At 42.7% G+C, this 203,787-nt stretch overlaps 5 protein-coding genes and 5 long non-coding RNA genes across 22 annotated transcripts; 6 read left to right on the top strand and 4 right to left on the bottom strand.

The window, feature by feature from the left end:
- Positions 1 to 923: 923 nt before the first annotated feature.
- LOC115197960 (uncharacterized) lies at positions 924 to 29,759 on the top strand. Its single transcript, XM_029759626.1, has 41 exons — positions 924 to 1,131; positions 2,744 to 2,896; positions 3,107 to 3,246; positions 3,538 to 3,648; positions 3,852 to 4,048; positions 4,238 to 4,402; positions 4,690 to 4,842; positions 5,206 to 5,288; positions 5,661 to 5,808; positions 6,404 to 6,517; positions 6,603 to 6,680; positions 6,770 to 6,865; positions 7,107 to 7,213; positions 7,764 to 7,833; positions 7,924 to 8,016; positions 8,130 to 8,225; positions 8,464 to 8,715; positions 10,694 to 10,748; positions 11,091 to 11,236; positions 11,343 to 11,426; positions 11,560 to 11,614; positions 19,017 to 19,173; positions 19,885 to 20,024; positions 20,518 to 20,628; positions 20,806 to 20,966; positions 21,105 to 21,269; positions 21,646 to 21,798; positions 22,380 to 22,462; positions 22,559 to 22,706; positions 22,883 to 22,996; positions 23,401 to 23,478; positions 24,468 to 24,563; positions 24,714 to 24,820; positions 25,678 to 25,747; positions 25,866 to 25,958; positions 26,438 to 26,533; positions 26,946 to 27,173; positions 27,281 to 27,335; positions 27,471 to 27,616; positions 27,753 to 27,830; positions 28,039 to 29,759. Exons 2-41 carry the CDS (start codon positions 2,757 to 2,759, stop codon positions 28,063 to 28,065), a joined length of 4,689 nt encoding a protein of 1,562 aa, XP_029615486.1. The 5' UTR covers positions 924 to 1,131; positions 2,744 to 2,756; the 3' UTR covers positions 28,066 to 29,759.
- A 10,970-nt stretch (positions 29,760 to 40,729) lies between these two features.
- On the bottom strand, positions 40,730 to 44,681 carry LOC115198898 (E3 ubiquitin-protein ligase Hakai-like). Its single transcript, XM_029761298.1, has 6 exons — positions 44,601 to 44,681; positions 43,797 to 43,964; positions 43,554 to 43,660; positions 43,381 to 43,464; positions 43,194 to 43,267; positions 40,730 to 42,049 (listed from the first exon to the last, which is right to left on the bottom strand). The coding sequence occupies exons 1-6, from the start codon at positions 44,611 to 44,613 to the stop codon at positions 41,035 to 41,037; spliced, it is 1,461 nt and encodes a 486-aa protein (XP_029617158.1). The 5' UTR covers positions 44,614 to 44,681; the 3' UTR covers positions 40,730 to 41,034.
- Positions 44,682 to 51,362: 6,681 nt separating this feature from the next.
- Positions 51,363 to 66,252, top strand: LOC115198893 (serine/threonine-protein phosphatase 6 regulatory subunit 2). 3 transcript variants are annotated; one of them, XM_029761297.1, is made up of 23 exons: positions 51,363 to 51,709; positions 55,108 to 55,275; positions 56,101 to 56,355; positions 59,206 to 59,392; positions 59,481 to 59,618; positions 59,754 to 59,819; positions 59,941 to 60,167; positions 60,407 to 60,533; positions 60,829 to 60,981; positions 61,109 to 61,348; positions 61,938 to 62,002; positions 62,141 to 62,256; positions 62,372 to 62,457; positions 62,587 to 62,667; positions 62,759 to 62,856; positions 62,988 to 63,045; positions 63,147 to 63,274; positions 63,390 to 63,535; positions 63,671 to 63,815; positions 64,008 to 64,090; positions 64,244 to 64,418; positions 64,791 to 64,910; positions 65,221 to 66,252. In XM_029761297.1, exons 3-23 carry the CDS (start codon positions 56,129 to 56,131, stop codon positions 65,270 to 65,272), a joined length of 2,718 nt encoding a protein of 905 aa, XP_029617157.1. In that variant the 5' UTR covers positions 51,363 to 51,709; positions 55,108 to 55,275; positions 56,101 to 56,128; the 3' UTR covers positions 65,273 to 66,252. The 3 variants fall into 3 exon arrangements, with proteins under 3 accessions (XP_029617157.1, XP_029617155.1, XP_029617156.1); XM_029761295.1 differs by having other exon boundaries at positions 63,390 to 63,562; XM_029761296.1 differs by having other exon boundaries at positions 51,366 to 51,747; positions 63,390 to 63,562.
- A 1,136-nt stretch (positions 66,253 to 67,388) lies between these two features.
- On the bottom strand, positions 67,389 to 156,225 carry sbf1 (SET binding factor 1). Of its 11 annotated transcripts, none has more exons than XM_029761283.1 (44): positions 156,003 to 156,225; positions 112,065 to 112,150; positions 111,247 to 111,384; positions 110,551 to 110,676; positions 110,208 to 110,318; positions 107,750 to 107,836; positions 103,121 to 103,150; positions 101,547 to 101,652; positions 98,359 to 98,491; positions 98,048 to 98,171; positions 96,891 to 97,004; positions 94,095 to 94,172; positions 93,724 to 93,837; positions 93,341 to 93,469; positions 93,136 to 93,234; positions 90,649 to 90,859; positions 90,027 to 90,139; positions 89,600 to 89,749; positions 89,238 to 89,306; positions 88,951 to 89,109; positions 88,476 to 88,768; positions 88,057 to 88,229; positions 87,707 to 87,780; positions 85,861 to 86,053; positions 85,614 to 85,741; positions 85,222 to 85,397; positions 83,679 to 83,815; positions 83,285 to 83,492; positions 82,618 to 82,832; positions 82,186 to 82,323; positions 80,569 to 80,664; positions 80,169 to 80,243; positions 77,708 to 77,880; positions 77,407 to 77,583; positions 77,106 to 77,207; positions 76,707 to 76,892; positions 72,100 to 72,226; positions 71,769 to 71,899; positions 71,268 to 71,510; positions 71,053 to 71,160; positions 70,642 to 70,847; positions 70,457 to 70,544; positions 70,079 to 70,210; positions 67,389 to 69,941 (listed from the first exon to the last, which is right to left on the bottom strand). In XM_029761283.1, the coding sequence occupies exons 1-44, from the start codon at positions 156,055 to 156,057 to the stop codon at positions 69,843 to 69,845; spliced, it is 5,910 nt and encodes a 1,969-aa protein (XP_029617143.1). In that variant the 5' UTR covers positions 156,058 to 156,225; the 3' UTR covers positions 67,389 to 69,842. The 11 variants fall into 11 exon arrangements, with proteins under 11 accessions (XP_029617143.1, XP_029617147.1, XP_029617144.1 ...); XM_029761287.1 differs by having other exon boundaries at positions 82,636 to 82,832; XM_029761284.1 differs by having other exon boundaries at positions 88,488 to 88,768.
- LOC115198897 (uncharacterized) lies at positions 131,402 to 132,089 on the top strand. Its single transcript, XR_003879317.1, has 2 exons — positions 131,402 to 131,647; positions 132,055 to 132,089. It is a non-coding gene; the product is annotated as an uncharacterized LOC115198897 (long non-coding RNA).
- LOC115198896 (uncharacterized) lies at positions 132,305 to 132,555 on the top strand. Its single transcript, XR_003879315.1, has 2 exons — positions 132,305 to 132,381; positions 132,465 to 132,555. It is a non-coding gene; the product is annotated as an uncharacterized LOC115198896 (long non-coding RNA).
- LOC115198895 (uncharacterized) lies at positions 132,669 to 134,395 on the top strand. The gene is made up of 4 exons (XR_003879314.1): positions 132,669 to 132,776; positions 132,919 to 133,253; positions 133,344 to 133,895; positions 134,119 to 134,395. It is a non-coding gene; the product is annotated as an uncharacterized LOC115198895 (long non-coding RNA).
- A 10,672-nt stretch (positions 156,226 to 166,897) lies between the features above and the next one.
- LOC115198890 (uncharacterized) lies at positions 166,898 to 168,625 on the bottom strand. The gene is made up of 2 exons (XR_003879312.1): positions 168,196 to 168,625; positions 166,898 to 167,177 (listed from the first exon to the last, which is right to left on the bottom strand). It is a non-coding gene; the product is annotated as an uncharacterized LOC115198890 (long non-coding RNA).
- On the top strand, positions 167,070 to 182,960 carry adm2a (adrenomedullin 2a). The gene is made up of 2 exons (XM_029761282.1): positions 167,070 to 167,191; positions 178,862 to 182,960. The coding sequence occupies exons 1-2, from the start codon at positions 167,094 to 167,096 to the stop codon at positions 179,298 to 179,300; spliced, it is 537 nt and encodes a 178-aa protein (XP_029617142.1). The 5' UTR covers positions 167,070 to 167,093; the 3' UTR covers positions 179,301 to 182,960.
- Positions 182,961 to 185,070: 2,110 nt separating this feature from the next.
- On the bottom strand, positions 185,071 to 194,207 carry LOC115198891 (uncharacterized). The gene is made up of 3 exons (XR_003879313.1): positions 194,095 to 194,207; positions 193,866 to 193,957; positions 185,071 to 185,153 (listed from the first exon to the last, which is right to left on the bottom strand). It is a non-coding gene; the product is annotated as an uncharacterized LOC115198891 (long non-coding RNA).
- Between the last annotated feature and the right edge of the window lie 9,580 nt (positions 194,208 to 203,787).

Below are 203,787 nucleotides of genomic sequence, written 5' to 3'. Positions count from 1 at the left end.
TCACACCTACAATACTGGAATATTAATGATATTGTTTTCATGATAGGCCTTGAGCCAGTAAAGAAGCACTGTTCAGTCTGTCCACGGACATGGTCAAGTAACGCTCAGTGTATTCAGTCCCACTTTCAGTAATCAGTCACACCTCCACTGGTCAAGAGGAATTATAGACACACACACACACACACACACACACACACACACACACACACACACACACACACACACACACACATACAGCCAACCATGACAGGATCTACAGTGGGGCTCTGAGAAGTCAACTCTTGTGCTTCTTCCACTGGTACCACTCGGGGACACACACATCCCTCACGTCTCCGCTCCCGAACTCATAAACCTTACACACACACACACACACACACACACACACACACACACACACACACACACACACACACACACACACACACATAGCAGGGCCAAGCACAGAACAAACCCATTTGATCTTATCAAAACATAGCATTTGGCAAGTAACTTCTATGACTTAGACAAGTTCACTGTGATGATAATTGTATCAATATGTGTAACATAGTCTACACACTGTTTCATGTTCTAGTATTGTAGTGGTGAGGGACCTTACTGAACATTCTGTGCTAAGGACAGGGTCAAATAACGTTCAGTGCATTCAGCCCCACTTTCAGTAATCAGTCACACCTCCACAGGTCAACATGAACTATAGATGCACACACACACACACACACACACACACACACACACACACACACACACACACACACACACACACACACACACACACACACACACACACACACACACACACACAGTGGGGCTCTGTAGATTCTATAGTTCCCTTGTGCTTCCTTCACCGTCAACACTCGGACACACATACCCCTTACCCCTCTGCTCCCCAACTCCCCCCCGGCCCCCACCCTCATATAAGCCTTACACAGACACACACACACAAACACACACACAGGGATGAGACTCTAAAAAAGAGAGAGAGAGAGAAGGAGGCTATGACATTGAAGAATTAGTCCTGGACTGTTTGTAAGAGGATGTGTAATGTTTGTGGTCAACTCGTGGGATGTACTTTTCTATTCACTTTTGAAAAGGAGCAACAATTTGGAATATAGAACAACTACCCAAGGAGATCCGGTAAGTGATTATGACACAATACTTTTGTAGAAGTAGAATGATTTTTTTTTTTATGTTTTAATTTGTGACATGTGGATTTGTAAATATTTATGCAACTGTGTGGTCATCCAACAGCAAAACGAACTGGACAAAGATAATGGTCAAATTGTGAACACAGTTCTTCAGACATTATCAGAAAATAATGAAAGTATAGAAATAAAAATATCCTAAAATGAAACACTGAATTAAAATAGAGGTTATCAAAGAGGGATATCTAAGTTGGTCTGTAGTGCACCTTTTGAAAAGCCCTGTGGTGGTGGCCTTTATATAACAATTACAAAAATATATGCCATTTAGCTGATGTTTTTATTCGAAGTGACTTAGGGGACAAGCCCCGAACTCTGGTTCTGATCCACTGACTCGTAAATATACAGTTAATGAAAGAGAGAGTTTGTTCTTTGTTGAACACAAACTCAATCTTTCACTCGAGCCTCTGGTGTTATATTAGGTGTAGAATATCAGACTCACCCCTACCAGTGTTTTCCTATGTCATAGAGGTGTATCTTATTCACTTGCAGACTAACATGCGCTTTTCCCCCAGATTTTACTCTGGGTGTTTTGGATGTATTCTTAGCCTGGCACAGCTATGTCGTTGGTAACCCTGTTCCTTAGTGACAGCTTAGGGGTGAGATCAAGCTAAGGATGCTCTTGGCTATGGTGCCATGCTGAAACACGCAGTACTACTGGGTCAAAAACACAGAGAGAGATCTTATGACCAAAACTTTGTCTAACTGTCCCATTGTAACACTCTGGCGCAATCAAATACACCATGTATGAAGGAGTTTTCCTCTCAAAGAACCTGAATAACATGACAAGATGTGATCATTTTGGATCATGGATACTATAGCCTAACGTGACTGTGCCTGAACGATAGTACTGTCCTGTTTGTGTATTTGCTGAGGTCACAGACCTTTGACCTTAGAGTAATAGTGGCGATAAGCTCAGACCTCAGACATCAGGTAATGAATTATATTCTATTGACTGTTTTGGAAAGATACAAATCAAATGGCCTCTTAGATAAATAAAAACATGGAGGCTCCCCAGCTGGATCTGACAACTGTTTTTGCTGCAGTCGCTATATCAGGTCCCTACTTTGTTTAATTGTTACTAAACAATTGTGTCATTATAATTCACACTTGATAAGATAAAGCACACGTTTCACTGGCTGACTATGTGTGCCATTCCCCAAAATATATGGTAATAAGCAGAGAGAAATAAAAGCGAGAACAGCATATACATTCAAACAGGCTTCTCAATACCATGGAAGTGCCAGGTTTGATTGAATGGGACCGTAAGATCCCTCACATAACGGAGGACAAAACTGAAGAAAAAAATCAGATGAAACTGCAGTTACTCACAATAAAATGACAGCTCTTAATGAAGATTGTTACATTAAAAAAAAGACCAGCTCTATCCCATTGTATATCTCTCTGTCACGCAAATCTATATCTCTCTGTCATGCATATCTTCAGAAACTCTTTCTAACTCAAGATGTTTACATTTCATAAAGGAAGGCACTGGTGCTCACTGGTTGTGTTCCATGTAAACATCTCCATCATGTCTGTCTCCTCAGCAGGTGGAGCGGTATGGATGCCCTCCCTCCAGAGAACCTGTACCCATACACCGTGTCCAGACCCATCTACTCCAACCCCACGTTTGAGGAGGACAATGAGAGGCAGGCCCGGGAGGAGAGGACCCTGAGGGAGAGACTCAGCCGCACCTGTGGGTCAGTTTGGACAAGGTTTTAATAGTCTTACTGAAAGGAAGACAGGCAACATTTTGTATGTTTGGTCTGTGAGAAGTCTGTCTGTCTGTCTCTCTGTCTCTCTGTCTCTCTGTCTCTCTGTCTCTCTGTCTCTCTGTCTCTCTGTCTGTGTCTGTATCTATGCTGACTGTAATAATGTTTGACATTAAATATGTGTTTTTTCCAATGCAGCTGCTCAGGTAGGCAGGCCCTGAAGGTTGTGAAAGGAGTCTTTCCTGTCATTGACTGGCTCTCCAGATACCCAATAAGAGAGTGGCTTCCCAGTGATGTCATCTCTGGTGTTAGCACTGGTCTGGTGTGCAGTTTACAAGGTGTGTCCCAGTTCTCTCTAAACCGACTGTAGTCGGTTTTGATTATCCAGTGTGACCAAATGGCGTTCTTTCCTCACTACTGTAATCACCCATGGCAAGCTGCTTTGAACCATTTCATGCTTTGACAGTTTTGTTTAGTGCTCTTTGAAGTAACATGCTGTTGAAACTGAAAGTCATCAATCTAGACAGAGTAAACATGTCAGGCTGCAGTTGCCCCTTGTCAATTCTCATATAGACGAGAGAACACTAACACTGCTCATTTCCTGGGGTATATTTCCTTGTGTCTCTCAGGCCTGGCCTATGCCCTGCTTGTGTCCGTGGCTCCAGTCTATGGACTCTACTCTGCCTTCTTCCCCATCCTCACCTACTTCCTGCTGGGCACCTCCAGACACATCTCTGTAGGTAGGGCCCGCCCCTTCACCTGGCTGACACCTGGACTGACCATTGACCAATGACTAATGAACTCATCCATCTCCTGTGATTGGACGTTTAATGAATGAGGCAGAGACTTATCAAGTCATATATGTAACAATGCATTTACAAAGTTGGCATCAATTGCGTGTGCACTTATCAGGTGTCTCCCTTGCCTGTTCTCCACCCCTCAGGTCCCTTCCCTGTCACCTGTCTAATGGTAGGCTCCGTTGTGTTGACCCTCGCCCCCGATGACCACTTCCTGCTTCCTGGGAATGGCACCGGTGTGAATGGAACAAAGGCTGATGGGATTGTGGTGGACATGGAGGCCATGGAGGCCCAGAGGATCATGGTGGCGTCGTCCATGACTGTGCTGGTCGGGCTGTTCCAGGTAATTATTGAGTTAATGATTCAGTGCAAAGAGGAAGACATTGATGTCCCACAATGATCTGATATCATTCTGTTCATATTAATACAAGGTCTTGAGGAACAACTCTGGGCCCTGATAGCCTTTAACTTGGATCCAGAGTCATGTGGTCTACTGTATCTCCATGGTGACCAGGTTTTCCTCCCCATACAGGTGGTAATGGGGCTGCTCCAGGTGGGCTTCCTGGTCCGTTACCTGTCAGACCCCCTGGTGGGCGGCTTCACCACAGCCGCTGCCTTCCACGTCCTCATCTCCCAGCTGAAGATAGTCCTCTCCGTCCCCACTAACAACCACAGCGGCTGCTTCTCCATCCTCTACGTGAGGGTCTCATAGTCTAATACACACTGTAGAAGGACATCTGTCTAGATCCCTTTTGATAGGCTGTTAGTGTCGGATAATTAATTCAGAAAAAAACAGCCTAGAATTTTCTTTCCATTAAATAACACATGGTTATTGTCAAAATAACAACAAAAGAGATTTCTATTTAGTGGTCATTCTATCCAACTAGGTTCATTTGAAGGCCTACTTTGCATTAAACAAAATGCACATCTCATGGATAGAGTCAGACATAAAGATCACCAAATATGACCAATTCTTCTGTTTAGACACTCATCGACGTGTTTACCAACATCAGACAGACCAACAGAGCTGACCTGGTGGCCGGGCTGCTCACCATTGTCATCGTCATGGCTGTAAAAGAGGTCAACACCAAATTCCGGCACAAGATTCCCGTCCCCATCCCCATCGAAGTGATTGTGGTAGGAAATGGAATGGCTCACGGTCAATATTTTACTGTTTTGAAATGATAACGATCAGTGTTTGAGATTCTATGAAATGCAGAATATCCAAACATGTAATAGGGTCTACGGAGAATTCTGAGGATATTATGGGCTACTATTAATGGGGTGTTTTTAGAACTTCTCCACGAAGTTACATCATCCTAAGTGATAAAAGAACTATAACCTAAAGATGAAATGACTGTATATGGATCTATGTGTGTGCCCCATATGTGTGTGTTACATGTGTGATGCATGTTTAAGTCTACAGTAACTCATCATCTCTCACCTCTCCTGTGTCCAACTGTCTCTATCTCCACCCCAATCCACCCCCCTCTCTCCCAGACCGTGGTTGCCGCTGGGATCTCCTACGCCACGGAGCTGGATTCGCGCTACGGCGCCAGCATTGTGCACAGCATCCCCAGGGGGTGAGAGCCCTTCCTGTGGCACTTCCTGTTTCCTGTCCCCAAAGCAGAGGATGTTCTGGAGTTTTTTTTGACAGACTTAGAATCGTATGGTCCTCCTCGTTAAGTCATTCAGCAGGCGCTGTCCAAACCAGACTGCCTTGGCTTGTAGTGTTACCATCAGAGTATTAACAAATGATTCCAACAATAATATCAACAAATGGCATGGAGAAACGTTCCCAACAATACCAAACATAATTTGAAAGACTATTTAAATAACAATATGAGTTAAATTCAGTTAAATTGGATACTGTACACTTCCTAAATCGAACACAATATCAAAACTGTAAAAAAAAGAAGTTTCCCAATGTAACTTGTGAGGTGTTTGTCCAGCAGGTTTGCTCCAGCTCAGCCTCCCAACATAGCGCTGCTGTGGAACATTCTGGGCTCTAGTTTCTCTACAGCGGTAGTGGGCTATGCAGTGGCTGTCTCTGTGGCCAAGGTCTACGCTGCAAAACATGACTACACCATCGATGGCAATCAGGTGTGTGTGTGTGTGTGTGTGTGTGTGTGTGTGTGTGTGTGTGTGTGTGTGTGTGTGTGTGTGTGTGTGTGTGTGTGTGTGTGTGTGTGTGTGTGTGTGGTACATTCCAAACTTCCTGCCAATCATGTTCTTTCCCTAAGCAGAATTTCTCTCACGCTGTGGGAGTCGACCTGTGATGTGAGAGTGTCAATAACCAAGAGTTTAATATGACCTTCCTAAAGTCTCTCTGAAACAATGTGATCATTGTGGCCAAAATCTATTTTTGGAGACACTCCACACAGACACACACATAGTCAGGACACCACTAAAACACTGTGTTAGTTTTGATAGTAAGTATCACTTAAATGCTTCATTCAATGGGTTTACAGTAACTCAACACTCCCTACCAAAACCGGATTTGTATATTGCAAATTGGCACCAATGCAAATGTTTTCTAAATCAGGCCCTAGTCTCTATGACATCACAGCAGAGCACAGGTACAGTATGTTCAAGAACAACATTTGCAGATTGACACTGGTTTCTCAGCTGTAACGTGTGTGATGCCCCATGTGTCATTTGCAGTAGGTTGACCAGGCCCTCTCTCTGTGTTTCCTAGGAGCTGATAGCGTTCGGGTTCAGCAATGTCTTCTGTGGCTGCTTCTCCAGCTTTGTGGCAAGCACTGCACTGTCCCGCACCGCTGTACAGGAGAGCACCGGTGGCAAGAGTCAGGTACACTATACAGTACTTATAGGCAAGAAAAACACACACACACAATAACAGGGTGCCGTTACAAACGTGTGTACTACTCCTACAGATGGCTGGTATAATCTCAGCTGTGATGGTAATGATTGTGATCCTGGCTCTGGGGCACCTCTTGGAACCCCTGCAGAAGGTGAGGAAAGGGATCAATGATAATGCAGAGTGTGAAATGGGATTGGTGTAGACTAACACAACTGATCCAGCTCTGTATTGGTCCCACAGTCAGTGCTGGCAGCCATCGTCATCGCCAACCTGAAGGGAATGTTCATGCAGGTGACAGAGGTGCCCACACTGTGGAGACAGAACAGAGCAGACTGTGTGAGTAACACTGTAGAGCACCATCCACATTCAATCCCCTGAAGTACTGTAGATGACATGAAAGCATGATCAACTTGGTGTACATGGAATAACTGTTCATGTAATCACTGGCAGTAAAGATACCTTAGAGTGTATTGATGTCACCCAATCGACTGTATTTCACTTCAATGTAACAATTGTACTAGGACTTTCTCTGCTGGATCTCATCATAAGTTAAAGCTGAAACTTTTTATTTTTCCAGTTCATCTGGCTGGCGACCTGCCTGGCTTCTGTGGTGTTGGGACTGGACGTGGGACTGCTGGCTGGCCTGGTGTTTGAGATGGGAACTGTGGTGGTCAGGACACAGTTGTGAGTGACACGTAACACCTATAGCACGTAACACTACATAGTACCAATCACATACATTACTAGATGCATTTTGTGAAGGCCTAGATTAGATGTCATATTTTGATGTAGATATTGTTGTGTACACTATAGTATTTACCCTGTATTATAAATCCATTAACCCTGAATCAGAAGAAGATCAAAAGATATCCCTGGCTCGCGTGTTTGACCATGTGCTCTTCGCCGCTGTGTAGATAGTCTATAAACGTCAGTCGGCGAGATTATGAGTAACACTGAGCAGGCCTCTTCTGTAATCAAAGGCTATTAGGATGGCTTTGAAGTCTTCAGCTCGTGTCATTAGAAATATCAACTTTCCCAAACCCACTGATGTATAACATAAAACAAATAAGCATTAAAAATAACTGCAAAGACATTATAGGATTCATATGCTTGATGTGTCCTAGTTTAAACTGTCATTATTTATATTGTCTGTCTACAAAATAGAAATGATTAGGATGGCACTAAGAACAATATATTTTATTTATAAAAAATATATTTTCCTCTTCATTCATAGTCCTGCATGCTCTACACTTGGAAACATACCCGGCACAAACATATACAGGAACATGAAAGACTACAAGAATGTAAGACATCTGATATGTTTCAACTCTAATTAATATATACCAGAAATGGATGCCAGAAATAAATGCAATAATTAGGCCTTCCTCTTTCAGATTGCAGAAGTTCCCGGAATTAAGATTTTTAAGTGCAATGCTCCCATCTACTTTGCCAACATTGACTACTTCAAAGAGCGATTGAGAGCCACGGTGATTGAGCTCATTATATTTCCCCTTGGCATTGTATAGATTGTGGATAGGCCTTATCACTCTGCAAGCAGGCAAGATGAAAGTTTGTTGTGCATTTGACCTTTGACATGCAGGTGGGGTTTGACTCTGTCAGAGTGTTCAAGAAGAGGAATAAGGCCCTCAAGAAGATTCACAAACTCATAAAGAAAGGGAAACTGAGGGCGACAGAGGTACGATACAGTCTGATTATTGATAACGTTCATCTGTTCAGCTCAGAATCTTTTGAAACAGGGAATTTCCATCTTCAGTCTCCTTTCAATCCTTTACACTCATTTAGTTTTGCTCTGTAATGTGAGCTCCAGTACCTGGTAACCAGTTAGGATTTTATGATTGGTTGTGGAACTACATTTGACTGATTGATTGATTGATTGATTTATTGATTGATTGATTGAACCTCCATTCCCCCAGACCGGGGAGGTGGTATCCGAGGTCACCCTGGGTGTTGACAACAAGGGTTTTGAGAGCGAGCGGGACAGTGGACGGGAGTCCGGGCAGGTGGAGGACGGGGATTGGCCTGTGCCAGAGGTGGAGGTCCATGTGGATTGGGCCATGGAGCTGCCAGTCAGGGTGTCGGTACCTAAGGTCCAGATCCACAGCCTGGTATTGGACTTTTCAGCCGTGTCCTTCCTAGACGTGGTGGCCGTCAAGTCCCTCAGACTGGTAGGTCGGACTCTACTACTGGTACCATCCATATGATATTCTATAGAATAGATTTTACAGACTACCGTTCATTCAAAGACAAAAGATCCCTTACTACAGTGTTATAGTGAGTCATCTTTCTGACATCATTTGAGCTAGTGATCTACTGTATGACGAGGCATCATGTCACAGCTTATACACAGTGCCCCAGCTCATGACAGTGCACAAATGACACAACTAAAGGAAGAAATACCCTCTGTATGGTTCAGTGGAGGTCGTGATGTTTAAGATGAGGGAGGACGATTTTTTTTAATGAACATGGCCTAATTACTATCACAGCATATTGGATGATTGTCATTCATATTCCATTCACCTAGCTCAATGTAACAGCGATAGGTTTAGGCTACTTCATGATATAAAACTTTTCCCTATACCCATCAGGACAGTTTACAACACCGATCGAGAGAAAAATAAGAACAATCAAGGTGACAGACAATGACACATTCAATACTGCATCGCACAATCTTGCATGCATCTAGCTGATTTAGGATGTAATCATTAGTCAAACAGTTGCAAATTAGAGTTTCTTTTGGACAAATTCAGGTATGTTTATCCCTGTTTCGTTACGTTTGCTTCCGTTTAAGACACGTTTTTTCAACAGAATCGGTGGAATGAATACAGCCCTGATCACACGCAAAAACAGTTCACTTTCATAGCAGTCGCATACAAACAGCATTATCATTTTGCCCGTTGTATAATTCCTTTTCGCATCTACGCGCTCTCTTCCTCACACCTTTTCCCTTCGCTTGTGGACTTCAGTGCACAACACATCAGCTATCTGTGACCAGGCAAAAAAAACTTTCCAAGTCAAATCTTCATATCATAACCGCTAAAAGTTACACACAGTCTACATCATTGTCACCATATTAGCAAAGGTCATAGTCAACATAGCTACTAGAACTAACGTGTTAGTAAACCCGCTACAATCATGAACTACAGTGTACAGTCTGCAAGCAGTTTAGCAGTTACACTGGCAGGCCCCGGTGGAAATACATTTATAAAACCAAAAGCTTACCTTGACTTGGAAGAGTTCCAGTGTTTGATAGATATAGCCAGCTAGCTAACATAGCATCCCTCTCTGTTTGAGCCAAGTGTTTGATTAGGCTAAACTAGCTAGCTGCATTCGCCAGCTAAGTGAAAGTTTAAAAAAATACAACAAAGTATTGCTATCACTCTCTCTCTTGCTTCTCCTTCATCTTTAAACAAATTAATTTGTTCAAAACTGTTCAACTATAGTCTTTCTCTCTCTTTGAGTCTACTCTTTGAATCAACCACATTGTATGCACTGCAGTGCTAGATCGCTGTAGTGTATGCTTTCAGTACCAGATTCACTCTCTGATCCTTTGAATGGGTGGACAACATGTCATTTCATGCTTCAAGAGCTCTGATAGTTGTCATAATCACCAGAAGTTGTCATAATCATAGCCACGGGAAGTAGTTTGGGGGTAGGGGTGCTGGACATTTTTATTTAAATATATTTTTTAATTCTGATTTTTCAGGGGGTGTTGCAGCATCCTCAGCACCCCTACTTCATGATTACTGTGAGCCTTCAACATTTTGTATTGAAGTCTAGCTGTCTTCAGGCTACGCCGTAGTGCTACCCTACAGAGGGCTGTGGATGCTACTGTAGACCTTCATTGCAAAACAGTGTGTTTTAATCAATTATTTGGTGACATGTGAATATATTTAGTATAGTTTTATGTAAAAATGCAAACATTTTTATGAAATTCACTGAGGAGGATGGTCCTCCCTGGTTCAACAACCTCAGAATACTACTTTAAATAATGCCCTGTGGCTGTTTTGTTTACTGTAGCAATCTCAGGGCGCAGGAATGTGCTTGTGTGTTTAGAGGGTTTGTGTGTTTAGTGATATCAGAGCTTAACCCTGTGAGATAAATGACATGGTGTCACACTAATCTATCCCCCTCTGTCCTCTACAGGTCATTAAAGAGTTCCTACGCATTGGAGTCAATGTCTACATTGCAGGCTGTGACGGTACGCTTTGGGATGAAAAAATACAGTATATGTCCCTATTTAATGTCTTGAGCATAGTAAGCAGTGTTATCGGGACAGTGCTATTACTTTCTTACAAAGAATTCTGCTGTAAAATCTTTGTTCAATGCTGCCAAGTGGATTAGAATGAACTAAAAGCAGATTGTACTATCAAATTGTCCATGTCATAATAATGCTTGTGTTTTGTTGGCCTGCTTGGAGGTTCACATTCTGATAACTGGTGGTGTCTGTGCCAGTCTGTTTCAGCACTGGACAGCCCCTGCCTTCTGCATTGGGTTCTTTGCTGTTGTTATTGGTCTCTCTAACTGGCATCTAACACTCCAGATGAAATTGTATGGAAAATGGAAGCCTTGGCCTTCTTCGATGAGGAGGTCATACGAGATCTCCTCTTTCTCTCTGTCCACGATGCAATCCTCTTCATCAAACTGGAGACAGCCAATGGGAGCATGCAGGATGCCATGGTTGAGGGGGTGAGGGACCCGGAAATCTGTGGTTTATTCTCTGATTTTAATTGATGCTCAAACAACTGACTAAAGACTGTATTAACCTTGCTATCTTGTCTTTGCCTGTGCCCAGCTTTCTCTAATGCAGGACTGCAAGGAGCCACTGCCTTTCACTGAGGAAGAGGACCTGATTGAGACCTATGACAACCAGCATAGAGTGAGAACTATTTTCATCATTCCATTCTCTTCTTTTGTCAATCGCATCAGAATGTTTGACAGCCATAATTTTGTCCATTATTCATCCAAGTCTCTCATCCATAGGCAATCCATGGACTCTCCAACTAACACAGAAACGCAGAAGAGCTGACCGTGTATCTGTGTTCTCTGTGAACGGAGGATCAACCGGTATACATTACTTTCCATAAGGTACCACGGTCAAATCAGGGGACACTGACGATGGATTTTCCCCAGACTACTGCTCAAACTCAGGGGAAGCTACACTTAGCCATCTGAGTGTAACGTTGGACTTTGGAGTGGACTAAGAGGGTGATCTGAGGCAGCCGATCATTGATTTCTCTCTTTAACAACCGTAAAGTGTCTTAATTATATCAATGAATAATAAACTCATTTAGATGTATATATTTATATTATTGTAAACTCTCTGCTATGTCAAGGCCCTTCTCTTTTACAAGTGTAATAATATCAATAGGGTTGAAGTACAACAGGAGTTAGGCATGTCCTTTTCCTTGGGCGCATTTCGACAACAGGACCATTGTTTGTGTTTGTGTCGAGGGCTTTCGGAAGAACAAACGCATAAATACAGAAGTCCTGGTCATCCGTGCAGTTGCAGTTGATCTGTGTTATAAACACTCAGTTTCCTCCCTCCCGAGATGGGCACTCCCATGGGGCGGAAGGGACATCGGAGGACCTCGGCTGAACCTGGAAGAGGGAAGGAGAGACACTTCTGTTTTATTTGTGGCCTACTTAGTTAACAAGAGAAACGAGTGGTACTACATCCCAAATCCCGTCACAGACTTTTTCTCCTAGACCCATCCACTGCACAGGAAGTGATATCATACAGGAAGAGTTGAAGTGTGTGTAAACAACGATTGTCTATTATATTGACAAGATATTAGAGTGACTGCTCTAACAATGGAAATACATGTCCTCAAAGATGGAAGGCAGGCGGAAGGTGGCGAGATCAGGTGAGACCATTCTAGCCAATGAGAGGGTAGATACATGTGTGAACAACAGGCCATAGAGATAGATAGCGGACTCATCTTTGTATCGGTGCAATCATAATGTCTGTACCAGCATGGGCAGCGCCATTGAAGCTATCTCCATTTTAAAGTTTTTTTTATTCATTAGCTGATTTCTCCCAACTCATTGCCTGATGACTCAATCTGAATTCTTCCGCTGCTCTATCATTTGCTACATACTTCAGTCTGAGACTGCCATCATTGAAGTTGTTTGCGGTGATGTCAAAATGAGGGGTGTTTTACAAAACAAAGTCATCGGCGATTAGAACATCTCTAAGCAAGAGGAGTATCAAAGCCAATGACGAATTTTCAAACACCGCTTTACCCACGTGTGTTCTGGCTCTGGGCCAACCCATCGGATTTTGGGACCAATCAGATGGTCTAAAACGGATTTCCATTCTAGAAATTGTCGGGGAGTTACTTAGATCCAGACTCATTGCGGAGAAGAAAATAACATCTGCGGGCGTGGAGTAAGCGTTTGGCTGGAGCAAGGAGTTTGGGTATCCAGGCAACCCAACTCGTAGGAATCCCCACCCAGTTGATTAGTGTAAAATGGTGAAAGCCCTCAATGGCAATGTCCATGCTAAAATGAGTTATATCCATGATGAGTCTATCTATCTCTGACAACAGGCACAACTCCGATATAAAGTTGTTTTTGCGTAACTTGCATTCTAACCATTATGAAACTTCTATTCGATCAAATAAGCCTCACATAACAAATTATCAATTCCATTTTTTGTTGACCAAATTTGATACAAAAATTCCTCACTTCGTTGGCTTATTTTTATGGACAGATTTTGGGCAGAGTAAAACCTTTCGCTTTTTCCTCTTCCTCTCTGGTTTAAAGGGTTTGGTTGGTTGTTTTTTATTAAGTCCATTACGAGATGAATGAGGCAACGTTGCGTTCTCAGCCATCAACTCTACAATAAAAGGCAGACTAGACTGTTGTAAAAAATGTGTACTAGCAATACCAAGAGCAGAATGTAAAGTTGTTTTTCTTTTAATCATGTCTAAATATGGAATGCAAGCATTTCTGCTGGCTTTGAAGAGGTTTTTGTAATATTTCTGGATGTTATTGTACAATTAAAGCTTTGTGGAATATTACATTTAGTGTCATATTTCCTTTCCCAGTCAATCAAAATATCATTTTCTGCCTCTGGCCATGTGCGAGGTATGAGTTGTTTGTGCAGACTACGGCCCTAGCTTTCCCCTGATGTTCCTGTGTGGGTTACTGTGAAGTAAGCTTGATAGTGTCGTGTTACTAATTGTGGGAATTGTGTAAAGGCATTTATCACCGTATGGACACATTCCCTTTACAAACACACACACACACACACACACACACACACACACACACACACACACACACACACACACACACACACACACACACACACACACACACACACCCACACACACACACACACACACACACACACACACACACACACACACACACACACACACACACACACACACGGCATTCATTCTTCAACATATTGGACTACAGTGGCTGGGTGAGTCTGAACATAACTTTCTATGTATCTCAAATAAGATATATTCAACACTTGTTTTTAAGAGTTATATTTCATTTTATAACTCGGGGAAGTACAGTCTTACTAGATGGGAGAGGCAATAACTTGTACAGTGGGTTGAGTAGTGTAAAGCAAGCTTTAAAAATAAGTATTGCTTTCCGTTCAGTCACTAACCTAGTCACTAATGTAAGACTCACACACACCTTTTTATCAGATTCAGCCTATTTCAGTGAGTAACTTCCTCACTATTTGACTGCTGCATCTATTCAGATCAAGGTGTTCTATCTATAAGCAGGTTACTGTTTCAGTATGTACAGGTTGCTCCATTCTTAATGATTTTGAAACAATAGCCGCATTTATACCTGGTTCTAGCTTGGGTCCTTTGTCCTGATCTTATCCACGTTCTGTTTGTGCCCACATTTTGTAGACAGATGTAGAAAATCAAAAGACACATTGTGATCTGATTGTGATCATGTCGTCCTGTCCACCTCTGGTAGTCAGACACACATTGTGCCTGGGTATCTTACATGTGTAGACAGATCTGGAAAGAGAAACAATTTCTATCATCATTATTTCCACCCGATAAAATCATTGACAGGTGGCACCATTGGCTGATTACATCAATATGTGTCCAACAATAAATACATGAATAACATTTTGAAAGAATAGCTGTGAAATCATTTACGTAAAGGAAGGAAAGGGACTAGAAAATGTGGTCACAATGCAGACACAGTGGACAGATAACAGACCCATTTCTGGAAATATGGGCACAATCAGAATGTAGACAAGATCAGTACAAAGGACTCATGTCAGTGCCAGGTATCAATGGGGCTTTGAGCATCTATCACCTGATCTGCTTTCATAGCATCATGCTGAAAATTATATTATCAGTAATTCATATTTGACAGCATCTTTAAACTTTATAAACCATGTTTTGGGTTTAAATAATTCTGTCGTGAAGATGGGCTTGTGTTGTAATCTCCACCGGTGGTTGTGACTGTAGATATTTATTACTTGGGTTTAAAGTCTACGTTGTAAAAACACCCTTAAAAGTCTTCAGCACATTAGTCGGCGCTATAGTTGCTAGGATTCTCCCATATGGAACCTGTTCCTGTGGACAACCTGACATACATCGTTTTTTTCGATGAGATTCTCTCCCAAGCACAAATGTTTATCATCACATTGTAAAAGGTTCTCAGTTTTCTCTGCTGAAGACTACCGTACTGTTTATTGGTTGTTCTATAGTTATTATTATATATGAGCTAGGCCATGCCAAGTTCATATCAGGAGTGATTCATTGATTTAAAGATTTACGGACTATTTGAAAACTCACTAAATGATACATGGAAAAGTACGTAGGTTATGTTCATTCATATATGAGACATGTTTATTTATTGTACTATTGTACAAATCAAATCAAATCCAAATCAAATTGTATTGGTCACATACACATGGTTAGCATATGTTAATGCGAGTGTAGCGAAATGCTTGTGCTTCTAGTTCCAACAGTGCAGTAATAGGTAGCAAGTAATCTTACAATTTCACAACAACTACCTTATACACACAAGTGTAAAGGGATGAATAAGAATATGTACATATAAATATATGGATGAGCGATGGCCGTGCGGCACAGGCAAGATGCAGTAGATGGTATAGAGTACTGCATATACATATGAGATGAGTAATGTAGGGTATGTAATCATTAAATAAAGTGGCATTGTTTAAAGTGACTAGTGATACATTTATTACATCCAATTATTATTGAAGGGGCTAGAGATTTGAGTCAGTATGTTGGCAGCAGCCACTCAATGTTAGTGATGGATGTTTAACAGTCTGATGGCCTTAAGATAGAAGCTGTTTTTCAGTCTCTCGGTCCCAGCTTTGATGCACCTGTACTGATGTCACCTTCTGGATGATAGTGGGGTGAACAGGCAGTGGCTCGGGTGGTTGTTGTCCTTGATGATCTTTTTGGCCTTCCTGTGACATCGGCTGATGTAGGTGTCCTGGAGGGCAGGTAGTTTGCCCCCGGTGATGCGTTGTGCAGACCGCACTACCCTCTGGAGAGCCTTACGGTTGTGAGCAGAGCAGTTGCCATACCAGGCGGTGAAACAGCCTGACAGGATGCCCTCGATTGTGCATCTGTAAAAGTTTGTGAGTGTTTTCGGAGACAAGCCGAATTTCTTCAGCCTCCTGAGGTTGAGGCGCTGTTGCTCCTTCTTCACCATGCTGTCTATGTGGGTGGACCATTTCAGTTTGTCCGTGATGTGTACGCTGAGGAACTTAAAACTTTCCACCTTCTCCAGAAGTCAATTGTATTCACATTTGACGAATCAACAATAATTGTACTTTTAAATGACTTATTTACTTACTTACTTACAAAAACCTACACACAAAAACCTAAAACGCAAACAGACCATCACAAACAGTTATTAAACAGTTATATTAGTAATTCTTCACATACCTCAATCACATCACTGTCAAAATAGGTCACAACCAAGTCACTCAGCTCACCTTGCTCTGTGAGAGACTTATCTTTTCTTTAATCTGCCTTTATGAGTGGAAATGGCAGGAGTAGGGAGTCAGTGGAAACTATTTGTCCTTGGAGTCGTTAACGGAGCGATCCAGCCTTTATCAGCCATTAGAAATCTGACAACACACATGTCAAAGCCTTGGAGAACAAAGGTCCGGTCTATAACAAACAGAACAAAATTACATGACGAGGCAGTAACAATTAATCATGTTATATGAGGATGTGCTTCTTTTGATTTAGGAAACGCTATCTTGATTAAATCTTTTTTTTAAACAGATGCAGGTTAGCGTTTTTTTGTCATGAATCTTGTTCTGGAGGCACTAGTGGTCACTAGCTGGCACAGTCGCAAAATCATAAAATCAGATTTGAAACCTAACCATAACCTTAACCCTAACCTTAAACACACTACTAACAGTAACGCCTAACCGTAACCTTAAATTAAGACCAAAAAGTACATTTTTGTTTTCATGGATTTTTATAATATAGACAATTTTGACTTTGCAGCTGGCCCTTCTAGAGGAAATCGCTCAGTTCTGCCTCCAGGGCAAGATTCATGACATTAAACGTCAACCTGCGAAACATACACCCCAATTAGGTTTCTTTGTGTACTGTAAGTAATAAATATACAATAAAAACAGAGAATAAAGTAACCTTCCCCTACACACACATAAACATACTGTACACACACACGCACAGACACACACACACACACACCTATGAGGTCATTCCCACAGACATGCTATTTTCGCTTGACTGGAAGGCAGCATTGAAAGCCAACAAAAACATGTACTATTTTACAGTAATAAAACTGTGATGATAACATAAAGCAGAGAGACCTGTAGCTTATCAACTGGTCACACAACAACATCTGGGTCAAGGTAATATGTTTTCATAGAGAGGGAAAATTCAGTTTGATCTGGTCCATCATTTATGCTGCAGGGTTCCCCAAAAGGCGGCCTGCGTGCCGTATTCGGCCCGCCTGTGGTTAGGAAATCTGTTCCCAAGTATCCCCACACATAAATAGAGAGGCATTTGTGATCGTATCCCAATGTAATCAAGGTTTGAAATGATTCTGTTTTTGTCAAATACTAAATATGTTTGGGCTTCTTTGGGTAAATTTGCAGTGTACAAATTATTTATGACTATGTTTCAGCCCCCCAACCATTCACTCAAGAATAAATTGTCCTGTGTTTAAATGTAATTAAGGACCCCTGATGTATGGTGTATATAGATAGGCTGTAAATAGTTATGCTGTAGGGCTTTGTATGACACAAGGGGTCAGCATGTACTATAGCATTGATGAAATTGGGTCATAACAGGGGGGACAAAACAACTTCTATTATATTTTTACATTGTTATTCTTGAATTTCTTCAGATGTATGCTTTAGATAGGATTCATGTAAGACCTACTGTTAAGTATAACGAGACATCCCCCTGCACTGACACCCCAACACCAGATGAACAGCAATATCCCTTCTGTGTCGCTGCAATGAATCTCACAACATTAGCCAGTTTGAAAGTTGAGAGTAGATTATTATTGTATAGTAGTACTGCTACCCCTCATCATACTCATCCATGTTTAACCTCAACCCTAACCTGAACCTCTACCACGAAACGTCCACTGATCTCCAGTGTACAGCCACGACCACTGTCCAGTCCTCCCCACCCTGCCTATAAGAGGGGATCTCAGACACACTCAGTAATCATTGAAAGATGAGGCACTGTGCCAGGGCATTTATCCATAAGAACAATGGTCAAGGATAGGGCTGGGCTGGCGTGTGACGACTGCATCATAACTGCTGTTAATAATTACAGTTATGAACAATAAGCAACCCGGTAGAGGGGATTTGTTAATTGCAACATTCCCAAAGGGTCCCAGATAATCTTAGGGTGTTCCTCTGTGCGGAGAGAAAGAGAGAGAAAGACAGGCAACGTTTGGATACACTGAAGCTGCGTACACAGATAAACTAGTAAGGTAAGAGTTAGTGTTATGTGTTATTCTAGTACCTTGCTTATCATTTATTAATATTAAAGATAGATCAATTAAGATACTTTCTATCTTTCCATCTGATATCTGGATGTGGCAGTTGGTGACATAACACTTTCTTAAGAGTTCTTTATTTTGTGTTACCTTTAGTAAAAACTATTTGTAATATAGGACAACCTTGCCTGTGTTCTCCTTGGTATTATAATGGTATCAGAACCCTTATTTAACCCAGACCACTCTAACCTGGTCAAAGCTGACAGGCAGCACAGGCCCTGCCCAGCCATGCCAGTCGCAGCTGGTCCACTGGAAAGCACAGAGCTGTGACACTAATGACACAGGCTGATGTAGTTAGTTAGTGTGTGACGGTAGCTGTACCTTTGTTGTGCGGCAGCTCCACAGTAATCGTCTGAGTCAAGCTACTTTCAAAGGCAGGAGGGAAAGATATGACAGGAGCCTGTACTAAAATGTGATTGATGGGTCTCAGAGAACCTGTGAGGAACAGGTGCCGCACCACTCATCAAGAAGAAAAGGGTAAAGATGAAGCAGTATGTGGTCACCAGGCCACTCTACTCAGAGGACGCCTTCGCAGACGTACATGAGAAGATCCACAGGCACCATAAGACCGTGCGGCACCATGTCAAGCAGTATTTCACGTAAGAATCAATCAAGTTTCTTCTGTTGTTTTGCTTTTATTGTTTTGTGTAACACTGAAGGTAGCCTTATGATAAGCTGCAGTGCATGGACCCAACACTTCGGCCTAAATTCAATCAGATCAAGAGTTAGCCAGCGATAGCAGACACTTGCATAGCTGGTGTTTTGGCGGTGTCGGACATGTAACTGCATTAAGAGGTATCAAATCGGTGAGCGGCTGCTCCTTTGGTCATTGTCACGATTATTACAACACACATTCCAGTGTACCAACTTGTAACAAGGCTGCTTGGGATTATAATTAATGCAACTTAGCGCATCCAACGGCAATGTCCGCGATAGGTATACTGCCGGAAGTCGTTTGCTGATTGACAGCTCTAATGCAGTTACACCTCAGACATCACTGAAATAAAAACAATGAAACTGCTTTGCAGTTGTCGGTTATCACAACTCAAATCACTTTAGGAGTTTAGTCTTCATTTGGTGTGGATAGGTGGGCCCACGTGACATTTTACCTGAGACGCCCTGATTGTCTTTAGTTTGCGTACAGATACGGTAACTGTCCTTTAAAAGCATACATCTAGTTTAAAGATCAGCCCTATCATCCTATATACTGTATGTCTAAAATTTGTGCATAAAGATGCTTAGATGTTATCAACTATTAGTAATTAATGTCTGTGGAGACTAACTAAAAATGGTGTGTGTGTTAACTGTAGTTGTGACCTCAAGCGCGCTAAGAACGCAGCGCTCTCTCTGCTGCCTTTCATTGGTTGGATGAGAATCTACCAGCTAAAGGAATGGTTGCTGAGTGATATTGTATCTGGGGTCAGCACTGGGCTGGTAGCTGTTCTACAAGGTGAAGCTAACACCCACACTCTAACCCACCTCAATCACCCAGTGTGCATCTTCAGATCTATCAAAGCAGTTCATGTAGCACTTTTTGAGAAATCATTTGATAAAGAACTGTAGACCTCCTCATTAACGTCACAAAAACATCAACTTTGAGCATTGATAGAGAGCGAGAGGGCTGTTGTTAAAAATGAAGAATATTGATGAACTATGGTTTTACAGAACGGTAATCAGGTCCGATAGTGGTATCACATAAAATACATTATCTGATCCTAGACACCTATTAATAGGTGTTTATTGAAAGAAGAGATGTTAACGTATCTTTATTAGCAGGCATTATTATCACCGTATTAGCATTGACACACAGTAGAGTCAATAGATACTTTAAAAAATCTGGTTCACGATGACTCTTGAATGTTGTCGTAGTCTCTGGTGACTAATGGTGGAGTTATTTAACATGCACTGTAAATTGTTGTTCATTGCTTTTGTTTGATTGACAGGTCTGGCATACTCCCTGCTGGCCTCCCTCCCTCCATGGTATGGACTCTTCACTGCCTTCTTCCCAGTGATCGTCTACTTCTTCCTTGGCACTTCCAGACATATCTCAGTAGGTAAGTACTGTGCATGTATGTGTGTGTGTGCATATACAGTGTTTTGCTCTGGCCATCACAAGCTATCACACCTTTTTACTGTACTTACCGCCCTCTCTCTGCCCATCTCTCCACTTTCCATCCTCTGATTCCTCATCTTCACTCCCTCTCTCTTTCTCCTCACCCCACTCACTCCAGGGGCGTTCCCTGTTCTGAGCCTCATGGTGGGTGCAGTGGTGACGAGGCTTGTTCCTGACGAAGGCCCCCCAGTCAACATCACTGGGTTTGAGGGGCTGACCAGCGATGAGCAGAGAGTAATGGTGGCCGCCTCTGTCACCTTCCTCATGGGGATAATGCAGGTAAAACACCATCATTACCTCAGCATTATCACTCATGTACTGTACATTACTCATACTGTATCTCTCTGTAATCTGAATCTAAAATGAACAATGAACAATTCTCCCATATTCTAACATGAGTCCTCTGCTTTCTCCCAGCTGGCCATGGGTCTGCTGCAGGTAGGCTTCATCGTCATGTACCTGTCAGACACGCTGGTGTCTGGGTTCACCACAGCGGCTGCTGTCCACATCCTAGTGTCCCAGCTGAAGTTTGTGTTGGGCCTGGTGGTGCCGGGACTCAGTGGACCTCTGTCCATCGTTTATGTGAGTCAAGGAAGAAAGACAGGATGAGGTCAAATGTCTTTCAATGCAACAGTATGATTTTTTTCTACTGATATCCAAATATGCAATGACTTAGCTATGACAGATATATATTCATTAACTCCCTCAAATCTTATCCCTCATATCTGATCAGCTTCTAAAGCTCTGAAGAATAAAACAGTGTTGATAAGCTAAACAAGTGTCTCATTGTATCTTATCTTACACAGTTAAGCACATGTCTTCCTCAAGTGCCCACAAGATTTCAGAAAAAGCTATAATTCATGAGTCATGGCTTGGTGTAGAGACTTCTCACTGAACTCTCACACCCTGTAACTGGTTCTTCATTACTGTCATCCTTATTAACTGATGTCTTCCTCAGACCCTGGAGAAGATCTTTGTCCAGATCGAGAAGACCAACGTGTGTGACCTGGTGACATCCATATTGATCATGGTGGTGGTGTTCATAGTGAAGGAAATCAACGATAGATACAAAGCCAAGCTGCCTGTTCCAATCCCCATAGAGGTTATCATGGTGAGTGGCACTGTGTGCACTATGTCATCACAACCAGGGCTTCAGGTCTATATGTCAGCATACACAGATCAGAATTGGGAAACATTGTGGCGAGATCCAGCCTCATACGGGGCACCATTGAATTTACACTCTTAGAAAAAATTACCCAATGGGTTTAATCTGGAAAGAAAAGGGTTCTACCTGGAACCAAAAAGGGTTCTACAAAGGGTTATCCTATGGAGACAGCCGAAGAACCCTTTTAGGTTCTAGATAGCACCTTTTTTCTAAGAGATAAGAAAAAGGCATCGTCATGCGGGGCACTGTTTATGTAAATGTGTCTCACTATTTAATATAAATTTGAATTTGAGTATTTACTTGCACAAAGTACAGATCATATTATCACAGATAAGCATCGGGAACCATTGCTATTCTTATCCTGAACAGTCACTCCCTGGTTCCTATCTTGGTACACTCTCAGAATAAAATGTGCTATCTAGAACCTAAAAGGGTAACCAGATTCTCTTGAAATATACTGTTTTCTCACCGGATTGCATTAGTCCTGCTAATAACTGATACATTGATTTTGGTAATGACTTTGGCAGACTGTCATCGCTTGTGGCGTTTCCTATGCATTCAACTTCCGGGTGAATTATAAAGTTGATGTTGTCGGCCGTATTCCAGTGGGGTAAGCACATATAAAAAGCTGTTTGCTGCATGTTAAAATGGCTAAGAATAGATGGGAAAAATAATCTAACACTATCTTTCCCTCTCAATCTGTTAGGTATGAGTCACCTATGGCCCCGAACATGCAGATCTTCGGGCAGACTGCTGTTGAGGCGTTCCCTATGGCCATAGTGGGCTTTGCTGTAGCCTTCTCTGTCGCCAAGGTCTACTCAGTCAAACACGATTACATCATAGATGGAAATCAGGTGAGTCCCAAAAACAGAACATCAGGAGGAGGGGTTGGAAGCCGAGGTGCTACAGAGAAATGTGTTTATTGTTGCTTGTGAATGAGGGGTGTCAGCCTAATACAAACTATCAACATAAGACTTGAACTAATATCAACGGTTCCAGAACATGTATTTGTGCTTGTTTTGCTCTCTAGGAGCTGATAGCTTTTGGGGCCAGTAACATCATTGGAGCAGCCTTTAAGTCGTTTGCAGCAAGCACAGCTCTCTCCAGGAGTGCGGTACAGGAGAGTACAGGTGGTAAAACCCAGGTAAACTACTAAACCAAGAGGCTGTCTGAGGATACAGACACATAACCATAGAGTTCCTTCCTGAACAAGTTCCTTATCCAAGAGATGTAGCTGTAAACGTTATGAAATATTGACCTATTTGGGTCTCCCTATCTTTATTGTAATAATAACTGATAACTTATCATAGTCCAAACCAGATAGAATTGTACAAATGGGAGAGAGCATGTGATATAGTTTGTCGTGAATCGTGACCTTTCATAGTGAGGAATGAAAGAATTGACTCAGAGTTACAATGCACCAAGTTAATAAATAATGATAATTTATGAAATATATCAAAGGGAAACACTGCCTAAACAGTGTTTATCTGTAGTTGTTTTGTGAATAGCCAAATGTGAGTAAAATAAAGTGTAACTTCATCATTTCAGATCGCTGGGTTACTGTCAGCGCTCATCGTGATGGTCGTCACCTTGGCTATCGGGTTCTTATTGGAGCCACTCCCAAAGGTAAAACTCACTCAGTATTTTCAAAATAATTGACTTTAGGAGTTGAATGATAGGGAAACATTTTGATTTCTACCTAAATAGACATACCCAAATGTAATTATTTTTCATGAGATAGCCATAAACAATAACTGGTAATGTTGCATAGTTTTAGAAAGTTCTGGAACTCACCTTTCTGTAAAAAAAAAAGGTTTATAAATTGCTGAGGTGTACTCACTTCTGAGGACACAAGCTCAAGTACATAGTACAAATATAATGAAAATATTGAAAATCACATATTATTTGTTTTTCTTATTCAACAAAAGTGGGGCAATAGCGCTTGAAAAGACTGAAATGCTTCCTAAATATAGTAACAATCAAATGATAAACTACTTACTATAAGATTTCACCTTTCTTATAACTGTAAAGGAAATATGATCATACTTAGTGAGAATACAATGTTGGCACTATTTCATATAACACTATTTGTGACCAAGATAATGTGTTCTCGTTTCAATTCTATGAAACAATTTAGTATGTTTTCATGTTGAGAGCTCTTAAATCCGTCTGAGAAAATTAAAGTGAGATGAAACGACAACTGTTGGATTCACTAAACTTTCACCTTATATGGGCTCTGTCATTTGAATCGATTTTTTGTCTGCATAGGTCAGAAAATGTGACATGTCACTTCCTATGCAAATGTGGGGTCTGAAACCTGACACTTCAAGTCAGCTCCGCTGAGAGAGCGGAAGCGGAGAGCAGACAGATGGGTCTTTCTGGCATTATAAGGCACTGGACCCTAAGGCGTTCACCAAAATGGCAGTCGGAACCAGTCCAGAACCGCTCAAAGTCCCCCATATAGGGGACTTAACGTCTAAGATTAGAACATTACGTAATGAATCACACTGTGTGAAGTAGATAGGAACACTGGAATTTAGATGGAAGTCTTGTGCAACTCTTGTGACTGATCATCAAAGATGTCATTGCCTGACTTTTTCCCTCTGTGTTGACAGTCGGTGCTGGGGGCGGTGGTCATAGTCAACCTGAAGGGGATGTTGATGCAGATCAGAGAAGTCCCTTACCTGTGGAGGAGAGACCGGCCTGACTGTGTGAGTCTTCTGAGACACTCCCACTGAACTGCACCTATAATGGAAACAAGGAGTGATGTCTTTACCAACTGTAATAATTAACTCATATTTCCTCCAATCCCTTCCATCCCGCATCCCCTTGTCCTGCCTCCCCTCCATGTCTTTATCCAGGTGGTGTGGCTGGTGACCTGCCTGGCTTCCATCCTGTTGGGGCTGGATCTGGGGCTGGCTGTAGGTCTAGGGATGGAGCTGCTCACCGTTGTCTTCAGGGCTCAGTTGTGAGTATGGGCACAAATCTCCAAATACCTAAAAAAAATTGTTTAACTTGTGTCTGTTTTTATTCTTTGGCAGTTTTCAATGTTATTAGGAGGTGGACACACCAGGGTTGGGGTCAATTCGAAATTTCGGAATTTGATTCAATTCAACCCAAGAATTGAAATTCAAATTTAAATTGGCCACACCTCACAGGAAGCATAATTTAAATTTAATTTTAATAAAAGGAAGTATAATTGAATTCAAAGCAATTGAAATAAATTCAACTGAGACATGAAACAGCCGAGCCTCATTCCCAAAACATCTGCCACCTCTTACTCAAGAATACAGATACCATCATTTAAAAAAAAATTATAACTCAGATGTCAGTGTTTTATTTGTATTTTTACCCTAAAATGTTTAGTTGTTCCCTTCTATTCTGGAGTGTTGGATTTAATGCATTGTGGGAAATGTATTTTTCTAAATATTTAATAACGTGTAAGTGAATTATGAATTATTACAGACAAAATGATCTTAGAATATTTCCAGACCACTGTTAATTATTTAATACTCTTTTTAGGAGATAAAAATGAAATGTTTCAAGTATTGGTAACCATGCATGATGCCAAAATAAACATGTGCATAATGATGTATGGAATAAATGACCCATTTGAATTACAATGAATTTCATTGAATTCAAATCTACTTCCTTTAATTCAAATTCAATTAAAATGCTGCTTCTTGTGGGATGTGGCCAATTCACATTTATTTCAAATTCAATAATTGAATTGTAATTAAAGACCAATTCACAACTCAATTCAGAATGAACCCCAACCCTGGAACACAATGTCATAGTGACATTTCTGCATACATTTTATTCCAGCCCACGTTGCAGTGTCCTGGCCAATATCACAGGAACAGATATCTACAAAGACCGCAAGGATTACATGAGTGTGAGTAAACTGTAATGTGGACTAAAGACACTCACCAATATCTTTTTATCTTACAAGACTGTGAAGATGGTATGTCTACACATGGTCCTTGTTCTATTGTTTATATATCTCTTTCCAGATCTATGAGCCAGAGGGTGTTAAGATCTTCAGGATACCGTCACCCATCTTCTTTGCCAATATAGATTTTTTCAGAGGCAAGCTGGTGGAAGCTGTAAGTAAGCAATTATACACAATTAGACATGTAAAATAAAGAATTCTGCCAAACACATTTACACGTAGGCCTTCTGCATTACAATTTCCATTACATGGTCCAATAAGGTAATGATTCACGGGTCTACTTATTAAGACATCTTATTTTCTCATCGGATTTGATCCAATGGAAAAAGGTCATAAAGAATGACCAAATAAACTCACGAAGGTCAATACCACCTCAGTGTATGAGGTAATATAGTATACCAGGTTGTATAGCAATAGTTCCCATACAAATTGGCGTTAGTAAAGTTTTACTTGCACCTTACTAAACACTAAGCACATGCAGATAAGATGAAGTTTATCCTTGATCTGTATGATGGCCAATGCCGTGGTAAACAACATGTCCCATTCACAATAAAGCCCATGTGTAACAGTTACTCCCACATTCATGTGTGCAATTGCTAATTAGGGTTCAACTTGACTTTCATGTGTTTTCAGGTGGGCTTTAACCCTTTGAGGGTGTTGAGAAAGAGAAACAAAGCCCTGAGGACGATCAGGAAACTTCTAAAGAAAGGAGAGCTGCAGATGACATCTGTGAGTAGTGGTGCACTTATCTGTTGCCCTTAGAAACCCATAAAAAGATAACTTCCACTCACAAAGTTACCCCGTTAACACTTTACAAGAGCCCCCTGTATCATAAAATTTCATTCAAATGGCCATAAGCATGTCATAAATCAGTCTAGCCCAAAACATTAGTTTCAAACCTGGCAACAACATACGTTCAGCAATCCAAAATCAAAAGACATCAAGCACACGCTGCAGGACCTACCTATAGGTAGTCGTCCCCGTACATGCCTTATCAGTATGGTCTTGGGGTTGCATGTATATGAAAAACAAATGAATCATCATCCCATAGTGGTGGGTGGACCTCCAAAGATCACCTTCTACATGTAGTCAGGTTTTCACAAGAAGAGGTATTAGTAATGTTGTGGTTCTCCCGGTGCAGAAAGGCCTACTGCTCACCAGCTCTGGTCCCATTGAGGAGTCTGAGGATGAGAGCAACATGGAGGAGCTGGACCAGCCCACTGACTTCAAGGACCTTCCTGTCCAGGTGAACTGGAACTCTGAGCTTCCTGCCAACATCCAAGTCCCCAGAGTAGACGTCCATAGCCTGATCCTGGACTTCTCAGCCGTCTCCTTCCTCGACATCTCTGCCCTCAAGGGACTCAAAGCGGTAAAACAAAACTCTTCTGTTACAACCCTGGGGAATGTGGGGATGATTGTATATTTTACCAGAGTATTTCTACTTGCTGGGTACTGATATTTTGATGTGTTCTATAGGCACTCAAAGAGCTCATTCGGGTTGAAGTTGAGGTCTACATTGTGGCATGTGACGGTAAGCTGGTTTAAGACAAGCCATCTGTCCCATCTATTCCTTCTCCCTTTTTCTCTTCAACACTGAATTCAATCACTCTGAAACAAATAGAGGTGAAGTGATTGATCTAACGATATCTATCCCTTGTGTCCAAAGTGTACATCCAGAAGAAACTGCACAGCTGTATGTTCTTTGACGACGAGGTGAAGTCGTCCATGTTTTTCCTGACACTCCACGATGCCATGCTACATATCCTGGAGAAACATCCAGTAAACTCTGAAAACACAAAAGTCTGTGAAAAGGTATAACATTTATCTGTAGAAAAATACTGTGTATCTATTTATGTTTCCACCCTTACAGACTAGATAAGAGGTGCCAAACCTTATCGGTTCATACACAGGAACTTGTCTCATTCTTGTGAATCATCTTGTCTTACAGGTTATAACAACAGCCACTATCCATGGCAACCAATGCAATGGTGTGTCAAGTTTGCGTAACAGGGACAAATTTGTACATGTAAGTAACAGAGACCCATCAAATCTATTTGTCGTTGTCTTTTCTACATTTGTAATGAATAATCATCACCAATCCCCTTAAAATGATAACTCTCGTAATGTTGCAACTCATGTGGAGGTACAGGTCATTTGTAAAAATCATTCGTAAAAATAAAAGTACAGTAAGATGAGCTGACAAAATAAAATCTAAATCTCCTTCCTCTCCCCAGGTCTCAGAGCCAGAAACCAAGTTCTAGTTCCAGAACTACACTCTCAGATGTCAGTATTTTAAGGGTTCTTCGGCTGTCCCTTTCCACAGATAATTCTACATGGAACCAAAAAGGGTTATATTTGGAACCAAAAAGGGTTCTCCTATGGGGACAGCTGAAGAACCCTTTTGGAACATTTGTCTAAGAGTGTAGTGGTGTGTACAGTACTTTCATTTCCTGGGATGTCATGCATTTCCTGTGATCACTGTGCTTTCTGGTGATAATTGACATAAGGATGCTGTCCTAAAATGGACACCATACAGTAACCATATGTACACAGGACACTTCTTATTGAACTAATAATTGTATATATAATATATTTTTATTTTTTTGTACTGTTAAACAGATACTCAATTGCAAGTGTATTATGAGATTTTGAAAGAAATATCAGAACATTTCATTCCTATGATTTATTTATTTTCAAAAACATTTTTAAATAGCTTGACAATGTTGCATTTTATACGTGTACATAGGGATTTTATAGGAATGTTAACTTTGAAGTATTTTATATGTAAAATATCTGAACGTCCTGTAAATGAGATATTGATACGAGTTATAGGATGACTAACATGGGGTTTTGATATATTGGTCACAGATAAAGCCCTGATAAGAGATGATTAAGTACAGATCTTTGACAAACTGTTCTGGGTGATACAACAGTAACCATGATTGATTAAGTTGGTGGAGGTTAGTATGGGGTATTTCCAGTATTTCCAGGTGGCAAGACCTCAATGGATCCAAAAGAGCACTTTCATTGTGTTTTATAATAGTGATAAGAGATGAGGACTGATGAGTGTCTCAACGTTTACATACCCTAAAGCCACTGATCCATTTGCCTGGTTTGGATCCCACATATTGTTCTAGAAATGCCATTGTGAATCCTACACAGTAGATATATATGTCATGAAGGTAAAGAAAAACTATAAACATTTTCAGATGAGGTAAATAACTCTCAAACAGTGATGCAGATAAGCAGAGTATGTTTGATTTGATTTTGATTTATTAGGATCCCCATCAAAAATACATTACAGACAAAATACATTACAATTTTCATACACTTAAAAACATTAACATGTAGTGTGTGTGCATCTATCAGATACATGTCAGTACAGTACATACACACAACAAGTAGGTCACATGGGGTTTAACATTTTACATTTTGAGATGATGCTTCATTCTTTTGCTAAAAAAATTAATCAATTAATTCAAAGTTCCCATTGCGTGTCTTGTGGTGTAGAAGCCATTGTTAGTAAGAAGAACAACTAAAGAGGTACAGTATAAACTTGGCACAGACCATGAAGGAATCATCATCCTGATCTCTGTTAATGATTAGATACACTGAGTGTTCCATGACATAGAATGACCTGGTGAATCTAGGTGAAAACTATGATCCCTTACTGATGTCACCTGTTAAATCCACTTCAATCAGTGTCGATGATTGGGGAGGAGACAGGTTGAATAAGGATTTTTAAGCCTTGAGACAATTGAGACATGGATTGTGTACTGTATGTGTGCCATTCAGAGGGTAAATGGGCAAGACAAAATATTTAAGTGCCTTTGAACAGGGTATGGTAGTAGGTGCCAGGTGTACCGATTTGTCTGTCAAGAACTGCGAAAACATTTCACACTCAACAGTTTCCCGTGTGTATCAAGAATGGTCCACCACCCAAAGAACATCCAGCCTACTTGACACAACTGTGGGAAACATTGGAGCATCACTGTGGAATGCTTTCAACACCTTGTAGAAAGGGAAAGGAAGATACCTAGTCAAACATGCCCCGAAGAATTAAGGCTGTTCTGAGGGCAAAAAGTGTTCCTAATGTTTTGTAAACTCAGTGTATGACTTTCATTTTCCAAGACAAATTTCCCCTCAGGGATAATAAAGTTTATCATATCCTATAAGATGAAGTGATGGAGACAGTGACAGTAGATCTCAGACCGTCTTCGGACTTTATACGTGTAAAAAACGAAATTCAGTCCATATTATCTGCATTATCAGGTCATTCATTTGGAGATGAAGTCTGCTGGATATTTTTATTGAGTACATTAGTCATATGGATATTCCCCTCAGTAAAACAACCTTGGAGTTTAAGGACAGTTTGTTCGGGGACCTTTCACGTAACTGGCAGTAGGAGTTCTGATTCTGAAGAAATTGAATTGAAGAAGTGAAACTGGATCAGTTGTAGTCTACTATTTTTCAATTCTTAAAGTAAATTAAATATAATGATCTGATAAACCTAAAAGAGAAGAGTGGCAACTATAGATAGCTTACATTCAAACCCACAGGAAATGGATGAATTGAAGTGTGTGTTCCTAAAGTCACTGGAATATCAAGCCAGTGTTTATCAATTTGGAGTAGGGGAGAGAGAAAAACATGGGTTTTTATATATGGGCAAACAAAGAGGTGTAATGGGTTTGCGCTCAAAAATATGTCGTATGAAGCTTACTTCATTATTCAATGTTTTTTTTTACTGCATCAGGGATGGCAGAACAGAATGAAACTAAACACTTGCGAACTGGTTTTAACCTTCACAAAAGTTTGAGCAGTCTATATTGCAGCAATTACCAAGAAAGGCTACCATACCCAACAAATGACTAATGATATTTGCAATAGGCTAATGATATTTATTTTACTAAAGGCCTACTTATAACCTATCTTAAACTAAATATGGAGCACACAGTTGAAAAGACTTAATTTAGCCAACCAAAATGTCTCAATAGAATGAAACAAAACACGTTTTGCATATTTAAAGAACTGGTTTAGATTAATAAATAGGCTACATTAATAACAATAATTTACAATAATAATAAAGATTAAAAACCAGAATTAAAAAAACATTTTGGACTGACCAATGTAGTTATTTTCAAATACATGCAACTTAAAAGTTACATATCACAACATTTCCATTTGAAATCTTTTGGACATCAGAGCAACCTTGAGGGCATCTTATTTGGGTCAGAAAAGGATATTCATATGATAGGTAAGATATACAAAACCTTGAAGAGAGCATATCCAACAGACAATCTCTTAGAAAAAAATATAACCTATTGGAATCAAGACTTAAAAATAACTGATGTTGGCACAATATGGAGGGAATGTTGGAGCATAACTAACGAAACTACAGTTAACAAAAATGTACGTTTCATCCAGTATAAACTAATTCACAAATTCTACAGCACAACGGCAGTCCTATTTTAGGTGTAAAACTAAAAAGGACTCAATAATCCATGTGTCACACCAGCTTTGGCTCCCCCTCCTGTCCAGCTCATGTGTTCGACGTCGCCGGCCTTCTAGCTGCTGCCGAACTTGCTGCTGGCAAACCCCATTCACTCCTCAACCCCGGACTTGCATCGTCATCATTACACACATCTGGTTCCATCCCCACGCTATCACTGTATATATACTCCCTCTGTCATTTGTCTTTGTTGGTCATTGTAAATGTTTGTTTTCCTGAGATGAGTCACTACTACTATTTCCTGAGCACTTTGTTATTTTGCACTTTAGATTTCATCCCGCTTTTATATACATATACACTGCTCAAAAAAATAAAGGGAACACTTAAACAACACAATGTAACTCCAAGTCAATCTCACTTCTGTGAAATCAAACTGTCCACTTAGGAAGCAACACTGATTGACAATACATTTCACATGCTGTTGTGCAAATGGAATAGACAACAGGTGGAAATTATAGGCAATTAGCAAGACACCCCCAATAAAGGAGTGGTTCTGCGGGTGGGGACCACAGACCACTTCTCAGTTCCTATGCTTCCTGGCTGATGTTTTGGTCACTTTTGAATGCTGGCGGTGCTTTCACTCTAGTGGTAGCATGAGACGTAGTCTACAACCCATACAAGTGGCTCAGGTAGTGCAGCTCATCCAGGATGGCACATCAATGCGAGCTGTGGCAAGGAGGTTTGCTGTGTCTGTCAGCGTAGTGTCCAGAGCATGGAGGTGCTACCAGGAGACAGGCCAGTACATCAGGAGACGTGGAGGAGGCCGTAGGAGGGCAACAACCCAGCAGCAGGACCGCTACCCTCGCCTTTGTGCAAGGAGGAGCAGGAGAAGCACTGCCAGAGCCCTGCAAAATGACCTCCAGCAGGCCACAAATGTGCATGTGTCTGCTCAAACGGTCAGAAACAGACTCCATGAGGGTGGTATGAGGGCCCGACGTCCACAGGTGGGGGTTGTGCTTACAACCCAACACCGTGCAGGACGTTTGGCATTTCACAGAGAACACCAAGATTGGCAAATTCGCCACCGGCGCCCTGTGCTCTTCACAGATGAAAGCAGGTTCACACTGAGCACATGTGACAGACGTGACAGAGTCTGGAGACGCCGTGGAGAACGTTCTGCTGCCTGCAACATCCTCCAGCATGACCGGTTTGGCGGTGGGTCAGTCATGGTGTGGGGTGGCATTTCTTTGGGGGGCCGCACAGCCCTCCATGTGCTCGCCAGAAGTAGCCTGACTGCCATTAGGTACCGAGATGAGATCCTCAGACCCCTTGTGAGACCATATGCTGGTACGGTTGGCCCTGGGTTCCTCCTAATGCAAGACAATGCTAGACCTCATGTGGCTGGAGTGTGTCAGCAGTTCCTGCAAGAGGAAGGCATTGATGCTATGGACTGGCCCGCCCGTTCCCCAGACCTGAATCCAATTGAGCACATCTGGGACATCATGTCTCGCTCCATCCACCAACGCCACGTTGCACCACAGACTGTCCAGGAGTTGGTGGATGCTTTAGTCCAGGTCTGGGAGGAGATCCCTCAGGAGACCATCCGCCACCTCATCAGGAGCATGCCCAGGCGTTGTAGGGAGGTCATACAGGCACGTGGAGGCCACACACACTACTGAGCCTCATTTTGACTTGTTTTAAGGACATTACATCAAAGTTGGATCAGCCTGTAGTGTGGTTTTCCACTTTAATTTTGAGTGTGACTCCAAATCCAGACCTCCATGGGTTGATAACTTGGATTTCCATTGATTATTTTTGTGTGATTTTGTTGTCAGCACATTCAACTATGTAAAGAAAAATGTATTTAATAAGATTATTTCTTTCATTCAGATCTAGGATGTGTTGTTTAAGTGTTCCCTTTATTTTTTTGAGCAGTATATATATATATATATATATATATATATATATAGTGCTTTAATAAACTCAGTAGTTCTAAACCTGTGACTGCCTCCTGCCTACTCCTCTCTACACTTGTGACACCATGCTTTCAGGGAATGCTATAAAGTCAAAATATTATGGGTGACGCTAGAAAGTTGGCTGTCAGAAGTACTACAATGTAAATGTACCTTTAATCAGACTGTCTGTATATTTCAAGACATGCCATATGGGGGTGTTGTGAGATACACAATCGTCTGGACGACTCTCTTCTCATCACTCATCTTGAAAAAACGTATACAAATAACGATGGAAATCAATCAATTCGCCATTTATAAAATGGAAAAAAATCGAATGATTTATTATTGAAGTAGCATGGGCGACCGAGAAAAACAATTTGGTACAATTTAATGCCATGTAGCAAACAATAATGCAGGGTGTGAGCATGTGGGGCAGATGAGATGTGGTCGTTGTTTGTGTGTGTTTGTTGTTCGTATGTATCTGTATTTGTATCTGGTGTAAAAATATATATATATATACAAATAAATATGATTATAAATAAGAAAAAATAAATAGAGTTAAAAAATTGTATTCTATCTGAATAGCGAGTTGCACAGTAGCTGGCATTTGGCCATTTGTGTGGTATTAAAAAATATTCTGCTAATGTCATCTATCATGTAAATGTGTAGAATTGCATGAAATGCGTTTATAAAAGTCCCAGATTTTCACACATCCATGTGTGGAAATCCTGAAAAGGTGTCTGCTCAACTGTATGCCACTATGCAAATGCAAGTATACTGTAGATGCATGCAATGCTTTATAAAGGTAGTTGTTTTTATTCAGCACTCCATCACTCTCCTTCTTGGTCAAATAGCCCGTACACAGCCTGGAGGTGTATTGGGTCCTTGTCCTGTTGAAAAACAAATGATAGCCCATATGGGATGGCATATCACTGCAGAATGATGTAGTAGCCATGCTGGTTAAGTGTGCCTGAAATTCTAAATAAACCACAGACAGTGTCACCAGCAAAGAACCCCCACACGATCACACCTCCTCCATGCTTCACGGTGGGAACCACACATGCAGAGATCATCCCTTCACCTACTCTATGTCTCACAAAGACACAGTGGTTGGAACCAAAAATCTCAAATTTAGACTCATCAGACCAAAGAACAGATTTCCACCAGTCTAATGTCCATTGATCATGTTTCTTGGTCCAAGCAAGTCTCTTCCTCTTATTGGTGTCCTTTAGTAGTGGTTTCTTTGCAGCAATTTTACCATGAAGGCCTGATTCACGCAGTCTCCTCTGAACAGTTGATGTTGAGATGTGTCTGTTACTTGAACTCTGTGAAGCATTTATTTGGCTGCAATTTCTGATGCTGGTAACTCTAATGAACTTATCCTCTGCAGCAGAGGTAACTCTGTGTCTTCCTGTGGCAGCCTCGTGAGAGACAGTTTTATCATAGCGCTTGATGGTGTTTGTGACAGCACTTGAAGAAACTTTCAAAATTCTTGAAATTTTCCAGATTGACTGACCGTGTCTGAAAGTAATGATGGACTGTCATTTCTCTTTGCACCCTTGAATGAGTAGGTGTGTCCAAACAGTACTGTATACAGTACCAGTCAAAAGGTTGGACACACTAACTCATTCAAGGGTTTATCTTTATTTTTACTATTTCCATGTTGTAGAATAATAGTGAAGACATCAAAACTATGAAATAACACATATGGAATCATGTAGTAACCAGTAAAGTGTTAAACAAATCAAAATAGATTTTAGATTTTAGATTCTTCAAGTAGCCATCTTTGCCTTGATAACAGCTTTACACAATCTGCAGAGCTGGGAAGGTTGTATCCCCATATATATATATATATATATATAACATTATGTTGGTTGCAAGAACTTTGCATAATAATTTAAATAAGAAAAATCCCAATTTTGAATCCGGCGTCGTTTTGTGTATCAGCTCATAAACCATGTGCCAATCGATACATCGAAAAATCTCTTCCTAACTATTTTGCAATCTATATGGCACAGCTGTCAATTGTTTGGTCCTTAAATTAAACTGGTATATTTTTTTATTTATCACAATTTAATTTTGGTCTTTAATGCAGTGCCAACAGACAAGTTCCTTACCTTATCCCCCTTTCACGTGCTTTTTCCATTTTTGTGGTAATGCTGCAATTAGTTGGTTGTAATTTTGGGTAGAGCAGACATTTTCCTATATTTTTGTTAGCTGCATGTGTGAAATAACTCCACTAGTCCTATTTTTGATATAATTTGAAAAGATTATACCTTTTTTTAAATTGTTATAAAAAATTAATGTTTTTTTAGCAGCTTCATGTACTTTGATGATGAGATGAAGATGTCCATGTTCTTCCGCACTTCATTACGCCATGCTACTGGAGAAGCAGCCAGATCATTCACAGGACATTCATAAGTTAAGGCAGGAACCTCAAGCATAACATATTACTTCACAATATGTAGTGTCAATGACACATTAGCGAATTGTGTGTACAGTCGTGGACAAAAGTTTTGAGAATGACACAAATATTAATTTCCACAAAGTTTGCTGCTTCAGTGTCTTTAGATATTTTTGTTAGATGTTACTATGGAATACTGAAGTATAATTACAAGCATTTCAAAAGTGTCAAAGGCTTTTATTGACAATTATATGAAGTTGATGCAAAGAGTCAATATTTGCTGCGTTGACTCTTCTTTTTCAAGACCTCTGCAATCCGCCCTGGCATGCTGTCAATTAACTTCTGGGCCACATCCTGACTGATGGCAGCCTATTCTTGCATTATCAATGCTTGGAGTTTGTCAGAATTTGTGGGTTTTTGTTTGTCCACCCGCCTCTTGAGGATTGACCACAAGTTCTCAATGGGATTAAGGTCTGGGGAGTTTCCTGGCCATGGACCCAAAATATCAATGTTTTGTTCCCTGAGCCACTTAGTTATCACTTTTGCCTCATGGCAAGGTGCTCCATCATGCTGGAAAAGGCATTGTTCGTCACCAAACTGGATGGTTGGGAGAAGTTGCTCTCGGAGGATGTGTTGGTACCATTCTTTATTCATGGATGTGTTCTTAGGCAAAATTGTGCGTGAGCCCACTCCCTTGGCTAAGAAGCAACCACACACATGAATGGTCTCAGGATGCTTTACTGTTGGCACGACACAGGACTGATGGTAGCGCTCACCTTATCTTCTCTGGACAAGCTTTTTTCCAGATGCCCCAAACAATCGGAAAGGGGATTTATCAGAGAAAATGGCTTTACCCCAGTCCTCAGCAGTCCAATCCCTGCACCTTTTGCAGAATATCAGTCTGTCCCTGATGTTTTTCCTGGAGAAAATTGGCTTCTTTGTTGCCCTTCTTGACACAAGGCCATCCTCCAAAAGTTTTCGCCTCACAATGCGTGCAGATGCACTCACACCTGCCTGCTGCTATTCCTGAGCAAGCTCTGTACTGGTGGTGCCCCGATCCCACAGCTGAATCAACTTTAGGAGACGGTCCTGGCGCTTGCTGGACTTTCTTGGGCGCCCTGAAGCCTTCTTCACAACAATTGAACCGCTCTCCTTGAAGTTTTTGATGATCTAATAAATGGTTGATTTAGGTGCAATCTTACTGGCATCAATATCCTTGCCTGTGAAGCCATTTTTTTGTGCAAATCAATGATGATGGCATGTGTTTCCATGTAAATAACCATGGTTGACAGAGGAAGAACAATGATTCCAAGCACCACCCTCCTTTTGAAGCTTCCAGTCTGTTATTCGAACTCAATCAGCATGACAGAGTGATCTCCAGCCTTGTCCTCGTCAACACTCACACCTGTGTTAACGAGAGAATCACTGACATGATGTCAGCTGGTCCTTTTGTGGCAGGGCTGAAATGCAGTGGAAATCTTTTTGGGGGATTCAGTTCATTTGCATGGCAAATAGGGACTTTGCAATGAATTGCAATTCATCTGATCACTCTTCATAACATTCTGGAGTATATGCAAATTGCCATCATACAAACTGAGGCAGCAGACTTTGTGAAAATTAATATTTGTGTCATTCTCAAAACGTTTGGCCACGACAGTACACAAAGGTCTTAGTGTCACACCGTGTTCAGACTCTTTGTCATTCAGGTAACAGACTGAAGGGTCTGGAGATGTCAGAGCTCATAGTTTGTTGCCCCTGAAGCAATTGAATGTAATTAGAGGCATATAGGTAGATCTTAATGGTTAATAATGACAAGTAATAATCAAAGACTAATGTGCTAATGTAGTGAGTAATGATTGGACTGGCGTGTAACCCAATATCTCATAAAGGATAGGCTAAATATGCACGACATGCTTGATATGATGATGTGCTGATATTGGACTGCTAATACCTGTATACACGCCTTTTGTATGTTTTCTTCTATACCGAATAAAAATAAAACGCAACATGCAGCAATTTCAAATATTTTGCTGAGTATAAGGAAATGGGTGGGCCTGGGAGGGCACAGGTCCACCCACTTGGGAGCCAGGCCGACCCACTGGGGAGCCAGGCCCATCCAATTAGAATTAGTTTTTCCCCACAAAAGGGCTTTATTACGGACAGAATTACTCCTTCGTGGTTTGCGGTTGTGAAGCCGGTTGGACGTACTGCCAACTTCTCTAAAAGGATGTTGACGGCGGCTTATTGTAGAGAAATTAACATTAAATTCTCTGGCAACAGCTCTGGTGGACATTCCTGCAGTCAGCATGCCAATTGTACGCTCCCTCAAAACTTGAGACGTCTGTGGCATTGTGTTGTGTGACAAAACTGCACATTTTGAAGTGGCCTTTTACTGTCCCCGGCACAAGGTACACCTTTGTAACGATCAAGCTGTTTCATCAGTTTCTTGATATGCCACACCTGTCAAGTGGATGGATTATCTTCGTAAAGGAGAAATGCTCACTAACAGTGATGTAAACAAATTTGTGCACAACATTTTTGAGAAATAAGCTTTTTGTACGTGTGGAACATTTCTGGGATCTTTTATTTCAACTCATTAAACACATTACATGTTGCGTTTATATTTTTGTTCAGTGTAAATAGCAAACACACATGTAGTTTTACTACTCTTGATAAATTCAATCCTGTATAATCAACTTGTTTACTCAGTTATACAGTTGAAGTCGGAAGTTTAAATACACTTTGGTTGGAGTCATTAAAACTCATTTTTCAACCACTCCACAAGTTTCTTGTTAACAAACTATCATTTTGGCAAGTCGGTTAGGACATCTACCTTGTGCATGACACAAGTAATTTTTCCAACAATTGTTTACAGACAAATAATTTCACTTATAATTCACTGTATCACAATTCCAGTGGGTCAGAAGTTTACATACACTAAGTTGACTGTGCCTTTAAACAGCTTGGAAAATTCCAGAAAATTATGTCATGGCTTTAGAAGCGTCTGATAGGCTAATTGACATCATTTGAGTCAATTAGAGGTGTACCTGTTGATCATGGGAAAATCAAAAGAAATCAGCCAAGACCTCAGAAAGAAAATTGTAGACCTCCACAGGTCTGGTTCATCCTTGGGAGCAATTTCCAAAAGCCTGAAGGTACCACGTTCATCTGTACAAACAATAGTATGCAAGTATAAACACCATGGGACCACGCAGCCGTCATACCGCTCAGGAAGGAGACATGTTCTGTCTCCTAGAGATTAATTTACTTTGGTGCGAAACGTGCAAATTAATCCCAGAACAACAGCAAAGGACCTTGTGAAGATGCTGGAGGAAACAGGTAAAAAATTATTTAGATCCGCAGTAAAACGAGTCCTATATCGACATAACCGGAAAGGCCGCTCAGCAAGGAAGAAGCCACTGCTCCAAAACCGCCATGAAAAGCCAGACTACGGTTTGCAACTGCACATGGGGACAAAGATCGTACTTTTTGGATAAATGTCCTCTGGTTTGATGAAACAAAAATAGAACTGTTTGGCCATAATTACCATCGTTGTTTGGAGAAAAAAGGGTTAAGGTGTATGTAAACTTCCGACTTCACCTGTAACTCTGCTGGATTTCTCAGTGGAAAGGTACAAAACGATACAATGAACTTCAGGTAAGGAGCGTTGGGCCAGTAACTGAAAGGTTGTAGGATTGAATCCCCGAGCTGACAAAGTAAAATCCCTAATTTCTCCAGGGTCGCTGTCAATAATAGCTGATCCCCTGGCTGTGGTCCCACTCTCAGTAGGAGTGGAATATGCAAAAAATCTATTTCACACCTGTGCAGGTTAACCACTTGTACATACAGTGAAACAGGACTATATAAGCACCCCCTAATTATTAACTTTTGATTGAACAAAAGAGTCTGTCTGTGAATGAAGTCATCCGCAGGTGTCCAACATTATTTGGAAGCTCTATCCTCTGGCTGGGGACGAGCTTGATAACAGGGTCTACTCCCCTGCGAACCGAGAGTCATGGAACTTCGGGAGGGAAGATCTGACAGAGAACACATTATTTTAGCAATAATAAGGTTCCCAAATGATATTTTGTCCAAGGTCAAAGTGATGTATGCTGTAACAGTCGATTTGAAACCCAAAACCTGTTACTTTTTGTCATATAGTAGACACTCTTATCCAGAGTGACTTACAGTAGCGAGTGCATACATTTTCATACTAGTCCCCCATGGGAATCAAACCCCCAACCCTGGTGTTGCAAGCACCATGCTCTACCAACAGAGCCACCCTCTTATAGGCTGATTCCAAATGTTTTATGTTTATTAATAATGTGAAGACCAATCAGTGGGAAGTATTGCAGTCAACATGAGCCAGCATCCCTGTGGAATGCTTGACACCTTTTAGAGTCCATGCCCTGAGAAATAGAAGCTCTTCTGAGGGCAAAGGGGGGTGCAACTCAATATTAGGAATGTGTTCCTAATGTTTTGTACACTGTGTATACTTTTTTTTAATGAACATACAATAAAGTTGCTTATTTTCAAATAGCCTCAACAATCATTGGAATCAAAGCAAATAGTCCACAGCAAAACACTACTAGTAGCTTGACAATTTTAGTAGCAAAATAATCCCCTGAAGCATTTGCTAGGGAGGGTGACATCAAATAGCATCCTGCAACAGTTGATAAGTCATAAATGTGAAATACTTTGTAATAAAGTAATCTTGGTGTTTTGTCCTTGACACAATTATAGTGCCACCCCTCTCAAAATGTATTTATTTTCTCCCAGCAGCTATCTTCTCATTTTCGCACATAACTAGGGCCATGTTTTGGTCAATCATGTCACATGACCTGGATTTTCACTTTTTTAAGCCTTTTCCAGAAATGACAATTAGAAGAAAAAAATTAAGCAATTGTCTGAAGAATGGTGCTGGACCATCTGACATAAAAAGGGGAAGTTTGATGAAAAAGCTTTAAATAAAAGGTTCAAATCCAGGCCATGTGATTAACCAAAACACAGGGCTCCCAACACAAACAATGTCAAATGTTAGATTATACACCGCCCCCTATCGATATGGATGAAACATTTTCCATAACTAATAATATTGAAAAATAATGAGATTTAACTTGGTTAGAAAATATTTATTGAGACGTCATCAAACCAAAAATGTTCAAGATACAACAATGTCCATTAGAGACCAATACAGGAGCGATTCAAATGTATCATTGCTCATTTGACAGTCCAAAAGGTTCACATCAATAAAAGTGAACAGCTACATACATACATTCACCATAGACTAGTCTCTTTTAAGTGTTTCCATAGAAATTACAGTCATACAGAACCCAGAGACTCATGTTCACATTATTCAAACCAGTGGAGAGGAATAGGGACAAGTCAAACAATGCCCCTGACTTTGTGGGGAGTTGAGAGTTTACTGATAATAAGGGCGGTAGCGGGACTGATCGGGGTGATGGGGTCCAGGCATCTGGCCCTGAGGTGGGGGGCCCTGCATCCTTGGAGGAGGAGGCCCTCTAGGGGCAGGCCACATCCCAGGGCTCAGACCCCCTTGCTGGTTAAAAGGGGGACTGAGTGTGCCCTGGTCCTCAGGGAACTGCTGCATGGAGTTAGGGTTGTAGTGGTGGGGAGGGGGGGCGTTGACTGGAGGACCACCGTGTTGAGGTGGGGGGCCTGGAGGAGGGTGGTTCATGTAGGGGGGCATCTGACCCATGATGTGTCCTGGCGGGGGGGTAATGGGAGGGGGTGCGTTGGACATAGGCGGGGGAGGGCCGGCTTGGTTGTACACCATGTGGGGTGTCCCAGAGCCCTGGGGCGGGTGCTGCATGGGGTGGTTGATGGGTGGAGGGGGAGGAGGCGGAGGGCCATAGTGCTGTTGCGGTGGCGCCATCATGTGGTGGGGGTGGGACACTACAGGCTGACCAGGGTAGTCAGGGTGGTGGTGTGGGGGTGGAGCAGGGCCCGGGCCAGGAGGGAGAGGGTCACGGGAGGAAGAGGTGGAGGAAGAGCCGGAGTCATCCTGGATTGGCACGGTGATGAGGTTGCTGCGTGCGCGTGTAGTTACCGTGGCGATGCGGAAGGTCTCCTGGGAAAGAGGAGGTGCATCATGGGAAGCCGGTGGTGGCTGACCGTACGGGTCATGACCCCCGTGTTGGAGGGAGGGCGGGAGGTGCCCTTGGGTCTTGGGCAGGTGAGGCGGGGGCACACGGAAGCGGTCAGGCACCTCTGTGGATGGGGGAAGGTGCAGGGCGTCCTGGCGGCTTGCCAAGGCCTTGGCTGCCCTCATGTGGCGGTGGTTGATGTGGGCCTGCAGGTCACGCTGGGAAAGGTAGGTGCGCTTGCAGCCTTGCACGATGCTGCACATGTAGAGGGAGCCCCGCAGACACTGTTCGATGCGCTGGACCGGGTCTGTGCAGCTGAAGAGCTGCATACTAAACAGCACAAAGGTTTAGTTAGTAAGTGCAGTCAGCAACCACACATACAGATAGTATATTTTGATTTGATTTATTTAACTAGACTAGTCAGTTATGAACAAATTATTTTTTACAATTACGGCCTACACTGGCCAAAACCTAACCCGGGCGATGCTGGGCCAATTGTGCGCTACCCTATGGGGCTCCCAATCACGGCCGGTTGTGATACAGCCTGGAATCGAACTAGTGTCTGTAGTGACGCCTCTAGCCCTGAGATGCAGTGCCTTAGACCGCTGCGCCACTCAGGAGCCCTGCATATGGACAGTTGAATACACTAGTGCAACGATTCTCAACTGGTGGGACATTTTGAATGGGTCGCAGGTAGTAATGGGGAAACATTTCCAGCCAATTGTGTAGAAAATAGGTTCATTACGCGAGGCTTTGATCAACACAGTGTACACTAGTGGCACCTAATGGTCAAAAGAATTTAGAACAGACAAATCAGTATACATGACATCACACGTGCCTTCACACTTTGTCTTCTACCGAAACCAATCAGGTGGTTGTTCGACAAAACGAAGTGCCGGACGTCATTGATCACGTGCATCTGATAAAGTGATACAAGCCTCGGCACACTGTTTAGCGATTTTGGTGCATGCCCCGGGGCTCCGGTATCAAACAGAACGTCACTAGATGCGGCTGTCTGAATAAAAAATATATATAAATACTCCAGTCAGAACTTAAACTACAACCAGTAAGAAAGTGTGTAAAATTTATAATGAACCTACTATTTATTTTATTTATCTCTTTTCGTTCAAAGTATTTTTTATATCGCAATTAGCAGAGCTATTTAGCAGATCTGGTTGATTTTGTGGTCTCAAACCAGTGAGCTTATTAACATTCTTCATCAAGAATATGGGGTAAAATGTATTATTGACAATAAAATGTGGGAATGTTTTTCCCTTGTCATTTAATTACTACCTTTACTATCAATACAGCATTCAAAATATTTTTCCAGGTTGCATTTGGGATATTTTTGTTTCACAATGCGAATATTGGGTTGCAACTGAGACAACCTGTTTCAATTTGGGTCCAGAGGCAAAACCAGTTGAAAACCACTGCACTAGTGGGTAGGTTAAAAATAAAAAAGTCAAGAGCTTACCCTGGGCACATCTTGTCTCCCTTCTTCTCGTGGAGCAAAGCACACTCATAGCAGAACACATGCTTGCATGGAATCTGGTGAGTAAATACAAATAATAACATAAGCTTCTGCACTCATAGCCTCTTACTATAAAACATTTTCAAGAGACACATAACACACTATGTAAAACGTGATCGAAGAGACATACCATGCGTCCATAGATCCTTATGGGCAGACCACACTTGTCACAAAAGTGTGCTGGAATGTCATCCTTTTCACCTATCAAATTCAACTGTGGGGAAAAGACCAAGAGGTCTATGACACAGTAATGATGTAGGTGGAATGCATTTTTTCCCCCAACGATAGATATTGAAACACTACCTTAAAGTCCCAAAACATTTGCTGGGGGAACCTCCGTTGACTTGCAAACACATCCCCAGTCTTGGTACCACAGTCGAACCTCTCCTCTTGCTTGAAGCTAAAACTCTCTAGAAACACAGATATGTTGTACAGTAGTCCCATATGAAAGCTTGCTTTATGACCTAGCAACAGGTTTCCCTATCCCATTCCTATCCCATGGGAATACAAACTGAGAAAATGAGAAAGCACTTGTGGCTGGCTAACCTTCATCCCCAGCCTGGGGTTTGGAGGGCTGCCTGCCCGTGGGTCTTTGTGTCCGGGGAGCAGGTTTGCTCCTGATGGTTGGTTTGGAGATGAGTTTGATGGGGATGCGTCTGCGGACATCAGGGCCCCCAAGACTCCCCGAGCCGTCTGTGCCTTGCAGGTCATTGTCTGTGGGGGAACGATGGATCATTCAAAATCTCAGTGACCTGGGTCAGTCATTAGCTACCAAGCGAACATTTACATGATACTTGCTACTAGCAATGACACTATAAGTTGACAATCCATAGGTGATCAAAACCATGATAAATAGTTTAGTAAAGCGCTAGTGTTTCATTTTAGCCAACGCTAACAGTCTGTAGTATAAATTGATGGAGAATGCAGACCTTAGCTAGCACTTAGTCTAAGCTACAAACATCGCATTATTCATTCTGAATATTTTGTCAAGGTTAGGGTACTGTCCAGACAATTTAAGTTATTAGATTTGCACTGGCAGACCAACTCCAACCGTCACTTTATTCTAAAAAGTATAGCTAGCTAGCTAACTACTACTGTAGCAACACAGATCTGCGGAAACTAAAGTTAGCAATATATTAGCAATTTAGCTAGCAGTGGGCTGGCAACGAGAGGTTGCTACAAGGCCGCAATTATTGTACTTTAAACACTCCACTGATAATACTTGTAAAGTATAATTGAACATGAATAAGTTTGCAAATTAAATCTATTTCGCAGTGTATCAAGTTAAATCTACTGATACACAAATAAAACTAAAATACAGCTGAAACTGGAGAGTAATTTGTCGCTTACCACTTTGGTCCATAATTCACCGCAATGCTGTATGGGAAAGTATAATAAAAGGGGAGGAGTTGAGTTCAACCACTAAGGGGTCGTCACCGGTTACCACAGCCACAAAGTCATAAACCCCGCCCATTTCTACAGTTGACTTTAAAATCTGATTTTAAACCTAACCCCACTGCTAACCTTATGCCTAACCCTAACCTTATGTCTAACCCTAACCCAAAAAGCAAATTTCTGTTTTCATAAATTTTTACGATATAGTCCATTTTGACTTTGTGGCTGTAATAACTAGTGGAAACCACCACTGATGTGTAAAGAACGAGAGTTCAACCAAAGACAGTACAGTATGAAGATAGGCAGTAACTGCTTCTCTAATAGAAATCCCCGAGCACGCTTGTCGGCGATGTCATCGCGACGTTGGCAAGCTAAAGGCTGCGTTTCAAACTCATTAAAGACACACCCTCGTCTTTTGCCCTTGGGGGAATCCCCGCGGCCATATTTGTCCTCGGTCCAAATGATTAGCCAAGCAAGAGCAGTTTGCAACATAAGCCCCTCAGCTCTCGTTTTTAATGGAGTTTGCGAGTGAACAATTATGTTCAACTTCGGGCCTGAAACGCCCCATAATTCAATTCTCGATGATTGTACATCCTCCAAAACGTAAAACATCAATGTCAATATGGGGTCAACATACAAGTGTAAGTAACTAAGTTTGAAATTGTGCTACTAATGCACAAACACATACCGTAAAAGTAATTATGTTTTTGTTTGGTTAGCTTTTGGAAAGCGTATAATTTTTTTTCTTCCCTTCTTCAAAAGTAACTAGGCAGGCTAACATTAGTTAGCTAATTAATTTGCAAGCTATCATACAGTAGGTGTATATTAATAATTATATAGTTAATATAAGTAGACATGCAATCAAAATTGACTGTAGGCATATAAAGCACCCAAAAGCGACCGGTGGCTGAAAACACAACCATTGAGTGACGAATTTCCGGGCAAGGGCGGTCCATATAAAATTAATTCCTTCCTCCCCCTTTTTCATTTTTGTTAATTAAATTAAAATGAATTCCTTCCTCCCTTGCCACTTGCTCTGCAAGTGTAAATTCGTCAGACATCATAATACGTCGTCGTCTTTTAAGTGTTTGGAAAGCAGACAAACTCATGTGCAGAAACAAACTGCGCATGTGCGTGCTGCCAAATCAAAGGCACTCCTTCAATATTACGTCGTTTTTGACGAAAATGAAAACGTGTCCGTTTTTTTACTTTGTTGAGGTTGTAGTTATAACATCTTTAGTTACAAAAGACATTGGCTCAAATCTAGGTTATGCCTTTAGCTTTTAAGAAAATTGACTACTAAGGAAGAATTTTTCACTTCTATTGACTTCTCAAACCACAAACCCCGGCCTGGTCTGCTTAGCAAGCGTTCACGAAAGTCACCTGATGTTGCACCTCTGGGTTTAAAAACTCTGGTTCAATGCAGCGACTCCTTTCTTCGTGTGACTTTTCCTGGAAGACTAGACGCTTCGTTGTGTATTGTTGCTTTTTACAGTTCGGAAAGTGCATTGCACATTTGTTCACAAATGGTCACAGTTGATGTCAAGAGTCTATATACCAGCATTCCCCATGTGGGGGGGCTGGCAGCACTAGCACACAATTTGGGAGACAGAGATACCAATGAATATCCACCAACAAACTTTATTCTAGAGCTGGCAGAATATGTTTTGACATAACTATTTCAGGTTTGATGATGAATACTACCTCCAAACGAATGGAGCATCGCTGGGCTCCACATTCGCTCCGAGCTATGCTAACCTTTATGTGGATATTTTTGAAGAACGCAATGAAAACGAAAATCCATTTTTGAATAAAGTCCTGAAGTGGTATCGATATATTGACATTTGTTTGCATATGGGAAGGAACGGAAAAAGAGCTGTCCGATTTTATGGCCGTACTCAATGACATTGACCCCAATCTCAAATTCACTATTGAATGAGACACTCGACGTGATCATTACCTCGATATGTGGATTTAGAAATCAAATGGAACCCTGTTTACAACTCTGTATAGAAAAGATACGGACAGAAATACTTATTACAGGGGGACAGCTTCCACCCTGAGCCATTAAAAAGGAGACTTCCAAGAAGCCAGTTTTTCAGACTGCGCGGTATATGCCACTCCACAGAGGATTATCTAGAAAAAGCAGCGGAGATGCGCATTAGGTTTCTAAGAAGAGGCTATTCGACACAATGCGTGGATGAAGCTCTTAATTTGTCATTGGGAAAAACAGGAGATGAACTGCTACAAAAAAGACCCGCTAAAGAACACTCCGTAATGTTCACAACCACATATACTTTGAACTCGCGAAAAGTGGGAGATGTGGTCAAGAAACACTGGTATATTTAAAAATCCACCATGTATTGTGTATAGGAGAAGTCGCAATTTACGCGATAAATTGGTTCATGCCAACTGCCAGCCACAAAAGAAAATCAACCAGGCTCTTCCTATTTAAGATTACGCTGATGTTTTTCGTACGACATACCCAATGATTAATTAAAACTTGCTATGTCCTCATTGTAGTTTTACAGACGTGTTTAATACGTCTTATTTACACACTTTATTCGAATATTTATGAAATGCATATTGTTATATTTGGTAGCACATATTTGTTTTTCCTTCGCCTCCAACTCCTGTCGATGCGTGGAACGGATGTGGGTGGGGCTAGGTCTACATAAGTGTGCTAAATTTAAAGAAATTCACAAAAGCTCTGACGAAGGCCGTGAGGCCGATACGTAAGCTTATTTAAGATCAGTGATACTATCAAGAGCAGTGTGCGGTTTCCTTTTTCCTTCATCTCGTTCAACTGTTGCCATGCACCTGCAAAAAAGATTGCTCAGATGTGCGAGTGCCATATGAATTTTGAACATTTGTTCACAAAAAAAGGATATGGGGAAAAATGAAAATGCACCATCATCTAACCAGATACTGTATATATCCTTTTTTGGTCTCCCGAGTGGCTCAGCGTCTCAGTGCAAGAGGCTGTCACTACAGTCCCTGGTTTGAATCCAGACTTTATCACATCCGGCCATGATTGGTAGGCCCATAGGGCGGTGCACAACTGGCCCAGCGTCGTCTGGGTTTGGCCGGGGTAGGCCTTCATTGTTAATAAGAATTTGTTCTAAACTGACTTCCCTAGTTAAATAAAGGTTAAATAAAACATAAAAAATACCAATCTTCTGGGATTCTCTTTTCATTTGTGCGGTACAATTAATGACCATAGCAATAAACACCAAGAAGCCACCTTAGTAAAGCACAAACTGTTCGGGTCACTTTGTATTGGCCTACTACTAACAGGCTTCCTCACCCTTTGCCCTCCATCCTCTACTTTCATCACTGCCTCAGGAAATGACACTTTGTGCAGTGCTCTCAACCTGGAAACATCAACCTGTCTCACTTGCATAGGACATTTCTGATCCCCAGCAACATGGCCACCCCGCAATTGAAGCATTCCACCTTTTCCACCGAACCTACACACTCTCCCATGCCCTCCTGCACACTTCTCACACCTCAGAATCTCCCTCCTACATACTGCTGCAACATGACCATAAGCTTGGCACCTGAAACACCATAGTGGGTTTGAAACAAAAGCTCTCACGGATGTAACACAAATGTGGAAAAAGTCAAGGGGTGTGAATGCATAAAAACTCAGAAGGACAGGCAGGTTTTCCTCAGGCTTGCGCTTGCCACCGGGTCTGCATCGCAACATACGGTATGCATCACAGACACCGGGGATCTTCAACTTCAGTCGATCCACCTCAACACTCAACGCTACCCCAGTTATCTCTCCTTTTAGCAGCGCTCTACGTCGGAGAGCAAAGCAGGACACAGCTCTCATCCCTAGTCGCATAGCGCCCTCTCCCTCTGGGCAGCAGACACAAAAATTCTACTCAAGTACACTTCTGGACACTTTGACTGAATTGACAAGAACCAACTCCTTCTTCACACAGCCTGATACCACAAACGGATCGGCCAAGAATTGTACTCCCACTGGGCTAGAGTCATCTCGGCCATTTTCCTGGTCATTAGGGTGAGGCTCGGAAGCCTTCATATCACCTGTCGGTGCAGGTTCTTCCTCTTCACTTCTGTCAGGTTCAATTTCAAGTTCACTATCCGTTGACTGCTCAGGGTTTTCAGGCGCATAATTATCTCTTCTGTACTTGACTCAAAGGAGAAAGTACTGTGCTTGTATTTCGCAGATGTTGGTTTGGGTTTGAACCTCATGCTCTTCTTTCAGCCTCGCTTCATCTCGCCATGCGCCATGAATTCCATCTTCCGTATTTCATCCCAGCATCTAACAAATATAATAAAATATACAAATCTAACAACAAATATAATAGTCAATATCTTTATCATACATAATAACTGAGTTGCAAATGTAACGCATTGTGTTTGTGCATAAAAATGTATTAGATCTGTAGGCATACATGAAAAATAAAAGTTATTCCATGCACAGTGCAGATGATGCATGGTCATTTCTGTATTCAACTGGTAATTAGTGGTAAATCACTTGATTATCTTTTGATGGAATTATCGAAGACCTCTAGTCCAATCTAGTGGAAAAAGGCCTTATCAGAGGAGCAGGCCAAGACCATTAGGTCCACTAGCCTAGACAGTAATGTCATATATATTTGTGATTTATTTACATTAATATGCAGCTTGTTGTCAACAATCCACTTAAGCCCCAACCTGGTCCCAATGTATTGAAAACTGTAGTAGACAGACATAAAATTCTTCATGCATGCAGCCATAAACTGTTTATCCCAATCATAATGTAATAATGGAAATTATATTGTTTGATAAATCGACAGTCTCGACAGGGAACAGATGCAAAGATGTATAGTTTATTCCTCGTCTCTCTCTGAAGTCCTTGCGCCAAAAAAGGTAGACGGACCAAGATTCAAAGGTCAGCTAACTAAGGAAGAGGGGGTGTTTGCTCAGTTGTATCTAGGACATTGTACATTGAACTTGTCATTACATCTGGTTGGCATACATGGTTTGTCATTGAGGTTGGACGAATTTGGAAGGGATGGGGAAGGATCTGTTAGAAGTTAGTAGGGCTCTTTTAAATGTTCTTAATAGTACAGTTAGGTAGGTGGATTTATGTTAATCCGTTTGTTTCCCTTTATATATGTAGAGCTAATGTAAACCATGATTGACCACACACTCCAGCACAGTAGGTGGCAGCACGCACCTTAAAGTTTGTGGTTTAAAAGCGGGTGGTTGGAGTAAAAAAATAAGATAAAGATAATGGACATTTTTACACAGTTTCTTGGCTGTGTCCATCTCGCTAATAATCACAGAAATTCAAGCTAGACTGTCAGGGAGTATATACTTTAAAATGACTCAATATACACTGAACAAAAATATAAACGCAACATGTAAATTGTTGGTCCCAAAATGTGTTTACATTCCTGTTAGTGAGCATTTCTCCTTTGCCAAGATAATCCATCCAACTGACAGGTGTGGCATATTAAGAAGCTTTTGTCACAGAATAAGTTTTGTCACACAACACAATGCCACAGATGTCTCAAGTTTTGAGTAAGCATGCAATATGCTGACTGCAGGAATGTCCACCAGAGCTGTTGCCAGAGAATGTAATGTTCATGTATCTACTATAAGCTGCCTCCAATGTAGTTTTAGAGAATTTGGCAGTATGTCCAACCGGCTTCACAACTGCAGACCACGTGTATTGTGTCGTGTGGGCGAGCGGTTTGCTAATGTCAACATTGTGAACAGAGTGCCCCATGGTGGCGGTGGGGTTATGGTATGGGCAGGCATAAGCATGATAATGCACAGGGCGGCAGGTAGCATAATGGTTAGAGTGTTGGACTAGTAACCGAAAGGTTGCAAGAACGAATCCCTGAGCTGACAAGGTAAAATATGTAATTCTGCCCCTGAACAAGGCAGTTAACCCACTGTTCCTTGGCTGTCATTGAAAATAAGAATTTGTTCTTAACTGACTTGCCTAGTTTAAAAATAAATGTTGCAAGGATATGTACATAAGCTGAAAATGTCCCATGGCCTGCATACTCACCAGACATGTCACAATTTGAGCATGTTTGGGATGCTCTGGATTGACATGTACCACAGGCACAGCATGTTCCAATATCCAGCAATTTTGCACAGCCATTGAAGAAAATTGTGGGACAACATTCCACAAGCCACAATCAACAGCCTGATCAACTTTATGCGAAGGAAATGTGTTGCGCTGCATGAGGCAAATGGTGGTCACACCAGATACTAACTGGTTTTCTGATCCACGCCCCTACCTTTTTTTGTGACCAACAGATGCATATCTGTATTCCCAGATGTGAAATCCATAGATTAGGGCTAAATTGACTGATTTCCTTGTATGAATTGTAACTCAGTAAAATCGTTGAAATAGTTGCGTTTATATTTTTGATCAGTATACTTTAAAATGACTAAAACCAACTCGAAACTGTGTAGAACATGATAATGGACCTTTTTTATGCAGTTTATTGAATGTGTCCAACTCCCTAATAATCACGGAAATTAAAGGTAGACAGGGTGTTCCAAAAACGATGGATAGAGGACTATATTTTGCAAATGTAGATGGTGAGGCACAGTAACATTACCAATGTTCAGTGCGGCCCTCCGGACCTAGTTGGAGACCGAATGTGGCCGCAGGGCAAAATTTGTTTGACACCCCGGCCATAGAAGAAGTCAATGCGCACTCCCCTGCGCGCCTCCGCGAGAATCTTCGCCATTTTGATTCGAAAATATGACCGAGTTTTTCCTGCTTTGCATGCTTGAGCTGGGAAGAGGCTAGCTTATGAATTTATGTACTGTAGAAGATATGAATATATATTACGCGTAATAATATTGAATATACAAGGTAAAAATGTGAGGCATGTCCGTTGCCACGTCACAAGAGACAAATATCCGTGTTACCAGGTTGACAGATACTTTGCTCATACTGCTCGTCAGACTGACCCATCAAAACAAATCACGTTTGGCTAGTTCGCTAACTAACGCTAACGACGGTAGGTAGCGTAACGTTAGCCATACAGACGAGTGGATTGCAAACTTTGAACAGCACGGTAAGTTTCTCAGGACCAACGTTGGCTAGCTAAAGCTGGTGAGTTATAATTGTACTTGGCGACTTTAACTACCTGGTTAAGCTATCAGTACCTAGTTAGCTAAAGAGGGTTAGCTAGTTTTTGCCAATTTAGCCAGCTAAAGTTATGCTAATGTTAGTTAACGTTAGATGCTAGTTATCGGACTCCGAGAGAAACTAACGCCGACAACTAGCCCTGTAACTAACTAGCGACAAAGTTGATAATTTGCTCAACTCCTTGTGCTAACGCTAGCTATGTTAGCTAACTACCTGGATAGCTAGCGGCTCAGGATTCTCTACGCCTTTACTGTGTCGAATCCCTCTGGCTTAGCCAATCTACTTTGCTAACTGAATTGGGTAGCTATCTCGCTTGCGAATGTGTCCTTGCTAGCTAACGTTAATACTAGCTGACGTTAGCTGCTGTTCAGACATTCGACGTTAGCAAGACCAAAAAGAGAAGTGAAGTTCGTTCAAGATAATGTTAACTACCTAACATGTTACTTCCTGCATTCGTGAAGATATACTTGTTGCGGAAAATTCCACACCGTTGTAAAATTATAGTTGTCTAGAAACAAATCGACGGTCTTGGAATTTCTATCCATTGAACAAACAAACTCAACCCCGTTTCCAACTGCAGGGCAAGGGTTTGGCACTGGCAGCGTTACCTTATAAATAATCAGATGTCAAATCTCCAAGTAGTGAATAGAAGTAGCCAGCAAGTATTACTGTAGTGACTTGAAGTAAACAGAAATGTGAGCTCCCAACACTCAGCAGTTGATGTGCATTTCTTGCCAAGGCCACCACCATATCATTTTACAGTTCTACAGAGCACTTGTCCCTGCATTGTCAGACAAGGAGGGATAGTAGACCCTAAATGGTTCCTCATTTTGCAAATTTATTTCCAGAGAAATTAACATGTAAAAGTAGAATTTGGGGGGGGGGGGGGGTTGATGTAAATAAAACAATATAAAAAAATTATATATACATGTTTACCTGAGACGATACTACAAATAATAATTATATACACTTCAACAACTGTAGCAATGTATACATGTCCATTGGAGAGTGGGGGCAGGGTAAGTATACTGTCCGCATCTAAATAATGGAAGCGGGGAGAACAGGCTGAGGTCCTTGATAGGCTTACAGACAACAAAATGGTCATGTTCGTAAAAGCAATTATCCAAAACCAACCACATCTTGAATCCTAGGTATAAGGTGGCAACAAGAAAGAGCATCTTAAATGGGGCTCCCTGTTGCTACTTTTGTTAGCAACTCATGGAGAAGCACACCTGCAGGTGCCTAGCAGTGCAGCCAACTGAGACTGATAAGCACCTAATTAGGAAATGGGAGAGCCTGGCTATGTCCTAATTTTCTTCCGTAGCCTCCTTTCCCTATCAACTCTCCTTCATAACCACTGATCGTAGTAGACTTAGTTTCCACCATCTTGCTTTTGCCTATCTAATTAGTGGTCATGAAGGTGAAGAGCCAAGGAAAGGAAGCCATCTAAGATTTGTGACATTGCTCTGTCTATGCCACGTTCACGTGCTATCAGAAATTCCTAGTTCCGACTGGGGAAGTTTCACTTAAACGACCCTCCAAGTGGGAAATTGGAGAAAATTGTTGACGTTATTGACATCTACAACCTTATAAATATGGATAATGTAGCTAGATTGACCATATTCTCAATGTTACGCAAGCTAGCAAACTATTATTAGCAACATTAGCTAGCTTATCAAGATAACTAAAATCTTGTTGGTTGACGAATTGTTCCAATCAAAAAGCACATGCATGAAACAGCCGTATATCCGTCATCACAACTAGGAAATAGGAAGTTCCGACGAACATGTGAACGAACGCTGCGTTACTACGCTGCCCCATAAGCTACTTGCTTTGCTTAATGACAGGCTACTGATTGGTCATAGCATCCAGTTGATTGCTCTTCAACCATTGTGCCTCTTTTCATCATTTACTATATTAGCCAGTGGACTGTTTTGTGGAAGATGCCCCTGGTGAGTTCTATTTTAGATGAGAAGTCAAGTTTTAGCTTTTTCCTGTGTAGCGTTCACGGGGGAGCACTCTAGGGGTTATATTTGCACTAGTGTGCTCTGTGTAAATGTATGCCAGATGGACCCTCCCGCACGTGCAGGATTGTCCAAATAAGAGGAAAAAGTAGGAAACACTTTGATTTCCTTTTTCAGACCCATTCTTGTGTTGTGTGGGCGGTCAGCCAGTCTTGTATTGCACAGACCAGCACATTCGTCTTTTGTTGACTAAGCAAGTTAGTTTGACTTTGTCCCTTCTAACATGTCTGAATAATGGTCTTGATGGGCTAGTTAGTGTGTTTATCATAGCAACCATAGACAACAGATTATTCTAAACTATTCTCATTTCCTGTCTGTAGTTGTGGTGGCCTAGGCTATAGCTTATAGCTAGGTTGTTTAGTGTGAAATGCTGACGTCACGAACAGTGAAGTAGCTGGAGCTAACCACAACCTTTTCACATGAGTGATGGTCCAGGAAAGGGTAGTGTGCACTAGATGCATTTACTTCTGCATATATTTTAAAGCATACTGGTAATAATATTAATTGTAGTAGCTAGGCAGCAAACCCTGGTAGTCAGCCCAGTGTTCATACATTAGACAAAATACTCATGAATTGGACTGTAATTGATAGCCTATGCAATCCTATAATCAATTTAAAATGCTTATCTCATTTCATAAAGCATTTGCATAGGCCTAACAAGACCCGAAGCATGTATCTGGAATTTTGTTTAAGATTTTCCAGCCAGCATCTTAGTTGATGGCATGCCCATTTTTCTGTGTGAGCCTGTCCATTGTTGGCCTAAATACCATTCACTACCGTCTTCAAGTAATTAAGTTAGCTGGATTTCTTTTAATGGTTGTGTTCTTGACGACACAACACTAAGCGTTGCACATTTCACAGTTAGGCTAAGTTGAGTTGATATATAACGTTAGTCTAGGCCTTGTTCTCTTTTTTTATAAGCCATAAGGCAGGTCAGGGCAGGCTGTTGGCACATCAGTTCATTGTCTCATTCATAAAACTGAAAGCAAAGAATTCTATAGAAGCAGGTTGACTTAGGGTTCGGCTACCCAAGGCTAATATTTCCAAAGTCAAGCCCCACCACAGCTTTCTCACTAGCAGTCTACGAACTAGAAGGCTAGGTCATGACCCTATAACTAATGGCAGCCAGACAAACGTCTTTCTTGAAAAGCTCTGTTCAGAATCGTAAATCTGATGTTTAAAGATGACTATGTAAATAATACTGCTGCTGACTAATAATAGATGACTTTGAATCTGATGCAAGGTCCTATGTGAATTTAATTGTAATTCATTGTAACCCCCATCCCCTTGTCTCTCTCAGGTTATGGTGGGCCTTTCAGTGTGTTGTGTACTAAGGATGCCCGTGTTCTAAGAGGAGACCCATGCTGATAAATGCCAGGCCTCGCCACGCTCTCTGCTGTCTGCACAAACACAAATGCCTGCCTGTCTGAGGGAGGTCTGATTAAAGATACCCACATTTAATCTGCTGGTAAGCACAATTACTGGATGTTACATCTAATGATATCTGTAATGAGTTTGTTGTTCATGTGTGGACCGAGTCAGTGACTGTTTATGTTGATGTTTTTAGATGTTCCTGCTTCATTGCTTTCACCTGTTTCTTTGTGTATTTCCCCTGTTACCCTCCCTACCACGCATGAACCTCAGCTCTTTTAATCTCCTCCTTTTTCTTCCTCATTAATTTATTCGATTTCTTTTCATCGCAAAGCGCTTCAAAATCAACAAACAAGCAACATCATCAGTAGCCTAGCTTTAGTTAGCTATGTCAAACAATACATCATCATGTGTGGCCTAGCTATAGTTAGCAATGTCAACCAATACATCGTCGTGAGTAGCCTAGCTTTAGTTAGCTATGTCAACCAATACATCATCATCGTCGTGAGTAGCCTAGCTATAGTTGGCTAGGTCAACCAATTCATTGTCATGAGTAGCCTAGCTATAGTTGGCTAGGTCAACCAATACATCATCATCATGAGTAGCCTAGCTATAGTTGGCTAGGTCAAACAATAGAGGCCAAGTCTTTGAGTGCATGCATCCTTTAGAGGGACAGTTCATGGCTTGCCCCAAGGAATTTAGTCAGAGAGATGGTGAAGTGTCTGGTGATGATCTTGTAGAGGGCTATATAACCACCAGAAATGTGCAGCAAAACTCAATGTTCTAAAAACAAAACGGCTGATAAAAAAAACGAAACAATTAAAACCAATATTTAAAGGAGCTCTCTGCTTAGACTGCTACAAGGGCGCCATGCCAACATCGCTTTCCTCGCTCTCTCTGACTCTCTCCTTCCTTCTCCTAGGGCTGTGCCCCCTGTCCAAGCAGCCACCATGTTCTGGAAGTTTGACCTGCACACCACGTCCCACATCGACCAGCTGCTGGACCGGGAGGACGTGACGTTGCGGGAGCTCATGGAGGAGGATGATGTCCTGCAGGAGTGCAAGGCCCAGAACCGCCGGCTGCTGCTCTTCCTCTCCCAGGACCACTGCATGACAGAGCTGGTCAACCTCATCACCACAGAGCCCCCTGCTGACCTAGAGGAGAAGAGCCGCTTTAAGTGAGAGAAAAGGGTCACCCGAGAGGGAAGAGGGATGTGTATTGAGCGGCCACATTCAGCCCATGTATACTATGTCATCATTGAAAGAGAATCTGTGCTTAACAAAAACGTTTTAATTAAATAAATATTCAAATACACCCTATGCTTAAGCCATCACGGACTGACCTTTCCTCTAAAGACCAGTTGTACAAAATGAAAGGGGCTTGTCCGTAACATGCTCTGACATGACCTGGGTTCAATGCACAGTGGATAAGTACCAACTGCCAAGTTTCAACCTAAGACCAGCATGCATACACTCTATTACATTTTGTTTTCCTGTGATTCTCAATGTCAAACAAACGGAGAGATCCCTGTCTAGAGCGAAAGAGCTTGTGGCGGTGGGGTCTAGTCTTCGCCTTGTAACCGAGAGGTTGAGTTCAAATCCAGTTATGTCTGCGGAGTTGGTTGAAGGGCAGCTGTGATGATTGGAGGAGGTAAAAGGGTCCGGAGCACCATGGCCACTTGATATTTAAATACAGATTTTGCCTATAAAAACTAAAGCCTTGTTCACATTGGCAGTTAAGTGACTCAAATCATACTTTTTTTTCATATCTGTTCTTTTTCTTGCAGTGTGAACAGCCAGAAAGCACATGGAATCAGATATTTCAAGCCACATTACAAACCACATCCGTAGGTGGTTTGAAATTGGATACAAATCTGATTCATGGCCATGCAACTTGTATGAACAGTCAATTCTGATTAATTTACCCTCAAATGGTTTTTACTGTTATTTGGCATATCTTGTCGCTTGCTAGCTACTCAGTTTTGCTAGCAGTTTTGACAAGAACAGGTGGTAGCTAACTAGCTTGTTAATTGTTTAGAAATGAGTGAATGTGCTAGAAAGCTAGCTAGTTGAGTGCTGTGGCTTGCTACAAAGGACTCGTTTTGAAAGTTGTATCATGTTATCCTTTGAGGCTTTAAGATTTCTAACATTCAAAGCAGCTGGGACACATCCATGGCCAACATTGTGGTCACCTTAGCTTGATACATAACTTCTGAGTGATAGGAAGCACGAACACCACCACCAATCAACCTATACCACTGTGCACACACATCTGTTGTTATGACAACACCACTGTGCACACACCCATCGTTACTAACTAGTGAGCTAATGACTGTCTGAACACACACCCGATTTGGTCACTTGTAACTTGCTGTTTGGACAGTCAGTATTCCAAAACTGATTTGAGCATTAAAGCCTGCAGTGGCCACTTTTTGGGGCTTTATGTCCCATAATCATCACTGCTCAGTGTTCTCATTACTCCCAACACCACTGCCCTCCAACCATTTGGCAGCCACTCCCCAAGAACATAAATAAAACCAGCAGTTAGAGTTGAACCCATAACCATCAGTATTGGAGGAAAGGTTCTTTCCCCAGAGCCACAACTCCTTCACACTGAAAATGCATATGTTTGACATTGAGAAAGCACAACCAGTTCGATTTTAACCCATAGCCATCAGTATGGGAGTATGGGTTCTTACCCTAGAGCCACAACACCGTCACAGTTCATACGTGCTTCTGCATAGGTTTGACATTGAGAATTGTGAAAGCACAAAGAAACACAACCAGTTAGCTTTGAACCCACGACCATCAGTTTGAGGCAAGGTTCTTACACCAGAGCCACTGACTACTTCACTATACATGTTCTCTTTACACAGTTGAGTAGGGTAAATAAGCACAGCCAGCTAGATTCAAACCTTTGGCCCAATGCTTGAGGCAATGGTCTTACCTCATACTCCCCAAAAAATACACAGTTCTCTTTGAATATTTGATAAGAATTGTTTAAACAATAACACAGGCTGCTAGATTTCAACCCACAAATTTAGACATGTGAGGCCAGGTTGTTACCTCTCACCCACTGTCTCCTCCAGAATGTGAAATTTCTTTGAAAATATGTCAAATATAAAAGTTGGGATTCAATCCCAATATAATAAAGGCAAAAAAATGTTTTAAAGGCAATTTCGATTGAGCAGACATATTACATTATTGCATCTCCGTACAGTCCCTGGTTCGAATCCAGGCTGTATCTGATTGGGAGTCCCATAGGGCGGCGCATAATTGGCCCAGCGTCGTCCGTGTTTGGCTGGGGTAGGCTGTCATTGTAAATAAGAATTTGTTCTTAACTGACTTACCTAGTTAGATAAAGGTTACGGTGAATGGGATCTCTGCAAAAATGGGAACATTGCCTTTAAAAGCCACAATGCCTATAACTCGTAATTGGATTGAATCCTGGATTTAGTGGGAGCCAAGATACGTTTTTGAAGGCTTTTTTAAGGTTGAAGACTGATAATTGACAGTAGAAACACTGTTTTGAACTCAACGTCATGAACTGGGAACAGAACTACCAGTGCCATGATAGATGCCTCTAAATTAGTTAATGTTTTTAGGTTCCTCCTATTGTAACAGAAGGGTACAACAGGTGGTGTTGGGTTTGAAACATGCCCTCAGAGATCCTATTACATTACTATTCTAATTCTATGCATGCCCTCTTGTGGACAACATCTAGCCCTCTAAAGTAGCTTACAAGACACAAAGAACACCAAATAGGCCCTGTTCCCCAATAGCATCTTAAGGCTGAGTTAGGATAGGATCCTATGGTTCTAACGAAGAACTTAGCCTTAAGATACTTTTGGGAAACTGGGCCCTGATCTTGATTGGGTCTGTTAACATAGCATACACAATGTGGTCTTCAGCATACTCAGTCCAATAAACATGAATTCAGAATTGACAATGAGTGTTGTCAGAATATTTCCAAACATCGTAAAAGTAATATTTACAGAATTAATAGACTGTACACCTCCCTCCCACAGGTTCCCTAACATCGCCTGTGAGCTCTTGACATCAGACGTGTCCCTCATCAACGACAAGTTGGGCGGGGACGAGTCACTCCTGGAGACTCTCTACCACTTCCTGGAGCAGGACCCGCCCCTCAACCCGCTACTAGCCAGCTTCTTCAGCAAGACCATCGGCAACCTCATCGCTAGGAAAACAGAACAGGTAACCTCAATGCCCAAGAAGTTATAAAGGTGGATAAAGAAAGTGTAAGGACCTACCTGGAGCTCACCAAATGTCTATTTTGCTCCAGGTAATCTCCTTCCTGAGGAAAAAGGATGGCTTCATCGACCTGGTGCTGAAACACATTGACGCTTCCGCCATGATGGACCTGCTGCTTCGCCTCATCAGCTGTGTGGAGCCTGCCCCCTTGAGACAAGAGGTCCTCAATGTAAGCTGCCACTGTCTGCCAGCCATTCCTGTTCTCATAAATGTTGTTCAATTATAAATATAATTTCTTATTGACTTGGACGTCTTGTATTTCTCTCATTCATTCCCTGTCATACTTTTTCTTTCCTCATCCCAGTGGCTGAGCGAAGAGAAGCTGATTCAGAGACTCACAGAGCTCATCCATACAGGCAAAGACGAGGAAGTGAGTTATAGACCTTAGTCTGATATTGCAGTATTCTCCTGGACAAGGCATGGCAGTTGATATTAACTATCTGGTCAGAAGTATGAATCCTGATTTGCATGAATCTTTATTTTTTTTCCAGAGACAATCAAATGCGTCTCAGACGCTTTGTGACATCATCCGCCTTAGTCGAGACCAGGCCAATCAGATGCAGGAGAACGTCGAGGCCGACCCCTTATTGGCTGTTCTAGAGTCGCAGGAGAGCGTAGCGGGGCTCCTGAAGACCATGTTTGAGGGGGAGAGGAGTGAGGCCTCCATTGTTAACGGAACTCAAGTGCTACTTACCTTACTGGAGACCAGGAGGTCCGGGTGAGTGGAACAACTGTTCTCTATCTCCCTCATATCTCTTTCCAGAAACAACCTCTAGCCACTTGTGGACATCTTAAAAGGATATGATAGATTTAAGCAATATGGTAATACATCCACCTTGCTGTCTGGATTTATCACCACAAATGCTTGGGGTAGGGGCTAGAGGTTGTTTCTAGACAGGGACCATCTCTCCAGCTATTTTAACATGTGAACACCCTCGTTCTCTCTCTCCCCATCAGGTTGGAGGGGCTGATGGATCTCTATTCTCAGGGATATGAAAGGTCTTACACTGTCAACAGCAGTATTCTACATGCCATTGAGCCCCATCTAAAGGACTTCCAGCAGCTTCTCCTGAATCCCCCCAAGGTAAGGACATACAGTAAGGCCGTATGGCTGTGGCTGATCAATTTACAGTGGTCAGTGGGTACGAGAGACTCATGAAACATACAAATAATACTTGTTTTGTTAATGTTCTTATTTTGGAGGCCAACAGACTACAGAAAATTCCAACCATAATTTTATACATAAACTGTTCAGGGGGTTTACCAACCATTAACACACAATTGAATCAACTTGTTCAACACAGTTCTTCCTGTATACAATGGACTGTTTAGTAATTGAATTGAACAGTGTGTGTGTGTGTGTGTGTGTGTGTGTGTAGAAAAGTGCAATACTGACGACCGTTGGCCTTCTGGAGGAGCCGCTGGGGAACGCCCGCCTTCACGTGGCCCGGCTGGTAGCCGCCCTGCTGCAGACCAGCGCCCCCAGTGTCTGTCAGGAGCTCTGCAAGCTCACCACCATGGACCAGCTACTGGTGGGTCTCATCAACTTGTCATTATCTCTCACATGCATTCATTCTGGCACTTTTCTTTTATCCACCTCCCCTTTCTGTCGTTCACACTCACTCACATTCTTGTTCTCTCACTCTTTGCTCTCCACAGGACCTGTTCTTCAAGTACTCGTGGAATAACTTCTTGCACTTCCAAGTGGAGCTGTGTGTGGCGTCCATCCTGAACCACTCTGTCCCAGAGGAGCGGCCCATCCCGGGCCTCCAGAACCACGAGGAGAAGCCCCCAGCAGGCCCAGAGAACCAGGGGGAGGCAGGAGGTGAAGCTGGGGAGCCAGCCAAGGCCAGTGACTCGGTGGAGGAGACCACCCTTCACAACACCCTGGTGGCACATGTAGGTGGCTTGGTACCTCTGTCTGTCTATGTGCAGTAAGCCAGGTGTAAAACATTTTTATTTGCTTATGAGCCCTTCCCTACTCTGCAGAGTTTACAACAACAAAAAATAGTAACATAAGAGAAATAAAATCAATGTGCAGGTTCAAGGTATTTGAGGTAGACTGTCTGTACATAAAGGCAGGGTAAAGTGACTAGGCAACAGGATATGAACAGAGTAACAGCAGCAAATTGAGTGTGGGTTTTGTCAATGAAGTATGTGTATATATAGTGTAGTGCAGGGGTATTCAACTCTTACCCTACGAAGTCTGGAGCCTGCTGGTTTTCTGTTCTACCGGATTATTAATTGCACCCACCTGGTGTCCCAGGTCTAAATCAGTCCCTGATTAGAGGGGAACAATGAAAAAACACAGTGGAACTGGCTTCGAGGTCCAGAGTTAAGTTTGAGGGGTCTAGTGAGTGTGCGTAGTGTCAGTTTGGGTACCTTTAATTGACTATTTAGGGGGTAGAAGCCGTCTTGGAGCCTGTTGGTCCGAGAGTGTTAAACGCAAGTTGTTTTTATATTGTCTCTGAAATGATGTCTTCCTCAGCTCTTCCAGAAGTGTCGGTTGGTACAGAGGATCCTAGACGCCTGGGAGGAGAACGATCAAATACAGTAAGACATGTCAGAAACTCAAATCTGGGGAACAACTGTTTTTGCTATTGCTCAGTATTGTTTCACAACAATGGTGGTATCTAACATGATAGTTGTCTGTTAAGAGGTCATTAACCGGTGTGTGGTTTTGTCTCTCAGGGCGGAGGGCGGCGCTAGGAGAGGTAACATGGGTCACCTGACCAGGATGGCCAACATGGTGGTACAGAACCTAGAGAAAGGACCAGTCCAGTCCCAGATCAGTGACCTCATCAAAGGTATGTGTGTTTTGATGAGCTGCTAGATTAACACTTCTGTATTCAGAAAAGAATAGCAAAGAATGTTACTGTGCCCGGGTGAGTGCTTAGTTTGAACTGGTCTGTGATATTGCAGAGTTGCCAGAGGACTGCAGAGGACACTGGGAGAGCTTTGTGGATGAGACTCTGAGAGAGACCAACAGGAGAAACACAGTGGAACTGGTATCAACCATTCAGTCACCATCTGCCTCTCCAACACACAAATATAAACTTTTTTTCTTGCTCAATCACACAAGCATTCCCTTCTACACATTTTGTAATTTCCTCACTCTAATTCTCTGTGTATCCCAGGTGAGCACGCATAACCTGCACTCCTCCAGTGAAGACGATGATATGGAGAGTCCCTTCCCCAACGATCTGTCACTCCAACAGGTAGGAAGCCACAGCACCATGACGACACATTTGTCTGCCCATGAGGAAAGACCATTATTTTGAAAGGACTAATTTCATGTTTCCCCCCCAGGCTTTCTCAGACTATCAGATCCAGCAGATGACTGCCAACTTTGTGGATCAGTTTGGGTTCAACGATGAGGAGTTCAGTGAGCATGATGAAAACATCAAGTGAGTTTAGTCATCCGTTCCAATAACCAGAAATCAGCTTTGAAACAGACTGCACAGCAGTTTGCTATGACAAAGACCTCTGGGGGCTAACAGCTGCTGTTTGTGCTATTTTGTTTCCTTCCTTTCCTAAGTGCCACATTTGACCGGATTGCAGAAATAAACTTCAATCTAGATGCTGATGATAATAGTGTAAGTTGTTGTATTGTTCTGTAATGTCTACCAGCTTCATTGTGTGTGTAGTGAAAGTTAAATGTTTACATGCGTTTCCCTCTCCATGTGTGTGAATACAGGCCAACGCTACTGCCTTTGAGGCCTGCTGTAAAGAGAGGATACGTCAGTTTGACGATGCTGAAGAGGAGGAGGACATTTGGGAGGAGAAGGAGATTAACTATGCAACACAAGTCAAATCCAGAACAAGGTAGGTAAAAATTCAAGATCCAAAAACAAAGTAGGGGATGTTATGTCAATGTGCAGCTCTCCCTCGATTTCTCATCAAACCGCTCTTCTCTTTCTCTCCCGTGTGTGTGTGTCAGGTTTGGGGTGTCCCACACCTCAGAGAGCAGTCTGGAGAACGGGGGTCGGGAGCGGGACCGCGGGTCGGGTTCTGACGAGGAAGACGACTCCAGACAGAGCGCCTCAGATCCAGGCAGCCTGGAGGAGAGCAAGGACAGCACTCCCAGTACGCCTGGCAATCAATCAGCCACTTGTAAACTATGCTTATTACCCATTTTTACTCAACCAATTAGACAATCATGAATTGTCTCCACTTTGTGAAAACCATTATTGTAGACTTTTTTCCTCTTACCATGTGAAGGTCCAAGCTGGACAGCGAGCTTCGGGGAAGCTGGGGGTAACTCGTCCTCTCCGGATCCTGCAGGCTGGGATTCTCCAGGGGGGAGTGGGGGAGACAAACAGGAGGCAGGCTGGGCCAACTTCACGGAGTTCCAACCTTTCAGCAGGTGGGAACTAAACACTCTCCATACAATTTTATATACATTTGATGTTAGTGTTTGGGATATTGTCAATTTATCATGTTTTTAGTAAGCCCTTTTTAAATCACTAACATAAGACATTGTTTACTTCATTGTGTGACATACCTAGTGGTGTGTTGTCAGTTCTCTGTACCTGAAGCTTACCTCCTCTCCCTGCAGCCCAGAGGCTGGTCCCAGATGCAGCTCTCCCGTAGGCAGCAGTGACACAGACAAACAAGTCAAACTGGGTCCGGACAAGAGTGGTGAGTGTGGGATGGGAGGTTTCAGCCACCTGACATTTGATCTAGCTCCCCCTTGTGGAGACAGTCACTATTGCATTGCGAACAATAAAACGTTTTACAAGGCTTTCATTACCTAACGCACAAGCCAAAGCGATAAAGTGATTGTGTGTCCAGGTGCGAGCCCCTCTCCCGGTGGTGAGTGGCCAGTGGGTGATGGTAGGAAGGCTCCCCTTGTAGCCTCAGATAGCAGCTCCTCCGGGGGCTCCGACAGCGAGGACGATGACAAGACTGCCGCCGCCGCCACGGAAACCACCAGCTCGGACGCCAACAAGAAAGCTGAAGTCAAACGGTTGGTTTAACAAGAGTTAGACTCACGCACAGTCAATGCTAAATCATTTTCTGTCGAAGTCCACTCAAGCCTTACTACCCATGTAAATAAACATCTATATTTGAAACATAACTACCACATTGAAGTAATTATACACTGGACTTGAACTGAAATTACTGGATTCAGAGTTTGGAAATCCAGGGAGCTTCCCATGAACTATGAATGTACTTTACTGGAGAGGAAGAATCACTTGCATTTAATTAAAAAAAATTGGGAGTGGTGTAGCTACCAAAATACAGTTGAACAACACTTCACCTGTTTATTTTCTACACACACACACACTTCTGTTAAAGACTGACTAACAAGCAACCTAACCTTTCCTCTGTGCTACAGTGAGGAGAACCCCATCCCTCTGGAAAAACTGTCCCTCGCAGACACTCTCAAGTCCCCCCCAAAGGCACAGCTTGCAGCAGACACACCGTCAGCCTCGGCCCCCACCTCTCAGACAGACAAGTAGGTACCAGCAATGCATGCTTGCACGTATACAACACATGCATGTGTAGAGATCCCAGGCAGTTCAGGGCAAAAAAATATTCTAGCAACCCGGTTCCTTTTCCAAACAGCCAGAGCCAAGACACATCTGGATGTTGAACAATAGCATTGCTAGTTGCCAGCGTTGTGTGCCTGTAGAAGTATTTACTCTGACATCCAGCCTACCAGAGAAGGAGAGGTGGTCTGTAATGTAGGATTATAATGTTATCACCCTCCTCTCACTTAGTCTCCCATCTTCTCTACACCCTCTTCTCCTTCTACCCCCCTCCAGAGAGGATCCACCCCAGTGCCCAGAGATGCCAGCAGTCAACGGGCCTGTCTGAGGGGCAGACAGTCCTAAACCCCAGACTGGTGTGACAGACTGTGCCATTTCCAGGGAGACCACCCCCTCCCAAATAACCTCACTGCGACCTACAGTGTTTTAATGAATCACGCTGCCATGTTATTGGACCTGGACACTGCCAATCAACACCAATAATGGGGAGACGGGACATGTAAAAGCAACCAATCATCCCAACCAACAGGCAGAACAGTGTAGAGGAAATTGTCTTCAAAGCCTTTTCTGATGTCGCACATAAATACGTGTGGTTTTATTGTAGCAGTGATCTCTTTTAAACAACCGAAATCTGAGAGGAGTATAAACAGTTTTTTTCTGAAGGATTTGTTCTCGTACTCTTTTCAAACGGTTGGACCTGAGTAGTAAGGAGCGCTTAGTGCAGGTTAACTTAACGAAATGATGCCTCAACAATAAATACCTTTCTGAAAATGTTTTCCTTGAGCTTAAAAGGCACTTATGCAGCCATTTTTACTGTACATTATAGGACAATGTTAAGTGTTCTACCCTCAGCTCTGATGGCCATCTTGTCTCGCTCTCAGATCAAGGTTTTTACCAAACTTTTTTTTTTTGTCATGGAAAAACATCTATTCTTGTACCTCACCAGTTCTGAATGTTTTAAAGTGTCCAAGGAAAAGGGTGGGTCAAGAAACACAGTTCTATAGTATTAGTCTTCTGCTCATGTGCAATAATGACAATTAGCCATTTTATTTAAATCAACTTTTAGTGTTGTCGAAAGGAAGACTCATTCGGTATAGTTATATGGGCCAACTAATTTGGATATAAACTGAACAAGGTTATGATTTGTTATGTTACTGCATGTATAACCGGTTCTCCGTTGACCTAGCTAGTGAGCTGAGACCTGATTGTATTTGACTTTGTTATTGCTATTCCCCTTAAATCAACCAAACATGATCTACCTATATTCAAATATCTACATTTTAAAGTAAATTTTACAAGCAATGTTGATCACTGTGTTAATGTTCCATTTTTCCTAAACACTTACAGGGCAGGAACTGCCTTTGCACCAGATAGGGGTGAAGCTGTCTTGCGAAACACGATTTGAGAGGGTCAACGTTGGGTTCTGCTAAATACTTGACCTCTAGTGCAGTGGTTCCCAACCAGGGTATACTTAACTCATGACACCATAGGTCTACTGGTAAAATTCACATGGGAGGGTACTCTGGGCAGAGCAAAATTCAGGTGGTACAGCAACCGTAAAAAGTTTAAGAACCACTGCAGTCATGTACTTAATCATTTGACAATTAGTGTGTGGTTGACCACATGAATAGCAAAGTACTTAAATGCATCCTTCCTTTGAGATTTCACTGATCCAACAGAATTAGCTGGATGACAACCATAGTGCTTTAACTCATCCAATCATGTATGGTTACCTTCAGGCAGAGAGGAATGGGAGGATGCATTTTAGTTTCCCTCAACACCCTCCTTTTGGGACTGTGACCAGAATGGAGGTGAGTCAAAATGCCAACTTGTTTCAATTTAAATCTATAAAGTTTGATGATTATGCTTTGTGTTAACAGGTTAATTGTCATAGCTTTGGCTTGTGATTCATCCTTAACTTACTTGTGAAAGCATCAGCTTTCCTCACACTCTGTCATCTCATCACTTTCCATTTTGTGAACATCTTTAATAGTATGTCACCGACAGTTATCTTGCCTTGGTTAAGTCTAGGGTTGAATGGTGAAATGAGTAGATTCTAACTCGTCTTTGACCTGACAGCATTTTCTTCAAAAAGTGCATGTTCTAACTTGGCGAGTCTGATATGTTTCTCCTGCCAAGTCTAACGACAGTGGCTTCAGGAAGGCTATATAAAGACTTCAGAATGGTGATCCCTGCCCATACCACTAACTACTCCCAACAGGGTGGAGCCCCTCTGGACACAACAATCCAGCACGTGCATAGATACAGAATTAATAGATTGATCATAACCCTCGAATGAGGTTGGTTTTACCTGGCTGGTGCTGTGTCTTTGCACTCATGTAGTGCTAAAATTGAGAGCTTCATAACTGATCAGAGATATCACCCAAAGCAAGTGTTAATCTTGGACGAGAGGGAAAAAAAGGGACAAACCTACACCAAAACAGTGACGTTTAAACCCACAGTGTTTTTGTTTTAATTCTAAAAAATATATTACATGATTGACAAACCCAGCTCTGCAGGAAATTTCTAATTAGAGAAAAAAACAAAATAAATAAGGTTATATTGTACTGATTAATGTTGTGGATATAATCTACCCAAATCAGGAGAGATGAGTAGACTGCAGTAAAGGGGGTGAGCTGGGTTTTTGGGGTGGGTGGGTGTGACATTTTAAAAACACCCCACCTGTGCAGCTAAGCAACCTAATGAGATTCCATAACTCCATTCCAGAAAACCCACCTTAACTAGGGAGGCTAGTTCTTGCTCATACAAACACACCATTTCCACTCTGCTTAGGGATTGATATTGGGGAAGGACAACAATGTAAAAAAAAAAAAAAATCAGACATTGAGGATTTACTTATACAACACATTTTCCAAAAAGTAGTAGCATTAGTCACGTTAACACAGAAAAACAAATGGCACATTGGATTCCTAATTTTAAAAAGTGGTAATTGAGGAACTTTTCTTACCGAGGAGACAAAGTTAAATAAATTACTACCATAAACGTTACATACAAATCTGAGTAGTATATACAAAAGGAGTTAGACACAAATCTACAATTCAAATTTTATGTTCAAGACAGCAGTATAACCATATTTTACACAGCAATGTGTGTGTTAAACGAGGAGTATGTGTCCGTTTTCGTAACTTGGGGGCTCAAAATGAGGGCTAACCGATACTGCTCTGTAGCGTAAAAAAACTAACAAGTGACTTAATTGCAATCTCACAAATTCCAGCTAAACGTTCTCTCTACAAGGCTCTAACAGACATTGACTCCTATGTACAGGCTTAAGAATAGAATGTACCAGCCTCTAGCTAAAAACACTGGTTTAGACAGAAGAGCAGCGGCGAGAAAGTTGGGACTCGCTGAAGTATTACTGTTCACATAGATGCAGTTGTTCAGAAGCCAAGCTGTGACTCACAGACCACCAAACAAAGGCTGAGTAAGTAAACATAGCACAGAGAGTGATATCTTATGCTCAGACACATGCTTTTGAGACTTTCAATGCTATTAATTGGCTGTAATTATTGTTGGAAATTTGAATGTATTATTATAAGTGCCTTGACCACTAACGCCCCCCTCTGGTTAAGAACTGTATTAGATGAAAAACAATTGGTTGTTTTTACTTGTTAAGAGCATATTCCAATCCAACTGTCTAATACTTGTCACATGTTAAAATCCACTGGCATAACTGAAATACCATTTGTCAAACATTAAACCTGACCATAGAAACAGAGGGGGAAGGGGGTCGTATCCAGGAAGTCTGTCATGTTAGTCAGATCCAGTCTCAGCACTGTGCCATGTAAACAGACTAGTCATCCATCCCATAATCCCCTCCCATCACCTTTGAACTTTGTGCATAAATTAATATTCACAAAAACATGTTCCTTAACATTCTGAACTGTAATAGTGGTTATTCGTTTTTGATAAATATAGAGGAACTTTAGCTTCTTGTGTAAACACTAATATTGTTCTGCAGACAGACTCCCTAACCTGCGGATTTAGAATCTCCGACTGCCATTCTCCTGGTTTGATCACGAGGGCCAATAACATATCACCATCAACTGCTCTGGGGATGATAACTAGGAGGCCTGATATATCTCTGACACAATTTTGAGTGACCCAAAAATTAAACAGATAAGCTGGAAAAAATAGAAATCCTTCATAAACCGTTGAGAGAGCTCCCTTGGTGGTGTGTCTGGGGAATAAGAGACATCTTAGAGGGGATCTGTGAGTGTCCAACTCCTCACGGGTAAGACTCAGTTACATCAGGCAGTGACGGGGGAGGCCTCAACGTCAGCTAGCAGGTGATCATGACGACTGTCCTGTGTTAGTTGGGGCCGATTCAGTGTTCTGTTAAAGGAAACACTCAAATTCACTTCCAGTTTTCATTGACAACAGGCAGGATCCTCTGCATGGCTGGATAATGTAGTTCATCATTACTTCCTCCCTGGAGTGTTAAGTTGTGTGGAGGGATGGGTGGGTCTGGCTACATCTGCATGCTGGAGGCACCAGTTAGATTAGTCTGGTGAGAAACTGTCCATCTTCAAGCTCACACAACAAACTACATCATGCTTTGTTTCTTTTAGCTCCATTTTGCATAGACATCCAGCACAAATAGTGGTTGTACTACCAAGGTGACAGGCTGCAGCCAGCAACACGGTGAGACAAAAGCGAGTGGTCATTCAGGGACTTTACTTAATTGTTATAACAACACTGAAACGTGACATCCTCAGATCGACACTGAACGTCGCTCAACTGTGGAAAGGACCCCCTCCCCCCCATCTGTCTCAATTCCTCCTTCTGGAAAGGAACTCCTGTGATTGGCCAGCAGAGATGTCCATCGGGTGCCTCAGCACTGCTCATTGGTTCCTGTTATGGTGGAGCCGTGCAGCTCTCTAGGCATCAGAGAGGCAGCTCTGAATACTGTCCATCCACAGCTGTGCGTTGGGGCTGTCCAGCCCACAGAAGTTATACACTCTTTTGGTCGTCTTGAGCTGCCGTAGAAAGAGAGAGGTTAAGACTGTTCTTAAGCTACCGCATAGATTTACATTTTATTCATTTAGCAAACGCATTCGCTGATCATAACATGTCACAATACACAAACGTGACCCTGAGGGCTCTGGTAACTCACATCGAAGAAGGCTTTCTCCTCTACGTGTTTGGGCGCTCCCATGGTGGGCGTGCCTGGAATGACAGACTCCACCTCCGCCAGCTCAATCACCCCCTTACACTCCCTGTCCTGCCTGGTCTCATAGTATCTCAGCTAGAGAGAGAGAGATCATTATCATCACCACAGTAACAATCCCCCCCTTACACTCCCTGTCCTGCCTGGTCTCATAGCATCTCAGCTAGAGAGAGAGAGATCATTATCATCACCACCACAGTAACAATCACCCCCTTGCACTCCCTGTCCTGCCTGGTCTCATAGCATCTCAGCTAGAGAGAGAGAGATCATCACCACCACAGTAACAATCACCATCAGTATCATGGCCCACCTCCCTCCTCTTACCTGATGTTTGGTCTTGTCCAGCACAAACCAGCGGGGTTTCCATGGCTTCAGCAACGCGCCTTTCTTATACAGGATGCCCTCAAAACTCCTGGGAGTCGAAGGTAGAAGAAACCCAGTCAGTCACTTTCGTAACACACCGAGGGGTAATGTGTTGCTGGGGCAGTGATAAGGGAGTGGGTACAGACCTGTTCTCACTCTCCGTGCTCTGGAACTGGCTGTATAGGGTGCTGGTGCTGGGGCGCCCGGCCACAGGGGTGGAGGTGGTGCTGGTCTCACGGTCCATGGCCAGGTTAATGGAGGAGCCCACTCCACTCTCCGGAAGGTACACCCCCTGAGACCGCCGCTGGTGACTCAGGTTGGACGACATCAGCAAGGAGCTGTTGAACGACGGCTGAAAGAGCAAGAAAACACAGAGGGGGGTATCCTCTGATTAGATTAGGGAGGGCTAATCTATTCAATAAAACACAAATAGTTGCCACAAGAGGGGTCAGTAGAATATATGACTATAAATCTACGTGTCTAAGTTTGTCAGAAGGATGGCATCCTAATAGCCAGTGAAACCCTAGGTTAGCTTCTGGTTGTTCAGTGTTTCTCACCCTGTTCTCCAGCTTGGCCTCGGCCCGTTGGTTGGCCTTGATCTTGTCCCAGGTGTCCTTCCATTTCTCTGGTGGCAGCCCCAACTCAGCCTCCAGACTCTGCAGGTCCTAGGACAGAATACACCGAGCAAGTCAGATTCATGTATAAGCATTTATACAACAGGGACTACTGCAGTATACTGATGGTATGTAATGTGTAAGTAATCTCCACTAACCTGCAGCAGTTTGGTGATGGCGTCGGGTACCACTCTGCTGCGGCTGTCGTAGCAGGGCCAGACGATGTGTCGCTGGGATTTGCGGGTGGTGGTGTCTGGTTTGTCAGGCACCTCCTCAGCCAGCCTCTCCTGCCGGCCCCTCTGTACCAGCTCCCAGTCATACGACGGGCCCTCAGACAGCGTCTCCTCTGTGTAGAAGTCCCACACCTTCAGGTTGGAGATGAAGCTGTATGGCCGCAGCACCTGGGGAAAAGAGTAAAAACACAGAGGGATTTAGCTAGTAAATGACCACATGGATTTATTTTTGTTACCACAAAACGTGCATGTAATTAAAAGTTATAATTCTAACTTCAAGATCGGCTAGTAAATCTTAGGTCAAGTCTAAGATCGTAAAACCAAACCACTTGATTAGAAAATGTATGATAGCCACTTGAATTTTCAGTAAACTTCCCCACCAGGGGGCAGTCTAATGTACCCCAGTAGCGTTCCAGGCTCACTCACCTCCTCATCCTCTGGTGAGAACATGTAGTTGAAGAAAATGGGTGTTTTCTTGTTGAGCCGGTCGATGTAATCCCACACCGATTTACACACCTGCGAGTTCTTCCTCTCCCCCTTCTCCTCGTACAAAACCCCTTAACACAGACGGAAGGTTCATCAACTCACTGAACCCAATCACTCAACTGGCATATAAGTCACACTCAAATACCCAAACGTGTACTGAAATAACCTACTTCTAAGAATTCAGATAGTATCTATGGGGTCTGGAGTTTCTCCTAACCATGTAACCTGAATCTAGAGGCCATCTTATCTGTAGAACGGAGAAAAGGCTCACCAAGCTCGATGCGTTCGTAGTCCGAGTCGAGCAGGAAGGTTCTGAAGCGGTTGGACACGTGGTGGTAGGCCAGGAACTTCAGGTAGTACTGACTGAACTCAAACTCCATGGGGAACTGCAGGTGGATCTGAAGGGGGACAGGATTTAAGGTAACACGTCAGTTGCCCTTCCTGTCTTTACTGCTCAACTTCTTGATCAAACATTCACTGGCCCTTCCTCAATTGGATTTGCGCAGCTCCTGCGTACTCTTTCGCCTCCTTTAGAAAAAGGTCAAAGGTCATCGAGGAGAAACGGCGAGGAGACGGAACATGGATGAAAATGAGCTTGTATGAAATTAGACACTCCTCTCCACTCACGCGTCATCGGGCGAATTACGTGATAAAACAAAATATAGCTAGTTGTGCAAGACATTTTATAGATGGAAGTAGCATATTGTTTTTAAACGTGTATATACGTTTCTCCTCTGAAAAAACAAAAGCTGATTCAATCGGGGTGTGGCAGATTTCAGAAATCTTCCGCGAAGAACTCTGGTAGGATGCATTTGTAAAGTATTCTTTCCGCTTGACTTTTTCCATATTTTGTTACAGCCTTATTCTAAAATGTATTAAATCATTTCTCAATCTACACACAATACCCGATAACTACAAATTAAAAACAGGTTTTAAGAAATGTTTGCAAATGTATAAAAATTCAAAACTGAAACGCCATATTTACATAAGTATTCAGTCCCTTTACTTAGTACTTTGTTTAAGCACCGTTGGCAGTGATTACAGGCTTGAGTCTTCTTGCGTATGACGCTACAAGCTTGGCACACCTGTATTCGGGGAGTTTCTTCCATACTGCTCTGCAGATCCTCTCAAGCTGTCAGGTTGGATGGGGAGCGTCGCTGCACAGCTATTTTCAGGTCTCTCCAGAGATGTTCGATTGGGTTCAAGTCCGAGCTCTGGCTGGGCCACTCAGGGACATTGAGAGACCTGTCCCGAAGCCACTCCTGCGTTGTCTTGGCTATCTGCTTAGGGTTGTTTTCCTGTTGGAAGGTGAACCTTCGCCCCAGTCTGAGGTCCTGAGCGCTCTGGAGTAGGTTTTTATCAAGGATCTCTCTGTACTTTGCTCCGTTCATCTTTCCCTCAATCCTGACTAGTCTTCCTTTCCCTGCTGCTGAAAAACATCCCCATAGCATGATGCTGCCACCACCATGCTTCACCGAAGGGATGGTGCCAGGTTTCCTCCAGACATGACGCTTGGCATTCAGGCCAAAGAGTTCAATCTTGGATTCATCAGACCAGAGAATCTTGCTTCTCATGGTCTGAAGGTCCTCTAGGTGCCTTTTAGCAAACTCCAAGCGGGCTGTCATGTGCCTTTTACTGAGGAGTGGCTTCCATTCGGCCACTCTACCATAAAGGCCTGATTGGTGGAGTGCTGCAGAGATGGTTGTCCTTCTGGAAGATTCTCCCATCTCCACAGAAGAACTCTGGAGCTCTGTCAGAGTGACAATTGGGTTCTTGGTCACCTCCCTGACCAAGGCCCTTCTCCCCCAATTACTCAGTGCGGCCAGCTCTAGGAAGAGTCTTGGTGGTTCCAAACTTCTTCCATTTAAGAATGATGGAGGCCACTGTGTTCTTGGGGACCTTCAATGCTGCAGAAATGTTTTGGTACCCTTCCCCAGATCTGTGCCTCGACACAATCCTGTCTGAGCTCCACGGACAATTCCTTCGACCTCATGGCTTGGTTTTTGCTCTGACATGCACTGTCAACTGTGGGACCTTATATAGACAGGTGTGTGCCTTTCCAAATCATGTCCAATCAATTGAATTTACCACAGGCGGACTCAGATCAAGTTGTAGAAACATCTCAAGGATGATCAATGGAAACAGGATGCACCTGAGCTCAATTTCAAGGGCCTGATTCCTTTTTTCTGCTTATTATTATTTTTTTACCCCTGCCCCCCCAATTTCAAATCTTGTCTCATCGCTGCAACTCCCCAACGGGCTTGGGAGAGACGAAGGTGGAGTCATGCGTCCTCCGAAACATGACCTGCCTAACCGCGCTCCTTAACACCCGCCAGCTTAACCCGGAAGCAGCCACACCAATGTTTCAGAGAAGACACCGTTAAACTGGCAACCAGTCAGCCTGCAGGCACCCAGCCCGCCAGGGTGCGATGAGCCAAGTAAAGTCCTCCCGGCCAAACCCTACCCTAACAACGCTGGGCCAATTGTGTGCCATCCTGTGGGATTCCCGGGCCACGGCCAGTTGTGGCACAGACCGGGAATGAACCCAGGTCTGTACTAACGCCTCTAGCACTGCGCCACTCAGGAGGCCCAGGGTCTGAATACTTATGTAAATAAGGTATGTTTTTTATTTTTAATACATTCGCAAAAAATTTTAAAAACCTGTTTTCACTTTGTCATTATGAGGTATTTTTAAACATCCTCAATTTTAGAATAAGTCTAAAGTAAAAAGTGAAGGTCTGAATACTTTCTGAATGCACTGTAGGACTATCCTCGATGAAAGGTGGCTTTCAAGGAGGGGAGGAAACTCTTCCATTTGCCTACCCTTCAAATTGATACGCTCCTGGACCACTCAGGACAGACTTTTGCCCAAATGAGAAAAGGCCCCAGAGTCAGCAGACTGCACTCTCCCAAACAAATGTTTGGCTGAAGGGGAAAGGAGGAAGACCTGTTCAAACTTAAATAATCTGTTCTAGCACATCCATATAACAGGATGGTCGGACAAAGCGTACTCATCTGATTACATTCAGGAAATATTTGATCCAGGTTAATAGCTCTTGGCTGAGCTTTGTAACATAGTTTACATGAAGAAGACTATTTAAAGAGTCTAGGGAAAGAGAGAGAAAGGATCCTAGTGAGATATGGGTCATTCCACCAATTATGTGCCTTTTGAGTAGTGTAACATAGTGGAGGGAAAAAACGTTTTATTTCACCTAATTTTAACATTGTTATAGAGCACATGTTCAACTCAACAAAAAAATATATATAAATCCCCATCTCAAGAGGTTAACTAAAGAAATGACTATAGTAAATCTTGAATCATCCATAAATCCCCTTGTGACAGGGGAAATGGAAGATTGTTGTGTGAAACAGGGAGGGGCAACAATGCAAGCTTCACCAATAAATTGTTGAAACATTTCTAGCCCGTCTTTGTACGGGTAACAGGGTTGACGTGTTTTGCTCAACCCACTCAGTTACCACAAAACACCAGAAAATGGCCAAAAAGACTAGAACCAGCTCATCGGCTTTTACTCCATGATTTGACTATTAGATGTTTCTTTTGAATGAAAAATAATAATAAAAATGAATAGTTTCACCATATTAAAAAAGAGTTCACGTAGCAGGGTTGACCTTCAAATTAATCATCTTCAGAAATGACTATCAAAGCAACAAAACTAACCAGTGTTTTACAATGATATTGGGATTGAGTGGGAAAAAAGCTTCCTACAAGTCAAAGAGGACGCACAAAATGTATTGATTTTTCCATTTGGTCTATATTCAAGGGCACTTCATTTAATATAATAGGATTTTAAAATTCAATATTTGTGTACAATTTCTACTTAAAATATCAAAGGGATGCAAAAGGCACTCATTATGGGAACGACAACCCATATACACTGAGTGTGCAAAATATTAGGAACACCTGCTCTTTCCATGACTGACCAGGTGAAAGCTACGATCCCTTATTTGTGTCACCTGTTAAATTGATGCTGTTCTGAGTGCAAAACGGCAAGCAACTCAATATTAGAAAGGTGTTCCTAACGTTTTGTAAACACAGTGTAAGTCCCTGTGTGTGTAATATAACACTACTGACAGTAACAGGGGGGTTAAATAGAGCAAGCCATTTTTTTAAATATATATTTTTTATTTTACCGTTATTTTACCAGGTAAGTTGACTGAGAACACATTCTCATTTACAGCAACGACCTGGGAATTAGTTTCAGGGAAGAGGAGGGGGATGAATGAGCCAATTGTAAGCTGGGGATGATTAGGTGGCCGTGATGGTATGAGGGCCAGATTGGGAATTTAGCCAGGACACCGGGGTTAACACCCCTACTCTTACGATAAGTGCAATGGGATCTTTAATGACCTCAGAGAGTCAGGACACCTATTTAACATCCCATCCGAAAGACGGCACCCTACACAGGGCAGTGTCCCCAATCACTATTATTTTTTTTAGACCAGAGGAAAGAGTGCCTCCTACTGGCCCTCCAACACCACTGACCAGGACCAAACCTGCTTAGCTTCAGAAGCAAGCCAGCAGTGGGATGCAGGGTGGTATGCTGCTGACTGCTGCTGCAGCTGACATTGTGAAGCTGGGATCATAAATACAGACAGGACTATTGAAACCCTCTGCCAGAGACGCATCATACATGCAAGTCCACGTCAATGGCCGGGAAAAAAAAGAAATTCACTGTCACACTCAGGTAAACACACGCACATGTTTACTCAGACACACAGATGCACACCTATACAGATAAATATCAGAATCCAGATGATATGGGTAATGTAGCTGACATGTAAACACCCAGTGACATAGTTGAACACACACTTACTGTCACACCTGCACTCATAAAACCCAACCCCACACGTACATACCTGGTGCACACAGTCGAGAAACTGCAGGAACACAGGTGTGAAGCCGCTGCTCTGGCTGGCCAGGGTCTGGGCGCCGCGATGACTGAACCTGTGGCCAAACGACAGCCACTCCTTCTCCACCAGCAGGCGGAAGCCATCGAAGGTCCGGTAGTACGGGTCTGACAGAATCTGGACCAGAGACACCACCTAGAGAGAGACCGAGAATCAGTGCGATAGTCAGGATGACTGTAATTTATAGGTTACCTAAACAGCGGAGTGAGGAGACCATTAGCACTAGCAGAGACAGGGTTGAGACCATGGAGAGACGATGCATCACATGTATGTACAAGTTGACCTACATTAGCTGTGAGAGGTGTGTGTTTGCATTGTGAGTATGTTTAGTGAGTACGTGTGTTATACCTGAGTAGTGACGTCCCAGCCGTCCTCCAGACTGACCATGACTGACGAGCCTGTGTCTAACAACTCCACCACCAGGACAGACACCTGCAGAACTCTGTGGAGCTGGACACACACGTCATACACACATTACCTTATGCAGAGTCAGGATAAACACACTTAAATCATACACACATTACCTTATGCAGAGTCAGGATAAACATACAAAAACAAAATGCATCCATAGGTCTCTCTATTGCACAATACATACACTTTTACAGTTGCACACGCTAACACACACACACTGTATGAATGAGAGCATTACCAGGCACATCCATTCGGACTCCTCCAGACAGCGGTGGAAGGTCATGCTGGGTTCAGAGGTGGCTGAGCTGGGAACACAGGCCTTCATCAGCTTCTTAAAGCTGTTTTTCACCTGACGCACGTCGCACACCTCGATGGGCACCACCTCCCACTGCTGGAACGAGTCCTGCTTCCCACCCTGATGACATGGGACAAACAGGGGACAAGTTTCAATGACAACAAGACCCCCAAAGACTTCTGGGATATTGAGTCAATATTAAATAAGTAGACAGTCTAGTGTAGTATTGTGTATTGGCAGTTACTTTGAGCTGTGTCTTGTCTCCGATGATGTAGAGGTAGGCCCTCTGCTGTGTGAGGAACAGGGCCTCGCTGGGGCCCCCGTTGGGCTGGGGAGACTCCTTACTGGACAGCCTGTTCCCCACTTCTGGGTTGTAGGCACTCAGACGCCCACTGCCCCGGATACTGCCCCACTTCCCTGGAGCACACACACACAGGTAGAGGTTTTAGAGGGGGTTATCACACACACACACACACACACAGGTAGAGGTTTTAGAGGGGGTTATCACACACACACACACACACACACACACACACGTAGAGGTTTTAGAGGGGGTTTTCACACACACACAGGTAGAGGTTTTAGAGGGGGTTATCACACACACACAGGTAGAGGTTTTAGAGGGGGTTATCACACACACACACATACAGGTAGAGGTTTTAGAGGGGGTTATCACACACACACACACATACAGGTAGAGGTTTTAGAGGGGGTTATCACACACACACACACACACACACACACACACACAGGTAGAGGTTTTAGAGGGGGTTATCACACACACATACAGGTAGAGGTTTTAGAGGGGGTTATCACACACACACATACAGGGAGAGGTTTTAGAGGGGGTTATCACACACACACACACATACAGGTAGAGGTTTTAGAGGGGGTTATCACACACACACATACAGGGAGAGGTTTTAGAGGGGGTTATCACACACACACATACAGGGAGAGGTTTTAGAGGGGGTTATCACACACACACATACAGGGAGAGGTTTTAGAGGGGGTTATCACACACACACATACAGGGAGAGGTTTTAGAGGGGGTTATCACACACACACATACAGGGAGCGGTTTTAGAGGGGGTTATCACACACACATACAGGGAGAGGTTTTAGAGGGGGTTATCACACACACACACACACACATATACAGGGGGGGGTTATCACACACACACACATACAGGGAGCGGTTTTAGAGGGGGTTATCACGCACACACATACAGGGAGCGGTTTTAGAGGGGGTTATCACACACACACACACACACACACACACACACACACACAGGGAGATGTTTTAGAGGGGGGTTATCACACTCACACACACACACACATACATACAGGGAGAGGTTTTAGAGGGGGTTATCACACAAACATTCAGGGAGAGGTTTTAGAGGGGGTTATCACACACACATACAGGTAGAGGTTTTAGAGGGGGTTATCACACACACACAGGGAGAGGTTTTAGAGGGGGTTATCACACACACACACACACACACACACATACAGGTAGAGGTTTTAGAGGGGGTTATCACACACACACATACAGGGAGAGGTTTTAGAGGGGGTTATCACACACACACATACAGGGAGAGGTTTTAGAGGGGGTTATCACACACACACACATACAGGGAGAGGTTTTAGAGGGGGTTATCACACACACACATACAGGGAGCGGTTTTAGAGGGGGTTATCACACACACATACAGGGAGAGGTTTTAGAGGGGGTTATCACACACACACACATATACAGGGAGATGTTTTAGAGGGGGTTATCACACACACACATACAGGGAGCGGTTTTAGAGGGGGTTATCACGCACACACATACAGGGAGCGGTTTTAGAGGGGGTTATCACACACACACACACACACACACACACACACACACACACACAGGGAGATGTTTTAGAGGGGGGTTATCACACTCACACACACATACATACAGGGAGAGGTTTTAGAGGGGGTTATCACACAAACATTCAGGGAGAGGTTTTAGAGGGGGTTATCACACACACATACAGGTAGAGGTTTTAGAGGGGGTTATCACACAAACATACAGGGAGAGGTTTTAGAGGGGGTTATCACACACACACACACACACAGGGAGAGGTTTTAGAGGGGGTTATCACACACACATACAGTATGCACTCTCCAAGTTTGCCATTATCAACACACACAAGCCATTTATGCAGTGGCAGAGGCACATACATTCATTGTACTCTATACCACTAGACTAACTGAAAGCCATGCTGATAAAAAAGTACCCCAAGGTATAAATAATTGAACAACTATAGTAAGATTGATCTATTTTGCTCAATAGGCTATATGTGAAAACGATGCGCCAAACCAAACAACGCTGGGAAAACATGAGTCATCAGACCACTCACAGCACACAGTAGTAATCAAACACAGAACAGAAACATCGACAAACAGGACGATCTGCAGCAGTGTGTGTAGAGTTGACGGCCCACTAGAAAAGCATGCAAACAGACGCCTTGAAAGGTAGAGAATCTCTCCAACAAAGAGATTGGACAACAAAAAGTTAGTCCTGAGAGCTTGACACACTAGGACATCACAGGGAAAGAGGGACCGACAGGCGGGGACGCCAGCCAACGCAGACAGACTGACATCACTGTTAAGAGTCCTGATTGGTTAGATTGGGGAGACAGGGAGTCAGGGGTCGGTGCATACTGTACCTCCAGGGGGGTTTCTGGCCTTGCCTGAAACTCTGGGCTGGGAGAGGGAGATGACCCTCGCCCTTTGACCCAGAGCTGAGGTCAAATGACACAGAGATGATGTCCGTTAACCAACACCATAGACGATAGGGGGAGACGGTTTCACACAATCACACACACAGGCCCAAATATGGATACACTATGGAGATTGGTTATTATTAAGGTAACAACCACCATTCCTCTTTTGGGTTAGTTCCAGTGAATGTTCCTTGGCAGGTAATTGTAGGGCAAGCCACAATACAATCCCAAACCAAACCTAGAAATATAAGGCATTCCTTGCAAAGGAAGTTTCTATGAACTAATTGATGCAAGTAACACAACCACATACACCCACACAAACACAGTAAAACCACAATCTCACCTCCGCGGCTGAAGGTTCCAGGTATGTGCTCCTTGCCTCCCATCACCTGTTTCATCAGAGCTCCAATCTTAGGCTGCCTCAGCTTATCTGACGAGTCTGGAGATAGACACAAGCAAAAGCGTCATACACTCTTAAGCCAGAATTTATGTGTTTCAGGGTTTCCGTTTGATTTGATCGACAGCATTTTAAATATACCAGACCTATATGCATTGGGTGTGAAACCTCCACCCACGGTGCTCAGAATGACTCAAATCACATTTAGATTCCAATAATGCACTTAACAGCACATGCCACTCGAGGATGCAACGGCTCGCGTCCTTCCAAATTCCGAAGCGCACTTTGTAGATGTTAGAATAACTGTCCACATTTACTTTTCCTCAGCGAAGACCAGTAACGAGCAGGAAAATCACTAGCCTGTGTCAATCTACTGTCCCCCATTGTAGAAAAGCTGACCTATTCTATTGGGTCAGCTTGTCGTTCTGTGCGAGAAATAAATTGCCTATTCCAAACGGACTCTGGGACATTTGGGGAACGATAGATTCCAAATTCATATAACCAGTACATCAAAATTACTTTAAAAAGCATTGAGGCTCATACACAGATCAGAACATTTAGCTTAAAATGTTGATAAACTATTATTTAATCACATTATAAGCGCAGCAATGTGCACACGGCAGTTATAGGCTACACGCTAATGTTAGTTCCATAATGCAATTAGCAGGAAAACACCGTTGTCAAAAGCACACTGCACATGCAAGCAGATTCATGTGAGATGAAAATATCCATTAGAAATGTAGAAGGATCGGAGATCTAAAGATGCAACAACTAGCATGGATTGCTAATATGATTAGGATTGTGTTTTTGGCTACTGGACAATGAAAGACAGCTGATTTGAAAAACAATTTTAAAAAATGTAACATTTGGCAACTTGTTTCATTGGCATATGGAAGTCTTCAGAAAATAAATGCCTCCACGTTTATAGAAACAGATTTTGTCTCAGCTACATTGAAGCAAGGTAAGACGTGCCTCATAATATGAAGTAAAACATTAAGGTTTCACACAATTAAGTATGTTTTCAAAATGCATACCATCTCCAGCTCACATTCTAAAGTGGTGTGTGACCTGCAGAATCATGCCTACCGTTGCCTAAGCACTTGAATGGTGCTTCAATTACCAGCTGAGAAATAGTGTTTTTTAAATTTTTATGGTGACTGTTTTTAACACGCGAAAGCATTTAGAATTGTTGTGCAATGACTGGGCTTATAAAAGCACATTTCACACCAGCAGCAACAGGAGCTGTAGCAGCAGCTCTCGTGCTATTTTACAGATTTTCCCCCCAAAAAAGTGTGTGTGATAAGAATCATATCGACTAACGAAAATACACACAAACCAATTTAATTCCACTAAATTATGCAAATTCAACTATAGACCGATAAGCATGACCGGTCAAATGTATTTCCATCGATTGGTATTTCCAGCAATGAATAGGCTAAAAAGCATTATTTTGGAATGGGATTATTTTATTTCTTGGGGGACAATTGGCCAGTGTCAATTTTATTGGATTTTCATTTTAAAAAATTGGGCCAAAAGCTGGATGTGTGTGTGTGTGTGTCCTACCTGAGGTGCTCATGTGAGTGGAGGTGAAGCCGCCGAGTGTGTTCCTGCCACTGGGCTCACAGTAGGAGGGCATGGAGCTGATGATCGCCTGCATGTACTTCTCCTGCTCCAGGCTGGTCGATTCGGCCTGGGAGGGGCCTGGGGAAGGATCACAACTGTCAATCACCACTGGTTTTTGCTAAAAAAATACAAAAAAATGCTGCTCAAGCTATAAGGGGCATGAGCTGTGCATTGTGCATTTCTATGCATCTAAAGTGTTGGTCTATTTGCTCATTGTTTCTGATGTGTTGAGACTTTCCCGATCACATTCTTATACTTTCACATAACATTGCTACTGATATAGCTGGCTTTGGAGTGGTTTGGCGTGTTTTATTATTCCTAAACAAAGCCCAACATCCCCAGTCATTCCCTTAAAGACACCATCTAACTAACTTTTAGTGTGTGTCGTACCGGCGCTGGGGGCATTGGGGGACTTGAAGAAGCCCACCACTCCCTTAGCATGGAGGCCTGCAGAGCGCAGCAGCACAGCCTTGGTACGAGAGTTCCTCCAGCACACCACAGGGAAACGGTTCTGTCTGTAACAGCGGGAGATGCGCTGGATGGTGGAGTCCGGGATGCTCTGGGGCACGATCAACAGGCCGGGGTAACTGGTAACACACAGAGAGAGAGAGAGAGAGAGAGAGAGAGTGAGAGAGAGAGAGCGCAGAGGGAGTTAGGGTTGAGATGACATTCTGTTCATGTCACTGCAGAATGTCATGACCACAAGATAATGTCGTGTTAAAATATAGTTTGCTCATTGGCCCACTCTGCATATCAAGTCAGAGTAAAATGACAATGTTTATTTATATAAATGTTAAGATCAAACGTGTACTTGAATCAAGAAGGCATTCAACCTGAATGCAGTGCTTAGAGACTTAACTCAGGAAGTTACTTGAAACATGGTCCATACACGATTTGACCATAAACCTACCACATGCGATTGATATCCGCTAAAAACGAAGAGTGTCGAAGTGGCATGTTTTTAGGGAGTCCCACATGAGATTTGACCGTGAACCGGTCGTAAAAACATGTTCTGTCGGTGGTTGGACCGTGAACTTACCTCCTGCAGACGGTGTACATGCGGTTGACGGTGGAGATGCGGAAGGGCTCGTTCTTGGAGCGCGTCAGGCTGTTACTGAGCGTGCCCAGTCCTAGCCGCTGATAGTCACGGCAACAGGCACGCTCCACCACATTGCTCATGGTCTGTCTGTCCGAGGAGCGGATGGTGGAAGACAAGGTGAGGGAGCCCTGGTCCAACTCCTCTGAGACTGTAGCAGAGACACAGTCAGAGACAGTGTACACTGGCCTACTACCTCAGATCAAACACTGTAGAGACCATTCAACAGCAACTCAAGACTTTTACACAAGACATGTATTTATGTCAATGGGAGTGCATGGATTTTAAGTCAAAATGCCGCCCTAAACCTTCACGAGTTGTCAACACCATGGCCTACCAGAGATCTCATCCTCATCCAGCTCTGACTGCAGGCTGCTCCTGTTCTCCCAGGTGGGAGGTGAGTACTTCTTCCGGGTCACATACTGTCGACCGATCGTCCTCTTGGCGCTCTTCACCAGGTTTTTGGAAAGTGTTCTTAGGAAGGGTGGAGGGAGAAAAGGTAAGAGGAGGAGTAGAGGGAAGAGAGAGAGACATAAAAGGGTTCACAACATGGTTAACTTAATGACATCTACTTCCTGGGTCATATTCATTTGGGCACACCGTAGCAAAACACTTTGCAACGAAAAATGAAAACATCTGTTTCTTATTGAACAAGTTTAGATTGCACCTCCCTGTTTTGGCCCGTTTGCTCCCATTTCATGTCAAGTGAATACAACCCTGGTTAGACATTTAAAGGTACAAATGCACTGAGTGGTACTTAGAAGTTTAAATAACCGGTCAATTAAATCCAAGGCACATCCCTAATGCAGACTCGGTGGTAGTCTGTATGCATAATTAAAGCTAATGAATGCATTAAAAGACTGCTAGTTGAGCTTGCTCACTGCTGCAGGGGGGTTGGGCCCGCATTGTCGTGAGGTTAATATCAGTGAATGAATGGAGTCTTTTAGTGGCGTGAAGACTCGGGGAGGAGATGGAAACACCAGGGACAAACACGGAGGAGCCGTCACTGTTTCCACTGCTGCATTATTCAACAGATAGAAGCCAGCTCTCAGAGAGCTCATGCTCTTTTCATACCCCACATGAGAGAGAAAAAAGGAAGGAGTGACAGGGGGGAGAGAGATACACACAGACAGAGTGAGAGCGACAGAGAGAGGGGGGGGGGAAATGGAGAGAGTGGGGGATGATAAAGTATAAGGGGACTCTGGGGGTGTACTGGCAGTGACAGTGGACAGAATGGGGTGTAGGATGTGAAGCTGCATTCCTCTGTACTGACCCTGCCTGGAATAAGTCGGTGTGCAGCCAGCGGAACTAAACAGTCTGCATGCTATATGGCCCATTGGTGGTTACACAAGAACAAGGGTTCACACTCACTGAAGCACTTACACTCGCAAGCAAATAGTCTATAAATCCTGTTTTATTAATGCATCACACCAAACACTGACTTTAAATCAGAGACCGTCAGATAAAAATGCCCAAGGTTTTAATATATTCTTTAAACTTTCAGGACGACTATGAAATGTAGGGCAATAATGTGGACTACTATATCTCCAGAGGCTGCTGCTTGGGGCAGGCCGTATATTCAGCTCACATTACAGTGCTGGGGTGTCACCTGTGACCCACGTCCTTTAGTGAGTAAGCACTTTTTAATTGGATGTTCTGTACTTGACCTGGAGGATGTGAGAGGTGTGAAACGTCTTACAGATTTACACTTTCTCATTACTCTGCTGACTGACGATAAAACTGGAGCGGTACTGACGTTTTATACAATGCTGATGTGTATCGAAATGTGTTTGGCGTGTGCATGCGCTTCCTGTTTCCTTTTAGCGCTGTTTTGGTTCTTGTGGTTGACGTGAGTGTGTGTTATATCGGTCTTGTCTTACTTTATTGACTGGTTCTTGTCCTTGGTCTTGTGTTCGACCAACGTCTTGCCACTCTGGCCCACGGTGAAGGCGAAGGTTCCCTGGACGTGCTGTGGGTAGCGGAGCTTGTGCATGTGCTTCCGGAACACCTCGGCCAGGTCCGACGCCACCTCCTCATCAAACGCTATCTTCAGCAGCTACAGGAGGAGGAGAGAGACATTAGGAGTGTCAGAAAAACACAAATGAGTGTTCTGTCAAATTTTAAATGGAGAGCGTTACGATGCAGAATGAGAGTGTGTGGAAGGGGGGGGTGGCTGGGTTGAGGGAGGAGAAGCTATGAAGGCCTAGGGGCCTGGTGTTTAGGCAGTAGGGTGATGGATATGAGGGTGGCAGGATGGAGGGTAGAGGTGTACCTGGAAAGTGCAGGAGCGTAGCTGAAGACCCTCCTGTATGAACTGGTCCATGGACAGACTGACAGAGATCCTCTTCTCCTTAGTCAGGGAGGCGATGGGGAACGACCGAGTCACCACCTGCTCACCCACTGCACAGCAATAACACTCAGGGTTAGAGAGAAAGTGTGTGTGTGTGTGTGTGTGTGTGTGTGTGTGTGTGTATTACTACTAACGCGTGTGCATGTTTGTGTTTTCAACACCCTCTTACCCAGCGGGTCGTTGGGCGTGCCCTTGAAGATGAGGCGGTAGGTGGTGAGGAAGATGGCCCCCTCGGCAGGGAGGAGGGGTGGACCCCCCAAGGCCCCTGTGGCCTCCTCCCGGCCATCTGAGATCAGGTGCACCCGCATGCCGTCCATCACCAGCTCCTCTCCCGCCAGAAGAATGGGCCTCAGAAGCTTGGGCTGCAGCACGGAGAGAGGGAGGAGTGAAGGAGAGAAAAGGAAAGGGGGAAGAGATCGTGGACAAGAAGAGAGAGGGAGAGCAGAGGAAGATAAAGAAGAGGTAGATGTGGGGTAAAGAAACAAGAAGAGTTGATAATTGATGGAAGGAGAAGAGTAAGCAGATTGAGTAGAGGGACAAGGTAGGTAAGGATGGGGGGGAAGACAGTTGCTCGTGCTTTATGTCCAACAGAACTCAAATATATAAGCCATCCTTACATTGGTGGTTCTATATCTTATCAGAACAAATTCACCACAACAAATGGCACACGTCAATCCAGATCGCATGCTGAAGCACAAATGTATCACACGACAGACAGCTGAAAACGGAGATATAAAAATGGAGACATTTGATTGAAATTTGTTATTTTTTGTTAATGTTACATAAGCGGTTTGCCTAAATCTCAATTGGCCTGTGGGATCTTGGCAAAGACATCCCTGATGCTCAACAAGTAAAACAAGTTGGATATGAAACTATTCAAATCTCTTAAGACTAGTATAATATAAACTGCAATGTTGAGTGGTTTAGAGTTCCCCCTTCGAAAGAGGTAACATGTTTACAACCATTTGTATATTTTCTAAAATTCTTCTCACAAAATCATCTAACAGCATTCTTGGATGTATAGAGATGTATTCAAAGTATGAAGAGCAGCAGGTCCAGTTTCTGTTAAAGACCAATAGAACATCTGGCTCAGAGCATGACATAATTTCCTGTGCCCAGCGACGCTGGAGAGGCCTACGCTGGGGCAACTACACCAAACAGAGCAGCTCAACTCATAATAGAACATTTGTTAAGGCACTCGTTTTGTAACCCATTTCATAATCTGTTGTGCAACTCCTAATGCCCTGGGTCCAGCTCATTGGGAGAGGATTTAACTGGAATTCATATGATATGAACGCACACGCAGAATAAAAAAAAAATTGAGAGCATTCTGGGAGGTGGGATCAGGTCAAATGTGAGGCGCTCTGAGGTGAGATCCAATTGGACAGATATCTGATACAGGGCATCCCTGAGCTCTTGGTTGATGCATATGCTATGACAATGCTTAGTTGCCATTAACACAACAGACATGCCGATGATGCCGTGCCAAGCTACTATCCCTCTCCAACTGCTGGCAGAAAACTCCACAGAACAACCAAAGCAAACTGCACCCTTCTGTCTGAAGGCATAAGAGTCAGTGACGCAGGCTGTAGTCCTACCAGGTCACTGAGAACTACAACCTCCAGCATGCACTGCTCAGGCTGTAGTCATCTACCAGGTTCACGTTCAGTAGGCACCAATGGGAGAAAATGTAATGAAAACAGGAAATCCACGTTCTTGTTCGTATTGGTCAAAGTTTGGTAGTACCTCCTTTTCAAAACATTTTCTCCCATTTTAGTTCCAAATGAACGAGACCCCGGCTTCTGAGAGGGGAACTACATCAACCCAGCATGCACGGCTCAGGCGTAGTAGTGTGAGTCACACATGGTGCTGTCGCTGGGACAGACGTACCTGCCGTGGGTGTGGCACTGTGACACTGAGCACGGATTGGTGGAGAGGGGGTTGAGCGGGGCTGGCCTGGGGCGGGGCTCTGCGTGGCTTTTGTCCAGCGTAATGTAAAATAAGGAATTGGTTACCTTTTGGATCGGTGGCAGTCGCTTACTCTCCCTGTGGACTGCATCCAGCGTCTCGATGTGCATCTGAACGATGTCTGTGGAACAACACAGGAGGGAGAGAGAGAAACTGATTAAAACTCTCTCCTAATGCACAATTTGAACTCTAGAAAACCTGGGTCATATTCATTAAGGAACACCGTAGCAAAACGCTTTGCAAAGGAAACTAAAACAAGTGTTTCTTATTGGACAATTTCAGGGAATCCCTCCCCGTCAGTCCGTTTTCTTCCATTTAGTGCCTAATGAATACAACCCTGATCTGTCAAGGAAAGTTCACAACACGAGCACCAAAAACACAAAATGGAGATTCCTACCTGGTATCATGGTGTGTAGTGCCTTGAGGTGCTCGTTGGTCACCCCACTTTCGTTACACACTTTGTCTACGAAGCGGTTGATAAATCGCACCACAGAGTTGGCCACGTCAGAGCTCTCAGCGTCCTCAAAGCCGCTCTCTGTGTCGTAGCTCTCTGCCATGCTGCCAGCAATGCTAAATAAAAACAACAAAGGCATCTTAGGAACGACCAATATGAGCTTGAACTTCAAAGATAAAGTCTAATCCCTAGGCATAAGTTTGCTGCTGGCTCCACTGTAAGATGTTACAAAGCTGCCCACTGTTTGATAAGCTGTTTTTCACACGTCTGTTAGTGATGAAGCTGTTGGGTGTGTTTGTCTGTCTGTTGTCGAGTGTGTTTTTGTGTGTGTGTGTGTGTGTGTGTGTGTGTGGATCCCCCACCTGTTGGTGTACCTGTTGGTGACGTAGCTGTTGCTAACACTCTCCACGTCCCCTATCCCGGACCTGTTGAGCAGGCGGTTCTTGCTGGTGTCCAGGGGCAGCAGCAGGTAGGACATGCGGTTGGCGTAGTGGATGGCCTGGCTGAACACCGTGCTCTCCTCCTTCTGCACGCGCTCACTCTGCTGCTCCTTGCTGAGCGTGGGCCACAGCCTGCTCTGCTCTGACGCCAGCTCCAGAGCACCCAGCAGCTCCTGACCTCCTGCTGCTGGACCAGACTCCTGCTGACCGTGACACTGGGGGGGTGGAAGGGAAAGGTCAGATGGGGTCAATGTAAGGATGTACTCCAAGGACTAAGTACCATTATCACGGAAAAGGCCTCAGTTATGTTTTTATTGCTGTGTTTGATACTAATATACAGGAGCGTTAGCTTAAAAAACGGTTCTGCTCGTTGTGTAATTGTAGGGTGTGTTCTTACAGAGGTGGACAGCTCCCCCCCGTCTGCCTCCAGATACAGGGCTCTGATGTGGTTCTGGACATCACTGTAGAACATGGCCTCCCAGAACTGCATGTTAGTCCACACCATGTGCTCCTGCACACAGCTGTAGGCAAACTGGGTGATGCCCGCGCCTAATTTCTGCCAGACACAAACACACAAGGCCACACAGAAGCTTTAGAAACAGATCACTTTGAAAGATACGAGGACAATGATCAATGATTTGTTTCTTTTGTGTTGAATAAGAATTGTTTGTTTTTGTGACTTACTCTGCAGAAGGCCGTGACCAGGGGAAGGAGGATGGCTGCAATACCGTGTTCATCCATGTGGGAGCAGTCCTGAGTAGGAGAATAGAGGTCAACATCGCCACACTCACAATGTCAGTCATTCAAACGCCACCGACTAGGCTCCATTATTCAGGATATGATCTTATGAAAACATAAAGGCCTCCATTGCAGTGTAAAAATAGGTAGCATTGCACTGTTTTGAAAAAGTCCCAAGGAGTTAAAGTTATTGCTTTCAGAACTCCTTCAATACAACCCGTTCTATGTACTGAACCCGACCGTGTGCTGCGGTCTACAATAGAACTTTGTGTATAAGAGAGAGATGTTTGTGTGGCGTCGGCATGTACCTGTAAGGTGCAGTTCATCATGCGGACGATGTAGTCAAACTGCTGGTCGTCCAGCACAGCTCGGTTCTGCAGGACGTGCTGGTTGAGCTCCTGGGTCAGACACACCCTGGCCGCCCGGCCCTTCAGCGCCCGTAGTACCGCTGGCATCAGCTGGGGGGGGGGGGGGGGGCAGCAGACACAGGACAACAATATTAGGAGATGGCAACTTTAGGAAGATGCTTATGGTTAGGTGTTATGTGCAGGAACTTCATTTTGCTTTTATAAAAATGTTTATGCTTTCAAGAGATGAAAAGTCACTAGACTATCATGTAGGTCAAAACTCTAAACTAGCTATGAATCAGCTTTAAATTGTTAACACAGTTTCAAACAACTTTTATCATTCCAGAATGGCCGAGCAATGAGGTGCTGTTGTGGTCTTGTCTCTCACCTTCTTGGCCTCCAGCATCTTGTTGTCAAATATGTAGGTAATGCAGTTCCTGACCACCTCCAGCCTGCGAGCGCTGTTAGCCAGGACATGACCATGCCTGTCCACAATGTCTTCTGGAGGAACACCACGAATCAGCGGTTATTACATCACATTCATCAGTCTACAATGAAGCTACACTGAATCCAGCTCAATTAAACCCATGCTGAGAGATAGATGGGTCACATAGAGGTCGTCCTAACACAGTGGACTGTCTGGTGGCCTGTCGGGTGGACCCGACACACTCATCAGTCTACAGTGAAGATACACTGAATCCAGCTCAATTAAACCCATGCTGAGAGATGGGTCACACAGAGGTCGTCCTATCTAACACAGTGGACTGTCTGGAGGCTTGTCGGGTGGCCTGTATCAGCCTCTTTACATCAGACATCAAGCCAATCCATCAGACACAATCTCATGTGGGCATCTCTGCTAACTTCTAAGCCACAACCCAATAGGAATGTCTGCATCAGTCTTTCAACCGTCCATTCACTGCACTACTTAATCCCACCATTTCATGCCTATGACGCTCCACCCCCCACTATCCCCTCCACTCAGTCTTTCCCACCCAGCCTGGCACACTCACCCAGTGGGGGTCCGGAGGGCACCATGCCATTGAGCTCGGCCTTGACCACGGGCGGGGCGGTCTTGAGCTTGGCGGCGGCGTGGTCGATGAAGAGCTGGACCGTGACGTCGTCCAGCGGAGGGAAGATGGCCAAGTTCTTGGGGTCATTGTGACCAGGGCTCTCAGCTGGCCGCTGCACCTTATGCATGGCCACTGCAGGGTATGGGTTCTCCTGATGGGGGGGAGAATAAAAGGTGAAAGACCATAAAGGTGTAGGGGGAGAAAGGGCAAAGAAAAGAGGTAAGTGGTCTCCTGTTATTTTAGTTACTACATTACATACAGATGGAGGATCTTAATTTGACCTATATTGTCACAGCAACAGGATTTGAACGCTAAGTCCATAATGTTACTTGATCGGTGGTTAGGCTATTAGCTGGCCAAAAGTAGGCTACATGAAAAGTGCAATAGGACGATTCCATGTCAGCATGGCCCGAAAATATTTTTGTTATCTCAGATTGTTCATAGAAACTTTATTGGGAGGAAGGATGGTTGATACTCTTTGTACATTGTAACACAAACCATTTTGAGAAAATCATGAAAGTGAACATTTCAGGCCCTTTTTAGACCTGTACATGCCTCCTCTGTAAGACCCAATGATCCGTGAACCGTACATGATACAGATAACCTCTTGGTGTCATTTCCACTCCTTATAGTGTTCTCTAAAACATGGAATATCCATACTTTCTGAAATACAATTTTACACATTAATTTATTAAACATCGTTTTAAACAATATACTCTACAAGCAATTTTACCTCCCAAAAAATTTGACACTGAACAACTTTCAGGTCTGCTGAGCGCAAACGTTGTGTAAGTTCTGTGCAACTTCTGGCGCGCGTTTACTGTGAACACTGAGGCTGTAAGTAAATAGCCACAGTAAGCTACTGTGGCTATTTGATCATATGTAGGCCTATCAGAGTGGCCTACCATCAAAAACTATGGAGAAAATGCATCCCATAACATTTTAACATGGAAATAGCTGTTCTATCTTTCAGCCAACAATAGCAGCTAATGTGTGGTGTTCAACATAGGCCTACATTCCATGAGACTTTTGGGAAAAAAACATGTAGGGATTGCCATTAACCTGTTTATGCACTTGTCCTGCAGACAAGGAGGTGACTGAAAATGTTGTGTTTGATACAAAATAAAATGTATTATTATTCCCATAACATTATTACACAGAATAAGACAAATTATGCTACCCTCTGCCTATTAGCTACTTAGCTAATTCAAGCCCGTCTCAAAATACAACACTGCCCCTTTAAGACAGAAAAAAAGCTCTTTACCTGACTTGCTTTTCAAAGATGGCTAGAAATGCACACATTTTGTGCTCTTGTAGGAAGCAACCACTCCCCCATTTCTCACTAGAAATGTGCTAATAACTCACTTAATAGCCAAGAATATGAACAAATGTACCTGGACACATGCAAAACAAGCGTATCTGCTCACAACCACTCATGCTGTAAACACAATCCAGTTCAAAGGGAACAGCACAGATCCATATATGGCAATGATCTATTTGCATATAGGGATACTGCAGCTCTGATTGGTTATGGTGCACCAGTCTGTGTAGAGTATGGGCCTGACTTGTTGATAGTGTTAACTAAAAGGGGAAAACCAGGAAGTTGACTGAAGTTCAATCTCTTGCTTCTCTGCGCGAGCTGATATTTCTTCTGCGCGGCAGTCCCGGGGAGCTGCGCACCTGCGCACGAGCGGAGCACAGAGGGAACATTGTCTACAAGTACATCAAATTTCCAGAGTGGGCTCTCTGCTACATTTAAAGTTATGATACATTTTATGAGCACCACCAACACAGTGATTGGGAAAAAGAATTCAAAGGGAATTCCCTCTGCTGGTGATTTGCTAAATGTGCAATCCTACAGGAGGCTGCGATTGGTTAATGACCTATTATGTCAATCGCTATGTATAAAATGGATAATTTCTTCAAAAGTAGCAGAGACCACACTGGAAACTTTCTGTGTTTTAAGAGTATAGTTCCAAACAATGTCTTAAAATAAACAAAATCAAAAAGGATACTTTTGAGATATGAATAGTAGTTTTAATGTTGAATAAATTAATGTGAGTTTTTTTATTTCAAGACATACCCCATATTTTAAAGCACACTATAAGGAGTATAATGACACCAAGATGTTATCTGTTCAATGTACAGTTCACAGATCATAGTGTCTTACAGGAGGCATGTTTAGGTCTAAAAAGGGCCTAAAATGGCTACTTTCATCATGATTTAAAAAAAAAAAACTATCTGTGATACCAAAAATATTCTTGGGCCATGCTGGCGTGAAAATCAGCCTACACTGTTAAAATAACCACGTAAATTACGAAGCTCATCAGCATAAATTCTCAGCAACAAAAGGGTGATAAAATGATGATCCTACATCTGTAAATAAAATCAATAAATATGTTTTTCATTTTTTTATGGACAACATACGTTTTTGAAGAGCTGCTCGGCTAGCTCTTTGATATGGTTCATGACTTTGTGAGGACTGCACTCCTCCTGGCGAATACGCTCCACCTGATTGGCTATCAGCTGTAGACACATGAAAAGAAAAACAGGAAGTTAGAATGCTTTATCCTTCACATCTTTACCACTGATTGGGGAGGTGTGTGTGTGTGTGTGGGGGGGGGATACTCACGTCATCGAACAGGTCTGTGGGTCTGTAAGGCGGACCTCTCTCCGATATGAACCCAGCGAACGCCATACCGTCCAAAACCTTCATCAGGAAGTCATCCTCAGTCAGAGCCCTCTGGCCCAGGAACGCAGCCTGGAGGAACACACACACACACTCTCATCAGGCCTGAGATTCTTGTGTTCCACTCTTCCTTTCTAAGTGTTAGACTCAAAACAGACACATTTGCAGGTCTGTTTAGAGCTAAATGTTTTTCTCCTCCAGGCAGACATTAAAGTGATATATTCCATTGTGTTCATAAAGACTGTAGTTAGTTGCAGGCTTGTATGAACACAACGTAATATATCACCTTAGGAATTAAGTTCCGAGAGGTAGAAGGTGATGTGTACCTTATGGAAGCGGATGACTGGTTCAGGATGGATCCGGATGATGTGTAAACACCAGCGATAGCCATGGAACAGCTGGCCGAACAGCCACAGAAACACCCCCCGGATCTCCTTATCCTGCAACACACAGACAGGGAATTATAACATACTGAGGGGTAAGTATGGGACAGCTGGACAGTAAGCCTGGGAAAGCTCAGAAATCCAGAGACCTTGCTGCAGCATTGCCCCAAACAAAGGAACAGGGACTTTCTCACATTTACATTCGAGTCATTTAGCAGACGCTCTTATCCAGAGCAACTTACAGTAGTGAGTGCAATTTTATTCATACTTTTTCCACACACACCTTCCACCGAGGATAGACGGCTCTACATTACCTGAATCTTGAGTGTGGAGGGTTGTGTGGAGGAAGGGGGGAAGGCATGGTCAGCTATCTCCAGCTCTGGGTCCAACACCTACAAACGCAAGATGGCAGGAATCACATTACAATAACATGGACAAAAAATATAATCCAACAGTCTTCTCATTACATCTGTTCAGTTCATCAATATTATAAAGTATATAAATCCTACAGCAGCTGCTGCTATATTTTGGCTTTCGGACACTGCTTCATTGGGTACCATAAATTACAATATGCTGTCAGAAGCTTTTAAGAAGATGAGAATTCTAGGAAGCCCCTCTCATAAGTGAGACATGTGGCTTCAGACTAAGCAGCAAACACCCATTAACTAAATTAGCTGCAGCATCTCCTATTCACAGTCCTATTTATGTTTGGGGATGGTGAGGTGAATTAATTCAGCTAATCGTTGAGAGCAGCAGAGTACCTAGATAAGCCCACACCCAACGGTTGCTGCCCAACTATCTCCAGAAGCATCACTGCAACAACCTTCACCCACCACCCCCCTCCATACAAACACTGCACTCCACCAACCCCCACCACCCACATAACTTTTCCAGATGATTAAACAAATTAATTATCCCTCCAGTTGCAAAAGCTATCGCTTTTCACGCTCTGCAATTATCCTCTCTGTGCTGGTCTGGGTGAAGGTCACTTAGGCCTGTTATGTTACGTGAGCTGGCTGGAAGGCGGAGGCTGGGGAAATGTGTCCCTCCCTGACAACGCAGGTCAGACCCCATCCAGACTGACAGGGCCATGGGTCCTGGGGCTGGCGCCGCACAGACTGACAGTGCAGACAGGCAAATGCAGGGTGGAATGGACCCCACGATCACACACACACACACACACTGTGCTTCATTGGTTATGGAAGGAAGCATGTGTGCATACACGTCACATGCACGCAAAGTGTTTTATTGACTCAGGACACAACAAAGGACGAGCACTTCCAGTGAAATTCTCCCTGCATTACAGGGCTCTGGTCTCATTCCAGCCATGCAGGGTCACCGGGCCAGCACTACAAGTCTCTATGGCCCACACAGGTTAGGACAGAGGGAGACGGGGAAGAAAAGAAAGGAGGAAAGAACAGAGGGAAGAGGGAGAGGCCTGTATATTGTATTGTAGAATGGTCAGGTCCCATCACAGGACTGGTTGTTCTGAGATGGAAGAATGTTACAGTCCCTATTACTTACCAGAGCAGGTATTAGCTGGTACCTAGCTCTTTCTACTGTGTTGTTCATCAAACACCAAGGAATGTTTCAACATGGTAATGACAGACAATGGAAAAGTATACCGGTTTAGGAGCAGGTCCTTTTCAATGTACCTCTGACCGAGAGGACACAATAACAGCCTAACCCAGTCTCATTCTCTCTTCTGCCTTTTCTTGCTTTCCCTCTCTCCCCCCTTTCCCTCACTTATGTCCCTCCCTCCTCTCCTGTTCAGTCTAGCCATAACAGATTGGCTAGTAACCGTGCAGATTGAGTATGGCTCATGTTTCATGCCCTCCAGCCAATAGAGATCATAGAGACCGGCCTGAGATAAACCCCATTGGCCTACAAATGCATAAACACTGTATACTGTCACATGTACTAAAATATAATTCACCATAGACTTGTCAGAAAACAACCCAAAAAGGATTTCTTCTATAACAGTTAAGAAAAGAGCCCAAAAACGAATGAAGTATGCATTTTGAAAAGTTCCGAGCAATGTCTGTCTGGCAATATTCTGAGCGATCTACGCAAGTCCATATCAAATGTTCCTTCATATTAAAACATACAACTTGACTTTTATCCTGATAAAGAAATTAGGGGAGGAAGACAAATTTATCTAGGGAATAATATGTTCCCAAATATTTCTCATGTGGGACAGCATGTCAGATTCTATAATTCATCTTCTCCCTCTGGTCCAACTCTGATAACACACACTGTTTGGGCTGTGGGAATCAATGCCAATGTCATACAGGCAAACAAAAAACTTCTCTTTTGGCTGCAGATTGTAGTATCATTTCATTCATTGAAGATGCGAAGATCCATTCTTTCATAATTCTTTATCGGACTACTGTGTATTACAGTAAGCTCTGCACATTACAGTAAACTCGGCACGTGGCAACTCACACCAATTGTGAAACTAAAAACAGACATATCCTCATGAACAGTTCATGACTGCATTGTTTTTATAGTTGTGACGCATGGGTAATTTGTTTTATAGGGGTGTGTAAAGGTAGTTCCGATATCTTAAAATTAGAATTTACGATTCTGATCTCACAAAGTAATTTCCCACAAATACATGATTGCTTACAATATCAACAAGAATCATTGAATAAATAAAATCTGCCACCATTTGTTTGTTGCAGCTATTGATGGGAAAGCTATGGCATGGCTCTCCTCTACTATAGGAATAAATGCTTAAACCAGCCGGCAGATACCAATGATAGGCAGGCCCAGTCAGGAAATCAGATATGTTTTAGATAACATGGATCTTATCTGAACAAGAGGAATTTCCAGACTGTGCTGGCAGTGAGAAGCTCGATTACAATAAGGAACTTGATCTTATCTAGAAAAGGAGTTGGTTCAGAAGTAGTAAATCAACATCTTAATGTGGTGCTGTGGTTAAACCATTATAGCTGTACATGGTTCAGGGTAATGCATAGTGGGAGTCCCTGTGTTGGGTTAACGTGCTGTACTGGTATTGGTGACTCTGATTTAGCTGTATGAAGTGAAGGTTTAGAAGTCTGAAGGGTGTTGCGGTGAGGTGTGAGTGTTGCTGTCACAGTGGTTACCATGGAGAGGGCGGTCTGGGTCTGCTGCAGGAGGGGGTCGGGGAGCAGGGAGATGTGGACACACTCCGGGATGGTCACCGTGCCTCCGTCCAGGTCAGCGATGATCACGTCCAACTGTAGAACAACACACACGGACGGCTCAGTCAGTACAATATCTTTGATTGATCTTGTAAGAGATCACTGTACTACATACTGTACATGAGGCTAAGTGTGCTGATTGATAACAGTAGTGACTGACAAAGCCACAGACACACAGAAACGCTTCTGTCAACAGCTGTTCATTACAGAACTTTACCTACTGCAGCAGTGAAATGTACCTTTTACCAGGTACATTTTAAGGGGTGAGAAGCGATAACCTCTCACCCCTTACACTCCATCCTCAAATCGACCTATCAGAGCCATGTGACTGTATCGTATACTATATTATACAGACAGGCAGTCCGTTGTTAAAAGTCATTACATAAAGCATGGCGAGTGACCTCATGTAGTTTAACGCACCCTAACCTAGACCTCAGAAACATGACACTATAATGACTGTCTTTTCAAGGTCCTAGTCCCAATCTGAAATGTATTTAGTGCCTAGCCCACTACTGCTATTTTACCTGCCTTCATTCTAAAATGAACCTTGTTTTTATTGAATATCCTTTCGTATTCTTTTCTCCTCAGAGCGTTGAGATAACTAATGAAAAGCGATATACAAAATAAATGTATTATTAGTATTATTCATCTTAATCATTAGTTTGTCCTTAATAACAAAAGGAAACTTTCAAAGTCATCCAACATTCCACTGAATATAGAATGAAGATATTTAATTTACATGTCAGGTATATTGCTAATGTGCCTTGGCATGGTTTACAAAGACCGTTGTGTTAGTACTGAGAGGTATTTAAGCTAAAAGAGGTTTCAGATGGCTAAAACACAGCCGGTCTGGGTTGTTGAGTGAGATTAATTATAGATAAGGAAGGAGGGCCAGAGAACTGACAAACATATCTAGTAATCAAGATCGTACTACAGGCTGTCAAAGTATGGGGGGAGCAACACAGAATGAAGACGGTCTTTACTGGCATCAGATAGGCTTTACAGATGCATACACTGACGGAATATATAAACATTACATAGAAAATAAATCAAAAGAGGTATTGTAAATTGGAACATACGGTCATGCTACCCACCAGTTCCTGGGTCTCGGAACGGAAGAAAGAATTGACCCCGATGATGAAAGGCGTGGGCGTGCTCAGCACCTCCAGGAGTTTTCCCGGCAGGATGGGGACGTACGTAAAACTGACGGGAGGGTAAACAAAAGGACATCAGATTTAGAAGCAATCAGATTAGGAGATGATATGATAAGTGTGAAATTCCCCAAACAGACCAATATCTTGTTAATCAAATCCCTGTAAATGTACTATATTAAAGACATCTATGAACCTATTTTACAATGAAAAACACATACACACAGTCACGCACACACCTGTATTTGAGGGGGAACATGATGGCCAGTAGCGCTCTGCAGGCATCTGTTAGTCTCTGGTAGCTGCTGGACAGGAACAGGATTTTGTGTTCCGTCAGAGCAGCACAGAACAGATACAGGACGTTCACTATACCTAAGAGAAACAACATAACAGAGGTACAGTATTCACTTTACCTGCAGGGAAAGACCGACAGCGTGGATTGTAAAGATCAAATGTATCTCCGATCAAATTATCAAACATGCAGGCATAAAGACCGATATCTACACACAATACCCCAAAATGACCGAGCAAAAACAGGTAATTTTTGGGGGATAGTTTATACCAAATAAAAAACTGAAATACCTTATCTACACAAGTATTCAGACCCTTTTGCTATGAGACTCAAAATTGAGCTCAGGTTCATCCTGTTTCCATTGATCATCCTTGAGATGTTTCTACAACTTTGAGTCCACCGGTGGTAAATTCAATTGATTGGACATGATTTAGGGTGGCAGGTAGCCTACTGGTTAGAGCATTGGGTCAGTAACCGAAACGTTACTAAATCGAATCCCCGAGCAGACAAGGTAAAAATCGGTCGTTCTGCCCCTGAACAAGGCAGTTAACCCACTGTTCCTAGGCCATCATTGGAAATAAGAATTTGTTCTTAACTGACTTGCCTAGTTAAATAAAGGTAAAATAAAATAATTGGGAAAGGCACACACTTGACAGTGCATGTCAGAGCAAAAACCAAGCCATGAGGTTGAAGGAATTATTCTTAGAGCTCAGAGACAGGATTGTGTCGAGGAGCAGATCTGGGGAGGGGTACCAAAAAATGTCTGCTGCTTTGAAGGGCCCCAAGAATACAGTGACCTCGATCATTCTTAAATGGAATACGTTTGGTACCACCAAGACTCTTCCTAGACTGATGTCTAGGGGCTGATGGTCACTGACAGAGCTCCAGAGTTCCTCTGTGGAGATGGGAGAACCTTCTAGAAGGACAACCATCTCTGCAGCACTCCACCAATCAGGCCTTTATGGTAGAGTGGCCAGACATAAGCCACTCCTCAGGAAAAGGCACATGACAGCCCGCTTGGAGTTTGCCAAAAGGCACCTAAAAGGACTCTGACCATGAGAAACAAGATTATCTGGTCTGATGAAACCAAGATTGAACTCTTTGGCCTGAATGCCAAGCGTCATGTCTGGAGGAAACCTGGCACCATCCCTTCGGTGAAGCATGGTGGTGGCAGCATCATGCTGTGGGGATGTTTTTCAGCGGCAGGGACTGGGACACAAGTCAGGATCGAGGCAAAGATGAACGGAGCAAAGTACAGAGAGATCCTTTATGAAAACCTGCTCCAGAGCGCTCAGGATCTCAGACTGGGGCGAAGGTTCACCTTCTAACAGGACAACGACCCTAAGGAGACAGCCAAGACAACGCAGGAGTGGCTTCGGGACAAGTCTCAATGTCCTTGAGTGGCCCAGTCAGAGCCCGGACTTGAACCCGAACGAACATCTCAGGAGAGACATGAAAATAGCTGTGCAGTGACGCTCTCCATCCAACCTGACAGAGCTTGAGAGGGTCTACAGAGAAGAATGGGAAAAACTCCCCAAATACAGGTGTGCCAAGCTTGTAGTGTCATTCCCATGAAGACTTCCCAAGAAGGTTGTAATTGTTGCCAAAGTTGCTTCAACAAAGTACTGAGTAAAGGGTCTGAATACTTACGTAAATGTAATATTTATTTGTATATTTCTTGGGGGCAAAATTTCTGAAAAGCCATTTTTGCTGTGTCATTATGGGGTATTGTGTGTAGATTGATGACGGAAAAAATGATTAAATACATTACATACTCATTCAAAAATGTAACAAAACGTGTAAAAAGTCAAGGGTTCTGAATACTTTCCAAATGCACTGTGTGTGTGTGTGTGATATATATAGATATAGTTTGGGGTCACTTAGAAATGTCCTTGTTTTTGAAAGAAAAGCACATTTTCTGTCCATTAAAATAACATCAAATTGATCAGAAATACAGTGTAGACATTGTTAATGCTGTAAATAACTATTGTAGCTGGAAACGTAAACAGTGAAGAGGTGACTCCGGGATACTGGCAGAGTTCCTCTGTCTTTTGCACATCTTAATCTTTTATTTTTATTAGCCAGTCTGAGGTATGGCTTTTTCTTTGCATCTCTGCCTAGAAGGCCAGCATCCCGGAGTCGCCTCTTCACTGCGTTGAGACTGGTGTTTTACGGGTACTATTTAATGAAGCTGCCAGTTGAGGACTTGTGAGGTGTCTGTTTCTCAAACTAGACACTCTAATGTACTTGTCCTCTAACTCAGTTGTGCACCGGGGCCTCCCACTCTTTCTATTCTGGTTAGAGACAGTTTGCGCTGGGAGTAGTACATAGCGTTGCACGAGATCTTCAGTTTCTTGGTCATTTCTCGCATGGAATAGCCTTCATTTCTCAGAACAAGAATAGACTGACAAGTTTCAGAAGAAAGTACTTTGTTTCCGGCCATTTTGAGCCTGTAATCGAACCCACAAACGCTGATGCTCCAGATACTCAACTAGTCTAAAGGCCATTTTATTGCTTTTTAAATCAGCACCACAGTTTTTAGCTGTGCTAACATAATTGCAAAAGGGTTTTCTAATGATCAATTACATTTACATTTAAGTCATTTAGCCGACGCTCTTATCCAGAGCGACTTACAAATTAGCCTTATAAAATTATAAACTTGGATTAGCTAACGCAACATGCCATTGGAACACAGGAGTGATGGTTGCTGATAATGGGCCTCTGTACGCCTATGTACATATTCCATAAAAAATCTGCCGTTTCCAGCTACAATAGTCACTAACAACATTAACAATGCCTAAACTGTATTTCTGATCAATTTGATGTTATTTTAATGGACCAACTTTTTCTTTCAAAAACATTTCTAAGTGACCCCAAACTTTTGAACATTATATATACACATATACACACACATACATACATACATACATACATACATACATACATACATACATACATACATCACACACACACACTTCTGCCTTTTCCCCTAACTCATATCAAATATAGGCCTGTGGTTTGCGTTCATTAAGAAATTCTCTCAAAGGAACATTGGACTTTGATTGGTCCATATCACTGATCATAAAGTGCCCCATCGCTCCAGGGCTGAATAAACTGCATTGTGATTTGCCGTACCAAGCTGTCTAAAGAGATGGGCTACGCTGCTGCCACTGACAGGGAGGGAGTCGTTGATGGGAGTCTGGATGACCTGTCGATCGCCCGCACCCAATGTTATAGTCCTCTAGAGAGACAAAGAGAGAGAGAGAGAAAGAGAGAAAAGGAGGGACGCATGGAAAAAGAACAGATCATGTGAAGACCCTTTCTTGGAAAAATGGGGATTAGCAACAATCAGCACAATCACAGAGGTATAGAGGAGAGGAGAAATCACAGATGGAGAGAATCACAGGGGTTTAGCAAGTACATTAGAACTCCACAGTAACTGGCCATTCACAGCTGAACAGGTGAGAACTGACCTATGCTGAACTGAGAAACCCATAGCAATGGGCCTTACCACAGACTCAATCAGCCCACCATATTAAATGGGTCTTTATGGGAGTCAAATACCAATGACATGCCAGATTGTCCATACAGAGACATTTCCATTGTGTTTTGAGTATGGAAAGGGCAGAGTTCATACGTTTGAAGGATTTAGGGGGTCTTAACATTTGAAATGTCTAATTGGTTTAGTGTCTTATTGGTTTAGTGTTACTGGATAGTTCTTACGGTTATGTGATGCAGAAGGAAAGACAATGATTGATTTTTGTTGTTGTTGATTGTAACATTCATGAAACATCTGATCTTAGCCATGTAAACGCAACATTGCAGCGCATACATTACATTTATAGCTCAAGAGAGTTGTAGTAGTTGTTGTAAGATACAAATTATGGCAATTTATAAGTGTGATCTTTATGTTACATGAAATTTCAATGACTGTTTTGGATTTTAAAGAATTTGGAAGACCGAAAAGGCCTGTTAGCCGACATGAGTTAAGGCATAATTTGCACAGCATGATTAGCACAGTCCGTCTTGGCTGCAAATGAAAACAGATTGCAAAGAGTTGCATACAGGACAGGTAGCACAAGGTCAAAGAAGGCATCCAATATATCACACAGAAACACAACCACAGCAGCCTCTAGGACAGACATGGCATAGTAATACAACAGAATACACAGAAACAACTGGAACTACCTACAGAGGCTGTATACCATATTTGACAAGTAGGAATGCAAATTATTTTAAGTACAGAAATCAAATAAACTCCAGAAGCAGGAATCTACTGCAGCCAAATCTTCATCTCAAAGTACATAAAATACAGGGCCCAGGTATATCTGTGTATAGCTGAGAAGGAAAGGTTGGCGTTAGCTCATGCTCTCTACAGCAGCAGCAGCAATGAGAACACAGTGACCCAACTGCTGATCACCATATCACTGTCACTCGTCTGGTCAACAACCAATTAGATATCGTTTAATTTTTTCAGGCTACCAATAACAGATTGTAAAAGGATCAGCCATTGGGTAACAGATTGAGCCTTATCAAAGTGATTTGATTGGTTTTCCCGTGAGAGGTCTACGTTTTGACTGGCAGAGGAGGCGAGAAGGATGGGCTGAGAGAGGTAGGTGAGTTACAAAGACATAGGAGGATCCCGACAGAATTAGGGAAAGCTAGGAGCTGTTTGGTTGAAAGGAGAATAAAGTAGTCAGGCGGCGTACCAAGCTCTCCTCTCTCTCCTCCTGGCCTGGCTACACAAGTCAAGCAACACACACACACACACACACACACACACACACACACACACACACACACACACACACACACACACACACCGAAAGAGAGAGAGAAATACACCATAGGAGAACACACAAATTACAGACAACAGGATCCAAACAAAAACATGGCAAAACAATGACAAAACATTAACATTACAAATATACTCAGACGTTAACAGCGTGGCATTATGACATGAGAGTGCAGCAAAATTAACATAAGGCACAGAGTCAAACCAGCTGTCAACTTAGGGGAAGTAAAAATGGAAGCATCCACAGCTACATACAGTTGAAGTCAGAAGTTTACATACACTTAGGTTGGAGTAATTAAAACTCGTTTTTCAAACCACTCCACAAATTTCTTGTTAACAAACTATAGTTTTGACAAGTCGGTTAGGACATCTACTTTGTGCATGACACGTAATTTTTCCAACAATTGTTTACAGACAGATTACACTTATAATTCACTGTATCACAATTCCAGTGGGTCAGAAATTTACATATACTAAGTTGACTGTACCAGCTTGTAAAATTCCAGAAAATTATGTCATGGCTTTAGAAGCTTCTGATAGGCTAATTGACATAATTTGAGTCAATTGGAGGTGTACCTGTGGATGTATTTCAAGGCCTACCTTCAAACTCAGTGCCTCTTTGCTTGACATCATGGGAACATCAAAAGAAATCAGCCAAGACCTCAGAAAAAAAAAATTGTAGACCTCCACAAGTCTGGTTCATCCTTGGGAGCAATTTCCAAACGCATGAAGGTTCATCTGTACAAACAATAGTACGCAAGCATAAACACCATGGGACCACGCAGCCATCATACCGCTCAGGAAGGAGACGCGTTCAGTCTCCTAGAGATGGACGTACTATGATGCGAAAAGTGCAAATCAATCCCAGAACAGCAGCAAACGACCTGGTGAAGACGCTGGAGGAAACCGGTACAAAAGTATCTATATTCACAGTAAAACAAGTCCTATATCAACATAACCTGAAAGGCCGCTCAGCAAAGAAGAAGCCACTGCTCAAGAACCACCAAAAAAAAGCCAGACTATATTTCCCAACTGCACATGGGGACAAAGATGTCCTTTGGTCTGATGAGAAATGTCCTTTGGTCTGAGGAAACAAAAATAGAACTGTTGGGCCATAATGACAATCATTATGTTTGGAGGAAAAAGGGGGAGGCTTGCAAGTCGAAGAACACCATCCCAACCGTGAAGCACGCAGGTGGAAGCATCATGTTGTGGGTGTGCTTTGCTGCAGGAGGGACTGGTGCACTTCACAAAATAGATGGCATCATGAGGCAGGAAAATTGTGGATATATTGAAGCAACATCTCAAGACATCAGTCAGGAAGTTAAAGCTTGGTCGCAAATGGGTCTTCCAACTGGACAATGACCCCAAGCATACTTCCAAAGTTGTGGCAAAATGGCTTAAGGACAACAAAGTCAAGGTATTGGAGTGGCCATCACAAAGCCCTGACCTCAATCCTATAGAAAATTTGTGGGCAGAACTGAAAAAGCGTGTGCAAGCAAGGAGGCCTACAAAACTGACTCAGTTACACCAGCTCTGTCAGGAGGAATGGGCCAAAATTCACCCAACTTATTGTGGGAAGCTTGTGGAAGGCTACCCGAAACGTTTGACCCAAGTTATACAATTTCAAGGCAATGCTACCAAATACTAATTGAGTGCATGTAAACTTCTGACCCACTGGGAATGTGATGAAAGAAATAAAAGCTTAAATAAAAAACATTCTACTATTATTCTGACATTTCACTTTCTTAAAATAAAGTGGTGATCCTAACTAACCTAAGACAGGGAATTTTTACTAGGATTAAAATGTCAGGAATTGTGAAAAACTGAGTTTAAATGTATTTGGCTAAGGTGTATGTAAACTTCTGACTTCAACTGTACATCCAACATGTGAATTAGTCAGACGATGTGTGCGTGACCATGGGAAGAAATAACAGAGGACTGAAATGTTACACTTGTGTAACATTGTCAATTTTCAGTAAAGTTACTTTAAAAAGGGAAATTTGCTTAGTTAATGTTTTACAGTTAATATTTCAGGAAATCAAGTTATTTATGGAGCTTGGCCCATTAACCATCCTTTGGCTGGTTAACGGAAGACATTGTGGAGACTAGACAGTCATTTACAATGATCTATTCAATCACTCATACAGACGGGCAGACATGCGCACACACAAACGTTCAGGCAGGTTCCATATCAGACTAGTATATATTCCAGTGTACAGTATTGGGGCTAAAGGTTGCTGCCCTGTATGCCAAGAGTGCGTATTTGACAGTTGAGATGATTGCCAGATCCAGTAGTAAAGTGGATATGTTGCAATGCATGTTGGGATGACAGTGGTTGATGTTGCATGACTGGGGAGAGTCCTAGCAAGTCCAGACCTGAGTCTAATAAAAAGGCATGTGTGATTAGAAGTTTGACATTTGATAGTGTAATAGCAGGTTTGATACTAACAAAAACCTAACATAGCTTTTCATGTACTGTTATTACTCAAAAAAAGGAACGTCCTCTCACTGTCAACTGCGTTTATTTTCAGCAAACTTAACATGTGTAAATATTTGTATGAACATAAGATTCAACAACTGAGACATAAACTTACCAAGTTCCACAGACATGTGACTAACAGAAATTGAATAATGTGTCTCTGAACAAAGTGGGGGTCAAAATCAAAAGTAACAGTCAGTATCTGGTGTGGCCACCAGCTGCATTAAGTACTGCAGTGCATCTCCTCCTCATGGACTGCACCAGATTTGCCAGTTCTTGCAGTGAGATGTTACCCCACTCTTCCACCAAGGCATCTGCAAGTTCCCGAACATTTCTGGGGAGAATGGCCCTAGCCCTCACCCTCCAATCCAACAGGTCCCAGACGTGCTCAATGGGATTGAGATCCGGGCTCTTCGCTGGCCATGGCAGAACACTGACATTCCTATCTTGCAGGAAATCACACAAGCAGTATGGCTGGTGGCATTGTCATGCTGGAGGGTCATGTCAGGATGAGCCTGCAGGAAGGGTACCACATGAGGGAGGAGGATGTCTTCCTTGTAACGCACAGCTTTGAGATTGCCTGCAATGACAACAAGCTCAGTCCGATGATGCTGTGACACACCGCCCCAGACCATGATGGACCCTCCACCTCCAAATCGATCCCGCTCCAGAGTACAGGCCTCGGTGTAAGGCTCATTCCTTCAACGATAAATGTGAATCCGACCATCACCCCTGGTGAGACAAAACCGTGACTCATCAGTGAAGAGCACATTTTGCCAGTCCTGTCTGGTCCAGCGACGGTGGGTTTGTGCCCATAGGCAATGGTGTTGCCGGTGATGTGTGGTGAGGACCTGCCTAACAACTGGCCTACAAGCCCTCAGTCCAGCCTCTCTCAGCCTATTACGGACAGTCTGAGCACTGATGGAGGGATTGTTCATTCCTGGTGTAACTCGGGCAGTTGTTGTTGCCATCCTGTACCTGTCCCACAGGTGTGATGTTCGGATGTACCAATCCTGTGCAGGTGTTGTTACACGTGGTCTGCCACTGCGAGGACGATCAGCTGTCCGTCCTGTCTCCCTGTAGCGGTGTCTTAGGCGTCTCACAGTACAGACATTGCCATTTATTTCCCTGGCCACATCTGCAGTCCTCATGCCTCCTTGCAGCATGCCTAAGGCACATTCACACAGATGAGCAGGGGCATCTTTCTTTTGGTGTTTTTCAGAGTCAGTAGAAAGGCCTCTTTAGTGTCCTAAGGTTTCATAACTGTGACCTTAATTGCCTACTGTCTGTAAGATGTGTCTTAACGACGTTCCACAGGTGCATGTTCATTAATTGTTTATGGTTCATTGAACAATCATGGGAAACAGTGTCTAAACCCTTTACAACGAAGATCTGTGAAGTTATTTGGATTTTTACAAATTATCTTTGAAAGACAGGGTCCTGAAAAAGGGACGTTTCTTTTTGCTGAGTTTATTACAGAACGGTCTGTGCTATACTATCCAATGCATGAAGGTCTCTGAGTGTGTGTAAGTCAAGTGTATGTTTGCAAGATCTGCGCGTGTATGCGTCTGTGTGTGTGTGTTAATGCTGTTTAGTCCTCTCTCTCATTCAGACCACAGCACTGCCTGCTAAGAGGCCATCTGGTGCCCCATATGGTCACCCTCAGAGAACCAGTGTGTGGTGTGCGCGCGACCGTGTGTGTTTCTCATCAAGTGAAAAGTCTACGCACTTCTATAACAGATCAACAATGGCGACCATGTCAGATCAATCCACGACAAGCAGAATCAAAACAATTCATTGATTTTAAAAAGATCAAAAAAAATGATCAAAATGACTGACAGGTTAATGTAGCATGGAATATGCAGCATCGTTAGGCCACAAAACCCACAAAAGCAGATTAGTGCAAACTGCAAACCACTGAGTGAATATTAAATCAGCATGGTTTGAGATGATTACAGGAAATACAAAACAGACTTTTTAGAATCTTCATGTTTATCTAAATAGATAAAAATCACAATGAGGCAAGCGGATTGGTAAGAAGCTGCCGGAAGGTGATGTTACCTGGTCCTGAAAGCAGCCCAGTAGCCAGTCACAGGCTAGGGCCTGAGGAACCGAAAGATTTAAACTACATACTGGGGACTCATTTATCTGTAACACACAGGAGGAACCAATGTACAGCGGGGTTCAATGGCATGTTACACATGGGAACAAAATGTACAGAAATGTACGTATAGGCCCAATATAACTAGTAGTACTGTATGTTACACTGCTTCATGCTGTAGCATCATTGAATTAGTTTGAGACAAACAGTACGTTTAAATTGTGCACATAGGGCGAATACAAGAGCTAAGTAGATTAGAAGTCGACCGATTAATCGGAATGGCCAATTAACTAGGGCCAATTTCAAGTTTTCATAACAATCCGTAATCGGTATTTTTGGACACCAATTTGCAGATTTCTTCTTTTTTTACACCTTCATTTAACTAGGCAAGTCAGTTAAGAACACATTCTTAATTTCAATGACGGCCTAGGAACGGTGGGTTAACTGCCTTGTTCAGGGGCAGAACTACAGATTTTTACCTTGTCAGCTCGGGAATTCAATCTTGCAACCTTACGGTTAACTAGTCCAACGCTCTTACCACCTGCTTAACATTGCACTCCACGAGGAGCCTGCCTGTTACGCGAATGCAGAAAGAAGCCAAGGTAAGTTGCTAGCTAGCATTAAACGTATTTTATAAAAAACAATCAATCATAATCACTAGTTAACTAGACATGGTTGATGATATTACTAGTTTATCTAGCGTGTCCTGCGTTGCATATAATCGATGCGGTGCGCATTCGCGAAAAAGGACTGTCATTGCTCCAACATGTACCTAACCATAAACACCAATGTCTTTCTTAAAATCAATACACAAGTATATATTTTTAAACCTGCATATTTAGCTAAAAGAAATCCAGGTTAGCAGGCAATATTAACCAGGTGAAATTGTGTCACTTCTCTTGCGTTCATTGCACGCAGAGTCAGGGTATATGCAACAGTTTGGGCCGCCTGGCTCGTTGCGAACTAATTTGCCAGAATTTTACGTAATTATGACATGACATTGAAGGTTGTGAAATGTAACAGGAATATTTAGACTTAGGGATGCCACCCGTTAGATAAAATACAGAACGCTTCCGTATTTCACTGAAAGAAAAAACATTTTGTTTTCGAGATGATAGTTTCCGGATTCGACCATATTAATGACTAAGGCTCTATGATTTGATAGAGCAGTCTGACTGAGCGGTGGTAGGCACCAGCAGGTTCGTAAGCATTCATTCAAACAGCCATTTCGTGGGTTTTGCCAGCAGCTCTTCGCAATGCTTCAAGCATTGCGCTGTTTATGACTTCAAGCCTATCAACTCCTGAGATTAGGCTGGTGTAACCGATGTGAAATGGCTAGCTAGTTAGCCGGGTGCGCGCTAATTAGCATGGGTAACGCTAGTTAGCATGGGTAACGCTGCTTCGAGGGTGGCTGTTGTCGATGTGTTCCTGGTTCGAGCCCAGGTAGGAGCGAGGAGAGGGCCGGAAGCTATACTGTTACACTGGCAATACTAAAGTGCCTATAAGAACATCCAATAGTCAAAGGTATATGAAATACAAATCGTATAGAGAGAAATAGTCCAATAATAACTACAACCTAAAACTTCTTAACTGGGAATATTGAAGACTCATGTTAAAAGGAAGCACCAGCTTTCATATGTTCTCATGTTCTGAGCAAGGAACTTAAACGTTAGCTTTCTTACATGGCACATATTGCACTTTTACTTTCTTCTACAACACTTTGTTTTTGCATTATTTAAACCAAATTGAACATGTTTCATTATTTATTTGTGCCTAAATTGATTTTATTGATGCATTATATTAAGTTAAAATAACTGTTTATTCAGTATTGTTGTAATTGTCATTATTACAAATAAAATAAAAAAAATTGGCATCGGCCTCTTCTGGTCCTCCAATAATCGGTATCGGCGTTGAAAAATCATAATCGGTCGAACTCTAAAGTAGATATTCCTATACATAGTGTGTAGCAGTGGAGGCTGCCAAGGGGAGGACGGCTCATAATAATGTCTGGAACGAAGCAAATGGAATGGCATCAAACACATGGAAAACATGTGTTTGATGTACTTGATACCATTCCACTAATTCCGCTCAAGCCATTACCACAAGCCCGTCCTCCCCAATTAAGGTGCCGACAACCTTCTGTGGTGTGTAGGTTACTATGCTGGCCATCTCTTTGCTGAGGACCCGGCATTGACTCGGTACTGTGGGTTAGCAAAGCACACCCACTAATGCTAAGCTACAATGCTAACCGGTTGGTTAAGCTAATGTGCTAGCAACCTGCATCAGCCAACATGCTAAGATAAGATGCTAGCAGGTTGGATGGGGCTAACTAGCTAATAGGCTAGCTGGTTGGGAGGGTTGCACAGCCCAGGAGAAAACGTACAAGTCAGTATGCATGCTGAAAGGAGATGTGCTTACCTGAGAACCACCAGCGACGGGGATGACGCAGGTGAGGAGGTTTCCGATCACTGTTTCCAAGGGAACGCTGAGGCTGTCCACGTGCACTGTGTAGATGAGCCCCAAACAGTTCTGCACAGCAGAGGCACACAGTCAGAAGACAAGCACAACCTTTCCTTGACTTGTAGTGAAATGACAAATGGGGTTTGTGGGTGAATAACACATCTACTACCTAAAGCAAAATACAGCCAAATCAAGCCTAGATTTGTCTCAAACACACTTCATTGTAACAAGAAACAGAGATGAGAAGTGCAATGGGAGTATCGGACAGGGACATGCAGTATTGTTTTGAGGTGCGTTGTACCCTGAAGACCTCTGTGTGGTCCAGACGGGACACCAGCACCAGGCTCTTGGGGGCAAAGACTTGGGCCGGCTGGACCAGCCCTGGGACTTCGTCCTCATCCACCTCACTGGCCTCAGCTTTCTGTAGCTACACACACAGAAAGAGACAGCGTGTCATACAGTGTACAGAACGAAGCCTACCTTGTGCAAATGTTCTATAGATGTATCATTAAATATCAAATGTCATATCACAGACGTCACATACGGCTTGGAACATTTATAAATCGTTATCTGTTTCTCATATGATCAGATCGTCTCATATCCATAACTTTGTTGCCAGCGTAAATTGTAGGGATAAACACTTGCTATACAGTACAGCTATAAGGATACTGTTATTGGTTCATAATGACATGGCTCAGTGTGTGAGTGTAACCGATGTGAAATGGCTAGTTAGTTAGCGGTGGTGCGCGCTAATAGCGTTTCAATCGGGTGACGTCACTCGCTCTGCGACTTTAAGTAGTTGTTCCCCTTGCTCTGCAAGGGCCGCGGCTTTTGTGGCGCGATGGGTAACGATGCTTCGTGAGTGTCAGTAGTTGATGTGTGCAGAGGGTTCCTGGTTCAAGCCCAGGTTGGGGCGAGGAGAGGGACGGAAGCTATACTGTTACATGAGGAGTAGTGTGGCCAGGAGGAATCTTCTCTTTCTCCTCCAGTCTCTCACCTGAGGGTTGTCCAGGCCCTCCCAGAACGTGAAACAGGCACAGTAGTGACGCTCTGAGTTGATGTCGGTCAGAACCGACACGAAGAACGACGGACGCTCCCTCTCTGGAACTAACTGCCATCCGTTGGGCTGACAGAACTGAGAGAGAAAAGGAGATGGGGAGAAAGAGGAGGGAGAGGGTGAGATCGACAGAAAATGAGTTAATGGGTGCAGGGGTCGAGAAAGAAGGGAAGAAGGAGCGAAAAGGGAATGAGGTGAAAGGGATAGAAAGAGAGGAGGGAGAGATGAGGAAGCAGGAGAGAGAGTGATGACAGAAGAGGAACATACAGTATTAGTGGGCCGCATCCCAGTGTGGTGTGTCACATGTCCCTACTCTGCATCTCTGTGACTCACCTCTGATCTCTAGCCTATAATTTAGTTATTTTCCACCGCTAGGCTACACCAAGTTAAGAAAACTTTCCACGTGTCAGAAATGATTAACCTTACACCCTTATTTTGGATCGGGGTGACAAATAGGCTAGAAGCAAACCAAGGAATAACCATTGTTCTGTAGGCATTCATCTTGTAAAACATAATGAACACTTAGGAATTCTTCAATACTGACTCGGGCAAAACACAGACAATAATGAGGTAATCAATACTTGAATAAGGGTTATTTGGGAGACATTAAATACATATTAACAGTAAATTATTCAGGGTTATGTTGATCCCTTTATGTTGATCCCCCCTTTCTTCAGGTACGGATGATGCATGTAGCATCGGGTAAATATGTAGGCTATTGTGCATTTGTTTGTGTGTGAGTTATGTTAGTTACATACCAGTTCGATGCCTTGTGGAAAGGGATTGTCCTCCCAGTCTTTCTCAGGAAAGCGCTGGAGAATGTGACCTTGGCCCTCACTGCCCCCTGCAGAAAGAGAGAGGAAAGAGAGTAACAAAGGTCAGGTCGGAACTCTTGATCAGAGAGCCGAGTTATCTGTCAGGGCCTAGTCCACTACTGTATGGCTGGGGATTGCCAGGGACCTCACCATACAATATTATTACAATACTTAGGTGCCGGTACGATATGTATTGAGATTCTCACGATTCTATATGTATTGCAATTCGATACTGCGATTTCATGTTCCAAACATATTTCTCCCTATATTGCTGCACAGAGACAAGAGAGCGCATGAGAAAATGAGTTGGAAACAAGTGCTGAAAATATGTTAACTCACTGTTTAATTTGTATTTATTTTTTTAATAAAAAAGGCTGTACCCTGGCGCCGCTACAGCCGATTAGCGCTAACTAACACTTATTTTTACAAATTGATACTTTGAGTCAGCTATAGTCCACTGATTTGACAAGCACGTATACACACACACACACACACACACACTTACTCTACTTTGTTCATGTGTTTCAGCTAACCTCATGACCAAAAACACACACTGCTCTAAATGTCATAACCCTCTGAAGTCTTCAGTGGTGTTATGTGGACTGTGTCATGTGCATTCCATCGGAAGTGCACCCCTATTGATAAAACTAACACCAAATGTATGGTTGTATTGGACATGAGACATGCACTTCTGTCTCTCTCCTAGTTGGGCAGGATATCAACCGTGATAAAATGATCCTTAACCCATTAGTCCCACAGGGTTTGAAAATTGGACCTTTGTTATTTCTAATCTATATTAATGGCATTGCTGATGTGTCTTTTACCGTACTTCCCATTCTCTTCGCTGGTGATACCAATTTGATTTTATCACATAAGAATTTTGATTCAATAATTCATGAAGCCAACTCAGGCACGGCAACATTTTCTGAATGGTTCCAGATAGATTTTTCTTTACATTTAAAGATAGTGAATACTATAAAGTTAAACAAATTAAGAATAATAAATATTGTATAAAAAATATATATATAATCATTTAAAAAAGCCAGGACCTCAATTGGTAGGAATGAAATGGAATAAGTTACACCCACTAGATACCTCTAAGTTCTAATTGATGAAAAGTTATCCAGGAAAGATCATATTCAATTTGTCCACAGCAAAGTGATGAAATCTGTTGGTATCATCAGCATTGCTTCCTAACTCTATACTATAGCATAATTTACCCGAGATCTCATTAACCTGTTACAGCTAGGGGTTCCAACCATATCCGGTGAAATGGCAGAGCGCGAAATTCATTTTTTAAAATATATATAACTTTCATACCTCTTTGGGCTAGGGGGCGTTATTTTGACATCCGGATAAAAAGCGTGCCCAAAGTAAACTGCCTGCTACTCAGGCCCAGAAGCTAGGATATGCATATTATTAGTAGATTTGGATAGAAAACACTCTGAAGTTTCTAAAAAACTGTTAAATAATGTCTGTGAGTATAACAGAACTGAAATGGCAGGCGAAACCCTGAGGACAAACCATCGCAAAACAGCATAACACTGATTTCAACGGCTGGCACTTTTATTATAGGGCGAAATCCTCCCTGATTGCAGTTCCTAGGGCTTCCACTAGATGTCAACAGTCTTTAGAAAGAGTTTTACGCTGGTTTTTGGAAAAATGAGGGAGAAGTTGTAGTTTTTCTAAGTGGCTCCCATTTTGGCTGTAGTGTTTCCAAGCGCGTGGAGGAAAGTGCGTTTGTTATTTATCTCCGGTAAAGACAATAACGATTCTCCGTCTTCAATTTTTACGTTTATTTGCGTATTAGGGTACCTAAGGTTTGATTATAAACGTTGATTGACTTGTTTGGATAAGTTTATTGGTAAGGTTTGGGATTCATTTTGAAGGAAGGAAATCGGTGGATTATTGACTGAAGCGCGCCAGCTAAACTGAGTTTTTATGGATATAAAGAAGGACTTTATCAGACAAAAGGACCATTTGTAATGTAACAGAACTTTTGGAGTGCCAACAGAAGATCTTCAAAGGTAAGGCATATATTATATCGCTATTTCTGACTTTCGTGTCGCAACTGCCTGGTTGAAAATGATTTGTCATGCATTTGTATGCGGGACGCTGTCCTCAGATAATTGCATGGTTTGCCTTTTTGAAATCTGATACCTTGGCTGGATTAACAAGAAGTTAAGCTTTATTTTGATGTATAACACATATACTTTCAAGAATGTAAAATATTTGAATTTAGTGTTTTTTAATTTCTTGCTCTGCAATTTCCCCGGATGTTGGCCAGGTGGGACGCTACCGTCCCACGTAGCCGTAAGAAGTTAACAAAGTTGACGAAATCAGGGCAAGAGTTGCTTTCCAAAGAGATGTCCGGGATTGTAACATACTCTGTTTCACGTAAACATGGCAAGCTTGGGATATGCTGTCGGAGTCGGTACAGCCAACGTGATTTCAGTGCATCGCGCCGACAGGAATAAACATCTCTCCGGTAAGAAGAAGGACGGGGGTGTATGTTTCATGATAAACGACTCATGATAAACGACTCATGGTGTAATCTTAACAACATACAGGAACTCAAGTCCTTTTGTTCACCCAACCTAGAATTCCTCAAAAGCAAATGCCGACCGTATTATCTCCCAAGAGAACTCTCCTCGGTTATTGTCACAACCGTGTATATCCCCCTCAAGCAAATGCAAAGACGGCCCTTAAGGAACTTCACTGGACTTTATGCAAACTGGAAACCCTATATCCCGAGGCTGCATTTATTGTAGCTGGGGATTTTAACAAAGAGAATTTGAGAACAAGGCTACCTAAAGTCTACCAGCATATCGAATGCAGTGCATGAGCGAGTAACACGCTCCACCATTGCTACTCTAACTTTTGCGAGGCCCTCCATCCCTCATAGCCTGGTTCCTCTCTAGGTTTCGGCCTTTCTAGGGAGTTTTACCTAGCCACCGTGCTTCTACACCTGCATTGCTTGCTGCTTGGGGTTTTAGGCTGGGTTTCTGTACAGCACTTTGTGGCATCAGCTGATGTAAGAAGGGCTATATAAATAAATGTGATTTGATTTGGCAAATCTGACCATGACTCCATCTTGTTGTTCCCTTCCTATAGGCAGAAATTAAAACAGGAAGAGCCCCGCTGGCCTGACCAATCGGATTCCACGCTTCAAGAATGCTTCGATCACATAGACTGGGATTTGTTCCAGGTAGCCACTGACTTATACGCTGACTCGGTGAGCGAGTTTAAAAGGAAACGTATAGGAGATGTTGTACCCACTGACTACTAAAACCTTCCCTAACCAGAAAACGTGGATGGATGGCAGCATTCACACTAAACTGAAAGCACGTTCCACCACATTTAATCATGGCAAAGCGACCGGGAATATGGCCGAATACAAACAGTGTAGTTATTCCTTCCGTAAGGCAATCAAACAAGCAAAGTGTCAGTATAGAGACAAGGTCGAGTCGCAATTCAACAGCTCAAAAAACAAGACGTATGTGCCAGGGTTTACAGACAATCACGGATTACAAACAGAAAACCAGCCCTGTCGTGGACGTCGATGTCTTGCTTCCAGACAAACTAAACACCTTCTTTGCCCACTTTGAGGCTAATACAGTGCCACCGACACAGCCCACTGCCACCGTGGCCGACGTGAGTAAAACATTTAAGCGTGTTAATCCTCGCAAGGCTGCCGGTCCAGAAGGCATCCCTAGCTGCGTCCTCTGAGCATGCGTAGACCAGCTGGCTGGTGTGTTTACGGACATATTCAATCAATCCCTATCCCAGGCCGCTGTCCCCACATGCTTCAAGATGGCCACCATTGTTCCTGTTCCCAAGAAAGCAAAGGTAACTGAACTAAATGACTACTGCCCCGTTTGTGACCCAGGTCTCAAACCCGCCCAGTTCAATTGGGTCCTGGACTTCCTGACGGGCCACCCCCAGGTGGCTACTCCCTGACTACTCCCTGTTCACCCACGACTGCGTGGCCATGCACGCCTCCAACTCAATCATCAAGTTTGCAGACGACACAACAGTGGTAGGCCTGATTACCAACAACGACGAGACAGGAAAATAACCTATCACTCAATGTCAGCAAAACGAAATAAATGATCGTGGACTTCAGGAAAAAGCAAAGAGAGCACCCCCCTATCCACATCGACGGGACAGCAGTAGAGAAGGTGGAAAGTTTTAAGTTCCTCTGTGTACATATCACCAACAAACTGAAATGGTCCACGCACACAGACAGTGTGGTGAAGAAGGCTCAATAGTGCCTCTTCAACCTCAGGAGGCTGAAAAAATGTAGCTTGTCACCAAAACCCTCACTAACTTCTACAGGTGCACAATTGAGAGCATCCTGTCGGGCTGTATCACCGCCTGGTACGGCAACTGCACCGCCCTCAACCACATGGCTCTTCAGAGGGTGGTGCATTCTGCACAGCACCTGATGTCACAGGAAGGCCAAAAATATCATTAAGGACAACCACCCAAGCCACTGCCTACCATCCAGAAGGCGAAGTCGGTACAGGTGCACCAAACCTGGGACCGAGAGATTGAAAAACAGCTTCTTTCTCAAGGCCATCAGATTGTTAAACAGCCATTACTAGCACAGAGAAGCGGCTGCCTACTTAGACTTGATATCATTGGCCACTTTAATAAATGGAACACTAGTCACTTTAATAACGTCACTTTAAGAATGTTTACATATCTCGCATTACTCATCTCATGTATATAGTGTATCCTACACTATGTATTTTATACTATTGCATCTTAGCCGCTCTGTCACTGCTCATCCATATATTTCTATATTCTTATCCCATTCCTTTACTAGATTGTGTGCATTTGGTTTTGTTGCGAAAATGTTGATATTACCTGTTAGATATTGCTGCACTGTCAGACCTAGAAGCATAAGCATTTCGCTACACTCACATCTGCTAACCATGTGTATGTGACCAATAAAATTAGATTTCGAACTGAAGAAAGCCGTACTGCACGCTCAAGAATGTGCTGGTTCCCATACCGCTGCTGCCATTTCAATGTCATTTGAGAATATGTTTGAAACATGAACACTCCTAGTTCCATTCGAACAACTGACTGGAGAAATAAGCTTAACTGCGTCTGCAGCAGACGTGATATACTCTGTCATGGCATTGAAATGCCTGCTCAATGAAACTGCCAACGCAGACCGTGGAGTTAGAACTTACAAAACTACTCGAGGCTGTGAACAAGCGATTCAGTGGCATTCTCTCTAAGCCTCTTTACTGTGTCGCCACCATGCTCGATGCTAGGTACAAGGACCGCTACTTCGATGCAGACAAGAAACAGGGTTTACGTGAAATGTTACACACACACAGTTGGACAAGATGGAAACGGACACAATGACAGTGCGCACCGAGGAAGAGAGGACACGGACAGACAGAGCTGAAACTTCACTGCTTGACATGCATGATGAAATCCTGGTTGAGAATGAAACGACTGAATGAATGAAAAAACGAAACAGTACAGTAAGTAAGTGAAAGAAATAGGTTTTGATTATGTTTTACTGGTAATGGGGACATACGTAAATGCCAACAAAATAACTTTTTGGTCAGTGTGGTGTGGTGTGTGTGTGCGTAACCTTTATTTAAGTAGTCAGTTAAAGAACACATTCTTACAATGACAGCCTACGCCAACCAAACCCGGACGGCGCTGGGCCAATTGTGCGCCGCCCTATGGGACTCCCAATCACGGCCAGATCTGATACAGCCTAGATTCAAACTAGGGACTGTAGTGACGCCTCTTGCACTGAGAAGCAGTGCCTTAAAACACACACACACACACACCTAACTATTTAACTGCACTAGAATGCTTAAAAAGGCAGCAAATGTTTTTTTAATATCGGTTATCTGTATCGTTTTTTGGCATGGAAAATATTGGATATCGGTATCGGACAAAAATGTAATATCAGTGCATCCCTAGTATTTACATTTCAGTCATTTAGCAGACGCTCTTATCCAGAGCACTAGTGAGTGGATACATTTTCATATTTCTTTCCGTACTGATACCCCTGTGGGAATCGAACCCACAACCCTGCCGTTGTAAGTGCCATGCTCTACCAACTGAGCCACACGGGACTTTACATACGCCTCCTATCTACACAAAAATCACTCATCATACAAAAAACATTTCCAAGACTAGCCACCTCTAATTACCTGGCTCCATCCACCAGTTGACCAACTAGTGCTCCCGCACAGTAGCTAACCGGGCTATCTGCATTGTGTCCCACCACCCACCAACCCCTCTTTTACACTACTGCTACTCTCTGTTCATCATATATGCATAGTCACTTTAACCATATCTACATGTACATACTACCTCAAATCAGCCTGACTTACCGGTGTCTGTATGTAGCCTCGCTACTTTTATAGCCCCACTACTGTATATAGCCTGTCTTTTTACTGTTGTTTTATTTCTTTACCTACCTATTGTTCACCTAATACCTTTTTTGCACTATTGGTTAGAGCCTGTAAGCCTGTAAGTAAGCATTTCACTGTACACCTGTTGTATTCAGCGCACGTGATAAATAAACTGATTTGATCTGCACCTTTGTTTAAGAAACTCATACCTCCCAGACAATTTACCGAAACCCTTCAATGGATTCTGCCAGGTTAATTCTGAAATCCATCTATATAGCAAGACACTGCAATAACCTTCACGCTCCCAACTGCCACACCTCACACAGCCAATTCTCTATCAGATACAGAGGTACCATATAGAGGTCGACCGATTAAATCGGAATGGCCGATTAGTTAGGGCCGATTTCAAGTTTTCATAACAATCGGTAATCGGTATTTCTGGCCACCGATTTATTTAACTAAGCAAGTCAGATTAAGAACACATTCTATTTTCAATGACAGCCTAGGAACGGGAGTTAACTGCCTTGTTCAGGGAGGATTCGGGGATTCGTTTTTGCAACCTTCCGGTTACTAGTCCAACGCTCTAACCACCTGCCTTACATTGCACTCCACGAGGAGCCTGCATGGCAGGCTGACTACCTGTTACGCGAGGGCAGCAAGAAGCCAAGGTAAGTTGCTAGCTAGCATTAAACTTACCTTATAAAAAACAATCAATCTTAACATAATCACTAGTTAACTACACATGGTTGATGATATTACTAGTTTATCTAACGTGTCCTGCGTTGCATATAATCGATTCGGTGCCTGTTCATTTCTCATCGAATCACAGCCTACTTCGACAAACGGGTGATGATTTAACAAGCGCATTTGCGAAAAAAGCACTGTCGTTGCACCAATGTACCTAACCATAAACATCAATGTCTTTCTTTAAAATCAATACACAAGTATATATTTTTAAACCTGCATATTTAGTTCATATTGCATGCTAACATGAATGTGTGTCACTTCTCTAGCGTTCCGTGCAAGCAGTCAGGGTATATACAGCAGTTTGGGCCGCCTGGCTCAATGTGGACTGTGTAAAGTCCATTTATTCCTAACAAAGGCCGTAATTAATTTGTCAGAATTGTACATAATTATGACATAACATTTAAGGTTGTGCAATGTAACATGAATATTTAGACTTAGGGATGCCACCCGTTAGATAAAATACGGAACGGTTCCATATTTCACTGAAATGAACGTTTTGTTTTCGAAATGATAGTTTCCGGATTCTACCATATTAATGACCAAAGGGTCGTATTTCTGTGTCTGACTGTGCGATAGTAGGCAGCAGCAGGCTCGTAAGCATTCATTCATACAGCACCTTCCTGCATTTTGCCAGCAGCTCTTCGCAATTCTTCAAGCATTGCACTGTTTATGACTTCAAGCCTATCAACCCCCGAGATTAGGCTGGTGTAACCGATGTGAAATGGCTAGCTAGTTAGCGGGTGCGCGCTAATAGCGTTTCAAGCGTCATTCGCTCTGAGACTTGGAGTAGTTGTTCCTTGCTCTACATGGGTAACGCTGCTTCGAGGGTGGCTGTTGTCGATGTGTTCCTGGTTCGAGCCCAGGTAGCAGCGAGGAGAGGGACAGAAGCTATACTGTTACACTGGCAATACTAAAGTGCCTATAAGAACATCCAATAGTCTAAGGTATATGAAATACAAATCGTATAGAGAGAAATAGTCCAATAATTCCTATAATAAACTACAACCTAAAACTTCTTACCTGGGAATATTGAAGACTCATGTTAAAAGGAACCACCAGTTTTCATATGTTCTCATGTTCTGAGCAAGGAACTTAAACGTTAGCTTTTTACATGGCACATATTGCACTTTTACTTTCTTCTCCAACACTTTGTTTTTGCATTATTTAAACCAAATTGAACATGTTTCATTATTTATTTGAGGCTAAATTGATAGTATTTATGTGTTATATTAAGTTAAAATAAGTGTTCATTCAGTATTGTTGTAATTGTCATTATTACAAATAAATACATTTAAAATTAAATGGGAGAAAAACATTTTTACAAAGTAAAATATATATATACTTTTTTTCGAAATACAAATAATATCTATTTAAAAAAAAAAAAAATGTAGTTTTTTTTACACATCGGCAGATTAATCGGTATCGGCTATTTTTTGTCCTCCAATAATCGGTATCGGCGTTGAAAAATCATAATCAGTCGACCTCTAGTACCATACTCTGGAATTCTTATCTTCACATTGCCAAAACATCATCATCCCTCAATAACTTCAAGGCAAGACTGGGGATGAACCAAATGACTCAGTAATCTCCTCCATATAACCCAAATCTCACACACACACACACACACACACACACACACACACACACACACAGTTTATAATGTTTTATGATTGCTGATCAGTTCATTTGTACATTGTAGGGTGCCGTCTTTCGGATGGGATGTTAAATAGGTGTCCTGACTCTCTGAGGTCATTAAAGATCCCATTGCACTTATCGTAAGAGTAGGGGTGTTAACCCCGGTGTCCTGGCTAAATTCCCAATCTGGCCCTCATACCATCACGGCCACTTTATCATGCCCAGTTTACAACTGGCTCATTCATCCCCCTCCTCTCCCCTGAAACTATTTCCCAGGACGTTGCTGTAAATGAGAATGTGTTCTCAGTCAACTTATCTGGTAAAATAACGGTAAAATAAAAAATAAATACAATTTATGATTAGTGGGTTTTGTTATCGGTTTTAACAAACCTTTTTTATTTTTGTACTTATGTTTTGTATATAGTTTTGTGTGGGTTGTGTGGGTTTTACATTATAAGGCCCTTCCAACCACACCTACACAGTTTATATATTTGTTTTTATCTGTATTGTTGTTTATCACTTATTTTCTTTGGTGCAAATAAATTAAACCAAAAAGTATTGTGATATGTAACTATCGATTTCCCCCCCCATCACTACTTTACTGTCAGTCTGTCGTAAAGAAAAAGATGAGCTCAATGCCAAACTGTTACTTCATGACACAGTTATTGTTGACACAGTGGTTTAGGTACCTCCAGTCTAAGGGCTCAGACACACCAACAGCGTTTGCTGGCTGAGAGTACTTCACCTCTGCATGTAATTTGCAAATTGAGCGTGCACAGATTTCACATGTACTGTAGAGTCACATGAAAAATGTCGGCAGACAGACATCTAAAGCGGGTGGTCCCTAAAACAAAAGCGCGCTGAACGATCGGCAGACGAACGAACGCTGGATCCACATTCGTGTAATGTGTGCGAGCCTTGATCCTGGCCTTGAGGGATCATGACCCAGAAGGGACTGGCCTTGTTCCAGGCTGCCTCACTAATAGGCAAAAACTTTCTTGGCACAACGCTCTTGCGATTATTCCCGAACACAGTATGATTTCTCTTCAGACTTCAGCTAAGACGTCAGTGCTGCTCGTCTTAGCAGAATGACAAAAGCCTTCTTATGTAACCTCTACAAAATCACTCTGTTAACCATCATTTGAGCTTCTCTGTCTAGACAGTCGTCTTCACACAGAATTCACTTTATGTCACAGCATGAGACGAGTCACTGAAAGAGACATTATTCCCAAAGTAAAGAAGGAAGAGAGAGTTTGTGGTCGAATGCGGCGTCAGTCTGAGAGAATAATAAAAGCCTCAGGCTCTTTATCCCGGCGAACAAAACCAAGAGCCTGGTAAGCCCAGTCACAATACAAACAACAACTATAGGGCAGGCAGGCCTGCAGGCAGGCAGCTCCCAAAACCAAACACACAGATGGGAAGGAAATAGCCTACTTATCGTCTCTTCTGCACACTCTCCTTCACCCTCTTTCCCCATCTCCTCTTACACCATCTCACCTTTGCTACCATCCCAGTCTCGCTCTCCCTTTCTCGTGAGAAGATGGGAGTCATGAGACAGTGGGTTGCGTTCAGTAGACCAGCTGTACTTCATTCCTGACCACTTTAAAAAGAAAACGTTCTGGTGTCAAAAACACATTGACCAGTCAAACACAAAGCTGCAGGAATGCAGGCAGCCAGCCTTTCATATTACATGTACTCTATCATTCGTTTAAAAAGCCACTCAAGTTCTGTCTAAACAGACGTGAGCAGCGGTCAGGGAAGGAATTTACATTTTCAACTTTATCGCACTGCTGTTTATTCATTTAGACCTACTTTGTGCTACATTAAGTGATGTGCAGGCAGCATAAAAAGTGAGGGGATGGCTAGTGGTAGATTATCAATAGTACCTTTGGCTAAATTATCCATACTAGAATACCACTTTCAATGCATGTACAATACATTCCTTCATTTCAAGTAGTATACTAGTGTGGATATTGGAACGTATTGTTTCAGTAGCAGCCAGGTGGTGGTGTGTTTTCTACATGCACTCAGAGGACCTCCTCATTGGTGGACTGTAAACTGTGACAGAAGAGAGGAGTACATAAAAACTTCCTTAAGGTTTGGCTCTGTGAACTTCAGCATGTAGCACAGGTAGGTCCGTCCGTCCGTCTCACAGAATATAGTCCTCATGCATTTTGTGTGTGTAAGTGCAGGTAATATATGCTGAATGGGTTAATCTGTGCAATAAGAGCTTGTGAGACCAACAATCGGTCAAAGGTGGAATATTTGACAGTACCTGTCTGTTGCTACATGCGTGGCCTGGCCAGTGTTCCCACATCTGTGTTTGCAATGCAATTAGTCTAGGGCTGGGTAATATGGCCTAAAAATCATATCTTGATTTTTTTCAAACATATGGGCGATTCACAATATACACCGAGTGTACAAAACAGTAAGAACACCTAATATTGAGTCTTCCCCCTCAGAACCGCCTCAATTTGTCACGGTATGGAGTCTACAAGGTGTCGAAAGCATTCCACAGGGACGCTGGCCCATGTTGACTCCAATGCTTCCCACAATTGTGTCAAGTTGGCTGAGTGGTCCACCACCCAAAGGACATTCTTGATACACACGGGAAAATGTTGAGCATGAAAAACCCAGCAGTGTTGCAGTACTTAACACAAACGGCTGGCACCTACTACCATACCCCATTCAAAAGGCACTTAAAATGTTTTGTCTTACCCATTCACCCTCTGAATGGCACACACACACACACACACACACACACACAATCCATATCTCAATTGTCTCAAGGCTTGAAAAGTATTCTTTAACCTGTCTCCTCCCCTTCATCTACACTGATTGAAGTGGATTTAATTTTATTTATTTAACCAGGTAGGGTAGTTGAGAATAAGTTCTCATTTGCAACTGCGACCTGGCCAAGATAAAGCAAAGCAGTTCGACACATACAACAACACAGAGTTACACATGGAAGAAACAAGTGACATTAATAAGGGATCATATAGCTTTCACCTGATCAGTCTGTGTCATGGAAAGAACGGGTGTTCATAATGTTTTGTAAACTGTGTATAGAGGCCTCCCGTGGTCTAAGGCACTGCATTGCAGTGCTTGTGGCGTCACTACAGACCCGGGTTCTATCCCAGGCTGTGTCAGAGCCAGTCTCCGTGACCTGGAGACCCATGATTTGGATTTCCTTGTATCATCGCGCTCTAGCAACTCCTTGTGGCGGGCCGGGTACCTGATTTTGGTCGCAAGCTGGCCTTCCACAACAACCAAAAACTCACAAATAATATAATTATTTTATAAAAAAATTTTAAACATGTTTTTTTTGCAATAGTCACTGATCTGGCTTTCAAGTCTATGAAAATGCACTTGTTACTAATTTAACCAGAACCACGCATAATGTACATTCACTAATAAGGACCAACTTTTTGTAGTAGGCATTATAGATAATTAGGTCTCAAACAATCTCTCAACACAAGCCCACGTGTCAGTGAGTAGCCAGCTTATCTTGATATTTAAAGTCTTGCCAACTTGGATCTGTTTAACAAGGTAAAACAGTTGATTTGTTATGAACATACCCTTCTGTCTATCTCCAACTGTTTGAACAGCATACTAGCCTGTCCACTTTGTTCAGATGTTGAAATAAAGTGGCCCAACTTATTTCAGAGAATGAGAACGAGTTGCCAATTCCTTATATAATTGTGTTTTATAAATATGCATGAGGATAAAAAACTGACTAGGCAGATGGTATAACAGTCTATAGCTAAAATGCTGCTTGCGGGATCTGCGTGAGACAAACTGAGCATTCATTTTCCAGAATCAGAATCAATTGACACTCCCGTTTTAGTAGGGTCTGCTTTTCAAGCAATTTCAGGAGTTGTCGTCTATTATAGTAAAAGTGTCTCAATGTGTTTCAGTGTCCATATGACTGATTCTGTTTGACAAAACCTCAAATGCAAATAACCGGTGGAGGACCTCAAAAGCAAATAGCCTTGTTGTCAGAGAATCTTTCATCTTTGTTGTTGTGAGTGGCAGGGGGAGGGGGAGGGGCTAGGTGTGTAAATGGTAAGGCGCACAGTCACAGCAGGAGTGAAGGAGACAAGACTAAAAAGGCAACGTGAACAAGCGGACATAAGCGTACCTAAAAACATGAATAAAATTATAATATTTGATCTTGCGATACAGACATTTGCAAGATCACACTTAAAACAAACTCAAATGAATTAGATATATGAGTCAATCGTAACGTGGTACGTAGGCAGTGGCACATCACCTATGTGAATTCTGGTCGTGCTGCTTTTTGACTGCAACACTAGTGTTACACTAATGCAGACATCCTGATGTTATACTAGGGAAATTGTGTTCACATAGCTAGGGCTTCCTGGCCCAAAGTCAGAGCAGGTCCACTGAGGCCATGGCCCAGTGAGTCCCAGGAGCCGGGCTGTTTTTTGGTTAAACACCACGGTAATCTGGAGGTGGAAACACAAAAGTCTGAGGCTTTTAGTAAAACACCAGGGTAAATCTGGTAACTGGGACCAGTAGTAACATTTCCCCTCCATACAAACCCCCTTTACTGTTATAAATAAATTAAATGGTAACACCACAACAAACTTGCAGTAACCTAAAATTACCTTTAAAACCTGTTGGGGCTAGGGGGCAGTATTTGCAAGGCCGGATAAAAAACGTACCCGATTTAATCTGGTTACTACTCCTGCCCAGTAACTAGAATATGCATATAATTAGTAGATTTGGATAGAAAACACCCTAAAGTTTCTAAAACTGTTTGAATGTTGTCTGTGAGTATAACAGAACTCATATGGCAGGCCAAAACCTGAGAAGATTCCTTGCAGGAAGTGGAAATCTGATTTGTGGAATCACATTCAACACTTTGCCTATGAAACACACCGTGAGTTAGGATTCATTTAGCACTTCCTAAGGCTTCCACTAGATGTCAACAGTCTTTACAAAGTGGTTTGAGTCTTCTCCGGTAGAAACTGACCGAACGAGAGTCCTGGAAAGTTGGTCATAGGGGGAGGGCCAATACTACTATGACACGGGCGCCCGTGGGTACCCTCTCGTTCCGAAACGTTTAGTAAGACAATGCAATCGTCCGCCTTGAATATTATTGAAGCTCTGATTGAAAAAGGCCCTAAAGATTTATGTTATACAACGTTTGACATGTTTGAACGAACGTAAATATATATTTTTTGCACATTCGTGACGACAAGTCCCGCACGCCTCGTACATTATGAGTAGCCTTCGGAACGCGCTAACAAGAAGGAGCTATTGGGACATCAATTATTAACTTTTCCGAACAAAACTACATTTGTTGTGGACCTGGGATGCCTGGAAGTGCCTTCTGATGAAGATAATCAAAGGTAAGGGAATATTTACAATAGTATATTTGATTTTAGATGGTTCCATGATGGCGCTAACCTGTATCGCCTAGCCTATTTTTCTGAGCATAGCACCTCGTTTATTGCAAAGTGTGATTTCCCAGTAAAGTTATTTTTAAATCTGGCAACGCGGTTGCATTCACGAGATGTTAATATATAATTCTTTGAATGACAATATTAGATTTGACCAATGTTTTCAAATAGTAATTTTGTAAATTGTAGCACTAATTCACCGGAAGCATTTGAGGGAAAATATTTTCTGAACATCACGCGCCGATGTAAAATGCTGTTTTTATATATAAATATGAACTTTATCGAACAAAAGAATGCATGTATTGTGTAACATTATGTCCTAGGAGTGTCATCTGATGAAGATTGTCAAAGGTTAGTGCATAATTTTAGCTGGTTTTCTGCCTTTGGTGACGCCTGTCTTTGCATTGAAAATAGCTGTGTGTAATGTTTTGTCAATGTACTGTCCTAACAATCTAACTTTATGCTTTTGCCGTTAAGCCTCTGAAATCTGACAACGTGGTTGGATTAAGGAGGTGTTTATCTTTCAAATGGTGTAAAATAGTTGATTGTTTGAGAAATTGAAATTATTAGATTTTTGCTATCTTGTCAAGCAATCCCGTTACCGGGATGAGAACGGGAAGGGGTCCCATAGAGGTTAATAATAATAATAATAATAATAATAATAATAATAATAATGTTTCGCAATAGACTGCAGTTACCATAACAGACAGAGTCAGGTACACACCCTGGCAGAGTGATTCCTCTGCCACAAGGTTGAGATATGCTATCAGCTTTGGGCAGTGATTGGGGTGGCAATCTGTAAGTCGCTCTGGATAAGAGCGTCTGCTAAATGACTTAAATGTAAATGTAGAGTAAAATCTAAATTGTATTTGTCACATGCTTCGTAAACAGGTGTCGACTAACAGTGAAATGCTTACTTAGGGGCCCTTCCCAACAATGCTGAGAGAAACAAGAGAAAGAGAGGAAAAATAGTAACAGAAGGAATAAAGCCACAATCTGCAATATTAAAGCTGACCCACCCACCATAAAAAAAAAAAACACAAGGAAAAAATGCACAATGAATAACATTAACTTGGCTATATAGCGGAGATAAGAATGCTGGTTTATTGCACTGAGTACAAAGCCAGGGTGCAGGACATCCTGCATCTGGAAAAGGTGATATTACCAAGCAGAGCTGAGGGAAGGAGTCTGCCTTAAGGCACAGACACAATGCAAGTGTTTGCCGGCCGAGAGTACTTAGCACCTCTAAACAAAGTGTCGGCTATAATTTGCAAAACAGACAAAAATGGAAGCATTCAGACGCCCGGGCAGGTGGTCCCTTAAACACACTGTGTAGTCAGCAAGCAAACATTTGTGGCAGACAAACAGCAAACCATACTTCGGTGCGATGTGTTTTCTTGGGCGCTTTTCAGACAGCAATCAGATTGTTGCCTAGTAGCTAGCTGGCTACATCAGGCCACTGTGTTTAGGCTAATGAGATGCTAGTTAGCTAGCCAACCTGACATACTGTATAGCTAAGAGAAATATCATCAGCTAGCTAACTTCATTTTAGCCTGTTATCTTGGTGTATTTTTCATTGTAAATTAAAAACACATGCTGCAAATGCATGTGTAGATAACAGGCATGGAGGAGGTTGAATAGATTTGCCTCTACAGCTGTCAGAAAGGGAGAGAGTAGTCTAGTAGCTAGTTAGATTTTATGGGAGGTCATTATTTCCCCTAGAGGGGAAAATTATGAAGACCGTCAGAGTAAACAGGAACCACAACAGGCTGCTGAGGGGAGAACGGAGCTAATGGAATGGCATCAAACACCTGCAAACCATGTGTTTGATGTATTTGGTAGCATTCCACCCATTCCACTCCAGTCATTACCACGAGCCCATCCTCCCCAATTAAGGTGCCACCAACCTCCTGTGAAAGCAACATAATAGTCAGGGCTGTCAGCCATAGGCCCACAGTATGATGGCATTGGTGGCCTTATGGGCATGTGCAACACACCCATGTCATTGTACATCTGAAGCAGAGAAAAACTAAACTCACACATTGTGTGCATATTGTTAATTAAGGTCCCCCCGAAATTCTCCTGCCGACATGCGTCTGGTGGAAAATACACTGTTAGTCAGTAGCACACATTGCAACACTCACATTCTGTCAGTGTACCCAAGTCATCCTACCCATCACTTCGAGTTTTTCTCCTCCTCTTTTCAATCACTCTCCCTCAGCCTATCAGAGAGCATGTGCTGAATTGTCAGTGGCTGTGTGCTCTGCCAGCCATCTGGAACGGGACACTCAAGCTGACTTTCCTTGACTCCCTGAGTGCTGATGGGGGAATACTAAAGTCTCAGTCCGGTTTCAACATTCCCAGGTGCCATTCCAGGATATTTATGTTGCCGAGTCAGCGAAACAGAACAGGCTCTTAGGATTTCCATTAATACATGGCATGGAGGACCGACCACACACACACACACACACACACACACACACCTTTAGCAATGCTTATAGTGTTTCAGAGGTATTGCTAATGGATCTCCTCTCTGCTGCTGGTTCTGTCTCTGTGGGATATCACCGCTTTTAAACACTTTACAACACTCAAGTCATTGGCTCCATCTACCTAAAAATGTTTTTAAAAAAAGAGGCCTTTTCACTTTAGTATTACATAGAGAATCATGGAAGAGCATGTATGCACACACCCACTGCACAAAAACAAACCACTGTTCAAATAAACATGGTTGTCATAACAATAGTCTCTGTGTACTGGACAACAGAGCCTAGAAGCCTGCAATGTAATGAAGCTTACCATGACAATATACACTACCGTTCAAAAGATTGGGGTCATTTAGAAATGTCCTTGTTTTTGAAAGAAAAGCACATTTTTTGTCCATTAAAATAACATCAAATTGATCAGAAATACAGTGTAGACATTGCTAATATTGTAATTGACTGTTGTAGCTGGAAACGGCTGATTTTTAAATGGAATATCTACATGGGTAGATATTCGGTACACAACTGAGCAAGAAGACAAGTACATTAGAGTGTCTAGTTTGAGACACCAAGTCCTCAACTGGCAGCTTCATCCCGGAGTCACCTCTTCACGTTTGACATTGAGACTGGTGTATTGTGGGTACTATTTAATGAAGCTGCCAGTTGAGGACTTGTGAGGTGTCTGTTTCTCAAACTAGACACTCTAATGTACTTGTCCTCTTTCTCAGTTGTTTACCGGGACCTCCCACTCTTTCTATTCTGGTTAGAGACAGTTTGCGCTGTTCTGTGAAGGGAGTGGTACATAGCGTTGTACGAGATCTTCAGTTTCTTGGTCATTTCTCACATGGAATAGCCTTCAATTCTCAGAACAAGAATAGACTGACGAGTTTCAGAAGAAAGTACTTTGTTTCTGGCCATTTTGAGGCTGTAATTGAACCCACAAATGCTGATGCTCCAGATACTCAACTAGTCTAAAGGCCAGGTTTGTCTTACAGTAACAATCAGCAGTTAAAACAAAGTGTTTTCGGTAAAAAGATGCAGGATGGGGCTAAAAAAACGTAACCTCTCAAATTCATAGCAGAGATACGGATGCAAGGACTGGCCATCTGTGATATCAACATTATAGTTACAACTATGTTGAGGCTATATAGTGTTTTACTTTGTTTCCAAACATTGGCGTAAAACAAGCTTATATATTTGGGGATCTGATGGGGTACGACAGTTCAACTACAGTGAGGGAAAAAAGTATTTGAGCCCCTGCTGATTTTGTACGTTTGCCCACTGACAAAGAAATGATCATTCTATAATTTTAATGGTAGGTTTATTTGAACAGTGAGAGACAGAATAACAACAAAAAAATCCAGAAAAACGCATGTCAAAAATGTTATAAATTGATTTGCATTTTAATGAGGGAAATAAGTATTTGACCCCCTCTCAATCAGAAAGATTTCTGGCTCCCAGGTGTCTTTTATACAGGTAACGAGCTGAGATTAGGAGCGCACTCTTAAAGGGAGTGCTCCTAATCTCAGTTTGTTACCTGTATAAAAGTCACCTGTCCACAGAAGAAATCAGTCAATCAGATTCCAAACTCTCCACCATGGCCAAGACCAAAGAGCTCTCCAAGGATGTCAGGGACAAGATTGTAGACCTACACAAGGCTGGAATGGGCTACAAGACCATCGCCAAGCAGCTTGGTGAGAAGGTGCACAGCAAAAATTGGAGTGTTGAAATGTCAGGGTTAAACATTTCCGAGTTGATTTTCACTCCCAGAGTGTAATTTTAACACATTCTGATTTAAATGGTGTTCAGTGTTGGAGTTATTTGACACACGAGTTGATCCGGCCAGTGTTAACCCAACTCCGCCCATGCATTTCACTTCTTCGGTTGGAGACAGAGGAGACAAGTCGGCGCCATTTTCTCCCTCCTATGCAGTACTACACGGTAAGTGCAATTAACTCAAACTTACTGAAACAATTATAAATTGATGCTGAGAATTTCAGTATGAACAATGAAACATCTACAGAGAATATATGCCTAACAAGACCATGTTTGCTGCCAGGTCTGAGCAGCACATTTGTCCTGGTAATTAGCTAGCTAGAAGTGTATGGTAAGCTAGCTAACAGTTTGTTACTTATACCGTCTCCAACTTTATCAATGATGATTTAATAAAGGAAAAACAAAGCGTTATGTTTTTTTACTGTATAAAATCTTGTTTGAGGCTGGAGCTAATGTCTTTTTTCCCCCCTTCACTTTGAACATCAAAGGGGCCGCAAACAACATGTCCCAACATGCAGACGGTGTTTCACATGTTTAGTTGTCTGTGTGACCAGCGTACCACTGTATTTGGTGACCCATCAGATTATATGACCTGCAGTGTTGGAAAAAGTACTCAGATCATTTACTTAAGTAAAAGTATATAAGTATTACCAGTTAATTGTACTGAAATTACTAAGTTAAAGCTAAAGTACAAAATTTGCAGAAAATTGGGCTGTGACTGATATATTAAACATTTATTAAACATTTAAGTGCATCATTAAATACTGATGAGTCAATCCATAAGCAGCATTTTAATATCTCAGTCACAGCGCGATTTTCTGAAAATGTGTACTTTTTCCAACAGTGCAGGTCACAGAATCTGATGGGTCACCAAAAATGGTGTAACACTGTCGACTTAGCTTTAATCTTTACCGTTCTTCCTTTAAATGTTTATTTACTTTGTCAAACTTCCTTGCATGTCTCAGTCAAAATGCTGGTCCAGGTGAAGTACAGCCAACAGCAGAAATATGTGAAGCTGGATGAGGATGAAGGACGGTTTGACTTTATGCAATTCCATGAAAACGGTTAGCATGGCTTAGGAAAAAGGTTTTAAACCACACCCATGTTCTTTTAAAAGCTCATTGTGCAAGCTCCTTAATGTTGTCGATTCTGATTTCTTTACATGCCTTTATCAGACTCTTTTATACGGTAAATGGGGTTAAATTGCTAATCATTTTCAGTTCTGTAATGTGTGCTTCATAGAGTGTAAAGTATTAATATACACCAAAACAGTCAATAAAAGAAGCCAATCATCAATTTTTCAATTTGGACTTAAGAGGGAATGGGTTATGTGAGGGAAAATGCTCTAGGTCTATTTAAGGATTATACAGTGGTGGATGTATGTATTTAACGTGAACAGTTATTGGCTGTGAGGCAAGAAACAGTGCTGACTTCAAAGGCACATTCAATTTGACCTTACTATCTTTTCTAGTCATCGAGAGATTTTGCCTGCCACCTGATGCAAAAGTTGATGCAGAAATATTCGGCGACCTCGTTGGACAAGGCAATGTGGTGCTGACAGTATTCTCAGATCAGGGTAAGATATCAAGGCAGGTATAATAAAGCACTTTACACTTTACATAATATAATTATTTGCATTTTTTCTATTCCTTTAGAATTCTTTGATTTCTCCTTGTCTTCTGCTTCTGAGACGTCTGACTCAAGCTTCAGCTCAAGTGCATCAACTATAATCCTCGATGATGTCCCTAGCAAGAGACAAAGAATTGAGGATACACGTGATGCTGTGTCTGCTGAACAGGTTTCTTAATGCTTTCACTCTGAGTCTCTAGAAAAGCTATTTATCACCATGTTTTGTATTCTAATGTTTTTGTTTTTTATTAGTTGATTGAAGCTGTGCTAAGAGGCAAGTCTGGGGGTGAAGAAGTACTACAGGAGTACCAAACAACAGAAACCCTAACAGATGCTGCAAGAAGAAAAAGGGTTAACATCCTGGTGGCTCACATGATTGACAATCATGGGTGTGTTTGTTTCACATTGTTTTTATTTGTGCCAAATAACTGCATGGCCATTGCATAAATGTACTAATTTAATATCTCTCAGGCACCGCCCACTAAAGCAATCAGAGAAGATTATGCACATGGGATAGTGATGTTGTTCCCTTCCCTCAAGGATCCATACTCCAAGAAGGGCTATGTAATAGGCATTATTATTGTTGTTAACTCTTTCATGTCATGTTGTGCCACAAAACTGTGTGGACGACATTGGTATTTGAATTCCGTGAGATTTCTCATGAGCCTGGTATGACAACGCATTTATTTTCTTTTTCTCATTTCAGGAACACTTCTATGATGCTGCAAGCAGCACAGGATACATTTCTTGGCGTCTGAAAACAGTCCAGAGGAAGATTCGTCGAGGATCTGCACTGCCACCAAATAGCCCAATTGACTTTTCTCCAGGGGGCCCAAATTTCCAAAGGACTGTTAATGTTGAAAGGCAGCTTGATGGTGATGCTTGCCAAGAGGCCATGTCTTTGCTCAACCATACCACAGACCATTCCCTGATTTTCCAGAAGATGAGACCTTTCAGCACCGTCAGAAGCTTGTTAATGACCCAGGCAGAAGTGTTGATATCCTCTCCAGCTTCCCAAGATTCCTGGATACAAAAGGATTGGTAAGTTTGGGATGAGATGTTTAGAATGGCTGGAAATTTGAAAGTATTTCCTGAAGTAGTAGTAGTAGTTTAATATCTTCTTTCTTAAAGGTGGACCAAGACTACACTCTCCTATTTGATGGCGACACATCCTCCAGGCTTCTTCAGAAATGGGATTTGTTCTTTAAGCCAAATGTCATAAGAGGCTAAGCGGCTCACCTCAACACCAGAGTTGCGTTGCTTGGTGCAGTCAGCAGAAAGTCCCCCAGGAAGTGATCTTGATGAGGCAACAAGTGAGTTGTTTTTTTTGTTGTTTTTTTAATAAATTTGCTATAATTGCAGTTAAACTATAACTGCAATAATATTTCATTTGTTTATTCTGTGTATCTCTGAACGTTGATCTGATTTTTGGGATAAATGTGACTAATAGATGGATGACGGTTTAAAACGTTCTCATAATGCCTCCCTGTTCTCATTCAAACTTTAAAAGTATTACATTTGAAGAGTTTTCAGTTCATTCTTGTGACTCTTTGTCCTCAGCCTACGACCAAGAATTGGCTTCAATGTTGTTGCTTTTACATCTCCTTCCACCACCTCCAGGGGGACTGAAGTCTCCAAAAATTAGTGCATGTGATGCAGTTGAGACTTGTTGTCTTTCATAAGGTAATTATATTATTAAGGTGATTATAATAATTTGTCACGTCACCTTCTTAGCCACATATGTAAATGAGGGTTGTTAAAAAGTGGATGGAATTGTAATTAAGTCTTCATTCCCATCTTGCACTAGTCAATGAAAAGATGTTTGAATAATCACTTCTATGTAGTTCTCTCTGTGGCTGCACATTATTCTTGTGTCTAATTTTCAGTTTTCTGATCTCAACCCTAGTCATGCTGCAGTTTGGAGGAGCATCTCCGCAACCAGCAGGGTCGGCAGCCGTACCTCCTCGCTGTTGGGCGTCAGAAGAGCAAGATTGAGAGCTTCTACATCACAATGGATAAGCGTCTCATCCCATGCAAGGCAAACCGCTCCCTCAGGGCATGTGATGAACTTTTCAAAGCACATTTTGTGTTTAATTTGTCTTACGATGTGTCACTTGTGAATTTTTACACATTCCTGCAGACAACAGTGTATAACATTGATGTGGGGAAAATGAAGGAGTCACCCAGAGTTAAAGACTTGAGAGCGAGACTGCTTAACCAGCCAGTAGCACTCTCACTCTGAGTAAGAAGCTATAACAATGTTGACCTGTTTCATGTGTCAGAAATATTATCCCAGCAGTCAACAGTTGATTTCACATTTAAGAGTTGAACATGGTTACTATTAGAGGTCGACCGATAACTTGAAATCGGCCATTCCAATTATTCATAACAAATCGGTAATTTTGGCCACCGATTTGCCAATTTTTTTTTTTTTAAACCTTTATTTAACTAGGCAAGTCAGTTAAAGAACACATTCTTATTTTCAATGACGGCCTAGGAACAGTGGGTTAACTGCCTTGTTCAGGGGCAGAACGACAGATTTTTACCTTGTCAGCTTGGGGATGTAACCTTACGTTAACTAGCCCAACGCTCTAACCACCTGCTTTACGTTGCCAAGGTAAGTTGCTAGCTAGCATTAAACTTATCTTATAAAAAAAACAATCAATCATAAACACTAGTTAACTACACATGGTTGATGATATTACTAGTTTATCTAGCCTGTCCTGCTTTGCATATAATCGATGCGGTGAGCATTCGCGAAAAAGGACTGTCTTTGCTCCAACGTGTACCTAACCATAAACATCAATGTCTTTCTTAAAATCAATACACAAGTATATATTTTTAAACCTGCATATTTAGTTAATATTGCCTGCTAACATGAATTTCTTTTAACTAGGGAAAATGTGTCACTTCTCTTGCAAACAGAGTCAGGGTATATGCAGCAGTTTGGGCCGCCTGGCTTGTTGCGAACTGTGAAGACTATTTCTTCCTAACAAAGACAGCAGACTTCGCCAAACGGGGATGATTTAACAAAAGCGCATTTGCGGAAAAAAAAGCACAATCGTTGCACGACTGTACCTAACCATAAACATCAATGCCTTTCTTAAAATCAATACACAGAAGTATATATTTTTAAACCTGCATATTTAGCTAAAAGAAATCCAGGTTAGCAGGCAATATTAACCAGGTGAAATTGTGTCAGTTCTCTTGCGTTCGTTGCACGCAGAATCAGGGTATACAGAATCTGGCTTGCTGCGAACTAATTTGCCAGAATTTTACGGAACTATGAAATAACATTGTAGGTTGTGCGATGTAACAGGAATATTTAGACTTATGGATGCCACCTGTTAGATAAAATACGGAACGGTTCCGTATGTCACTGAAAGAATAATGTTTGAGATGATAGGTCATTAATATGGTCAAATCCGGAAACTATGGTTTATTATTTTATAGTTAAGTCTATGATTTGATATTTGATAGAGCGGTGGTAGGCAGCAGCAGGCTCGTAATAGTCAAAGGTATATGGTTTAGAGAGAAACAGTCGACGCATCATAATTCCTGTAATAACTTGCGGCTGAACTTGAAAGGGGTTCCTTCGTTATTTTACTGTTCATGTCTTCCATAGAGAATGTCTTGATCTACTTCAAATAAGGTCTGTGTTTTGTGCTTAAACTGCCTCGGCGTTTTGATACCCGTGTAAATCTCACTAGGTAACGTTTGTCAACATTTTCATAAATCCACTCTACAAAAAAAATTATCTTCGCTTATATTGATCAGAGTTATATCCTATGGATATCTACACAGTTATAAAATTGGCAAGGTGGTGTAAGCCTAAACCAAACACAGACCTTACTTTAAGTTAATCTAAAAATATCCTATGGAATAAATGAAGGAACCGCTTTTCAGATTTTGCTAGAAGGTGTCATGGGAATTATGACTCGCACTTTGGTAGTCAATTCTTACCATGCCCATTATTAAAATAGGATTTCCTGCATATAGAAATTACAGTTTTTGTTTTCAGCATTCATCACAGGTAACTTAAACTCTATTTTTATTATTCAAACAGTTGAGAGTATTTGTCTCCTAAGCAGACTCTTCAGTATCGTTGTCACTTCAGAGCTGTGTGTGTGTGTGTGTGTGTGTGTGTGTGTGTGTGTGTGTGTGTATGTATGTATGTATGTATGTATGTATATATATATATATATATATATATATATATTTTTTTTTTAAATCATAACAATAATCGGTCGATTAATCGGTATCGGCGTTGAAAAATCATAACCAGTCGACCTCTAGTTACTATCCTGGACCCAAGTTCAAATTGTTTTGTTCTCAGCAAGGCTGTAGGCATCAGTTCCTAACATATCCAGGTTTTCGGAAGCACCTTAATAGTGTTCATAGTAATGTTCAGCAAATTGCTCAAACTTCAACTGTTGTATGTTCATCTAGTGAGCCAGTTGCAACTTCATCTCAGGCACATGCTTTGGAGGACACATTTAATCCACAAAATCAATGTAGCTCTTCCAGTGTTTATTCTGAGAGCAATGATTCAGGACTTACTAAAGATCCAACTAAAGAAATGTGTGCATCCATCGTGGCCAAATTACAGGGGAGTGGGATTTCCAACAGTTTGGTATCCTCAATTGTAGGAGATTTGGAAGAACTAACAAGTGAGATTCGCTCACAAGCAAAGCATACAGCTATTTCTGCTTTACCTATAACTGACCCCAACATATCTGTGATAAATTAATCTTTTGAAGATTATGAAAACCCATTCACAAATCTAAATACAGAATGGAAACAAATACTACCACCAAAAATGGGGAGTTGTCGAGCCAGTAGAAATAACACTGGGAGTGAGATATGACAACAGGCGAAATCAGAAATCCGGTACTTATGATCAAGTACCTGTGAAGGATACTTTTATATATGTGCCGATTTTAGAAACATTGAAGTTCATGTGCAGAAATCCAGACATTTGTGTTTTGCTAAAGAAAGAGTGTAGATCAGAGCCTGACACTAAAACTGACTTTTTTGATGGAAGTTATTTTAAAACCCACCCTTTGTTTACAGCTAATAGACATGCATTACAAATCCAACTATACTATGATGATTTTGAAACAGCCAATCCCCTTGGCTCCAAACGTGGAATTCACCAAATTGGCTCTTTATTTTGTTGTAAGAAACTTTCCCCCAAAATATAATTCAGTTTAGATGAACATTCATTTGGTAACACTTTCACACACAAGATCTGCACAAGTATGGTTTTGATGTTATACTAGAACCGTTGATAAATGATTTGAAAAAACTAGAAAGCCAAGGGCTAAGTCTTCCATTTTCAGATGAGCAGGTATATGGTACAATCTGTCAGATCACTGAAGATAATCTAGGGATGCACACAATTCTTGGTTTTAATGAGTCATTCAGTAGCTGTCATTTCTGTCGCCTTTGTTTGATTGAGAAGAATGATTGTCAAACGGTATACAGTGAGGATGATCCTAAGGTGATCCTTCGTGGGAAAGATATGTTTGAAATGCATTGCCAGTCTCTCCAGGAAAACCCACAATTGAAGTCACTTTGTGGTTTGAAAAAAAGATCTACACTTAATTCATTGAAGTATTTCCATGTTTGTAATAACTATTCATTTGATATCATGCATGATCTTCTTGGGGGTGTGGTTCAGTACGAGATCAAATTGCTTTTTGGATATCTCACACAACACTTTGTCAGAACAGGACTTGCTTTCCAGGATTTATGGTTTTGATTATGGTTTTTTGGACCGAAAAAAATCGTCCTACAAAGATTATTTTGGAGAGTGTTGGCAATGGCATTGGTTTGAATTCTATTCAGACATTGTGTCTTGTGAAAAACATCCCACTGTTCTTTGGTGACATTATTCCTGCAGGAAACAAAAACTGGAATTTGTTACTGTTGTTACTTCAAATAATCAACAGTTTTTTCACCTTCTCTCACTCTAGGTATGACAATATATTTAAAGTATTTGATTGTTGACCACCACAAACTATTTAAGCACTTGTATCCACATAGAAACTTGATACCTAAGCATCATTTTATGATCCATTACCCATCTTCTATAAGGAAAATTGGCCCCTTAATATATACGTGGTGTATGAGGTTTGAGGCCAAACACAAGCTGTTTAAAGATTTTAAATTTCAACAAAAACATAACCAAATCACTTGCTAAAAAGCATCAGATGGCCATTGCTGGGAAACCTTAACCCTCAAACAAAATGAGTATGGGCCAATTAAATCTTCTCTTCAGAGATGAGAATGTCGTCAACAATGAAATGCTTGAAACAATCTTGTCAAAAGATGTTCTCAACTAGTTGGGTTAAAGTTGATGGTGTAGAGTATAAAGCTGGACTAGTTATTTGCAGTGCAATGGAAGAAGACATGCCAGTTTTTTGTCAAATAAGTGATGTACTTTTGGTTGAAGATCAACATTTTTTTTTGACAAACAAGCTATTTACAGAGAATTTTGATGACCATCACCATGCATTCAGAGTATTAAGAAGTATGGAAAGATGTCTACTAAAAATGTCTGAGCTTAAATTTCATAAACCGTTTGATATTCAAAGCTCATACAATGTTTCAGATGAAAGTTTACATTATACCTTCACTCACAATGTTTTAATTCAACTGACTGCAACGGAGAAAAGGCACAAATAAATGTTTTTGACAATGATTGTTTATTGTGATTAATTCATATTAATATAAGTATATATTAATTTATTCAATATTATTTATTAAACAATTAATTTTAACATCTTTTCAGTGTAGATAATTGACACTTTAGGGAGTGAAATTAACACTACACAAATAGTTTAAAAAATTTAACTCTGAGCAGTGTTAGTTGTCTAATCCCTTAGTGTTACTTTAACTCTGTTTTGCGAGTTAAAAAAGGAACTCTGGCAGAGTGTTAAATGTTTAACTATTTTGAAAGTGTTAATTTAACTCTGGAGAGTGTGGACCTATATAAACCCTCAAAAAGTGTTGAAATCAACTCTGTGGGAGTTAATTCAACACTGGACTTTTTGCTGTGTGACAACAGTTGGTGCGATTATTCGCAAATGGAAGAAACACAAAAGAACTGTCAATCTCCCTCGGCCTGGGGCTCCATGCAAGATCTCACCTCGTGGAGTTGCAATGATCATGAGAACGGTGAGGAATCAGCCCAGAACTACACGGGAGGATCTTAATGATCTCAAGGCAGCTGGGACCATAGTCACCAAGAAAACAATTGGTAACACACTACGCCGTGAAGGACTGAAATCCTGCAGTGCCCGCAAGGTCCCCCTGCTCAAGAAAGCACATATACATGCCCGTCTGAAGTTTGCCAATGAACATCTGAATGATTCAGAGGACAACTGGGTGAAAGTGTTGTGGTCAGATGAGACCAAAATGGAGCTCTTTGGCATCAACTCAACTCGCCGTGTTTGGAGGAGGAGGAATGCTGCCTATGACCCCAAGAACACCATCCCCACCGTCAAACATGGAGGTGGAAACATTATGCTTTGGGGGTGTTTTTCTGCTAAGGGGACAGGACAACTTCACCGCATCAAAGGGACGATGGACGGGGCCATGTACCGTCAAATCTTGGGTGAGAACCTCCTTCCCTCAGCCAGGGCATTGAAAATGGGTCGTGGATGGGTATTCCAGCATGACAATGACCCAAAACACACGGCCAAGGCAACAGAGGAGTGGCTCGAGAAGAAGCACATTAAGGTCCTCGAGTGGCCTAGCCAGTCTCCAGACCTTAATCCCAAAGTAAATCTGTGGAGGGAGCTGAAGGTTCGAGTTGCCAAACGTCAGCCTCGAAACCTTAATGACTTGGAGAAGATCTGCAAAGAGGAGTGGGACAAAATCCTTCCTGAGATGTGTGCAAACCTGGTGGCCAACTACAAGAAACGTCTGACCTCTGTGATTGCCAACAAGGGTTTTGCCACCAAGTACTAAGTCATGTTTTGCAGAGGGGTCAAATACTTATTTCCCTCATTAACTTCTCTAGGGTAGGGGGCAGTATTTTGACATCCAGATGAAAGGCGTGCCCGTAGTAAACTGCCTGCTGCTCAGGCTCAGAAGGTAGGATATGCATATTATTAGTAGATTTGGATAGAAAACACTGAAGTTTCTAAAACTGTTTGAATGATGTCTGAGTATAACAGAACTCATATGGCAGGCAAAAACCTGAGAAAAATCCAACCTGAGAAAAATCCAACCAGGAAGTGTGGAAATATGAGGTTTGTCGTGTTTCAAATCATTGCCTATACAGTGACTTAGGGTTAATTTTGCACTTCCTACGGCTTCCACTAGATGTCAACAGTCTTTAGAACGTTGTTTCATGGTTCTACTGTGAATGGGGGGAGAATAAGAGGTCCTGGAGTCAGATGACTGAGAGAATGACATGAGTTCAGTGGCAAGCGCTCACGTGAGAGTTAGCTGTGTTCCTTTTCTTTTTTGAAGACATTGAAATTGTCTGGTTGGAATATTACTAAAGATTTATGATAAAAACATCCTAAAGATTGATGCTATACATCGTTTAACATCTTTCTACGAACGTAAATATAACTTTTTTTGACTTTTCGGTGTGACATTTTGCGCACGCTTCCTGCATTTGGAGTAGTGGACTAAACGCGTTAACAAAAAGGAGGTATTTGGACATAAATTATGGACTTTATCGAACAAAACAAACATTTATTCTGGAACTTGGATTCCTGGGAGTGCATTCCGATGAAGATCATCAAAGGTAAGTGAATATTTATAAGGTAATTTTTGTCATTTCTGTTGACTCCAAAATGGCAGGTATCTGTATGGCTTGTTTGATCTGAGCGCTGTACTCAGATTATTGCAAAATTTGCTTTAGCCCTAAAGCTTTTTTGAAATCTGACACAGCGGTTGCATTAAGGAGAAGTGTATCTATAATTCTTTGAATAACTGTTGAATATTTTATCAACATTTATGATGAGTATTTCTGTAAATTGATGTGCTCATTCACCGGAAGTTCTGGGAGGCAAAACATTTATGAACATTACACGCCAATGTAAAATGGGGTTTTTGGATATAAATATGAACTTTATCAAGCAAAACATACATGTATTGTGTAACATGAAGTCCTATGAGTGCCATCTAATGAAGATCATCAAAGGTTAGTGATTAATTTTAGCTGTATTTCTGGTTTTTGTGACGCCTCTCCTTGCTTGGAAAATGGCTGTGTGGTTTTTCTTGTCTAGGCGCTGTCCTAACATAATCTAATGATATTCTTTCGCTGTAAAGCCTTTTTGAAAATCGGACAATGTGGTTGGATTAACGAGAAGTGTATCTTTAAAATGGGATAATAGTTGTATGTTTGAGAAATTTGAATTATGAGATTTTTGTTGTTTTGAATTTGCCGCCCTGCTATTTCACTAGCTGTTGAATAGTGTATCCCGCAGGTGGGACGCTAGCGTCCCACATACCCCAGAGAGGTTAAAATGCAAATCAATTTATAACATTTTTGACATGCGTTTTTCTGGATTTTTCTGTTGTTATTCTGTCTCTCACTGTTCAAATAAACCTACCATTAAAATTATAGACTGATAATTTCTTTGTCAGTGGGCAAACGTACAAAATCAGCAGGGGAACAAATACTTTATCCCTCACTGTAAGCTTATGAAGTTACATTCTTCAAGAATCGATGGGTACATAATATTTCATTCATTTATTAATCAAAAAATGATGTAGCAACTGCAGATTATCCCTTTAAAGTGGCTGATGCTATTGGTTTTGGCATTTACCTATGATTTTGCAACTGTTAGGCACATTCTCAAAACCTACATTTTTGGTGAGCAGTGGCACAAGCAGGATCCCTTGCATAATCCTTTGTTAATTCTACCTTTATGTGAAAGTTGAGCCATTTAGAGTATGGTTGATGGGAAAATGACAGGCCCTAGGCCTTAGGCCCTGGAGGCACTATCAACATTTACAGTAGAGGGTGTTAACTGCAAACAAACAAAAATATTATGATTTGAAATATGAATCATAGCTACATTTCTGGGGAGGCAGTTGGCAGCAGCATGTCAAAATTAAAGTTAGGCCTATGCCTGGTGAACTTTTAACACAGATATTTGCATGAGTGAGGTTTGCAGGCCATTGAGCAGTAGGTCTCCCCTGCGAGAGGCCCAGTGACACACCAAGTCTGACAAGGTGGAGGTGAAGTGAAACTATGAGCAGGCGATGTTTATTTTGGTCTGTGATCACAAGGTGAGAAAGTTAGCGGATGTTAGGTGTTGACCGGGTGGTTCTGCTCTTCCAGAGAAGAGGAAGTGTTTCAGACAGTATTGTAGTGATTCCCCTAGCATCACAAGGTAGAAGTAGCCACTAGACAGTACTGTAGTGATTCCCCTAGCATCACAAGGTAGAAGTAGCCACTAGACAGTACTGTAGTGATTCCCCTAGCATCACAAGGTAGAAGTAGCCACTAGACAGTACTGTAGTGATTCCCCTGGCATCACAAGGTAGGAGTAGCCACTAGACAGTACTGTAGTGATTCCCCTAGCATCACAAGGTAGAAGTAGCCACTAGACAGTACTGTAGTGATTCCCCTAGCATCACAAGGTAGAAGTAGCCACTAGACAGTACTGTAGTGATTCCCCTAGCATCACAAGGTAGAAGTAGCCACTAGACAGTACTGTAGTGATTCCCCTAGCATCACAAGGTAGAAGTAGCCACTAGACAGTACTGTAGTGATTCCCCTAGCATCACAAGGTAGAAGTAGCCACTAGACAGTACTGTAGTGATTCCCCTAGCATCACAAGGTAGAAGTAGCCACTAGACAGTACTGTAGTGATTCCCCTAGCATCACAAGTTAGGAGTAGCCACTAGACAGTACTGTAGTGATTCCCCTAGCAACACAAGGTAGAAGTAGCCACTCGACAGTACTGTAGTGATTCCCCTAGCATCACAAGGTAGAAGTAGCCCCTCGACAGTACTGTAGTGATTCCCCGAGCATCACAAGGTAGAAGTAGCCACTAGACAGTACTGTAGTGATTCCCCTAGCAACACAAGGTAGAAGTAGCCACTAGACAGTACTGTAGTGATTCCCCTAGCAACACAAGGTAGAAGTAGCCACTAGACAGTACTGTAGTGATTCCCCTAGCATCACAAGGTAGAAGTAGCCACTAGACAGTACTGTAGTGATTCCCCTAGCATCACAAGTTAGAATTTGCCACTCGACGTGTTGGCAGCAGCCCTGACCATAGTTCTAAGTTCTTTAGACCTCACCCTTAGAAAGAAAGCTGACATGGAGATCACCTGTATAGAGACCATAGTAACCTGAGTTCTCATTCCTGGTCCTAACTCCAAGGTACCCACAGGGACTGTGCAGGCTTTTGTTCCAGCATTGCACTAACACAACTGACTCCACTAGTCATCAAAAGCCCAATTGATTCATTGAATCAGGTCTGTTACAGGCGGGAACTCTCAAAACTGGGCTCTTGGGCCTAAATTAGATACGGTGAGAGACCCTGATTGTCTTGGCTCAGGCACAACTATGTGAGCTTATCAACAGTGAAACCTCAGCAGAGTGAGTCTGGGCCAACATGGACAGTCAGGTAGACTAGACTTTAGTTGTCTCCTGGGTGACAAAGTAACAGAGTCTGATGTAAGAGCAGGGTTTCCTTGCAGAGTATTCAGACTGGAGCGTGACTGGATTGTGAACTGAGCCAGGCAGCGTGAGGGAATGTCAGACACATTACTATCAGCGGGACCTGCTGTTGGGTAAAAACTACTGGAGGTGGAGAAAGAGAGGAAGGGAGTGGGGTAGAAAGGTAGAGAAAGGTGAGGTAAGAAACCGGTGAAGCAGGGTCAGAGTTGAAGTTGGGGAGGGGTCCTATGCTGACAAGGTACTGAGATGGCGGCCTTAGATCAGGGTTTCCCAAACTCGGTCCCGAGCCAGTGACTGAAACACCGAGTGATCTTGGAGGATAGACAGTTGGAATAGTGACTGGCTTGTAGACTGAAAATGATCATGGTCTTGAATGGACAGTCAAGGGTATTACTGCACTATTGGAGCTAGGAACATAAGCATTTCGCTACACCCACGATAACATCTAAATGTGAGTGACCAATCAAATTAGATTTGATGGCAGGCTGATAACGGCTCTCTGTGTGTGTTGTCTGTTCTGATGCCAAGAACACAACAGCCACAGCTTCTCACTTTCGTCTCCAAACCACCATGATGTGACAGCTGGTTACCATGGTTACTGCAACTGACAGGTTAAATTAGCACACTGTGTGTGTGTCTGTATGGTGACAGACTCTAGCTGCTCTGGTCCCTGCCTTCACATTACATCACTTATCCTTAGCACATGGGTCATTATTTTTTTATCTAATCTTCAAAGTTTCAACATGATCAAATATGTTTCTGCCTGATAAAAAAAAGACAGCAGGACACTAACAAGGTTAGCGTGACATGGATACTGACTGCACTGTGCAGTTCTGCATTTTTCAGGCTCCTGAGGCCAAACCACACATGGCCAGAGAAGTGGATCCATTACAGGCCCGATGCACAATGCACTCTCTCCCTCGCACACAGTATACTCAACACACATAAACACCATGATATCATTTTCAAGCCTATCACCACACACCCACACCCACACACACACCCAGTGTTGATGTGTAATATGAATGAGTGTGAGTCACTCTCTCTGATTACACGCAGCAGTGCAGGCCCAGAACTCTACTTGTCTCAGAGACACTGGGTGGGATGCAATGTGACTGGTCACTGGAGAGTATGGCAATAAATAAAAAAATAGAATCCAAATATCTCTAACGTTTCATTTTCAGAATTTGGAAATAGTAGACAGCAGGGAAAAAAATTATCACTAGGCAAAAAATGTTTAACCCAATCCATTTTAAAGCCATCTCTAGTAGCAACCAACACAGACAGATATATTATTTATATTTTAACTTTGAACTTTCTTCAAACTACAAATCTACCATTCCAGTGTTTTTCTTGCTATACTTTATTTACTTTGCCACCATGGCATTTTTTGCCTTTACCTCCCTTATCTCACATCATTTGCTCACATTGTATATAGTCTTATTTTTTTCTACTGCATCATTGATTGTATGTTGTTTTATTCCATGTGTAACTCTGTGTTGTTGTATGTTGTCGAACTGCTTTGCTTTCTTGGCCAGGTCGCAATTGTAAATGAGAACTTGTTCTCAACTTGCCTACCTGGTTAAATAAAGGTGAAATAAAAATAAATAAATAAATAAAAACAGACCAAAAAGGGGGAAACCGACGTTGCCATGGTGACCATGGTCATTTTTTTGTGCAAAAAAAACTTCAAACACATCATTCCTGCTAAACTTATAGCCCCCTCTGTCAGGCCCCCTCCCCAAACCCCCCAAAACAAAAACACAGCCTTTCAAGGAGATGAAATACTCAACTCTAAGAGAGAGAGAAGATGTGTCCCAAATGGCACCCTATGTAGGCAACCCGAAATGCACGTCCTGGTCAAAAGTAGTGAACTACATAGAGAATATGGTAGCATTCAGACAAGAGAGATGTGACCAACAAGTCTTCGCTTTAACTTTTCCCTTTTTGTTTTGCAGCAAAACAGTCAAGGTCACTGTTCACCTCCAAATATGGTCGACTGATAAACATATTTTTTTTTACTCACTTCCTTTGCAGACGTCTGCGCTTGTCTCTGAGGTCTGTTTCCTTCTCATCCTACTCTACTACTTTCTGGCCATAACCACCCACACGTGTGAACTTTCCAATGAATCTAAGCACTGTGAATTCAGAGGTCAGACTTTTTTTGTAATACCAAACTAAGGGCCTGTTCTGTATCAGACTTCTCCATTTGATCTCCTGTTTTTTCCACATTACCGGTATGCAAATACAGCAGCCTACAGTATCTACCTGCCCTTTCTCAAAGCCCTTAGTGCCTTAGTCTAGAAAGAGTGTTTTGGCTTTCACGCATCTTGGACGGGGTCAGGTTTGGGGAGAACTGATCTTGAAACAGTTCATAAGCGTCACATTCCTTGTGGAGCATGGCACACACACACACTGAACTACTTCACGCAAAACACACTCCTGGCCAGCCAGCAGCAGCACAGTCTGTTCGGTGACAAGCTACTAAACTAGAGTTGCCCACATATCACATTTACATCTCCAACTTTAATCAGTGACACTCTTCAGCATGTTAGCACAGTGCTATGCTATGCTAACAGCAATAGCCTACAGTTTTTAGGCCTGTAGTGGTTAGTGACTTCTAGAGCAGGGATCATCAACTAGGCTAGGGCGGTATACCGTATGACGGGATGGTTTTTCAATCTCTTTGAAGTTTAATAAATGTAAATATTTATTGGTGCGGTCTTCAGGCTAGGGTCTATTTTTCCTCCACTTCCTGTCTGACTGACGTGCCCAAAGTAAACTGCCTGTTACTCAGGCCCAGAAGCCAGGATATGCATATAATTGGTACCATTGGATAGAAAACACTTTGGAGTTTGTAGAAATGTTAAAATACTTTATGAGACTATAACACAATTGATATGGTAGGAGAAAATCCAAAGAAAAACCTACAAGAATTAGCTCTTTCAATGAAAAGCTATGGGTCCTATGCAATTCCAGCTCCCTGATTGATATCTAGTGGAAGCCATAGGAATTGCAGTCTTTGTTCAAGGTTTCAGGCTTGTTTCTTCCCAAACGAGGAAGAATTTTGAGTTTTGGTACAGGGAGTCAGAGTTGGAAATCAGTCTGTGCGCGTGCGACGAAGAGGATGCACACTTGCTAATTTAGCTTTTCTATTGAACATACTTCTTTCCTTTTGAAATATACTAGTTTAATTACATTTTAGGGTACCTGAGGATTAAATAGAAATGTATTTTCACTTGTTTTAACAAAGTTTAGTGGTAGCTTTTTGGATTCCTTTCTCTGCAAGTTGAACGAGTGGATTACTCAAATCAATGGCGCCAACTAAACAGACTGTTTGGGATATAAAGAAGAATTTTATCTAACAAAACAACCATGCATGTTGTAGATGAGACCCTTGGGATTGCAAATCAGAGGAAGATTTTCAAAAAGTAAGTGAATATTTAAATCGCTATGTGATTTTACGAAGCCTGTGCTGGTTGAAAAATATTTTGATGTGAGCCGCCATCCTCAAACAATCGCATGGCATGCTTTCGCTGTAAAGCCTATTGTAAATCGGACAATGCAGTTAGATTAACAAGAATTTAAGCTTTTAACCGATATAAGACACTTGTATGTACCTGATCCAGTCTGTAATAACAACATGTTTCAAGCAAACCATCATGGCCCAAGAACGCCAAAGTAAACTGTCTAAATTATATTTTTTTGACTAGGCAAGTCAGTTAACAACAAATTCTTACTTACAATGACGGCCTACCCCAGCCAAACCCTAATGACGCTGGGCCAATTGTGCACCACCCTATGGGACTCCCAATCACGGCCGGTTGTGATACAGCCTGGAATCGAACCAGGGTCTGTAGTGATGCCTCTAGCACTGAGATGCAGTGCCTTAGACGGCTGCGCCACTCAGGAGCCTAAATGACTACTGCCCATAGCACTCACATCTGCAGCCATGAAATGCTTAGAAAGGATGGTCATGGCTCACAACACCATCATCTCCAATTCGCATACCAACCAATCCAGGACCTCTATAACAGGCGGTATCAGAGAAAGGCCAAAGTCTCCAGACACCCAAGTCATAGACTGTCTAGGACCAAAAGGCTCCTGAACAGCTTCTACCCCCCAAGCCATAAGACTGCTGAACAGTTAGTCAAATGGCTTCCCAGACTATTTTCATTGACCCCCCTTTTTTCTGCACTGACTCTCTTGCACTGGCTCTAAGCCCACTCACTGGACTATACACACACACACACACACACACCCTTCACACACACACTGCTGCTGCTTCTAGTTTATTATCTATCCTGATTGCCTAGTCACTTTCACCCCTACCCACATGCACATATTACCTCAACTACCTGGTACCTCTGCACATTGACTTTGTACCAGTGCTCCTTGTATACAGCCTCGTTATAGTCATTTCATTGTGTTACTATTTCCTTTTTTTAATTTAGCTAATTGTTCTTACTTTTTAACTCTGCATTGTTGGGAAAGTGCTCTTAAATAAGCATTTGCCAGTGAAGCCTATACCCATTTTATTCAGCACATGTGACAAATAAAATTATGTGAAACCTGTGAAAAAAAAAAAAAAGAATGTGCCAAAAAACAATAATTTGGCTACGTTGGTTTCGACTCATCGTTACCGCTTACATTACATGGGGACGTGCAAATTCCCGAGCATCATGCGCTCTCTCTCCCTCTGTGTAAAGAAATTTGACTGCAACCAAACACAGCACACACAAATTGTACCAGGAGGCAGGACAGAAAACAGACTGTATTTCCCTGTCATCGCTTGCTTTGTGACCGACAGGCACCTATCCTATCAATAGAGCACTAGAAGATGCAGATCTTTCATTCTAGTGGGCGATGGTTTGACGGACTAGAGAATTGAAACTTAAATGAAAAGTAGCCTACTTAATACAAAGGCAACCGTAAACAGGTCGTCCCCCACGAATGATGCAGCGGCCCCCTTCGGGACAATCCTTGTAATTTGGTAAAATGACAAATCTCTATGGCATGATGCATCATTCATTAGGTACTAGTCTGGAAAATATTGCGTCGAGAGACCTTTGTCCAAAGATGCCACATATCAAGTTTGGTGCAGATCGGTCATTAGGTGCCAGAAGAGTAGTGTTTTAAGTGTTTTTCAAGACATTCTTAACCATAATGGCAGACCTTATGGGACATTGAGATACATTTGTTCCTTGTGAGGAGAGGGACATCTGTACCAAATTTCATGACTTTCGGTCCAACAGGGTGATGGGCATGACATTTCAAAGTTTGCATTTTCAATATCGTTATAGCGCCACCATCTGGCAAATTAGTGTACTTTTGTAAATGCCATATCTCTATGGCAAGACGCATCTTTCACCAAGTTGTCAAAATCGTGTCAGCGCTGTCAGCTATCACATGTGACTAACGTACGGACAAACACACAAACAGCCGGCTGAAAATGAGTATGTAACCGGCTGATTAGACGCCGGCCGGCGCTACTGGAAAATGCTGCCTAGTAGACAGGTACAGAGACAGAGAAAAGAGCCAGTGGACCACACTGAGGAACACAGTACATTTGCATATTAACAGACAATCATATATGGAGTGACCTACAAGGATGGGTGCATACAAAAAACAGCAGGGGTGGGGGTGGGTGAACAACACACAGTAATAATCTGGAACCCAGAAATCAAACAGCTTTCCCTGGGAGAGGGAAGGGGGTGGGGTTGACAACTGTTAAAAAAAAAAGTTGTTTTTTAAATGTAATCATCCATTCACCAGAGATGAATAACCATCCAATCAGGAGCAACCTTTTCCGGCCCAGGACAAATCAGCATTGCTTCCTCTGTCCCTTTCAACCAATCAGATGCTGTGTGCGGGATTAGGCCAAACACAGTGGGACACCAGATTACAATTCCTTTCTTTGATGGCGACGATGAAGAAGGGGAGGGGGTCTTGATCATAGATAAACTGTACTGGCCTAACAGAAAATCTACTCCCACCGCTCATATACCCTGGGGGGGGATTGGAACGATTACTCCTCTAATTCCAGGCTGACTGGGAACAGGATTGCCCCAGTCCTGCCCTGATGGGTAATGGCAGGAGGAGAGGAAGGGTGAGGGGGATAAATTCTCCAAATTCCATGGAAGACCATTAAAGCAAAGCAGGGCTGGTAATTGCCAGGGACCTCACGATAGAATAGTATCACAATATTTTGGTGCCAATACAATATGTAATGCAATTCTAAACAATTGACTCCCTATTTAAAAAGAAGATTGAGTACAAGCTATGAAGGAAAAATACTGGAATATTGGTGCAGGTACAGCCTACTAGCGCAAAACAAATATTGTGAAATGTGCAAAGCAATAAGATGTATGGTCAAATAATTACAGGTCGACCGATTAATCGGAATGGCCGATTAATTAGGCCCGAATTCAAGTTTTCATAACAATCGGACATCGGTATTTTTGGACACCGATTTGTCCGTTTTATTTTTTTTTTCCCACACCTTTATTAAACTAGGCAAGACAGTTAAGAACACATTCTTAATTTCAATGACGGCCTAGGAACGGTGGGTTAACTGCCTTGTTCAGGGGCAGAACGACAGATTTTTACCTTGTCAGCTCGGGGATTCAATCTTGCAACCTTACAGTTAACTAGTCCAACGCTCTAACCACCTGCCTTACATTGCACTCCACAAGGAGCCTGCATGTTACACGAATGCAGTAAGAAGCCACGGTAAGTTGCTAGCTAGCATTAAACTTATCTTATAAAAAAACAATCAATCATAATCACTAGTTAACTACACATGGTTGACGATATTACTAGTTTATCTAGCGTGTCCTGCGTTGCATATAATCGATGCAGTGAGCATTGGCGAAAAAGGACTGTCTTTGCTCCAACGTGTACCTAACCATAAACATCAATGCCGTTCTTAAAATCAATACACAAGTATATTTTTAAACCTGCATATTTAGTTAATATTGCCTGCTAACATTAATTTCTTTTAACTAGGAAAATTGTGTCACTTCTCTTGCAACAGAGTCAGGGTATATGCAGCAGTTTGGGCCACCTGGCTCGTTGCGAACTGTGAAGACTATTTCTTCCTAACAAAGACAGCCAACTTTGCCAAAAGGGGGATGATTTAACAAAAGCGCATTTGCGAAAAATGCACAATCGTTGCACGACTGTACCTAACCATCGATGCCTTTCTTAAAATCAATACACAGAAGTATATATTTTTAAACCTGCATATTTAGCTAAAAGAAATCCAGGTTAGCAGGCAATATTAACCAGGTGAAATTGTGTCACTTCTCTTGTGTTCATTGCACGCAGAGTCAGGGTATATGCAACAGTTTGGGCCGCCTGGCTCGTAGCGAACTAATTTGCCAGAATTTTACGTAATTATGACATAATATTGAAGGTTGTGAAATGTAACAGGAATATTTAGACTTAGGGATGCCACCCGTTAGATAAAATACGGAACGGTTCCTTACTTCACTGAAAGAAAAAACGTTTTGTTTTCGAGATGATAGTTTCCGGATTCTACCATATTAATGACCTATGGCTCGTATTTCTGTGTGTTATTATGTTATAATTAAGTCTATGATTTGATAGAGCAGTCTGACTGAGCGATGGTAGGCACCAGCAGGCTCGTAAGCATTCATTCAAACAACACTTTCGTGCATTTTGTCAGCAGCTCTTCGCAATGCTTCAAGCATTGCGCTGTTTATGACTTCAAGCCTATCAACTCCCGAGATTAGGCTGGTGTAACCGATGTGAAATGGCTAGCTAGTTAGCCGGGTGCGCGCTAATAGCGTTTCAAACGTCACTCGCTCTGAGACTTGGAGTAGTTGTTCCCCTTGCTCTGCATGGGAAACGCTGCTTCGAGGGTGGCTGTTGTCGATGTGTTCCTGGGTCGAGCCCAGGTAGGAGCGAGGAGAGGGACGGAAGCTATACTGTTACACTGGCAATACTAAAGTGCCTATAAGAACATCCAATAGTCAAAGGCATATGAAATACAAATCATAGAGAGAGAAATAGTCCTATAATTCCTATAATAACTACAACCTAAAACTTCTTACCTGGGAATATTGAAGAATCATGATAAAAGGAACCACCAGCTTTCATATGTTCTCAGCAAGGCACTTAAACGTTAGCTTTCTTACATGGCACATATTGCACTTTTACTTTCTTCTCCAACACTTTGTTTTTGCATTATTTAAACCAAATTGAACATGTTTCATTATTTATTTGAGGCCAAATTGATTTTATTGATGTATTATATTAAGTTAAAATAAGTGTTCATTCAGTACTGTTGTAATTATCATTATTAAAAATAAATAAAAATAAAAACCGGCCCATTAAATCGGTATCGGCTTTTTTTGGTCATCCAATAATCGGTATCAGCGTTGAAAAATCATAAATCGGTCGACCTCTACAAATAATATCCTAATATGTAACTGTATCCATTTTTATCCCCATCACTAGCTTCTAGAAGTGGGTCACTGAGGTCAGGCTGCAGGGCCCTGGGGCACTCGTCTGCCTCCTGAATAAGGAGCATTCATTACAGCAGACAGACAGCGATGAAACAGTCACACGCACACACAAGCACACAGCCCCGGGCTGGGGCAGGGACATAAACAAAAGTCCTTCACTAGAAGAGCAGTAGGCTTACATCCAGGTCAGAGCAGGGACCAGAGAGTCACTTTACATCATGTCTGCAGGGAGAGAAGTATCCGGCACAAGCCCTGAGAGACACCAGATCAGCTAGTATTCAGTGTAGCTTCACACTGAGGCAAGCAGTGTCCGTTTACAGCCTAACAGACAGGGAAATGGTAACGTTACCAAGATACCATGGCATGACGAGTCCCATGGTAGAGACATTCCAACACACACACAGCTCTGTCCCCCTTCCAGCAGCACCCCCATCCCCTATGAAAGACAGATTGTGAGGTCTATTTCTGGAGGTCCTGAGTGGCTGCACCCTGGCCTGTTCTAGAACCAGGGAGGAAGTGGAAGCCCACAGATCAAGACGAGAGGAGTGCTGGCAAGATCCCAGCACTCCTTTCTCTCATGTCCTTTTCCGCTGCATTGGTTGTTGTGGTGTTTCAGTCTCACTCTGGCGGTCTCTAAATGTAAAGCTAATTCAAATCGTCCAGCAAAATGTAGGCATATCTATGCACCTGACCTAAAGAAGCAGTGGGTGAATCTCCTGGCTGTCAAAGACAAGAATGCTGCTCACTTGTCGCTGATAGGTATTTCGTTTTATAATGAATTGGACAACACTACAGTAGGTGGCATTCTTCATGTTTCTCTCCTCTATACAGATCTGTGTACCTCTAGCTGGGCTGCATGCTGTTGTAAAGGGAGCGGAGTCACAGTGCTGAGCTCTGGTCCAGGCTCTCTCACTGTGCCAGAGCTGTCACTCCTGGGTGAAAAACAACTGCTGTGCATTCTGTCTAGTCCCCCACTGCTGCATACACAAACAGTAACACTCCTCCAACTGCCTGGGAGGGAGGTAGAAAAGGGGTCAGAACGGAGAGCAGTGTGTGTTGCGGCTGATCATGGAATGAGGCCCCTGGCTTCTACAAAATTGCATACAGCTCCCCACCCACATGAGAACACCCCCCCCCCCTCCTCTCCCAGTTTTCATAGAACACAGACACACAACAGAGGGACAATCTGGATTCTCGCTCTAAACACATCTCCCAAGAGTCCTCTCTCCTATTTCCTGTTTGGGCCGGGAGTCCTGCGGACGGAGTATCCGATTCGCCGCAGTGTTCTCAGCACAAAAGGGGATGGCTGTCAAAACAGAGCTACACAAGAAACCCCAGTCAAGCTGACCACACCCCGGCCATCTTGGCTCCCCATGTGAAGTCTATCTGATCAATGAGAGTTTGGCTTGAGCACAACTATCAGGCTACCTGACACCTTAGTGACTAATGGGGTGTGTGAATGGGAGCTGTAGGCAGCGGTCATCAGAGCAGGGGCGTGCCCTACAACATTGACTGTAAACAGCACAGTAGCAAAACCTGCCCCACAGGGTGCAGAGAGGTCTTGTTTCTCTGGATATCCTCTTCTAATAATTCAACTGGTGAATGCTTTACATTGTACACTGTCGACTCTAATTCTAAGTGTGGTCACATACAATTAAAAGGATGGGTGTAAGCAGGTAAAAGCTTTTCTCCATGACCAAATGTTATGTTGATGATGTAATCACCCAGGAAGCATCTTCTCTAGAAATACAGTGATGTTTCAACAACTCAGACAGTGGAAGTAACTTGCAAACACAGATGAGCTCACACACCCAACCTGTTAGTCAGCAGTTGTGAAACATTCCAGGCCTGTGTAAATGTGTGCCAGTCAAAACACAGATGAAGCAACACCTCCACACCTGTGCTTTCAGGACATGGCAGGACTACAGCTCTGTCAAAATGTCAGGGAGCACCAAGCTCTCTCTGGTATGCGAGAATGACGTCAGAAGGCAATGTCATTGCCCCTGGGAGCATGCATCAGCCTAACAGAATAAAGAGTATCAAACTGGAGTATCGATCTGATTGCAGAAGAGTGGGTATCGTCTTTAGGTAATGAGTATGGGGTCAGTGTTCAGGAACAGGGAGTAAGACTAAAATAAGCTTGTGTTGCCGAAAAGTAAAATGCATACTTTAAAGAATAAAATGTTAGATGCAATTGTTGCAGCAAGTTATTTACTATGCATGTATTTATTAAGCATTGGGCTGCTGTAAAAGGGTTTCAACGACAGACATCATAATCCCTGAGTCTTGTTTTTTTATTGGGTACGGAGGCCTCGTTTCTCCTTGATCACCTCAGCACTTGGGGTTTTACTGTCTGCTTCCCAGATGCTTTACAGGCCGAGTCTGCATTCAGCAGCAAGAACAGCACGGTAGATACAGGAAGGAGAGACATTCTGCAGTGTGTGCAACTTCCACATTATAACATCCTGCCACTCAACCTTGCAGGGATTGGCCCCCTTCAAAGACAGACATGCATTAAATGTATGCAAAGAAAAACAAAATGTTCATTGTCCAACCAAGAAATAAGTACACAAGCCAGTTCTTGCTTGATTTTAGACGCTGAGGACTTGTCATGCTACGATGTTTCTGCATGCTCCATCTAAATAAGTCATAAACAGAATCCATTCTATAAATAAAATACGTTACAAGTTTCCAACTAGCTTAATATATTCATCGGATAAGGCGGCTTTAATATTTCATGGTGAACAGGCCATTATACCGCACAGATCTAGGACACCGCACAAACCGGGGGGGGGGGGGGGGGGGGGGGGGGGGTCAGATAACGGTCCCAAACGCTCAGCGTCCGAAACAACACAACAGGAAGAAAACGGAGCATCTACTGGGCTCCGTTCCGGCCGCTCTGGTTCAAGTGGCTTGGGGAGGGGCAAAGCCATTCTAGGTTAGTCCACAAACAAAAACAGACAAAGAAAACAACCAACAATACTTCCATTTCTAAAACATACGTTAGTTGTTCACAAGCATTGGCAATAAAAATAGTACGCTTATCAAGCAAAGATTTGTTTTGCTTCTCAGAATGACCAACTGGTCCTTTTAATTTCAACCTCATCATGTAAAATCTCGACATGAACGTGTGACTTTTGCTTTACTAGCTCATTCATGTTAGCTTGGCGAGAGGTGACAGAAAATAGTTTTGCTTTAGTTAACTAACAAGTTGATTTAATAAATCCGTATTAACTAGAAGTCTACTCTAACCAACGCCGCCAACACGTCGTTAGCTAGCAAGCTAACAAGAATCCTCCACCAAGCTAGTTAGTTGCAATTTCAGTTATTAGTTAGCTAGATATGACTATGAAAATGATGAATGACAGCTAAAAAAATTGGAATGCAGACATTCACTCAAACTCTTTCCTCGTGGTTTGAAATGACACCAGACGAGAGGCCTTTGACATCCGCGATTTCTAGTTCAGTGCCCTGCCGGATAAGACACCCCACAGCTGTGGGACGCGGTTTTGTCCCGGCCCGGCCCGTCCCCGCCTCCCTTTCCTCCGCCTCCTCCTGTTTACTAGGGCTGAACCGCGGCTAATACGCTAGCATTAGCTAACTAGCACTTAGGAAAATAGCTAGCCCAAAACTCACCTCTCTTATCGAGGTCGTAACCGACCACCACGAAGTAGTCGGCGAGCCTTGCCATCTCGGAGTTCACGGAGACAGGCCTTTATTGCGGTATCCTTTCCCTTTACCGTCGATATTCCATTCACATTCTGTTGGCGAAAGACACATCTCGGGCGACAGAAGCATCCTTCCTGCTGTATCCTGCCGCCATACTGTCAGTATGCCTTGAGTTGACAGCGAAGTGTGACGAGCTGCGCACTGGGATACTGGGAGGGGCGCACGGCAAGAATGTCCCACGACGTGCCATTAATGAATGTAGTTGGGTGTAGATCTCTTGCAAAAAAAACTATAACCACTATTGCCTAGAAATGCAACACGTTGCTAGCTAGATGCTGACAATTATCTTACTGAAAACATGCAATATTTGCGGTAGAATGATTCTGAACAATTAGTGTGTTTAGCATGCATCGATAACATCGTGGCTACAGGGCATGGTACTTGGGAAACCTTATGTAGTCTACCAATGCACATCAACATATCAAATAAACATGTTAAAACAAGTCTTTGACAGCCCAAATTGACTTTTTACAGTGAAAATGACAAAACTGTATCATAACCTTTCTGTGCACTCACTGTCAATCTTTTGCTTATCTAAACTAGAGACCATATCTTCCTCATATCTGTCACAAGTGTTCCCCAGCCTGCATGTCATTGCTGAAATTACTCTGGAATCAGAGGGTCTGCCAGAACTGATCAGACGAGAGCCCACAGGAATGCCTGCTTTTGCAGTGTGTGTGTGGTCAAAAACGATGGTAGCCCATATAGTTGTGTAATGTTGGCCTATACAGAAAATAATCGGTATTAAATAGGATTTATACATTTTCAGTTTTACGCAGTATGCTTGTATGAGAGAGAGATATTAAATAGAACAACACTTCCAACACTTCCTGCAGTGTGATCTTTGACCCAAAGTACTTAACACTCCAGGATTAAAAACCAGGCATGGCTCTTAAGCATTTTTGTCTTTTGTTTTTGTTTTGTATAGCCTTCTCTCTTACTGCACTTGGTATCCCCCCTTGACTTAGAATGATAAACTGTCACTGTGGGTGGTTGGCAAAAAAATGTATGTCAAGAAACACCCCCTATACCTTCCCCCTTCAGTGAGCATAGTGTCAACCCGATAGTATATACTGTAGATAAATCATTGTTGACAATAGAGTGACACTATTTCCCTATGCCTGTATTGAGTCAGGTCAAGGGGGATGGTCTATGCTTCCTACAGCTGACTGGACACATGGCCTTGAACTTCACTTGACAATCTACCAGTAGGCAGGAGGGAGGGAAACACACAATATCCATCTCTTTGGCTCTCCTGGTTGAGCACTAGGCTTTAAGGTAGCAATATTCACTGCCCTGTTAACTGCAGTAACCCTGCTGGTGCATAAATAAAGGTGTTGTAGATACAGAGAGACCTGAGAGAACGACCTAGAGCCTTCTGGCCTTAGTTACAATGGATACACTGATCAAGTTCCCCCACAAAGCCTTGAGAAAGACAAATCAAAATAAATTGTATTTGTCACATGTACCAAATACAACAGGTGTAGACCTTACAGTGAAATGCTTACTTACATTCCCATAACCAACAATGCTGTTTTAAGAAAAATAAGTGGTAAGTAAAAAATAGATCAGTAAAACATTTGAAATTATAATAACAAATAATTAAAGAGCAGCAGTAAAATATCAATAGCGAGGCTATATACAGGGGGTACCAGTACAGATTCAATGTGCGGGTCACCAGTTAGTCAAGGTAATTGAGGTAATATGTACATGTAGGAAGAGTTAAAGTGACTATGCATAGATAATGAACAGAGAGTAGCAGCAGCGTAAAAGTGTGGGGGAGGGGCAATGCAAATAGTCTGGGTAGCCATTTGATTAGCTGTTCAGGAGTCTTTTGGCTTGGGGGTAGAAGCTGTTAAGAAGTATTTTGGACCTAGACTTAGCGCTCCGGTACCGCTTGCCGTGCGGTAGCAGAGAGAACAATCTATGACTAGGGTGGCTGGAGTCTGACAATTTTTAGGGCCTTCCTCTGACAACACCTGGTATACCTGTCCTGGATGGCAGGAAGCTTGGCCCAGTGATGTACTGGGCCGTAGGCACTACCCTCTGTTGTGCCTTGCAGTTGGAGGCCGAGCAGTTGCCATACCAGGCAGTGATGTAACCAGTCAGGATGCTCTCGATGGTGCAGCTGTAGAACTTTTTGAGGATCTGAAAGCCCATGCAAAATGATCCAAATTTTCATTCTCCTGAGGGGAATAGGCTTTGTAGTGCCCTCTTCACGTCTGTCTTGGTGTGTTTGGACCATGATAGTTTGTTGTTGATGTGGACATCAATGAACTTCAAGCTCTCAACCTGCTCCACTACAGCCCCGTCTATGAGAATGGGGGCGTGCTCGGTCCTCCTTTTCCTGTAGTCCAAACTAATGAAGTCGTCCGTTGGAGGTGTTTCATCTCCACATCCAGTTCCAGTTCCCCTCTGAAGACGACCCAGCCCAGCGCTGCTGACATTCCTGGTCCTTCTCACCGCTCATGTGTGTCTCCCCTGTTAGGAGCATCCATGCCCTGGGTAGACATAGCACAGATAGCAAGATCTCGGATTGGCATACATACACTGTTATTATGTTGTGTGTTGATAATATTACTAAGCAAAATTAACACATTAATATTTTGAGTTACACTTCAAAGCTCCATTAGCGTGTGAAAACTGACTTTTAAGCAGAGAGAATTGGCTACAGTATTTGTTCCTGATCTCAGTTCCTACATCGATTACTATTGTCAAACAGAGAAAAAGACAGAGACAGAAACAGCGACAGAGAGGGCCAGCTCCTCCTGTCACTGATTCTCTGTAACTCATGACACACAGCCCACTCAGAACACAAAGAGAAGAACTGTCAGGTCGGATGCGACAAGTCACCTGACTTCCTGCCAACAAACCAACAGACAGGAAGTGGGTTGAAGGCCTCTTGCAAATCATAGCTCTCGTGGGGCATCAAGCATTCAATTGCTCATCCTCTGAGATAAAGCAAGCGTGAAAATGTCCTTAATGAGGACAAGAAGAGTAGCGATCAAAAGGTTTCACTTCCCCAAGCGTCTCAAACTGTACTGTATCTGACGATAGACGTGAAAAGGGGAACTCTTTTCTGATTTGCTGGTAGTCTGGTAAAGGTAAAAATTGGTCTATATATACTGCAGTGCTGCCACTGTGGAAGGAAGAGAGATAGTTCAGGATGTCAATCCAACTGACGTCTATAGTGCTGTAATAATACAGAATGTTTCCTCTCAAGGAGGCAGATACCATCTAAGTATACATAAACACAATATTAATTGAGCCTATGATGTTTATCTGCTGTGGGAATTTACTCTTTGAGAAAACAAACCAAATGCAAGTGTTGGACAGACTTAGGCCTGGATGAAGAGGTCATTGGACCAGTCTGTGGTTGATAGGAGAGGCCCTGACCCAGGCTGCAAGGCTCAGCCTCCTCACTACTTCCCTGGGGTCAGAGATCCACAGAGTCCCCATGGTACCCAGGTGCCTGGAGCACGCACACACCCGCAGGCGATGGGAAATGTAGCAAAGGGCTTTGTGTACAGTAAACTCTATATTCCTGCTCTGTAACTATTAGTGTTTTCACTCATAACATACAGAGAAGAAGCTTCAGGGCAGGTAGAGATGTCAGAGATCTCTCTCCTGAGCTCTCTGGTGCAAGAAATCTTCTGTTCATTTATTTAAAGTGAATTAAAGGTCACATGAATTCACTGTATATAAAGAAATATTATAAGCAAGTTGTATTTTCAAAATTCCTGTCCATTTAAGGAGTTGAAAGAAACTTAACACCCGCCCATGGTCGTTGCCAGGTCTGTAAGTAAATGTATTAATGAACCAAGCATGCCTCTGAGAGAATGCATGAGGTAGGTTAACTGCACTAGGTTTAACCTTATTTTATTCTACACTGAGTATACCAAAGATTAGGAGCACCTTCCTAATATTTAGTTGCCCTTTTGTCCTCAGAACAGCCTACATTTGTCCGGGCATGGACTCTACAAGGTGTCGAAAGTGTTCCACAGGGATGCTGGCCCATGTTGACTCTAATGCTTCCCACAGTTGTGTCAAATTGGCTGGATGTTCTTTGGGTGGTGGACCATTCTTCATACACACGTGAAACTGTTGAGTGTGAAAAACCCAGCAGCGTTGCAGTTCTTGGCACAAACCGGTGTGCCTAGCACCTACTATCATAACCCGTTCAAAGGCACTTAATTGTTTTGTCTTGCCCATTCACCCTCTGAATGGCAGACACACACAATCCACGTCTGAATTGTCTCAAGGCTTATTAATCTTCTTTAACCTGTCTCCTCCCCTTTATATTTAACAGGTGACATCAATAAGGGATTATAGGTTTCACCTGGATTCACCTGGTCAGTCTATATCATGGAAAGAGCAGGTGTTCTTAATGTTTTGTAAACTCGGTGTACATGGCCATGATACTATCATCAATCTTTTATTTGTTTGGCTATTTGATACTGGGATCTCCTGTTCTCCTGCCGCCAGTTAAAAAGGGCTCAGTCAGGCGCTGTCAGTTCTGGAAGCACCACTATTGTCTGCCTCCACTGTCCCATCTAGCAACAAGCACCCCGTCTGTGCTAACATCTTTCACCACACAGAGGAGTGATCCCTCATTTGCTCATGAAATGGGCACACTGGGCAAAACCCTAACTCAATCAGGCCATCTCCTCCAACCCCCGTCACCTTCGGCCCCTTGCTGGTAACAAGAGCCATGCAAACAAACTTGACTGTGTGCTGTCAGAGAGACGACTAGCCACGGAAACAATCTTGGTTGTACCCCAATCCCCTACAAACTAGCAGTGTAAACACATTTGATGGGGGGAGCCACTTTGCCTGTGAGCACACAGGGGAGACGAGGATGCTCATCCCAGTGGGAAACACCATGTCTCCAAAATTATTTCTCACAGAGGATTTAATACTTAATACTCATACTTAGGGTTCAAGGGTCTGCTTGACATTACAAAAAGTCCTAATTTGATCATGTTTGTTTTCTTGTGTTTTAAAAAATGCTGACAAATTATGTTTATCTTCTATCTGGGACATAATCTGGTCTGTCCCCAGCCCCATTGGAGGTCAAAGCCTTTGTGTTTGGCAAAGCTCCACTGGGCTCAGCTATGTGTGCCTCTGCAGCTGGCCTCAGTAACTGTCCTTTGCTGTAGAACATTCGACTGATAGGAGGTTCACTAGGGGGCAGCAATTGTAAGATAACCAGATACAATGAGGTTTCTGGTACTGTGCAGACGCTCACAAACAGTGAACTGCACTGTAACTAAGTGAAACAACAGAAAAAGCAGGAAGTAAATTAATATATGAGTGAATTGATGGATGAATGAATAGATGCACATGGAATTTTTGGAAGATGGAGTAAAGTAGAAATGAATATTTGAGAAATCATTCTTGAGTTATGATCAAGTTGCTGTGTAAGGAAGAAAAGCAGGTATTGGGTACCCACTGGGAAAACACTAATTGAATCAATGTTCTTTCCTCGTCATTTCAATGAAATTATGTTGACCCAACGTGGAATAGACGTTGAATTGATGTCTGTGCCTAGTGGGTTATACTGTAACTTCTTGCAGTACATACGGAAAATGAAGTACTATATCTGTAGAAAATATTTTTAGGGATCTATCAAGAGGTTTTCTCAGAAACAGGGGGGAACTTTTGGACTCTGGGAGACTCCATCAATCTTCCCCCAGCCCACAGGTGTTGTTTGTTTGTATGCACATCTTCTCCGCCATTTGAATGCACATTACTGGTACTAAAACGATTCAGCTGTTTTGCAACGAAGCCACCTACTTTGAGAGAAATGATCAGAACACTTCAACTCTGTAAATTGTTTATGTGGGGCTTCCTGTTCAGAAACCATAAGCAGACATATCCCCTGACCCCCCTGTGTACCCAACATTAGATAGCACAGATGATTTCTACACAGATTATGTTGTGTAATATGTTCTGTTTCGCCCTGGGGAGCCTCTGTTTATAAGGGCTCCAGTGAAATTATAGTAAAACATTTATCAATTTCAGAACATTTACACAACCAATCAGCCAGTCTGTGACCCCAAAAATGTCACATTGGCTGAGACAAGAAGAGAGGAGGTTGGGCAGTACCACTCTTGAATGGGTTGAGTCCTACTTGTTGGGGAGGGAACAAGTGGTAGAGGGAAAGGGTTTTCCCTCCGAGGCTACCCATAAACTGTGGCGTGCCACAAGGGAGCATGCTAGGGCCTCTGTTATTCCTGCTGTACATTAATGATATAAAGGATGCTTGCTCATGTAACCTGTGTCACGCCCTGACCGTAGAGATCCTTATTATTCTCTATGTTTGGTTAGGTCAGGGTGTGACTCGGGTGGGGAAGTCTATGTTTTTTGTTTCTTTGTTTTTGGGCCGAGTGTGGTTCCCAATCAGAGGCAGCTGTCTATCATTGTCTCTGATTGGGAATCATACTTAGGCTGCCTGTTTTCCACCTGTGTTTGTGGGAGGTTGTTTTCTGTTTAGCCTCTGTTGCCTGACAGAACTGTACGTTTTCGTTTTTTCACCTTTTGTTATTTTGTTTGAGTGTGTTGTGATAATAAAGAATCATGAGCACTTACCATGCTGCGCTTTGGTCCACTTCTCCACCTAACGACGACCGTTACAACCTGTTTCTGTATGAAGAGGATTCTGCACTCCTGGTGTCTCACAAAAACTAAACCACACTGTAGAGTATACTGAATGCAGAGCTCACTAACATCAATGCATGGCTCATAGACAACAAGCTATCTCTGCACCTCGGCAAAACAGAAGCAATTCTTTTGGGGTCTAAATTGAAACTAAGCAAGTCCTCAGGCATCAGGGTACAGCTAGCAAGAGAGGTACTCACAGCCAAAACAGTAGGCAATTACTTAGAATGTACACTAGATGGCAACATCGGAGGGGGAGTATGGCCACTAGGGTACGTGGTAAGAAAGGGCGGGCTAATGCACTCATTTTGACTATGCTAGTGTTATGGGTTAGAACCGTCTACCTATTTTGAACGCACGTTGTTGGTCTGACTGCGCCAAGTGTGTGTGATTGTTATTTAAGGGTGTGGCCTTTTGTATAAAACCCTTCCTGTTTGTGTCATTCAGGGGATCCCCTCACTATGTGCTGGTTGGCTTGCCTTGGGAGGCCGGGACTGGTGATGGTGGTTTTTAACAAAGTATGAGAAATAGGAATTATTGTACATGTAGTGTGTTTAAGCACTGGCGTCCATATTTCACCTAGACTTGCTCTCCTTCTCCCTGGGCACGCCCTCCGTGACCGTGGCAACACATTATTATTGTCTGTTTGAGTATGTGAATGGAATGTATAAACCTAGTGTTATTTGTGTGATAATGAAGTCTGTCTTGTAGTACAGTTGTACGGCGCTCCTGGAGCTGAAGATAGTATATGGACATTACGTAGGCCAGGAGATTGTGCATTTCTTGTGACGATGAAAATAAATTGTTGTTGTCTGATTCCCATGCTCCACTTTTTGATGCAAAGAACCTGTTATGTTTAGCTTAGTCCCAAGGATCTACCTCGCGTATTAAAAGGTGGCGTGGTACGACTACAGGAATGAAATATTTCTGTGTATTTCCCCCACGTTACAATAGCACTTCATGGTTCGAAGGCTTAACTGATCTACTAAAAAGCAAGCTTCAGATAGCCCAGAACAAGTTGATTAGGCTGGTGTTGAATCTGAGCCCACGTACTCAAATTGGTAGGAGCCAGTTTCAGGAGCTCAACTGGCTGCCCGTTGAGTCAAAGGTCACACAGACTAGGCTTAGTCTGGTACATAGGATCATCCATGGGGCAGCCCCAAGGTATTTGTCTGACTACTTTCCCCATGTTAGAGATTCACACAACCATAACACTAAAGCTAGGATTGTGTGTGTGTGTGTGTGTGTGTGTGTGTGTGTGTGTGTGTGTGTGTGCGTGCGTGCGTGCGTGCGTGCGTGCGTGCGTGTGTGTGTAGATTTAGATGCCTGACAGGGAAAGGTACTTTTTTATACTAAGGAGCCACTGAGTGGAATAGTTGTTTTAAATTATATTTATATATAATAAGAAAGCAGCGTCGCACAATCACAGATCCATGTCCTTTGATTGCTTGACCACGACATTGTTTCGACAGGACATCATGGTGCTCTGTCGGTCCATTTCAAAGCCAGAGTGATTAAAAGTTGGAGGATCTTTTCAAGTACAGTGTGTGCTGCATAGAGCACTTACTCATGTGCACTAATTGCCACATTATTACACAACCAGTAACGCCAGTGCATGATTGAGAGATCAAACCAGGCGGTAACCCCTCTGTTCATCAGCACACTGAGGGCACTGCTTCACAGGGCTGATGTCACATGATGCCTGCTCATTGTTACATAAATGGGTCAAAATCATGGTAGAGCTGTCCAGCTTTGATATCCAATACATCCTCACCTCAGTTTGAATCAATCAGTTACCAATTCAGATACCTGTTATGCATTGCGGAATCCTTGCAGTTGATATTCATCTCTTGGTTTTGCAAGGGTGAAGTTATATACTATTGGACTTTTTGTCTTTTAAAATAATTATTGATTGGGAACTCACCTTTGGTCAAATTTGAATTGCCATCTCCAGAGTAGGAGAATTACATGTCTCATTCATTAGGGTCAGAACATCACAATGCTCTATGTAGCTATAATGTCATGTTTATAACATGCTTATGGATGGGTAATGTATGGTATAATGTACATTTTTACCAAACACTGTAACAGGCTAGACCTGACTGATGCCTTTTGAGGTCAAGAAGAAGGTGAGTTGACTTCCTGATTGGTTTACTGTGTCATTGTTATGATCCCCCCTGGGAAAATGACACCAAACCAGAGATTATAATAGATTATAGAGAGTGGATCCTTTAATTTCAGCCCAGGCTGGATTAGGCTGCTAGTGGCTATTACCTGTGTGGGCACTGATACTAATGTTATTATAATGATTATGAGAGACTAATGGAGGACTTCAAAGCCTTCAACACTGCTGGAATACACACAGTGACAACAGTGGAGTGTGAGAAATTGGGAAATTGGCAGCAGTCAGACGATTTGGTGAGCAATGAACATTGCTTAAAAACACAATTCATAACAGAGAGAAGGGGGGAGAAGAATTTCAAAATGTGGGAAACTGTCTGACTGATTTAACAAACAAAATGTATATGATTCTTCAGGGGTGCTCTGTTTCAGACCTATATTCCCTATATTTACTTTCCCCACTCTATAGTTTATATTAACCCAAGCTGAAGCTCAAGGGGGCTCTCCTAAACTAGGAAAGACACTCAACCTTTGGCAACACATTTGGTCTGTTTTCCCTGAAATGATGGTTGCGTAACTACGTAACTCTCCTCAGTGTTTTGTGTGGATCAGGTATGTACATTATGACTATGCAGCCTAATTAATAAAACATGTCACAAACAGGATAGAGCGCAGGTGTTCATGCTTGCTAAGCTCGGAGACAATACAGACTCACCCACTTTCCCAACGGACACTGAGTGGAATATGACTCGTGTGAGTCCGTTTTAGGATATACGAGTCTAAACACGTGACTGACACATCTACAACACCGTAGTAAGTTTACTAAACACAAACGACAACATCCTCATTGTATTCAGGAAGAAAACGCCCTAAACAAATTAGCTGCACGTGATCTTTATAGCCCTGGTGGCATCAAGCTGTATGATAGCCAATGTAACCACTCATTATCATAGGTCACATGGTACTCTTTATGAGGTCATATTTCCTTATAGTTCTGGAAAATGTAGAATAAAAAAATATTTGTGGCATAATCAGGAAGCAATCTAACGTATCAATACGTTAGCAATGGGTGTAGCCATGGGTGTGTCTGTCCAAAATTCTGAAAGAGAACTATCTATACCTATCCCTCAGGCTCACTTGGTGTTGAAGGCAAAGATAAGAGAGAAGGGAAAGGGAGGGGGTGAAAAACACATGATAATAGTCTGAGAAAATCATTTTGAGAATATGCCACCATTTGTTTGCATGACATATACTATGGGAAATTGTTAATAAAACAACATTTGGATCAATGGTTGGTTAAGGATTAGTATGGATCTTTCTTAAAATCTATCTTAAATATGAATATCTATAGCTAAGTTCTTGGAAGGTCTTTGACCAGTCAAGAACAATCATTATTTTGGCATTTCAGTTGGCATTTGCCACCAAAACCAACAACAGGTGTATACATGGCTCAATTACATGGCACTATATAGTGAATGAAGTGAATGAAGAATAAATTATCCGACCAAACCACGGAGCCTATCAGGTACACCGGTGCAGAATGAGTCCCGCCCACTCAATATTTATACGCACAATGTCATCTCGCTCAACTTCAGAAGTTGAATCTGAGAACTTCATATTGACCAACACTTGTTAGAGCCGTGGGAAAATACTTAGACCTACGAGAATATTTCTGAAAATCCTCATATACGTAAGATATTTCTAACATTCATAAAATGTACTATTTTATGAGTTATTATAGCAATAATTTGAAATGCAATATAATTTTTGTGTAAAATATGAAAAATGGGTGTAGCTGGATATATATATTTTTACTTTTTCTTTAGTGCTTGAGGTTTCTTTATGCATAGCTTTCAATTGGCCACACATAGAGTGGTTCGTACACTACCGAATAGTGAGTGAATAATGCACTTGCAAGTGTCCCACAGGCACTCTTGAATATTTGTTGCAAAATAACTGTATTTCTTCCATATTTCGTTAATATAACCTAATCAATATCCTGATCAAATTAGACAATTGTATTTACTTTTCTTTACTTTTTTTATTCTCTGTTTATCACAGGATTATTTGACTGTCTCACGCATTGTTGCCTGGATATCAGTACTAGCCTAAATACCAAAACATTTTGGAATTTTTCTTCCCGGGGAGTTGAACATCGTCCAGGTGGTTTGGGAACACCCTCCTTCCCAAGGGGTGTGTGTGAGAACTCGTCCCGAGATGCGTTCACTTCTGCCGGTTACTGTGTATTGCATCAGCCTACTTTCCCTCCAGCAGCTCCTGGCTCTCCCGGTCGCAGACCGTCTGGAGAGAAACAGGTAAGAAGAAAGACATTACATTAACTTCCTATATTGAACGTGCGTTCCAGTTCCTTCTCTTTCACTTTCTAAGAGTGATCCTTTCTGGATGTGATGATTATTGAACAGAAATGTTCTTGTGTAGGGCACATTGGATATATAAAAGCTCCTGCTATTTCAATAGGACGTTTGGAGGTCTAATTCAAATATAGGCTACATGTAGTCTTATTTTATTCCAGGATTCGGAAAATACAGTGATGGATGAGATGCATTATTATGAAATTGGTTATTCTCGAATGTCCAACGACTTTGCCGGTGTTTGGTGAATTGACGTGCATCTTTTTTTTGGCCTACTGTTTTTTTTATTATTAAATCACACTGTCCAACCACAAACTGATGAACCACTTAATATATAATATCGAGGTTAATGGCATAAAGTACGCTGAAGTGTTTGTTCAGTCAGGGTGTTGTGTCGGGGAGATAACGGATAGAGAGTAGTCCTGGCCGGCAAGGTCAGAGCAAGACAGACGTGATACAGGGAACGTGCGCTCGGATAACCAGGGGACTCTGTAGTTATGATATGACAATGTGGAAAAGTTTGAGGGGAATCCGTGTTTTTAGAATGGATTGAGAGTTCATCCATGCGCGCCTTGCGCAGTCTGGTTTGCACTGCTCTCTCCATTGGGCAAAGGTATGTTATGGGATTTAAACACTTGTGTTGACTTAAAGTTCATGATAGTGTAGGCTAACGAGTGCTATCTTATCCACGACCACTATGTTTAAAAATGGGCACCATGATGAAATTACACATTTATTACATCTGCATAATAAAGCGTACTCTTCAGAATGTGTGTTCTTATATGATGCGACTGAATTTAGTCCAAAAACTCAAAACTGAACTAATGGGACAGAGGACAATACGACCGTCATTGCATTATATTTTTACACACTGCGCTACCAACACAAACTGAAGCGCAGGTTAGGCGCGTTATTACACACTGTTAAGTATTTTATTGATATATTACCCATGTAGATACATGTTACATCAAATCTGGCAGTATTCAGGAAAGTCTTCCGTACACCTCGTTATAGCTCCCTAAACGAAAGTGCAAGCTACTTGCGTCAGTGTTCAAAGTCAAGGTTAATTGCGCCAAACCATATACGTTATCATATTCACATGTGACTATATTTTCGAATGCAACAGATATATGGTTGTGTGTTTCTCTTACAAATGAGGTTTGGTTTTAGTAGTTTGAGGTCACATGAGGTCATATTCCTAACACAGCAGTATATATGACCTCATGTGGGATATGACCTCATGTGGGACATGTGATAACAGAGGTGGAAAAAACAGTCCTCCTCATGTTGGCATTTTAGCCATTGGCTACTGTACTGTAATACTGTAATCAGTGGCACTTGTATTTTCCACTCTGCTATTCTTCTATGTGTGACATGGTAGTAAAATCCTAAGATCACAGGGAATTGGTCAATAATACCCATTTCCTATTTCATTGGGTGGGCAGACCTGCCTGTTCAAAGTGAAGGAGAAGTGCACTAGTGAAGACTCCAGTCTCTGGTGTGTTTTAGTGCAGTGAGAGCTATAGCAGAGGGTAGAGACAGTGTCTGCATGCCCTCTTCTGGTGGGAGACTGACAGGAACCTGGACTCTATCAATGAGAGAAAGCAATTAAAACACATGATTACCTTCACCAAGAGTCATGCCTTTACATAGAAATCTGGGATGTTCAAAGCTAAAAGAGGAACATTTTCACCTGTTAGTCATTTTTTGGGGCAAATGAAGTAAGGCACTTGGTTGTATCTAGATGTTCCTCTAATGTGGGTTAGCGCTGTAGGACACACTGACAGGTTCCAAAACATGTCCATGAGTTGTGTTGTTGGCCTGGTAACTCAGACATGATCAACCAAGGGATCTGGAAATGATCATTTGTTGAGACTTATTCATATTATTACTAGGTCAGTGACACCACTGTTATCTTGCTTTATACAGTTCCTTCGGAAAGTATTCAGACCCCTTGACCTTTTCCACATTTTGTTAGGTTACAGCCTTATTCTAAAATGTATTAAATGTTTTTTCCCCCTCATCAATCTACACACAATACCCCATAATGACAAAGCAAAAACAGTTTTTTAGACATTTTTGCAAATGTATAAAAAATGGAAATATCACATTTACATAAGTATTCAGACCCTTTACTCAGTACTTTGTTGAAGCACCTTTGGCAGCGATTACAGCCTCGAATATGATGCTACAAGCTTGGCACACCTGTATTTGGGGAGTTTCTCCCATTTTTCTATGCAGATCCTCTCAAGCTCTGTCAGGTTGGATGGGAAGCATTGCTACACAGCTATTTTCAGGTCTCTCCAGAGATGTTAGATCGGGTTCAAATCCAGGCTCTGCCTAGGCCACTCAAGAACATTCAGAGACTTGTCCCAAAACCACTCCTGCATTGTCTTTTACATTTTTTTTAAACCTTTATTTAACTAGGCAAGTCAGTTAAGAACAAATTCTTATTTTCAATGACGGCCTAGGAACAGTGGGTTAACTGCCCTGATCAGGGGCAGAACGACAGATTTTTACCTTGTCAGTTCGGGGATTCGATCTTTCAACCTTTCGGTTACTAGTCCAACCTTTCGGTTACTAGTCCAACACTCTAACCATTAGACTACCTGCCGACCCTTGGCTGTCTCCTTAGGGTCGTTGTCCTGTTGGAAGGTGAACCTTCGCCCCAGTTTGAGGTCCTGAGTGCTCTGGAGCAGGTTTTCATCAAGGATCTATCTGTACTTTGCTCCGTTAATTTTTGCCTCGATCCTGACTTGTCTCCCTGTCCCTGCTGCTGAAAAACATCCCCACAGCATGATGCTGACATCACTATGCTTCACCGTAGGGATGGTAGCAGGTTTCCTCCAGACGTGACACTTGGCATTGAGGCCAAAGAGTTCAATCTTGGTTACATCAGACCAGAAAATATTGTTTCTCATGGTCTGAGAGTCTTTAATGTGCCTTTTGGCAAACTCCAAGCAGGCTGTCATGTGCCTTTTTACCAAGGAGTGGCTTCTTGGTAGAGTGCTGCAGAGATTGTTGTCCTTCTGAAAGGTTCTCCCATCTCCATAGAAGAAGTCTAGAGCTCTGTCAGAGTGACCATCAGGTTCTTGGTCACCTCCCTGACCAAAGCCCTTCTCCCCCAATTTCTCAGTTTGGCCAGGCGGCCAGCTCTAGGAAGAGCCTTCAATGCTGCAGACATTTTTTGGTACACTTCCCCAGATCTGTGCCTCGACACATCCTGTCTCAGAGCTCTACGGACAATTCCTTCGACCTCATTGCTTGGTTTTTGCTCTGACATGCACTGTCAACTGTGGGACCTTATATAGACAGGTGTGTGCCTTTCGAAATCATGTCCAATCAATTTAATTTATCACACGTGGACTTCAATCAAGAAACGTCTCAAGGATGATCAAAGGAAACAGTATGCACCTGAGCACAATTTCGTGTCTCATAGCAAAGGGTCTGAATACTTCTGTAAATAAGTTTTTTTATATATATAAAACCCTTTTTCACTTTGTCATTATGGGGTGTTGTGTGTAGATTGCTGAGGATTATTAGTTTTTAAATCCATTTTAGAATAAGGCTGTAACGTAACAAAATGTGGAAAAAGTCAAGGGGAAGCTATTTCTGCTTCCCAATGGTTGTTAAGACTTCAATCTCTCGGAACTAACTTTCCATTTTAAACAGCAGGGGCAGAATTTGTGAGTAATGGTGGATGGGATTGTGGTTGCATCAGTGCTCTCTATCAGTGTATTTGAGTGAACACAGCAGCTTTTCAAAAACAAACAGTTCAATAAGAGGGAGTCTGTTTGTCTTGTCCAAGCTGTGGCTGTGTGAGGGGTTATCGTTCCTAGAAATCCCCTCAGGATGTTCCCTTGGTGATGGAAGGGCGATTCATAATGTCCTCTCTTTTTCCTCACTCTCTCTCCAATTCTGGTTTCTCTCTTCTCTCTCCCTCTTTAATTCTGGTTTCTCTCTCTGCCTTCTTCCCTCTTTTTATCTATTTATTTACTCAGTAAATGTCCCAGTTTTTCTTCCCTCCATAGCAAATGCTCTGTCCTTCCCATCACACATGATGATTCCATCACAGGCTGATTACAATAACACAGGCCTCATTGCTCCTCCTCTCTTTCCCCTTTTCAGACTGAGGTGTGATGGGTGAAATTTGGTCATTGTTTCTCTGTACCGATAAAGTGCTTTATGTCCTGATCATGGACGGCCCGTGGGGCCACCTCGTTTGACACCCTTGCTCTAGGCCATTCACAATACAAAGTATACCCTTCATTTTACATATAGTAACAGCCTGAGAGAAAATAGTTGAAGGCCAGAGCCAAACCAATATGGCTTTAGAGACGAAGCAGTTTTACATTGTGGATTCCAGCAGTGGGATGCAGGGCGCCCCAGAGAGAGGCATGCTACTGCAGCTGATTTGCTGTAATGTGCTTGTTGCCATGACACACTACTTTCACACAGTCTGGGACAGAGGTCAATGATATGACATGTCAGACATCCCAGACAGGATGAACACAGTTTGTGTATTGAGCGTGTGTTAGTGTAAAGTATATTCTCTTTAGAAAGAGGGACTGTGAATGTGTAGACTACTGGTCTGTCTGTGTGTATTTGAGTCTGTGTGTATTTGAGTCTGTGTGTATTGCGGTCGTGACTTTGCTCAGGATCCTGACTGGACAGAAAAAAACAACAAGGTTTTCCCGTCTGTCCATCCTCCTACTAAATCATGAACTCCCTCTTTCACCCCATATGGGGCAAGTGTCAGGGCCAAGCCCCCTGCATGCAATTCAGATGTCAACACCCATACATTGTCCAAACACAATATTTACCCCAGAAACAGGCACATTGCGTCATCATCCACCACCCAGAGGACATACTGTTGTCTTCTGAGGAATATATCAGATGCTCTTTGCATCCATTAGATGGTGGTAGATTTTATAACTCTATATACAGTAACTTTATATAGATTTATAGACATGCTTATACAATATCAAAGACATAACATGAACATTACCTTGACTAACATGGCTCATAAATACTTCAACTTTACTCCAGTTATCTCTTTGATGTACTTAAATACACTTTGCATGCCTCACAGTCTGATATAACCCCAGCTGGCCGTGGAGATCGCTCTGTGAGAGGCAGTAGGTATGGCTCTGAGGTTAGACCTCTGCTCTGAGGAAGCATGGCTGATCTGATGTGGGCCACACTGTAAACAGAGGTCTGGACTGGCAATGTATGGAGATGTAATGTACCTACTACACTGCCATGACCCTCCCTCCCTCTCACCCACTCTCTCTCTCTCGCTCTCTCTTTCTCCTTTTCTCTCTCTGTGCTCCGTGGGGGTCATTACGACCAGGCCTAAAGAAGAGAGGGAACCAGTCTCCCACCAGGCAGCTCAGAATTCCACAGTGGATTAGTGGCTAAGACCTAAATTCCACCGTCCACATCTATAAAGAAAATGCTTCCACTCTGCACTGATAGCCTGACCATGGCAAAATGCTTGTGTGTGTGTGTGTATGTATGGATTAGGGTTGTCACGATACAAGTTTTGAGCTACTACGATATCAGATTTTCCATGGCAAAAAAGAAAACACGAATTAGACAAAACTCTCTGGTACAATAAAAACCTACTTTACGTACAATTGTGGGTGCTATAGCTTGCAAAATTACCTAATGTGACTCTAGGTGACAAGAAATGAAATCCGCTTTGTGTTTTGTTTCCTTGCCACGATACTTCTGTCTATCGCAATACTGGAATCGTGACAACCCTTGTACAGTATATCTGTCTGTCTGTGTGTATACTGTCAGTGTTAAAGAAAGAACACAGGATAAAGGCTGAAGAATGAACACAGATGGAGCTCTGAGGTCTGAGGAGAGAAGGACTAAACTCTTGTTTCATGTTCTATTGGTGGTTGAGAAAAATGTAGGTGTTATTCTAGCTAAGTACAGTCATTTGTAGTGTGGATGGATACCCAGAGTAGCGATGGAGATCAGGCCTCAATCAGGAGTCAGCACTGCAGCTGTGAGTGGCCGCCTCAGTACAATTGGAACCACTGTGTGGTTTGAAGTCCGTCTCCCAATTCCCAAACCACTACACACTTAAGTCCACACTTAAGTGGATATGTGGCTGTCGTTCTTTCAAGCCATGGGCTTTAGCAACTGTGTACACTTTCACCCAATGCAGTGCATGATGAAGAAAGTGCTAAATCACCCCTCAACACATACTTATCGTCAACACAAGAGGTTATAAAACCACCAACGCATGGAGAACAAGCGGCAGCAATGGTTCATTCACAAATAAATCGCCTTTTGCTTATTTCTGTCTCCTTACTGAGAACACAATCTGTCCTGTGTTAGGTGCATGGGGCCTGGCGAGGATTATGTATGAATGTGCCACATTTACTGTTGATTAAGCCACCCCATGGTAGGCCCCAGCCCCCTGGGTATAAGCATGTATGAGGGGCTGGTGCTGGCCAAGGCTTTACCCTTCTCTGAGGGGGCCTTACTGGGGCAGAGGAGGGCATCAGGCTGGGGCTGGCGGGACATCGGCGATTCCACGCCAGCGGCAGCGGAACATATTTTTGGTATCTCATATTGTTTTGACAATTCTCACATTTAAACTTCATTGGGGAAAGGATGTTTGAAATGCTTTTTACATTTGTACCACAAACAATGTTTGAGAAAATCATGATGAAAGTAGCCATTTTAGGCCCTTTTTAGACCTAAACATGCCTCCTGTAAGACCCTATGATCCATGAACTGTACATGGAACAGTTAACATCTTGGTGTCATTATACTCCTTATAGTGTGCTTTAAAATATGGAATACACTACCGGTCAAAAGTTTTAGAAAACCTACTCATTCAAGGGTTTTTCTTTATTTTTTACTATTTTCTACATTGTAGAATAATAGTGAAGACATCAAACTATGAAATAACACATATGAAATCATGTAGTAACCAAAATGGTTTGGCATGTGTCAGACTGCAGAGTGAAGGAAAAGCAGCCAACAAGTGCTCAGCATATGTGGGAACTCCTTCAAGACTGTTGGAATAGCATTCCAGGTGAAGCTGGTTGGGAGAATGCCAAGAGTGTGCAAAGCTGTCATCAAAGCAAAGGGTGGCTTTTTGAAGAATCTCAAATATAAAATATATTTTGATATGTTTTACACTTTTTTGGTTACTACATGATTCCACATGTGTTTCTTCATAGTTTTGATGTCTTCACTATTATTGTACAATGTAGAAAATAGTAAAAATAAAGAAAAACCCTTGAATGACTGGGTGTTCTAAAACGTCTTACCAGTAGTGTATGTCTAGATTCTGAAATAAAAAAAGTATCACATTCATTTATTCAACATTCAAATATTAATATCTCAAAATAACCCTTTTTGCTTTTGTTTATTTTAAGACATTGTTTGGAACAATATATATAAGTACATTACATTTCCAGTGTGGGCTTTCTGCTAATTCTGAAGGTATGATCAAATTTATGAGCACCACCAACACAGTGAATGGGAAAATGGATTCAAAGGGAACTCCCTCTGCTGGTGATTTGCTGAATGTGCAATCCTACATGAGGCTGTGATTGGTTAATGACCTATCATGTCCATTTATATGTATAAAATGGGTCATATCATTAAAAGTACCAGAGAGCCCACTCTGGAAATGTTCCGTGTTTGAAGAGAATGTCTAAAAAGGATAGTTTTGAGATTAATATTCATATTTTTAATGTTGAATAAATTAATGTGAAAATGTATATTTCAGAGAGAACACTATAAGGAGTATAATGACAGATGCTGTCTGTATTATGTACAGTTCACAGATCATGGGGTCTTATAGGAGGCATGCATACTAAAAAGTGTATAAAATGGCTAATTTCATCATGATTTTCAAAAAAATGGCTTGTGATAGAAATAAAAAAAAAACGTGTTAAACATCCATTCCCCCCAATCAAGTTTCTATGTGAGAATAGTCAGAACAATCTGAGATACCTAATTGCTCCTGTAAGTCGCTCTGGATATGACTAAATTACTCAAATGTAAATACCAAAAATATTTCCCGCTCCTGCTGGTGTGGAATCACCCTATTGTGGTGGTTCCACTGGTGGGTCTCAGTTGTGATTCCAGACCTAAACCTCAGTCTAAACTGTGGGAGTAATACGAAAGAATAACACCACACTGCAGCACAAAGGAGTTGGGATCAGCTTTATCGAACCCTCAAAAACCCCCTCCCTCTGCCCGGTCCCCAGGCTAAGTGACTTTTAGCTTCATGCCCTCCAATGAAAATGTGACTTTTGCAGAACAAGTAGGTGGATTTGTTACCAATATATATATTTTTTAATAATCTTCCACAGATCAGATGGTGCTGAAAACGAGTGTTGAGTGAGTGAATGTTTCCAAGAATGTGAAGCTCTGATATCTTTGATCGTCTCCCAATCACAAAGACCTCCATTACTGTCAATTTGCAGGATTACTTTCTCAATAGCCAAATTAGACGGGCTGTCAGATCAGATGTGATCCAGTGAGAGAGTTCCCACGTTGGGCCGGCCTACAGTACATGGTGCTGCTGCCTTCTCCTGGCTGTGGGTTAGAACACGGTGGCCAAAACTGGAGAGGAGCATGTGCACTGAGCACACTGACTCACAGTCACACCTCCGGTCCAAAGTCTTTGGCCAAAACGTTCCCTTCAGATCCATCCGATCCCTCCAGCACAGACACATACAAATGAGTCCTGGCTGGCCCTAGGGACAAAACAGACAAATTCACACTTGCTTGTGAAGCCATTATATAAAAGCTATATTAAAGTCTAAGGGCATCAGTGTCAGGTGGAAGTAAAGCTGTCTGGTCAGATGGTGTAACAGAGAGGAGAGGAGGACAAAAGGACATGCCAAGAACTCCATAGGTGGGAGGTGAACCCCACAGAAACCCAAACACGTTTAACCTCCTTTAATTAAACAGCAGACTCATTCTTTCTTTCTTTTTTCTCCTTCTCCGCCTCCATCCAGTTACTAATTCTCCAAGAAAATTGTTTTTTAACGATATCACAGGGTCTTTATGGCTGTCTGCCAGCCCAGAATGGCCTGACTAGTGAATCAGCCATCGTCTGCTGCGTTGGGTCGGGCTCGAGGCGACATGGTGTGTTATGGGAGATTCCAGCACTGAGTGAGCCACAAAGTCCACTACTGCTCTACCAGGGGTGGAAATGGGCATTAAAAACACACACAAACACACACACAAACTACTTGGTCAATGGGGTAGATTGGGACTGACACATTGTCTTAGGGCAGCAAGTAGACTAGTGGTTAGAGTGTTGGGTCACTAACCAAAAGGTTGCTGGTTCAAATACCTGAGCTGACAAGGTGGAAAATCTGTTTATGTGACCTTGCGCAAGGCACTTAATCCTAATTTGCTCCAGCGGCACTGTACTACTATGGCTGACCCTGTAAAACAACACATTTGCCTGCACCTATCCAGTGTACAATAAAACATATACATTTTTCGATGGATGTGAAGCTTGGTACAGCACACCCACTGATCACAGACATCAATTCAACATCTATTCCATGTTGGTTCCACATCATTTCAAACAACATTGATTCAACCAGTGTTTGCTCAGTGGGCATTGTTTGGTACTGGCAGTCTGCACACCCCATCAGACCTGTTTTTGTCCAGGGACTCCCAAATGAAGCTGTTCTGGAGCTGTTTTACCTTTGTTTTGTTTATTCACCATCTCTTGTTTCCGAACGGATTAAGTTTCCTCCTTCCTCATGTGTGAGAAACACATTTTCCACCATGGATTCCAAACACAAAAGAAGATTGTATTTCAGCCTTTTTGTGTACAGAAATGTCAAGTTTACTGTAATGAATATAGACTATCCAAATCTCTATAACAACCACATTGCAGTATTTATGCGGTATACTGTATGAATGTAGCTTCTTCCGCGCAGTCAAATACAATTTGTGCCTGTCTATCAGCATGGTGTTTGGCACAGAAGGCGGGTGTGACTTGGCAATGCCATGGCCACAGGACAGAGCTGAATGACTAGGTGCTCCTGGAAATAGTGCTCCCTCGACATTACCACAGTGGTTACCAGTGACACCCATCATCACCAGGCACCAGGGCCCTGCCTTGTATGGTCAAACAGGCTGGATGGCAGGGAGACGCAGGTGATTCAGTGTTTTCTTTGTGTTGGAACTCTGTGTACATGTCAAATATAGCTACCTTGAAACTTTCACTGACTGACCAGTCATGGTGCTGTTGCTGGAATAGCATTATATTTTTGCTTGTGAAGTAGCTAGATTGGCTAGTTATGTTGGGCTTCAAGCCCGCAACAGACCGGAAAACTCAGTTTGAGGTTAAATTGGTTGAACAAACCCATAAATGCTCAAAGTCATGATTGTAGTCTGCAGAATTTTGGCCACGAACAACATGTTTGGCAAGAGCCTGGCCAAGTCACTGAACACATTAACTAAGAGACCGCCTTGAGGAGGCAGAGAAGGGTTTGGAACCCTGTTCATTAATATAGCCACTTCTCACTGTGTCTGTACAGAGATTGGTTGGTTACCACTGGCATAGTGGCATTCTACAGTAGGCCTACCCTGTTATTTCTCACAATCCAGTCAGCGTTTCACAAGGAGAACGCTGCTCTTTTTATAATTACTCTCTATGCCAACTATCATTACTGCTTCTCCTAAAGAGCAGTTGGAAGCCGGTCAGAACCTGATGCTGTGGAAATGTTTCTGTGCTCTTTGAAATTGAAAAAGGATACAAAAGGGACGTTTTCTCTTTCTTGTTCTAACTTTAACATGGGAGGACATTTAGCACACAAAAGTCATACTTACTACTTAAAATAATTGAGGCTTGATATACCTACACAAACTGGTGCCATTTTGAGAATGAAGTTCCCTGACTCACTGTGGCCAGTGCTTCGTCAATATGACATCCGCCAGGTGCATGAGCCTCTACCTTTTTATTGCATCTGTAACAAACTAAGACACAGAGACACAAATTTGAGCCCCCCCCCCACAACAGTTTAGAGAATAGCATCCCCAGTGCCAAGTTTGAGTTGAGCAGCCAGTGTCATCATCAAGAAGAGAACAGATGGCAGGGCCTCCTCCTCAGCGCTAAAGCCAGAGTCAATCTGAAATGTGTTTGCTAAACAGGCTGTTCCTGAAACTTAGTGATGCCTCTGTCCTGTGGACACTTGAGTGAGTAGTCAGTAAATCTCCAGAGCCACTCTGTCTGTTTGCGTTAGCTAAGGTGGACATGAAGTCTCAATAGTTGTGACGTCCAGTATGTTGATATTACCATAATAAATGGACAGCAGCCAGGTCCCCATGCTGTTTTGTTCCTATGCTGAAAGGCCATTAGTCTTCTAAAATGCATTAAGACAGGATGGTGACACATCAACCCTCACCATGCCCATTCCATGTGTGTAACATTTACTGTCAGTGTGTGTCGACATAAAATTCTGTTGGAAGTGTGCTTAACATCAGTCTGAGAATAACTAGGCCAGTTCTAAAATTACTTCTCTGATTCAATGGTCAGCATTGAACCAGAGTGGAAAGATACAGACATCTATCTTAACAACGTCTTATTTTTCCCTGTGTTCCTAGGTTGGAGCTGCTTAAGAAGCTTCATGCGCTGAGCGAGGAGGAGATCTTCACTCCAGAAACTGGCACCGAACTCGCCAGCCCAACAGACTCCAGCCCTTCATCAGACCTCCAGTCCTCCATCAGATCTCCAAAATGGCTGCCTGGATACCTCCGCAGAGACACACCACCCACTGTCATGAACACAGCCCATCTTGAAGCTCTGGTGCGGGCGAGGCGTGAGGAGGGCGTGGAGCCACAACGGACGGGGTCAAGAGGTCGTCGCCATGCCCACTCAGGGTCGCGTGGGGGTCACCACCACCCCCAGCTGATGAGAGTGGGGTGCGCCCTGGGAACCTGCCAGGTTCAGAACCTCAGCCACCGGCTCTATCAGCTGATTGGCCAGAGCGGACGGGAAGACTCCTCCCCCATTAACCCCCGGAGTCCGCATAGTTACGGATGAGCGACTGACAGATACTTCTCCCTCTCCTCTCTGAAAACATAAACACCCCAGCAAACTTCAATATATAGACATTTATCTCTATTTTACGTATCACAGATAGCCTTTGCATTAGTATTAGATGTAGTCCACACCTTTTTTAGATCCTGAAATTACAATTTCTGTACTTTTTGAATGACATTTGCCTTACTCCTCTATACACCTCAAAAACACATCATGCTGTTTAAGAAGAAGGAATCTGACATGAATGAAAGCCTCATAGCTGACGCTTCCCACCACCAACCACCCCTGGGAACGAATACCTGTCACCCAGAGATCCTCTGGACATTTGGGTCTCGTCAAAGTCTTTGTGTTTCTCCCGGCCTCCTGACTAGTCAAAGAGCTGCAAGGGGCTCAGTTTGACTTCCTAATCCTGTTAATATAAGAATAAATGCTCCCGTCCACCAGTCTTTCTACTTAACACAAGCCAGCGCAACTGAACGTGTCTGTATAATGCCTAATGACCTCCACAGCAGCAGTTAGCTCTGGCCCCATTGATCAAACACTTAAGCCTCTCATGTGGATTTCTACCAGGGCTAGGATCAGATCCCTGTCAGAGGGAATATATTCCTGAAGACCCGTCAAAACGACCCGATGAACTCTTTTACCCCACCCTAAACCCTGCCCCCTTAGATCTGCCAGGACAATTTGAGGGACCATGTTTGACATATCTGGGGTAATCCTCTATTTTACAGACCACCAGCAACCATTTGTGGGCAGACACAGACACTGACCTTACAGACACTGACCTTACAGACAATAACCTACTGTAAGTCCTCTCTCATCTGCAGCCAATGATGTTCCCGACAGAAGCGGTCTGTGGTTCTGTGAAGTATATGTTTCAACAGACCACAGCCTTGACAGCGGCATTCAGCCATAATAGTCAAGTTCAGCAGTGGCTGGATGGAATTCTGCTTCTGGACTCGTCTAGTAGAGACTGTTTATAGAAAGGAAGAAGAGGGTAAACATTTCAATGACTCAGTTCCTATACAAGATGGAGATTTTCAATGTTTTTATTATGAATCATTGCGGATCTATTTCAGCGGTGGGATCTATTGGTTGGCTCTTGAACACAGTGAACACTCCTGCTGCTCTTATCCCAGGGTCTGAGTGGGAAATATGATCCCCTTCACGTGATTCTTAAGTTCGCCCACTAAGTCTCGACTTTATGTTTACGGCAATTTAACCAATCAGACCTAATCTCTTTAGTTGTACTTCCGTGGTGGCGAGGCGTTACACATCCTCTGCTGTATTTATAAACAAAAGAAACCTTGACCATGCCTTGCCCAGGGGACCGTATAACTACTACCTAAAGCATCACAAGTTGCCAACCCAAACCCAAAATCTGCCACTAATAGTACTGCCTAGGAATATTTAGAGGCTTACTTTGTCATTATCAATAATAATCCGGTCAGTTATGAATACTGAGATCCTAAAAACGCTAGTAGTTTAGTGTGTATACAACAATACTTTACGTTGTATGCTTGTAGTATGTCAAATGAGTCTAAATTAGCACAGAGTCGACAGCAAAGTGCTCTACTGTTACATTGTGGCTTTGTAATGACAGACCATGGATACCAAAAGTAAGGGAGCCAGAGTGCCACATTTTAAATCTGGATACGAAATACCATAAAAAATGAAATGCCCTGAGATTCCCATTTTCCCTTGTTATAACTGTCTCTGAAATGGTGGGCGGATGCCCTCACTAGAAATAACCAAAAACAACCTCAACTCAGCATGCATGCAAAAAACTAGCCTAATCTTCAAAAGGTGCAGAGTCTGTCGACCTGAAAAAACTAGCAACAACGTCTTTATGACATCTTTAATACCCATAATAATCATGCAGCCTGGCTCTTTGAAACACATTCAAATGTTTCATATTCTCAATGTCAGAGGATGAGAATAATTGAAATAATCCTCAACGTTCAGACTATTCGTTTTCCAATAACTTTGACCCAAACTTGCTGATGTTGCTATTGTTGCTGTTAGAAACCAGGTCAGCCATTAGTCATACATTCATGTATTTATGACTATGTAACTATTAGGTTACTGTGTCATAATTAAACAGTCACAGGAGTACCCAAAACTAGCTTAGAGTCTTTTAGGGTCCAAGTTTTTACTGTTTTGTTTTGACCACAGGGTTGCCTCAATGAAATCCTTCTATAACTAATTAAGTTAGTTGGGCAAGTGGTTTAAATTCACCAAATATCTGACAATACTTGACAGTCATTTTTTTTTTTTTGTGATCTACATCATATTATAGTGTGGTCTTATATTCCTCTATCCATATCCCCCTTTCATTTTGTTTGAGTTATTTTTGTCTTTTTGGACTGAATCGTCTTAATCAAAACTGGGGCTTTATTTTATTTTAGAGTTAGCTCATTTAATCGTGGAGTGATTCTCTGTCTCACTCTCTCTATCTCACCATCTCTCCCTCTACCACTCTCTCAACTTCTATCTCAGATTATGACCTACGCCAGGTCGCAGGTCATAATCAGTGGTTCATTGGTTCTTTAAGTCTAATCTGTTCAAAGGCTTTGTGAAACACACATGCCATTGTCTCTGCTGTAACGGAGCTAATCAATGTCTCGTGACAGATCATTAAAAGGCTTTTCAAATGCTAAGAACCTTGGTGAATCTCTCGACTTCTTAACCACCACCGTCACAGGTGTGTGTTTGTGTCTGAACGGCCACATATAGAATCAGGAACCAATCTTGTGTTTGTTGGATTTTTGTTGGAGCAATTTTGTTTTTGCTCTACTTTTTCTTTGTGTTGTAATTACACGTCAGTGTTGTGTCACTGGCGGGTCCGTAGCCTTTCCTAGAAGCAAAGCTGAGTGTTTTGTCTGGGTAAACTGCGTACCACCCGATTATTTACGACCTTTGACCACTAATACCTCCCCTTGTGTGTTAAGAGAGACACTCTCCATCAGTCTTACATCAAAAGTAACGCTGCCATCGCCTGCCATTGTTAACTTAACCTATGTTGTAAAGAGATGCAGGAGATTGTGTTGTGTGTTCACGTCTGTATGTGAGTGTGTATGTGACTGTATGTGAGTGTGTATGTGACTGTATGTGAGTGTGTATGTGACTGTATGTGAGTGTGTATGTGTAGGTACTTATAGTATAGTTGTCCTAGCCAGGGATCTGACACATCACAATCCCAGTCTGTTTTTCCTCATTCAATATTTAATTATACTTAAGGTCAGAAGCCTCTTTTAGGGTCACAGCAAACTGAGCAAAGCACTTTAATGTTGTTAGTTCCTCACAACTTGAATTTCAAACATTGCAATTCTATTTTTAATGACAGGTGAGAGTTATTGTATATGTTGCATTTGATAAAGATCTGTATGAGTGGAGTGGAGTGAAGATGATATCATGCGCACTTGTGCATATTATATATTATTAGTGGTACTATGTAAGGAAAGTAATATATTTAAGTTATCTTTGTATGTTTATATATGTATGTCACCAAAGACACTATTTATCTCGTATTTTCCATGCTCCTAAAAGGTGACCTTTTGTTAGGAAAGAAAAATAAGTCCCAAATGTAGCTAAATGTTCATGTCAGACAATGTCTTTCATTCTCTGTAAAAATAAAGAACTACACTGTAGTGAGATAAAGTCTAGTGTGTGCCTCTAATTTGTGAAAGTGTGTGTGTGCGTGCGTGTTTGTGTGTGCGCGTGCGTGTGTATGCATGTTTACCTTCACGTGTGTGTGAGTACAGTATGAACAACTCTTCGCAACAGTTATTGTTGACAACATCGATGCCATTGTCAAAACAAAAAATTATGTTATAATCAGAATTAAATCTACTGTACTCGCCACAGAATTATACAAACATTAGAAACATCAGCAGTCTTAGATATTACTACATCTTAAAATAAATATAACTAGAGGTATCAAGATCATACATATTACTCAATATCTCCTTAAAGGAACAGAAATATCTGGAAAAAAACACCCCTTCCTGGAATCTGGTAAACCTGGGCAAAGGTGACATCCTAGTGGAAAAATAGACGGGTGAAAGTTCTCTTGACCATGATGCATCAGCATTGATCCAATGTCCTTCACTCTACTACTCCTAACAGCTTGTTAATCATTATTTGTCCCAATGAATGGAGCAAAATTCATACTCGACAACACATGATTTAGATTCATGAAATACCCGAAAGGTTGTGCCTACCATGGAGAGTTAATGAGTAACTAGAAGGCACATGCAGTCAGCCACATTCCTGGGCTGTCTGCCCACCTAGAGGCAGCTGGTTGGTGGGCAAGGAGGGTGGGGGGGAAAGGGGACGAGAGGGACTAGTCCTACCACTGAACTAGAGAAATCCAAACCTCTACAGAGTGCAGGACACCCGACCATGCCCACAGACTATTCAGAGTATGTGTGACATCCGAGGAGTAGTTTCAGTATGTTACAGCCGTCTTTCCTGATATGAGTTCCCATGCCAGCTAAAACTGTGTCACACATCAAGAGTCCCCGGACACGTGGAGATCAAGTCACAGGACTTGTGGAATCTTAACTTGGGAGACGGTGTGTGTCTGATTAAACTTACAAGGGTGTTGCATCATACACAAGTGCCTAAATGGTGACAGAGATCTACTAGCCCTATATCAGACATATCAAGTCTGCAACACCCCAGTCCAGTCCAGTCCATTATTCTGATAAATCCAATATGTCTTTCTGGGTTTCTAGGTCTTGTGCAAAAGTTTCTGGGGGCTTCATAGTGTATTCAACTGACTGTTCAGTGTCATTGACTGATACAGTGCAGTACAACGATCCATCCACTAAGACCATGTTTGTAAAACTTCTAGTGACAGAATGTAACTGCAAAAATCTCTAACCTACACTGTAAAAATAGAAAATCTCAAAACACCAAGATCATGTAATGAAACCATGAAAAGTAGTGCACCTAAGCTGAGATCTGGTGTTTGGAGGGTGTTTGAATGTAAACCCAATGTAAGTGTATGTATACAGAATGTGTTGAAAAACAAAAATCAAGGACTCTGATACACCCAAAGTGGTTCTTCAACCTGAATATTGGTTTTAAGAGAGTGTTGTGAAAACACTTCTGGGGTTTCAGTGCATTTAAAAGGCAGCATCAAAACACAAAGAAATGTGTTTCTCAGACAATGAATATCAGGTATGAAGGTAAGGCCCAGATGCAGACAATGTCGAATTCACAATGGTTTAATAATCCAACAGGGGCAGGCAATAGACAGGTCAAGGCAGGCAGGGGTCAGTGAACCAGAGGTAGGGCAACGGTACCAGATGGCAGGCAGGCAGAGGTCAATAATCCAGAGGTGGGGCAACGGTACAGGTCGGCAGGCAGGTAGAGTAGTCAGGCAGGCGGGCTCAGAGTCAGGACAGGCAAGGGTCAAAACCAGGAGGGCGAGAAAAAGAGAGACTGGGAAAAGCAAGAACTGAGACAAAAACACTGGTTGACTTGACAAAGAAGACGAACTGGCAACAGACAAACAGAGAACCCAGGTATAAATACACAGGGGATAATGGGGAAGATGGGTGACACCTGGAGGGGTGGAGACAATCACAAAGACAAGTGAAACAGATCAGGGTGTGACAGTAGCCCCCCCTCTAGGGGCGCCACCTGGTGTCCTACCTGGGCGCATATCTGGTTGACCGGGAGGCCGGCGGTGGAAGTCATCGATGATGGCTGGGTCCAGGATGTCTCTAGCAGGGACCCAGCACCTCTCCTCTGGGCCATAACCCTCCCAGTCAACCAGGTACTGGAAACCCCTGCCCAATGGTCGAAAACTCAGGAGGCGTCTCACTGTGTACGCCGGATGGGCTTGGGAACAGAAGACAAAAGGGCTGTGAGACACAGGCTTAATCCTAGACACATGGAAAGTAGGGTGAATACGTAGGGTACGGGTAACAAAAGACTAACAGCAGTGGGGCTATTGACTCTAGAAATGGGGAACGGGCCAACGAAATGGGGGAAAGTTTACGGGACTCCACCCAAAGGGGCAGGTCCCGGGTGGAGAGCCATACCCTCTGCCCGAGCCAATGGCGATCCGCTTGTCTCCTATACCTGGAAGTGGTCTTCAACAGAGCGGCCCGGGCTCTCTTCCAGGTATGGTGACAGCAGATGAACATCTGGGCAGAGGGATTGCTGACTTCCTCCTCTTGCTCGGGGAAGAGCAGAGGCTGATCCCAAGGAACACTCGAAGGGCGAGAGACCCGTGGCAGAGCCAGGAAGGGTGTTGCGAACGTACTCAACCCATACCAGTTGCTGACTCCAGGTGGTAGGGTTGGCGGAGACTAGGCAGTGAAGAGTCGTCTCTAAGTCCTAGTTGGCTTGCTCTGACTGGCCGTTGGACTGGGGTGGAATCCGGAGGACAGGCTGGCCGATGACCCAATGAGCGTGCAGAACGCCTTCCAGAACCGGGACGAGAACTGCGGACCCCGGTCGGAGACCATGTCCACCGGGAGTCTGTGGATCTGGAAGATGTGCTGCACCATAAGCTGGGCCGTCTCCTTGGCCGAGGGTAGTTTGGGGAGAGGAATGAAGTGGGCAGCTTTGGAAAACTGGTCGACCACAGTCAGGATGGCAGTGTTGCCCTCAGACAGGGGGAGACTCGTGATGAAATCCAGGAATATATGGGACCAGGGATGATGAGGGACAGGCAGTAGTTGGAGAAGACCAGCTGGAGCTTGCCGAGGAGTCTTGTTCTGTGCGCAGACCGTGCAGGCTGGGACAAACACGGCAACATCTGGAACCATGGTAGGCCACCAAAAGTGATGTTACACGAAGGCTAGGGTCCGACGAGAGCCCAGGTGACAGGCAAGCCTGGAGGAATTGGCCCACTCCAGGACCGGACAGCGTCAGGCACAAATATCCGGTTATCTGGGCCCCCCCCCACCAGGGTTCGGCTGGGACCGCTGCGCCTCAAGGGACCCGTTTCCCTATACCCCAGCTGAGTGTCGTCGCCAGGCATGAGGTGAAAGGATAGACTCGGGCTCTGGGGTGGTAACCATGGGGTTATAGTGGCGAGACAGGGCATCCGGCTTGACGTTCTTGGACCCCGGCCGGTAGGAGAGGGAAAAGTTGAACCGGGTAAACAGCAGGGCTCATTGCGCTTTGATGGAGCTGAGGTGCTTGGCGGTGCGGAGATACTCCAGGTTTTTGTGGTCGGTCCATACAATGAAGGGATGTTCCACCCCTTTTAGCCAGTGCCTCCATTCCTCCAACACCATCTTCACGGCGAGAAGCTCCCGATTCCCCACATCATAGTTCCTCTCTGTGGTGTTGAGGTGGTGGGAGAAGAGGGCGCAGGGATGCAGCATAAGGTCCAGGGCAGAACGTTGGGACAGGACAACCCCCACTCCAACATCCGAAGCATCGGCCTCCACCATGAACTGATGGGAAGGGTCAGGATGAACCAGGATAGGAGCAGTGGTGAAGTGGTGTTTAAGGTCCCAGAACACCCGGTCATCAGCAGATGACCACGTGAACGAAACCTTGGTAGAGGTGAGTGCAGACAGGGGGGAGGCCAGGGTGCTGTAACCCTGGATAAAGCGGCGATAAAAGTTGGCGAACCCCAGGAAGCATTGCTGCTGCACCCTAGACATAGGCTGAGGCCAATCCACCACCACTCTCACCTTCTCGGGATCCATCTGGACACTCCCAGTAAAGATGATGCAGCCCAGAATGGGAATGGTGGAGCGATGGATCTCGCACTTTTCCGCTTTAACAAACTGGTTCTCCAGAAGGCGCTGGAGAACCTGTCGGACGTGGAGCATGTGTTCTTGGGGGGAGCGGGGGAAGACGAGGATGTCATCAATGTAGACGAAGACGAACCGGTTCAGCATGTCGCGGAGAACATCATTCACCAGAGCCTGGAACACGGCAGGGGTGTTGGTGAGGCCAAAGGGCATGACCAGATATTTGTAGTGGCCGCGTTGAAGGCGGTCTTCCACTCGTCCCCCTCTAGTATCAGCATCAGGTGGCAGGCATTTCGTAGATCCAGCTTGGAGAAAACAGTGGCCCCCTGGAGCGGCTCGAAGGCTGAGGAAATGAGTGGTAAAGGATACCGGTTCTTCACAGTAATGTCATTGAGTCCCTGATAGGCAATGCACAGGCGCAGGGTCTTGTCCTTTTTCTCCACGAAGAAGAAACCTGAAAACTGAGAGGAAGAGGGATGGATAAATCCTGTAGCTAGGGAGTCCCCAATGTAGGTCTCCATAGCCTTGGTCTCTGGTCCCAACAGAGAGTACAGACATTCCCGGGGCAGCGTGGTGCTAGGGAGAAGGTCAATCCCGCAGTCATAGGGGCGGTGCGGTGGAAGGGAAGTGGCCCGGGACTTTCTGAACACCTCCCAGAGGTCCTGGTACTCCGCGGGAATGGCAGAGAAGTCTGGAGCAGAGAGGTCTTCCGCGCCCCCAGGAAGAAGTCCCAGGGCAGGTTGCGCCGACTTCAGACAACAGGCGTGGCAGAACGGACTCCAGCCCATGATTGCACCCGTAGACCAGTTGATGAGGGGATTGTGTCGCTGGAGCCAGGAGAATCCCAAAACCACAGGAATCTGGGGGGACTTGAGCAGGAATTTAATGGTCTTGGACACACGTAGGTTGATGGGAGTGGTGTTATGGGTGACCCGATCTATAGAGCGCCCGTCCAGCGCTCTTACATCCATGGGAATGGAGAGGAGCAGAGTGGGGATGTTCAGCTCGGAAGCCAGTGTGGCGTCCAAAAATCTCTCACCGGCCCCAGTGTCAATGAGGACCCAGAGAGATTTGGACTAGTTTCCCAACAGCAGAATGACATGAAAAGGGGTGCAAGTAAGGGAGGCAGAACAATTCTCCATATGGCCCACCAGAGTACTCGCTCCTACCTGTGAGCCTGGTTTTTTACTGGGCAAGACGACACAAAATGACCAAAAGTCCCGCAATACAGACAGCTCCTTGTGTTGATCCTGTGTTGCCATTCCGCTGGCGAGAGCCCAGCTCTGCCTAGTTGCATAGGCTCGGGAAATAGTGCCTCGGCCGTCTTCGGTGACTCTCGAGGAAGGTCGGGAAACCTCGGGTGCTCTCAGCAACAGGACCGTTGGGGACTTACGGGATGACTCAGAGGTGAGGTGGAATCCCTGGACATGCGAACGAAACTGAATTTCCTCTCCATCCGTCATTCCTGCAATCACCCATCAATGCGGATGGTCAAAGCGATGAGGGAGTCAAGATCCATGGTTAACTCCCGAGCAGCTCGTCCTTAACCTCCTCCGAGACGCCATGCAGGAACATGTGGAACAGTGCTTCCTGGTTCCATACACTCTCCGCTGCCAACGTGTGGAAATCCACTGCATAGTCGGCCACTCTGCGAGCGTCCTGCCGGAGCTGGATTAGCTTCCGGGCAGCTTCTCTCCCAGAGAACGGGACATCAAAAATCTTCCTCACCTCTCCCATAAACCCCTCCAGACTCACGGACATGGCCGGCTGTTGTTCCCATATGGCGGTAGCCCGGGTGAGAGCCCTCCCAGACATCAGCGTGATGAGGTAGGCAATCTTGAAGCAATCCGAGGGGAAGGAGGAGGGCTGAAGCTCAAAAATGAGGGCACACTGAGCTAAAAAAGCCCGACAGGTGCTCGGCTCTTCATTAAAACGTTCCGGGGGAGGTAAACGGTGCTCCCGGGAAGGTGGAGTGACCGGTGGGGTGCCGCTGCTGACCGCCGAGGGGTTACCACTGTGGTAAGCTGCCCCCCAGACAACCCGTGAAATTGCTCCAGCAGCATGTCCAACGCCCGGTCATGGCGCTCAGCTAATGTTTGGACCCCCTCCATAAGACCAAGAAGCACTTCCTAATGCCTACCAATGGAGGCTGCTTGGGATGAGATGGTGTTGCGCAGCTGGCCCGGGTCTGCTGGGTCAGTCATGGCCAGTTCGTACTATCAGGTATGAAGGTAAGACCCAGATGCAGACAATGTTGAATTAACAATGGTTTAATAATCCAACAGGTCCAGGAAATAGACAGGTCAAGGCAGGCAGGGGTCAGTAAACCAGAAGTGGGGCAACGGTACCGGACGGCAGGCAGGCTCAGAATAGGCAGAGGTCAATAATCCAGTACAGATCGACAGGCAGGCTCAGGGGCAGGCAGAGTTGTCAGGCAGGCGGGCTCAGAGTCAGGACAGGCAAGGGTCAAAACCAGGAGGGTGAGAAAAAGAGAGACTGGGAAAAGCAGGAGCTGAGACACAAAACCGCTGGTTGACTTGACAAACAAGACAAACTGGCAACAGACAAACAGAGAACACAGACATAAATACACAGGGGATAATGGGGAAAATGGTCGACACCTGGAGGGGGGTGGAGACAATCACAAAGACAGGTGAAACAGATCAGGGTGTGACAGAATGGCTTATAAATGCAAATGGTTTATCGCCTAAATATTGATTGTGATAAAAGACATGTATTTTTTTGTGGAATTCCACCTTCATTTTTGCTGTACTTTATTTAGACAGATTGGAAACAGGAGGGTCAGTAAGATGGTACATTTCTTTGGAATTGGAACCACAGATAAGGTTTTGTCTCCTTTAAGTTGGTGGCAGCTCAATTGCCACTAGTTGTGGTGTTACAAAGCACTTCATTTTAACAGTGTAGTGGACTCTGTGATGGGATCAGACAGTGTCAGTGTGTTGATCTTGTTTTTCTTGTCAGTCTATACAGTATATTACATTAACATTTACACGCCACAGTACAGGTCAGTGGGAGAGATGTAAAACTGTACTTAGTCCATAGAATTCATCTTCCTCTCACTACCATGGTATGCATCTCACAAATACAGCTTACTTGGTGTAAATCAGCTATGGGTCAATGTCAACCACTAACACGAGAGAGGTGGAACAAGATAGATGGAGAGAGAGGGAGGGTTTGGAATATCAAAGAGAGGAGGGAATAAGAGAGGGAGCTGGGAAGAGATAGGAGGACGTGGAAAGATGCACATATGGAGTGCATAGACCCGTGTATAGACCCCTTTCTGTGTTTGCAAACATTGCCACACGGGGGCGATGCGTGCAAGTGCTCAATGCCAGCAAAAAAAGTCTCCATTTACATGTTGCTTATGAGTGTATTTCACACTATTTCAGGATTATAATTGGATTTTAAGGCTCGTGTGAATGTCCTGCTTAATTTAATGTTTGCATTATCATTGCAAATCAACTACATTACACTTAAAATACACTTCAACCAGTAAAATGGCTCTTTGGCTAGCTTTTGCTACAGCGTATGTAAATGAGCTTCAGCATTCTAGCTAGCAACTGTTATTTTGCAAAGATCACAACCATATATAATCTTAGCGACTGTTCAAGCAATAACCAAAACATCATTGTAAGCGTATGAGAACCCCCCAAAAATGATTTTGTTTAGAAGTAATAAAAATGTAAATCTAGGCTATATTGAATGGGCACAGATGGAGATGGCTTTCTTACTGCTGCCAAAAGTTGCGTGCATCTGTGCTTGATGTCAGTGTGTCTTGTAGTGAAAAGGGGTCTATAGGAGATTGTGGGAAAGAGACAAGAAAAAGAGGAGAGAGATAGACAGAAATGGGGAGGAAGGTAGGGATTGAGTGAGACAGACAGAGAGAAATACAGCTACAAATCAGAGAGATCTATAGTATTTCCATCGCTGCTGGTCAGGTGATAAACTGACAGAACCCAGAACTCTTCTTTCCTCACACACTTGACCAGAACCCCACGTGTCAGGGTTCACCCTCTTCACCTGTCATAACATTTACATTCCATCACATAGGAGTTGCGTAGCAACACACACACACACGCGCACACACTATCAGGCTGAAAAGTAATGTGAAAGTGTATAGGTTTGCACATGAAAGATAATTCATGCATTATAATTATTTGCAGGACTCTGTCAGCCACTTTCATTGAGGTTTCTACATGTACATTTTTGTGTGTGTTCTGTCTTCCAATAAAACGCTTGTTGAGCAAAATAAGAAATGCTAAGTAAATCCTCAAATCTGTAGAATCATGCAACCCAGATACAGTGCCTTCAGAAAGTATTTACAATTTAAAATGTGTTTAATTGAGATTTTGTTTCACTGATCTACACACAATACCTCATAATGTCAAAGTGGAGTTTTGTTTGTAGAACATTTTAGAAATGAATAACAAATCTAAAGCTGAAATGTCTTGAGTCAATAAGTATTCAACCCCTTTGGTATGGCAAGCCTAAATAAGTTCAGGAGTAAAAATGTGCTTAACAAATCGCATAATAAGTTGCATAGACTCATTATGTTTTCAATAATAATTGTTAACATGATTTTTGAATGACTAACCCATCTCTGTACCCCACACATAAAATTATCTGTAAGATCCCTCAATCGAGTAGTGAATTTCAAGCACAGATTTAACCACAAAGACAAGGACCGTTTTTCATATTCCTCGCAAAGAAGCGCACCGGTTGGTTGTTGTGTAAAAATAAAAAAAGTAGATGATGAATATCCCTTTGAGCATGGTGAATTATGAATTAGGCTTTGGATGGTGTTTCAAAAAACCCAGTCACTACAAAGATACAGGCATCCTTCCTAACTCAGTTTCCAGAGAGGAAGGAAACTGCTCAGGGATTACACCATAAATCCAATGGTGTGATATGTGAAAACTGAGGATGGAGCAACAACATTGTAGTTAATTCACAATACTAACCTAAATGACAGAGTGAAAAGAAGGAAGACTGTGCAGAATACAAATATTCCAAAACATACATCCTGCTTGCAACAAAGCACTTAACTAATCCTGCGAATGATGTGGCAAAGAAATTGACTTTTTGTCCTGAATACAAAGTGTTATATTTGGGGAAAATCCAACAACACATCACTGAGCACCACTCTTCATATTTTCAAGCATGGTGGTGGTTGCATCATGTTATGGGTAAGCTTGTCATCGGCAATGACTAGGGAGTTTTTTAAGATAAAAAGAAACGGAATAAAGTTATACTGAACAAAAATATAAAGGCAACATGCAACAATTGTAAAGATTTTACTGAGTTACAGTTCATAGAAAGAAATTCATTAGGCCCTAATCTATGGATTTTACATGACTGGGCAGGGGCGCGGCATGGGAGGGCATAGGCCAACCCACTTGGGAGTCAGGCCCACCCACTGGGGAGCCAGGTCCAGCCAATCAGCATGAGTTTTTCCTCACAAAAGGGCTTTATTAAAGACAGAAATACTCCTCAGCTTCTTGATATGCCACACCTGTCAGGTGGATGTATTTTCTTGGCAAAGGAGAAATGCTCACTAAGAGTGATGTAAACAAATTTGTGCACAACATTTGAGAGAAATAAGCTTTTTGTGCGTATGGAAAATGTCTGGGATCTTTTACTTAAGCTCATAAAACATGGGACCAAAACTTTACATTATTGCATTTATATTTGTGTTCAGTATATACGCACAAGCAAAATCCTATAGGAAAACCTGGATCAGTCTGCTTTCCAACAGACACTGGGAGATGAATTCACCTTTCAGCAGGACAATAACCTAAAACAGGCCAAATCTACATTGGAGTTGCTTACCAAGATTACATTGAATGTTCCTGAGTGGTCTAGTTACAGTTTTGACTTAAATCGACATGAAAATCTATTGCAAGACTTGAAAATGGCTGTCTAGCAATGGTCAACAATCAACTTGACACAGCTTGAAGAATTTTAAAAGGAATAATGGGCAAATATCGTACAATCCAGGTGTGCAAAGCTCTTAGAGACTTACCCCGAAAGACTCACAGCTTTAATCACTGCTAAAGGTGCTTCTACAAAGTATTGACTCAGGTGAGAATATTCATGGAAATGTGCAAAAATGTCTAAAAACAAATTTTCACTTTGTCATTATGGGGTTACACTGTATAAAACGACACCCTAAACTCCTTTACTAGTCTCAGTTTGCTGTTTTGCTTGTTACCTTGTATAAGACAAAGCTGCTTGTTTTGGGGGGGCCAGGGTAAAGGCCAGGGTAAAGAATGATTATCCACGGACACTGCAACTTTAGATATAGACTCAAGGTTTAATTAGAGCAACCACACAACTTCAGGGGACAAATAAATGATGAAATCCTATGAACAGAGAGCTGGAACCTGCAAAGGCATCAAACTCTTAACTCGAGTTAACCCCTGCTCTTTACACCCCAGAGCCCCAGCATCCGGTATCAAAATAAAAGTCCTTCGATTATGGTCCCACACTATCACTGTACTGCTATGGTTTATTACAGCTTGTATCTATGTTTGTGTGTCTGTGCGTGTGAGCACAGACTTCTTCTCACACTGACTTCATTGACATACAGTAGACGTCAATTCTAATCGGTCAGCTGGCAGTAGAGTTTGGTTTCTAATCTTGGTCTCAAGCTCTATTTGAACTCAGCACTACAGATAACCAAGGAACAGAGATTGGTCTCAAGGTTGAAAGTATTGCTTAATTGCCAACCCAATTCAACTTTGTAATGTCAGGTTTAAACCTTGTGATTCACTCACAGAGGTGTCATGGGTTATTGTCTGGGCAGACTCGGTACCTTGCAAGGATCACGTCGATCTCTGTGGTCAAGAACTCTTTCAAAATGATGAGAGACAGGCCATCGTCTGAGAGGGCAGGGAGGTTCACACTCTGTTAAAGAGAGAGAAAAGAGAGAGAGACGGAGAGGGAGAGGGAGAGGTTGAGTGAGACGGTAACTCTGGTCAACTGAGATTAAATGGTTACATACACACACATACACACACATACAGTAGCTCAGCGTAACTCACTTTATCAGGCTTGAAGAATACTACAGGTTTTGATTTGAAGTGACACTGACATGCATTCAGCAACTTTGTTGCAGTGGATAGTTGAAGAATGTGTAACCAGTACAGCGCATGCACACATGCACGCACACATCAAGACTCATCGTGTCAAATCTCGTTTGTCTGAATCTTACTGACAGGAAGCAGGCTATGACTACCATAATAAGCACTCATGGGTGGGAGATGGATATACGGCCTGCTTTAAGCCTTAAGTAAACATAATTTAACTCCTGTAATCACACATAATCCCTGGACTCTAGTGTGGAAACAAATGTGAGAGAGCGAGAGGCTCAAAGGCCATGGAAAATCAGCAGCAGCGCTTTTCTCACTTGTGGGAAAATTAAAGTATGGTTTAATGTATTGGGGAACTACAGAATCAATAGTGCTGTGAAGTCATTACAGTGAGGGAAAAAAGTATTTGATCCCCTGCTGATTTTGTACGTTTGCCCACTGACAAAGAAATGATCAGTCTATAATTTTAATGGTAGGTTTATTTGACCAGTGAGAGACAGAATAACAACAGAAAAATCCAGAAAAATGCATGTCAAAAATGTTATAAAATTATTTGCATTTTAATGAGGCAAATAAGTATTTGACCCCCTCTCAATCAGAAAGATTTCTGGCTCCCAGGTGTCTTTTATACAGGTAACGAGCTGAGATTAGGAGCACACTCTTAAAGGGAGTGCTCCTAATCTCAGCAATCAATCAATCAGATTCCAAACTCTCCACCATGGCAAAGACCAAAGAGCTCTCCAAGGATGTCAGGGACAAGATTGTAGACCTACACAAGGCTGGAATGGGCTACAAGACCATCGCCAAGCAGCTTGGTGAGAAGGTGACAACAGTTGGTGCGATTATTCGCAAATGGAAGAAACACAAAAGAACTGTAAATCTCCCTCGGCCTGGGGCTCCATGCAAGCTCTCATCTCGTGGAGTTGCAATGATCATGAGAACGGTGAGGAATCAGCCAAGAACTACACGGGAGGATCTTGTCAATGATCTCAAGGCAGCTGGGACCATAGTCACCAAGAAAACAATTGGTAACACACTATGCCGTGAAGGACTGAAATCCTGCAGCGCCCGCACGGTCCCCCTGCTCAAGAAAGCACATATACATAACCGTCTGAAGTTTGCCAATGAACATCTGAATGATTCAGAGGACAACTGGGTGAAAGTGTTGTGGTCAGATGAGACCAAAATAGAGCTCTTTGGCATCAACTCAACTCGCCGTGTTTGGAGGAGAAGGAATTCTGCCTATGACCCCAAGAACACCATCCCCACCGTCAAACATGGAGGTGGAAAAATTATGCTTCGGGGGTGTTTTTCTGCTAAGGGGACAGGACAGCTTCACCGCATCAAAGGGACGATGGACGGGGCCATGTACCGTCAAATCTTGGGTGAGAACCTCCTTCCCTCAGCCAGGGCATTGAAAATGGGTCGTGGATGGGTATTCCAGCATGACAATGACCCAAAACACACGGCCAAGGCAACAAAGGAGTGGCTCAAGAAGAAGCACATTAAGGTCCTGGAGTGTCCTAGCCAGTCTCCAGACCTTAATCCCATAGAAAATCTGTGGAGGGAGCTGAAGGTTCGAGCTGCCAAACGTCAGCCTCGAAACCTTAATGACTTGGAGAAGATCTGCAAAGAGGAGTGGGACAAAATCTCTCCTGAGATGTGTGCAAACCTGGTGGCCAACTACAAGAAACGTCTGACCTCTGTGATTGCCAACAAGGGTTTTGCCACCAAGTACTAAGTCATGTTTTGCAGAGAGGTCAAATACTTATTTCCCTCATTAAAATGCAAATCATTTTATAACATTTTTGACATGCATTTTTCAGGATTTTTTTGTTGTTATTCTGTCTCTCACTGTTCAAATAAACCTACCATTAAAATTATAGACTGATCATTTCTTTGTCAGTGGGAAAACTTACAAAATCAGCAGGGGATCAAATACTTTTTTCCCTCACTGTAGGTCTCATGTGATTGGGAAACACCCTTGCATTTCTCTCTGAATGTCTGAAAGCTACAGTTCCATAATGTCACATACCTCATGTGTCTGGCCATGTTCACTAACTACTGTAACACCCTCTGGATACCATACAGAACCACACCCTCTTACACACCAGCCAAGCTTCTGGGAGAGTGCACTGGTTCTCTTTTGATTACCATGGAGGTAACTCACTAGATCATAGTTGCCTCAGATTCCTGCAGGACAGAAAGACGATTGACTGTAATGTGTGGGTGGTGTCAATTTAGACGTCTTGTCTCGGCCGCTTCATTACATTTAAAACCCATGGAGTCGGCCATATTGAAGTTTGCATTACATGGAAGTATGGGGTCATTCGAATCTGGTGTCATAATTGAACGTAAGTGTTGCCAACTTATGTCTATTACATAACACACAATAGGCCAGGTTGGGAGTAAATGGGTGAGAAGGGTCATGCTAGCAGCCCTGGGGAATAATGTTATTGACATGTACTGTGCATGTACTGTAACCAATACACTTTTAAGCTAGACTAGGTGTAACAGTCTTCGTCGTCTGAAGAGGAGGAATCATCGGACCAAAACGCAGCGTGGTAAGTGTTCATGCTTTATTTAATAAACTGAACACTAAAACAAAAATAACAAAGAGAAGAACCGAAACAGTTCCGTAAGGTGCAAAACACTAAACAGAAATAAACTACCCACAAAAACCCTGTGGGAAAAGGCTACCTAAGTATGGTTCCCAATCAGAGACAATGATAGACAGCTGTCCCTGATTGAGAACCATACCCATCCACAACAAAGAAATACACAAAACATAGAAAAGGGCACATAGAATGCCCACCCTAGTCACTCCCTGGCCTAACCAAAATAGAGAACAAAACCCTCTCTATGGCCAGGGCGTGACACTAGGAGTGACATTCAAAGTAGTCGCCATTTCATTATTGATGGATAAACAGTAGTGTGTGTGTGTGTGTGTGTGTGTGTGTGTGTGTGTGTGTGTGTGTGTGTGTGTGTGTGTGTGTTCGTGTGTGTGTGTGTGTTAAAAAGCAGCTGTTAGGTATTAATAAGTGGGGTCATTTTAGCCTTAGTCATAGAGATGAAATAGAGAGGTATGGAGAAGAGCTCAGCTGGTCTGTGAATTCATTCACTCCACAGGCATCAGCAGCCACAGAGGAACGTGACTCCGTACCATGCCTCACATTTTCAGCTCTCTCACACTCTTGCTCTAACACACACACACACACACACACACACACACACACACACACACACACACACACACACACACACACACACACACACACACACACACTGTATCTCTGTCTGTGCTTCAGACCTCACCCCAAAGTGACACAGCATTCACTATTCTAAATCCACACTGGCTACTCACACACACACACACACACACACAGTCAGTTCCTCTACCCTCTCCTGAACTCGTGATCTCCAAACCTGGGTGGAGTAGTATACGTGCTGTCTCACACATAGTATCTCTCCTCAAGCAACCCCTTCACCCACTGAAAATGGAAAAGATGACCTGAATGATTATAGGCAATGCTATTACTACCCTGCCACACGAGATTATAATTTAATACAGATCAATTATAATCATTATGTTATTATGCAATGTGTATTTGGATTAGTTAGGTTTGGCCTTGTAAATAGAGGTTATGCTAAATATCTGTCCAGATTTTGATTTATGTCACATGAACCTCTGGCATGACTGATGAGAAATGATTTCTGTCCTTTTCTGTTTAAACACTTAAAATGCTTGGAATGTACATACTTCAACATCATATTTTTCTCAAATGATGGCAGGAAACATTTGTCATGTTGTTGTTGGCATTATACCAAATTGGTGTAACTGATCAACAATCCAACTACAAAAACTTACCCAAGGACACGCAATTCACCATTGACACATTCAAAGCAGTGGTGGCTCCTCAGAGGAGTAAGGGGAGGACCATCCTCCTCAGTGAATTTCATAAAAGTGAAAATAGTGAAACCTTAAAAATGTTATCCTTTTTAGATAAAACTATACTAAATGTATTCACGTTACCAAATAATTTATTAAAACGCACTGTTTCGCAATGAAGGTCTACACTAGCCTTAGCAGCACTCTGCAGGTTATCACCATGGTGTAGCTGGAGGACAGCTAGCTTCTGTCCTCCTCTGGGTACATTGACTTCAATACAAAACCTAGGAGGCTAATGGTTATCACCCCCTTCCACAGTAATTATGACAACTTCCGGACCTATCAGAGCTCTTGCAGCATGAAGTGACATGTTGTCCACCCAATCAAAATATAAGAGAATTAATCTAGTACTGAAAGCATAAGCTACAGCTAGCTAGCACTGCAGTGCATGAAATGTGGTGAGTAGTTGACTCAAAGAGAGAGAAAGACAATGGTTGAACAGTTTTAAACAAATACATTTCTTCCAAAATTAAGGAGAAGCAAGAAAGAGAGGGAGAGAGAGAGCGTTAGAGAGAAAGAGAGTTATATTTGGTTGTACAGTCTTGAAGGAGTTCCCACATATGCTGAGCACTTGTTGGCTGCTTTTCCTTCACTCTGCGGTCCAACTTATCCCAAACCATCTCAATTGGGTTGAGGTCGGGTGATTGTGGAGGCCAGGTCATCTGATGCAGCACTCCATCACTCTCCTTCTTGGTCAAATAGCTTACACAGCCTGAATAGCTTACACAGCTTGGAGGTGTGTTGGGTCATTGTCCTGTTGAAAAACAAATGATAGTCCCACTAAGCGCAAACCAGATGGGATGACGTATCGCTACAGAATGCTGTGCTAGCCAAGCTGGTTAAGTGTGCCTTGAATTCTAAATTAATCACAGACAGTGTCACCAGCAACGCACCCCCACACCTCTTACTCCATGCTTCACAGTGGGAACCACACAAGCGGAGATCATCCGTTCACCTACTCTGCATCTCACATAGACACAGAGAATGGAAACAAAAATCTAAAATTTGGACTCATCAGACCAAAGGAAAAATTTCCAAAGGTCTAATATCCACTGCTTATGTTTCTTGGTCCAAGCAAGTCTCTTCTTCTTATTGTTGTCCTTTAGTAGTGGTTTCTTTGCAGCAATTCGACCATGAAGGCCTGATTCATGCAGTCTCCTCTGGACAGTTGATGTTGAGATGTTTCTGTTACTTGAACTCTGTGAAGCATTTATTTGGGTTGCAATTTCTGAGGTTGGTAACTTTAATGAACTTGTCCTCCGCAGCAGAGGCAACTCTGGGTCTTCCTTTCCTATTGCGGGCCTCATGAGAGCCGGTTTCATCATAGCGCTTGATGGATTTTGCGATTGCACTTGAAGAAACTTTCAAAGTTCTTGACATTTTCCAGATTGACTGACCTTCATGTCTTAAAGTAATGATGGTCTGTCATTTCTCTTTGCTTTTTTGAGCTGATCTTGCCATAATATGGACTTGGTCTTTTACAAAATAGGGCTATCTTCTGTATACCACCCCTACCTTGTCACAACACAACTGATTGGCTGAAACATATTAAAAAGGAAAGAAATTCCACAAATTAGCTTTTAACGAGGCACACCTTTTAATTGAAATGCATTATAGGTGACTACCTAATGAAGCTGGTTGAGAGAATGCCAAGAGTGTACAAAGCTGTCATCAAGGCAAAGAGTGGCTACTTTGAAGAGTCACAAATATAAAATATATATTTGTTTACCACTTTTTTGGTTACTACATGATTCCATATGTGTTATTTCATAGTTTTGATGTCTTCACCATTATTCTACAATGTAGAAAATAGTAAAAATAAAGAAAAACCCTTGAATGAGTTGGTGTGTCCAAACTTTTGACTGGTACTGAACATTATACCAAAGTCTTGATCCAACAATAGAGAAAACAGAGGATTGGTAGGCCTGATCACAGACAATGACGAGACAGCCTATAGGGAGGAGGTCAGAGACCTGGCCGTATGGTGCCAGGACAACAACCTCTCCCTCAATGTGATCAAGACAAAGGAGATGCTTGTGGACTACAGGAATGGATGACCGAGCACGCCCCCATTCTCATCGACGAGGCTGTAGTGGAGCAGGTTGAGAGCTTCAAGTTCCTTGGTGTCCAAATCAGCAACAAACTAACATGGTCCAAGCACACCAAGACAGTCGTGAAGAGGGCACAACAAAACCTATTCCCACTCAGGAGACTGAAAAAATTTAGCATGGGTCCTCAGATCCTCAAAAGGTTCTACAGCTGCACCATCGAGAGCATCCTGACTGGTTGCATCACTGCCTGGTATGGCAACTACAGAGGGTAGTTTGTACAGCCCAGTACATCACTGGAGCCAAGCTTCCTGCTATCCAGGACCTCTATACCAGGTGGTGTCAGAACAAGGCCCTAAAAATTGTCAAAGACTCCAGCCACCCTAGTCATAAACTGTTCTCACTGCTACCGCACGGCAAGCGGTTCCGAAGTGCCAAGTCTAGGTCCAAGAGGCTTCTAAAAAGCTTCTACCCCCAAGCTATAAGACTCCTGAATATCTAATCAAATGGCTACCCAGACTATTTGCATTTCCCCCCCCCCCCTTTACGCTGCTGCTACTTTCTGTTTATTATCTATGTATCGTCACTTTCATAACTCTACCTACATGTACATATTACCTCAATTACCTCGATTAACCGGTGCCCCCGCACATTGACTCTATACCGGTACTGTATTGTTATTTTGCTGCTGCTTTTTAATTATTTGTTACTTTTATTTCTTCTTTTTTTTAGGTATTTTTAAATTGGCATTGTTGGTTAAGGGCTTGTAAGTAAGCATTTCCCTGTAAGGTCTCCACCTGTTGTATTCGGCGCATGTGACAAATAAAATGTGATTTGATTTGATTCGATATCTTGAAATAATCAATTGTCCTTATAGGGACATTTATCAGAGGAATGTATTTAAACAATAGCAGTTCAAAGAAATTGGGGCGGCAGGTAGCCTAGTGGTTAGCGTGTTGGGCTGTAACCAAAAGGTTGCTGGATTGAATCCCAGAGCTGACAAGGTAAAAATCTGTTGTTCTGCTCCTGAACAAGGCAGTTAACTCACGGTTCCCTGGTAGGCAGTATTTGTAAATAAGAATTTGTTCTTAACTGACTTGCCTGGTTAAATATACATGAAAAACAGTGGTCATGATGAAAGTATGGTCTTCTTCGCTCTGACTCTTTCCCTTGTCTCTAGCGCCACCTGGTGAAATAAGACTTTCTCTCCTCCCTGTCCCTGGCCTGTCTGTCTCACCAGCAGTGTGTTTCTCTGTGTACAGAAGGGATCCAATCTCTCTTTTCAATGTTATAACTGTCCGTCCCTCTAGAACGTACCTACCTGGTTGGTGGCACCAGCCTGCCCTATGCAGCACCCGGGTCCTGTCTATAGAACGAAGGCCCGGTGCTGAAGCAGGTCTGAGTTTGAGTTCTAAGATCAAGTTTCTGAATCTGTGGCCTGAACACTTTGGTCTGGAAGGCAGGCCAGGGTCTGGGAGAAGACAGGTGGTTCTGTCAGTGGTTCTTGACTGGTTCCTGTTCTGGATCTGTTTCTGGCTGTGTGTGGAGGGTCTTGTTGGATGGGGCTGACAGGGATCTGCTTACGGAGAGGTCCAGAGGGGTGTGTGTGGTGCCCCTGTACCAGGCCAGGTGGGAGTGGAGGTGTGCGGCTGTGTTGGGTCTGGTCCCACTGCTTAGTCTCCTAGTGGAGAGGTGGGAGAGGGGTCTGGACCTGAAGACCCAAGGGGTCAAAGGTCTCCTGGATTCTGTGTTTAAAACCCTAAAAGGACAAAGTTCAACTCTGTTAGTTTAAGATTCTTTACTTTAGGTCCTGGGACACAACAAGCAACTCCAGTCTAGACCCCATGTTTTGCAGTTTGCTATAGTTTATGTTCAATATGCAGTGTTTATCATTTGGCAAGCGATTGCATCGGTCAGATATTTCCTTACCAACCTAGTTGCTGTTTGAGGTGTGGCTAAACTTTCAATCCTGCACTGGGTCTTACTGTTGTAAGTCCCTGGTCAGTGTGTGATCAGACCCCAGGAAGCAGATGTACAGGTCCAGAGCTCTCTGCAGCAGTTCAACAGCCTCTCTACTCTCTGTCTTACTGGGGTCCTGACACAGAAGCCTGCCTCCCATGGGAAATTTAAAAAGACACAATCGCAAGTCCACAGCACAGAGCAAAAAACACACATTCACATGGATCCAAAAACACACAGCAAAGGCAGACACAGATGGACAAACAACCTCATACTGATTTTATCCTGTGGACTAATGCTGAGGGACAAATAACATTTAGAATTAAAGTGTGAAAGGGGGTTGAAGCACTCCTAATTAGAAGCTGAGATAATTACCACGTTTTTCTGTTTAGATTTTTTTGTACTTTTTCCTTTGAAACACCGAACACCTGGCGACTGTGTCAGCGTGCATGCGCCCGGCCCGCCACAGGAGTCGCTAGAGTACGATGGGACAAGGACATCTGTAGTGATGCCTCAAGCACTGCAATGCCTTGGACCGCTGCACCACTCGAGAGGCCATTACTTTGGAAGTTACCTGTATATCACAGGAGGCTGCTGAGGGGAGAACGGCTCAAAGCAATGGCTGGAATGGAGAGTGAATCGAATGGTATCAAACACCTGGAAACCATGTGTTTGCTGTGTTCGATACCATTCAATTTGTTTCTGTTCCAGCCATTACTATGTTGCATGGACTCACTCTGTGCGAAATAATAGTGTTTAACATGATTTTTGAATGATTACCTCATCTCTGTAACCCACACATGCAATTATCTGTACGGTCCCTCAGTCGAGCAGTGAATTTCTAACACACATTCAACCACAAAGACCAGGAGGGTTTACCAATGCCTTTGCAAAGAAAGGCACCTATTGGTAGATGGGAAGGGAAAAAGCAGACATTGAATATCCCATTGAGCATGGTGTATTAATTACACTTTGGATGGTGTATCAATACACTCAGTAACTACAAGATACAGGCGTTTTTCCTCAGTTGCCGGAGAGGAAGGAAACTGCTCAGGGATTTCACCACGAGACCAATGGTGACTTTAAAACAGTTTCAACATTGTAGTTACTCTACATTACTAACCTAATTGACAGAGTGAAAAGAAGGAAGCCTGTACAAATATTCCAAAACATGCATACTGTTTGCAACAAGACACTAAAGTAATATTGCAAAAAATGTGGCAAACAAATTCACTTTATGTCTTGAATACAAAGTGTTATGTTTGGGGCAAATCCAATACAACATATTACTGAGTACCACTTCATATTTTCAAGCATAGTGATGGCTGCCTCATGTTATGGGTATACTTGTAATCGTTAAGGACTGGGGTGTTTTTCACAATAAAAAAGAAACGGAATGTAGCTAAGTACAGGCCAAATCCTAGAGGAAAATCTGGTTTAGTCTGCTTTCACCAGACACTAGGAGATGATTTCACCTTTCTGCAGAACAATATCCTAAAACACAAGGCCAAATCTACACTGTAGTTGCTTACCAAGAGGACAGTGAATGTTCCTGAGTCACCGAGTTACAGTTTTGACTTAAATCTACAGTGCCTTGCAAAGGTATTCACCCCCTTGGTGTTTTTACTATCTTGTTGCATTACAACCTGTAATTTAAATTGATTTTTATTTGGATTTCATGTAATGGAT

The sequence above is a fragment of the Salmo trutta genome, chromosome 8 (assembly GCF_901001165.1).
Source record: "Salmo trutta chromosome 8, fSalTru1.1, whole genome shotgun sequence".
NCBI lineage: Eukaryota > Metazoa > Chordata > Actinopteri > Salmoniformes > Salmonidae > Salmo > Salmo trutta.
The sequence above is the reverse complement of the archived record's forward strand: the minus strand, read 5'-3'. Positions and strand labels throughout refer to the sequence as shown.

Excerpts from the sequence above, each read along its gene's own strand:
- LOC115198898 (XM_029761298.1), bottom strand. Across the intron at positions 43,268-43,380 it reads TAAGGATCTATGGACGCATG|ATTCCATGCAAGCATGTGTT; the intron begins GTATGTCTCTTC and ends TTTACTCACCAG. Across the intron at positions 42,050-43,193 it reads GGAGACAAGATGTGCCCAGG|TATGCAGCTCTTCAGCTGCA; the intron begins GTAAGCTCTTGA and ends TGTGCTGTTTAG.
- adm2a (XM_029761282.1), top strand. The coding sequence starts at position 167,094 with ATGCGTTCACTTCTGCCGGTTACTGTGTATTGCATCAGCCTACTTTCC. Across the intron at positions 167,192-178,861 it reads GACCGTCTGGAGAGAAACAG|GTTGGAGCTGCTTAAGAAGC; the intron begins GTAAGAAGAAAG and ends CTGTGTTCCTAG.
- LOC115198893 (XM_029761295.1), top strand. The coding sequence starts at position 56,129 with ATGTTCTGGAAGTTTGACCTGCACACCACGTCCCACATCGACCAGCTG. Across the intron at positions 60,982-61,108 it reads CCACCATGGACCAGCTACTG|GACCTGTTCTTCAAGTACTC; the intron begins GTGGGTCTCATC and ends TGCTCTCCACAG. Across the intron at positions 63,563-63,670 it reads TGGCAATCAATCAGCCACTT|GTCCAAGCTGGACAGCGAGC; the intron begins GTAAACTATGCT and ends TACCATGTGAAG.
- LOC115197960 (XM_029759626.1), top strand. The coding sequence starts at position 2,757 with ATGGATGCCCTCCCTCCAGAGAACCTGTACCCATACACCGTGTCCAGA. Across the intron at positions 3,649-3,851 it reads CTCCAGACACATCTCTGTAG|GTCCCTTCCCTGTCACCTGT; the intron begins GTAGGGCCCGCC and ends TCCACCCCTCAG. Across the intron at positions 27,831-28,038 it reads ACAGGGACAAATTTGTACAT|GTCTCAGAGCCAGAAACCAA; the intron begins GTAAGTAACAGA and ends TCCTCTCCCCAG.
- sbf1 (XM_029761283.1), bottom strand. The coding sequence starts at position 156,057 with ATGGCAAGGCTCGCCGACTACTTCGTGGTGGTCGGTTACGACCTCGAT. Across the intron at positions 87,781-88,056 it reads ACTACACACCATGATACCAG|ACATCGTTCAGATGCACATC; the intron begins GTAGGAATCTCC and ends GTTGTTCCACAG. Across the intron at positions 70,848-71,052 it reads AGGCCAAGCTGGAGAACAGG|CCGTCGTTCAACAGCTCCTT; the intron begins GTGAGAAACACT and ends TTGCTCTTTCAG.